The 288,358-nt window shown below is 36.6% G+C and overlaps 3 protein-coding genes across 7 annotated transcripts; 1 reads left to right on the forward strand and 2 right to left on the reverse strand.

The window, feature by feature from the left end:
* Positions 1-7,945: 7,945 nt before the first annotated feature.
* LOC149847039 (Amidase family protein) lies at positions 7,946-50,727 on the forward strand. 3 transcript variants are annotated; one of them, XM_089996760.1, is made up of 11 exons: positions 7,946-8,599; positions 19,169-19,480; positions 44,230-44,409; positions 44,549-44,643; positions 44,824-44,899; positions 45,049-45,126; positions 45,247-45,340; positions 45,423-45,472; positions 49,032-49,145; positions 50,131-50,297; positions 50,376-50,727. In XM_089996760.1, the coding sequence occupies exons 1-10, from the start codon at positions 7,988-7,990 to the stop codon at positions 50,221-50,223; spliced, it is 1,704 nt and encodes a 567-aa protein (XP_089852886.1). In that variant the 5' UTR covers positions 7,946-7,987; the 3' UTR covers positions 50,224-50,297; positions 50,376-50,727. The 3 variants fall into 3 exon arrangements, with proteins under 3 accessions (XP_089852886.1, XP_089852887.1, XP_089852888.1); XM_089996761.1 differs by lacking the exons at positions 45,423-45,472; positions 49,032-49,145; positions 50,131-50,297; positions 50,376-50,727 and having other exon boundaries at positions 7,958-8,599; positions 45,049-45,161; XM_089996762.1 differs by lacking the exons at positions 45,423-45,472; positions 49,032-49,145; positions 50,131-50,297; positions 50,376-50,727 and having other exon boundaries at positions 7,958-8,599; positions 45,049-45,161; positions 45,239-45,269.
* A 24,685-nt stretch (positions 50,728-75,412) lies between these two features.
* On the reverse strand, positions 75,413-215,072 carry LOC149847040 (ARM repeat superfamily protein). Of its 3 annotated transcripts, XM_089998270.1 has the most exons (9): positions 214,908-215,072; positions 196,034-196,156; positions 193,844-194,041; positions 189,450-189,528; positions 180,138-180,283; positions 163,463-163,576; positions 123,595-123,726; positions 90,301-90,414; positions 75,413-75,915 (listed from the first exon to the last, which is right to left on the reverse strand). In XM_089998270.1, the coding sequence occupies exons 1-9, from the start codon at positions 214,959-214,961 to the stop codon at positions 75,832-75,834; spliced, it is 1,044 nt and encodes a 347-aa protein (XP_089854396.1). In that variant the 5' UTR covers positions 214,962-215,072; the 3' UTR covers positions 75,413-75,831. The 3 variants fall into 3 exon arrangements, with proteins under 3 accessions (XP_089854396.1, XP_089854398.1, XP_089854397.1); XM_089998272.1 differs by lacking the exon at positions 193,844-194,041 and having other exon boundaries at positions 214,908-215,045; XM_089998271.1 differs by lacking the exon at positions 123,595-123,726 and having other exon boundaries at positions 214,908-215,045.
* A 56,184-nt stretch (positions 215,073-271,256) lies between these two features.
* On the reverse strand, positions 271,257-272,390 carry LOC149847041 (transcription factor TCP8-like). The gene has a single exon (XM_089993075.1). The coding sequence runs from the start codon at positions 272,388-272,390 to the stop codon at positions 271,257-271,259; it is 1,134 nt and encodes a 377-aa protein (XP_089849201.1).
* Positions 272,391-288,358: the final 15,968 nt, after the last annotated feature.

Here is a 288,358-nt window from a genome sequence, read left to right on the forward strand (position 1 = left end):
ATCGTCTCCTTCCTCGATATCGATACCCTCTTCACGATAAAGCAGGTTATATGTTTGTTTCACAAACATGTTGTTCTAAAGGAATCGTCAGTTCGTCTGTTCCTTAATCACAAAGTAAAGCGAATTGACACCCTCCTGAACTTGTGCAACGTGTCATTCATATATAAAGGAAACATCATTTCACCTACCACCCATTTTCAAAAACTGTGTGCAAATTAATTGCATTGCATATTAATTAAATAAAAAAATATCATTTCAGCTGCCTTTTACAAAACTAGTCAATGTGATATGACGTATCAGTCTAAACATCGTGTTGATATATTTATTATTTTATTTTCCACCATTTATGAATCAGTCATTGTGTAAATCGCGATAGGATATATCATTCACATTGACAAAGCTCGTAACAGCAAATCGTGATAGGGCAAATATTGTTAAATTATGAAACTTAAAGTATTGTGGTTGTAAGTCAATTTGTATTTATTAAGTTACATATATTTGTATTTATTAGGTTACCTAGATTTGCAGTCTGAACAACATCTTGATTTGTGTGATGAGTTTAGGTGGGGGAATGACCCGACCTGACCCGTTGTCCAAGTCTAAAACCCTTATCTATTTAACCTCTCTTCCTCTTTCTTTTCTGCGGCAGAGCAACTTCTTCTTCTTTCTCTTATGACTTCGTCTTCTTCTTTTTCTTTTCCTTCTTCTTCTTCCTTGTATTTTTTCTTTCTTCTTTGTTCTTCTGTGCTCCTTCTACCTTTGCTTGATGGATGATGTTTGATGTTGATAACCTAGGTGTTTCACGCCATAAAAAAAAGATCAGTATAATCTTTGATGATGATTATAGCGGTTATCTTTTGTGGATACATTGATATATTCATAACACATACGACTGTGTCATATTTGTTGTGAAGTATATCGAAGCCTACGCAATATATAATGACCATAATTATCCTTAATCTTTGTTGTCATACCGAAGCAAGGATAGATATTCTGTATGATTGACAGGTGGGTGTTGATGACCATCTATTTGATCTATTCCTATTGTCGGACTCTCAATCGTTCGCAAACCATACTTTTTAGTTGGAAAAATATTTGCTTAATCTTTGATATACTTCATGACAAATATGCTAGTCGTGCGGGCTGCATCTTCTCTGCCTGTTGGGATCCATACCTTTATCTGTTTCCAATATACATCATGAAAAAAAACTTGCAAACATATAAGGACCTCCATTGGTAGATAGATTTGCTTTTATTCGTTCCCAGTGACTAGCGAAAGCCACTGAGTAAACTAAAAGTATTGATGCTGATAATGATGTTGATGATGTCTGTTTCGAAGCACATCACTATTTGAACATGGGTTGATGCTGATGATGATGTATGTTTTCTTCGATAATGATAGTCATATATTGTATCTAAGCCAAACCATTGGTCATGATGTATTGTAACTAAATACTCATGTAAATGAATGTGGTTGTAATGTATTGTTCAAATTATTTATAATAACGAGTGCTAAATATCTTACGACTGTTACTAAGAATGCTAACGATTATAACGACTTACACTAATGAAAGTTAAATGCTAAAGCGATAACGATATATACTACGGAATACAAAATTCTGCAACGATCATTACTTATGAATGCAAATGATTATAATGATTTACTGTACTGAAAGTTAAATGCTAAAGGCATAACGATATGTACTAAGGAATATAAAATCCTGCAAAGAACATTACTTAAGAATGCAAACGATTACTACAATTTACAGTACCGAAAGTTAAATGATTAAGTGATAATGATTTGTACTAAGGAATACAAAATTTTACAACAATTATTACTTATGAATGCAAACGATTAAAATGATTTACAATACTGAAAGTTAAATGCTAAAGGCATAACGATATGTACTAAGGAATACAAAATCCTGCAAAGATCATTACTTAAGAATGCAAGCGACTACTACGTTTTACAGTACTGAAAGTTATATGCATAAGCGATAACGATTTGTATTAAGGAATACAAAATCCTGCAACAATCATTACTTAAGAATGAAAATGATTACGATGATTTACAGTATTGAAAGATAAATGCTAAAGCGATAATGATTTGTACGAACGAAGACAAAATCATGCAGTGATGATTACTTAAGAATGCTAGACATTTCAACGATGTATACTATTGTATGATAAATGCTGAAACGATTGTAAATAATTTTAAACCATTTACCTCATTTAATTATAGATCGTCTAAAGTGACCTTAGCATTATCTTGCTTTACATTAATTCTAGACCACCAATCGATTTTTGGAAAACCACAAATCGCAGGGCCACACTTATGCCGCAACGCCACAATATACTCCCATGCCCAGGTCTACAAAATCAATATATTAGTAAGACTATAACCTTCAACATTTTTTTCTTTACTATGCTCCCACGCTCAGAGTGATATACACAATAACGTATGTATCGATCAAGTTAACTTGATTTGTCCTTTACTAAGTCTAAACATCATGTCGATTTGTTTATTTTTTCTTTTCCGTCATTTTTTAATGTCATTGTGTAAATCGCGATGGAAGGTATCTTTCTCTAGGACAAAGCTCGTGAAGGAAAATTGTAATAGGATATTCAAACAGATTTGGCTCGATTATTTAATGGGTTTAGGTGGGATGGCTGTACAGATCGTGATAGAACACCTTCTATAAAAAATAAATTGCGATCTCTTATATACAACTGATTGCAAGCCAATCATGGTCTCTTATAAAAAACAAATGCGATCACTTTTATTTATGAAGGTCGAACATTACAACGATCTGTTCAGTGGCACTTGTGTGTTACAATTATTAAAAAAAGAATTAAATAATTAAAGAATGTTATGTTACAAAAAATAATTATAGAATTACAATAAAGAATTATAGAATTATAACAAAATAATTACCGGGATAAAAAGATTCGCTATTGTTACAAATCGTCTCTTTTTTTTCTTGGTGGACTCTCTATCATTGATGGCCTCTTGGTTCCCTCGATCTTATTATAAACAATGGTCATCGTCTCTACCAGTGACTGCATTTGTCTCTCCAAATTGCTCACCTCCTTTCGTAAGTCCTTATTCTCCCTCTCTAACATCTGGAACCTTGTACTGGAGACTACATTCTCTTTTGTGAGCTTTGTTTGCTTCTCATCATGTATTGTTATTGAGGTAATCATTGTTATAGCCGGAGGGAGACGTTGGACGGGCTTTCTATGCTGGGATGCAACATGATGGGGGACATAAGGGAGGCATGGGTTCCCAATATTCTCAATCTCCAGATTTCGACGCATGGGTTCCCAATATTTTTTAAAATAGTCGGGATCATATTGTCGTTCTTTATAATCATATGCTATGGCACAGACACCTCCTTTGTTTCAGCTATCCAATTATTCCCTCTAGCGTTCATGCCAATTCATGTTCCTGGCCCCACCGCTATCCATCTTTCTTCTCACTTCCACATGCTTTTTTGGGATAGACTGTCCCAAGCCAGATTGTAGGAGAACTCGACTACCATACTGCAACTCGGCTTCATAATTGCTAAACAGCCAAATATCATGGTCAGACAATCTCGCACACTCCTTGTCCTCCTTATCTCTATACGGTTTCCACACAACCTGTATATTGGAGATCATGGTTTAGGTACAGACAATTATTCATGCTAATGAATGCTAAATATTAAAATTATTTATAATAACGAGTGCTAAATATATTACAACGATTATTACTAAGAATGCAAATGATTACTACGATTTACAGTACTAAAAGATAAATGCTAAAGCAATAATGATTTGAAGTAACAAAGACAAAATCCTACAACAATAATTACTTAAGAATGCTAAATATTTCAATGATTTATACTACTGAATGATAAATGATGAACCGATTGTAAATGATTTTAAACCATTTACCTCATTTAGTTGCAGCCCATATAAAATAAACTTAGCATTATCCTCTTTGACATTTAGTCTAGCCCACTAACCGATCTTTGGAAAACCATAAATCGCAGGGTCACACTGAGGACGCAACGCGACAATATGCTCCCACGCCCAGGCCTACAAAAATAATATATTAGTAACACTACAACCTTCAATGAGCTTAGTCTATAAGTACTAAATATATAATAAACAAATACCTGAACAAATGGCCAAAACCCCCTCACGATTTTCGTACCCTTACTCGCACGGTAAAGTTGACTGTACAAACGTGCGAGCATAACAACACCCCATGCATAGTTGTCGACTTCGTCTAAGTCTTTCAGGTACTGCAGTCACAAGTAACTTATTCTCGAACCAAAACAATCGAAAAATAAAGTAAGACCAAAAAAATAAAGAAGGAAGCCGCGCAACTCTTGGTTCAGATGCACATGTATCAGACTGACCTTCCCATTCATTACGAAAAGAATAAACTCTCATCGATGTGGGATTGCTTTCACCAGAAATGCATTAACTCCAGTCGTCCATCGACATTCCTAGAAGGGTCGTGCACTTTTCCCTTGCGTTATAGTTTAAATCCCGTAATAGGACAACACTGTCATGGCACTTAAGGCCGGTAATTCGCGCCACATATTCTAAGTTCATGGTGACCTCAAAAGAATCAAAGTGGAATGTGTTCATGTGATGATTCCACTTATTTACCAGGTGGGTCATGGTGTTCCAGCATATTTCAAAATAATGTTGGTTCAGAAGGCCACCGAAGCACGATAGAACTACAGGCCACTGACATCGCCCTCTAAGCTTTTCACTTGGTGCTTTACTTCTCTTCTGACTTCCCTGTAACACAAAATAGCATATTATTCGTATTAATTATAAATTAGTCTCATTTGTACTTATACACTTAGTTATAGATAGTAATCGCTACAAATAATAATCGTTGCACATGCGCTAACACAGTAATCGCTAACACAGTAATCACTATACACAATAATTTCTATACATAGTAAGTGCTATAACAATAATCGCTATATATAGTAATACCTATCACAGTAATCGCTATACATAAATCGCTATGACAATAATCGCTATACATAGTAATCGTTATCACAGTAATACTTATCACAATAAATCATGACAGACAAGATCGATTTATGTACCTTAGTCACAATTTTCTTCTATTCATCCCCTCCCTCCATCCTCTGTCTTTCTTGTTGCTCCGCCACATCCCACTGCTTTTCTACTTGTCCTCTGCTTTTCAATTTCTTCCTTCCTTTTCCTTTCCTTCTCTTCCTCGTCCTCCTTCTCCTTCTTTACTTTTTCCTTCCTTTTTCTTTCATTCTCTTTCTCTTCCTGCTTTTTCTTTTCCCTTTCCTTCTCTTCCTTCTCCTACTTCTTCATTTTCCTTTCCTTCTCTTCCTCGTCCTCTTTCTCTTTCATTTGCCTTTCATTCTCTTCCTTGTCCTGCTTGTCCTTCCTTTGCCTTTCTTTCTCTTTCTTGTCTTCCTTGTCTTTCATTTGCCTTTCCTTCTCTTCCTTATCCTGATGTTTCTTCTTTTGCCTTTCATCTTCTATCTTTATCATTTGCCTTTCCTTCTCTTCTTCCTCATTCTTCTTCAATTGCCTTTCCCTCAACTCCTCCTCTTCCTCCTCATTCTTTTTTTGCCTTTTCCTCTCCTCCACCTCCTTCTTCATTTGCCTTATCCTCCTTTGCTTTTCAAAATATTTCTGCTTCATCAGTTGCCTTTTCTTCTTTTCCTCCTCTTTCTTTTTCTTCAATTGCCTTTCTCTCTCCTCTTCCTCATTCTTTTTTTGCCTTTCCCTCATCTCCTTATTCTTTTTATGCCTTTCATTCTCCTCCTCCTTCTTCTTTCTTTGCCTTTCCCTCTCCTCTGCCTTCATTCGTTGCCTTTGCTTTCCATTCTCCTCCTCCTTATTCATTTGCTTTTTCTTCTCTTCATCATCCTTCTTCTTCTTCATCTTTAGTTCTTCCTTTAGTCTTCAGTCTTAATATCTAATGGATAATCTTCCGCATAATACAATTCCAACGCTTTCTCTCTGTCTTTATTATTCTCAATCTTTATTATATTTTGACACCTTTCATAACGCTCGTATAGATATATAGGACTGGTGGATAACTTCTCTAATATTCATCTCATAGAACGAAGGGTTATTTCTTGTCTGACGAGTTGTAGACATTGCTAACCTGCACAACACATAAATTTAACCGCATCATTATACGTTACAACCGCCTTCCCAAGTTTATAATAATACAAATTATCCCATTTGTTAAACAATTACCAACATTATAAATCGTCGCAGTATTTGCCTTTACAAGTAAACATCGTTGTAAGATTTAACAAACTTAAGTACAAAACAAGGTAACTTCATAAATACACATAGCCAATGCTTTAAATGTATAAATAGTTGTTGCTTCAAACTTACAAATCGTTATATAAATTGCAACCTTCGTACATATCGTTGTAACGTTTGGATTCATACATATACATTGTTGTACGATTTATCAAAATTAAGTATAAATCATGGTAGTTTCATTAAATTGTTACTATTTCAAACGTATAAATCGTTCATACTTCAAACGTACAAATCGTTGTAGAAAATTAACCTTCATAAGTACACATCGTTGAAATGTTTGGCCTTCATAAGAATAAATCATGCTAACTGTTTTTCGTTGCCCAAAAGGTAGATAAGTACAAATTGATTTATTTTAGTATGAAAATACGTGTTATTTAGCATGAAGACAGCCACCCAGTTGTAAGATTTAACATTCAGATTTACAAATCGATTTGTTTGCATAACGAAACCTTACACGAAACTCACCGAAATGATAGGAGTTTTGGTAATCCGACAGTGGAGGAGAAACACCCATAAGGGAGATGCAACCGATGGTGACAACGATGTTGCCACTACGCAAATGACGACAAAGGATGCTTCGGCGGCAACAGACGATGTCAAAGGGTGCTCCGACGACAACAAACGAAGGCAAATGTTGCTCCGACGATAGCAGACGACGACAAAGGGTGCTCTGGTGGAAGCAGACGACAGTAAAGGAGGGTCTGATGGCAACAGACGACGACAAATGTGGGTCCGATGACAACAAATGACAACAAATGGTGCATCGTCAAAGGGAGCTCCTGCTATTGCAGAAGTTGCAAAAGTTTACTGTTTTGGGGGAAAACGAAATGTTTGGACTATTGTAAGAGTTAAGATCATCCTCTCTTTTCTGGATCAAGGACAATTTGGTCATTTTTTCAAACCGACGTTTCACTTTTCTAGATGGAGGGCATTTTTATCTTTTTCTCAAATCGATGCTTAACTTTTCTAGATGGAGGGCATTTTTATCCTTTTCTCGAACCGTCATTTCATAGCGAGCATAGCAGGAAAGGGTACTTAAGTCTTTGCAATTGCACCGGATTTTGATGCTAAGTGATGCCGATACACACGGGGATACGAGCCCCACGTGCTTATATACGTGATGTTCATTCGGACCCCCAAACACGAGATGTAGCTAACAATCGTCTTCGGGGGAACATATAACCTGCTTCGAGTTTGGCGAGCCAATCACAAGCTGACTTGTTTTTTTTAAAAAGATATTTTAAGCTTGATATAATAAGGCGTATCATCTGACCCTCTCTTCGTCCAATAGTTGTCAGCCGTGCACGTCCTTTTTTTGCTTTTAGCGACCAGGGCACTCTAAAAGTGTTAAAACGCAAAAAAATAAGGTTGCCGATGATCAACAACGGCGTTTTGTCAGAAAATCATCAAACAGTTTGTCACGAGCCGAGCTTGTCATGTTAGTACTCGGCTCGTTTACCTAAATGAGCTGGCTCGTAGCTCGGCTCGACGAACTCAATTTCTGAGCGGAACCATGTTCCTCGTGAGGCGAGCCAAACACCGAGCTGCTCGTCTAGTTTCCAGCCCTACCTGTCATGGCGCCATCTGATCATTTTCGTATATAACAAATCTGTGGCGGTCTCTCTCTCTCCAGAGGGTCTGAGGGGAATTCGGAATGCCTCCTTCCGTTATCCAAACGCCCCGAGTCTTCCTCCTCCACCACCAACGGCGCTTCCCGCTCCCCTCCCCTGCCGACGCCCTCCATCCCTACCGTCTCCCTAGAAGGGCTTCCTCCTCCATCTCTAGGGTTAGGGCATCTCACTCCCTTCCCGAAACCCCAACTCTGGCCTCTCCCTCCACGCGAAATCCTGCCCTCCCTCCCTCCTCCGAGATCCTTCGAATCAGAGAAGCCCTGCTCTCCCGCGAGAAGACGGCCGTCGAGATTGCGGAGGAGTACCTGGAGCGGCTGCGGAGGACGGAGCCCCAGCTCCGGTGCTTCCTCCATGTCGCCTCGGACGACGCCCTTCGGAAGGCGGAGGAGCTGGACCGGAGGATTGCGAGGGGCGAGGAGGTCGGCGAGCTGGCGGGCGTCCTCGTCGCAGTGAAGGACAACCTCTGCACTGCCGACATGCGGTCCACGGCTGGATCGAGGATCCTCGAGGGGTACCGACCTCCATTCGATGCTTCCGCTGTGCAGAGGCTGCGAGAGCGTGGGGCGATCCTGGTCGGGAAGACTAACATGGACGAGTTCGGGATGGGAAGCAGCACCGAGGCCTCCGCTTTCCAGGTTTTCTTTTCCCTCTTTCTCTTTTGATTTGATTTTGTTTTCCATTCTACTCTGCAAACTGGTTGAGAATTAAGCGAGTCGCATGCGAATTTGGGGATTTAATGCAAATTTGATGAAACCAACATTTGCTTGAGAATTAACAAACTTGACCGTGTATTTTAGCAGAACACGGAGCTTTTAAACTAATGAGAAAAATATGCATTTTGAGAATGCGATTTCGTTTAGGAAATGGTGATTTGAGTGAAATTTCTGAGACCATTGTAACTTTTATATTAACCAACTTCATCTCTAACTTTAAATCAAATATGGCACTCAACTAGTGAAACATGAAACTGATTGGGCATTTCATGATTTGTCTATTATTTGGGTCGAACATGGGTGCCAAGTTAATGAATAGGAAGGAGGGAGTCAGATTGAAGAGAATTGTTGTTCTTGATTGAACTTGAATGGTGTTATTCGTGGTGTATGACTTATATAGTACATGACATGATGATCTATTTTGCATATATTCTACTATTCTGCGTAGATAATCCACCATTGATGGTCTCTGAAAAACATAAATGGTCACTACTTGATAAGGATTCTCGTTTATAAGTTGCTTGGCGATTTTGATGGTTGCCTAAGAAGTTTGTTAAATTGGGGGAGTGGTTGTTCTTAAGGATCCCTTTGAACGCACCTCTCTATCCAATGCAATACCCTAATTTGTGTCATTTGTTGGTTTAATTAGGTGCACCAAGTTCGATATACATAAATTTTTAACCTTAAAACCATTGCTTTGGTATGTTATTTTTGCGTGAATGAACTCTTTATAATTCATAGAGTCCAAAACCAAAGTTGCCAGTCAAGGAAGCGGGAGCGAGAAGCGATATGGGAAGCAGGAGCAGGAAGCGAGGCACTTCTAAAATTTTATGAAGCCGGAAACGTGGGACGACTTAGGAGCGAACCAGGAAGTGTCTCGAAAGCGACCTAGTAAGTCTCTCGGAAGCGACCTAGGAAGCAAAGAAGGAGACGACCTAGGATTCGAGTGGGAAGCGGAAGAGATGTGAATAAGAATCGAAAGGGAAGCGAAAGAGATGTGAATAAGAATCGAAAGGGAAGCGAAAATATAATTATATATTTTTATTTTATCAAAAAAATAATATTGATGTCATCATTGACAAAATAAAACATGTATTTAAGACAATAAATAATATAAGTTGCAATTATCTAACAAATGCATCATATTGTAACTTTCAAGCATTTAAAAAATAATACATTAAAAAAATATCATAATTCACATTCATGTTGCAACCATTTAACAAATGCATGCAAGCACTAAATAATATATTAAGAAAACTAATAAATTTGATTAAAAAACATACATTTTTACACGAAAGAATCAAATGACTTTTTATTTGATGTGATTGTTGTAAATCTTGTGATTCTGCAACATAGAAAATGAGAAATTAATAAACTCAAAGATTACATAAAGACTCTAAAGTGTAAACTTAAAATTAGCATAATCCATTACTTCACTTTATCAAGCAAGCTTCAAAATAAAAGTATATATCAAACCAATAAAATATTACAAGACTATGACACAAAAAGTAACATAAAAGTTTCTAAGTTGGACTACTCCAACTACATCATCAAAAAAATAATTAAGAATTCAAGAGTTCATTTTATTGTCAACAATCAATAATCTGTCATCTTTCTCTTTCTCTTCAGTTCAGCAATAGATCGAGAACTTTCTGCTTCATCAAGTCGTCCTTGTCCTCCACGACCATGCCTTCTGCTCCTTCTTTCATTTCTTATAATAAATATGTTAAAAATTAAAATATTCAAAAACCTTAATTTAAAATATAAAAAATACATATATAGAAGAAAGTAAAAATAAAAAACACAAGATCGACATACCTTGCCTAGGTCTCCTGCTAAAGAAACAATCAATCCGGCCTTGAGGAATTGATGTTCGCTCTTGTATATCTGCACTAGTTCTGCTAGCTCTGTTGGATTGATTTGTATCCTCTTCAACCTCATTTGTACGTATGATTATTAGAGGCAATGAAGCTCTTGGTTGTGCATCTTTATGTTTGGATTTGGAAATAGTGCTTGATTGTTGTGCACTATCATCCAAATCTCTCTAACGCATGTCCTCTAATCTCAACGTATTTTCTTTTACAATAGAAAGTTCTGGATTGATATCCCATTTTTGACTAGGTCCTTTATAGCGATTGTTGCACCTTTTTATAACAAGAATATAAAATATGAATGCTAATAAATAATCAATGATAAAAAAAGAGAAAAAAAATACCAAAACCAAAGTACAACACTTTAATTATACCTGTCAATCAATCGAAGATTGAAATGAATATACACCAAGGTATCAACATGATCTTCATTGAGCCTATTTCTTTTAACATTGTGAATATAACTATAGGTGCTCCACACTCTTTCTGCAAAAGATTTGCTAATAGGTTGAGATAAAACCTTAATGGCTAATGCTCTCAACTCAGGTGTATCACCACCATAAAAACGCCACCAATTAAGCACCAACATTGTAGGATTTAATGCATCTATTCTTGCTTCATTTCGGCTAAATCTTCCATTTCTTGATGCAAAAGCTAAAGTTGTGACCTATAAAGTATAGAGAGCTCTTCATTTCCAGTAGATATGACTTCAAGCGCGAGCATTGCACCATCTAAAATATCATTATCCTTTTCTGCAAAAAAAATGTTTAACAACTATAACAAGAAAATGCAAATGAAATAATAAAATAATTAAACTTTAAACTTTATTAAATAGATAGAATAAAATTTTTACCAGGAGAAACTCGTTTGACCCCTCCTGTTGCTGGGATTTTGAGATACTCTGACTCGTAATATTTTGGAGTAAGCATGTGGGCTAGATTATGGAGAGGCACATTCATTCTGTCCCATCTATTTGAGACAATCTTATGAATCTTTTCATACAAATCTGGTTGTCCTTTTAGATTGTCTTTGATTTCCCCCAATATGTTGTCCATGCCTTCTTACACTTCACCAATTATAGGGCCTTCCTGATCACAAAATTTAATCATCTTATGTATGAGTTTTGTAATCAATAATGCTAAACGAACAGAATCCCAATATTCTTCGTCAAGAACAGTTGTTTTTGTTGTAATAACTCTTTTTTTATAGTTTCATCCGTGCATGATTGCTTTCACTCGCTCCATCTATCTGAAATTGCTATGAGCCTCAAGCTCTCCCTCACATCAAGCAAGCGCTTCAAAGTAGTATAATGTGTAGCAAACCTTGTTTTTGCAATATTTATTAGCTCTAATTTTTCATTGTTTCTAAAGATTGCTAGTCCTTTTGAATGATTTGTGATATACTTAACAATTTCTTTACTTTGCAAATATGTTTCTCTCAACCAATGAAACTCATGTGCCAAATCCTTGAAGATCAAATTAAGTGTGTGAACAACACTAGGTTACCAAAAAATATACTTATACATTTGTTTTAATTCTTCACCTGCTAACTTGCAATTTGCTGCATTGTCTGTAATACTTGCACTACATTAAAAAGGCCCCACAAGTTTAAATCCCATCTTTAAAAACTCAACAATGTTTGCAACTGACTGTTGCACATTAGAAAAATGGCTTGCATATAAGAACATCGAGCCAAAACAGTTTGAAACAAGTATATTTATCAAGTGTTTGTTTTTGATATTTGTCCAACCGTCTGAGACAATGAAAACTCCCAACTCCTCAAACTTTTCTCAAAATTCATTTAACTCCCTGTAAACACACTCTTTCTCACTGTTAAACAACTTTGTTCGCGCTTTTTCATATAATGGGGGTTTATATTAAGGCACTTTACCAACTGCAGATATCATCTCTTCTCAATACGGTGATCGAAGCACATTGAAAGGTATGCCATTTGCACACAAAAATCTGATAATTTTATGATCTACATCATCTCTTTCTACCTTTTTAAAGGTATCACGAATATCAATTGTGCTTCGACTTCCACTAAATGATGTAGTCATACTAATAAGCATCTTTGGTTTATCAATTTTTGATCTCCTCAACTCAAATGCACTTGATGAAACCTCTACTCGTCGAACTTGTCTCTTAATTTTTTTTGCCAATTCTGCATTTTTTGCAACTACAGGACAAAAGGCAATCCCAACACTTTGTCCCTTTGGAGCTCCTATGAGATGGATAAATATTTTTGCAGTGCCTGCACGTAAAAACCTGGGTTCCACCTTGCTTTTCTTACCCACTATTCTTTTGTTTCAATAAATAACGTTATAGCACAGTTGTTTTATGCATGCTAGGTGGTTCATTATCTTGGTCATCTTCAGAATAGTAGTCATCCAAGTCATATTCTTCTTCATCTTCCTCATCAAAACAATTTTTTTTTTGTCCTTAAACTGATATAGACAATCAGAAGACCCCTTGCCTTTTCTTGCATTGTCATTTCGAACACCATTAGATGATTCATGCTCCAAATTGTACAAAGAATCATCATCGTCATCATAATTGTCGTGATCATAACTTGTGATGATCATTAATGAGGCAAAGAATATGCAAATATACCTGCATCATAAAAGTATAAAAATCAGTCTAAAAAAAAACTATTATTAAAAGCAAAGGATGGAGAGTGAAGAACACAAATCATTACTCTCATAATTTACCAATTACTAAAACAAAAAAATAAACATCATTTAAGGAGGTGAAACTGTGAAATATCTATGATTCTATGTCTGTGTCGTCAGGCAGGTGAGCAATATAGAGCCTAAAGCAATCATGCATCATGTTTGGTCGTAGGATTGCAGATTGTTTTATTGTTTTTTGATAATAACTTAATTTTTAATGAAATAACTTATTTTGTTTTTTGGCCATCCTTAATGGTTCTTAGATCTTCCCTTGTTTTATTTGTCTTTCTTAATAGAAAACATGTATTAGATTAGGTTTTCCATTAACACCAAGATAGAAGTTTATATTGAAGGTCCCAATCATAGTCACATGAACATCACCAACGGAAGTGGCAAGGCATCTATCAGAAATTTTGGATGTCCCATAGATTTAAAAAACACAATAGAACCATACAAAGCACTGTGAAATACACAAATAACATACAAATCATAACATAATAGAACAAAAAACATAAAACACAGAACATAATAATCAAATCTACCAAAACTAATCAAATCTACTAATCCAAAAAAAGAAAACTAATCAGATCTCACAGCTAGAGAACATAAACTCCTACCCAAATTAATCAAATCTCAAGTTAGAGCTTTGTTTAATCACTTTTCAACAAAAAATCTTCACACCAAAAATGAACAACTTATCACACATATTTGAGCATATGACTAAACCATTAAACAAAAGAGAGAATGTGATGTATGATTGCTACCTTGTAAAAAAAATTTACCACAGAAACAAAATAAATCATATGACCAACCACTAGTTTTTTAACATTTTCTTGAATGTTTAATGGATAAAGTCCTATAAATATGTTTTACAAGGTTTATTTAGTGAAAAATAAAAAAATATGTTTCAGATTGTCCGATTATGCTGTGTAAGCAGGTTTCTTAAGAGCATAAAACATCAATGGTCCACAATGCACCAAACTTTCACGATTGAAAAAAAAGAATCATGTTTTTACGTTGAAACAACGTGATCCAAGGTGTGGTTCTTAATAAAAGAAGCAATGTTCATATCTATGATTTTCTACATCAAGAGTAGCCAACATTTTCCAAAATAAAAATTATAGCAATACATTGCAAGATGGATACGCAAGAACTAAGCAACAAAACCCACCCCACCATCTATGTCGTCAGCAAGGGGGGCTCCCTGTCGACGGTCGGTCCACGACTCGGACGTTAGTGGATGAGAGAAGAGAGAATCGAAATAGAGAGAGAAGAGAGCGTACCTGAACAGAGACATCGTCAGACGTCGGTGGAGGAGGCCGTCAGACGTCAATGGAGGAGGAGGTCGCCGGTGGCCGAAAACGAGAGAGAGAGAGAGAGGAGAGAGAGAGAGAGAGGAGTCTGGTGAAAAAAAAAACAAAAACCCTAAGTTTCGTTTTTTGTATTTTCACGATTTTTTAAAAATGTCCATTTTGCCCTTATTCAAAAAATATTTTCTTTAAATTTTTTGTTTTTCACGTGTTAAAATTCTTTTTTAAAAAGGGCAAACTGGACATTTTAAAAAATGCATCCCCCTTTAAAGGGAAGCGCGTCCCCATTTAAAGGGGGACACACTTCCCTTTAAAGGGGGATGCACTTCCTACATTTTGCATGCGCTTCCCCATGCATTTCGGAAGCACCACGTTTCATGCTTTTGAAGCGCGTCTCGGGAAAGCGCACTTCCCCTAGTCCATGCGCATTTCCGATAACTCTGTCCAAAACTCCAAATCAAGAGAACTCCTAGTGAGAAACCATTATATGTTTTAATTTTATGTAGAATTGAGACTTATACAAAAGACTTAGCTTTGATAGGGCAAGGGTAGTGATTTTTCTTTTTAAGTTCCAGCCTAAGTCACACGGACTCGACTAAAAGGTTGACGCACTCTTGTCGCCCGTACCCGACACGGGTGCGGCTACAGACACGAGGCAAACACGGTCAACCCAAGGTTTTAAAACCCGTGACTCGGAACTCGACTCGTTCTTTATTGACTCGTGACTCGGCGGGTCAACTCGGTGACTCAGACCGGGTTTTGTTAACTTTTGATTTTAAAAGAAAAACAATATATAATTTGTCTGAAACCATGTTTTTGAGTAAACATAGTCTCCAAATGTCTGTAAGAATATAAAAACAACTGCAAAGAGCTATAGAGGTTTGCTTGAATAATTGAATTTGATATCTATACAAACACTTTGACTAATTCATGACTTGAATTAGAGGATTTGGTCACCATGAGTTCAGTCTGCTACTACCTAAGGTTCCTAAAATGACGAATCATATATGCTAGCTTGTTTTAAAAGTTTTAATTCTCTCTCTAACAAATCCATAAATGTAAAACAGGGATATATGTGCATATTGAAAGTTTACAGAATGCCCAATATCAACATAAATAAGCAATTTTCTCATGTATAAAACTATGCAGGAAATATATTAATGGCACAACTATAAAAAGACTACTAATATTTGAATATGTACAATGCTTGTTCACATAACAAATGGACGATGAAACCTAAATGTGACTTCCCATAGGCACAGTTGACCCGCCATATATAGTGAGAATCATTTCTTTAAAATATTTTGCTAGAATAAGTTGATAACACAGGGTGAACAGTAGTTCAAACAACATGGCGATTTTATTCTATGGATTTAAATGCTTTTTTATCTTTAAATGATTTTTATTTTATTTTTTATACAAAATCTGGGGGTAACCCTTGTTAAAATATATGTACTTATATATTTCGAATCTGTAATTTGAAACTCAAAAAACAAATTTCAAACATCCCAAAACTCGCCCGAGTCAGGCCGAGTCAAGCCGAGTCAGGCCGAGTCAAGCCCGAGTTTGCCTTGTTGGGTTGACTCGCTGGAGGGGCGAGCCGAGTCAGCCGAGTCAACGAGTTGACTCAGCGGGTTTTAAAACACTGGGTCAACCAAGTGTCGAACTTGGTCAACGCACTGGGGTCGAGTCTGTCCACATTTTGACTCGGTCAACTTTGATCTAGTATATTTTTGTCTATTTTTAGGGCAAAAGACATAAAAACATCATTATATATATAAAGGTTCACATCTGATAATCGATAACAAAACCAATGGGGGCTCCGCTTGTCTGGTAGGGGTCGCTAGCCCTAGCATGCCTAAAACTCTGAGCTAAAGAATTTCACATCCCTGTGTTCAGCAGACACCCCGACGACCCCCGCTTGAGTCGTTCTTCGCAATCGGCATCCTTGAGCTTTTTCCTTCAAGTGTTGATTCTGAGGTACAGGTTCTTTCTTTTGAATCATGTGAGAAATCGAATACCGATTCGATTTTCATGCAATATTTAGTGCAAATTCATGGTTAAAGAGTGATTCTATGTGTTCACTCTAGATTACATGGATGTGGATCCATAGATCCTCTTTTATATGGGTGTTTTCGGTTCTTTACACAAAAAAAATTCTGTGTATAAGGTTTTTATACAAAAATAGACTCATATTGGGTTATGATCGAGATTTATATCTGTTTGTTATGATCAAGATTTATGCTTGTATATATATATATATATATACCTTAATCTGCGTTTTTTGTTCTTGAATTGGGTTCATGCTGGATATAGTTTGAATGGCTTGATCGATGCTTATAAAACTGATTTTGTTTAGGCATAGTTAAGATCAATGCGTAGGTGGTGATTAGATTTGCAAATTTTTTTTCAAGTTCATTGCTTCAACAAATTGCATATGGCTATATACAGATTCTCATATGAAAAGTGTTCATGTTATTCCCTGGTTTACATGTGTTAAAGATTTAGTTTTTCTTTCTACAATGTGAATGTATGGACATGTGTATGTATTTTGGTTCTCGAGACATGTCAATATTTGAAATTATTTATATGCTTTGACTTGATGTGACATGCTTAAGCATCATACTATATGAAGTTTGTTTCAAATGCATGTGCATACATGCATTGATGTGTGTTTCGTATGTACATAAATGCATGAGTTGTTCACATTGCAAGTTATGGTTTTTGCGTATGATGCATCAATAGTTTAAATGAATCATCACTGTCCTAAAGAGCCTTGAGCTTTGGTTTCTCTTTCTTTAATTGTTTAAATGTATCGCAAAAATCACAGTTATATTATGATTTTAATTGCGTTGTTCTATTGTTACCATGTGTGGTAGACCGTGAAGAGCTGCACATGCTGATTTGCGAACTTATGGTTTCATGTTGATTTGCAAGCTTATGTTATTAATTCTGCATGTTTATTGTAAATGTAAAAGAGATGAATTAATAACAGGATAAAAGAAAGTAAAGAAGAGTGTAATTTATGTTTCCTTGATGTCTCTTCTTTAGTGTGAGAATCTTTGATATTGCGGTTTGGGGAAATCGTGAGGATACAAAAACTCTCTGTGTGTTGTTGTTGCCTCTGACCCGATATTGAGGTTCTTTCTCCTGACCACGATTTTAGGGAGACTCCATCACTTTGCCTGAGGGTGGTGTGTTTGACACTGTTGTTGTTGTTTTGGTATACCAAGAAAGTGGCCCCAATGGATGCTGTTTTCCATGGTGTTCCCGACATTGAATGTTGTTTTTCAATGTTTCGATGAATTGTGCTGTTTCTTGATATCGGTCGAGAGCTAAGTTGGAAACCCAGTAATAAAATACAAATTGTGTGATAAGCTACATTGAGAATCTAAATTGACTTCGGGAATTTTACCCGTTTGGTGTATCCGCGGGCAACGGTAATTAAAAAGAGGAACTTAAATTGTATGCATTTAATAGGGCATGCATATGGAAAAAGAAAACTTTAATGAAAGATGATAAAATGTTCACGCATTGCACATAAATCATGTATATTTCTGCTATGCATTAGAACATGCATATGTTATCTGTTCTCTTAATTGTTATATGTTGGTCGATGCATGATGTTTAATCTCTAATGTTTCGCTTACTTAAATTGTGATTTCTGTTATTGCTTAAATGATTCTTCATGCTTAGAAATTGTTCCCTTTTGCATGAATGATTAAATTGAATTATGTAATTGTCATCATTGCATTCCTTTAAATTATTGTATGAGATCTTATCTGTATTCTTTAGCTCACTTGTTTCATTAGAAGTATCTCTGCTCAGGATTTCGGTTTTAACACCTTACTTCTATGGTTTTTCGCAGCCACAGATGATCAGTGAATCAACTGGTTTCTGAGAGAGTTACGAGTGTCATATTCTTGTTGAACGGTTCACAGAGGGACAATGTGATTCAGTTTTTCGTTATTTACTTTTATGTCATTTAAATAACTCTGATATGTCTCTTGCAAATATTGCTTAAATATTTTTTCTTTCAAATAAATGAATAATGGTTTGGTTTGGTATGGATGATAAGTCTAAGCTCTATTGTGGTGTATTTGATTATCCAATTGGGAGTGAAACTGTAAAGGCCCCGGATCTCTGGTAATATTTTCGCAATGATTTTTAAAAAAAAGAAATCAGCATTTTCAAGGGGTATGAGTTGGGTCGTTTAGCAATATAGTGAAATTTTGCATACAACTTCGTGCTTGGCAGGATATGAGATACACATAAAAGCTTGCCTTTTCAATTTGAAAGTCAAAATGCAACATAATTTAGAGTGCTTGTTCCAGTCTGTTGGTTATGATATCCAGATTTTGCAAATAATATGCTCTGCTATGCATAAATTAATATCCTTTTTCAGCACTATGATTTCACTTGTGTGTGGTAGACTTCTTTGTTCTCACCTCTTTGTATTCTTTTAATGCCAGCTTCTATTGACTGCTACTGTTTCTTTCATAGCAATTGAAATTCATCTGCTATGCATACTAAAAATCAGCTCTTACTACTGATAGCAAGCTATTTGGTTGTGTGGTCTATTCATGATCCTGATTTAATTCCTTATTTTTTCTGTATGATTCTGTTTTTTCCTCAATAGGAAACTCTGAACCCTTGGGACACATCTCGAGTTCCTGGAGGATCGTCTGGTGGGTCTGCTGCTTCTGTTGCTGCAAGGCATTGTGTTGCTTCTTTGGGAAGTGACACTGGTGGCAGTGTCAGACAGCCTGCATCCTTCTGTGGTGTTGTAGGGATAAAACCATCATATGGGCGTGTTTCTCGCTTTGGGCTTATGGCATATGCCTCATCACTGGATGTTGTTGGATGCTTTGGTTCGTCAGTTGTTGACACTGCAATCCTTCTCCAGATGATATCTGGTCATGACAAGATGGACGCAACAAGCAGCAAGCGTGTATGTAATCTTGTCTGTGATATCTTTATTTTCTTTTCTCCCTTTTGGGTTCATCCACAATTTGAGGGCATACATGCTTTCCTGTCATGCACTGTTGTTGTCTGAAGTCCGAGTGGTACAGTCAAGCATGTTCTTGCGTAATTCCAGCTTATGTGCTGACAATCTTGTGTTATTTAAACATGAACCAATGAGCCATCACTGCTGGCATTTTGCGTCTGTGTTTTACTTTTGAAAACACTATGCCATGAATGGGTGAGGATTATTATGGGTTTTTTAAGCAGAAATGTGCACAGGAGGAGTTGAATGGACCACATGGAAAATCTGAGGTCATAAGTAACCTGAATGAGCGAGAAAGCAAAAGTAGCCTGATTAGCTTTTTAAAGCAATCAAAATGACTTGGTTAGATATTTGAAGTTGGTGCCATTCTTGCATAGTTTAGCAAGCCTGTGTCAAGAAATGGTGCGAAACCCAAGACATTCCAAATCGTAATCCAAATACCAAATCGAAATACATTTGAATACTAATAAGATACAAACTAATACAAGTTTTATGAATAAATGATTTCATTCATAATGAACAATAAAATACATAACAAAAATAAATACATAAAGACCCCACTACTAAATGCATTCAAGAACACTAAAAAATATTTAGAACTACTCATCACTCTCTCACCTTACAAAACTTCCACCCATGTTTATAGAGAAAAGTAGAGTAGAGAAGAATAGAACTGAAATGGAGGGGGAAAGTCCTCTCTCATTAAAGAATGACAGAGAGCTCGCAACCACTAGAGTTCTAGCCATTGGGAGCAAGTCAAACTAGCTTTGACTTGACTCCCATATATATTATATATATTTATAATATATATTATTATATTATATATGTATATTAAACAATATATATATACTTATATTACATTAATCTTAACACCCCCTCAAACTTACATCGTCTCACTGTAGGTTTGAAATTACAAAAGAAGAAACCCATTACACAAAATGTCTTCATAGACTTCATCAAATTTTATTTGGTGCCTCTTCAAGGGGTGCTCAATCATATTTTTCATTACATAATGGATCTTCAATATCATCAATTCTTGATATTCTTGAAATGTCTTTGGAATCATTCATATTGTCAATATTTAGAAAACTTGTAAAGAGAACAAAACAAGAGCAATCTAACAAAAAATAACTATATATATATATATTATAGAGAGTGGATGGCCAAGCATACAAACATGAGATACATACAAAATATTTAATAAGTCAATTTAACATTTTTCAAAATCATTTAAAGAATTAATTTTGAATCGTCGTTAACTACAAACATGATAGTTATTGATAAACTCGACTATAATAGAATAATATTAAGAGGGATACAAACAATGATAAAGTTATTTTATGAAAATATTGCACATATATATCTATCATAAAGACATATTAATGTATAACAATCATAGATTTTCATCATTATTAATACTATGAAGAAATAACTCAATAACAAATTATCTTTATATGGTGGAAGATATAAATAAGTATGGATCAATTAAAAACAATATTTAAACCAACAACTAATGCATATATGAATAAACCATGTAATAATTTAGAACCAATGAAGAAGTCACATATGGATCAATAACAAGAAACAATCTTTCAAGAACACATGCTTAAAAAAACATAGCCTGCAAATTATGCAAAACAATTAATCATGAAATAACTCATGCAACTAAAACATATATACTGCAAAATACATGAAAATATTTCAACAATCATTTCTCATAAAAGAGCAAATGAGTTTAAAAAAAATTACGAAGAGATTTTAAAAATCTTATATCATAATGAATGAATTTCGCAAATTAAAACATTAGTTTGACCACCACAAACAATCACCTCATAGGCCTCCAAACCTCAAACATCAAGTGTATCAGCGACTAGAACAAGAGCATAATCATCATGCCATTAAAGGGTCAAAGACATACATGAAGGTGTGTACCATGGTTGCCAGTCGAGGAAGCGGGAGCAGGAAGCGATATGGGAAGCGTGGGACGACTTAGGAGTGAATAAGGAAGCGTCTCAGAAGCGACAAAAGAGAAAAAAAAATACAAAAAAATGAAAAAATGAGGGAAGCGAGGGGGGAAGCGCACTTCCCATAAAAGGGAAACACGCTTCTCAGCGCGTTTCGGAAGCACAACGTTTTGTGCTTCCGAAACACGCTTCGGGGAAGCGTGCTTCCCCAGTTACCTAGGCGTTTCCGGTAACTCTGGTATAAACATCTCTTGTCTACATATAATGACACTTAAAAACAAGTGTATCAACGAATAAAACAAGAGCATAATGGCAACGATGGGCTAAAATCACATACGAAGGTGTAAACAAACATCTCTTGTCTACACATAATGACACTAAAAAATCAAGTGTATCAACGACTAGATCAAGAGTATAATGCCAACAATGGGGTAAAATCACACATGAAGGTGTGAATAAACATCTCTTGTCTACATATACTCACACTTAAACAAGAGGCATAAAAAGGAGAAGACACTCGAGGTAAGAAAGCTTGTAATGAAAAACAAACTAATGTTATTAATAAAAATAAAGATTTTAACAATCTTTCGAAACTCCATGGTTTCATAACTGCCATCACAAGATATCAAACATCAAATGGCCATATAAGCAAAGAATGTTAAAATACATTCATAGAAACCGAGGTCAATCACTTGCTAGTTAGACACATACCTATACTGACAAGATGACATGAGGTGCACACACAACTCACCCCAGCGACTAACTCGAATTTTCAATAACAATGAGTTCAGAGGCTAATCATCTATCATCAAGACCTAAGGCAAATGACAACACGTCACTCATAAACTTGATCATCTAGATTGATAGGATGATATGAGGTGCACACGTAACTCACCTCAACGGCTAACCCTGACTGAATAACAAGGCCAAAAACGAATGATGCATTATATAAAATTCAGTGATGGACAATCCAAATGTCATAAAAAGGCAATACATATGAAAATCAATTTCCAAATAGGTGAGTTCATAAAAGTAACCGATTTGAAAAGACAAGGTTTCAAATTTAAAAATCCAATAAAAAAAATGAAATCTTAGAATGAATGCAGTGCAATCATATGCCCAACAATATGACAATTTTTATAATCTTTAATAAGCAAACAAGAATCATGCTTAATATAAGCCATTGTTCAAAAATGAATTTATAAATCCACCAATCAAGGAGTAAGTGCACTAAGGCACATCCAAAGGATCTAATAACTCTCAAAGAGAAAACAAGAACAATATATATGATCTAAAAAAAGCCTTTTATATTTAAATCATAAGTCTATGAGACAAAAATGACATGTAACATTAAGAAAATAACACATATAAAGATTCTCGAGGAACTATTTATAAACCCCAAACCCTACATAATTATCACTAATCATGAATACTCAAAGCAATAAGATAATCACATAAGCTATACAAAAGCTATGAATTTTAATACTACATACTAAATATCACTCCATCAAATATAAACTTTCTAAGGGGCACAAACACAAGAACCTACTAGGAGGCAAAATACAATCCATAAGGAGAAAATAAGTTAATATTATGACATACAAAATGCATTCAAGACTTATATGTGAACAAAGCATCCAATGCAAGAGTCATTTGTAATACGAATGACAAAGAGAAATGAACACAAGTCGTATATAAAAATATCCAAGATCATTCTCAAGCATAATCAATCGAGAATGTTTTTCAAAGAATTAATTTAGCACAATAAGAGCAATATCTTAAAGTTAATCATTGAAGCCACATAAAAATATGGGACATGAGCATGTTGATATGAGAGCATACAAATATTCATGGTATTACCAAAGAATTAAAATTATGATGACTCAAGATATACATTATACATGAATCTAAATTTCTTAAAGAACACATTTTTAACATAAAATTTACATAATATACCTAATAATCATGCTTTGACACATGCTTAAGGACACCAATGATCATTACGATAAACAAAATACATACAACAAACAATTAGTATTTTGCAAACAACATGAAACACATATAAGTATAGTGTTTGAGATTTTAAAGAATATCACATACTCTTATCAAATAGAATTTTCATGATGACATTTTTGAAAAAATATACATATTCATAATCAAAACATATATTTCATGTAAACATGCTTGCACATAAACACATATCAAAATTCAATAATTTTTTACAAGTTTTAATTTTAATTAACTTGAAAATATATTATTTTTAACATATTAATAAATATCTACTATATTTCAAATACAATTTTTTAATATATATCATAAATATTTAAAGTAGAGAATCCAAAGAAAATACATACCGAAATACGAGTCTAGAGTTCAAGCTGTTAATCAATTCAAATCTTTCTTTCGAAGCACAAACATGAACAAGATACCAAGACCAAGATACTTTGCTCCAATACTATTTCATGAAATGGTGTGGAACCCAAAACATTCCAAATCGTAATCCAGATACCAAATCGAGATACATTTGAATACTAACAAGATACAAACTAATATAAGTTTTATGAATAAATGATTTCATTCATAATGAATAATAAAATACATAAAAACCTCACTACAAAATGCACTCAAGAACACTCAAAAATATCTAGAACTACCTATCACTCTCTCACCTTAGAAAGGCACACTCCCACCCATATTTATAGAGAAAAATAGAGGAGAGAAGAAGAGAAGTGGAATGGAGAGGGGAAATCCTCTCTCGTTAAAGAATGAGAGAGAGCTCCCAACGACTAGAGTTCTAAGTCACAGGGACTCGGCAAAACAGGTGCTGCATCCGCGTCGACGCGATGCGGGTGCGGAACTGGGTGCGGTCAACACGACCCTGGGTGCGGTCAACGCACCCAGGGTCATTTTTGTCCACTTTTTGGTGTTAAAAAAAAATCCCCGACGAAAAGGAGGATTAGGGCAATTTTTTTTTTGCCCCTAATCTCTCCTCTCCTCTCCCCCTGAGCTCGAGCTCTCTCCTACCGACGCCCCAGCTCCACCTCCCAGACTCCTTCTCTCCTTTTGCAGTTACGTACCCTCTCTCGCTCTCTTCTTGTGTCGACAGGGGAGGGGCCGAGCCCCCCCTGCACCCTCTCGCTCTCTTGTTGGGTTAGCAGGGGAGGGGCCGAGCCCCCCCTCTCGCTCCCTCTGTTTTCAACAGGTGAGGGGCCGAGCCCCCCCCCCCCCCCCCCCCCTCTCACTCTCTTGTTGGGTCGGCAGGGGAGGGGCTGAGCACCCCCTTCCCTTCTCGCTCTCTTGTTGGGTCGACAGGGAAGGGGGCCAAGCCCCCCCTCTCTCGCTCTCTTGTTGGGTTGGCAGGGGAGGGGCTGAGCCCCCCCTGCTCTCTCTGTTTTCGGCACGGAGGGGTCGACACCCCCCCTCTCTCGCTCTCTTTTTTGGGTCGACAGGGGAGGGGTCGAGCCTCTCCCCCCTCTCACTCTCTTGTTGGGTCGACAGGGGACGGTCTCAACCCTTCCCTGCTCTCTCTGTTTTCGGCATGGGAGGGGCCTAGCCCCCCCTCTCTCTCTCTTGTTGGGTCGACAGGGGAGGGGCTGAGCACCCCCTGCTCCCTCTGTTTTCGGTAGGGAAGGGGTTGAGCCCCTCCCTGTTTTTGGTAGGGGAGGGGCCGAGCCCCCCACCCTACTTCCTTTGATTTCAGGGGAGGGGCCGATCCCCCCCTCTCGCTCTCTTGTTGGGTTGGCAGGGGAGGGGCTGAGCCCCCCCTGCTCCCTCTGTTTTTGGCAAGGGAGGGGCCGAGCCCCCCTCGCTCTCGCTCTCTTGTTGGGTCGGCAGGGGAGGGGCCGAGCCCTCCATCCTACTCCCTTTGATTTCAGGGGAGGGGTCGAGCCCCCCCTCTCGCTCTCTTGTTGGGAGGGGTTGAGCCCCCCCTGCTCCCTCTGTTTTTGGCAGGGGAGGGGCCGATCCCCCCTTGCTCTCGCTCTCTTGTTGGGTCGGTAGGGGAGGGGCTGAGCCCCCCCTTCTCCCTGTGTTTTTGATAGGGGGAGGGGGTCGAGTATCATTGATTTGAAAATTTGAATGTATTTTTTTTTGTTTTCAGGATAAAAATGACGGATAAAGGGAAAGGACTTGCGTCATCCTCATTTCAACATGTGAGTTCTGCTGCTAGTTTTGCTGATAGTTGCAGTGAAATTGACGATGTGGGGCCACTATGGGTACATGTAGATAAACTTGCAAAAACTGGAGAAGGAGGTGGTGGAAACAAGAGATTTCGATGCAAGTTCTGCGAAAGAGATTTTGTTGGGTCTTACACAAGAGTGAAGGCTCATTTGTTGAAGATACCAGGACATGACTTTTCAGCTTGCAGAAAAGTTGTTGAGGCAATGCGAAGACAATACAAGAAAATACAAGAAGAATATGAGAAGAGAAAGGCAATGACCGATTCTTCTGCAGTTAGTGTGCCATTTACAAGCCACCAAAAAGATGCTGAAAAAAAAAGAAAAGTCAATGAAGGAGGTAGAGGAACGATACAAGCAACATTCAATACATATGGAAGAGAAGAATTGGATAGAAAAGTTGGGAGGTATTTTTATTTTGGTTCACTCCTATTTAATACGGCTAGAAATTCTTATTGGAAGGATTTAGTAACATCCTTGGCAAATTGTAATTTGAGTGGTTATGTGCCTCTAAGTTCAGAAAAAATACGAACCACACTTCTTGCAGAAGAGAGGGCAAATGTGGAGAGGTTGCTGGAGATTAAAAAATATTCATGGGAGCAAAATGAAGTTTCTATTGTGTCTGATGGATGGGCAGATATTCAAAGGCGTCCATTAATCAATTTCATTGCTTGTTCGCTTAGTTGCTCAATATTCTTGAAAGCAGTTGATGCATCTGGGGAATATAAAAATGCAGAGTATTTGAAGGGATTGTTTATAGAAGTGATAAAAGAAGTGGGTTATCAGAAAGTGGTACAAATCATTACAGACAATGCTCCAGTTTGTAAAAATGCAGCGTTGAGTTTTGAGATTGAGTACCCTCATATTTTTTGGACTCTTTTTGTAGCACACAACTTAAATCTAGCCCTAAAGAGCATCTGCAACCCCAAAGAAGAAGAAAATTAACAAGCATATGCTTTATGTTCATGGATTCAAGATTTAGAAAGAAATGTCAAAAGCATTAGGAATTTTGTTGTTAACCACCATCGTGCTAATGCTATATTTAATAGACATTCTGATTTGAAATTGTTGAAGGTCGTTGAAACACGTTTTGCGTCCATCATTGTGATGATGAATAGAATTAAAAGAGTGACAAATGCTTTGATTAACATGGTGACTGATGAAAATTGGACATTCTATCGTGCTGATGATGATATCAAGGCTCAAGAGATTAAAAAGTTCATTCTTGATGATGAGTTTTGGGACAGAGTGATATACTTCCTTCAATTTACGCAACCTATTTGGGAAATGTTAAGAGAAGTTGATAAGGATGAACCCATGCTTCACAGAGTTTATGAAATGTGGGATAATATGATTGAAAAAATACAAGCTATAGTTTTCAAGCATGAAAAAAAAATCCTACATTGGATGATTCAAATTTTTTTAATCATATTCATTCAATTTTAGTCAGAAGATGGGATAAGAGCAACACTCCTTTGCATTGCATGACACATTCTCTTAATCCAAAATATTATACAAATAAATGACGAGCTGGTGGTATTGGTCGTGTCCATCCAAATTTAGACCCAGAGCTATCAAGACATAGAAATATGTGTATGACAAGACTTTTTCCAGAAGCATATCTTCTACATCAAGTCACACAAGAGTTTGGAAAATTTTCATCTTCGAGATTATATGGACCAGCATTATTCGCGAGAGAAGAAGATAATATAGATCCTATCACATGGTGGTCAACATTTGGATCAGAAACACCTCTTCTCCAATGTCTTGCATTAAGATTGCTATCGCAGCCTGCTAGTTCATCTTGTTGTGAAAAAAATTGGAGCACATATTTTTAAATCCATAATATGAAGAGAAACAAACTCACCAACAAGCATGCAGGAGATTTAGTATATGTTCATTCAAATCTTCGATTACTTTCGCGAAGCAATGATGAATACAGGTAATAATTTGCTCTCTTAGTTATTTGATTATTTCTTAGTTTTCATTTAAATATACTTGTATTGTATTTAACATTTTCAAATTGGGTTTGTAACGCAAACAAGGAACATCCAAAATTTGAGATGTAAACCCAAAAGAGTGTGACTTCGAGGGAGAACATGATTTCAACATAACAAACATGGATTTAGCTAAGCCCAGCATTCCTTCTAATGATGCATTTGATGATAAAGAAGAAAACTATTATTGGTATGTAATTTAGTTCTTTTATGTTTTACTTATTTGATTGATATTTAGGTCGATTTATGTAATTGTTTTACTTATTTGATTGATAATTTGATATTTAGGTTGATATACTGCATGCATGATGAATGATATTATGACAATGTTAAATGTTAAACGGTTAAAACTTCAAAATTATATATATATATATATATATATATATATATATATATATATATATATTTACATTTTTGCCCCTGCCACACCCCCGCACCCAGGTTTTTTGGAAGTGCCGCATCCCCGCACCCGCACCCATGTGACATAGCTAGAGTTCTAGCCATTGGGAGTAAGTCAAACTAGCTTTGACTTGACTGCCATATATATTATATATATTTACAATATATATATATAATATTATTATATATTATTATAATATATACATAATATATATGTTAAATAATATACATATACATATATAATATATATATATATATACTTATATTACATTAATCTTAACAGCCTGGTCATCAATGGGATCAAGTTTGTAGTTCATCTCAGCCTCTGCCTTCTTCAAGTGTCAAGTGAGGTGATGGTTTTAAATTTTGATTCTACCATCTGATAGTGAAATTGTTGGCTGAAGCTTGTAATGTATGGAATTTGGTAGCAAGATTTCTACTAGGATTTCAAATTTCAAATCACAATGGAGGCACTAAACTTAGGCTCTATTTGGAAACCAAAGTTAGAGTTGGAGTCTGGGAGAGGTGATGGGTGTGGAGAAGGGAATGGGTGATGAGGCTGAAGTTATCAACTACATCCTTGTTAGGATATAATTATAAAAACAACCTTCTCCACTGTCATCTTCACTCTCATCACCACTCCCATCTCCCAAATCCAGAATTCCAAGCACCTGAAGTGGGAGGTAGGGTTGGTAGCATTTATTAAGTCCCCATATGTAATATCATGTATTTTTCTACCATGTTAAATTTTGAGATTTCAGAAAATGTGACTAAGTGTTTTTGGTAAAGTGGATAAGATCCTCGATTTCAGGTGGCGTTAGCTGAGTCTGGGCATGGCCTAGGTCCCATTAAAAAGACCTAAGTGAGCCAATTAAGATTTGGTAAATTTTTTTATTTTTGACCTTTAAAATCAAGCGAAATTTGAGTTAAATTCAAGCAAAAATGGGAGGATAAATTCAGGTAATATATCATTAGATGCATCTCGAAATTCTAAAAACATTGATATTTTGTTTTTCTGAATTCGGGCTACGGTTAGCCCGAAAATCACATTTTTCAAAAATGACTCGCCTCGATGTGACCAGTTTTGGATTGGATTGGATCCATTTGATCAAAGTTGATATGGATCTGAACCTAGTCCAAGACCCATATTAATTAGGTTTTGGTCCAGGCTAAGATCTATATGGATATTGGATATTAGATCTGGATTCAGATCCGAAATTCAAGTCTAACCAAATAAAAAAATTTAAATTCAATTAAAAAGTTAAATTGAGTGAAATTTCATGTTAAGAAGACTCTCAGAGGGGGAGATATTCTCTGGAACATTCTGAAAATTTATTATTTAATAACTTAATAATTAATAAAATATTAATAATTAATAAAATATTAATAATTAATAAAATACAAATTTTATTATCTAGATAAGGGGGAAATTTCACATTTGGGAGTTTTAGATAGATCCCAAATTAGTTAAAAAAAAGAAATAAAATAAAATAAGAGAATAAATAGTAGTTTGAGCGACACATAGTTCTACATTTTATAGAACTCTATCCTCTATAGAAGGACTCCAGAAGGGATGTCACCTTCTCTCTAGAAGACTAAAAAAAATTTTATGAAAGGGTCTAACTTGCCCCTCTCTCTAGATTTTGTTTTCTAGAGAGAGAAGGAACAAGGGAAAAGAAAGAAAAGAAAGAGAAGAAAAAAAAAATAGAGGAAAATGAAAGGAAAGAAGAAGAAGGAAAGGAGGATCATTTTCGATCGCCTGATGAAGCTTTTTTGATCTTTTTCCATCTCTGATCAAAGGTACGAGTTCCTCTCTTGTTTTGAACGGGAAAAGATAGTCTAAATCCAGTTTATGTGAAATTTTAGTGGAAAAAGGGAAAAATTTGAGCTGGAATAATATATATATATATATATATATATACGCGTTGTTATATCAGCCATCGATTTCTTTTGGCATGAACACGATTTTTTGATTTGTGTGATTATAGTTTTCGTGTTTTAAAACTGAAAATCTGACCTGCGTGTTATTGTCGGTATATTTCTCAGTTGTAAATATGTTTTGCATATTTTAAAGACTATAAAATCTGATCTGCGTGGCATGTGAGCAAATCTGATTAGATCTGCCACTGCTTTAGTGCGCAAATCTGATCAGATCTGACCACTGCTTTCGCATGCAAATCTGATCAGATCTGCCACTGTTTTAGCGTGCAAATCTGATCAGATCTGCCCACTATTTTCGCAAGCAAATCTGATCTGATCTGCCCACTATTTTAGCGTGCAAATCTGATCAGATCTGCCCACTGTTTCAATGTGCAAATATGATCAGATCTATGCTGTGAAAATTTTATGGCCATAATAGTATTTGTGTAGTTGATTTTATCTTTGATAGCTTTTGTTTTACATGTTCAAGTCAATAACAGTATGAGATTAGACAGCAAGTAATGTGACATTATGTCTCTGATCAATTTTAAATAATCCTGTTTATATTGATTTTAGATGTTTGATCTTGAATATGATAGGGGTATGCACAGAATTGGTTTAAGTTCGTGAAATGATTGTTTTACTTATTTGAATCTAGGATCTGTCCAAACTCAGATGTACGATGGGCGTGCATGGATCAATCACAGAAAATCGGGTGTGCCCGGTTTTCCCGTGACGGGTTTGGATTAACCCCGAAAGTTTTTCCAAACCCAATTTTTTCATTGGGCTTGGACTGATCAGAATCAGTGGATTCAGTTGACAGGTTCTCTATGCTTTTTTCTTTTTGAACCAGGGTTGATTTGGGAATGGAACGCAGTGGTTCTTGACTGAACCAAGAACCAACTGATTGTAGTGCTTCACGTTGGAGCATTGGACTGATCCGAAACGAAAATCGAGTTTTGGATTGATTTTCTGACGAGTTTTGGAGTGAGTCTTGGATCTATCCCAAACCCTATCCATGTTGGGTTTGGACTGAATATATATATATATATATATATACACAACAACAACAACTACGCCTTCATCCCAAAACAATTGGGGTCGGTGATATGAACCAACAAAGAAAATCATTATGTGTCTTTCACATGAATCCTTCTCCTCCAATCATTTCTATCCAATGCCATGTCCTCGGTGAGGTTCAAAGCTTTCATATCCTTTCCTATCATCTCCATCCAAGTCTTCCTAGGCCTACCCCGACCTCTTTTAACTAATATATTTTCCCATTTCTCCATCCTTCTAACTGGAGCATCATTAGGCCTTCGCCGAATATGTCCAAACCACCGTAAACGATTTTCTCTCATCTTATTTTCAATGGGTGCAACGCCTACCTTCTTACATATCTCCTCGTTTCGAATCTTATCTTTTATTGTATTTCCACACATCCATCTAAGCATACGCATCTCAGCTACACTCATTTTTTGAATATGATGTCTCTTGGCAGCCCAACATTCCGTACCATATAGTAAAGCGGGCCTAATAGTCGTCCTATAAAACTTTCTCTTCAACCGCAATGGCATTCTACGATCGCACAACACTCTAGTTGCACTTTTCCATTTCATCCACCCAACCTTTATCCTATAATTTACATCTCCATCAATTTCTCCTTACTTTTGAATGATAAATCCCAAATATTTGAAACAGTCATCCACCGATATTTCTTGCTCACCAAGTTTCACTACACTCCCATTACTACTTCGTTGCTTACTAAACCGACATTCCATATATTGTGTCTTACTCTTACTCAACTTAAAACCTCTTGCTTCCAATGTCTGTCTCCACAATTCTTACTTAGCATTAACCCCAACTCTAGACTCATCAATCAAAACAATATCATCAGCAAACAACATACACCACGACACATTTTCTTGAATTGATCTCATAAGCTCATCCATCACTATAGCAAATAGAAAAGGGCTTAAGGGAGATCCTTGATGTAACCCAACCGTTATAGGAAAATTGGTTGTCACCCCTCCACAGGTGCGGACATTGGTTACTACTCCTTCATACATATTCTTAATTATACTAATGTACTTGAGAGAAACACCTTTCTTCATCATTGTCCACCAGAGAACGTCCCTAGGTACTCTATCGTATGCCTTCTCCAAATCAATAAAAACCATATGCAAATCTTTGTTCCTCTATCTATTTCTCTCAATAAGTTGTCTAAGAAGATGTATAGCTTCTATAGTTGATCTTCCAGGCATAAAACCAAATTGATTCTCCGATATCATAACAACCTTCCTCAACCTAGACTCAATCACCCTCTCCCAAAGTTTCATAGTATGACTCATGAGTTTTATACCACGATAGTTTGTGCAATCTTGTATATCACACTTATTCTTATATAGAGGCACCAAAGTACTCTTCCTCCACTCATTAGGCATCTTATTTGTCCGCCAAATCTTGTTAAAAAGATTTGTCAACCATTCTAAGCCTTTCTCTCCCAAGCATTTCCAAGCCTCGATAGGTATACCATCTGGGACAACTGCCCTTCTTGATTTCATTTTCTTCAAAGCCTCTGCAATTTCTTTCTTTTGAATCTTGCGCACGAAGTCACGATTCATCTCATGAAAAGGAATGGACAAGTCTCCAAGATCCTGAGCATGACTTCCATTAAATAGCTTATTAAAATAATCTTTCCATCTCTCCTTAATCTCATCTTTGATTAAAACCCTTTGTTTTTCATCTTTGATACATCTAATCATACACAGACTCCTCGATTTCCTATCTTTCATCTTTGCAAGCCTATAAATATCCTTCTCGCCCTCTTTGGTATCCAAATTGTCATAAACCTCCTTATATACCTTATCCCTCGCGTTTCGAACTACTTTTTTAGCTTCCTTCTTTGCTATCATATACTTCTCCAAATTCTCATTATCACGACTCTTACTTAGATTTTTATAACACTCTTTTTTAACCTTAATAGCTAATTTGACATCCTCGTTCCACCATGATGTATCCTTACCTAGCGGTGCACCGCCTTTAGACTGACCCAATACCTCCTTAGCCACCTTTCTCATGTCACCCGCTATCTTATTCCACATTGATTCTGAATCCTCCTCGAGACACCAATCAACTTCCTTAACTACCTACTCTACAAACATTCCTTGTTTAGCTCCTTTCAGTGCCCACCACTTAATTCTAGGATCTATTCTATGTCTATCCCCTTTGCGGCATTGTCTAATTCTAAGATCTAAAATTAAGACTCTATGTTGTGTAACTACACTTTCTCCCTGTATAACCTTACAATCGATGCAACAACCCCTATCTCTCTTTCTAAGTAGGAAAAAATTTATCTGACTCGTATTAACCCCACTTTTAAATGTTACTAGGTGAGACTCCCTCTTCCTAAACCAAGTGTTTGCTAAGATCATATCATATGACAAACCAAAATCTAAAATCCTTTCTCCACTATCGTTTCTTTCTCCTATACCATAGCCTCCATGGATACTCTTAAATCCATCCCTACTAATGCCTACATGCCCATTAAGGTCACCGCCGATGAGAAGCCTTTCTCCATAAGATATCCCTTGTACTACTCCATCTAAATCTTCCCAAAATTGACGCTTAGTGGAGTCATCTAAACCTACTTGAGGTGCATAAACACTAATAATATTAATAATATCCGTACCTAATACTAATTTAATAAGTAAAATCCTATCACCCTTCCTACGGACCTCAACTACATTATCTATAAACTCACGACTCATAACAATCCCTACTCCATTCCTATTTCTATTTATATGCTAAGTCACACGGACTCGGCTAGGGAGGCACGCCGCACCCGAGTCGACACGTCCCGACACGGTATGATCATTGCAAAATTTTTCCTCTTGTTTCCCTCTTTTCCCTTCTCTTTCCCTTTCTAGCCTCTATTCCCTTTTTAAAGGGGAATAAGAGGTAGAAAAGAAGAAAGAAAATAAAAGAAAGAAGAGAGAGGAACTCTTTTGCAAAGGTCTCACTTGACCTAAATTTTGAAAATATTTTGAAATTACTCGCCTCTGTTTTTGAAAATTTGCGAGAAAATGAAGAGACGGGATTCGCTCGTTGGTACGAGGTTCGACTGTTCTTGATGCTTTTACCAGGGGTAATCGAACCAAGGATCGAACTTATGCCTTTTGCTTTGACTAAATATTGTCTAAGAATTTATTCTAAGCCTAAAATACACAAAGAATCATGCTTGTGCAATGCAAATGCGAAGATATATCTTTTGAGAAGAATAATTTAGAAATTTTTGGAGATTTTTCAAGTGATTTTGAAAGTTAAAGATTGACTTGGAAAAGTTAGATTTTGAATCTAACTTAAAACTTGAAGTAGACCTGAAAGATTTGAAATTCTAAGTCTTGGAATAGTCAAAGATTTGAAAATAACTCTTGGATTTGAAGAAATGAAGAGAAAAAGAGGATTTTGGAACTTGAGATAAAATTTTTGAAGAAATTGAAGTCTCAAAGTTAAAATTGACTTTGAATTTGAATGGATGGATTCTGAAAAAGGAATTCTTAATTTCAGAACCTGAAACAGGAATTGAATTTAATTTCAGGCTCAGAAAATAGATTTAAAAAAATGGTTTTGAAAATAGGAATTGAAATTGAAATCTTGAAATCCAAATGAGATTTGAAAAATGGAATTTGAATTTGGAATTGAAAATCGAATTGGAAAATGGAACTGATTTGAAAATCTGAATCCAGGATGGAATTGGATTCGAAATCTGGAATTCAAGCTGGAATTAGATTGAAAATCTGGAATTCAAGATGGAATTTGTATTTGAAATCTGGAATCCAAGATGTAATTGGATTTAAAATCTGGAATTCAAGATGGAGTTGGATTTTGGAGTTGGATGTGAGAAATCTAAATGAAAATTAAAAAAATGGAATTGGATTTGAGGAATCCAGATGGGATTTGGAAATAGAATTGGATTTAAAATCTGGAATTCAAGATGGGATTGAAAGATGGATCTGGATTCTGGGAACCCAGATAGAATTTGGATTTTGTTTCAAGAAATCCAGATAGAACTAGAAGATGGATTTAGATTTGAGAAATCCTAATTGAATTTGAAAGTGGACTTGAATTTAGGGAAAAACAAATTTTGAGATTCAAAATCGATCTCAAAACCTTGATTTTGGATAAATGAATTAAATTGAGAATAAAGACAAAATCTTTAGATAGAACTTTGGAGATTTTGACAAATAAAGAATAAACTTGATATTAAACTTGAATTTTGAAATCAGGAGATGAATCTGGAAATTCCAAAGTTTAAATTGAACTTTGAAATACGATTTGGGATATTGAATTGAATTTAAATTCGAAGCCTGAAAATGAAATTTTGGAATTTGAATTTTCAAAGTTGAATTGAACTTTGAAATTTGATTTGAATTGGAAATTGAATTTTGAATTTTGAATATAGAAGTGAATTTGAAATTTCAAAGTCAATTTGGACTTTGAAATTTTGAAGTTTTAAATTTTGAAATGAGATAGAATAGAAAGATGAATTTGAATAGGAATTGAAGATTGATTTGAGAAATGAAGAAGATATTTGGAAAATTATCTCAAAATCACTTGGATTTTGAAGATAAACTTGAAATACTTTGAAAAAAATGATGTAATTTTATCCTAAATGATGAATGAATTAAAGAATTTTGAAAATTGGATATTTAAAAAGCATATTTCATTTTTTAAATGAATTAAAATAAGATTGAAAATATAATACATCTCTGACTATAGTCATAACATGTATTATAAGGCAATTTATATTTAAATTCAATTGAAGAATAAAACACATTTTTGTGCCTTTATAGAGTTTGAAATGAAATTAACTCTCCATATATCCTGACTATAGCCATTGATATATGTTTTAAGTTAATTTCAAGTTAAACTCTAATAAAGGAGGAAAAAATAAGAAAATATGATGATTTTTTAAAGAAATCCAGTGTGGATCCAATGTTATTCCATAAAAGATGAAAACCCTAAGTCTTGTTCACATTTTGACTATGGCCATAAATGCAAATCGTCGACTTAGGATTTAATCACCTTTTATTAGAATGGTGCACGTGCCATTCGTGTTCCCATTCATGAATTTTTTAAAGAAAAGAGCAAAATGATATGAAACACATAAAAAAATGTATGCTCATACATTCTACTCTAATACAGGAAATGTAAAGTTCTCATTATAATCTAGCTATTACAATTCTGAGATTGAAATTTACAATTTCTAAACTAAGAAAAGAAATTAAGTTTTCTATACATTTCCTGCAAAACAGGGTTAGCATAAAAGCATGGAAGGCATTACCTCAAAAGCCTATATGCATATATACAAATGGGATGCCTATATGAATGGAGTGCATACGTACACATGCTCACACTTCAAATAAATAAAAATAATGATGCTCATGATGATGCCCATATGATATCTTATGCTTATGTGAGAATGAGATGGGATATCATCGTACATATGACCCAATCCACTATGAAATTCAGAAAGGAGTGCTCAATTACATTGCAACCTAAGATTCAACATATGTAATTGTGATTTAGATGTGATGCACATGAATGTATTATACCATGACTTGTTAAGCTAAAAGAAAATGAGGCAACAGGAAATGAATTATTGCAAAAATGATGGATTTATATAGCAACATAACGATAGTAAAGATGATTGGCAGGTAGGATGCATGTAGGATATATAGGGAAACAGCTGATGATGGATGTGTATTAAAGGTGCTGATGAAGCAGAACTATGCGACTTTTTGTTGTTTGGAATCCTTTAGCATTGTTATAGGCACAGATTTTCATTTTCTGATATACACTTTAAGTATGCAAACTTGCAGATCCTGTATTTGGAATGTCACTATCATACCCAAGATGGCCAATTTCCACTTTTTGTTGCTTCTGGATGCAACCTAACAGAATTAGCTTTCAATGGATGATAACCAAATTCATTTGGAAATCAGAATTACCCTTACCCTGTTGCTTGTGTTTGTGGTGGGGGTGGGGGGGGGGGGGGGTGGGGGGCTGGCCAGTATGAAGTTGGGTTGTAATGATACATTCTGCTGTAGATGCAGAATGGGTAGTAGGTGTTGGAGGATGATAACAGGTAGGTGACTGAATGGGTGTATAAGTGCAGTGAGACTGGAGGGTACAGGGGAAGTGCTGTGTAACGAATGTAAGTGAAATGTTGCTGTGAATGCTGCTAGTGAGGTGTGAAAAGAGGCAGCAGTGGTATGAAGGTTATACTACGTGTGATACGAAGGAGGAGATGCATGCCAGTGGTGATGCGGCTAGAAATGATAAGGCATACAGGTGGCAGGGGATATGTGCATAGCATTGGTGATGAATAGTACGATTTGCAAGAAGTGGTATATTGTGAAGATGTGAGGAGGGATGTGCAGGAGAGGATACAGCAAAAGGACAAGTGAAGTAAGATGAATATAATGATAAAATGCAAAACAGGAGATCATGTTACCAAACTAAATCACAGGAAATGCGAAAATACAGCAAGAAATCACAGGAATTTGTGCGAGTGCAATAAGTATGGGTTTGTGAAAAGTGGGTGTGGTGCTGAAGTGTAGGGAAGCTCTCTTGCACAATTCAACTGGTCATCTGTAAGCACTGACCTGTCAAGCCTGATTTTGAAACCCATTTCTTGAAAATTCTCAACATCCATGATCTCCCTTTTACTGAATGCAATTATGCCAGATGTGACAAATTCAGTTTTAACCATTCCCTTTGCACAGGAGCAAAAATGTTAATAGGAAGATGAAAATTGAGATGAGAAGCCATCTCATCTAAGGTACTCAAAGTGCACCAGGTGCCACAATAGTTTGAGCTTCAAGAAATTAGAGGAATTTTCCCCTGCTCGGTTTTGAAATATCACGGTGGTTTTGCAGCTTTATGGCAATTGGTTGCCACCATATGAAGACCTGTGCAAGGTTGATCCTCAAGAATATCATAGGTTAGCTTCTAAAATAAAATGCACTTTAGAAGGAACCCTTGCTGGCGGAAACCAACCCTTGTAGTTGCCGAGCATCACAGGTGGGAAGTATGCTGAAGATTCCACCATAACGACACTTACAACCATTGATCTTAATATCAATAATAATGACTATCACTTTGTCTCAATCTTAAAAAGGAGGAAGTACCGAAATCCCTTGATTCAGTATGATTTGTTTGCCACTTACCATAGATAATCTGCCAAAGACTTGATGGCAATGTCGACAAGAAGGACCATAAATCCCATCTGTCCGTGAAGCAATTTTGGTTGCCCTTGCCTGAATGGACAGTGCATAACAGCACACCATCGTGTATGTGCACGTCTGAGCAACAACACACCGATCCCAGTATCTGACTCTCGTGTGGGTGTTCACGTTGGGGACCGATGCTTGCTGGAATGGTAGTAAATGAACAAATGCACGCACACAGTGAATGAAAACGAGTATGTTAAAAAAAGCATAAACAGGAAGGAACAAAACATAACAGAGGAAAGATATTGAAGAACAAGTGATCGATGTTTGTAAACCAAACTATTGTGCAAATGTGAATAGGAAAAATAACATCAATGCCAGTGCTTCCAAAAACATGAAATGCAGGGATAGATTTTGATGTTTAAATCGATTGATGCATAAACACTACCTTGGAAATTTTAACATTGATGGATCTCAACCATAATTCTATTAGCTAAGGACATGAGAAAGCAAAATTAGAAGGTGCTACGGGATAAAACAGGATCTAAACCGAAGATGCAGGCATGGGTATGATACAGGAATCATGTTGTTCCATGGAGTACAGGGATAACGATGAATCAGATGCAAGAGGATGACACACAGATGCTATATGTGATGCCACAAATTATCAAAATTAAAAGGAAATTCAGATTAGCGGACGATCAAAACAAAACAGGAATTCGGAAATCAATAGGGGATCAACACAAACCGATTATTGAGGGGAAACTGAAAATCAAATGTGCAAGAGAAATAGAGATACAAAGGGGGATATTAACTAATCGTATATTCAAAAAAAAAAGAAAAAGAAAAAGAAAAAGAAAAAGAAAAACAAAAAAGAGATGTTGGAATGATACCATTCCCTTAATATCGCACATTTGTAAACCAATTTTGCTACGAGCAAATCGATGTTACAGGGGTGCTTTAATGAAAATAACTAAAAAGGAAGAAAGAAAAGAAAAACCAGAGGAAATGAAACAAAGGGGAAGAAGATCATGAAGGATAAAAAAAATGCAATACGAAAGCGTAAAAAGTATACAGAAGAGAAAGGGAAGGGACGACTACTTACCTTCGACTGTTGTGACTGAGATCAAACTTCGATCGATGAGAAGACCCAAGAGGGGAAATGAGAAGCGATGGAAGAAGAAGAAAGGTGAAGGGGGTTCTGAGAGAGAGGCAAAGGGTGAAGAAGAGTTCAGAAGGAAATGCGATGGTGAAAACGGATGGATTGCAATGCTAATGGATGCCGGACCCTCCTCCCTACAGCCTCTTTTTATAGCGAGAGACCGTTAGGATTTTTACGAGTTGAGTAAAAAAAATTTGAATATTTTAAAAAAAGCGGCTCCTTTCCAAGGGTTTTCTCAAAAGTGGTTTTTACTAAAAGCAATTTTTCAAAAGGAGCTTCTAAAACCATTTTATTTTTGTATTTTCCTTTTCCATTTTTATTTTTTTGGTTATTTTCTTCGTATTTTCTACTTTTTTATGTTTTTGAAAAAAAACTCTAAAACTATGGGAAAATAGGGGATTTTAACTATTTTTATAAAAATTTAAAAATATTTACGAAAGAGGGGTTTTCTAAGAATTGAGGGTTAATCTTTTGAAAATTTTCTTCAGAAAATGGGTTTGAATCCAAAGTTTTAAGGAAATATTTGAGTTTTGAACCTCAAATCGAGAAATATAAAACGGTGGATCCAAATGGATACCGGATGAACTGTCTGAGCCATTCAGAAAATATTTTTGGATTTTTTATGAATTCGATTTAAAAATTGGATTAACAGGGCTCAGAATTGGATTCTAATACTGGATCCAGATCCGAAATTGAATGATATAGAAAATGGATTTGATTCCAGTAAAACCTGAGAAATAAACTGAAATTTAGATTGAAACTGATTCAATTATTCAGAAAATGGGGGTCAGGGGCAAAAAGGAAATTTTTACAAAATTTTAAAAAATTTGCAGTGTTCACAGATGCCCCTCTTTGCTACTAAGCTGGTTGAAAGTCGGGCTTAGTGGCAAAGAAAACACTCAAATTTTAAAAAATACCCCAATCTGAAGATCTGAACTGGTGTGCAAGAATTTATTTTGAAATCATTACTCTCAGGCTTAAAACTTTATCTTGAATGGCTTTGGGGAGACAAAATCCTCAAAAATGATATGACTGGATATTAGAATGGTGCATGTGCCATTCATGTTCCCATTCATAAATTTTTTAAAGAAAAGAGCAAAATGATATGGAACACATAAAAAAATGTATGCTCATACATTCTACTCTAATACAGGAAATGTAAAGTTCTCATTATAATCTAGCTATTACAATTCTTTGATTGAAATTTACAATTTCTAAGCTAAGAAAAGAAATTATGTTTTCTATACATTTCCTGCAAAACAGGGTTAGCATAAAAGCATGGAAGGCATTACCTCAAAAGCCTATATGCATATATACAAATGGGATGCCTATATGAATGGAGTGCATACGTACATATGCTCACACTTCAAATAAATAAAAATAATGATGCTCATGATGATGCCCATATGATATCTTATGCTTATGTGAGAATGAGATGGGATATCATCATACATATGACCCAATCCACTATGAAATTCAGAAAGGAGTGCTCTGAGAAGACCCAGGGAGGGGAAATAAGAAGCGGTGGAAGAAGAAGAAAGGTGAAGGGGCGATCTGAGAGAGGCAGAGGATGAAGAAGAGATCGGAAGGAAATGCGATGGTGAAAACGGATGGAATGCAATGCCAATGGATGTCGGACCCTCCTCCCTGCGGTATCTCTTTATAGCGAGAGACCGTTAGGATTTTTACGAGTTGAGTAAAAAAAATGTGAATATTTTCAAAAAAGTGTCTCGGTCAACGAATCGAGGCCGAGTCCGTCCTCGTTTTGGACTCAGTCAATGTTGACCGAGTCCAAAAATATCCATTTTTAGGGCAAAAAACAAAAAAAAAGATCTTTATATATATATATATATATGTATAGCATGAGTCTCAAACATAAGCCCCAGAAAAAAAAATTCGGGGGGTGCTGCCCCCCTACGGCCCCCCCTGGACCCTCTCCGGGGCGACCCCCCTTTCTGCAAGGGCAAAAGTACAATTTGCAAAGTTTGTAAAAACACTCATGCTGGTGCCAAACTTAAGAGGACAATGTCTACATATATGCACACACTGGATATATATTATTATAGATATATATATTTTTAAATATATATATTTTTAAATATATATATATATATATATATATATATATATATATATATATATATATATATATATATATATATATATATATATATATATATATATATATATATAGCCGTGTCCCCGTGTCCAAAATTTTTGAAATTGTGCCGCACCCGCACCCATGTGACAATATATATGGGGCATTTTCAGTCACGTGTTGGATTCTTTTAGTGTCATTAACTCATTAAATCTGAGTTTGATTAAGTGAATTTAAGCTTAATTTGAAAGTAGGTTTAAATTTAGACTAAATTAATTAAATCTGAGTTTGATTAAGTGAGTTTAAGCTTAATTTGAAAGCAGGTTTAAATTTGGACCAAATTAATTAAATCTGAGTTTGATTAAGTGAGTTTAAGCTTAATTTGAAGGTAGGCTTAAATCTGGACCGAATTAATTAAATCAGAGTTTGATTAGGTGAGTTTAAGCTTAATTTGAAAGAAGGTTTAAATCTGGACCGAATTAATTAAATCTGAGTTTGATCAAGTGAGTTAATCTTAGTTTAAACATGTGTCTAAAACTAGAATTTATTTCTTAGTTCTGGATTTTTGTTAAATGATTTTTAAGCCGGGATGTTAAAGCTAGATTTTTGTTTAATTAACTAAATTTGGGACCTTGTTCGATTTTAGTGAATTTTTAAATCTGACTTCTTTTACTATGTTAAGGATAGGATTCTTTTGGTTATGATATGAACCTGGGTTTAGCCAGAGAGATAACTTTGTGATTTATCTTGTGAGGTCTGATGCGAATATATATATATATATATATATATATATATATATATATATTGTTCATGTCAATGGCAAAAGTGTTTATTGGTTATTTTGCTCATGCATATGAATATTATGTTGGCATAGATGTGCATATCATGAACACAAAATTTTTGAAGTTATTTTGATGTTGCACTAAAATGATCATGAACATGTTGGGATGTTATGCACACAATGAATCATGAAATAATGCATGTTGTAAGCATTTGTTAGTATGCATATGCAATTTGTGTTGTATGTACATTCTTGTTGTATATGAATGAATGTGCACTGTGGACATGTTTCAATAGTTGTATGTGTGCATGTTCACTGAGGATTTTGCATAAGATGCATCGGTAGTCAGATGTGAACCACTGTAGGCCATGTGGGCTAGGAGCATGTGTTTCCCTAAGATTAGTGTTTATGCATTGCAAAAGTTCACTCTTGAAACTATTGGCTTTCTAGCGGGTCAGGTTTCGTGTTGTGTTTTGCATGTTGATTTGCAAAACTATTCTTTTGGTAAAGAATTTTGACTTTTGCTAAAAAGATAAAAGAGACAAACAATGTAATTAATATTTTTCTTCCTGGATGTCCCTTTCACAATATGAGAATCCTAAATAACGGTTTTAGGGAAACCGTGAGGATACTAAAAATCTGTGTGTGTTTGTGCCCCTGAACCTGATATGGGGGTTTGTCTTTCGGCTATGGTTTTAAGGAGTTTTCAGCAACTTTGCCTGGGGTTCGTGTTGTGATACAATTGTTGTTATTGGTATACTAAGAAAGTGATATTAATGGATATTGATTTTTCTGGTGTCCCGACATTAGATGTTGATGTCTAATATTCTGATGGATGGTGTTGTTTCCTGATATCACTCGAGGAACAAGTGTAAAACCCAGTAATAAAATCAAAATTGTGTATTAAGCTACAACTGAGAACCTAACTGAGACTTCGAGAATTGTTGTGCCCGTTTTGAGTATCTGCGGGTTTAATTAAAAAAAAATTGTATGCATTTAATAAGAACATACATGCAAAAGAAAACTCTGATAATAATTTAATAAATTATTCATGCATGTGCATTGAAATCATGCATATTTACTTTTCTGCGTTAGTTCATACATTCTTGTTCTGTTTAATGTGAGAAATTGATATTGCGTTATAACTGTTTTTAAATGCTTGAATAGTAAATGGTTTATGAGACTGTTGTTTTATTTTCTCTCAGTCCTTGCATGGATTCAATTTATGTTTTTTCTTCTCTGTTTGGATTTTTAGAGGAAAAAATCGTACAAAAAATCTTTAATTCTTATCCAGTATTTCTAATGTTTTTCTTAGGACCTGGAGTTCAGTGGCGGGGATGACTGACATAGGGAGCCTGCGAGATCGCGTGACTTGTTTATGTTTTCTTGGACAATTTGGCTTTGGGATTTTATATTTTAATTTAATTTTGTTCTTAGACTTTGATTATTGATTAATAAAGTTAGCTATTTGATTGGTTGGTTCAATGTAAAGATCATTTGTGGTTTGAAATTTGTTAAGTCTATGAGGCCTCGAATTCTCGGGTTTAGGCTTCTGCAATTATTAAAAAAAAATCCACTTTTCACGAGAGTGAATTGGGGTCGTTACACCATCTCCAGCTCCCAAACAGAGCCCTTGGTGAAATTGCCTATAAATTCCCTTTGTGTCATAACCTTTTATGTTGTCTTAGTTGTTTATAATTAATATCATAGCAATGGTCGTCGCAAGGCCTACATTTTCTCCTGTTAGTTCTATAATCCTTTCTGCAGAACCAACTGTTCAAACTTCCGATAGAGGATTGTTTGATTTCAATCATGCCTGATTGGGTGTCACATATATTTTCCTTCTGAACAATCAGTTTTTTTTAGGTTATGCTTGCCATTGTCGGTCTTATTATCTGGTCAAATGTAACTGATTATGCATCAATAGCAACATTTTTTTTAATATATTGTCTATTCCAGGATGTCCCCCATTATGTATCTGAGCTTCCTTCTACAGAATACATGGAATCTAAACCATTGAAGGGATTAAGAGTTGGTGTGATTCGTGAGACATTAGGAGAGGGTGTGGATTTAGATGTTGTATCCTCAGTTCAATGTGCTGCTTCTCACTTGGAAGAGCTTGGAGCTGCAGTAACTGAGGTTTGCTTCTTCCTAATGTCATTGTTGCATCGACTTGTGAAAAATATCCTTCTAAATATTAGATAAGGTTTCTTCAATGATCTTCTAAGTTTTAGAAATTCAAGTATTGTAATTTATAACATGTTTGAACAAGTTTCAGGTATCTATGCCTTCATTTGATCTTGGATTACCAGCCTATTATATACTGGCATCATCTGAAGCATCTTCTAATTTGTCACGTTATGATGGTGTAAGGTGCTTGCCACAATACTTAAGATATGCCTATTCCTACGCTATTGATTTGTTTGTTTTAATGATTGCAGCTACTTCTATCTGCTATAGAATTCAGTTTATCAGCTATACTAATCTGACAGTTAACACGGTTTACATTTTCAAATTTGTATTTCTGAAATTTCTGGAGTTTCATTACAACAGATACGGAAATCAGATTTCAACTGATGAGCTTATTTCTTTCTATGGAAGTTCACGGGCCAATGGATTCGGGTCTGAGGTGTGATTTTTTATTTGTAGTTTCTCAAAAAGTGAAGTTTGATGATCAGTTGCAGTCCCTGTTGGTGGTTATCTATTTGACATTATCACATATTATTTTTTTGTTTTTTTGCCACTAACTTCCAAAATAAGTTTGTTATGTTTCTTCAGGTCAAAAGGCGAATTTTGATGGGGACATATGCTCTTTCTGCTGGATATTTTGATGCATATTATAAGCGCGCAGAGAAGGTATCAATATAATATCTCTGTGGTATGGTGAAATGGTTGGTATTAATATTCAACTTTGGAATTAGTTATCTTCCCTTCTTAATATGTTGAGAAGAATTCATGAATTCAGTAGTGTTTTAGGTGAGGACTCTGGTTCAGAAAAGCTTTAAAGCAGCATTGGATGAGAATGATGTACTCATTTCACCTGCCGCTCCGACTGTTGCCTATAAGATAGGTAGGTGGACTATTTTTATATTAGCGGTGAGAAATCTGTTATTATATGTCAAACTGGAATTCATATGTTAACTTTCTTATAGGTGAAAAAGCAAATGACCCTTTGGCAATGTATGCTGGTGATATCATGACTGTAAGTTGATCTAGACACTCTGGATCCTATTATAGAACCAGTTATTTTGTTAGGTTTTCTTATTTTCCTGATATATGTTATTAATTATGATAAGACATCATCTTTCAGTGTTTTGCCCTTTTCTTTTTGGATCATTTTGTGATGGTTCAGGTCTCTGTCGCCTGATATGTACACTGATATATTGTATGGGATGGGTATAGTTGGTATGACATGGGTTTTTTTTCCAAAAAGAGCATTTGAGAGGGCATCTAGTTTTCTCTCTCTCTCTCTCTATATATATATATATATGGGTTAAATCTAACATTAAACTAGTTGTGTTTAACATTAGAGGGATTCAACCTTATGAAAATGACTAAAACACCATTAAAATAATGGCATTTTGAAAATGCAAGGTTACTTTTTGAGGTAAAAAAGGTAACTTTGATAGCTTCATAAAGTTACTTTTCTGGAAAAGGTTTTTAACTTTTCAATTCTCTTACAGTTTAAAAGACCTATAATGCCCAAAAAAGTAATCATGCATTTTAAAAAATATCATTTTAAGCATATTTTAGTCATTTTTAGTAAAGTTGAATCCATCTAATGTTAATCACAACCAGTGTTGTGAAAAGCGTTGAGGCGTAGCGAGGCGTTCCACCAAAATTTGAGGCGAGGCGTAAGCCTCAAATTTTTTTTAAAACTTTAAAAAACTATGAGATTAACATGTAAAAGTAACATTAATGCAACAACTTGATCTATGTAAGTATCTAAGAAATAAAATATGAGCATTCATTCAATAAAAAACTAACATTAACAACAAAATGCATATTAGCACTAACAACATCACGTCATAATTAAAAAATGCATGTTAACAAATTTGACATCACGACAGGGAGGGGCGGAGCCCCCCCTGCCGGCAAAACAAGAGGGACAGGGAGAGCGGAGCCCCGTGTCAACAGAGCAAAAAGGACAGGGGGAGCAGAGCCCTCCTGTCGACAAGGCAAATGGCAGGGAGGGTGGAGCCCCCTGCCGGCAAAGCAAGGAGGACAGGGGGGAACATAGCCCCTCTGTCGACAAGGCAAATGGCAGGGGGGTGGAGCCCCCTGCTCGCAAAGCAAGAAAGTCAGGGGGTGCAGAGCCCCTTGCATGACGACATGGTGAGCGACAGGAGGCAGAGCCCCCTACCGAAAAAGAAAGCGACAGGGGGGCGAAGCCCCCTGCCGAGAAAGAAGGCGACGAGGGGGGAGCCACCTTCCCTCCCGAAAAAGAAAGCGACAGAGGGCTCCGCCCCCTGCCGACGAGAGGCGACGACAGGGGGCTCCGCCTCTCTGCCGATCGACCCAAAGAAAGAGGCAAAGTGGGGGGGGGGGACCCCTGCTGACGAGAGGCGACGACAGGGGACTCTGCCCCCTGTCGGTCGACCCCTCACGGAGAAGAAGTAAAGAAGAGGGGTTTACCTGCCGACGGCGACTCCGACGTCATCGGAAAACGCAAAGGAAAGGCCGCATCAGGGATGTCGGCCGAGGTCGCCGGAACGGACGGCGGTGAGTCGTTGGCGGCCTCGCAACAGAGAAAAGAAGATGGTGGTGGCCGGCGGGTCGCCGGTGCCTTCTCAGCAAAGGAAAGAAGAAGGTGGAAGAGGCGATGACCGGCGGCGGGTGGTCGCCGATGACAGCAGTCGCGGGGGACGAGAGGGGACGGAGTGGAGAGAGAAGCGGTGAGGGATTTTGCCCCTCGTCCGAGGAGCTTGTGTCTTTTTTAAAGACACAGGTTCTTCGAACCTTCGAGAATACGGGTTCGGGTCGGACTCGGGTCCGGGTTAATGTTGGTCAAATGAGGGCTTTGACCCTCATTTGATCAACAAAATAAAGCGTGCGCGCCTCGCCTCAAGGGGTACGCCTCAAGGCGCATGAGGCGTACGCCTTTATGCTTTTACGCTTTATAATTGTGCCTCAAGGCACAAACGCCCTTGCCTCGAGGCGAGGCACGTTTTTTGCACCTTGAGGCGTGTTTTTAACAACACTGATCACAACTAATTTAATGTTAGATTAACCCTATATATAAAGATAGGTAGAGAGAGTAACATGTATCATCAAACACATAAATCGTCCAACATAATTGAACGCTTTTTTGTTTGTGCTGAAAAGAGTTTTTAGCAGTGGTCTTGACCACCGCTAAAAAGCTGGGCAGAAAAAAGGTTTTTAGCGGCTGTCACGACCACCGCTAAGAATGTTTTTTTTATGTGCAGCTGCACGTCCGAGCTTTGTTAGACGCTTATCCCGTCTACCGTTATGGGATATATATATATATATATATATATATATATATATATATATATATATATATATATATAGTGGATCTAACCGCACATGTTTAACATGATTTATTTGCTATGTTAGTAAGTTTTAGCATGTCTACATTTTTGAGATGGTAAAAATTCAATAGTCACAATTTATGAAGATATGGTGGTTTAAAAATGACATAAAACATCATGTTGGAGTAGGACATGCTAAACATGTTCCAAAGGTGTATAAATATATATATATATATAGAGAGAGAGAGATCTTGATTAAAAAGTTCTAAATGAAAAAATAGAAACTATAGAATACACAACTGTATGTAGTATGTCTACATGGCAGCACCCAGAAGTACCAGGTTAACAAGGATATGCTATGCATTTTGAAGCAACCATATTGCATGCGTTCCATCAGGTTTATCTGATTCTCTGAATTGGTTGAATAAAAAGCTACCCTGAACTTAATTCTTTTATGCTCATGGTTAGTTGTCATCATCACATATTCCTGTCACTTGGGTGTTAAAGGTCCCAAGTGTAACTTCACTAATAAGTGATAATCACCCTTACTCTTTTTCTCTTAAAAAACAGCCAGCTGTGAAAATCATTTTCAGTAAACTGTCCCTTTACCATGAATTTAGGCAGATTCCTTTTGTGTTGCCTGAGTTTGGAGTTTTTTCTACCATTGATGTTAAATAATCTCCCTTGAAATTGTGTTTTGCTTCTAATCATTTATGTAGTTTCTGACCACTTAATGACTGCATCCAGTGAAACCAAATGCGTACACATTAAATGTTCCCATGTCGTGGGGAAGGAATTTACATTCCAATGGTGTAACAAATGATGTACATAGTTTGATAGAGATACCCGTGAAGAATCAATTACTGTAGGTTACGAAAGTGGCTGGCGAATGCCAACTTACCTAGGAAGAGAGGTGGATAGGAGAATGAATATATGTGCAGTAGCAGAAAGCTTTATACTGTACTTTTTCATACCTTCACTAGACTGTTTTCTGGTCATACAATAATTCTAATTGGATTTCATTTTGATATCTTCATGCTAAACACAGACAGGATTCCAGTATCTTCAAAATGCTGAACATGTAATAGGGAGGGAAACATTTTTTTCATTTTGAATGTTTTTGCTTCTGCAGTGCTGGTTTTAGGTTTAGGGTGCAGGATGTGGCTTCTGTTTTCCTTTGCACGTGTGTTTGCATATATGTATTTCTAAATAGTTCTCATTATATTCTTGTATATCGTATGGTCTTCTCAGTTGGCTCTCTTCAATCAGGTAAATGTGAATTTGGCTGGATTGCCAGCTTTGGTTCTGCCATGTGGGCTTGTTGAAGTTGATCATAAAAGTCTTCCTGTTGGCCTTCAAATGATTGGTGCAGGATTTGATGAGGTAAGTTCTCTGAGGTTAAAGAAACCCTTTACTGTAGGCTGAAGATGACTTTTTTTGGTGGTGGTGTTTAATATTGTCATTAGCCATATTTTTAGTGTATCAATGCTAGTTTAACCAGCAGAGTGTTCACTAGAAAAATTTTACTGTGAACAATGCTTTCACGTTAGCAAGTTGGTGTTATATGGAGTTTGGAGTCTGGACCAGCTGAAATGACCCGTGCTTCTTAGTGAATCGTGCAACTCCTTGGTTCTGGTGAACCTTTGCCTTGGTTGGTTATTACAAAGTTATAAACCACCTGTGGCACGCAATCTACAATTTCAAACCATAGAAATGCAGCTTACATATAGAGGTAATTTTGCCTGTCCTGTAAAGAGAGTGCTTGAATCTGTCCACTGTTCCTTCCTTTGGAGCCTTTGCAAGCTAGCATGGTCTGGAGATAAGCATACTGTAAATCCAAAGAGAAAAAGGTTTGTTATTTGATATTGGTGGCTTTAAACCTCATGATAACCATTTGGAAGGAAAACTAATACATATTCAAAGATGAGAAACATCCTGTCATCTGGGTACGGGTACAGGTATAAGTACAGAGGGTACACACGGCAATTTCAAAAAATGTAGGTATGGGGCACTGCTATATATATATACTGAAAATATAATTATAGATTATAAATTGAATACAAACTTGTATGTACATAGGGTAAAATGGCGTGTCTGGGTGTCGACACAGGTACAGAGGTCCAAATGGAGTGTCCGGTTACCATAGGAAAGATCATGATCTCTCCATTCAATGCACGTATAAAAAGCTAACAGTATTGGTTAAATGACTTGTGGCTCCCTGTCTTGTTCTGAATAAAAGTTTTCTTTTATGACCATTCAGTAAAAACCAAAGATTGCGTATTTCCTTCTTTGATAAGCCGTGCCCCAACCAATACCTGCAATCATTTCTTCACTTGCAAATGCCTAATTCAACATCTTGTTGTTCCAGGGCAAACTGTTGAGAGTTGGACACATATTTGAGCAGACACATCGGAGCCCGCAATTTATTCCACCCTTGTTGGCAGATGATTTTGTATGCTAATACATGCTAGTACCAAAGCAAAGATGTGAAACGAGGTGCACGAACCTCAAAGGCATTGAAATAATTCTATGAAGGTGAATTTCTCCATATAGAATCCTCGAAGGTGTGTGCCCTTTTGACTCTAAACAATAGTGATTCATTGGTTCTCTCAGGTGTTTCATCTGCTCTGGCATCTTGTGATCCGAAGAAAGGAAGTGTTAGTGATAAAATTTTCGCTGCATCACCGGTCTTTACTATTTCTACTGCTGGAAGCTTCTGGAATTTGAGATTTTTTTGGCATATTGATTAAGATGATGCAAGTCTGGACGAGTAAGTCTGGTGTTTGAACTGCTTATTTGGTTTCACCTTCACTTCTGCATTTGGTCGTCTATTGCTCTACGATGCTTTGAGAAGATTGTTTTGTAGCAAGCTAGCAATGTAACTCTATGTTTTCTTTCGGGAAAATGGTAGCTTTAATGCTGTATAAGGCCATTGATATGTGATTTCAATTTGGAGTTTCAACAGAAGAGGCAAGCTTTGGCATTTCCTGGAGGTCGAATATGGATGACTGTTTGGCATTTGTGCTACCGGCCCTGCCCGTCTGCAGGACACTCAGTACGTGCACCACATGCACATCTGTTTGCCCATGTAAACGTGGCGTTTCCAGCAAATCCTGACCCTCTGCTCCCACACACACACACAAGGACAGGACAGCATGGGATGCACACAAAAATAAATTGACGGTGCATGGAGAGGGCAGGACAGTGTGTCCTATTCTGTCCGCAGACAGTACAGGATAGGATGCACTATCCTGTCTCCTGTCTATGAATCAAACGGGCCTGTAAGGTTTAGTTCCGTAACCCATCCAGGCAATTTAGGTATTTGAAAGTTATCTTTTATATCACCAAAAAGCAAAAGTTGAACTCCAGGGTTATGTGTACGCATATCGGCGGGGGGGGGGGGGGGGGGGGGGGGCGGGGATGTAAAGATTCTGTATGAAATGGGAAAATTTGAATCTTCACATGCACTTCAAAATGCGAGGAAATTTTTCTTGTGAAAAATTTGTTTTTGTTCACGGTTTTACCTGCTGAACGTATGAAAAAAAATCTCCATCTAAGGTGGATAAATAATGGCGATGTCATATATTACTGCTTTTCATATGATATGAATATTCAATTTTGGTGAAAATTTTGCATCCAATGTGGCTTTGGTGACATTTTGGGTGAAGGTTCCTTGGGGCGAGTTTGAACCGTGGACAGTGCATCCTGTCCTGTCCTTTGACTTTCCAGGATGCACTGTACTGCCGTGCCCATTCACTCATTTTTTAAAATTTTCTATTTCCATTCCTTTCTGTCTGCCACTGTTCTATTGGGGGGGGGGGGGGGGGGCACGGAACAGAGAGGCGGATGCTGTATCTGCGCCCATGGGATGCACCAAATCAGCGCGCATCCTGCATTTGAATGGGTGCACGCGTGGGGCCCACAAACACACTCTGAAACGTTCAATGCTCAAGTGCAATGAAGATATGTACAAATTAAGACATTTAAAGAAAAAACTAAGACGCTGGTGATTTAAGGAAAATTTATATTTACAATAAAAATAGCCCAAGCGAGAAGCAATCATCATATGCTTATAGGACTGCATCATTTGTATCTAAATGCAAATTTTTAGAAGCCCTACAACCCCAAAGCCCTAGAATCATTTTTTTCCTCAGTTATTCTTTGTAACATCAAAGATAGCATTTCATTTGGAAATTTTGGAAGATGACACATTCAAAATGAAAGATTTGTGTGTAACTGGTTCTCCAATAAAAAAGAAAGAAAATAGAACCCAAAAAAAAGGTGTTAAAAGCACCGAAAATCTTCTAGCTTTCAACGACGAATGGTTCTGGTTGTTATTTTCGTCAAATAGGAACATAATAACCAAATTATGTTCTTCAGTCGAAAAGGGAAAAAAATCATTAAAAATAACCTGGCCATTTTCCAGCCAGGGATGATCTTCTAATTGCGTTTTCTTTTTTATTTTTTTTGGACAAAAATAATGTTGCCATTGAGTTTTATTATAAATATCATTTCTGGCGGCAAACTTAAAAAAAAATAACAAACATGGCTAATTTACTGTTTACTTGACACTTTTACCCTTTTTCCGCTTGAAAATTCAAGTCTTTGTTAAAATTCAATCACTATATGTTGTTCTAAACCCCATTCATCTTTTTGCCTTCCGAACTAAAGAACCCAAATGTCCGGCACCGGCGGTAACATCACTGACTACCTCGACCAACAGTAGTATTCAGCCCATGTCCCTCATTATCCACATGATGTCGATTGGGCTCCCTAGCCATGGCACCGCTGCACGCACCATCCCACTGGCAGGTACCATCAACCACGTGGGCAATGAAGTTGAACTTCGCCTACCCATTCTATGTCGATATTTTATAGGACTGCATTGGGGATTCTTTGCCTCTCTATTCTGACACCTCTTGTTTATCTCGAAAAAAATAACCGTATTATACAATAAATATGATGTGTTTCTCGAAATGCCTCAAAATTTTTGCTATTCTCTTTATGTACAAAATCGTAAATGCCTAACTTTGTTATGACCTTTTAATCCTCACATGTACTGAACTGCCAAAGTTCGTGCGATATATCATTCCGCTCTTCAGATAACGCAAACTCACACTTAAAATGAGTTCCGCACATTTTTTTTGCAGACATCACGAAGGTCGCATAAATTTATGTGTGAACTTCGTGTTGATCTCGAACTTCAGAATATCACACATACTTGACAAAGTTCATATATATGTCATGAAGTTTGCATAAAATTGTGGAAACCTCGTGTTACTCTCAAACTTTGGAACATCGCACGTACCTGACGAAGTTAGCATAAAATTATGTGTGAAACAATTTAGTATAAAAATCGAAACACTGCAACCTAGGGCTCTTTTCACATAAATTTTTAGGGTTCTTTGTGGTCCCCAACCTGCTTCCCGACGGCAAATTTTTTGGCAATACTTTTGCCAATTATTTTGGCAAGACTTTATCATCGAGTATTTCGGAATCATCAACGGTGATTTTTTTCGATGAGCACATATTTAACGGTTGAACTATTTATTTATTTTAAACGCAAATTTTTCATTTATTTTGATGATTCGTATGTTTCTATTTTATCCTTCAATTTTGTTGTTTATATGTTACAAATCTTGTATAATAAACATGGTATATTGGGCACAATGTTTGATTTTTTTTATTGTTTTCTTAACGATTTGATGCTTTTTTTTTAGATATGATCATATAAACAACCCCATGTTGATATATATATGGTTGTTGTTGTAGATTTTTTCTTGTGTTTCTATAACGACCCGATAGATTTCAACCCAAAAATATCAATTTTTTTTGTTAACATCTTACTATTTTTTTATTTTTCAAAATGTAATAATGCAACTGTAACAACCCCAACTCATACCCTTGAAAATGCAAAAAAAAAAAATTAAAACATTGCAGAAATATTCTCAGAGACCTAGGCTCTTTACAGCTTCACTCTTCATTGGATAACCAACCAACCACAAGGGATCTTACATTTATCATCCACACCATAGCAAACCAAAATTTTATTAATTAAGTAAGAAATAGTAGTCTCGAGACAATTGGATAAAAAAAATGAGAGTTCAATAACAAGTAAATGTAAAGGAAACGAAAGAAAAGTAGAGTCACGTTGTCCATCTGTGAAGCTGTCTAGCAACCATATAGCACTCGTAGCTCTCCCAGAAGTGAGCCACTTCACTGATCCTCTGTGGCTGCAAAAAACCACAGAAGTAAGGATGTCAGAACCGAAATATTGAGTACAAGTACTCGTGCAACGAAAGTCAGAGCTTCCAATATCTGCAACAGAATTGTCATCACAAATTTAGGATGCAACGGAAGCCAGTTTTACCGGCAAGGGCTTTACTCATGCTTTTTTTATTCCAATGCACACCAGTAAAGGCTTTTTCTGGCACAAAAGTTGCACCAGTAAAGCCCTGTTTTTTTGTAGTGACGGTGGAGAGAAACTAGGGAGATCGGCTATAGAGAAGTGGGCTTGGGTAGGAAGTTGGATTGGTTTTGGAGGTAGCTACGGAGGTTTTCGGTTGTTGGGCTATGGTTGGGGTTTGCTAAAAGAACCTCTAGAAGTTTGGAGGGTAAGCCTAACTAGTTAGAGCATATCTCATTTAGAAGAAGGGAGCCTCCAAGGAGAGAATTGAGTAGAGGAATCACTCTCAATTTGCAATAAGCAAATGGAAAACCAAGCACAGAATTGACACTACACTTGGGTTAGCCTTTTTTATAGCTTAAGGCTTACCCAACTACCTCTGAAAGTCTCCATATTACATTCATGCCACCGACCCAAGCTAAATATACAAAATTACAACAATGTCCAAGTCGACCCAAGTAGGCGACTTCCTAAGATAGTCGGCCAAAGTAAAAGGGAATACCTTTTTAAAAATTGCCCTGTCCTCAAAGGCAAGTGCAGAAACAGCCAAGGTTCATGCCAAGATGGATTTAGTAATGGTGCTGGCAGTCATTTGGCCCTACCGGGTCTCAAACCTTTTTTTATCTTCCAAGGGTGCAGTCCACTACTTTGTATGCTTCTTTGGCCTCAAGGTGATGGTTGTAAGCTCGCAAGGACTCCTTTTAAAATAACCAAGGAGGTTTCCATATATTCCATTCGTTGTCTGCCTCTTGCCGACACTCACACCATGTTAAATACCTCCAATTGATGTGCATCATGCATCTTTATCCATGTAGTAGCTCCAGCATAGGTCCCACATTCCACTGTTGTAGTTGTCTTGAGCATTGTTAAAATACTTTCTAATAGTCTTTGAACAACAAGGCATGCCTCTCTGCAACACAATGACCTACACTCACTACTGGCGCACTTCCAGAGATGCGCCAGTACAACTCTTTTTTTACTGGCACAAAATATTTTACTATCATTTCACTGGCACACCTGCGACAGTGAAAATATCTTTTCTAGCGCAGCTCATAGTTGATCCAGTGAAATGTAAATTTTTATGGGCGTAGCATACACTTGCGCCATTGAAAATATATTTTCTAGCGCAGCTCATAGTTGCGCCAGTGAAATATATTTTTTCAAGTAAAGATCTTTTCTTAATATCGTGGTAACTCCCTCTTTCTCCCTCTTAGGGTTTGCTAAATCACCAAAGACTTGGGCGGTGTTCGAAATGACTGCAGGGGAGAGACCGGCGTCAGCTTATTGTTCGCCTTGTGCAGAGCATAGAAATCAAGAACGGAGTGCATCAACTTGTTGTCGACCAGCTAGATCATTGGACCGCCGCTGTCATGGCCGGAATTGAAATTGAATGAGACCTTCTTAACCGTAATATATGATTCAATATGCATGCAAAGTTACTCAAGTTCGCATGTCAAACATTTGTGCAGATAACCACATATTTGTGAATCTTCTTGTTACTGATAGGAGGTTCACAAGGTATCCTGCTAATTTTGTATCATATATGCAACTGTAGTCCAGTATTTGCAAAGTTACGCAAATATTTTTATGCAAATTTCGTGAGGCATATGCAGATTAAGATATTTGTGAGGTTATGAGGTCTAATTTAACATGAGGTTAGCAAATTTTTATGTGAATTTTGTATTATATATACGAACTTAGTCAAGTATTTGCAAAGTTTTGAGGTTTAGGTCTATCACAATGTTCGCAAATATAATTATGTAAACTTCATGATGTCCAACAAAAAAAAAGTGTAGACTTCCTTTTAAATGGGAATTTAATATACCCGATAAGCAGAGCTATATATTGTGCAAACTTTGTGAGTTTAGACATGGAGCCAATGTCAAAAATTATGAAGCATTTCAGAAAACTTGTCATTTTTCCTTACAACGCTGTCATCTGTCATTTTCTGTTTCTCCTGTTCGGCTGGGTGAAAATAGATGATTTTGATTTTTCAATCTTTTCTTCTTCTTTTTGGTTCTTTGCATCGGGAAAGCAGCTGGCGATCAAGCATCTGATTCAAATTAAAACCCGTGTGTTTGAATTGGATCGACTAGCATGATTGAACTCTTTCCAGATGTTTTGGATTTAGGTTTGAGCCACTATATTTGTCAAATCCGTATTAGATTGAGACTACTGGATCCAGTACTACCATCAGAGCCAGATACAACTTTACAACAATAATTTTTATCAGACATGACAGCTACATACATGGAGGGGGGGGGGGGGGATCGGGAACAGCCAAAAATTTCTCAACCTTTATGCTGGATCTGTGACCCATTTGTATCCCTAATCGGTCTGGATCCAAATTAAATTTGCAGAGCTGAATCTGGAGCTGCACTCTATCTAGTAATCCAAATCTAAATACAACCCGTTTGAACCCGTAAGACTGATATGTTATCAAAATCAATCTGAATCGGACTGAATCAGCCTATTCAAGCCAAACCAGCTTCTCAGTGAATCAAAACTTGGCCATTCAGTAAATTTTTGGCCAAATCAGCAGAACCCACCCAAATCGTGCCGATTGTACCCTGAATATATCTCGATTGTCCGTAACAGTGGACGGCCAATCATCGAACAACGCTCTTTCATTGATTGTGTGCAAAAGAAAAGAGAATTAGCTGCAGTCCTTGACAACCATTAATTCACTTGCAGAAAAAAACAGGCTTTAGTGGTGGTCAATGACCGCCGCTAAAGTCTGCTTTATGCATTAACGTGCCCCCGCCTGACCCAACAGTGGACGATTTGTCTGTCCACTGTTAGGGGCTACTCATATATATATATATATATATATATATATATAATTCTTTGAAATAGCCCGATTAAGAAATGATCCGATACAAACCAATCTTATCGTTTTCGTGAAAAAGCAATTCAATTAGAGAACTGCTTTAATAATAATGATCCAGAAAATTTTTTATATGGCGAAAGAAAACAGTCACCAAGAACCGGGTCACATAAGCGGCCCACCTTGCTGCGAGGTAAAACTCTGGATTGAAGACATGACCACCCAGCCACACGTGTCCCAAAAGTGATAAAGCAACGGAAGCCCTATGCTCCAACAGGATTCAATCCTGGGCTTTCAGCTTGACACAGGACCCCGCTAACCACACGGGTAACCACCACGGTGGTGATCCAGACTCCGACTTGAACCTGTTGCTTCAGATTTAAATTCAGGTTCGGATTATGGGGAACAGATGCTCCTGAACCCATACTCACCAGCCCACTTGCAACTCAAACAAATTAAGAGGCTTGCAAACCTGAGTAGCTCATTAACGGAGATAATGGCACCCTATATTATACTACGGCATGAAGATAGGCATAATTAGTGCAATCGGGAAACAACTAGGACTAAAGGGGTTTTCGGGTGCGCCTACTTATCCAGAAAAAATTTGTTAGGCAGCAACACTATCATGTTGCGCTTGCCAAAGATATCACAACTCACGGCACTTATCTGGATAAACTGATGCACTCAAACACACCATTAAGGTGATCTTAGGCACTAGAAGACCAAGCTCATGAACTGAACTTTTCTGCAAGCAGGAATCAGATAGAGCTCACAAGAATGTGATTTGAAGAGTAAGGCTCTGTTTGGGAGCGGATATGGGGGATTCACGGAATCCCCATCGTCTCCCTTTGTCGGAATGGTGGTTCTGTGAGATGAGACAGAAATTGGGGTGGTATTGGGAGGGGTGACTCTTATAAAATGGACAGATTTCAACGTTCTCATGAGATGTGAAATATGTGATTTCATGTCCCTCGTCATCACCCTTATAATACTCGCAAAAATTTTCATAATTTTTAAATAAATAAAAATAAAAAATCACGGCTTAAATATTGTGGCAATTAATGTTGTTTAATGAGCATCTAATTGGTTATTACATTAATTGACATTTATTTTTGTAAGACCCGTAATTTTTCAATAAAAATTCTAAATAAAAATAAAAAGTATTTTATGTAAATTTATCGTATTAACCCGAAATGCAAAACAAAAAAAATTCGCAAAGCCAATTGTACTTAGGATGTATGTATCCTTAGAGATATATGCTCAAATAGTCAGAGAACCATATCTCAATCCCCGAAGAAAATTAGAGAATTTAGCAAATTCAATTTGTTTCGTCTCGTCGAGACAAAGAGAATGGTATACTCATATTTTTTCACAAAAAATATCGACGAAACCTCGAAAATATGAGGGCCCTACAAAAATATTTAGTGGGCCACACATAAATATCTCATAAAAATATCAAGTGGGCCCCACAAGGATATGGATGTCACTATATTACTTTGGTCTTAAGTGGATCAGACAGACTTAATAGATTCGACCCAGTCCGCACACAGATCCAAGATTCATTTATTTTTATATAAATGAGAGGAGACCCCCTTGAGAAAATCATCTCCCCTCTTTCTCTCTACTTTCTCTCTCTAGCCCCTCTCTTGGTTCTAGCCTAGACCAAGCCCACTTGAAGTGAGATTGGACCTACCTAAACTAGCCTAAGCCCACTTGAGTCAAGTCAACTTGACCTACCAAGTTAGCCTTTCTCTCTCTTTCTTTGTTTTTTGTCTTAGCCTAGGTTAAGCCCACTTAACGTAGACTGAGCCTACTTAAGGTGAGCTTGGACCCACCTAATCTAGACTGAACCCAGTTGGGTCAAGACCCCTTAGCATTGACAGCTTGACCTCCTCTACCTTTTTCTTGACTAGGTCTAACCCATCTGACCTAGCCTAACCCACTTGAGGTAGGTTCGAACCGAGTTGGACCTAAACTAAGTCCAATACATTTTTGACCTATACCTCATCGTTTCGTCGCACCAACAAGTTCTATATGAGACGTTCTTGGTTGTGACATAAGGACGTGCTGACCACGACCTAAGAACGCCTCAAACGCTACGTTGAGCCACTACTGCCAGATTTTGGTAGGTTTGCACATCATTCTCTCTCTTTCATGTTATTTAGTAAATTAATTGTTGTGTACGATGATTTTTTTCTTACCGTACATCTTTCTAAAATAATATATGGTCTTAGTGATTGGTTCATGCCTTCTAGGGCACCACAAGCTTCTTCAGTGTTCAAGTGCATACCCTTACGACTATCATTTGATATTTACGGTAAACTAAATGTTATAGGGTTCTTAGTTTACGCTCTATAAGGCACCACAAGCTTGCTTCAGTGTCCACGTGTGTATCCTTGCGAACACTTCTTTATTTACCATATATATAATATACATATACTTTGCTTTATACAATTTACTTAGCCTGATGCATGATTTCATTCACTCGGTTTTACTTTATACACTTTACTTTATCATCGCGTTGTTATGTATACAAACTCCTACTTTATGCAATTTACTTAACTCGATGTGTGATTTTATTCATCGAGCCTTGCTTACGTACTTTACTTAGCCCAATGTGTGGTTTCATTCATCGAGCCTTGCTTTATTTACTTTACTTTATCGCGTTGTTATGTGCATAAGCTTCTGCTTTTACTAAATATAACTTGGTTATTGATCCCTATCACCAAAGCAATTCCAAATGCCTTGTCTCATTCAAAATATTGTTTGGCGAAGAAATCTGTATTGGAAAGGTTTTGGATTTGTGCAAAACCGCATTTACGTAAACATCTAAGTCATCCTCGTATGACCCAACTAAGGCCTAGGTTTCCAATAAACCATGGAAGATGCAAAGTACACAAAATTGTATGCATCTATAAAAAAATGAACGTAATGATTTTTCTATTAAACAAGAAGCTACCAATTTTTTTTATAAGATACTCTCCGAGCTAAAAGAAATGTTACGTTTTCTCTATTAAACATGGGAGATACTACCAAAATTTCTAACAAGATGCTCTTTGAGCTAGAAGGAATGTTGTGTTTTTCCCGTTAAATAGGAGACATGCTACTAAAAATTTTGGCCAAATACCTACTTAAGCCAGTATGAATGGCATGATGATGCCCCCGTTGTTGGAACCCTGTCAGGAAGACTTGTTATATTTCCACCTTCAAGGGCACCATACTCGTAAGGGTCGATGCACCTTGTTAAGTCAATGCTCAATGCAGCTAAATAGCATGAGCAGTCGATCCAAAGTGATCATTGTCAATGCATGCATCTGTGAGACACTGTATAACAATAACACTCGTAAGCACTGTTGTGCAGGAGTTGGTTGTCCACCCGCAAGAGGTGAAGCGCTCGTGAAGGTTGTAAATGTCAAGAGCGATGTTTACATGCGAATAAACAAAACATAAAGGTAGTCACGGGGACCAGCCCGTGTTTTAAAAAACTGATTGGAGTTGGGTTCATATTCCATTCATGCATAATGCACTGTATTGCCTATGCGGCACTCAACGTCCTAATAAGAAAGATTTTGCGCTCATCGAGACAGACAATAATGGTACCACCTCGAGTGACATACATTATATTAAAAACCAAAGAGTTCAAGTGGTCTCCTAGTCACTGGAAAGTTAGGAGGTTGAGTTATCCTTAGGATCTAGGGATTGAACCTCACTACTGCAGTAGAATGATGCATCTGAAATGGCCTAGTGAGGTTTATCCTAACATGAAAATTGTCGCCCCACTATGGATAGGGTTGACCATGCATATATTTTACATTTTATTCATCTTATTTTATGCATGATTCATAGAAAAATCACATTAAAAACCTATTTTTATCGTTAGTTTCGAGAAACCGCAATGAAATAAAAATTATCAGAAAATCACCAATTTCAAAGCTTGCCCTGTATTTTTCAGTGTTTTATTTAATTTAAGAATTTTAATTTGTAGTTTAATTAGATTAGGAGAGTAGTTACTAATTTTAATTAGTTTAGAAAAAACCTCTTTTGAAAAAACATATTTTTAAGGAAGACTTGTTTTAGAATTTTTGAAATTTTTTTGGACTTCCATAGAAAATCATGTTTTGACCTAATTTTTATTATAAATATAATGTTTCCAGCACACCACCATGTTTTCCCCTCTTGAGATCTGCGCCCCCTCTCTCTCTCCTCTCTATCTCTTCTTCTTCCTCTTTCTCCCTTTTCTCTTCTCAAGTTGGTTCTCTTCCCCGCTCTTCTTTCTTCTTTTTCTTTCTCATTCTTTCTTCTAAACCCCGTCATTGTCGGTGTTTCTTGCCCTCATCGTCGGAGAGAAATTAGAACTGCATATGATCACAACGGAGAAGTCATCTTCTTCTTAACTCATCCATCGAAAGTGGATCATACGGTTTGCTTCTTCTCCCTCGTTTCACTGTAGTTTTAACTTTTACGTATCATAAAGCATAGCATTGCATGTAGTTTTATTTGATCCTTTCATATTCTGCATATTTAGATTAGATTGGTTTAGATTCAGCATCTGAATATATATATATATATATATATATATATATAGCTTAATCTAGTTTAGACATTTTTCTTGATTTACGTGTAGGATAATAATATTTTATTCCAATCGATATTTCTAACATAGAAGTTTCTGATTTTCTTGAATTTTACTTCAGTTTAGGTTCAGATCTAGATTAGATTTAGTTTAGATTAAGTTTTTGATATTTGGTAATTAATTAGATTAATTAATTTAGGTTTTTTTAATTAGCCAATTTAGGTTTTCATAATATTTTTTTATTCTTTTCATTTTCGGTAATAGTTTCACGTATTTCTTGTTAATAGATTAGTTCTTACTTGGTTGAAGCATGTTTTTGTAATTTTTCAGCATGTTAGAATAGTTTTAATCAATTTTAAGTGTCGATAACATTTAATTTTAATAGAATAAGTAAATTGATAGGTAGATTAATTGATTATTTTAATTCTTTTTATTTCTACAGTTTAGAATAAGCTAATTTCTTGATTTTAATTAGTTAAATCCCTGTCTTTTCGTTCTAGAACTTTGATTTCATTATTTAGATTAGAAATTAAATAGTTTAAATTCTCAATCATCATTTTTAATTTAATAGAATAATCTAGCCAATTTAAATAGTTTTAATTATTCTTTTAATCTATCATTTTGATTCACATTTTATTTCTGTTTTACAATAATTAGATCAGCAACTAGTTCAATTTCATTAGAATAACTTAGATTAGTTTGTTAAAGAATTAATTTAGAATTAATTATTTAGTCGATCCTTGTTTTCTTCTTTTAATTCAGTGTTGATTAGAGTAGATAGCATTTAGTTATTTCAGCTTGTTATTAGTTAGATTGAATTCAGTCCAGCACATTTAGTTAGTTACCAATCCAATTAAGTAGTTGGTTAGACGTTTCTTGATTCTTGGAGTTAGGTTAACATACATTAGCCGATTCTTGTGTTATTTCTTTTAATTCTTTATTAACTAGTTATTAGTAGATGGCATAAGTTAACTTTCATTGTTATTAGTTTATTGGTTACTTACGTACAAGTGTTAATTAGTTAGATTATTAATTGAATAGTTAGATCTTTTATTAGTTAGATTCTTGTCGTATGGTTAGCGCCTTTTCTTGATTGATAGTTAGTTAGTTTTGCTATTTCATCTTTTAGTAATTTAGTTTGTTATTAGTTAGATCATAGTTGTTTCATGTAAGTTTATTTCATGTTAGTTAATTTATGTTTTTGTGATTTTTAGCTGAAACTAACATTGAATTTTTGCAAGTTTTTGTGTTTTGTTTTGTGTTTCGTCTGAAAGCGTTTAGACGTGTGGTGAGCCCTCAAAGAACCCTTTGAGGTCCCTAAAAAGGCCCATCAAAAAGCCCATCAAAAAGCCATTCAAGTCCCTCATAGCCCCTCAGGGAGCCCTCAAGAAATAAGAAAACCAAAAGTTCAAGAAAGGGACTAAAAGCTCAGAGTACTGAAGACCTTTTCTTTTCTTTTTAGCTTAGGCTTTTATTTTATTTCAATTCAATTCAATTTGGGTTTGTAATAAGGCACTTTATTTTTATTTGTTTAAGCCCTCTGCAGGGGCAACACTCTCATTTAGTTAATTATTTTTTATTTTTCAAGACAATAAAGAATAGCCTAGTTATTTGTGGAATACAAAGTATTTTTCCCGTTCCCTAAGTTCGACCCAGACTTCACAATTAGTGTGAACCGGTTTTTATTATTTGATGTACGATTTGCACAAACATTTTTATTGAAAATATATTTTTAAAATGCTTTATTGAAAAAGTTACATCAAGGGTCATTCAGGCTTTTAAGAATACAAAAAATGCACTTTGTTGATGCCGAAGTCAAGCTTTTCCCGCGTACCAGGGGGTGAATAGTTAATATTGAAACAATACATTATCTATGGGTACAACGATGAATGAATGAATAAATGTGCATTAATGTTACTCATGCACCAACTTATGTAAGGTATTGATCTCAATACACTATTGGATCAATCAGGCAAATGACCCAAATTGTATCTACATGGTTAAGCTAAGCTCGTGGAGCTATTGCTTTGATTCATGGATACCGACATACTAAGTCGTGGAGACTTGAGCTACGATGTTTTCAACTGCAACCTTGAAGTGACTTATCATGTCTTCAAAATATCATATTTGTTAGAATTGAAATATTTTTTTACCAGACCAAGAATAATTCTGACCCCATTTTATGGAAGATACAAGTACTGAACCTGCAGTGTGATATGCAGAGCAGGAGGCATCAAGATCCAGGGTTTTGTCAAACTGTGTTGAACATTTTGTTTATAAACTCGATTTTATTTAGCACTGCATGAGTACTATTTATAATAAATAACTCATTTTGGTTTGCTTAAATGAAATATTTGGTGGACAATGTGTGCATGGTCACATATCTGTGACTTGCCAGACATTTCCTAAAATCGACGACTAACTATCGTTTATTTTTGTTGCTAAAACCTTTTCTAAATTTCGCTAAAAAGAAAGAAAATCCATAAAATTTGAACAAAGTTTTGTTTTAAAAATCTGGGGTGTTACAATTTGCTAATTATATTTAATTGATAATTAATTAACATTATTTTTTAATTATGTTTAATTGACATTTAATTGTAAATTATACTAATTGGTAATTAATTAGCATTAAAAAATTATGCATTTTATTTAACTAGTAATTAAATAAAAAATAGATTTAATATGGCATTTTTAAATACATTTTTATGAGTTCTTTTATGCCATTTGGAGTTTTAGACCCATTTGGACTTGGACCCAATGGGGGATCCAAGTAGGGGTCAACCTTGAGGGAGAACCCTCTAGAGGGTTCTAGAAGGAAATGGAATCAAATGAAAGTGGGGGACATCTAGTGGTGCAAGTGGGTGGGAAAAGTCAAAGGACCACCCACTTGGCCCACTTGTGAGAGTAGTGGGATGGTAGAGGGAAGGAAGCTTCCCTCCCCCTAGTTGACCTCCCCTATCCACCCAATTTGAAAGAGATGAAACCTTAAACCCTTCGCTATATCTAGCCCTTCATCCTCAACTCATCTCTCACTTCTCATCTCACTACCACTACCACTGCCCTACACCTCTCTCATTGCTCTCTCCACCATACAAATTCGGTGGCTTTGCTCTCTCACTCACCTTGGAGAAGACATAGCCTAAAACCCCTATTCGGTTTTGAAGAAAAAATTACTATCTATCTATCACTCTTTTTTACTCTCAATCTCTCTTCCTCTCTCCCACGGTTTCGAAGAGGCATTGGAGGAGACCCACTCTTGATTTTGGAGCTTGCATCAATCCTTGGAGCTCACGGTTTGGGGGGAGGGGGATTTCTCATTTCTTATTGAATTTTTTATTCTACATTGTGAAGGTAGGGGACACTATAACCCTAAATTGTTGTAGAGACCAAAATATGCATGATAGATAGATTTGGATTTTCTTAATGCATGTTAGATGTAGTCTTATTCAAATTAGAATCCCTATATGTATTTAAATTGGGGGTTTTCCGTAAATTAAATTGTATATGCATGTTACGATATTGTTCTAGTCAAATTGAGGATCTCTACATGTATTTAGGGTTTTCCCTAAATTGAATTGTATATGCATATAGGATGTGATTCTATTCAAATTGAAATCTCTACAAGCATTACATATTGGGGATTTGCCCTAAATTGATCCATATATGCATGGTAGATGTGATTCTATTCAAATTGAAATCTCTACATGCATTAGAAATTTGAGATTTATCTTAAGTTGATTCATATATGTTAGATACTATTATATTCAAATTGATATTTTTATGTATTTAAAAATCTTGACATGTATATACATGTGATTATTTTTAGAAATTTGGATATGTATATGTATGCATGCTTACTTTTAGAAATCTGAGCATGTATATGCATGTATGAGCAATTTTAGAAATCTGAACATGTATATTCATATGTGATTATTTTTAAAAATCTGGACATGTATATGTATGCATGCTTACTTTTAGAAATATGAACATGTGTACGCATATATGAGTAATTTTAAAAATCTTTGAGTAATTTTAGAAATGTATATACATATGCGATTATCTTTAGAAATTTGGATATGCATATGTATGCATGCCTACTTTTGAAAATCTGAACGTGTATATATATGCATGCTTACTTTTAGAAATTTGAAGATGTATATGTATGCATACTTTTAAAAATCTGAGAATGCTTACTTTTAAAAATCTAGACATGTATATATATATATATATATATATATATATATATATATATATATATATATATATGCACTTACTTTTAAAAATCTGAACATGTACATGCAGGAATGACTGATTTTAGAAATCTGAAATCAGTTGTAAACCTGATTTCCTATTTTGATTATAAATTAAATTTCTAGAATTAACTATAAATCTGATTTCTGAAACCAATTATAAATTTGATTTCTAGAATCAGTTGCAAACCTTATTTTCTATTTGGATTAATAAATCTGATTTCTAAAATTAGTTGCAACAACAACTACGCCTTCATCCCAAAACAATTGGGGTCGGCGATATGAACCAACAAAGAAAATCATTCTGGGTCTTCCACATGAATCCTTCTCCTCCATTCATTTCTATCCAATGCCATGTCCTCGGTGAGGTTCAAAGCATTCATATCCTTTCCTATCACCTCCATCCATGTCTTCCTAGGCCTACCCCGACCTCTTTTAACTAATATATTTTCCCATTTCTCCATCCTTCTAACTGGAGCATCATTAGGCCTTCGTCGAATATGTCCAAACCACCGTAAACGATTCTCTCTCATCTTATTTTCAATGGGTGCAACGCCTACCTTCTTACGTATCTCCTTGTTCTGAATCTTATCTTTTATTGTATTTCCACACATCCATCTCAGCATACGCATCTCAGCTACACTCATTTTTTGAATATGATGTCTATTGGCAGCCCAACATTCCGTACCATACAGTAAAGCGGGCCTAATAGTCGTCCTATAAAACTTTCCCTTCAACCGCAATGACATTCTACGATCGCACAACACTCCAGTTGCACTCTTCCATTTCATCCACCCAACCTTTATCCTATGATTTACATCTCCATCAATTTCTCCATACTTTTGAATGATAGATCTCAAATATTTGAAAGAATCATCCACCGGTATTTCTTGCTCACCAAGCTTCACTATACTCTCATCTCTATTTCGTTGCTTACTAAATCGACATTCCATGTATTCTGTCTTACTCTTACTCAACTTAAAACCTCTTGCTTCCAATGTCTGTCTCCATAATTCTAACTTAGCATTAATCTCAGCTCTAGACTCATCAATCAAAACAATATCATCAACAAACAACATACACCATGACACATTTTCTTGAATTGATCTCGTAAGCTCATCCATCACTATAGCAAATAGGAAAGGGCTTAAAGCAGATGTAACCCAACCGTTATAGGAAAATTGGTTGTCACCCCTCCACAAGTGCGGACATTGGTTACTACTCCTTCATACATATCTTTAATTATACTAATGTACTTGAGAGAAACACCTTTCTTCATCATTGTCCACCAGAGAACGTCCCTAGGTACTCTATCGTAAGCCTTCTCCAAATCAATAAAAACCATATGCAAATCTTTGTTCCTCTCTCTATTTCTCTCAATAAGTTGTCTACGAAAATGTATAGCTTCCATAGTAGATCTTCCAGGCATAAAACCAAATTGATTCTCCGATATCATGACAACCTTCCTCAACCTAGACTCAATCACCTTCTCCCAAAGTTTCATAGTATGACTCATGAGTTTTATACCACGATAGTTTGTGTAATCTTATATATCACCCTTATTCTTATATAGATGCACCAAAGTACTCTTCCTCCACTCATTAGGCATCTTATTTGTCCGCCAAATCTTGTTAAAAAGATTTGTCAACCATTCTAAACCTTTCTCTCCCAAGCATTTCCAAGCCTCGATAGGTATACCATCTGGGCCAACTGCCATTCTTGATTTCATTTTCTTCAAAGTCTCTGCAATTTCTTTCTTTTGAATCTTGCGCATGAAGTCATGATTCATCTCATGAAAAGGAAAGAAAAAGTCTCCAAGATCCTGAGCATGACTTTCATTAAATAGCTTATCAAAATAATCTTTCCATCTCTCCTTAATCTCCTCATCTTTGACTAAAACCCTTTGCGTTTCATCTTTGATACATCTAACCATACCCAGATCCCTCGATTTCCTATCTCTCATTTTTGCAATCCTATAAATATCCTTCTCACCCTCTTTGGTATCAAACTTGTCATAAACCTCCTTATATACCTTATCCCTCGCGTTCCGAACTACTTTTTTAGCTTCCTTCTTTGCTATCATATACTTCTCCAAATTCTCATTATCACGACTTTTACTTAGATTTTTATAACACTCTTTTAACCTTAATAGCTAATTTGACATCCTCGTTCCACCACGATGTATCCTTACCTAGCGGTGCACCGCCTTTAGACTCACCCAATACCTCCTTAGCCACCTTTCTCATGTCACCCACTATCTTATTCCACATAGATTTTGAATCCTCCTCGAGACACCAATCAACTTCCTTAACTACCCGCTCTACAAACATTCCTTGTTTAGCTCCTTTCAATGCCCACCACTTAATTCTAGGATCTATCATATGTCTATCCCTTTTGCGGCATTGTCTAATTCTAAGATCTAAAATTAAGACTCTATATTGTGTAGCTACACTTTCTCCCGGTATAACCTTACAATCGATGCAACAACCCCTATCTCTCTTTCTAAGTAGGAAAAAATTTATCTGACTCGTATTAACCCCACTTTTAAATGTTACTAGGTGAGACTCCCTCTTCCTAAACCAAGTGTTTGCTAAGATCATATCATATGACAAACCAAAATCTAAAATCCTTTCTCCACTATCGTTTCTTTCTCCTATACCATAGCCTCCATGGATACTCTTAAATCCATCCCTACTAATGCCTACATGCCCATTAAGGTCACCGCCGATGAGAAGCCTTTCTCCATAAGATATCCCTTGTACTACTCCATCTAAATCCTCCCAAAATTAACGCTTAGTGGAGTCATCTAAACCTACTTGAGGTGCATAAACACTAATAATATTAATAATATCCGTACCTAATACTAATTTAATAAGTAAAATCCTATCACCCTTCCTACGGACCTCAACTACATTATCTATAAACTCACGACTCATAACAATCCCTACTCCATTCATATTCCTATTTATTCCTGTATACCAAATGTTATATCCCCAAGGTTCTATCACTTTTGCTTTCTCACCTACCCATTTGGTCTCTTGTAGACATAAAATATCAATCTTTCTCCTACACATAACATCTACTAACTCTACCAACTTACCAATTAAAGACCCTATGTTCCAAGTGGCTAACCTAATTTTTTGGTTTTGGACTAACTTCTTTACCCCCACCCGTCCAACAAAATTGAATTTCTAAAATTAGTTGCAAACCTGATTTTTTGTTTTGATTATAAACCAATTTTGAAACTGGTTGTAAATCTGATTTCTATATTAGTTATGAACCGGATTATGTCTATGAGTTTAATTATGTGTATGAACTCTTTAAATTAGATTGGTGACAAAGGATTAGTGTTATGTGTTTGAGCACTAAAATTCTTATGTATGAGCACTTAAAAATCATGTTTGATGAATGATGTTGTACCATGTTCATGTGCATTGAGATCAACATGTGAATGTATTGTTATGTTATGTGTATATTGGGAAATCTGAATTTTAGTATCATGCTTGGAATGAATGTATATTGAACATGATGGTTATATAAGGTTATGATATTGAATCATGTCTATGATATTATTCATGATATTAAAATATTGCATGATGTTGATTTATAGTGTGATAAGGTATGAAATGTATGCATGCATTATTTGATGCTCATATTAAAGCTTGTGGGATGCCTTAATGTGTATGTGCATGTGTGATATGTGATTTAAGTTGTACTGTAAGACATGTGAAGCATGCATGTAAATATTTGTTCTTGAATGAGCTAAGGTTGATGAGAACCCAAGAAGTGTGAAGAATACACTATATTATGAATGATGCATGTACACATAAAATTATTTGATTGTGAGATGTCAAATTGGTTAAAGGCACTAAAGCATATTGAATGAGTTATGAACATATCGAAATAATGAATCATGTATATACCTGAAATGGGTAGTGTCACACTGGTTAGAATATAAGCCCTGTAATAAAAAAAGACCTAATAACCCATTCAAAACATGTTTTACCTTGAAAAAGGTAGGTAGTACAATCCTTGAGTGACCATGATATATACAATTTTGACCTATGTATGATTTTAACTTAGTGAGTGAAATTATCTCACTTGGCTTTCAATCCTCAAGTTGTAGGAAGTATGAATCGATTGAATTTTTTGTCCTAGGATGGTATATCTCACGACTACCGTAGTAATAGAGAATGCATTCCTATGTGAGGAGTCTCCCCGATCGTTGACTACCCACATTTTTGGTCTTTAGAATCAGTTAGGCCCTCGAAGAAAAATAAAATACATGGCATAATAAACTCTCAAGGTATCATTTTTTGTCTCAAAGTTGTTCCACGATGGTACCCAATGAAATGAGTAATAAAGAGAAACAAAGACCTTATACATTGATCAAATTTTTTTCTGTTAAACTGAAAACATACCCTAAAGTGTAAAAGATATGAGCTGCCTAAACATGTCAGGGCACTGTTATAAGACTAAACGATATGATCTGCCTTAGAGGCACCATGAAACTTCAAGACTCGAGTTGAATCAAGGCACTGATCTTGTTCATTGTCATTGTAGTTAAGAAATCTAGAGTTCAAAGATTCAAACTTAAGCCAAATTGTCACCAACAAAGGAAAAACCACCAGGTTGTGGTAAAGTTGAACATACAACATCTTTCTAGAGAACGACAAAAACAAACACAACCCGAAACTTTCAGATTGTACCCACAGTTTCTTCTTTGTAGATGGTCCAAATGTAACGCCTTGAAATTTTAACCCAAATTTTGAGAAATTTTTTTTTTGGGTTTTTTTTTTCATAACAACAAAAACAATCATTTCATTGGGTTAAGCATTCAGGCACATTACATGAGTGATCGAGCAACAACATCCATTCTATTCAAAAACCAAATAAATAATGACATCAGAGTTTCGAATAACATGAATAACAATAATTAGAAAATTATTATTTATCATCCCGGAAACACAATAAATCAATATCTTGATCAAAGCCTCATCCCGCAGTCGCTCATAAACTCTATTCTTCACCTGAAAATGATAAATTTATAGGAATTAGACTACAACTGTCTAAGTAGGCAATACTCTAATTTTTCTTGCAGTAATATCATGTGTCAAGTATGTGATGTGGGTGTTACGTGTGATTTTCAGCATATACAAGAACAAATAAAGAATCTACACTATGACAACAATGGTTTATGAAAACTAACAGGTAACAACATTAACATAATTTAAACATCTCATAACCACATATTCCATTGAACACTAAAAGTAAATGACCACATTTCAAAAGTAACTGTTTATGTGTACAATTGTAAATCTGTCACTACCTAATCAGATGTGATACCTAAGATGATCTAATTTAAATATTTATCTTTAATTATCTCGCGGATACATGCGGTTCAAGCCAACCATTTCAGAAGAGAACATTCGAAGGTTTATTATTTATTGATGTTTTATTAACCCGAATATTCTTACTGAAACTGTAAATCCTAACAGAGCGATCAGTGACCGAGAGAACCTCCCAAAGGCCCAAAACTAAAACAGGATGCATCCCTAACTTCTGCAGAAGAACACAAAGCTACCACCTAAGACACATTGGTAGTCCGGGTCCTCCCCCCCACCCCCAACTCTGAGGACTGGGAACCAACGAGTCATTGTCACTCGAAATAAGAAACACATGTCCCCGGAGTTTCGTACCACCTACCCTCTCCAAGGTAAGCTCGAATCTGAGTAGGTTGATCTTTTATTTATTTATTTTTTCGAAAATTCTGGGGTGTTCTCCCAAAATTAATTTACTACTACTTTAGTAGTAGATCCCCAACCTTCATTATCTTACAAAGGTATACAATCCAAATTTTTCTCTGTTTGATTGTACGGACCCACTCAGAGTGCTCTGGTACATTTAAACCAATCAAGTACGGAAGCCCCGGTAACTTTAAACCAGTCAGGCTCACAAAATTTAAATTTAAGTTTTTCACCAGTATTATTGACATTGAGTGCAAGCTCATTAACCCAAGTACCCGCATCAGGTACTCAACCCATATTGCCCAATTAGGCAATATTTCCCAAACACCCACTCAGAGTGCTCCGGTGCCTTTACCAGTCAAGCACACAAGCCCCGGTACCTTTAAACCAGTCGGGCAACAGAATTATATTCTCATTTTCAAGTGAATTCAAATTATAATTTTCGATGGTCCATGTATGACCCTTAACACACTGGCTTGACACTCATATGTCCACAACAAGCCGACCCATAGTTTCGGTTACCCGATCATCATTCTTCATCATTATATATATATTAATAACAAATTGCCACAACCTACCATTAGGTTTTAGATGATATACAACTTAATAAGCATTGAGCATCAAATCATCTGCTGCTTAACAGGTAAGAACATCGCAGACATGATCATTATTTCTGAACCAATTGCATATCGAATTTATGTAGAAAAATGTAGATCATGGAAGCATACTAACATGTGCCATTCAATATTCAAAACTCAGCTTTATGCATATAATAACAGATAGAGTTATCAACTTAAAATTTGTTAACATTGAATTAACTTATGTATGTCCCATACATGCTTGGACATTGACCTATGCCAAAACCCAAAGTTCCTCAACATATACTGTGATATGAGTATTAACCTGTCTGAAGCGGTGGTAGTGTGACCACGGAACCATACTCCAATCATGGCATATCTTAGCATTCATATATCAAGATTCACAACATTTTAACAAACTGTACTTAAGTTGTACTTGAGCTGCAATAGAAATAATGCTACTCATCTCTATGCATAATAGACCCATACTGTTGGCATTCACATGCGGACAGATCCAATGCCTATCAAATCTGTAGAGTACGACTATGTTGTTGGCATTCACAAGTGTAAAAAAAAACTGCATAACAAAACAGCAGGATACATGTATGATGTGGGTGTTCCTGGGTGACCTACCAATACACACCTATGTCTATAGACAGTAAACCCATCAGAATTCTACCCACCAATTCCACCTTACTTCCTAAACAACTTTCAAGGACACTGCTATATCCAGATTTCATTACTGGGATACCCTATCCATGAATAAATAAAAATTTCAAGCATACTGGTATATGCAGACCCATTACTGAATAAGTAACTATTGTTAAATTAAATTGCAAGTATACTACTGAACAGGCTTTATGGCTAAAATGCATATCTATGAGTAACCACTATTTCCATTTTAGAACTTACCGCAATAGAGACCAATTTGAACATGTATAGCCTGAGTAATTCAATTTAACAACTACTTAAGGCATGGTATAGTCTGAGTATTTCAATTTCAGAATTTGAGATAACTTAAACATGGAACAAAGTTTAACATATGAGTATTAACAAGTACAACTGGAGAATCAACTTTCTGCGATTCTTTAACAAGCACAAAGTTTATCGAACCCTGTACCACACTTTACCTTCAGCCGACATGAGAAATAAATTTGGAACTAATAGTACTTTATGCAGGGAAAAATAATTAGATTAAGCCATAGTCTGTGAAAGAAGAATTCTCAGTACTGGCAGTTTATTTTCAGTAACAGGAGTTTAGCATACACTTTACAAATTGTATAGGCAAGAACGTAATATGCATAACTCTATTAGAATTTCAATAAGATTACAAAACCATGTTTTTTTTCATGGCAGTCGAAACCCGAAATCCCCTGTAATCCGAAATCAAAACCCCTATGAATTTTTTTTTGACAGTCGGAATCCCCAAATCGATCGATTTGGGGTTTCCTACAACCCTTATGACCCCTCAATTAAAAAACCTGAAACCTCACTGTCGGAAAAACTGAAATCCCCAAATCAGAGATTTGGGATTTCCGACACCTTAACCCCACACCCACCCCTTTCTTAATCAGAAATCTGAGACTCATAAATTGTAAACTCCCTTTATTATAAACCGGAAACCTCTTGTTACTATTCGAGAATCCCTATATCATTTGGATTTTTTGAAGCAGCCAAAATCCCCAAATCTCCCGATTTGGGGTTCCCGGCAGCCATCAAACTCCACCCGGTAACATGAATCTGAAACCCCCCAAATCTGTGATTTGGGGTTTTCAGAAGCAACATCCCAAAAAGGGATCATAGAAACGAAACTTGATTTTTGAGGGGTTTTCGGCAATCCACACATGTGTCGCTCGACACATGAGAACCCTAAAGAACAAAAACAGGAAATCCTGCACCTCATGCTCAACCCACAACAACTCACATAGAGAAAAATGACATAAACCCTACCTTTTTCTGGAGATGCTACCACGAGGGGAAGTTGGTCGGCCTTGATTGCTTCGCCGCCGCGAAATCGTTCGAGAGGGAGGGCGAGAAGGCGAGAGATAGAGAGACAACGAGAGTGGGAGGAAGAGAGGAGACGAAGGGTGTAGAGGGAAGGGAATAACGAGTGTGAGAGAGAGATCGGTTAAATAGAGAGGATGTGGAGACGGTTACAACACCGTGAGAAAAGGGGGTCGTGGTCGACGGTTGCATACGCAGCCATCTCCCCCCCTTCGCCCCAGCTTGTTTTAAAAGAAATCGCAAACCCCCTCTTAGGGTTTGCGGTTTCTTTGATATATAAAATTTTCTTTTTAATGCACGGCATTTATATATATATATATATATATATATATATATATATATATATATATATATATATATATATATATATATATATATATATATACGGATTTGGGTCTTTCACCCTATGACCCGTGACCCATCATGGTTTGGGTCCAACCCTAAGCTGTCTGGATCAAAGAATCCGAATCTTTTTAATTTGGACCATACCCTAATGATTTCTATTGTGATATGGATCCACGATCCACCATGTTCATAGATTCATGTTAGAAATTTGATTCCGCCATGGATCAAAAAATTTATCATCCCATTACAAAGATTTAAAATCTCTGGTTTGGATTCAAAGAATTACCATAGATCCAAAAAAAAAGTTTTTAATTGGACCCTCGCCACGTTTAAATCTCTGATGTCCAGGATCCAAACTTCATATAAGCTATACCAGTCCCACTAAAGAGTTGTAGAACCAATATAGAGATTTTCTCATTAATAAATCGATCTAAACCTCGTGGATCCATTCAATTTGTCCCAGATCCAATATCACACTTGATCATGATAGTGAGGATCCAATAACAGAGATCTGATCCATTTAACCGAAATCTTTTACCAAATATCCAATTAAAATGTTCGTAATCCGTTAGCTAAGATTCGAATGGAATATTGAAGGTCCAATTAGGATATCCGAGATCCAAGTACGAATAAACAATTAAAACAATAAAATATCCTTGTATCAGCTTAATGACTTAGATTTTAAGTTTATTTATCTCGTAAAATTCATGGGTATTACACCAAAAATTCAGGCAAATCTTACAAATACATATAATCAAATTTTTTGAGGATTCACGCTGGTCATGACAATCAGCCATGAGCCCAGTACCTTAATAACCATGATAACTTTGCAATCCTCTTCAAAAAACTAAGGGAGTCTTAGAGAAAATTCTTACCACAAACTAAATGTGGTTAGACAAGCTTAGATCAAGCCAGGGGTTGCCTCAAGTGGATCTTGGACTCAAGATTCCTCCCTTATCCAGCTCTCTTTTCTGACCCCAGAAATAAGATTTTGTCTAATAAAAATTGCTTAAAGCATGAACCAGCCGCCACAAACACAATGATATCGCATGCAAGCAGAATTTGCAGTTCTATCTCTTCCTTCAAGACAACTTGTATATGCAACTCTTAGTGATTATAATAGCCACTAAAACAAGCCAGCTGATATACTGGTGATGATAAATAAAATCTCTCTACGAGATGCCAAACTGGAAAAAACCCACTATGCAAAGGGGTCACTAGAAAAACACAAAGAGGATGAGAAAATCATGGCCAACTTTACCTGGCCGAGAGGCCAGACAGCCAGTGCCTGTGTACTTCGATGTAATTTCTTCAATTGACTGCCAAGGCAAATGAGCCACTACATGCACCTTGGTGTCTTCAGGTATCCAGGCTCACTGCACGCATGAGTACTAGACTCGGTATTTCGGCTCTCGTGAACAAGCTGTTAAAGAGTTACAACAAAAAACAAAACATGTGAGACCATTTTTTTGGGAAACTGTGGCACTGAGCCCCTTTTTCTTCCTTGAAATAAAGATGGAGAACAGTGACCTTGATTTTTTGGGGAATACTGCACGCAAATCACACATTTTAATAATGAAAACTCTCTCTCTACACACAGCAAATATTTGCTACCAAACAGTATGCACAATATAGTAAAAAAATCATGGTTTTCACATTTTTTTGACTTTTGTTTTGTGAAACTAACCTTGCAGATTGATCAACGAGGTTTGTTTAGTGAAAAACATGCTTTTGGTGGTTTTCACTAAAAGTTCACAACTCAGAAAAAACATGCTTTTAGTAGAATTGATGCAATCCAAGATACAATTCCTAACAAGAAACCATGTTGAATGCATCTCCAAGGTAATTGACTAGACAAAGAAATGCTCTCTCTCTCTCTCTCTCTCTCTCTCTCTCTCTCTCTCTCTATATATATATATATATATATATATATATATATATATATATATGATAATATTGGCTACCCTCGATCAAGTATTGTATCATCCGATCACATTACCTAAGTAGATCTTTTAAGCACTTCAAAATTCAATAGCCCACAATGTGTCAAATTTCATGATAGAAAAAATCATGTTTTTATGTTGAATCCGCTCGATCGAAAGTGCATTTCCCAGTAAATGGACCATGTTGAACACATGCGGGGTCAAGCTGATCAAATAAAACTTGCATCTATGAGTTCCAACTAGAGGTTACAATATTATAAAGTGTAGCTAATATTTTCCATATATATATACATATATATACTTTTATGGGACAATATTGGCTATCCATGAGTGTACCATATCCTCTAGTAGAAACCACCCGTTCCTTCACATTTTCTTGGTTTTTTTGTGAATCAAGCTTTATGGATAGGATCTATATGGTTTGCTTAGACAAAAACATGTTTAAGATATTCAATCATGTTGTATAGGCAGATTTTCTAAGAGATACAAAATTCAACCGTTTACAATGCCTTAAAATATCAATATGAAGAAAATCATATTTGTATGCTAAAACCACCCAATCCAAAGTGCATTTCCTAGTTAATGGATCATGCCGAATGCATTCATGGGTCAAATTGGCCAAATGAAGCTGACGCATATGAGATTCAGCTAAGAGAGTACATACTCTAGTTTAGCTAATATATATATATATATATATATATATATATATATATATATATATATATATATATATATGTATATATATATATATAGTCACTAGAATATGAGAACTAATGTGTGAACCGTGATTTTCATGGACTTTTTTGTTCTTTTCTCTTGAATCTAACCATACGGATGTGAGCTACATGCTAGGTTTTATAAGAACCCGCTCTTGAATCATCCAATTTTATGCATAAACGAGATTTTTTTAAAGCTTTAAAATCAATGGTTCATAATCATCATAAATATTCAAGCATTCAAAAATCACATTTTTCATAAAAAATACACGATCAAACAGTTGATTCCTAGTAAATTCACCATGCCAAGCACATCCACATAGTTGGATTTACAAAAAACATGTTGGAAATGCCCATATTTCTAGTTCTCATATTTCAGTTCTCTCATATATATATATATATAGGAAAAGTGATAGCTGTCTGTCACTTTTCTAGCCTACCATGAGCTCATGGGTGGTTTTAGGTTGTTTTTTGCAAATCTGACCTTGGGGGAGGTGTTAGACATTGTTCATTTCTTAGGAAATGCCACTTGAATTATTTTTTTTATCAAAAAATTATTTTTTAAGCCTTGAATATTTATGAAAATCTTAGACTGCCGATCTTTAAACCTTGTAAAAACCTAACAGCTTGTTGGAATCGGACGATCCAAGAGTCGATTTCTATAAAATGAATTATGTAGAACCTATGTCACATAGGTGCGGGTACGGGTGCGGCGATGCGGCACTCTAAAAAAGCTTGGGTGCGGGGGTGCGGGAGTGTGTATATATATATATATATATATAAAATTTTTAACAGTTAACAGTAACACTAATGAAACAAAAAACAATTATCATAATATCATCAAAACCAATTTTCATTTTTTTATAAAAATGACAATGATAGATATTTCAAGATTTAAATGTTGAATCATAGCATGATTGAAAGGAAAACATAAATGCAGTTGTATGTAATTTGCAAAATATCACACTATCCCAGTTACCATTTTCAGTTAATGCATGCAGCACTATCTAATCACAGTTTCTAGTCTCACTATATTGCCTGAAATATCACCGTGTCATGCACTATATTGTGCCAACTGCAGGTAGAACTTCAGTTAACTCACTACAGTCATGGAATTTTATCTGTACCCAAATAACAAACATGGATTAGTTAGTGATGCTTTTCCAAGGAAGCAACTGAAAGCTGCAACAGAAAGTATTTGATCTTTTCTTTTTCATTCTTTTATATTCTTTTACCAGTAAGGGATGCTAAACCCCACTAACTGTTGTTAAGATTAGTCGTCTGAAGTCCTTTTTATTCTTAAGTAGTGTTTTGGTATTTTATATATAATGAGGGACCCATGTGTAATTTTATTCTTAGACTAATCTCCTCTATTTAAACTAGAGAAGATTAGCTCTAAAAGGGATTATCGACTCTCTCTCTCTCTCTCTCTCTCTCTCTCTCTCTCTCTCTCTCTCTCTTCCTGTGTGCTCCATTCAGATTTGCACATGGTATCAGAGCAATAGGTTCTGGGGAGCATGAGCACTTCTTCGGTCTGCACAAAAGCTTGAGTGAAAAAGAAAAAAAAAGGTGTGCGTGAATATTTTTTTTTACGAGTGTGCAGATCTGATGTCTGACATTTGTCATGACACAGATCTGTAATCAGATCTAAAGGCATCACTTTTTTTTCTCATCTGGATCAAATAGCGGCATATATGGGTGACGTGAAAAGGCCGTGATTTCTTTCTCATCGAATCTGAGTGGGTTGAATAAAATTTATTTTGTTCATTTGTAGATCTGGATTTTCACGATTCTGGATGTCAGAAGTAGTTTGTTTCTAATGATTTGGTGCTCCCGTGAAACCTGTATCATGAGGAGTATGTTGTCTGAGATATGCTCAGAACAAGATCATCGATTAAAAGTTTTTTTTGTGACATAGGTGTCGTGGAGAATTAATTTTCTTTAAGTTCCTTTTGGATTTATAAAGGGTCGTTCAGATCTGATTTCAGATCAGGTGTCGTGGTTCATCACCGTCTCTGGTGTTGTTTCTGGTGGTGTCGTAGTTTCTGCAGTGTGTTTGAGCAGATTTTGTGGTCGTGTAGTATCCAGATTTGGACTCTAAATAGGTTGGAGAGGAAATCTGATCGATTAATTTTTTCTGTGAACCTGTGATAAATTTTTTTTGGTCGTGTATTGCAGTAGAGTAATCAGCAATATCTCCTAAGTTAGCAATTCTTTTATTAGGGGTGAAACTCAGAAATTCGATTCTAAGAATGAGGCTATTGGAGAATATAAAGCATTTGCAAATCCCTTCTCTTACGGCTCTTCCGTGAAATTAAATGAAGTAAATTATGCCAGGTGGTCAAGAACATTTATGATGTCGGTTTCTGGACATCGTAGAAAACATATTCTGTTGGAAACTGAACCGAATGATAAAGTGAAAAAATATATTACTTGGGATGAAGATAATGACATAGTTATGTCATGGATCATGAATAGTGTTGAACCTCACATTGCAGATGGTCTAATTTATTATAATACAGCTAAACAGATGTGGGACAACCTTCGAGATACGTATTCTCAAGAGACTAATGTAAGCCATATCTTACAAGTCGAACAAGAGATATATAATTTGCAACAGGGAGATCAGACCTTGGCCCAGTACTATGCATCAGTCAGCTTTTGAAAGACTTAATGCTCATAGACCTCTTTGTTGTTCAAAGCAAAAGGATCATCAAGAACAAACTATGGTTGCTCGGTTCCTCACAGGCTTATCTTCAGAATTCTCTGTTGCTAAAGTCCAAATGTTGACTGGATCTGATGTGCCTACTCTTGCTGATGCATACAATCGCTTGAGTAGACTAGTCATTTATCTTCCACAATCTCATCCTATATCCCAGACATTTGCTCTAGTTGTTCCATCTGGTTATGGATGTGAAAATACTCTGAATATTAGAGGACGAGGTCGTGAAAGAGGCATGGGAGGTAAACTTCAATGTACTTTTTGCAGAAAATTCGAACATTTAGAAGATCGTTGCTGGGATAAGCATGGACGGCCTGCTCTTCCGGCATCGAAGCCCAATGTTCCAAAAGCTAATGTCATAGAATTAGAAGCAACAAATGCAAATGAGACTTCTTCTAGTGATTGTATTACCCTGAGTCGTGCAGAATATGATGAACTGATAGCTCATTGCCCTTCAAGTTCCTCTTCTCCTGTAGCTGGTGTGGCCTACTCAACAGGGGATCATCTTCATCTCAATGATAGTAAGTGGATTATTGATTCTGGTGCATCCAGACAGCTATGTGGCATCTCTTATTTTTTTTCAGATCTAAAGGATACTACTGCACATCGAGGAGTCTCATTAGCAAATGGGAGTTCCTCTTCGGTTGTTGGTCAGGGGAATGTTTTTATATCTTCTTCCTTGCAATTGAAAAATGTCCTTCATGCTCTTTTATGCTCTTTCATTTCCTCAAAGTTTACTCTCCGTGAGTTGTCTTATAAAAGAGTTAAATTGTAGAGTGATATTTAATCCTGTGGGTTGTCATTTTCAGGATTTGCTGACGGGGAAGAAGATTGGTGGAGGCTACGAAGAAAATGAAGTCTACTACCTACATCATCCAGTGGGAAACATTCATGCTGCAGTTGATTGTTCCTCGAGTCCTGTTCAGTGGCATCGTCGTCTTGGTCATCCTTCATTGTCAAAGCTCCGTCGTGTCATTCCTCAAATTATGTCTACTACATCATTTCAATGTAAAGCATGTCAGTTGGGAAAGCATCATCGGAGTTCGTTTCCTTCTAGTCAGAGTCAGTCCAGTCATAAGGTCTTTGAACTTCTTCATGCTGATGTATGGGGTCCTAGTAAAATTCCTACCAGGACTCAATGTCGATATTATCTTGTTATTGTTGATGATTTTTCTAAGTTGTCTTGGGTATTCTTAATAAAAGAAAGGTCTGAAGTTCCTAGTATTATCAAATCTCTAGTTATTGAAATAAAAACTCAGTTTGAATCTGTTGTCAAGATTATTTGCACTGATAATGCTCTTGAGTTTAAAACCAAAGCCTTGGTGCAATTTTATCAAGACCATGACATTCAACCTCAAACCTCTTGTGCCTATACTTCTCAGCAAAATGGGGTAGCTGAACGAAAACACAGGCACCTCCTTGATGTTGCTCGTACCCTTATAATTCAATCCAATGTCCCTGCGTCATATTGGGGTGATGCAGTTATCACTGCCTGTTATCTGATCAATCGCATGCCATCATCATCCGTAGAAGATAAAATTCCTTTGCACATCTTGTATCCTAATGCTCCGCTTTTTTCTCTCTCACCCAAGGTTTTTGGATGTGTTTGCTTTGTGCATAGACTTGGTCCTGACCGTGATAAATTAGCAGCTCAAGCAACTAAATGTATGTTTATCAGGTATTCCAAAAATCAAAAGGGGTATCGATGTTATGAACCGAATTCCCATCGGGAGTATGTCAGTGCAGATGTATCTTTCTTGGAGTCCATTCCATATTATTCTAGTACTGGTGCTCAGATGCAAGTGGATCAAGATGACTCTTTTCCTCTTCATGTCCCTCCTTTTCCTTTGGAATTTGTACCACAATTACCGAACACAACTCCACTTTCCTCACAGTTTTATAATCCTCCATTAGTTTATGTGCGTAGAGCTCCACCTCCTCCCGTGCCTTCACCTTCTTTTTCTCCTGAGGTAAGTACTCCTGATAACTGTGACCTTCATGTTGATGATAACAGGCCAATCGCCTTACGGAAAAGGACACGACAATGTACCTTATATCCTATGTCTCAATTTGTGTCTGATGTCAGAATTGGAAACCAGATGAAAGCTTTTATTTCAGCCTTATCTGCTGAAACTATTCCTCTAAGCTATCAACAGGCAGTGCTCAATAGCAGGTGGAAGCAGGCAATGCAAGATGAAATGGATGCCCTATTGTCTCAAGAGACATGGGACCTGGTCGATCCTCCATTGGATGCAGACATTATTGGATGTAAATGGGTATATACCATCAAGTACAACTCAAATGGTTCGATTGAGAGATACAAGGCTAGATTAGTAGCAAAAGGTTATACTCAGACATATAGTGTTGATTTCTTTGAAACATTTTCTCCCGTTGCAAGGATGGGTACCATCCGTCTTGTTCTCTCCGTCGTTGTTCACCATGGATGGAGCATGTGTCAATTAGAAGTGAAAAATGTTTTCCTATATGGGGATTTGTCTGAGATAGTTTACATGCAACAACCTCCTGGGTTCGAGGTTGAGGGGGAGTGTCAAAAGGTGTGCAGATTAAGAAAAGTGATATATGGTCTTAAGCAAAGTCATCGTGCATGGTTTCAAAAGTTGTTTGAAGTAATGTCAAAATTTGGTTTTAACAGGTCAGCATCGGACCACACATTATTTATTAAGAAAACTAGCTCAGGTCTAGTTGTTATGGTGGTATATGTGAATGACATCATTTTTACAGGAGATGATATGAAAGATATTACAGCTACAAAGGCTCATTTTCAAAAACATTTTGTTACAAAAGATCTTGGTCCACTTAGATACTTTCTGGGCATAGAAGTTTCTAGGAACAGTGAAGGTATGGTTTTGTCTCAACAGAAGTACGTTCTTGATTTATTAAAAGAGACATGAATGTTGGGAGCTAAACCAGCAAATATTCCCATGGATCACAAAGTTCAGTTATCGAAAGAGGGGTCAAAACCTGTTGATAGCAGAAGCTATCGCTCACTGGTAGAAAAACTACTATATGTGACAGTGACTAGACCTGATATTGCTTTAGCAGTAAGGTTAGCCAATTCATGGACAAACCGACTGAGGTACACTGGAATGCTGCAATAATGATACTCAGGTATTTAAAATCCTCTTCTAGAAAAGGACTATTTTTTAAGAAAGGTGGGACCCTGGAGATAGTTGCTTACTCTGATGCTGATTATGCTGGATCTATAGAGGATAGAAAATCTACCACAGGATTCTGTGTGTTTGTGGGAGGTAACTTAATTTCATGGAGAAGTAAGAAGCAAACAGTGGTTGCTAGGTCAAGTGACGAATCAGAATATAGGGCTATGGCCCAAACAACAGCTGAATTAATGTGAGTTCGAACTGTACTAAATGATCTTCAAGTGAAGGTTTCATCGCCTATGGTAATGATGTGTGACAACAAGGCGGCTACATATATAGCGAATAATCCTGTATTTCATGAGAGAACAAAACGCATTCAAGTTGATTGTTATTACATAAGAGATATGGTTCAAGCTGGTCATATCTCTACCAAGCATCTAAACTCGGAGGACCAAGTTGCATATATCTTTACAAAGCCTCTGGCTAGGCCGAGTTTCTCAAAATGTTGCAGCAGGCTGAGCATGATTGATATCTATGCTCCAGCTTAAGGGGGAGTGTTAAAATTAGTAGTCTGAAGTCATTTTTATTCTTAAGTAGTGTTTTGGTATTTTATATATAATGAGGGACCCATGTGTAATTTTATTCTTAGACTAATCTCCTCTATTTAAACTAGAGGAGATTAGCCCTAAAAGGGATTATCGACTCTCTCTCTCTCTCTCTCTGCCTCGGTTCCTGTGTGCTCCATTCAGATTTGCACAACTGTCAAAGATACAAATTTCTCACCTTTTCTTTCTTTTCTCTTCCTAGCCTCTTTCCATCCTTCCTTTTCTATTTTATACTTCTTCAATGGTGCACAGAGGAGAAAGAAATATGCATAGGGGAGGGAGAGAGAGAGGCGGGGCGGGGGTTTAGCCGAAAAGAGCGAGAGAGACGTGGGGAGAGAGAGAGATTGAAGGAGACATACCGGTAGTCGCCGCGCCCGAGTCATCACGTCGGCGATGGCTTAAAGGAGAAGAGGAGGCATCGAGGTCGGGAGAGGAGCGGGGGGGGGGGATTTTTTTGCCCTAATCCCCCTCCCAGCCCCATTTCATTGGGCTTTTTTTTTAAGTCCATAATTGGACTATTAAGACCCCGGGTGCGTTGACCGCACCCAAGGTCGATTTGACTACATCGGGTGCCGCACCCGAGTCGCATCATGTCGAGGAGGGTGAGGCACCCTTCTTGCCGAATCCCTGTGACTTAGCGTAGAACACATTTGTATGGTCAGATTTAAGGAAAACATGGAAAAAAACCCCGTAGGCTGACAGTAGGCAAGAAAAGTATATATATATATATATTGTAAAATTGTCTATGAAAAGACAATACGCATACGAGCACAAATAAAATAGAAAAGATGTGCACGAAGGCACTCTCACAACACTTGAACAAAGTACGCAAAAGCGTAAAAATAATAAACATGCACAATGGCATGTATTTCATAGAAAGAACCGAATGCTTGAGACTCTCAAGCTTAGGAAAAACAAGGGGGGAACACCCCTATTTATACAAGAAAGAGGAGGTGCAAGGGGGCTCCCAAAGAAGTCGTTGGGGAGCCCCCAACGGTCACATTTGTGACCGTTGGGGGTCCCCAACGACTCTATTGGGGGACCCCCCAATGCACCTTTTATGAAAAGTGAAAAATAAAAAATAAAAAGAATAAAGAAAATACAAAAATAAAAAGAAAGAAAAGTACAACATATTCCAAATGGAATTTGCGCAAGAGGGGAAATTACAATTATACCCTTATCGGGTAAACATAAAATAAAAAGAGAAATATATATAAATATATATATATTTATATATAGAGATACATATACATATATGAATTATATGTAAATGTATCTCTATTTATATAAGTATATATATTTATATTTACATCAACGATTTTGGGAGATACATTTTAACACCCCCCCTCAAACTTACGGTGTGATAACCGCAAGTTTGCCAAGGAGGAAATGAAATCTGGGCGAACATAGAGCTTTGGTGAAGAAGTCAGCAAGCTGATACTCAGACGTTACATATGGTAGATCAATGACCTTCTTCAAGTATTCTTCTCTGACATAATAGCAGTCCATCTCTATATGCTTTGTTCGCTCGTGAAAGGTGTGATTCTTGGCAATATAAATTGCACTTTTATTGTCACAGCACAACTTTGTTAGTTATCTGATAAACACTCCCATATCTTCCAAAAGACTTCGAATCCATACAATTTCCATGGTGGTAGATGCCATGGCTCTATATTCGGCTTCAGTGGATGACAGGGAGACCTTCTGTTGCTTTTTACATCGCCATGAGATCAAGGACTCTCCTAAGAAAACACAGAAACCAGTGGTGGAGTGACGGTTACTAGGGTCACCTCCCCAATCTGAGTCAGTATAAGCAAGCAATTTCAATTCAGAGGAAGAGGATAGGAATACTCCCTTATTTACCGTTCCCTTCAAATATCTGATGATGCGAAGCACAACACTCATATGAACGGTTGTAGGAGCATGCTGAAACTGACTGACGATGTGTATAGCATGTGACAAATCGGGTTGAGTAATGCTAAGATACATTAGAGAACCTACCAACTGCCTGTAAGGAGTAGGATCGGTTAGAGGAACACCGTCGTCAATCTTCATTTTTGCTCCCACAACTTCAGGAGTTTCGCATATTTTGTCATCAGAAATACCTGACCTGTCAATAATCTCGCAGGCAAGTTTAGATTGAGATAGAAAATAACCACGTTGCAAATATGCAACCTCAATTCCAAGAAAATATGTCAGAAAACCTAAGTCTGACATCTCAAATTTTGAAGTCAAGACGGACTTAATACCCTTGACTCCTTGAACATCATCACCTGTAATCAACATGTCATCAACATAGAGTAACAAAATTACAATCCCTGCATTAGTTTTTCTAGTAAACAAAGCAGTGTCAATATAACATGAGGAAAAACCATTTTCTAACATTACACTGGTAAATCTATCATACCAGGCTTTGGGAGCCTGCTTTAAACCATATAGAGCCTTACGAAGACGAAGAACTTTATCTTTAGGAATTATCATGCCTGGTGGGGCATCCATATATACTTCTTCGTTAAGATCACCATTTAAGAAGGCATTTTTAACATCCATTTGAAAAATGTTCCAATTTTTAATAGATGCAATAGTAATAAGACACCTAACGGTAACCATTCGAGCCACAGAGGCAAAGGTTTCTTCGTAATCAATTCCATACTCTTGCCCATACCCTTTTGCAACTAAGTGAGCTTTATACCTTTCTAGAGAGCCATCGCTCTTAGTTTTAACTTTAAAAACCCACCGACAGCCTATAGTTTTCTTTCCTGTAGGTAGAGTTTGGAAATCCCAAGTTTCTGCCCTTTTAAGAGCATTAAGTTCACTTTGCATGGCTTCTTTCCATTCAATGCATTTTTTAGCTTCTTCAAAATTTCTTGGTTCAAAATAAGAGTGAATGGCACTAAGACAAGCCCTATATCGAGGTGAAAAAGAGTCAAAAGATACAAAACGAGTTGAAGGTCTTCTATTCCTTTCAGATCTTCTATGGTCAAGAATAGGAGAAAGCTCACTATATTGATCAATAGCACTTCTAAAGGTGTCTTGGTTTCTACGAGAGTAGGTTATAGGCTCACTTGGAACTCTACTTTCTTGTTCATTGAGTGAGTTATGTTCACCAATATCTGCATCATTTTCCTCATCATGGTTTAATGATACCTCATCATCACTAGATATATCATCATTACTAGATAATAAGTCAAATAAGGAGTAATCAAAATTTTCTTGTTGAGAAACATTTTTTTCAAAACCACTCTCATTTTCTAAAAAAGTTACATTTCTAGAGACATATAGCTTATCATCTCTAAGGTCATAACAACGAAAACCTTTTTGAGTTTCGGAATAACCAAGAAAGGCACAAGGAATAGCCTTGGGAGAAAGCTTGTCATTCTTATCTGTAAGTATAAAACACTTACATCCAAAGACTCTTAACCTATTATAATCAGGTTCAAGCTTATGTAATACCTCAAAGGGAGATATTTTCCCTAATATCCTAGATGGTAAGCGATTTATCAAATAAACAGAAGCAAGAGCTGCTTCAGCCCAAAAGTTTTTAGGAATATTTTGAGATATAAGAAGGGTCCTAGTGGTCTCAATAATGTGCCTATGTTTTTTTTCAGCCAACCCATTCTGTTGAGGTGTTTTAGGACAAGACCTTTGGTGAATAATTCCGTGATCCTCAAGATATACCTTAAATTGATTGGAGAGATATTCTCCTCCAGAGTCACTTCTAAATATCTTTATGTTGCTGTTGAATTAATTCTTAATCATTGAATGAAATTTTTTAAAACATGAAAACACTTCATGTTTAAACTTAAGAAAATATATCCACGAATATCTGGAAAAATCATCCACAAATATTACGTAATAAGAAAATCCTCCTTTTGAAACAACAGGTGCAGGTCCCCAAACATCCGAATGAACAATTTCGAAAGTTTTAGAAGAGAACATAGTTCTTTGCTCAAAAGGTAAGCTTCACATTTTTCCGAGAATGCAGTCATTACAAGAAAAAGAGCTTTTACATAGGTCTTTTGCAAAATGTAAATATGATAACTTGGTGATATTAGGATGACCAAGTCTTTTGTGCCACACATTTATATCTTTATGTCGGGCAACATTACACAAAACTTTTGGAACTTGAAGAGATTCCATATAGTATAAATCTCCTCTTCTAAAGCCTTCCCCAATCAATTTCCCGGACTGGCGATCCTGTATTAAGCATTTATCACAAGAGAATTTAATATCACAGCCATGGTCCGTGAGTTGAGACACAGAGAGGAGATTCAAGTTAAGTTTAGGTATAAATCTGATTTTTGGAATAGAAAATTCTTGAGTTTCAAAATTACCTATTCCTTTAATTTCAAGAGAGGTTCCATCTGCAGTGGAGACATAAGATGGAGAACCATTTTTCGAATAATCGGAAAGTGAAAAAATGTTTGGGGACATATGAAAGGATGCACCGGAGTCCAAAAGCCAAGAGATTTTACCTGGAGAGGAAGAAGTGGATACGGCCGCACCGGAAGTAGATCCCTTGAGGAGAGGTTGAAGAGCTTCCACTATTTGATTTATAGAAAGGGTCCCACTCGAAGATGCCTCATCCTTCTGCGGTACACCAGTGGTAGCCATGGCAAGAAGTTTCTTCCATTTGGAACATACGGGCTTGATATGCCCCGGTTCTTTACAAAAATGACAAATAGTTTTGCTATAGTCCCTTCTTCCTCTTTGACCACCATTTTCACCTTGATTTTGAAATTTAAAATGAGGGGGACGATAGGTTCTTACATTGTTTCCGGGTCGGGATACGGCATTGACCTCACTATTTTCTTCAATATTACAAGGAACCGCAAGAACATTTGGTCCTTGTTTACATAAATTCATACGAGTCTCTTCACCACTTAATTTGGTGAGAACATCTTCAAGAGAAGGAGGAGAAAAAGAGGAGAGAAGAGATGACCTTATTTGCTCAAATTTGGGCCTTAGCCCATTCAAAAAATTGAAGAACCGATCTTCTTCAAGTTGCTTGTGACGGAGCTCAATTGCCTCTCCACTCCATTTTGGTTCAAGCATTGCAAGCTCATCCCAAATAGAGGAAAGATCGGCAAAGTATTCCCTAATCGTCATTTCACCTTGAGTAAGGGAGATAGCCTTCTTTTGAAAGTAATACTTATGAGAGAGATCCCTTGAAGTGTACATTTTTTCAAGATAATGCCAAGCTTCCGATGCCTTTTTGAATTTAATAATGTTGGCATTAATCTTGGTTTCCACGGATGAAAAAACCATGAAAGAATCTTGAAATTCTTCATTTCCCATTCATCGTGTTTCTTGAAATATTCTTCAAGGGCTTTGGTTCTTTCTTCTCCCTCAAGAATCTTGATTTCGCCTCCATTTACTATGGTAATCTTGGGTTCCGGTTTCGGAATTGTGCCAAGTACATATCCCCATAGGCCTTTTCCTTTTATATGAGCCTCCATATTTCCGGCCCAAACATGATAGTTGGACCCATTTAATTTGAAACCAAGAGCAAAATGGGACTCTTTTTCGCCCATTAGAGAGTAAAGAGGTAGAGAAAAAAGCGTACCAACACAATCTTTCCAACACCAACTTTGCACAAGATTCTTCTAAAATATTTGAGAAGGATCCACCACTTCAAACTTCAAAGATCGGAAGACACGTTTTTCGAGGCACTCGAAAATAGAGAATCCCACGATCTTCAATGATCAACCTTGCTTTGATACCATGTAAAATTGTCTATGAAAAGACAATACGCATACGAGCACAAATAAAATAGAAACGATGTGCACGAAGGCACTCTCACAACACTTGAACAAAGTACGCAAAAGCGTAAAAATAATAAACATGCACAATGGCATGTATTTCATAGAAAGAACCGAATGCTTGAGACTCTCAAGCTTAGGAAAAACAAGGGGGGAACACCCCTATTTATACAAGAAAGAGGAGGTGCAAGGGGGCTCCCAAAGGAGTCGTTGGGGAGCCCCCAACGGTCACATTTGTGACCGTTGGGGGTCCCCAACGACTCTATTGGGGGACCCCCCAATGCACCTTTTATGAAAAGTGAAAAATAAAAAATAAAAAGAATAAAGAAAATATAAAAATAAAAAGAAAGAAAAGTACAACATATTCCAAATGGAATATGCGCAAGAGGGAAAATTACAATTATACCCTTATCGGGTAAACATAAAATAAAAAGAGAAATATATATAAATATATATATATTTATATATAGAGAGATACATATACATATATGAATTATATGTAAATGTATCTCTATTTATATAAGTATATATATTTATATTTACATCAACGATTTTGGGAGATACATTTTAACAATATATATATATATATATATATATATATATCCCAAGGAGTAAACATCAAAGGAAGGTGATATGGTTTTCTAAAACGTAGCCGAAGATAAAACTTTTGTCATGGCACATTTTGCTAAATCAAACTTATATATGTTTCTTATTTATTTCATAAAATAAATTTGAATTTGTAGTAAAAAATAGAAACAAAGACATAAGTGAAAATGAATGATTTCATTCCTAAAAGCACCTAAATAGCCCTAACTGCCCATGCCAATGCCACACCATGCACCCCCTCTAGAGTTGCTTAAACTACCAACAATTAAACTTTAAAATAGAGTTTATGACAAGTAATAGCAACTAAGAAAATGGAAAATAAGAGCAGTATGTACCAGAGAACCTATCCGTTCATATGCTTCCATAACATTCGGATCTTCTTCATCTTCATACCCTACTTGTAGTATGCGTGGACCATTGACAGACCAAAGGGCTCTTTGCCCAGCTTCCTGTAAGGAGCGCTTTGCAAGTTAAACATACACTTGAATCATACAGGGCACTTCATATATGTTTACAGGCAGAATGGAATAAATATAAAAACCCAAATGATCTAGCAGGTAAATGTGTTTGCAACAAAAACATTATTATAAATTTGTCAATGATAGATGTGCAATAGTCTTGTATTATATTTGCATCGGCCCATTTGTATTTTGTTTTCTTTATTAAAGTGTTCTATGAATTGGTGTTATGGATGTTCAATTAGAATTAGTTGTGATATGGAAACCATTTTGCAATAGCATATGGATGAACTATAACAAGCACAGAGTGTATCTTTGCATAAACACACTTCACAAAACATAAGCTAATCATATTTGAGGTGGAAAGTCTACTTTTTTTTATTTGTATATGCTGTGCTTTAGCATACTGTTGGCATTAGTTCAGTTTACTTTTTCACATAGGATTCCTCTATGTATGGGTTGTTGACCTCAGCTGTAGATGCATCAATAGAAGAAGCAAAAGAAGCAGCACCAGATTATATGAGGTTTATGTCACATGGGTGTGGGTGTGGGTGCGAGGGTGCGGCACTTTCAAAAAACCTGGGTGCGGGGGTGCAGCATATATATATATATATATATAAAGTCCAAAAGTTGGACATAAATGACCATGGGTGCGTTGACTGCACCCAAGGTCAGGTTAACCGCATCGGGTGCGGGTGCGACACGGGTGCGGCACCTAGTTGGAGAATCCCTGTGACATATAGGGCAAAAAAAAATTTCTTGGCATTTTTTTTTAAGTCCGAAAATTGGACCAAAATGATCCTGGGTGCGTTGACCGCACCCAGGGTCGGGTTGACCGCACCCGGTGCCACACCCGCACCCGTGTCACATCGTGTCGCGTCGGCGCGAGTGCGGTACCCTGCTAGCCGAATCCCTGTGACATAGTATGAGGTGCTAAAATGCAACAGCCAATATCTAATATAAACTCTATACAACATCCAGAAAAGTTTCATGACGATGAGAACCATGGCCTATAAGTTCCTTTTTCAGTTTTATTTCTTCAGCTACATTTAAAGACTAATGAACTTTGAACGATAATTTTTTAAGGCTGACTATGTTGAGGAATATAATATTATGTATCATTAGTGTGGGTAATGCTCATTTATGTATTAATATTCATGTGTAAGGGTTGTCTTGTATTTTAGCATTAAAGATTTAGTAATCAAAGTTAGAGAATGATTTTGGTCCAGACTTGTCTTAGTGGAATAATCCTCCTGCTAATCCGTAGGCCGTGAATATGCATTCCCCATCTTCATTAGGAATACATCCCAAGTCAAGACACTATCTGACTACTTCGTCTCAAGATTGGTTCATGGATTCGGGGGCAGCACATCATGTTACATGAGACTCAGGTAAACTTTCTCATGTTGAACCTTATCGTGATAATATAAGTGTAATTACACGAGACGAGAAACACTACCATATTACTCATGTAGGCACGACAATGGTTTCAACTAGTAAAGGTCGCCTTTCCTTATCTAATGCCTTTTTTGTTCCTAATATTCAGGAAAATCTCATCTTTGTTTTCCAACTTTGTCATGATAATAATTCTTGTGTCTACTTTTCTCTGTCTTCTATTTCTGTCAAATAAATTCACACGAATCAGACGCTCGCTGAGGGAAAAAGATACATAATATATATTTTGAATGAAGCTCCAAAATTTCCTTCGCCACTCGTGTGTCATTTATTGTTTACGTAATCCAGTCAACAAGCTCATAAAGGAGTTGATGTTTGGCATTGTAGAATAGGTCACTGCAATTCTAGTTTCCTTAATGTTCTATATAATAAAGGATTTATTGATGTTAAAAGTAGAAATTCTTCTTCCTCTTGTGTTAGTTGCCGCGTTTGTAGTAGTCATGAACTCTCATTTTCTATGTTTAATAAAGGAGCTTCATTTCCCTTTGAACTTGTTCACTCTGATGTTTGGGGTCCTTCCTTAGTTATGTCTTTGTCCAAATCCAAATATTATGTGATTTTTGTGCATGATTTCACTTGTTTTACTTGGATATATTTCTTAAAGTCTAAGGACCAAGTTTTTCCTGCTTTTCATAAATTGAAATCTTATGTCTAAACTCAATTTTCTCAAAAAAAAAAATAGCCTTAGAGAGTGATGGTGGTGGTGAATATATATCAAATCAATTCACACAATTTTTATACGGTAATGAAATTCAATGTAAGTTGAGTTGTCCTAGGACTTCTCAACAAAATGGAGTATATGAATGTATATCACATCATGGAGACAACCCGGACAATGATGTATGATGCAAATCTTAAGGTTGGATTGTGGTCAGAGGTGTTTCATACAATAGTTTACTTAACAAACAAGATGACTCTGTCCAATCTTGGAGGAGACTCTTCCTATTTTTTATTGTATGGGATGCACCCTAATTATTCCCTGCTACGGGCCTATGGATGCCGATGTTTTATTCATATTGACAGTATGTTGAGAGATAAATTATCTCCCAAGGCTACCATGTGTCAATTCATTGGATATGATGATGAATACATGGGATACAGACGTTATGATCATGATGCCAACAAAATAATCATTTCAAGTTGTGATTTTTCATGAAGATGTATGCAGGAATCTGTTATCGTCTCCAATAATAATTTATTTTCATCTTTTTGGCCATCAACACAAGAGGCATAACATTCTGAAAATAACATTGTTGAATCAGGATTACAAGGACCAGCGAGTACACCATTGACTGGTTACATTCAGCCAAATGTGCAGCCACCTTTCTAGTTCTTTAAGCAAGTGTCCAGCAGAAGACAAGGATTGAACAATGCAATATGTAAGGAGACTGCTGTCATACATAATGAATTGATTCTTCAAAAAACAGAATTTCTTGCAGATCAGCAAGCATGTGACTCCAGCAGTGCTGCAGATCGGCTTACTGAGGACTCCAGTGTTGGAACCTGATAATTCTGGATCAGATCTAGTGTAATAACAGTGAACTTTATCAGATAAGTAAACTTGAATTTCATATTTAGAAGCTGCTACGAGGATACTTTCATTGTTTTATTTTATACCTAATTGGATCTTGGATGTCCTGTTCGGATCTTTGATGTCGGATCCTTAAAATACTATTTGGATCTTCGATCCAGATAAATACCTAATAGTAGATTTTAATTTTTTGTTCGGATCCTTGATATTGGATCCTCGATATCATGGTTAGATTTGATATTGGATCCAAAACTTATTATGTGGATCTACGAATTTATAATCGGATCTTAAAAGGGAAAACTTTATATAGGATCCAAAGTAGTTTATTGTGGATCCATAACAATCTACCGAAGGTTTGGATCACAAAATGTATGACCAAAAGGTCTGGATTCAAATTACTTTATTTGGATATTGGCCATCGGAATTTCAATATGAAGGAGATTTGTGCATCAGGAGCGTAAGGTGCAAGGTAAATTTTATTGGAACCATTATAAATTACTTGGAATCCAAGTGAATATATTTGGACCCATAGTGATTTAGCTGGGTCCAAATAAAAAATTTTAATACTAGTAAGTTAAGAGGAAAAGAAAATTCGGACCCATGGATGGATCCGACCTTCGGATCCACTCTGCAACACTGTCGTGAATCCAGACCGAGTCTGGTTCCCGTGCCTTAGTTTCGGGTTCGGACCCGGACCGCGCCCCGCATATACACGGTAAGTGAATTTTCTTTTTAGTGGGCATTGTGCAGGACGATAACCAAGGAGGGGTCTATTAGGGTTCTGAAGGAACCCTAACGAAAACCCAAAGCGTTGGGAGGGGGCGGTGCGCAGCCGCTGGAGTGGAAGAGGGGATACCCATCTCCTCCTTCCTTTTCGGGGGCCACCCTCCCTATATTACTCCCCTCTCCTCACCCTCTTCCTCCCGAGCTCTCTCTTTCCCCCTCTGTCTTCTCTATATGTTTCCCTCGCCTTCTCGTTCTCCCTCTCGATCCGTGCTCAGCAGCAGAGCCTTCGACGCCGGCGGAAGCTCCTGATCGCGGCAGCTTTCTCCCCCTCGTCGGAACAGGTAGGATGTTGTGACTTTTTTTTGGGTTATTGAATGTGCTCGGGTGTGTGCGTGGGCAACCAAAAGGAAAATCCCCAAATTGGGGGTTTCTGTCAACCCTAAACCGAAAACCCCAAATCTACAATTTGGTGGTTTCGGATTGTTATTGTAAAGGGGGTTATGGGTTTCGCATTTCTGTAAAAAGGGGAGAGGTTTTTTATTCCTGCTATAGGGTTTTGTTTCGGTTAAAAAAAAAAAGAACCATATACGATTATCCATTGTCCCAATTTATCTTTGTACACTCGTACACGTTCGTTGCATAAGATCGTGTTACCTATCACCTAATTTGAATGCTTCTTAAATTGTTTGAGTAACTAGAAAAAAAAATTATGGGCTCTTTGGTTTGCTAAATGTAGATTCAGGCCCCCTTTTTGTTTACTCAACTATATCATCTTTCTAAAATGTTGTGTAATCCATAGGTAGTGATTATCACATGCTTGATTTGTTCATGAGAATCGAAAGTATTGCTCTTTAGTTTTCTCGTGAACATCTGTATTTGAATCATCCGTATTTGTTTTCTCTAAGTGACTGAATATTGGAATCATCTGTATTTGTTTTCTCTAAGTGACTGAATTTGAATCACAATATATAAATAATTTGTAATTGTTTTCTCTTTAGTTTTTTTTTTCATGAACATCGGTATTTGAATCATCTGTATTTGTTTTCTCTAAGTGACTGAATATCGGAATCATCTGTATTTGTTTTCTCTAAGTAACTGAATTTGATTCACAGTATATAAATAAGTTTAGATTATCGATCAATGGAAAATCTATTTGGCAATCAAATGTTATCAGTGTTTCCTCTGATGCGACTGAACAAAAAATTTGTTTTGTTTATTGCCATCAATGTTGCAAATTAGTCATTGGTTATATATCTTGAATGAATGTTATGTATGCGCTATTCAAAAGCACTATTCAGTAAATAACATTGAATTCTTTAAAACTATTATCAACCTCCTGCGTTAATGTTCTAATTGTTAATTTATCATTGAACCCTATCTAATGGCTGGTTATGTTTGATATCCCGCTAAGCAATGACACTCGTGGGTCTGCTGACCACTATTTCAATCTTGCGAAATCCCAGGGGATTCATCTGTATTGCATTGAACATGATGTGTTAAACTTATTGAATTTAAAGCTTAACTATCACATGCTTGATTTGTTCATGAGAATCGAAAATATTGCTCTTTAGGATCAAGAATAACAAGGTAAACAAAAGTTGGTTCGTAGCGGAGCCTGCAATTCAGATGAACCATAGTGGTGCAATATTTCTAATTAAATGTCATGATAGATCAGAATTTTGTTGACTTTTATGTGTAATTAAGCAACAATAAGTTCTTTGATATATGCATGCTAAGTGTGGCTCTGAAAATGTTGACTTCTCTTAATTGTTGATTCATGTAAAATGTCCATACTTTGAGGATCAATGTTAATCTATTTTGTTGTTTCATCATAGGATTCTGGAAATTTAGTTTGATTAGCCCTGTATGTGATATCAGTGATCTCTGTTAAATGAAATCTATAGGTTCATAACAACATGTGTTAGGATTAGAAATCACCATGCTTATTTTGTGGGATCGTTAAAATTATTTGAAAATGGATTGAAACATTTGCTATTTCTGAATATACGTACCTGGTTGAGACTTTCTGACATGTGTGCGTGCGTAGGAAATATTCTCAGGTATTTGAAATTTTTGTTATGCGTAATCTGTTGTGGGAAGAATCTTGGAAGCATGTATAAATGAGAATCTAGTTGGATTCATATTAAGTTGAAATTCAAGTTAACATTTACCTGCATATTCAGTTGATATGCAAATTCCTATTTAGATGCCTATAGGTTGATGTTCAGTTCCATATGAAGCTGCATATTAGTTAGATGCTCAATGCCTATGTAACTGCATAGTAAGTGTATGTTCAACCTCGTACAAAGCTGCATATCAAGCTGATATTCAATGCAAATTTAACTGCATATTCGGTTGTTGTTCACTGTTACATGAAGTTGTATATTAAACTAATGCTCAAATGCATATTTAGCTGCATAGTAAAATGATATTCAATTTTATATACTAAGCTCCATAATTTAGTATGTTCAAATGCATATTTCTTAAAATGTTCAAAATGCACATTAAGTGTATATCTTTTAGAATGTTCAAATGCGAATGTGTATTACCAAATCTCTAAGATTACACTGCATGCTCAATAAAGGGCACCAACAGTGTCTTTGCTTGTTTGGCAGAGCTTTTAGTGCATGCCACCATGTGTTGGGATGTCACAAGTCAAAACCTAATGGTAGGTTGTGGCAATTTGCTATTGAAGAATAAATAAATAATAATAATGATGATAAATGATGATATGGTAACCGAACCTATGGATCGGTTTGTTGTGGACATATGAGTGTCAAGCCAGTGTGTTGAGGGTCATGCATAGACCATCGAAGTTATGATGTAAATTCATATGAAAATGAGAATATAATATTGTTGCCCGACTGATTTAAAGGCACCGGAGCATTCGTGCTTGACTGGTTTAAATGCATAGGAGCACTCTGAGTGAGATTGTGCAATCAATATGGAAAAAAATTGGGATCTGTATGCCTTGGTAAAATGTCTAAGGTTGGGGACCTACTACTATGATAGTAGGAGGTAGTTTGGGCAAATGCCCCTGTACTTTGGCTAATTTAAATAAATGAGAAGATCAACTCACTCAGATTCGGGCTTACCTTGAAGAGGGTAGGTGGTACAAAACTCCGGGGATATGTGTTCTGTATTTCGAGCAAAAAATAGCTCGTTGGTCCCCAGTCCTCGGAGTTGGGAGACCCAGACTACCAAATGTGTCCTAGGTGGTAGCTCCATGTTCTTCTGCAGAAGTTAGGGATGCATCCTGTTTTGGTTTGACCCTTGAGAGGTTCTCTCGGTCACTGGCCGCTCCCTTGGGATTTCAGTTTTAGTTAGAATGTTCGGGTTAATAAAATACCTTTGAATAATATACCCCCGAATGTTCTCTTCTGTTACGGTTGCCTTGGCCCGTATGTACCCACGGGATAAAAAAAGATAAACACTAATTAAAACAATTTAGGTATGACATTGAAACCCAAGTAATGAAAAAGAGATTCAACGTGGGAAAGTTATAGCCCTAACTTTTCTTCTCAACTCTTCTTTTCTTGGTTAACGTGTTTGAGGCTCTGCCAAGATCTAATTTCTATTATAGTATCAGAGCGTTCTTGATTGGGATCGGTATTGCTTCGTCAAAGGTGACTAAATCAATCACTCTTAGATCTGATTTCTTTCTCTCTTATTCTTTTATTTCTTCCTGTTGATTTCTCTTTCTTCTTATTCCTTCTCAAATCTTATCTCTTCCTCTCTTCCTTTCTTGGTTTCTTCTTCCTCTTTCTTCAAAGATCGACATTTGTTGTTGATCAGATCTTACAACGATCAGATCTGAACCAAGATTCAAGATCGGTATTCGTTGATCATATCTGTAACGCCCCAAATTTTCAAACTTTCGAACCTTTCAGAAAACAGGCAAAAGACTAGAAAAAACCTTTTTTCTTCAGAGTTCGTTTATGAAATCAGCGACAGTCTATTCTTTTGTAAAATTCAGAAAGGTAAGCTGACAACTTTGGGCAAGTTAGCTAAAAGAACCAAAACGCACAAACCATGCTACTTACAAGACACTTGGAAAAGCCACTTTCATTAAAAGAAGTTTCCAAATAGTACAAAATTCGAATATCCCAAGGAAAATCCGTTACAAAACCCAAAACGTCCAGGATGCGAGCTAAGAGCAGGAAGAAGAAAGTCTTGAAGTCATCTTTCCATCGCGCCATCGCCCGCTGTGTACCTAATCATCACATGTACCCATAGAATGAGTTAGTTTCGCGAAAAACTAGTAGGTGCACAAGAAAGAATACAGGAAACTGAATTAAGTACATTTAATTCAGCAGGTTATGCAGTTTAAAGTAGAAATGCAATTAAACAGGTAAGCAGTTCAAACAGGTAAGCAGTGCAACTGTCAAACACAGCATGATGATTCATTTGATCGTAAGCTGTGAACTACTACGCAATAAGCAAGTAAGCAAGTCTCATGACCCATCGACCAGTGTGAACAGACTTTATGTTTCGATATTACTGCTCTGCAGGTACGCGCAGGCAAAACATAGAAACAACTGAGACTAGTTTGGGCGTCTGTTATTCTATGTATTTTCAATAACCCGAATAGATAGCTGAGTCCGCTCCTAAAGGGACGGCTTTGGCCGAGAGAGGATTCCTCAAAGACAGGTAAGTGGCAACGGATGCATCGAACTTCTGCAAAAGTCCATGGGATCTACCACCTAGGATAATGTCTGGTAGTCCCTTCCTCTAACTCCAATGACTAGGGAGGCCAGATCTTTGCCCGTGGGGTGGTTGTTAACAACCTGTCCATTGGAGTTTTGTACCGCTCTGTCCTCTCCCTTGACAGACAACAAGAAGCAAATGGGTGCGTTAGGGGTTGCTTAACTAACGACCCATCCTATGTTATTCATAGGCAAAGGGTTTATGACATATTCGTTGTGTGGAAAGCTTTTGTCCATAAACTCAAGGGAACACAAGAGTCGTGGAGCATACTTAAGGCACTTTCCACGATGTGCTTGTGTTTTCTTTCAGCAACACCATTTTGTTGTGGTGTACGTGGGCAAGATATACGACGATTGATATCATTCTTCTAGAGAAATTCAGTAAATTCATGTGATAAATACTCTCCTCCATCACATTGGAGATGTTGGATTTTAGATGACAATTGATTATAAACAAGGGCATGGAACGAACAAAAGATTTTGAATACTTCATATTTATGTTTCATAAAATATATCCAGATGAATCTAGAATAACTATCAATGAAAATGACATAATAGCGGTTGCCAGATAAGGAGGTCTAGGGAGCAGGGCCCCAAACATCAGAATATATGATTTCAAAAGGAATTGAAGCTCTTTAATTTATTGAATGAAAGGGGAGTAAATGACTCTTACATAAATGACAACCGGAACAAAGAGATTCTTCTGATCTTTTATTCAAACTAGACTCTGGAACAAGCCCTTCTGACACAAGCTTTTCAATAAACGAATGACCACAATAACCCAATCGACGATGCCAAACTTCTGACTTATTACACTTAGACAAACTAAGACAATCTTGAGACAATTTTGACTGAATAATTGATGAAATTGGTTAAGCAATACGAACTGAAGATGGAGACTCCTTGAGGACATACATATTCCCTTGTCGCTCCCCTTCAACGAGCGTCTTCTTCGTAAGAAGATCCTTAACACATACAGAAGGAGTAAATTCAACAGAAGAGTTAGTATCGTCAACAAGTTTAGACACATAAACAATATTTTTAACTATGTCCGGGGAATGGTAAACATTAGACAAAGTTAGGGAAGAATTAGAAAGAGGAAGGTCAACGGTTCCAACATATGATATAAGGTGAAGAGTATCATCATCAGTCTTAATGCTGAATTTTCCAAAATAAGAAATCGGTTTTGAGATCTTACCAACATCACCTGTAACATGTGTTGCCGCCCCAGAGTCAATATACCATGTTCCTTGTTCATTTTGTTTGAAACTCAGCCCTGAAAGTGCAGAAATCAAGAGGTTCTTCACATTATCCTTATCCTTCGGTCTCCCTATTTCTTTTCCTTTGCTGGGAAGTGTTGGCCCATTCATCTTTCCTTTGTTTTGAGGGTTATGCCAGCAGTTTGCCTTAATATGTCCTTTCTTATTACATAAATAGCATGTTGGTATAATTCTGGAGTTTTGATTGTTGGAAAATGAGCTGAATTGATTATTTGGAGTAGGCAATAATCCACGTCCTCCAAAATTAGCTCTTCCTTGTCCACGTCCTCCACGGAAGGAGTTGCGTGTAATGAAGTGCCAAATGAGTGAAGCGATATCTCCAAGAGCAAAACACGCACATACCCAAGTAGCCACTAATGGGCAAAAATACAACAAACCACAAAAGTGGTAAAAACACACAAAATAAAGTGAAAAATATATTTCACTCAAGAGGGCTTCAAAGAAGCATACATACAATGGGGGAGAACCCCTTTATTTATAGGCACAAGAAGAGAACCCTTGGAAGAGCTCCTAAGGGACGTTGGAGCCCTTCCAACGGTTACAAATGTGATCCTTTTCTCTTTTCTTTTTCTTTTTCCTTTTACCTTGGAAATGCCCCCTTGAGGGACGTTGGAGGTAAAATGACTATTTTACCCCTAGTGGGTATTACAAAGGAGTTATATAAATATATATATTTATACATGTAGATAGACACATAGACATATATATATATGTGTGTGTGTATGTGTCGTAATCTATATATATAAATATATATATATATATACAATCATATTTTAACACCCCCCCTCAAACACACGGGGAGATCACCAAGAGTTTGCTGAGAAGAAAGTAAAAGTGAGGTGATGGCGAAGCTTTGGTGAAGAAGTCCGCCAACTGGTATTCGGTAGGAACATATGGCAAGTGAATAGTGCCTCGGAGGAACTCATCACGAACATAATGGCAGTCTATCTCAATGTGCTTGGTTCGTTCATAAAAGGTGTGATTACAGACAATGTAGATAGAACTCTTGTTATCGCAACACAGCTTCGAAGGAGTTGAGAATGAAACGCCCATATCTTTAAGCAGACTTTTTAACCATACTATCTCAGTGGTGGTAGTGGCTATCGCACGATATTCTGCCTCTGTAGAAGAGAGGGATACTTTTTGTTGCTTCTTACACCTCCATGAAATAAGTGACTCTCCAAGAAACACACAATAACCTGTGGTGGAAATACGATTATCGGGGTTACCACCCCAATCAGAGTCAAGTAAATTGAGAGGTGAAGAAGAGGGTAAGAATAATCCTTTAGTTATGGTGTTCTTCAAATATATGATTATTCTCATGACTGCAGCCATGTGAATGGTAGAAGGAGCAGTCTGAAATTGGCTTGCACTATGAACTGCATGAGAAATATCTGGCCTGGTGATAGATAAATATGTTAGTGACCCAATCAACTGACGATAAGGTGTGGGATCTTCTAAAGGAGTGCCATCACTGGCTCTCATCTTGGCGTTGATCATTTTTTGAGTCTTCACTTTTTTGTCATCCGTGAGCCTAGACCGGGCAATGATATCGGAGGCAAGCTTCATTTAGGAGAGGACATACCCTTTAGAGGAATATGTAACTTCAATACCTAAAAAATACCTTAGAAAATCAAGGTCAGACATATCAAAATTTTCTTTCAAAATATTCTTAATAAGATCAATACATTTTTTGTCATTACCTGTGATAATCATGTCATCAACATAAAGCAACAAAATTGTTATCTTTTCATTAGAAGTTTTAACAAACAAAGCAGTATCGGTATAACAAGAAGAAAAACCATTATCAAGAACTACTTTGTTAAACAGATCATACCAAGCTTTTGGTGCTTGTTTGAGACTACAGAGAGCTTTGTTTAACTTTAGAATATTTCCTTTACCAATTTCAAGACCTGGCGGAGGATCCATAAGGACTTCTTCACATAAAGTTCCATTTAAAAAGTATTTTTAACATCTAGTTGATAAATCGACCATTTTTAATAGAGGCTAAGGCAATTAACGTTTGTACACTAGTCATTCTAGCAACTAGAGCAAATGTCTCTTCATAATCTATCCCATATTCTTGGGCGTAACCTTTTGCAACCAAACGAGCTTTGGATCTTTCAAGGGTTTCATCGCATTTGGTTTTGACTTTATATACCCATCTACACCCAATAGCCTTTTTTCCTAATGATTGACGAATAATGCTCCAAGTTTGGGCTTTGTTAAGAGCCTCTAATTCAATTCTCATTGCTTCAATCTAATGAGGATGATCCTTAGCTTCTTTATAAGAGGTAGGCTCATGACACAAATGTATCATGTAAAACCCAAAATTTTTATTATAAAATAATTCAAATTGGGCCTAGATTCATATTTCAGATCTAGGACCCATAAAAGGGGTAATTAGGATTAATTAATTTAAATCCCGATTTAATAATAATAATAACAATAAGTAAATAGAATTTTAAGTTTTTAAAATTAATCCGAGGATCCACAGTTGGATCCAACTTGTGGATCCATATCGATCGGGGCCGGGTTACGGGTTACGGGTCTCGGGTCCGGACCCGAGCCGCGCCCTGTAGTAGCCCTTTTAAAAGAAAAGGGCAACCCGATAAGGGTTGCCCGATAAAGCTGGAGCCGGAAAAAGAAAGGGGGGCAGGAGGGGGTTACGCAAGGCGTAACCAACCCCCCCCCCCCCCATCTCGGCGTGGAGGGGGCTGATAAAAGGAGTGGAGAAGAGGGGTTTCCCCTCTTCACTCGTCTCTCTCTTCCCCCATCTCTCTCTCTCTCTGTGTGTGTGTGTGTGTGTGTGCGCGTCGAAGGAAAAGAGGTCGCCGGCGAGCTGCGGCAACTAGCAGCCATCATCGACTGCAGCGAGTCCACCTGCCACGGTTGCAATGAGGAGCAACACCAGCAACTTTGCCTTCGCGTCTCCAGCCTTCGATCATCGGAAATAAGGTACGGTGCTCCTTGGAATCGAGGTGAGGAATCGAACATGGGTTCGATTCCATGAGGGGATTAAGGGGAGGATTTGGGGATTTGGCTGTTTACCCCATTTCGAAAGCCCAAATCGATTTGGGGATTTCCCTGCCTAACCCTACTTTGCAAAATCCCTAGCCCAAACGATTTGGGGTTCGACTGTGGTATCGGATTAGCCCTAGTCGTGGGGTTTCCGATTTCTTGAATAGATAACTCCAAGTTTGGGGGATTTCTATTGTGGAAACGATAACTCGAATCTAGGTTGTTTTTGAATTCTGTTTAGGTATACAACTTAGGGCATGAGGTTTCTTTATCATGATTATGCATTGTTCGATTATGGCATGGGGTTTCTTTTTCAATTCGTATGAGGAGTATTATGGATAAACTAATTTAAGCATGAATATAGGTGGGAAGAAATAGAAATCTGAGTTCAAAAGCTATATATATACCTACACTTATTATTCATGAGTATTAATTTCCCTATCCTGGTAAATCTGAATAGATACTTAGATACATGCCAGGGTTGTCAGTTTACATAAAACCTGATTTTTCTGCATGTTACATTTATGTGCATTGCACAATATAAATTGTTAGGAGGATTACAGATAGATTCTGATTTTGTGGGATTATAGATGGCATATGTTTTCCTTAGTGTAAAAGTTGGTTGTGTGATTATTGTTTGATAGTTATTTTGTGGATTATCATCCAATCCGATTACCTAATACTTTGTTCTTTGAACTGTAAACAAATTTGATTTCTATGAGATGTGTTCTGTCATCAAACCAGGGCTTTTATTATTATAATGACTATATGTCTATGTGCTGACTATATCAAATATGTTCCTATGCTGGTTTATTAAATGACATCAAGTCTGATTTCGTGTGATCATGTATTGTCCTATGTCACACGGACTCGGCTAGGGAGGTGCCGCACCCGAGTCGACACGCCCCGACACGGGTGCGGACACGGGTGCGGCCTCAGACACGGCCTGGACTCGGTCAACGCCGAGTCGGACTCGGTCAACGAGTCCAGGCCGAGTCCGTCTTAATTTTGGACTCGGTCAATGTTGACCGAGTCCAAAAATGTCCATTTTTAGTACAAAAAATAAAAAAAAAAGATCTTTTTATATATTTTTTAAAAATATATATATATAGCATGAGTCTTAAACATTAGGCCCAGAAAAAAAAATTATTCTTAAATATTATCATTTAATTCTCTCTCTCAATCTTAAAAGCTAATAAATTCTCATCCACGAGTACCAACACTTTTCATCCACCAAGTTCTCTCTCTTATAAAAGCTAATAAATTCTCATCCACGAGTAGCAACACTTTCTCATCCACCGAGATCTCTCTCTCTCTCTCTCTTTTTCAAATCTAGCTTTGAAAAATTAAAAGCTTTTAATGCTTTTAATTAATGTTATGAATTTTAGCAAAAGATATTTAATGCATTTACCAGAACATGCTTTTAGTTAATGCTTTTAATTAATACCTTGATGATGTTTTATTCCCATGGTAGCTAAGACTCGGCTGAGTCAATGATAAACTCAGCCTAGTTTGGTTCTAACCCAGTTATACTACTATTTTAACTCAGTTAGTTGAGGATCTGAGACAACTTGGAAGAGTCACGAGCCGAGTCCAAAATTTATATAGACATATGCACACACTGGATATATATATATATATATTTTTTAAATATATATATATATATATTTTTTAAATATATATATATATATAGCCGAGTCCCCGTGTCCAAAATTTTTAAAATTGCGCCGCACCCGTGTCGCACCCGCACCCGCACCCGCACCCATGTGACATAGGTATTGTCTTACACAGTTGTATATCATTAAAGCATGAATACTTTAAGAATAAATTCTTGGTAATCACATGAATGATCAAGGTCTAAAACTTTAGGGTGTTTAGTAGACTCTTGATTTGGGTATTTCCTGAATAGTTTGGTTTGGAGGAATCTGTATAGTGGTTAGTCTATTGCTGACTGAAAGAAAACAAATACTTGTTAGGTACCCACCTTCTGTGGGCTATTCCAGTGCTAACCAGAAAATAAAACTCTTGTGTATGTGGGCTATTTGGACGTGGAATATGTGAAGGTAAACAACTTGAATGCGTGCTGCGCATTAAGCTAAATATGGTGGTCATGACACTAAATCTATTCATGGGTAATAGCTGGAATTATTGCTTATGCTGGAGATTTCCTCTTTGTTCTGTTCTTGCAGCACATGAATATAGCTGGTTTGGTTAAACATATTATTATTTGAATCGCGAAATTTGCTTTAAAGTATCTCATGCTGGTTCGTGAGTGGGGCTTAAGCACCTATTTGTAAGATGCAGCGTGGAATCATTGAAACATAACCTGAAAATTTTTAGTTGTGTATAATAGTGCTCATGTTACACTGTTTAGGGAGGATGGACACATAAAACTGAAATTTTATATGTAATGTATCTTGCTTGGATGTCTCTAGCTGAACGTTATACTTTTGTCTAAAGTCCATGTGTTATTTAAAAGCTTGTGTATTGGATTGTATGGAAACACTTGCCGTGGAGGTTTATGCTTTCACTTGACTGTTATGATTATGGTACGCATGAGTGTGAGCATGATTCAATCATTAATAATTCTTCTTGAACATGTACGCTTGATTATTATGTGAAATGGTACATGTACACTCATACACTTAAGGAAACCATGGATTTGGTTAATGCCCATATGTGATGTAGGTAACACAGACATATTGAAAATGCATATGAATGAATTATGACATGCATATGTTTGGGTTTATATTTGCATGAATATATATGTTTTTTGACATTCTGGCTTAGTGTTATAAATGAAACACTATTTTGGGTTTTGTTAGGTGATGCACCGATAGCCTAACTGGACCATTATCGGCCCGGAGAGCCGTGGGTGTGGTTTGCTTTCACATATGTTTTAAATACATCACTTGAACCACATAAGATGGTTTGGCACATTAATACACTGTTCTAGTGGTTTATACGGGTTGGAGTCCCAAATGGGTCCCGAGGGGAGGATGCGGGTTTTTCACTTTACTTTTGCATATGGTGTTGCAAACTTAAAGAATCAACTTTAATAAAGATATAATAAGAACAGTGTAATATACATTCTGGGATATCTCATCTGGAGTATGAGAATCTTAGATATCCGGTCTTGGAGAGACTGTGAGGATACAAAAACTCCGTGTGCTGTAAGTTTGGTCCCCTGAACCCGATATTGAGGTTCTTTCTTCTGGCCACGGTTTTAGGGAGAGTCCGCCACTTTACCCGGAAGTGGTGTGTTTTGACACAGCTGTTGTTATGGTACCAAGGAAGTGACACTTGTGGGCGTGGGGCGTCCCTTGTGTCCCCGACATTAGATGTGGAGGTCTAATGTTCTGATGGATGGTGCTGTTTTCTGATATCGGTCGAGGGCTAAGTTGGAACCCAGTAATAAAATACAAATTGTGTGTTAAGCTATCCTGGGAACCTACTTGACCTCGGGGATTGTACCCGTTTGGTGTATCCGCGGGCCACGGTAATTAAAAAGAGGAACTTAAAGATGTGTGCATTTAATAGGGCATGCATATGGAAAGATGGAACTTAAATGAAAGATAACAAAAAGGGAATCATGCATTGCACATAATCATGCATTTTTCTGTTATGCATTAGATCATGCATGTTTGAATCATTCTTGATATCATGACATGATTTGGTATTAGCATACGATTTACTTTTTGAAATCATGCTGCAAGGTTTGGCTATTTAGTTTCTGCTATATGGTACTGTTTTACTATTCTTGACTGGTGAGCATATGCAATTATTGGTAGTTATGGATATTTGAATGTTGCAAATTATATTTGCACTCACTCAAATCACTGCATGAAATCTTATCCATGTTCTTTCTCTCACCTGGTTTCTTTAGAAGTAGCTGTGCTCAGAATTTCGGTTCTGACACCCTACTTTGTTGGTTTTTCACAGGACATGGTGAACAGTGAGGCTGGACTGACTACTGGGGATGGATGAGAGTCATACTTGGGCTTGTCAGCTTCAGCAGAGGACATAGTGGCTCTTTCTTTTGTCTTAGTTCTTCTCGCGTCTTTTCAGTTGTCGCTTTATTTTCAGTTGAATAAAACTGTCTTTGAAATTTTCTTACTCATTAATAAAAGAATTTTAGATGGTTGATATGGATGATGATTGCAACTTCGTTTGTGGTAGTTGGGCTATCCAATGGAAAGTGGAACTGTGAGGACCCACTCTTAAAAAAAATATATATATTCTGCATTTTTAAAGGGTATGGATTGGGGTCGTTACATATCATCATGAGGCAAGTTCTATAATTGGGTGAAAAAGATTCATAAGACACAAATTTTTGTGGTGGCCTACTATTACGAGAAGACCTTCTAGGTTGGTTGTCATCAATAGGTTCTTCTAAGTTTTGAGAATATCTTTCAAGGGTCGGTTGATGTTCATTTTTTAACCGGCGGGTATATACATTTAAATCATTAGGGTTTTCATCATGTTGAGGTATGTTATTATGATGTGAAGTCCCATCACAAGTATTATCACAAATAGTTATATCTAAGGACTCAATTTTAGGAGCTAAATCAAATAGGAATGAATAATTAATGTCTTCTTTAGATGTGTGAATGTCAAAACCATTTTGATCTTCAATAAAGTTTACATTTCTTGACACATAGAGTTTATTGTTTTGAGGATCATAGCATCTATAACCTTTTTTATTTTCACCGTAGACAATAAATACATATTCAAGGGCCTTTGGTGATAATTTGTCTTGTCCTTGAACAAGCACAAAACATTTATATCCAAAGAATCTTAGTCTATTAAAATCGGGAGTAATTTTGAACAATTTTTCAAAAGGTGATATATTCTTTAATGAAGAAGAGGGCATACGATTGATAAGATATGTTACGGTAAGAAGAACTTCGACCCAAAAAAAATTAGGAACATTTTTAGATACAAGAAGTGTTCTTGTGGTTTCAATTAAGTGTCTATGTTTCCTTTCTGCAAGACCATTTTGTTATGGAGTTTTACGACAAGAACGTTAATGTAAAATTCCATTTGATTTAAAGTAATTTTGAAAATCCCTAAACATGTATTCCCCTCCATTATCGGATCTAAATATAGCTATATTGTGTTGAAATTGATTTTGAATAAGAACATGAAACTCTTTAAAAATATTGAAGACATCGGATTTGCTTTTAATAATGTATACCCATGTATATCTAGAAAAATCATCAATAAAGGTAACATAGTAAGAATATCCTCCTTTGGACATGACGGGTGTCGGCCCCCATACATCGGAATGCAAAAGTTCAAAAGATCTTTTTGACACAAAATTACTATGTGAATACGAAAGCGAATGAATCTTTCCAAGAATACAATCATTGCATGTAAATATGTTTGTATTACAAAAATTTTCTAAAAAAGGAAAGAGATACAACTTGAAAATACTAGGATGTCCAAGCCTCTTATGCCAAGTCTTAATATATTTAGATTGAACATGATTACAAAATGATTTAGATGGCAAAGACAAAAAATCCATATAGTAAAGATCCCCTCTTCTATGGCCTTGCCCAATCCGCTTCCCGGACCGGAGATCCTGTAGATAGCAATGGGTTGGTGAAAAGAGACATTACATTCAAAATCGGTAATTTGAGAAACGGAAAAAAGATTTAAATTAAGTTTTGGAATAATTCGGATTTTGGGAACAACAAATTCTTTGTTTTGGCCATAAGTTTTCTCAAGATTCTCAATGCCTTCAACATCCAAGGATGTTCCATCGGGGGTTGAAACATATGATTTAAATTTGTTTAGACTTGGTTTTGATAAAAGCGATGCATTTGGGGTCATATGAAAGGAGGCACCCGAGTCAAGGATCCAAGAAGACATACCCGGAAAAGAGGAAATGGCGGCACCAAAAGTGGAAGGCAAAGAAGATGATGTAGAGGAGTTCATCTTTATGAATTGTTGAAGAGTTTCCGTAAGATGCGCAATGGACTCCTTTATGTCTTCATCCTTCTTTGATTCTTCATTTGTATTTGGAGGAATTTCACCAACGGAAGCAACCTTCCTTTTGAATTTAGGGCAATCCGGGCGAATATGACCTGGTTCATTACAATTATGATAAATAATCTTTCTTCCTCCACCACCATTATTCTTCCAAAAATGAGGTGGTTTATACGATCTAACATTATTGTTGAAATGAAATGGGGATCTTCGAAACACGAGCTTAGATTAACAAGAGCAAGTGTCAAGAATGACACTAAAGCATAACCCTTAAAAAGGGTATAACTGGAAACAAAATAAAAATAAAAATGTATTCTTTATTGATATGAAAAACCAATTGCTTAAGAAGCATTGGAGTAAAATACAAGAGGGGCTGCACCCCTTTATATACACAGCTGAAAGAGGACTCAATAGAGTTGTTGGGCACAGTCCAACAGCTCTATTTAGAGTTGTTGGAATGTGTCAGTCCAACAACTCTATTAAGAGTTGTTGGACAATGTCAGTCCAACAGCTCTATTGCTAATCAAGTCTGGACAGGACTTGACTAGCAACCGTCATTCTAGTTCAAACTGAACTAGATGACATAAAGACAAAAAATAAAAATAAAGGAAAAAAAATTACAGAAAAGAAAGAAATGAAAAATGTATTTATATATATATATAATAATATAATATTATTATATATACATATATGTACAGTTTTACATTTTAACACTCCCCCTCAAACGTACGGTACAATGAGCGAAAGTTTGTCTAAGAGAAAGTGAAATCGGGGAGCAGCGAGAGGCTTTGTAAAGAAGTCTGCTAACTAATATTCTGAAGTGACATATGGCAGATCAATTATCCCGTGTAGATATTCCTCTCTGACGTAGTGACAATCCATTTCGATGTGTTTGGTGCGTTCGTGGAATGTTCTGTTACTGGCAATGTAGATCGCACTTTTGTTGTCACAACACATTTGTGAAGCCTTTGTTGCTTCAACTCCAATGTCAGCAAGCAGTCGTCGGAGCCAAACTACTTCCATGGTCGTGGTTGCCATGGCTCTGTATTCAGCTTCGGTGGATGACAGAGATACCTTCTGCTGCTTTTTACACCTCCACGAGATTAATGATTCCCCTAAAAAGATACAAAAGCCAGTGGTTGAGTGTCTGTTATTGGGATCACCTCCCCAATCAGCATCAGTATATGCAATTAAATCAAGAGAAGAGGAGGAAGATAAGAAAAGTCCTCGTGAAAGAGAGGACTTGATGTATCTGATAATACGCATGACTGCTCCCATATGAACATAAGTAGGAGCATGTTGAAATTGACTTGCTGTATGAACAGCATGTGCTATATCTGGTCTAGTAATGGATAGATAGGAAAGTGCCCCGACAAGCTGTCTGTAAGGAGTAGGGTCTGCAAGAAGTTCTCCATCATCAATCTTCATTTTAACATTAACAACTTCTGGAGTGTCGACTTTCTTATCATCAGTAATACCAGACCTGAAAACAATATCAAAAGCAAATTTAGTCTGAGATAATAAATATCCTCTAGGAGAATAAGCAACTTCAATGCCTAAAAAATATCTCAACAAGCCCAAATCAGTCATTTCAAAATGAGATTTAAGAAGTGTTTTGATTGTTTCAACTCCCTGTTTATCGCTTCCGGTGATGATCATACAATCCACATAGAGAAAAAGCACAATGATCCCTGCATCAGAATTCTTAATAAACAAAGCAGTGTCAGTTAAACAGAATTGAAAACCAATATCAATCATAACACGACTAAACCTATCATACCAAGCTTTTGGTGCTTGTTTAAGTCCATAAAGAGCTTTTTCTAAGCGAAGGACTTTACCCTTAGGAATACTTAGACCAGGAGGGGGTTCCATATATACTTCTTCAACTAGCTTTCCATTTAAAAAAGCATTTTTGACATCCATTTGAAAAATAGACCATTTTTTGATAGAAGCTAAGGCAATTAAGGTTCGGACAGTAGTCATACGAGCCACCGGAGCAAAGGTTTCTTCATAATCAATCCCATATTCTTGGGCATAACCTTTGGCTACTAAACGGGCTTTATATCTTTCAAGAGTACCATCACTCTTGGTTTTAATTTTATAAACCCATCGACATCCTATAGTTTTCTTTCCTGGAGGAAGATCTTGAATATTCCACGTAGAAGCCTTTTCAAGTGCATCTAATTCAGCTTTCATGGCTTCTATCCATTTGATATCATTTTTTGCTTGAAAATATGTGGATGGTTCTTCATATGAGTGAATTAATGCAATAACTGCCCTATATGTGGGTGAGAAAGACTCGTATGATACAAACTTTCCTGGAGGCCTCGAGATTCGGGTTGATTGTCTAGTTGGAATGTTAGAATATTTCTCAAGTGCACATGGAGGATTAGACTCTTGTCGCCTGGAATATTGAATACTAGTATCTCTATGAACTTCTTCATTTTCAACATTAAGATCAATAATTCTTTGATCATCATCAAAGTTACAGTCAAGGTCATATTCATCAGATGTTGACGTTAGATCTAGCAAAAAGGAGTACTCAGTGACGTCTTTTAATTTTCTAAAATCAAAGAAGCTCTCCTTTTCAAGAAAGAAAACATTTCTAGACACATATAGTTTATTATTTTTGAAGTCAAAACATCTATAACCTTTCTGGTTTTCAGCATATCCTAAAAAGGCATAGGGAATCGCACGAGGGGAAAGTTTATCATTTTTGTCAGTAAATATGAAACATTTGCACCCAAATATTCTTAGTCTAGAGTAGTCTGGAGAAATATTCATAAGTTTTTCAATGGGAGTGATATTTTGTAACGAAGAAGATGGCATCCTATTAATGAGATAGGTGGCAGTTAAGGCAGCTTCTGCCCAAAAGTCTTTCGGGACTTGATTTGCTATTAATAAAGTCCTAGTGGTTTCTATAATATGGTGATGTTTTCGTTCTGCCAGTCCATTTTGTTGAGGTGTATAAGGACAAGATCTTTGATGTGTGATGCCATGCAATTTAAGATAATTTTGAAAATTTGTGGATAAAAACTCTCCCCCTGAATCTGTGCGAAAAATAGTAATATCATTTTGAAACTTGTTTTTAACCATATTATGAAAAGTTTGAAAGTATGAAAATACTTCAGACTTATGTTTGAGAAAGTACATCCACGTATGTCGGGAGAAATCATCGACAAAAATAACATAGTAAACAAATCCTCCTTTAGAAATTACTGGTGCAGGACCCCAAACATCCGAGTGTATTAATTCAAGTGGTCTTGAAGAGAAAAAGGTTCTGTTCTGAAATGGTAATCTTTTCATTTTGCCGAGAATACAATCTTTACAATCAAATGATTCAGAGTTACAAAATTTCCCTAGATTTGGAAAATGTTGGATTTTGGATATATGTGGGTGACCAAGTCTCTTATGCCACATTTCCAACTCTATTTTTTGAATATTATAACAAAAAGCTTTCTTCGGCATTTCCAAAAAATCCATGTAATAGAGTCCTCCTTCTCTATGGGCTTCCCCAATCAGCTTGCCTGAGTGGCGATCATGTACCCAACAACCATGAGAAGAAAAAGAAATATTACACCCATAATCAGAAATTTGAGATACAGATAAAAGATTTAAATTTAATTTGGGAACATGTCTAATTTCTGGAATAATTTTTTTTTTGTTTTATAAATTTTTTCAAAATTTCCTATTCCTTCTATTTCAAGAGAAGTCCCATCAGCAGTAAAGACCTTTGACACACTTGTTTTATTTTTAACACATTTGGATAGACTTTGATTATTTGGGGTCATATGAAAAGATGCACCAGAGTAAAGAAGCCAAGAAATTTTACCTAGATCAGAAAAAGATGAGGCTGCTGCGCCGGTTGAAGCTTCAGATGAGGAAGAGGCACCTTTGATGAGAGGTTGAAGAATCTCCATTAGTTGGGCCAGGGAAACTGGTGCATCCTGATCTTTAGGCTCCGATCCAGCAATTGCAGCTTTTTTTTCTCTCAGCTCCTTAAGTTTGGAACATTATGGCCTGTAGTGTCCCAGTTCATGACAGTGATGACAAATAACTTTCTTCTTATCATAGTCACCATTTTTGTCGGTTAAAGTGAGGAGGCCTATATGATCGAACATGATTCCCTGGTCTAGACACGGCTAAAACGGAATCATCTTCAATTTTTAAAGAACCTTTCCGGAGACGATTTTCTTCCATTGTTAACTCTTCAATAGTTTCAACAATAGAAGGAATTTTCCCCCGATGAAGTAGGGCCGATTTAGTGGTTTCAAATTCCGGCCTTAATCCAGTGATAAACTGGTAAAAATGTTCAGCATCGAGTTGTTTCTGACGAAGCTCGATGTCTTCGGCACAATGCCACTTTGGTTCTAAAAGGGAAAGTTCTTCCCAAAGTTCGGACAACCCATTGTAATATTCACGAATAGTTTTGTCTCCTTGTGTCATCATTCGAACTTTTTCTTGGAGGTTGCACACGTGTGCAATATCTTTAAGGGAATACATATTCTTAAGGTATTCCCATGCCTTATCGGCATGATCAAATTTGGCAAGACTTGAGCATTTTTTAATGTTCTATTGATAAGCCATGACATTATCTTCGCATGAGATATTCTCCATTCTTTCCATTTCTTCTCGTATGAGGCAATAGCCTTGATTTTCTCTTCTTCCGATAGAGGGACCTCTTTATCTCCCTCCTTTTTAGTAAAAGATAGCTTAGGTTCCGAATCGGAACCATCCACAATCCCCCATAAGCCTTTTCCCCATATATGGTGCTTCATGATTGAAGCCCATGTTACATAGTTTGTATCGCTTAGTTTCATAGGCATGATGGTGACTTTATCATTGTCATCCATCGATTACAAGGAGAGAAAGAATAGGGATAGAAGAGAAACAAGAAGGAAAATGAAAAAGAAAGAAAAAAAAAACAATACAACAAGATGTGAAATCTTCTCCGATGAAGTGATAAAACACTTCTCTTCAAGTGGCGAACACTTTTGCAAATGGGCACGGAAACCGAGGCAGCTTTTCCTCAAGATTTAGTACTTCCGCGGCTCTGATACTATGAAATGAAATGGGGATCTTCGAAACACGAGCTTAGATTAACAAGAGCAAGTGTCAAGAATGACACTAAAGCATAACCCTTAAAAAGGGTATAACTGGAAACAAAATAAAAATAAAAATGTATTCTTTATTGATATGAAAAACCAATTGCTTAAGAAGCATTGGAGTAAAATACAAGAGGGGCTGCACCCCTTTATATACACAGCTGAAAGAGGACTCAATAGAGCTGTTGGGCACAGTCCAACAGCTCTATTTAGAGCTGTTGGAATGTGTCAGTCCAACAGCTCTATTGCTAGTCAAGTCTGGACAGGACTTGACTAGCAACAGTCATTCTAGTTCAAACTGAACTAGATGACATAAAGACAAAAAATAAAAATAAAGGAAAAAAATTACAGAAAAGAAAGAAATGAAAAATGTATTTATATATATATAATAATATAATATTATTATATATACATATATGTACAGTTTTACATTTTAACAATTGTCGGGTCTTGATACGGCATGAACTTCATCAACATCTCTTTTTAAGGCAAAACGAGTTTCTTCTTAACATAAGTCGGCCAAAATATCACTTAGAGTAGAAGCCCTATGAAGTAGAGATCCTCTAAGTTGCCCAAATTTGGGACGAAGCCCATGAATAAATTGAAAAAATCTTTCTTTCTGTAAGATCTCGTGTTTTCAGATCTTAGTCGCTTCATGAAAACTTAGAAATTTGGCTAAGTCTGGCAGGAAAATCGTTTGAGGCTCGAGTTTTAGACCAAGGTCTTAGAGTTTGGGTTTAACCCAAGTCTTAGCATCAGGGTCTAGGCAAGCCAATCGAAGTGTGGCAAAGACTTTTAATTTCAACCTTTAAATTCAAGCGAAATTCAAGCGACATTCGGGTTATTTTCGGGCGAAATTCGGAATTTGATATTCATGTAATATATCATTGGATGCGTCTCGAAATTCTGAGTGCAATGGTATTTTACTTTTTCAAATCCGAGTTCCGGTTGGCCCAGAAATCACGTTTTTCTAAAATTTTAGCAGTTTGTTGCAACGGATCTGAAATTGGATCGGATTGAATCCAAGGTATAGGATCCAAATTTTTATGGATTTGGGTCCTAGTTAGGTCCTACAAAAATCTGGAATGGATATAAGTCTTAATCCAAATCTTGTATGAGTATGGGTTTGGATCTTGGATCTTGGATCCGGATCCGATCCAAAATCCAAGCTTGTCATTTTTATGACTTTAAATTCAGCTGGGAGCTTTAAATTGGGGTTATTATTATATAAAAAGTCTCCAGGGTCAACATGACCAATTTTGGGAACTTTTGAATACCTATTAATAAGTAAATTCAAAAAAATATATTTATTAAATTAATGATTTTTATTAATTTCGAGAATAGAGTTAAGAGGGTTTAGGGTTAGCCCTCTTCCCTAATTAAAAAGGGTATAGAGGATTCCATACCTTTTAGGATTAGGAGGTCAAATAGTCAACCAAATGTTAATTAGTGAAGGAGTCTAAGAAGTTTGGAAACTCCCTAATGTGGGAGACCCAAATCTGGAAACTCACTAAAGAGTTTCCAGCTTTAAATAGGAGAAGGAAGGGGGGGGGCAGCCCTTTCTCTTTCTTTTGGCTGGAGAAAAAAAAAAACAGGAAAAAGAAGAAGAAGAAGAAGAAGAGAGAGAGAGAGAGAGAGAGGAGAAAGCAAGGAAGAGTGAAGGAGGAAGAAGAGGAGGTTGGAAACATCGGAGCTCAGCCACACGCCCTCCATAGCCTTTATTCTTTTCTTTTTCCAAAAAGGTACGGGTACTTCTTCTTGAAACGAATGAGAAATAGGGTAAAGATTGGATTTTCCATGCTTCTTTTGATGGAAATCCATAGAGGAACAGTGGACCCTCGATTTCCACCGTTATTCTTTTTCGCATATGCTGTATTTTTGTTGTTTCAGAAAAAGAATATATAGGTATATATATATGATATTACCAGTGGTCAGTTTTGCAAAATAGGTGGTGTGCTGTTGTTTTTGACAACATACACAGGTCCAAACTGGACCTGTGTACATGCTTTTGGACCCAGCCGACAGGGTCGGCTGGGCTGGGTATTCCTCTTGTATAAAAAAAAAAAAAAAAAAAATATATATATATATATATATATATATATATATATATGCATTAAATAAAAAGACCAGTTTTGCAAAATCCGTGTACGCTGTTGTTTTTGACAGCATACACAGGTCCAAAATGGACCTGTGTACTGCTGTTTTGACCCAGCCGACAGGGTCGGCTGGGCTGGGAATCTTCTTTTAAAAAAAAATATATATCAGTTTCTGTGTGCCCTGTCTTACTGTCGTTTTGACAGCCTACACAGGTCCATACTGGACCTGTGTGCGTGCTTTTGGACCCAGCCGACAGGGTCGGCTGGGCTGGGCTGGGCTGGGTGTTCTTCCCCTTTTCAAAAAAAAAAAACACATGATATTTTTAGCAGGCAGTTTTGCGTAAATAAAATTTTTATGCTGTTGTTGTTGACAGCATACACAGGCCCACACTGGGCCTGTGTATATGCTGTTAAGCCCAGCCAACAAGGTCGGCTGGGCTGGAAAGGGTTGTAACAAAAACATTTATAAAAAAAAAAAAATCAGTTTTCTTGTAACAGGTATGCTGTTGTTCTTTTTGACAGCATACACAGGCCCAAACTGGGCCTGTGTACATGCTGGTGGACCCAGCCGACAAGGTCGGCTGGGCTGCGCATTGTCCTTTCAAAAAAAATAAATATAATAAATAAATAAAACAACTAAAGCTTTGAAATCTGTTTTGTTTGAAGTATCGGCTGTTGGATTGGCTGACTGGCAACCAGCCGAGTGGCTCTCAGCTGACTGTCAGCTGCTGGCCGAGCCGACAGGCCCAGCCAAGTGATTGGCTGGGTGCAGTACTAATTTTGGCAGGACCGGGGCAGGCCCAGTCGACCCAGTCGATTGGGGGCTGACTTGGAGCCTTGGGCATTGAGAATAAATTTTTATATATGTATTTTTCTGCATAGTTGGGGGTTCTTGACAGCTTACACAGGCCCAACTGGGCCTGTGAAGGTGTTGTCAGGCCCAGCCGACAGGGTCGGCTGGGCTGGGCTGTGAAATACATAAATTTTTCTTTTCTCATATGGATATTGTAGCATGCTGGCTTATGAAAATAGGGCCTGTTTGTGTGATTAGTAGAGTTCAGAATTGTTAATCTTTTGATGCATAATAAATCTTGAGCATGAATTATGTATCTACAGTTTTATTTCTCTTTATGTTAGAAGTTGAGGTGGTTTACATGACAGTTGAAACATGCTTACACATTGATGAACATGACGTGTGTTGTTACATATACATAAATACATGAATGTTTCTTTGCCCATCCCAACACAAATCATGGTTAAAGGTATATGTAGTAATGATTGCACAAAGATGCTTGCATACCATGCATATGCACGGGAAAAAGGGGTATAACATGGGCAGTTTAAATTTGCATATGGGAATGTCATATTTCATGTTCATTATCAATGGATTAATTTGGTACATATATGACTATACCTTGCAGGCATGTTAATACCACTGCATACATTACATATGATTGTGATTCTTGCATTAGTGCTCCGGTGATCAACATGAATCATCGAGGGTTTGGTAAACCCGAGCTGTGGAGATGTTTCCTCTACTCATTTCAATGCATTGCAAAGATCATGCCTTATTAATATCTCAGCTTTATTGCACTGTTCTATATGTTTCTACAGGCCGGAGCCCTGTGATGGCTCTCGCGAGGTAGATGCGAGCTTTTATCTTTCTTTTTTTGCATATGAGGTTGCAAGACTTAAGAAAATTAAATTTTAATAAAAAGTAATAATAACGCACAGTGTAATACACCTTCTAGGATCACCCATCTGGAGAATGGGGATCTTAGAAGTCCGGTCTTGGGGAGACTGTGAGGATACAAAACTCCGTGTGCTTATTTTGGTCCCCTGAACCCGATATTGAGGTTCCTTCTCCTGGCCACGGTTTTAGGGAAAGTCCGCCACTTTACCCGGGAGTGCTGTGTTTGACACAACTGTTGTTTTTGTTACCAAGGAAGTGACACTTGTGGGCGTGGGGTGTCCCTTGTGTCCCCGACATTAGATGTGGAGGTCTAATGTTCTGAAGGTGATTCGGTCGAGGGCTAAGTTGGAACCCAATAATAAAATATAAATGGTGTGCTAAGCTACCCTGGGAACCTAACTTAACCTCGGGGTTTGTACCCGTTTGGTGTATCCGCGGGCAACGGTAATTAAAAAGAGAAACTTAAAGTTGTATGCATTTAATAGGGCATGCATAAGGAAACAAAAAACTTAATGGAAGATAATAAAATGATTCATGCATTGCACAAAAGACATGCATTTTTTCCTGTTATGCATTAGATCATGCATACTTTAATGGTTTCCTTACTCAATACATGAGGGTAAGTGTTGAATATTTAATTCTTGTTGCATGCTGAAATTTTAGTAGATGCTACTGCTTTACTGTCTTTGCATGCTTAGCCTTTATGATTGTTGCATGAATAAATTCTCAAATGCTATAAACTGTCTTGTATGTATTTCCCTTAATTGTTGCATGATATCTCATCTTGACTCTTTATCTCACTTGTTTCATTAAGAAGTAGTTGTGCTCAGGATTTCGATTCTGACACCCTACTTCATTGGTTTTTCGCAGGAACAGGTGATCAGTGAAGTCGACAGCTACTGCGAGGGCGCGAGAGTCACAACGAGTTTTGACAGCCTTCTTTGTGGACAGAGTGGCTCTTTATTTTGGTTTTTCAGTCTAGTGTTCTTGTTATTTGCTTATTGTCATCAGTGGTTACTTGAGTCAAACACTTTATTTTTGAGATTAGTTTTTAATTCATGAATAAAAGTAATGGTTAGTTTATGGATGTTAATTGCAAGTTTTTTTGTGGTTTATGGCTATCCAGTTGGAATTGGAACTGTGAGGACCCCGGGTCTCTGGGAAGTTTTCCGCACTGTTTTAGAAAAAAAAAAATTCCGCATTTTCTAAGGGGATGAGTTGGGGTCGTTACACTTTCTCTATTTGCTCTTGCCTCATGGCAATAGCACTACCTTCATATTGATGTTCAAGGAGAACAAGTTCATCCCACAAAGAAGATAGGACACTATAATAGTCCCTAATACTCATGTCACCTTGCTTGGTGTCTCTAACCTTTTCTTGTAAAAAGAAATGCCTAGCAAGATCTCTTTGCGTGTACATTCCTTTCATAAAGAACCAAGCTTCATTGGTCTTCTTAAACTTTGCAAGATTCGCGCAAATCTTTAAATCCACATTATTCATGAACCATGCTAGAATTTTAGCATGTTCACTTTCCCAATCCTCCATTTTTGAAGAGAAGTCAAGAATAGCCTTCTCTTTTTCTTCTTCATTCAAAGCTTTTTCCTCATTGCCTTCAGACTTAGTTAATTTCAATTGAGGTTCCGAAATGGTCACACACACATACCCCCAAAGTTTTTTACCTTTGAGGTTATTCTCCATAGCGGCCGCCCACATACGGTAATTGGTCTCATTCAATTTGAATGAGAGATCGATTTTTGCATCCTTGTCGGCCATTTTTAAAAAAAGTTTAAAGGCAAGAGAGAGAATAGATATTACTTGTCAAATGAGATTCTGATGAAGTTTTCTCAACCTTGCTCTGATACCATGTAATGAAGTGCCAAATGAGTGAAGCGATATCTCCAAGAGAAAAACACGCACATACCCAAGTAGCCACTAATGGGCCAAAATACAACAAACCACAAAAGTGGTAAAAACACACAAAATAAAGTGAACAAATATATTTCACTCAAGAGGGCTTCAAAGAAGCATACATACAATGAAAGAGAACCCCTTTATTTATAGGCACAAGAAGAGGACCCTTGGAAGGGCTCCTAAGGGATGTTGGAGCCCTTCCAACGGTCACAAATGTGACCATTGGAGGCTCCAACGTCCCTCAAGGGGGACATTTCCAAGGTAAAAGGAAAAAGGAAAAAGGAAAAAGAAAAAGGAAACAGGAAAAAGAAAAGAGAAAAGGAAAAAAGAAAGAGAAAAAATGTACATGGCGTGAAGTGGGTAAAATGACTATTTTACCCCTAGTGGGTATTACAAAGGAGATATATAAATATATATATATATATATATATATATATATATTTATACATGTAGATAGACACATAGACACACATATATATATATATATGTAATATATATATATATATATATGTACAATCATATTTTAACATTGCGCCCCTTTTCTAATCCCACCCCTATGATCATTACATCGTGACTGCTGTGATTTGAAAAGGTCTCCCCTTTAATGGTGACTTCATACTGTAGCAGCTTTGCACAGAGATCTTCAAGGTTTGGTAGTGATGGCAGACATAGCAATGATGTAACCAACATGTGATAATCAGGCCCAAGACCATTCAGCGCTTGTTGCACCTTTTCTCTGTCAGGGATCTCACAGCCCACCATAGCTAACTGGTCTGTGATAGTCGTGACTCGATTCATGTACTCTGTCACAGTAAGGCTTTCCTTCTTTAACAGTTAGAACTCTCTTTTCAAATGAAGAATCCTGGCCTTCAAAATCTGTGAATATGTCTTAGCTAACTTCTGCCACAACTCCAAAGTAGAGCAGTCATCTGGAATACTCAACAATACCTCTTGAGAGAGAGTGGAGGTAATGTATGCTACGACTGCTTGGTCTCTCTTCCTATATGATGTGAAATCTGGATTGCGAATTACTGTGCTGGAGGCATCTCCTTTGTCACCCTATTGTTCCTGCGTGACGAACTCTAGTGGTGTGCGGACTGTCCCATCAAGGTGCCCAGAGAGATCCAGACTCCTGATAAATGGCAAAATCTGTCTTTTCCAGGTCAAGTAATTTGAATTGTTGAGCCTTTCAGAAATGAGTTGTCTGATAAAACTAGACGGCAAAGAAGAAGAATCCATAATGATAAAAGAAGGAAGGACAATGGGTGAAGATAAGACTGAAAATTTGTGAATAGATGTGCGAAATCTGTCCAAAATTGCAGTAAGTGTGCTTGGTGTTCCTCTTTTTTTTTTTTTGAATAATCAAACCTTTTTCAGATAACGACAAGCACCGTAATCAGTCTGATATGAAAGTAGATTTGTTATAATCTGATATGACAATTCAATAAATTCAAAACAATTCAGATCTGGCACAAGATTCAAATCTGACGCAAATTCCAGATCTGACGCAGTTTGGGGTGAATCTGAAATAGTTCAGATCTGCTGCAGTTTAGGGTATGTATTGAAACTCGACAGACTTATCGAGATAGGATTCCTTTAAAGGATTGAGAAACAGAAACAAAGGAGAAAAGAGATAGCAAATCTGACGGCAACCAAATCTGGGTTTGTCGATCAGACCTAGGGTTGAAGAACTCGATACTAGGTCTGACGATGACCAGGTCTGATGACGCAAATGACAAATAAGAAGAGATAAAATGGAAGAGAAGAAGGATGAAGGCTAAGGATAGCAGTTTAGGGTTGGATGAAGGCTATCAGAAGAAGAGATGAATCACCCAACCTGTTTATGACAGAAGATCTGAATCTCGCAGGGCACTCTCGCTGGAATTCGTCTAGCACACTTTGTATGGAAGTCACAGGCGAACCTGCTCTGATACCATGTTAGGTTTTATCACCAACGTTGCATTCACGCAATAGCACCAGAGAGAAAGAGGTTGGAGATGTCTGCAACAAAGATCGGCTCACTACGTTCCCATCGTGAGAACGTACCCTAATTCATCTTTATATTACTATCGGGTCTAAAGTAACAATAGATATCGGGTCTGCTCCAGACCCAAACTCCCGACCCAATAACATAATAAGGAGATACAAGCATAATACAGAGATACAACAGTGAAGTGACATAAATACCCCTGGACGACTACCATCCTTAATATTTTCCTCATCCCCTCTTGAACTAGTTGCATATCCTGACTCTGATTGGGGAGGAGATCCCAATGATAGACGCTCAACCATTAGCTTTTGTGTTTTTGTAGGAGACTCACCGGTGTCTTAGAAGTGCAAAAAAAAACAAACACTTTCTTTGTCATCCACATAAGCCGAGTATTGAGCTATGACCATCACAACATCAGAAATTTTTTAGTTGAGAAGATTGTTGGCAGACATGGGATTACCATCAACCACACCATCCAGGTTATGTTGTGACAACAAAAGTGCCATATATGTAGCTGAAAATCATACCTTTCATGAATGCACTAAGCACATCGAGATGGACTGCCATTATGTTAGAAAAGAATTTTTGAAGACAATTTTGCTGCCGCATGTCATGTCTGAATATCAGCTTGCAAACTTCTTCACTAAAGTCCTTCCTTCGCCTAGATTTCATTTCTTGTTAAGAAAACTTTCGGTGTTCACACCATAAGTTTGAGGGGGAGTGTTAATGTATATAGTGGTATTTTAGTCATTTGTAAATATAAGGGTATTGTGGTCATTGTACATTTTTCTTATTTTTATTTTTTCTTTTATTTGTATTTTTGTAAATCCTAATTTAGGATTGTGCTTAATGGTCTCTTGACCATAGAGCTGTTGGGATCTCCCCAACAGCTACATTTTTTAATGTTGGGGAGACCTCAACAACTCCCTCTTCATTCCCTTGTGTATATAAAGGGGTTCAAACCCCATATGATGTAAGGCTTTTAGCTAAAAGCTTTTGGTAAATACAAATCATATTTTTATGTTTGTTGTATGCCCTTAAGTGGGTGATTTGTGTGGATTTGTGATTGTGTAATTGACCCATTAGTGGTCATTGTGATTGTGTATGTCCATAAGAGACACCTTTGTATTTCACTACGATAAATTCATGTTTTTCATCAAAAAAACACGATTCAAAAGCTGATCCCCACTATTTTGGACATGTTGAATCCATCTATGAGGGTTGATTGGATAAAAACGTGTGCCAACAATTTTTTTTCCCATATATAAGTTTGTGTGTGCATGTGTGCATATATTCAATCTTTTACAGAGTTCAATGACTAGTTTTAGCTTTTCAAACATTTTCAAGGCCAACAATTAAGTGTTGCAAAAAAATGACTAAACGGACTCCCTCTGCCTCATGCATTTTTAAACCTTGCTTCTGATAAACCTTCCAATGAACAGCTTATCTGAAAAATCTGACCCATTCCAAGTAAATATTGTGATGCCACATCTACAATACAATGGTGGTAATGGTGAAGTACCGGCACTGATATGGTGAGCAGAAAGGAGTTAAGGAGTTACTGACATTTGTAGGTAGCACATTCAAAACTTTTGCAGGACAGAATTTTATTCACAATTGACATTTGCAACCAGCAGTTAAATGGATCAAGACTACTTTGTCTAACCTGCATCGCTATCATGTAAATGGCTTCTGCAGCCTGTAAACGAATATCTGGATCATTAACTGGTTCGCGTTCATGTGACAGTGCATTTGCAAGCTCAAGTGGCATTTTTGAGGTGTCGGCTTCACTATAAACCTGTCTCATCTCAACCAAAATACAGGAAGTTAGGATAGCAAATGTTTATGTGATTACACCAATCAAAATGCAAAAACATATCATGGATAAATATCAATTTCCAATAAAATTAAAGCCTGAAAAGGGCATAGATTCAATCTCGAATATAAAATAAATCTTACTACCAAAACTGTTGCAACCATCACACTCCCATGCAAACCTTACCATTCATACAGAAAATCCAATCAAAGCAGATGGACAAGTTGATGTCAGGTAATGAAATCACAAGAGATGGAACATAATCACAAGGTCACCAATGGGCTAAAACACAAGAGCCACTATGGGCAAATACAAGAGCACAAAAGTGTACACAAGCCACTAAGGGTAAGAGCACAAAATATAAAAAGATTATTTTTACAAAATTATATAAAATTAAAAAATAATAAAAAGAAGAAAAAATACAAGTGAAGACCTAAGATACAAACTATATAAAATAAAAAACATATATATGTATACTATATATATACAATGTATATACATATTAATATAAATATATATACAAGAAAGACAAATACATTTAACACCCCCCCCCCTTAAACTGACGGGAAATGACCGACAGTCTATGTCACATGGGTGTGGGTGCGGGTGTGGGAGTGCGTCACTTTCAAAAACCTAGGGTGCGGGGGTGCGGCAGGGGCAAATATATATATATATATATATATATATATATATATATATATATATATATATATATATATATATATATATATATATATATATATATATATATATATATATAATTTTGAAGTTTTAACAGTTAACATTATCATAATATCATTCATCAATCATCATTCATGTAATATATCAACCTAAATATCAATCAAATAAGTAAAGCAATTACATAAATCAACCTAAATATCAATCAAATAAGTAAAGCAGAAAAGAACTAAATTGCATACCAAAGTATATCCTGATGAAGTATAAAATCAGGAGCAAGGAGGGGGGATCTGCCCCTCCCCTGCCAAAAACAGGGAGGGACTCAGCCCCTCCCTTGAAATAAGAGGGAGCAGGGATGACGGCTTGACCCCCTCCCCTGCCGAAAACAGAGGGAGCAAGGGGGGCTCACCCCTCCCCTGCCGACCCAACAAGAGAGCGAGAGGGGGGAGGGGCTCCCCTGCTGACCCAACAAGACAGCGAGAGGGGGGTCTCGGCCCTTCCCCTGCCAAAAACAGGGAGGAGCTCAGCCCCTCCTCTGCCGACCCAATAAGAGAGCGAGAGGGGGGAGGGGCTCGGCCCCTCCCCTGCCAACCCAACAAGAGAGCGAGGGGGGGCTCGGCCCCTCCCCTACCGAAAACAGAGGGAGCTCAATCCCTCCCCTGTCGACCCAACAAAAGAGCGAGAGGGGGGGGGGGGGGGGGGCTCGGCCCCTTCCCTGCCGACCCAACAAGAGAGCGAGAAGGGAAGGGGGGGCTCAGCCCCTCCCCTGCCGAAATCAGAGGGAGCAGGGGGGGGGGCTTGGCCCCTCCCCTGCCGACCCAACAAGAGAGCGAGAGGGTGCAGGGGGACTCGGCCCCTCCCCTGCCGACACAAGAAGAGAGCGAGAGAGGGTATGTACCTACGAAAGGAGAGGAGGAGCCTGAGAGGTGGTGTCGAGGCGTCAGTAGGAGAGAGCTCGAGCTGAGCGGGAGAGGAGAGGAGAGATTAGGGCAAAAAAAATTTTTGCCCTAATCTTCCTTTTCATCGTGGAAAAAAAATTAACACCAAAAAGTGGACGAAAATGACCCTAGGTGCATTGACCGCACCCAGGGTTGTGTTGACCGCACCCGTGTCGCGTCGCGTCGACGCGGGTGCAGCACCTGTTTTGCCGAGTCCCTATGACTTAGCCGACAGTTTGTCAAAAAGAAGAGAAGTGAGATTTAGTGAAGAAAGTGGCGATTTGATATTATGATGTTACATAAGGTAGCTTAATCAATGTTGTAAGTATCGTATGATATGTATCGTTACTATGGGCAAAAGCGATATGATACACACTTGTATCGTGATATGAGTGTGTATCGTATCCGTATTGTGGGTATCGTACGATACAACCCTATATCGTGTGTATCATACGATACACCTTCGATGCACTTTAAAATGGGTCGAAACTTGTTTTTTATTTTTTGGCCTTTAAAGACCTCTGGAGGGCCGACTTCCTCATTTGTGTAGAGACCATTAGAGAGGTATCCACACACCCTAAGAGTCGTGAGAGCGATTTGGGGGTTGATCCATGCGCAAAGGAGAGGGCTTTTGCGGCTTGCTCAATAGTGCATTTCCACTTTTTTCACTCAAGAAAGAGGGTTAAGGTAGAAAATCTCTATTATTTGCTTTTTATTGAGTTTTTTTAGGGAAGATGGCATGAGATGATCTAGCATGACAATAGGGCACTCAAGTAATGAGTGAAAACTGATTGAAAATTTTGTGCAACTATTGCCATAATATTTTTTCGGGTGGCTCTTGGTTGAAGCATCATTTAGCCGGAACACATCTCAATGTTGTGGCATGTGATACGGATCGGGCAGAACTGAATCCAGGATCCTATGAGCTAGAGCAGTTGTGCTTAGTGGGGCCCACATATGGGGACCACCCAGGGGGTGTCCCCATATTTTTAGCCAGGCTAGAGGGGCGTGAAACACTCTTGAAGGTGGGTGCTAAGAATAGGCAAGAGGAGATAAGAAGCTTGGCTATTTCTGGAATCCTGACCTCTAGAAATAGCTTAGTAAACTTGGAGTCCAAGAAGGCTTAACCAAAATTAGGAGCATTTTAATATTTTATGAAATTTGTGTAAATAACTTATGAAGGCCTCATATACCTATATAAGGCCTTGTATTTTCCCTTGTTCAGCATGAACAAAAAAATTGGAACTCTCTCTCTCTCGCCCTTCTATCCATTCTCTCTAGTTGCCTAACCTTCTGTAGGTTGTTGGAAGTTTTGCTTGGGTCTTTAGAAGCTGCCCAAGTTCCATCTCAGTCTTCGCACCACCAAACTTTTAGTGTCGGTGTGATCCAGCTGTCCTAAGCCTTCTCTGGAGTATTTAGACCTTATCTAGTGAATTCAATCTTGTTGGGAGACCTTCACGTGGTCCCTGAGGTCTGTGTAGGTCTGAGTCCCCTTTCCAATAAGTCCTCAAGGAAGACATTCGGAAACTCACGAATCACGTCCAATTGCTCCAAAGGTGTCGCATGACTCTCCGTAGCGGACACACTGGCCAAGAATACCATACACCCCTGCTTGTGGTACTTGGCGATTTTCATAGCCGAGACGATCTTTACTTCACTCATAAGCCTAGTCGCCCGAAACACCAGCGCAGACAAGTCAGAGAGCTCCAACAAAATCTTCTTTCTCTGACACTGAAGAGTAGCATTGTGCCAGGACAACCAGTCCATACTCAGAATGATGTCCTAGAATGTCATGTCTAGTATGACTAGGTCAGCAAACAACTCATGCCCCTCAATGACCACTCAAACTGCAGGAAGGTACTTCCCACAACGAGTAGACACACCCATAGAAGACATAACGTTGAGAGTCATCTCTAGGCTAGACGGAACGAGGTCAAGAAAACCTGCAAAAGATGACGAAATAAACGAATGGGTAGCACCTGAATCGAATATAACACGAGCAAGATGGTTAGCGACTATGAATATACCTTCAATCAGGTCGGCCTGATCGCCCTACTCAGTAGTTGTAGCAGCGTACACTCTCCTATTCGTCCTTTGTTGCGCCTGCTAAGGTCTCTGTTGTTGCTGTTGTGGCTATTGCTATGGTCTGCCCTGATCGGTCCATCGGACAATACTGCGCCACGCGTCCTGGCTACTGGCACTTATAATACACCCCCTTGAAGAGAGGACAAAGGCCGATGGGATGGCTCTTGTTGCAGCGCCTGCAAACAAACTGAGCCTTCTCCTGCTGCTGCCTATGATGAGGTCGACCCTGCTGGGTCCTCTACCTCTTCGCCTTACCCCCGTGCGCCTTGTCGCCCGCAGGTGGGTTCTTCCTCGCACCGCCGTCGTTGCCGCTCTTGTTTCCTCCCTTCTTCTGTGATCTACTCTTGAACTACTCTCATTCTGTAATATCGTGTATTTTTATACTTAGTCAAATTAGAGATTTCTGAAAATTTGACTGTGTTGAAGAAAAATCGATAAATGCTCAATATTAACAATATGATATTTGAGTCTAGGCCTCGCTCAAGTCTCATTAATAGGACCTAAACAAGCAAACTAAAATGTGATAAAAATTTTTATTTTTTACTTTTAAATTCAAGGGAAATTCAGGCAAATTTCAGAGGCGAAATTCAAATTTGATATTGTTAGATGCGCCTCAAAATTCTGAGTTCAACGATATTTTAATTTTCTGAATTCGGGTTACAGTTGGCCAAAAAATCATAATTTTTCACAAAAGGCCTGCCTCGATGGGGCCAGGTGTGGATTTGGATTGAACTAGATCAAATCCATATGATCCAAATTAATATGGATTTGGACTCAGCCCAAGACCCATATTAATTGGGGTCTAAGCTAGCTTAGGATCCAAATGGGCTTTGGATATGGATATAGATTTGGATCTTGAATCTAGATCCAAATCCAAAATCTGGATCGAATGAAAATAAAGGTTTAAATTAATTAAATAAAAGGTTTAAAAGACTCCCAGAGGGATAAGGTATCCAATAGAATTTTTTGAGAATTTAATAAATAATAAATAATTATTAATTATTTATTTTATTATTAAAATAAGTAATTTCCGAAATTTATTGGAGAGGGTAGTTAGCTTATTAGGGTTTCTAGAAGAATCCCTTGTTACTATGAGATAAAAAAAATAAAAAAAGTAAGTATTATGGAAAAAGGAAAGTGGTTTGAAAAGTCAACTACAAATTTTAAGAAATAAGGAAAGTGTGTTGGAGATGGACTCCCACATGGGAAGTTCAATCTCCAGCTCTCACTAGAAGGCCCTAGAAGGGGAGGGCGTCACCCTCTAGGGCATTCAATATAAAGACTCAAAAAAAAGGGAAGGAAGAAAGAAAGAAAAGAGAGAGAGAGGAAGGAGAAGAAAGAAAATAAAAGAAAAGGAGGAGTTTCTTCTTCTCCAGTCGTCTGAAGGTTTTCCGGCTTCTTTTTCGAACTTAAAAAAAATAAGGTATGGATTTTCTCTCTTGATTAGAATAAGAGAAAAGAGCATAGGATGGATTTGTGTAGGGTTTTTATTGGGAAAAAAAATTTGGATTTGGACTGGCTACTTGATTTTCTATGCACCTAGTGGAATCGGTCCCACTCTGCAAAGGGACTGATCTGGACATATCTGTCCAACTGTGCGTGTGGACAGATCTAGCCAGATCTGCCGTGTTTCATAGGGTGCACAGATCTGCTGGTTAAATTTACCGTATGGCTATGCTCAAAACTGTCCTCAAAAGTCATTTTCCCATACACTGCTGAACTTTTTTTTATGTTTTAGATGGTCTGCTGAATATACATATACATATGTACGTGAATACATACATACGCATATGTATATAAGGGTTGGTCCCCTAGATTGCAGCCTCTGGTTGGGGTCAGATTTGACCCAAACCAAGGCTGCAGCAGGGTCTACTATATATATATATATATATATATATATATATATATATATATATATATATATATATATATATATATATATATATATATATATATATATATATATATAGAGAGAGAGAGAGAGAGAGAGAGAGAGAGAGAGAGAGTGTGGGCAATTCGGCCAGGGTTATACTTAACCCACCATGGCCTGGTTTGGGATCAAGTTTGATCAAAATCAGACCGGTCTCACGTCCAGCAGGAACCCGACCCTTATATGTTTTGGTTTTTTTTTAGACTATCAATAAGAATATACATTGATCTACCTGAAAACCATTGACTGTGTGATGAAGCTTTACATCTGCGTTTTCTTTTTTTATAAGTTGTAGTGCTGTAGTGTTACCTGACAAAAAAAAATATATGACAGGCCCAGCAGATCCACAGTCGGCTGGGCAGTCTAGTATTTTTTGGGCCCCAGCCGACTGGGTCGGCTCGGCAGAATTAAGACCCACAGTCAGCTGGGCAGTGTTGAGAAGGGCAGAGCCCCAGCCGACTGCTTGAGGATTTTAGGAAACAAAAAAGAGAGAGATGTTTTTATGTCTGATTTTTTTTTTATTGAGACAGAACTGGGGACTGTTCAGCCCCAGCCGAACCAGTCGACTGGTTTGGCTGGGGCTGAAGCTCGGTAAAAGAAAAAATATATATATATGGGCAATGATGTTTGGGCAGAACTGAAACAGAAAAAAAATTTATAATACATAACAAATATGTCATGTATATTCAGGTTTGCATGCAATACACAGCAAGATGTATATGTAATGAATGTTCAGAATTTCGTGAATGTATGTTTAGATTCATATGCAATGAATGTGCAAACTTTACCTGTCACATTGCCAATTCTTACATACTTTTGTATAGGACCAGAATTGTATATATATTCAGGTCTGCACATTATGTATGTTCTGGCTTACATATGCGCCAGGACTTATATGTATGATTAGCATCAAGTGTTCATATGCATGTTCCAAATTTGCATGTTTATATGTATAGATTCAATGTTCATGTTTAGACATGTTGTGTCCAGATTCGTACATGTTAAATGCCCCACAGTTGTGTCTAGATTAGTATATGTAAAATGTCCATGTTATTCCAGATTTACATCTATTAAAAATTTGGCTTTTATGCATGTGTTATAGGCCCTCGTGCTTGTTTGTAGTTGTTCAGCTTTTGCATGAAAATAAATGAACTCTTATGCACGTTTGCATATAAGCAATTGACTATTATTATGAGACTACCAACGCTGTCCCGTGTGCAGGCAGCAATAGGTTGGACTCGGTGGGTAAGTGTTGTACCCCGAGCTTGCCAAAATGGCAAAAGAGTTGTCGGTTATGCATGTTTATGATTTTTAATATAATGCTTACATACATATGCATTAAATGAAAACGTGAATCCTGAAATGTGTGTGTTGTTGCACTTGCATGATCACATGGATGTTTGCGTATTGAGCATGAGATGAATCATGAAAAGAAAGATGTATTTTTTTTAAATCATGAGATTATATGCATGAGAAATTTGTTATTCTTGTAAATTCTTAATTGATGTATATGAATGTGCATTTGAGAGAATGTTGAATGATTGCATAAGTGGCAAGCTCATTGAGGTTTCTGCGTAAAATTCATCGGTGGTCTAATGTGAACCATTGTAGGCCATGTGGGACACGAGCAGGTGTTGTTCTGAGCTTTTATTGAATGCATTGCAAATTTTATAAAGATTTACTGGTTTCTAAACAAATTACACTTACATGTTGTAATGGGCTGAGGTCCCGTGTTGTGTTTTGCATGTTGATTTGCAAAATAAATATTGTATAAAGAATTAGTCTTTTGATAAAAAGATAAAATAAAGAAAATAATGTAATTAATGTTTTCCTTGATGTCTTTTCCACGGTGTAAGAATTCTAGACTTCGGTGTTGGAGAACCGTGAGGATACTAAAACTCTGTGTGCAATTGTGCTCGTTAACCCAACTAGCTGGTTCACCTCCCGGCTACGGTTTTAGTGAGTTTTCGCCACTTTGTCGGGGGTGGTGGTGTGTAGACACAAATGTTATTGGTATACCAAGAAAGTGGCATCAATGGATATTGATTTTCTTAGTGTCCCGACATTAGATGTTGATTTCTAATGTTTCGATGAATGGTGTTGATTCTTGATATCGGTTGAGGGCCAAATGTGGAACTCAGTAATAAAACACAAATTGTATATTAAGCTACAACGGAGAGCCTAACTTGAACTCGGGAATATGTTGTGCCCATTTTTTATTATACGCGGGTTTTAATGAAAGTGAAACTAAAATTGTGTGTATTTAATAGGGACATGCATACAAATGAAAACTCTGATAATAACTTAATAAATTATTCATGCATGTGCATTGATTTCATGCATATTTACTGTTTTGCATTAGATCATGCATCTTTACTGCTTTACTACTTGTGATGTATACTGTTGCGTGATTCTTGTTCTTAAAATGCATGAATGGTTATTTGAAGCATGAGATAGTTGTTACATTTTCTCTAAAAATGTTGCATGAAGTTGATTTATGTTCATCTTTCTTGTTTGTTTCATTAGAGAGATTCGTACACAGAATTTGTGATTCTAACACTGTATTTCTTATGTTTTTCACAGCCTCTGATGCCCAGTGATGAGACGATCTGCTACTGCGAGCTACGAGAACCACAAGACTACTTGGCATTCTACTTTGAGATAGAGTGGCTCTGCATTTTGTCTTATTTGACTTTCTTATACTTATTGTTCTTAAACTCTATTGATTAATGAATGTAGAAGAAGATGGGATGTACAGCCACCTGTGTGTAGAGAGAGAGAGAGAGAAATAGAGAGAGAGAGAGAGAGAGACGGTTGCACAATAGAAAACACGTTAACTTAATTGATTAGGGCTTCTCTCTATATTAAATAGAGAGAGGCAAAAAGAGAAATTACATCTAAGTCCTTATTAGGACAAAATTTCAAAAGACCTCTAATATAAAAGAACTTAAACAAAGAACCACCTATTCTCAACAATGAATAAAGTCATTTTGGTTTAGAAAATTCTGGTGTAAGCTCCCTTGTAGTTGTGGATGTCTTATGATTGTAAGACTCCAAGATCTCTGGGATTGCTTTCGTAATTGTTTAAAAAAAAATCACTTTTTAACGGGGATGAGTTGAAGTCATTATACATTCCTCGTTCAGGATGGATGTAGACTCTATCGTATCAATGAATGTTGTAGAACAGCTCGTAATCACACGAACCTAGAGACCATCCATCAATCCGCGTACGTACTTTGTTGCCCTCGCCTTATCATCAGCGAACAGGTTCGAGCCTATGTCATAGAGACTCGACAAACCGGGTGTCGCACCCACGTCGACGCGACGCAGGTGCGCGTGCGGGTGTGGCACCTGGTGCGGTCAACCTGACCCTGGGTGCCTTGACCGCACCCGGGGTCATTTATGTCTAATTTTTTTATTAAAAAAAAAATCTTCTGGGGGGCAGCGCCCGTACGCCCCAGAGACCCCCCGCCAAGGGCGGCCCCCTAGACCCCCACCCGCTGACCGCGCAGTGGGACCTGCGCCAGGGGGGAACCCCCGGACCCCCTTTTCTGCAAGGGCAAAAACTCTGAATTAGGCTCCATAACTCATCAACTCGACCCCTCCCCTGCACAAATTACAGATATATATATATATATATATATTTATAATTTTTTGCAGAACCCCCGCACCCAAGTTTTTTTAAAGTGTCGGACCCCTGCACCCGCACCCGCACCCATGTGACATAGGTTCGAGCAGTAGCACTCCAAACTCCAGAATTTGTTGGTGCAGTACACCAAACTCATGGTCTCCTAAGCCAACTCGAGGAACTGTTGTTGCATATGCTCTTTGGCATAAACAGAGAAATATACATACAGAAACTCCTCCCTTAATATCTCTCTGAGGATGTTGTAAACACCCCAAATTTTCACTCACCTTCTTGACATTTTCACCAATCATTACATTCTGGTTCTCCAAAATCAATGAAGGGCAAAATGGTCATTTTTTGAGATTGAACCTGGTAGAAAGTCCAAAATTTTATTCCTAAGTCTCAAAATTTCTCCATTTGGACTCAGAAATAGCTTCAAACTGCAAAATTTCAAAATCTTATTCTCAACAAGAAGCTAGAATTCCAATTTTGAATTCAGAGTGGCATTTCAGGAAACATGTCTTTGCATAACATCGCATGAGCATTTCATATCATTTCACTGCACAGCATGTCATTTTGAGATCCAGAACTCCTGATTTTCAAAAATGTCAATCCAGATTCGAGTTTTAAATATTTCAAAATTGATTTCAAACTCCTGGGTTTTTTAAATTGCCAAATTCTTCCCATTTTACCCCCAGGGCTCCGAATTACAAAAGTTTTCTCAAGAAAACGATCTTGATAGTTTTGGACATTGATTTTCAAGATTTCGTCAGTTGAAAAGAGGGGGACACAATTTCAAATTCATAAGACATTATTTCAAACTTTTACAAAAGGGCTCTGAATTTCTCTACACCTTTCAAAATTTTGCCTTGAAGGACCAGTTTCTTCTAAGTTTTGAAATCAAGCCAAATTTTGCTTCGTGTTTTCCAAAGCTAGCCTACTATTATGAGAATTCCAAAAATCTCACTTGGCTTTTATTTCAAATAAGTGACGTGGGACCCACCCTGAGGTGGTGTCACACTCAAATTCTCAAAATTTTCTCTTATTTTCAAAACAGTGCCCATCCGGAAGTGGCACCGATTTATAAAACTTTTTCATTTAACTTAAATTTTAAACAAAATAATTAGTGGGCCCACGCATAGGTGGTGCCTCACTAAAGATTTTATTCTCAAAAGAGTTTCAGATCAGGATGAGGTGGCATCACCCTGAAATACCCATTTTTTTATCATTTTTTATTTATTTTCCTTCACTCGTTTTCTTAAACAACCATAAAAGGTGCCACAGCCGAATCTTCCTAAAAAGATTGTTTACTTTACCTAAACATTAGGTAAAATAAACCAAAAGAAATTTTCAAAGGCTAAGAGTCATCCCCCTCCCAAATGGCGACATTTTCAAAAAATTTCAAAAGTTAGTTTTTTAAGATTATCAAAGCCTTTCAAAATTGAAATTCGAAAGGTTCCGATCTTTTTGGCTGAAAGGATGAATATTTTAAAAAGGGGGCTTTGGCCACCCGAGAGGGGGGACTTTTTCTTTTCAACTTTCTTTTTTTCCTCTGGCTCTTTCCCCCTTTTTCACGAACCCCTCTGTTTCCACTCCTTGTCCGGCCTCATCAGAACCTGCGACTTCCCCTTTTCCCCTCACAGCTGTCGCCCCTTTAACTGAATGACCCAGGAGGGTCTAATGAATTAGAAACCCTCGCTGGAGGTTGCTGGCTTTCCTGCAATCTATCGAGCTTGTTCATCATCAAGCAAGACATCATCAGGGACCCGCAGTCAGAGAATGTTCGGTCTGGGTGAATAGGGAATGAGACTTTAAATGACGTTACCCTCTGGTTTTCATTGCTTTTAGAAAGGCAAGTCCCCAACGGCTGGCATTCAGAAGCTCTAACCCACAAAATCGATCTTCTGCTGAATCTTCAAAAGGAAGAGATTTCGTCGGTTCTGCTGGACCAAGGTACAAATTCTTTTACACCTTTAAATAAAATGTGCATCACATTCATGCCATACATAGTGTCGATCCATCACATTTAATGGTGTGATCGGCATTTCTGTCTATTTTCACATATTAGGAATCGATTACACCTCGCAATGGTGTTATCGATTCCCATGAATCACCCTGTTTATGATTAAATGACTGTTTCCCCTAGAGATTTCATAAAATCCATTGCATCACCATAACCTGGAGGGGTAAGGGTCCATGTGCAAGTCCTCGGTTTTAGTTTTAGTTTCAGGTTGTGTCATATCTGGTATCGGTGGTTACATTCCTGTGTTGCTAATGTTATCTTATTTCAATGTTCCCATCTTCTGCAAAAGGAGATTAAATCAGATTTCCTGTGTCATTGTTGGTAATCCCTCCATTCTTTTGTGAGTGACGGTTTCCATTTTGAGTGTTATGCATAACAGTCATTCCAAAAAAAAAAATTCCTGCATGTTAGGGGTCTCCATAGATTCATATATATCTGGCCATCACAGCTGCATATCTCGAGTAAAACGATAGTCCAGTGAGACTATTCGTACAGTAAAAGAGTGTCATCGCCAATGACACCACTTTAGTTTCGTTGCCCATTTCCATTCTCTCTCACACTGCACCGTTTTCTTTTTATGATCTTATATGGCTTCTGTGCTTCTAAATCATATGCTCAGGTGCTTAGGCTGCGTACTTCATATGTAGCCAAGAGTAAAATTTATTCATGACCTGTTTTAAGGTTTAGTAATCACTTTGAAGTGTTAACATCCTGCTATTCCTGCTACTGTGGTTCTGTAGCTACTATTTTATATATTTTACTTTATATTCCTGCATCGTTCCTATGTTAAATGTCCTGTAGCATGTGTTATATCTCTCTGCATATATATGGGGTACCTTGTTTTAGTTGTTTATCTTAGGTACAGTTTGTAAACTTTTTAGCAGTTTATATTAGCTGCATTTTGCTTTAGTTGTTTGTCTTAGACACAGTTTGTATTTTTTTTTAGTCGTTTATATTAGCTGCAGTCTGCTTGCTTTGGCTGTTTGTCTTAGACACAGTTTGTATTTTTTTTAGCCGTTTATATTAGCTGCAGTCTGCTTGTTTTGGCTGTTTGTCTTAGACACAGTTTGTACTTTTTTTTAGCCGTTTATATTAGCTGTAGTTTGCTTGTTTTAGCTATTTGTCTTAGACCCAGTTTGTAATTTTTTTTTAGCAGTTCATATTAGCTGCAGTTTGCATGTTATAGCAGCTTATATTAGATGCAGCTTATATCTTTTTAGCAGTTTATATTAGGTGCAACCCATTTCTTATTATCCATGTTTTTTTTTTGTATTAGCCCCTTATGCTTTGCCATTGCCCGTATTCACTATCGTTATGCAGGTCGTTTTCTGTATCTACTGTATTATTGAGGACACCTAGATATGATACATGTTACTATAACATTTCCTGCACATTTCCCTCCATTATGCTTTCACAATATCCTTGAAACAGCCCATGGTGCTTCCACAGTGCATTTCCTGCACATTATGTATGTTATGTATGTACCATCTTTTCTGTTGCAGGAAACCAGTCTTATAATCGCTATATTCATGAACGGATATCTCCATATCCGTTCATGATCTCTAGATCATCTTTGGCATGCTTTGTTATTGATATATAGGGAAACTCCATACCCAATTTTACTGAGGAATATGTTATAATTTGGGAATTACGGCTTTGTGAAATCACCTACAGAAACTGTATATATCCTGTATTTTCTGATATATATATTTACCCATTATATATGGAATTTCAATTATTATATATGTTTTCTCATTATAGGTACATATACCTATGTATATATATACATATATATAGGTGTAAATAATGTAGATATATCTATATCTATATATATATACTTATATATACATATGGATATCTATATCTATATATATATACTAATTTTCATTTTGCAGGAAAATCTGGAGGATGCTGATTCTTTTACACTATGTACTTTTTTTTATTTACTTTGATTTATGTCAGAGATGTAATAATCAAATTTGGAATAATATTTACTTTTACTGCTTAGATTAGGATGCATATCATGTAGTTTGATTCCTGCAATATCCTGATTCTATGATTCATATATCTCATTTTGCAAAATCTAGAGTCCATATTTACGGCCCTAGTCGGAACATGGACGAGACCCAGATCCATCATCTTTCTACTAGTCACACTGAGCCTACACTCTTAGGCTATCTTAAAAATGCACATCATATTTCCAATTTTGAAAAACATTGTGAATTAACTCAAATAAACTCTGAACATATTCATGGCCACAGTCAGAATATGTGAAGGATTTATTTTGACTTAATACACATTTTTCCAACAAAATCTCTCAGAAAATCTTTTCAAAGTGCATTCATACATCCAATTCATCTGCATCATGGCATCATCTGCTTTTCTCAAGATTTTCACGAGAAAACTTCATTCCATGGAAATCAGTTTCTCAAGAAACTTCTAAAAATTTTCAAAGTCGGATTTTCCAAGTCAAGTTTTCCCGTGATTTTCCCTGGAAAATGTTATTTTCTTAAGATTCTTTTCAAAGGGAATTTCTCATCTTTCTCAAAAAAAAAATCAAAATCGATTTCCAAGTATTTCAAGGCTAAGATTCCCAGGATTTCAATTTCCCAAGTTTCAATTTTCCTTCTCCACAGGGGTTTTCCAATGAATTTCAATCATTTTTCAAAGAAAATTTTCAAAAGTTGGGATTTTCCCTGACAAGCATTTCCCTTCAAATGTTCATCCTTTTCCTAAGAATTACTTCCATTTTCTCAGGATTTTCATCTATTCATGATTTTCCCAAAACTTCATAAATTTTCTCGAGATTTCAAACCCTTTTCATCTGAGTTTCCTGAGAAATTGACTTTCCACCTTTTTCCTGAGAAATGTTTTTCAACTCCAAATGTGTTTTAAGCATACATCATCTTTTTCCAAATTGCATTTTTACAAAATCTCATAGCACATGCCTGAATTCTCTGTGCATTTAGGATAGAACACAATTTCGATGATTTAACTAAGTCAAGCACATTTTTGGTCCTTGGTTCGATTACCCCTATTAAAGGCGGCATGAACGGTCGAACCTCGTACCGACAGGTCGAGCCTCATCCCATGGATTTTCCTGCTATTTTCAAAACGAAGGTGAGTATTTCAAAACAATTTCCAAAATCCGGTCAAGTTTGAATCGCGAAAGCATTTTCCTCTCTCTTCCGCAAGGAAGGGGAGACGGGAAAAATTTTGCGACGACAACAGATGTCCTCCACACCTGCGTACCCAAACCATCGCAGGGTGTCCTACCACTTCTTGGCATCGCCCTTCAGTCAGTACGTGCCAAAATCAATCTGTCTCATACTCAAGCACAGGCAGGACGTGGAAAGCTCTCTCTATCTCCTCGACCCAGCTCTCAGCAGGTTCTGGGGCAGCCTTCCCTGAGAAGGTTGGCAGATCCAACTTTAAGAACTTCTCGAACGTCACTGCGTCGGGGTTCAAAGTAACCTAGGCAGGATGGACACACCTCGTCTATTGTGTCGCCTGTGCCTGGACATGCGTAGTCACCGTCGCTGCTAGAGTGTCGAGAGAATTCGTGAGGAAGTCCCTCTGCTCCTGCCAGTCAGCTGGAGTGCCAGAAGATGAAGCTTGGGCACGGGTATACATCTAGCACATAAAAATTTATTAGAAATGTGTACCCTGATCAAACCTACCCCCTTAAGATTAATTCACACAAAACTCATAATCATACAAACACAATTGCAAAATAGTGAAAATTTATCAAAGTTCTGAAACGGACCCAACTTATCCTCGCAAAAATAGTGAATTTTTTTTAAACAATTGTAGAAACAAACCCAAGGATCCAGGGTCTCACAGATTTAATATATACCAAATTACAACATATAGTAGATTGAATTAATGAAGAATAATCACTTTATTAATCAATTGAATAAATATCATATAAGTTGAAATAATAAAATCGTCTAAGTCAATAAGCCACTCTGTCAAGAACCCAAAACATGTCACGCAAAGCTCGCAGTCTCCAACTAGAAAAGTCAACCCATCATTGTGTTAGAAAGTGACTTGAAATACATTGGGTTCAATAATGAACCCATATCTATGCACGTGAAGTGCAAATATACCCATAAAAGGGAAACAACATAAGCACATAATGTGCTAACACATAAAACCCATAAAAAGGGGAAAATATGACATAAAGTCATAAGTTGCATATTAATGAAGAATAATGGAGAAGGGGTAAAAACCCCATTACAATGGAGCATAAGCTCCCTCAAGAAGTGAGAAATACAAAGGGGAGAGCCCCTATTTATAACGACAAAAAGGAGCCTTGGAGGGGCTCTACTCATAGACGTTGGAGCCCCTCCAACGGTCACAAATGTGACCGTTGGAAGGGGCCCAACGTCTATTTGAGTGGTCCTCCCAAGGTACCTTTTGGTACTTGAGAAAAAAGAAATAAAAAATAAAAGAAAAAGAAAAATAAAATAAATTACAATCACATTCATAAAGTGAATGTGCGTAAAACAGAGGAAAAGACTAAAATACCCCTACAGCTAAACAAAAGGAAAATATATATTTTATATATATAAATAGGAGGATACATATACATATATACCATATATGTATATGTATCATCTTTTATATATATAAAATATGTCTAATTACAACAATTGATGGGTACATTTTAACATCCCCCCTCAAGCTTTGTAGGGAAACGAAAAGATTGAAAAAAGGGCAAAACTCCACGAGGCTTCGGCGACTCCAAGAGGCTTCGGCAAGGATGCAATGAAACTTGAAATAGCCTTCCTCCAATTGTCTTCAAATGATGAACTCATTTCCCGAACCATCCAGGGTACTTCCCTTTGTCCTATCTCCAAGATCCTGAGAAAAGAAGACAACAAAGAACAAGTAAACAATATCTTTGCACTTTACTAAAAAAGAAACATTCCTAACAAGGTGCAAAATTTATGCATAATATGATAGTTACTTTAGTATGAAACGAAAAATTTAGAAAACCAAAGTTTCTAAATCATACATTATGTTAAAACAAAATGAGCGGAAGCAAATTATGCAAAAATTGCAAGAATGCATAATGCATTCATAAGGTCCACCATTGGACAAATATAACCCCATAATGGGGAATAACAAAATGATCCACTAAGGGATACCACAAGAAGCCTACGAAGAGGCATAACATACATATGCTTTATTGAATGAGAGCCCAAAAAAGGCCATAAAGAGCATATGCATATACGAATCATAATATGAATTGATACTCAAAGAACTAAAACATGCTTCAAACATGTAGTGAAGTTCCAAAAAAGAGAAACGAAGTCTCCAAGCATACTTTAGGCAAAATAAACCCAAGAGTTCACAAGGTTTTTTTAAAAACATTTATGAAAGTCACTTAATAAAAAAAAAACATTTTACATATAAGGGTGGCAAAAACCATAAGCACTTAATATATAGATTAAATGCTAAGAAATCAACTTGATATGCATATCAAAAAGATGATTTACTTGAAAAACACAAGTCATGAATGGAATTTTGCAAATTTCAATAATAGTTTATTCATTACAAACAACTTCCTCATTAGTCCTCCAAAACCCATAAATCAAGTGTATAAGCTACTAGATCAAGAATATAAAACCATTAAAGGCAAAAGACACACACAAAGGTGTGTAAACGAACCTCTTGTCTACATATAATAATACTTGAAATAAGTGCATCTACGACAAGAGCAAGAGAATACATGCCAACATGGACTAAAAAGTATCTCTTGTCTACGTAAAAATACACTTAAAACCAAGTATGTTCAGCTACTAGAACAAGAGTAATAAGCCAACCATGGGCTAAAACATAATACATCTCTTGTCTACATAAGATGGCACTTGAAATGAGTGAAATAAGCCAACCATGGGCATACATCTAAGCGACTAGAACAAGAACACAAACGCCAACATGGACTAAGATCACACACGATGGTGTGAATCAACGTGTTTTGTCTACATATAAGATCACTCAAGACAAGTGTGTTCAGCTACTAGACCAAGAGAGCAAAAGCCAACAAAGGGCTAAAAACACACGAAGGTGTAATAAAATTCTTGTCTACATATGATGACACTTAGATAATGGGCATAAAAGGAAAGGACTTTTGAGGCAATAAAGCTTGTAATGACAACATATAAATAAAACCTCGAATGAAACAATATTCCTTTTAAAAAAGAATACTCATAACAATAACATTTTGGAATAAATGCATGTAAAAAGTATCTTCAACAAGATACTACAATTGATAAAATAATATTCTTGAGAACAAATGTGTGAACATACACACACCAAGAACACTTGTGAAAAAACACAAGAACACATGTGCACAACAAGCACAACATACGGAATCACAAATGTGCAAGTGCACTCATAAGATTCTTAAACAAATAAAAGGTTGGGCTATAATCCCAAAACACCTTGATTTTAAATATACCTTAAAACATTTAAGGTTTCAAACACCATATGTCCATCACATTTACATAGAGGCATCCATAATATCAATGGCCACAAGAGAAAAAATGAGTGACACACTCATAATTAGAGATCAAATAACAAATCATTTTAGAGTCCCAAGGTGCCCATAACTCACCTCAACAACCATCTATAATATGGAAGGTGGACAATCTAAAATGATACAACACGAGGTGCCCATAACTCACCTCGACAAACATCTCTAATATAACAAAAATAAGGCCAAATAAATGATGCATTAAATAACATGTGATGGACAAATATAAGTGCCACAAAAGGGCAGTAACCACATAAGGAATCATTTTCCAGATAAAAGTTTTTACCAAGAGGACTGATTAACAAATTGAATCAAAGGTCCAATATAATCCATCAAAACAATTTTGCATAAACACGAATTATGCTTAATCTTCAAAAGAAGTCTTGTACCAAAAAAGACTTATTAAGCAACAAACACAACAACATAAAGAATTCATCAAGACAATCAAGCTTTTAATCAAAGAAATCATAAGAACCGTAATGGTTCACAAAGAAGGCTTTAACACAATACTCAAGAAAAGAATATTCAAAAAACACTTGAAAATTTATAGATTTGGAATTAAATCCCATACAACAATTTTAAAATATTCTTTGATTGTGATGAGATATGCGGACACATACAAAGTGCTATAAGCACTTACAATGATTTAACAAGAACTCAATATCTAAATTCATTATATTTTTCACAAAAGAAATGTGCATAAAGGCTCCATAATGCAAAAAATGTCTACGAAGAGACAATACACATGTAAGCACACAAGGCTTTATAAAAGATGTGCACGAAGGCACTCATACAATACTTGAACAAATACACACCAAGGTGTAAACAAACATGCACTAAGGCATGTATATCATAAAAAAAGAGGGAATGCATACAAGCGCAAAATATTTGAGAAGCAAATGTGCACAAAATACAAAAATACACAAAAGTGAGCAAGTATGCACTTTATAAAAAGAGCAATGCTTGAAATTCTCAAATTTTAATTATGTAATTACATGCTTGATAAGTGCAATTGAGGACAAAGAAAACCATATTATGGCCAATGTAGGCATCTTTAAAGATATTATTAAGAGGTTTCGAAACCTTATGAAAAATACAAACCAACAAGTTTATAAGGATGAAAAATGAAATCATTTATACCAAAAAGGATGTAATAGATGAACTATGCACTCTATGTGGGAAATTCCTTTTAAAACAATCTTTCCTAATGGTTTATCATAGATAATTTTTCAAAAAAGAAACATTGAAAAACTTTTTAGGAGTTCTTATAAATCATCATTAACAAGAACTACTTTAGGATTCAACAAAGATTTGAGATGTGAGAGATTCTCATATAATGATTATATCAAATTTTTCAAAAATGCACTAAAATCCATAATCAAGAGGGGAACTCGAATCAAATTCGGGTTCATATGAAAGTTAAAAAATTTTAAGCAAAGATTATTATTTTAGCAAGAAATCATATATATAATTTTTAAAAGTTAACTTATAGGTCAATCATGAAATATTTATATAAGAACTATAAATCTCACATAATTGAAGGTAATTTTTAAAAACATAAATTACTATTATATGCGATGAGTAGTTCGAAAAACACGAATTTTATATTTGGACAACAAACGATTTCACCAAATTTGAAAGGAGATATTTTCAAAATATATGAGCACACGAAATGTGAAAAGAAATAATTCAACTATCATGGCCATTAAATGAACAAACTATATGCAAGAAACATATTTTCAAATGCATAATACTTTTAAGAAAAGGGATACATACCGAATAACTTCAAAAGCATAATACTTTAGAAAGAGCAATGAATACTTCACCATTTCTTGAGCGACACGCTTTCCGTTGCACCAAAGGACAACTCCATCGTGACCTCGCTCTGATACCATGTTAGAAAGTGACTTGAAATACATTGGGTTCAATAATGAACCCATATCTATGCACGTGAAGTGCAAATATACCCATAAAAGGGAAACAACATAAGCACATAATGTGCTAACACATAAAACCCATAAAAAGGGAAAAATATGACATAAAGTCATAAGTTGCATATCATTGAAGAATAATGGAGAAGGGGTAAAAACCCCATTACAATGGAGCATAAGCTCCCTCAAGAAGTGAGAAATACAAAGGGGAGAGCCCCTATTTATAACAACAAAAAGGAGCCTTGGAGGGGCTCCACTCATAGACGTTGGAGCCCCTCCAACGGTCACAAATGTGACCGTTGAAAGGGGCCCAACGTCTATTTGAGTGGGCCCCCCAAGGTACCTTTTGGTACTTGAGAAAAAAGAAATAAAAAATAAAAATAAAATAAAAATAAAATAAATTACAATCACATTCATAAAGTGAATGTGCGTAAAACAGAGGAAAAGACTAAAATACCCCTACAGCTAAACAAAAGGAAAATATATATTTTATATATATAAATAGGAGGATACATATACATATATACCATATATGTATATGTATCATCTTTTATATATATAAAATATGTCTAATTACAACAATTGATGCTTACATTTTAACACATTGAGCACTTGGTCCTGTAAAATAGTTCTTTTTTTAAAAACGGGTAAGAATTAAGTCCTTTATACGAATTCCTCTAAAAATCCAAAGAGTAAAGAAATAGCATAAACCAAATTTATGCATAATTTCATAGGAATATTACAATAACAATTTTCATAATTAACTTACCATTCAAGCACTTAAACAAATATCATGCAATGACAATTATTATGCGAAACAGAATAAGCATGAATGCATGAACTAATGCAGAACAGTAAAGATGCATGATTCAATGCACATACATGAATAACTTATTAAGTTATTTATCAGAGTTCTTTTGTATGCACATCCCTATTAAATACACACAAATTTAGTTTTAACTTTTTCTTAAACCCAAGGATACTCAAAACGTACACAACATTCTCGAAGTCCAAGTTAGGCTTCTCGTTGTAGCTTAACACACATTTTGTATTTTATTACTCGGTGATCATACATAGATACATGTATTTTTATACAATATATGCATGAATTTTATTGGTTTTAATGTTAAAATACCCATGGTTAAGAAATTTTGATGCTTTTGTGTGCAAGGAGTTTTTGGTGCGAATTTCATATAAATCAAGTGCAATTCGGGCATTCTAGAGTTATTTCAAAGGAGTTGGAGCGAAGATCCGGAGTCAAGATCCAAATCTTACATGCGCCAATCTCAAATCCTGCTTAGCAAAAGTTAAAAAGTCCAAAATAGCCCTCCATAGGAGGCACCATCTTGGAATTGTTATGAAATAATGGTATTTGTAGTTAGTTTTAGAAATAAGTATTACTTTTGAGCATTTTTGAAAATAGGAATGTTAGAGGTGTTTTTAGAAATTTAAAAATTAATTTTTTAGGTTATCATTATAAATAGGTTAGGAAACATAAGAATAGGCGTTATTCTCCTTAGGAGTTCCCCCCCCCCCCCTCTTTCCTCATCTTTTTTCTCAACGTGCGAAAAACTTTCTTCTTTCTTCTTTCTTCTTTCTTCTTTCTTCTTTCTTCTTTCTTCTTTCTTCTTCACATGAGTTTCATGTACACCAGCCATCTGGCATCACCCCTCACATTGTGGGCAACCTCTAGGACGCAACACCATCATAGGGGAGATCCGCTCTTTTTTCAACTCAATCCAAAATCGAAAACTGCAGCCAATAAGTTTCTTGTACCTCTTCTTTAGATTTTTAGGGTGTCTTGCATGTCAAATTTCGTTTTTATTTTTCTTGCATATTTAGACCTATTATCTCGAATTTCTGTGTATTATGATTGTTTAGGATCGTTTAGAATCATTGTTTTATGTTTTAGAATTGTTATTTTTGCCAAAAAAACTCTTTTATTCACCGGCCGAATTTTCTGTGTCAAGCCTTAATTTTTCAGTCTGATAAACAGACTGTTCTGGCCTCCTGAAAAAGTTTAAGGCTGAAATTTTAGTATGTATTAGTTGTACGTGTCTAAAGTATTCCCTCCAAATTTCAACTCAATCCGACCAGGGGTTAGGATTTTACGGTCATTATACTGAAGTTGGTTTTTTGGCCCTAAAGAAATTCGACTTCCGGTTTTATTTGCAGCGATTTTTGGAAATTAATTTTATTTTTATTTTTTTAATTAAGTATCTTGGAGTGTATTTGGTGAGTTTTTGGTGTCTTAATTGAGTTGCTTTGTATGTGTCAGGTACTGGTTTTCGTCATAACATAGAGTTAAGTTTTGAGTGCTTAAGTTAAGTCTAGTGGATTCTTTGTCGGGTCACTAACATAGTATAGAAACAGTTTTGTCTTTTGGGTTTCCGTTTTGTGTGATTGCATGCAGTGGCCTCGATGAGCACCAAGGTGAACAAGGTGATAAAAGTAGACACACTAAAGTTCCTTGCGCACAGGTTAAAGGAAGTTAGCTCGCGGTTATATTTGAAGTTTTTATAGTTAGGGCATTAGGCCATTTCTATCATTTTCGGGTTGTAATCTATTTAAATTTTATTTTCGCTCATGCTTTTGTAACAGGCTTTGTAAGTGTTTGCTTTCGTATTCTTTATTTATTTTTGAGGCAATAAATAGTGTGATTTGTTTTGAATACTTGTTCTTATCCTATGTCACATGGGTGCGGGTGCGGGCGCGGGTGCGGGGATTCGGCACTTCCAAAAAACCCGGGTGCGGGGGTGCGGCAGGGGCAAAAATGTAATATATATATATATATATATATATATATATATATATATATATATATATATAAAAGGGGGTCGGGAGGATAGGCGGTTTTTTTTTTCAAATTTTGCAGCTGTCAGCAGCTGACAGAACAGCTGCTGCAGCTGACAGACTGTCAGCATAAATTTTTTTAAAAAAAATTTCGAAGCCCATTTGGGCAAATTTTTTTTTTAAAAAAAAATGGACCTTAATGATCCTGGGTGCGGTCAACGCACCCAGGATCGGGTTGACCGCACCCGCGTCGAGTCGCGTCGACGCGGGTGCGGCACCCTCCTAGCCGAATTCCTGTGACATAGTTCTTATCCCATTCCCTGCGGTTCGACCCGAACTTCAACACTTTTGTGTGAACCGGTTATTTAGATTTGGTGTGCGGTTTATACTTGATTTTTATTAAAAATATCTTTTAAAATATTTTGAAAAAAAATGTAGACACCAGTAGGTTCCACACTTTTTCCTCAACCGATCTCAGGAATCCTCACCTTCCATCGAAACATTAAGAATCCTTACCTAATGTCGGGACATCAATAGAAATCCTCAACCATTGACGTCACTTTCTTGGTACATCAAAATTACAACTTAGTCAACAACAACACCCCAAGGCAAAGACGTTGAAATCTCCTTAAAATCGTAGTCGGGAGGTGAACCACCACATCGGGTTCAGGGGCGCAATCAGACACGAAGTTTTAGTATCCTCATGGATTCCAATGACCGCTATCCAAGATTCTCACACTGTGAAAGGGACATCAAGGAAGAAATTAATTACACTGTTTTGTCTCTTTTACCTTTTTAAATAATTTCAAGTTCTTTACACAAGAACCGTTTTGCAAATCCTCATGCAAAACCAACTTTGGGCCCTAGCCCACCACAATTTAGCAGTGCAATTAATTTGGAAAACCATTAACTTTTCCAGAAATAAATTTTGCAATGTATAAATAAAATCAACATAAGTAGAGCAGCATGTGCTCCTGGCTTATACGGCCTGCAATGGTTCACATATAACCATAAACCATTTCAAAAGTAATTTATGCATCTTTTGCAAAATTTGAGTGAACATGCAACACTCACTATTTCATAACATGTTTACAATGTACATTCAAACACACAACATGAATGTACATAAAACCAATTAGATACGCATGCGAACAGATGCTTGCAAATCAATTCCATGCATAAACACCCAAACATGCACACGATCATATTTATGCGAACATCGAAACAAACTTCATATTCATGCATATGATATACACATTTGCAACATGGTATTCGAATGCATAAGCATTAATAACCAATGCAAATATATAATCGGATACATAATCCTGCAGTTAACATGAATACGAGTCTGAACATAGCAAAATTGTTCAGATTTAACACCCAACGCACTGTCAATCTGATTAGATTGCAAACATCCAACATAATCGGCAATCTGATAAGATTGTCCATGCTAAACCTATCGGCAGTCTGATCAGATTGCTCATCCTCAAACCGGGGCCAAACTGATCAGATTTTACATGCAAAAACAGTGACAAACCTTATGAGATTACACGAGCAAAATAGTAGCAAATCAGATCAAATTGCACCTGCACAAACCGTGGCAAATCTGATCCAGATTACACATGCGCAAAAAGTGCTAAATCTGATCAGATTGCACATGCACAAACAGTGGCAAATCTAATCAGATTGCCCACACTCAACCTGGTGACAAATCTGATCTGATTGCACAAATGCAACGTGGTGCAGATCTGATCTGATTACACTTGCACACACACAGTGCAGATCTGATCAGATCGCACACATGCAACATGGTGCAGATCTGATCGGATTGCACCTGCACACATATAGGGGCAGATCTGATCACGGCACCGAAACTAACATGCAGGTAAATCCGATAACAGTCTACAGCAAAAAGTAACATATAGTCGAGTTTGGTAACAGTGAACAAAATAACATGTAGTTAAATATAACATGTAGTTAAATCTAATAACATTCATCAAAATAAAATGTAATTAGATTTGATAACAATCATAAAAAATAACACAATCAAATATGATGACAGTCATCAAAACAACATATAATCAAATTTAATAACAGTCATAAAAAATAACACAGTAAAATATGATGAAAGTCATCAAAACAACATATAATCAGATTTGATAGCAGTCATAAAAAACAACACATAGTCAAATCTGATGACAGACATCAAAATAACATATAATTATATTTAATAACAGTCATAAAAAATAATACAGTCAAATCTGATGACAGTCATTAAAACAACATATAGTTAAATCGGCAGGTCTGGTCAGACTACCCATACACGACATGTAGGACAGTCTGATCAAACTGCACCACATACCTATTGTCAATCTGATCAGATTGCACATAATCATACGCATCGGCAATCTGATCAGATTGCACAGCATACGCACATCAGCAGTCTGATCAGATTGCCCACATCGCAGTCTGATCAAACCACATCGACAGTCTGATCAAACTGCTCTCAAGAGCATATCGGCAGGTCTAGATAAATTTTAAATTAAGTTTTAAGTTTTAAATTGGTTATATATAGATTTCAGATCGAGATCCAGATTCAAGATCCAAATCCATATCCAAAATCCATATGAAGCCTACCTGAACCATATCATAGTTAATATGGGTCCTGAACTAGGTCTAGATCTATATCAACTTGGATCAAACGAAGCGAATTCAATCCAGAAAAAAGGCAAATATAGTTGCAGGTCATTTTTGAAAAATGTGATTTTTGGGTCAACCATAACTTGATTTGAGAAAAACAGGGCACCAACGTGCCCAGAATTATGAGACACATCTAACAGTATACATACCTGATTTTCGTCTCTAAATTTTGCCTGAATTTCATTCGATTTTTGCTTGAATTGAAAGGTTAAAAACAAAAATTTTCTCAAACTTTAATTGGCTCATCTTGGTCTTGTCAGTGGGCTCTCAGCCATGCCCAGACCCAGCTAACGTCACCTATTTTTAAATATATTTTCCATAATTTTTATTAATTAATTAAATATTAAATTAAAAATTCATACAACAACAACAACAACTACGCCTTCATCCCAAAACAATTGGGGTCAGCGATATGAACCAAAAAAGAAATTCATTTTGGGTCTTCCACATGAATCCTTTTCCTCCAATCATTTCTATCCAACGCCATGTCCTCGGTGAGGTTCAAAGCATTCATATCCTTTCCTATCATCTCCATCCAAGTCTTCCTAGGCCTACCCCGACCTCTTTTAACTAATATATTTTCCCATTTCTCCAACCTTCTAACTGGAGCATCATTAGGCCTTCGCCGAATATGTCCAAACCACCGTAAACGATTCTCTCGCATCTTATTTTCAATGGGTGCAACACCTACCTTCTTACGTATCTCTTCGTTCCGAATCTTATCTTTTATTGTATTTCCACACATTAAAAATTCATATTTTTCAAAATTAAAAATCATGGAAAAACAAGCGATATTACAATACAAGCCAAAAACACAAAGACTCAAAGATAGTTCAAATTAACCTAATTTACACCAAAATATCAATTGAGTCCTAGTGTACTGTCGCATTCGTCTGTTTGTAAAAAATCACAAAAAATATTATACCTCTCATATATAACATAAAATATAAAACACATGTATTCTTTCACAATAAATACATATTATTATTTCATTTGACAAGGCAATCTTTTAACTGAACTGAATCTAAATGCTTGCAATAAATTAAATGATCATAAGGAATTGCCTGCATCTCACAATCCCTTACGAGTTATGTACATAACCAAATTAATTTAATCTAAATAAACGTAAAGAATTGTTTACATCTTACATTTCTTTATGAAAACAGTAATCAAATTAAACAATTAATAAACTGGGGTTAATGCTAAGTTAGAATTATGGAGACAGACATTGGAAGCAAGAACTTTTAAGTTGAGTAAGAGTAAGACAGAATATATGGAATGTCGGTTTAGTAAGCAACGAAGTAGTGATGGGAGTGTAGTGAAACTTGGTGAGCAAGAAATACCGGTGGATGATTGTTTCAAATATTTGGGATCTATCATTCAAAAGTATGGAGAAATTGATGGAGATGTAAATCATAGGATAAAGGTTGGGTGGATGAAATGGAAAAGTGCAACTGGAGTGTTGTGCGATCGTAGAATGCCATTGCGGTAGAAGGGAAAGTTTTATAGGATAACTATTAGGCCCGCTTTACTATATGGTACGGAATGTTGGGCTGCCAAGAGACATCATATTCAAAAAATGAGTGTAGCTGAGATGCGTATGCTTAGATGGATGTGTGGAAATACAATAAAAGATAAGATTCAGAACGAGGAGATACGTAAGAAGGTAGGTGTTGCACCCATTGAAAATAAGATGAGAGAGAATCGTTTACGGTGGTTTGGACATATTCGGCGAAGGCCTAATGATGCTCCAATTAGAAGGATGGAGAAATGGGAAAATATATTAGTTAAAAGAGGTCGGGGTAGACCTAGGAAGACTTGGATGGAGATGATAGGAAAGGATATGAATGCTTTGAACCTCACCGAGGACATGGCATTGGATAGAAATGATTGGAGGAGAAGGATTCATGTGGAAGACCCAGAATGATTTTCTTTTTTGGTTCATATCGCCGACCCCAATTGTTTTGGGATGAAGGCGTAGTTGTTGTTGTTGTTGTTTTGTTGTTGTAATAAACAGATAATTATGTATCTACATGTTTATTCTATATACATGAACCATATTAATATCTTTAAAATTAAATTGCTTTTGAATTAAATGTCAGGATAGCAAACATTTCACAGAATTAAGTGATCACCCCGATTCAAAACCTGAGCCACCACTATCTCGGACCACTGTGAGCATTCATACATCTTAGGGGTGTTATTCACACATTTTACCCATAGCTAGTAGAGTCCCTAACACCAAAGCTAAGTAACCTTAATCAAGGATTCCTGCGACTCGCTATGGTCGCAGTCAACTGCTAAACACATGTACGTGGTTGGACTACCTGTAACGCCCCAAAATTTCAAACTTGCGAACCTTTCAGAAAACAGGCAAGAAACTAGAAGAAAATCTTTCCTTTCAGAATTTGTTTATGTAATCAGCGGAAAATAATTCTTTTGTTAAATTTAGAAAGGCAAGCTAATAACTTTGGGCACGTTAACTAAAAGAACCAAAAGTCACTACACATGATACTTGGAAAAGCCACTTTCATTTAAAAAAGTTCTTAAATAGTACAAAATTCGGATATCCAAAGAAAAATCTGTGACAAAACCCAAAAACGTCTAGGACGCGAGCTAAGAGCAGAAAAAGGAAATCTTGAAGTCATCTTGCCATCGCGTTATCGCCCGTGGTGTACCTAATCATCATTTGTATCCATAGAATGGGTTAGTTTTGCGAAAAACTAGTAGGTGCACAAGGGAGACTACAGAAAACTGAATTAAGAGCATTTAATTCAGCATGCTAAGTAGTTTAAAACAGATCAACAGTAAACAGGTAAGCAATTCAAAGCAAGTAAGCAGTGCAACTGTCAAACGCAACATGACGATTCATTTGATTGTAAGTTGCGAACTACCACGGAACTAGCAAGTCTTATGACCTATCAACCAGTGTGAACAGACTTATGTTTCGATATTACTGGCATGCGGGTACGCGCAGACAAATCGTAGAAACAACTAAGACTAGTTCGAGCATCTGTTATTCTATGTATTTTCAATAACCCGAATAGCTAGTTGAGTCCGCTCCTAAGGGGACGGCTTTCAGCCGAGAGAGGATTCTCCAAAGGCAGGTACTTGGCAACGGATACATCCAGCTTCTGTAAAAGTCCATGGGATCTACCACCTAGGATAATGTCTGGTAGTCCCTTCCCCTAACTCCAATGACTTGGGAGGTCGGATCTTTGCCCGTGGGGTGGTTGTTAACAACCTATCCATTGGAGTTTTGTACCGCTCTGTCCTCTCCCTTGACAGACAACAAGAAGCGAATAGGTGTGTTAGGTGTTGCTTAACTAACGACCCATTCTATGTTATGGTTTTTTAATCACTCGACCATCTAGCCTGTGAAGGCGATCAGTCACCATTTTATGTGATTACAGTAATGTGCATTTAGCACTATTCGAGGTCGCACGACCGTCTCATCCGATCATCGCAGTACTAGCATGTAGTGCACAACTACAAGTACTGTAAGATGAAAGGGGTGTAGTTCCTCAATAGGAGCCTCAACAAAAGTGATTCAGAAAGATATAATGTTTCTCAAACTTTACTTTTGACATTATTTATCTTTTGAAACAACCAACAACTTGTGCCAACATTTGGCATGCGATTTTCTAGAATCTCATCCGCTATCGTGGTATCTACATGACTCGATACCGGCCTCGATAAACGGGATACGGGTTTCTCAACAGAACCCTCGCTAAGAAGTTCGCACAAGCCCCAATTCGGGGTTACCCGAGATATGTCGGATAGACGAACAGAACCAGTCAATCGCATCCTTCCAAATACTTTGATTTGGGCAGTCTTTGATGCTTTTGCGCAGCTCCCTAAATTCTCAAGTCTACTTTGCAGAACTGCTCACTCGAAAAGCCAAGATCCCTGCTAGGGATCCCTCTTCTTAGACAAGAATGTATCGTTAAGCTCCCGACTCAACTCTTGTCGCAAGAGGGAGAGTGGTATCCTCCACGAGAATGCCTTTATAGCACATGCAATGAGCAAAAACCTGAGCGTCATCTGCATGGCAAGGCAGTAACAAAACATTTGCAAAAGCAAGAGCCTGGGCGCAAAGCGCGACGGCAAAGAAAAGACTGTAAGAAAGAGTGCAAACACAAAGCCTAGGCGCAAAGCGCGACGGCAAAGGAAAGACATGACAGAAAGTAAAGGACAAGGATCGCGAAACTGCGTCCTTGAGTTAAATGTGTACTCGTATAAATATATATATGCATATATATTTATTTAATTGTCCTTTTTTAGTTAATTAAACTCAATTCAATTGTCCAAGTCCTCTGTGCAATCTTCCCCTACCTCGGAGAGTTGTGAGCTTGCTGGAGTCTGCAGGTGTAAGCGATTGATGACTCGGGATGCGGGGCGCGAGCGGGATCCATCGTACGAGCTGCAAAAGCGAGACATGAACATGTTATCTCAATCGCAAAGGTAAAGAGGACAGAGCCATTGTCGTTGTCCTGACGTGAAAGAAGCAGAGGCATCGTGCCCCTGCGAACCTGCTGAACACGAAAAACGGGGAGGCACGGGGGATGCACCCCTGCCTAATCAAGGCAACGAAGGAGGCAGGGGCTTCTCCCTGCCTGCCGAACTTAGTAGAGGCAGGGGTATTGCCCCTGCCTACTAGAAGGAGAAGAAGGCACAATGAGGGGGCTTGGCCCCTCCCTCGCTTAAAAGGAGTCGCAGGGAGGGGGGCTCTGCCCCTCCCCTGCGATTTAGGGCAGCAGGGAAGCAGCTTAGCCCCCTCCCTGCGCAACAGAGAGGTGAGAGAGGCAGAGGCTGGAAACCCCTGCCGACCGATCAAAAACAGGCGGTTGGGTGTTGCCCCCTGTCGGCTCTCTGAAAGGCGAGAGGCAGAGGCAAAAGCCCCTGCCAACCAGTCGGACACAGGCGGCAGGGAGCGTCGCCCCTATCGACCTGTCGACTGAAAAGGAGAAGCAGAAAGAAGACATAAGAGAAGAAAAAGAGGCAGCGCGTACCTGGAGGGGGGGTGGCCTACGCCGATTCCGTCAACAGGAGAAGACGACAGAGGTGAGCGGTGGTGACCTGAGGGCTGCCGGACGGGAGGTCGCCGGTGGCAGTGGGTTATCAGGGGGTCTCCGGCGAGCAGAAACGAGAGAGACAGAATCAGGGACGAGAGGGTGAGAGAGCGAGAGGGGGTCGAGGGGAGAGAGAGAACGGGAGAGTAGAGGGGAAGGAGGTTTCGAGAAACCTCCCCCCTTTGCCTCACTGCCTTTAATAGGCAGAGAGCGGCGGTGGCCTCGGGTCGGTCTGGGTCGAGTCCGGATCCGACCCGATTCATTTTTTTTTCTTGAGGGTTTTTCACTACCAGCCATTCCAGTCGAGCACAAAAATCCCCCTAATCTACCATGGTTGAGGGATAGGTCTTTTCAACCGACCAGACTACCTAGAGTTGGGAATTATCCCTCACAGAGACTATTGCCAAAGTCCAGATTACCTGGTGTTGGGTATTACCCCTCACAAAGACTACTAGAAATTCCATGGGATTTGTGCTAACGGCGGTTCACATTTGATCGACTCACTCCTTAATTGACAAACTCGAAATTATTAGTGCAACCTTTCTTATCATTTATAAGGACATTTTTTGAATGCATGTCATTTCCATAATAAATAGAGCATGCTCAAATTTTACAATAAGTTGCACTTTTGAGTCAATACCCATAACATTATTCATGCATCAATATACATTTTCAAAATCAATATGATTATAATTTAAAACACCATGGATTCACATTTAAAGCATAGTTTCGCTTTGTCAAACATTTATGCATCGCAACATGCATTTCAAATCATTTAAACATAAATGATTATCAAGAATATACAACATTTACATCAGCACAATTCAATGCATCATAACATACTTTTTCAATAATTCAACTACAAATAGATCTTTGGATAATCCCAGAGTCCTAGGTTAGCACTCATAGCTCAACCTAGATCGTATACACGTATGTTGATCTTAGTATATATACTACATACAAGTCTCATAAAATTATTTAATTGAATTAGAGCTCTAAACCTATAATCCCTGAAAATAAAAATGTCAAACCTCAGGGCCTACTCATTTATTTCACATCCCACACAACATATCAAATTAAATTAAAATAATTCAAATAATTTCATAAAAATCATTATGGGGTTTCTTTGCCTCGTTTTGAGATTTTCTGAAATATCAAACACCTACCCTATTTTAGAAGGCCATAACAACGAGGTATTTGGGTATTTCTTACCCTATTTCAGACCGTAGTATCCAAAAATTATTCTAAAATTTTAGACTGCACCTGCTCTGAGCAACAATGCATTTAAATTTACTGAAATTTAGGCAATACATGCCCTATATTAGTTCAAAAAATCTAAATATTATTCTAAAAATTTTGACAGAACCTCCCTTATGCAGGAGCGTAAATGAACTAAAATTTTGGCATAATCACCGCATTTTAGTTTGTAAAAAAAATCCTAAGGGTTTAGGAGAGAGCTAGGAGGTCCTATAAATCCATACAAGGGCCCACATGAGTTCTACGGGTACATACCTTATTTATTTGTTGTAAAATTTGAGCAGTGCTTCCATAATGCATTCTCAAAACCTCCGATGGTGAGCAGAGATTTTGGCAACGCTTCCGATGTGCTATCTCAAAATTGTCACCAAATTGGGCAGAACTTTTGCTAACCGAGCTCCAAAAGCTGATTCTGGACTGCCAACACTCCTCCAAGAAATCGAAGACCGTAGATAGATAGTGGTCGAGGTTAGAAAGGTTTCTAATGGATTAAATCAAAAAAATAACATAGCCTAAATCAAAATCTAGAGAGGGTCTAGAAAAGAGAGAGAAGAGAGAGAGAGAGAGAGAGAAGAAAAATGGGTTAGAGAAAGAAGGGGGGAATGGGTATTTCTAGGATTTTTTTAAAAGATGGTTTTTGGAAAAACCATTGACTCCCACCTTTTTCTCAAAAATGGTTTTGGATAAACTATTGCCTCTCACCTTTTTCTAGGAAATTGTTTTGGAAAAACTATTACCTCCCATATTTTTTGAGATATGGTTTTGGAAAAACCATTGTCTGGTTTTCTGAAAAAACCTTGAACTTTTTAAAATTCAAAAGACCCTTTTAAAAATGTACCAAAATGCCCTTGATCTAATTCCAATTAACCAAGTTGTCACTTGAGTATAAAATTACCTTTTTACCCTTAAACATTTAAACTATTTACCAAATTATACCCTTGGGTTATGAAATTACAATTTTGCCCCTAGACAATTTAAATATTTATAGGTATATCCCTAAAATATGGACCCGAATAAATATCCAGATCTGCTAAAAATATCTATTTGGATAATATCTAGATCTATTAAAAGATCGAATATAGGTTCAGATTAGTATTCAAATCAAGCAAAGGATCCAGATCTGAATATCATTTAGATCAAGCTTCCAGACTTCGAATCATGTTCAGATTTGATTCAAGATCCATAAGGTTTATCCATTTGGATAATATTCAGATCTATTAAAAGATCGAATATGGGTTCAGATTAGTATTCAGATCTGGTAAAGGATCCAAATTTGAATATCATTTGGATCAAGCTTCCAGACTTCGAATCATGTTCAGATTTGATTCAAGATACATAAGGTTTAATGAATTTTTTTAACATTTAAAAATTATAGTAATTATATTCCTACCCTCTAAAAAAAATCTTCCTCGAAATTAACTATGCACTTAATCGAATAGATGGGGTAATTTTTTTCGCATCTCTGTTTCTGGCTTCTAGGTATTATCTTTGATGTTATGGTGCTGCCATTGGACCTTCACTAGCAAGACTGTCTTGTTTCTCAGTATTTTTTTGTTGTGATATATTTGCACCAGTTGCTCTTCCATTGTCAAGTCCTCGTGTACCTCTAAGTCCTCAGGTTGGATGACATGAGAGGGGTCTCTGATATACTTTCTGAACATCGATATATGAAATACATTATATACTTATGCATACTGTGGTCTGGGATGCATGATTCAGAAATATGAAAGCCATCACATACACAATCATGGTGCCATAACACAGTACCGCCTCTCAAGTACATTGGGTCAATATCCAACCACAAATGGGTCAGTGCCCGTAAATCACTCATGGCCCAATGCCCGAAGATGTGGTATTTCATCCATGGATCATGCATCACAACCCATTACCGTACTTGTCAGGGTTGCATCTATTGCACTCTATTAGTTCCTTGAACCATTTGAGCCTCTTGCAAATAAAGGCAGATCAAGCATTAGGTGTGCTTGTTTATCATATAACTGTAAGTTTTCCTTCTTGCTCCTGTATTGAGAAAGAGAAGAGAGAGAGGGAGAGATCGATTGCGGCTATCACGATTTCTGTAAAAGAAATCGTGACCTAAAAGTGTATTTAAGTTTACATTACACTATGGGTTCGGGTCTGGTATATCCAGACCCGATAACAAAATACATTATATTTACATGGACGATGACATGGATCGGGTCGGATCCTGCACCTTTTTCACCCCCCCTCAAGTTGATCATGGTTTTGGACCATGAACAACTTGCTTTTAAGCATCCAAAAGCGATCCTTGGTTAACCCTTTGGTAAATATGTCTGCAACCTGTCTTTCAGTAGTGACAAACTCAGGCTCAATCTCTTTTTCTTCAACCTTCTGTCTCACAAAGTGTTGGTCGATCTCAATGTGCTTGGCACGACTGTGATGTACTGGATTGAATGACATATTGATAGCACTTTGATTGTCACAGAGCAAGGTAGTGTGGGAGATCTTTTCTCCTACTTCAGTTAGAAGATGTATGATCCATGTGACTTCGGCAGTGGCAGCAGCCATGGATCTATATTCAGCCTCAGTGCTTGATCTAGCGATAGCTTTTTGTTTTCTACTGCTCAAAGAGACTAAATTTATTCCAATGAAGGCACAATATCCTGATGTAGATCTTCTTTCGTCGGGATCTCCTGCCCAGTCTGCATCACAATATACAGTAATTTCGTGCTCGTTTTGGCCATAGAACTGTGGTAAATATATCAATCCATCCCCAATAGTCCCTTTCAGATATCTAAGGATCCTCTTGACCGCTTCCATATGTCCAGTGTGTGGCGCATGCATAAATTGAGACACTTGATTAACTGAATAAACAATATCAGGTCTAGTGAATGTGAGGTATTGTAACATTCCTATTATGCTGCGATACCTGGTGGGGTCATCACACAGATCTCCATCATGAGCGTTAAGTTTTTGATGAAGTACACTTGGAGTTCCTAGAGGTTTGCAGTCTTTCATGCTTGCCTTGCTGAGAACATCTACGGTGTACTTGTGTTGAGTGAGTGTCAATCCATGAGCCTGGTTACCAACTTCTACACCTAGAAAATAGCGTAGAACTCCAAGGTCTTTCATTTTGAACCTTTGACCTAATAAGTCTTTTATTTCTTGGATGTGGTCCGCAGAGTTTCCTGTGATGATAATATCATCGACATAAATTAATAATAGAGTGGTCATAGACTGGCTTTTAAAGATAAATAATGAGTGGTCCAGCATGGAACGTGAAAATCCATGTTTCTGAGTCTCTGATGAGAAGCTATCAAACCAAGAGTGAGATGCTTGCTTTAGGCCGTAGATGGCTCTTTTTAGCCTGCTTACATGGGTTTTACAATTTTGTTCTTGATATCTAGGGGGCTGTTCCATGTATACCACCTCCTTCAAATCCCCATGTAAGAATGCATTTTTTACATCAAGCTGACTCAACTTCCATCCATGTTCAACAGCCAGGGAAATGATAATTCGAATCGTTCTCATTCTTACAACCGGACTAAAAGTCTCATCATAGTCTTGCCCTGCTTCTTGAGTGAATCCTTTTGCTACAAGCCTTGTTTTATATCGTTCAATGGTTCCATCTGTCTTGTACTTGATTTTGTAGACCCATTTGCATCCGACAACATTTTTGTCAAGTGGTCTGGGAACAACTTCCCATGTTCCACATTCATGCAAGGCTTGCATTTCATCATTCATGGCTTCTACCCATTTCATAGAAGTTGTTGCCTGATAATACATGATGGGTTCTTCGTCCTTATTGATGGCAGTTAAAAACAGTTGAAAATCCAAGGATAAGTTGTTATAACTAACCCACCTGTCAATAGGATGTCGTATGCGGTTTGATTTTCTGACTGCAAGGGTATGAGAGGAGTAGGATTAGCGACTGAGACATGATCTGAATGGCTTGATGTTGTCGGTCTCTGTCTGGAATAGACAATGCCTTTGTATCTGCCCGGTACTTCCTCTGCATTCTGTGACCCCGACGTCCCAGTGTTCTCAAATACCTTTTCTTCTTGTTGCACGCAATCTGAGGAACATGTTTCATTGGAGCCAGCAAAAAGTTCTGAGCTTAGCCAAGGATAGTAAATTTCAATTGCATATTCGTTGTGTCAGCTCCGTGATCAAAATTTTGTTCATCAAAGGCAACATTTCTTGAGGTTCTGATACGTTTGTTGGTGGGATCATAACACCTATATCCTTTGTAGTCATCTGCATATCCCACAAATCTGCACTTTTGGGCATTGTCTTGAAACTAGTTTCTCAGGGACTGATCAATATGCACATAGCAAACACATCCAAAAACATGCAGATCATAATCACTAGGATAAGTTCCAAAAAGACAGTGATAAGGAGACTTATTTTCCAGAATAACCATAGGCAGTCTATTTATCACATGCACGACAGAATGGAAAGCTTCTGTCCATAGGTTGATGGGAAGATTGTTGTCATGAAGCATACTTATGGCACTTTCAACGATATCCCTGTGTTTTCGTTCAGCAATTCCATTTTGTTGAGGGGTATGAGGACAAGACACCCTTCCTATTCCGTTATTTTGAAGAAAAGAGATAAAATCACGGGATGAGAATTCCCCACCTCCATCACATTGGAAAAATTGAATGGACTCAGAAATTTGATTTTTGACAAGGGAAAGAAAATTTTGAAACAAAGAGAAGACTTTTGACTTATTTTTTATGAAATATATCCAAGTGTATCGAGTATATCTATCAACAAAGATTAGATAGTATTTGCTCCCAGATCCAGAGGCAACTGGGGCGGGTCCCCATACATCAGAACATATTATCTCAAAAGGTTTTGAAGCTCTCTTATTAATGGAATGAAAAGGCAATACATGACTCTTGTAGGAAAGACAACTGGAACATTTGTGACTGTTCTCATCCCTATTTAGACTTTCTTTTGGAATGAGATTATTAGATACAAGTTTCTCAATGAAATGACCCCCACAATGTCCTAATCGACTATGCCATAAGAATGGCTTATTACATTCAGAAATACTAAAAACATTAGCAGAAGAGGATGAACACGACTTTAATGAAGGCTTTGAATTCAGGTGGACAGGACGAACAGCATGACAAGGAGCTTCTTCAAAGACATACATATTGCATCGTCTCTTTCCTTCAGCGAATGTTTCCCTCGTGCGTAGGTCCTTGACTTGCACAGAGAAGGGAGTGAATTCAACTGAAGCATTATTATCATCAATAAGTTTGGAAACAGAGACAATATTTTTCTTAATGTCAGGAGCATGAAGAACGTCAGAAAGAGTAAGAGTGAAATGTGACATGGGAATGACAGTTTTTCCAACATGAGAAACAGGATGGTGGGATCCATCTCCAGTGACAATCTTACTTTTTCCAAAATAAGGAATGGGATTAAAAATCTTACCTGCATCACCTGTTACATGAGTCGCTGCCCCTGAGTCGACAAACCAGGTGCCTTCATCACTCTGCTTCAATTTCAACTCTAACAAGGCAGATATCAGCAAATCTTTAATCTCTCCACTACTTGAGAACTTCTTTTTGTTTTCTGTTTGTGGACCCTTTTCTTTATTCTCTGGATTATGCCAACAATTCGCCTTGATATGCCCCTTTTTTGTTACAAAGGAAGCAGGTAGGAATGGATCTTGACCTCTGTGCATGAGCTAACATATTTGGAGTGGGAAGCAGACCACGCCCTCCGTGTCCACTTCGCCCTTGTCCTCCTCGTCCTCGTCCTCTACCATAAGACACCCCTGTGGCAAAAACTTCCTGAGAATTTGTGTGAACGTGAGATTCTTCAGAGAACCCTTTCAGAGTCATCTCATACTGAATTAATTTTGCTCGCAACTCATCAAAGGTAGGAAGGGCAGGGAGACACAATAGGGAAGTGACGATCATGTTGTAGTCGGATCCCAATTCACTCAGAGTCTGTTGTACCATATCGCTATCACTCACCGCGCATCCTATAACTGCAAGTTGGTCTGTGATAGTCTTCATCTTGTTCAGATATTCCATGATGGTCATGGAATCTTTTCTCAACATCTGAAATTCCCTCTTAAGAAAAACCATTCTCGCCTGCGAAACTTGTGAATATGTTTGAACCAATTTTTCCCAAAGTTGCAGAGCAGTACAGTTGTCGGGAATTGCAACAAGGACCTCTTGGGACAAGGTGGAAGTGATGTATGCAACCACTGACTGATCTTTCCTTTCCCAGTTGAGGTACTCAACATTCTTGACATACACAATTGAACTTACTCCTTTGTCGTCTTTTTCTTCTCTCATAACAAATTCGAGTGGGGCGGGAGTGGTTCCATCAAGGTGACCTAAGAGACCTTAACTCCTTATAAAAGGAATGATTTGTCTCTTCCAAATCAAGAAGTTTGAGGTAGTTAACTTTTCAGAAACGAGTTGAATAAGAAAACTTGAAGAAAGATTGGATGAAGAGGAATGAAGATCCATGAAAAAGAAGTTTTAACAAGAAGAGGAACCCCTTTTGTTTGTTTTTTTTGAAGTATTCACAAAGTACTCAATCTGCAGTCAGAGAGGTTTTCTGATCGTCTTCCTTTTCTTTTTTTTGCACTGAGTAACTCAAAGATTGACGACCAGAAGTTGTCAGAGGAAGAACTGAGTTTTCAATGTGAATCCCACTCGTAACAGTCAGAACAAATATGATACGAGAAAAGACAGATGAGAACAAAGAAATGAACAGATTTTCTATCGGACAGCAGGCTGGACAGCAAAAAAATTTTTTTTATGTCAAATTTTAGAATCCTAGATTATATGTCGCACGTCTGCCCAAAATGAAGAAGGGATACGCAGGAAAAGAGATTTGAATAAAGAAAGAAGATTCATGTGAAGAAGATTCACGTGAAACAGAAACAAAAACAGGAGATTCAAAAAAAAAGATTTGAATAAAAAAGGAGATTCACGTGTCCCAGATTATATGTCGCACGTCTGCCCAAAATAAAGAAGGGATACGCAAGAAGGGAGATTTGAATAAAGAAAGAAGATTCTCGTGAAGAAGATTCACGTGAAATTCATGACCTTTTTGATGTACAGTGTTCACGTGAACCAAGATTCACGTGAATCCTGCGTGAACAGTTTAGGGATTCACGTGAGACGTGAATCCACTAAAGGAAGAAAAGAAAAGGCTGGGAAAACAGAAAGGGGAAAACGAGAGGGGGAGATTGGGAATGGAGGTAGAAAAAAAATCTGAAGGAAAGAAAGAAAGAATGGACGAAACCTCAAACCTTGATTTGCCGCACCTTCGAAATCCTCTTCAACCCTTAGCTGGATCTATGCTCTGATACCATGTAAGTTTTCCTTCTTGCTCTTGTATTGAGAAAGAGAAGAGAGAGAGAGAGGGAGAGATCGATTGTGGCTGTCACGATTTCTGTAAAAGAAATCGTGACCTAAAAGTGTATTTAAGTTTACATTACACTATGGGTCCGGGTTTGGTATATCCAGACCCGATAACAAAATACATGATCTTTACATGGACGGTGACATGGATCGGGTCGGATCCTGCACCTTTTTCAATAACCTGGTACATTATTTACACCTACATGGGTTATGAATGACCCAAGCTCATTCTAGAGCTATAACAAGTACCACACCTCATAAATATTAAGATGGCAGTCTGGTTCCTTGAACCACGGCTCCAACTTGAGCCAAAAACACCTGGTGCATTATTTGCACCCACATGGGTTTTGAATGACCCAAGCTCATTCTAGAGCTATAACAAGTACTTGCATGCTTTTCAGAATCAACAAGATCCACATGCCACACCTCATAAATATTAAGACGTCAGTCTGGTTCCTTGAACCACGTCTCCAACCTGAGCCAAAAACATATCATAGCCACATGTAACATCCATTCAGTGTTCCCTAGTTTCACAGGAGGAAAACAAAAGTAAATCTTTAGATTCCAGTGATACTGTTTGTTTTTGTTGCTTCTGTTCATAATAAATAATTCTCAAGGTACTATTCCGTACTATTACCTGTTCTCTGATACCATTATAGACAACTGACATTCATACCAAATAACCTTAGCAGAGTTCACGATTTATAACTTCAGGAAGGTATTCAATGAAATCTCATTTCGACATAGTGAATAGCACCTTCTTTCCAGCAACAGGCAGAAGAAGAGCTGGCCAAAGAAATTCAGATATCAAAAGCAAATTTTGCAGCTGATTGTCGGCATCGAAACAGCAATTGTGAATCGTTCCCAAAACCTGTCAACAAAGAGTTACTGCATTAACTAAAACTCACTATGAACAAAAAGTGTCAAAATCCAAAAACAGAAAGATTATAATCTAAAATGTTTCTAATATAAGCTCGACAGTCTTCTAATAAATGCAAAACCAACAATAGCAGCTACTATTTTTTCATAGCTGGTCTTGGGATGCCCACACCTGTTACTCTAAATGCATTTCTCATAAAAATCCCCTCATCCCATATCTTCATCAGCATGAGCAGCCATGCATAAACATAACTCATTTGACATCTCAGACTCAGAGGGTGAAATCAGCATTTACTAAAAAAATCACAAACAAATTGAGTAGCACAAGTCATATTAGTTATAAGGGTCATCTGCAACTAAGCTAGGCACTTGAACATCATCCTTCAAAGATACATATTAAATTGACAAATGGAAAGAAATACAATTTCTGATGCTTGCAGATTTACAGGGGTCAAAATAGTACTTTGGCTAAAAAAAGTCCACGCTATCATTTTGAAATTAAATGATGATTTTGTGTAATACTGTTTCTCAATTTCATGCAGACAACTGAAAGCAAACACCTAAACCAACAAAAAAAACTGTCTGGCCCGGCAGCCAGACCGAGCCCAGCCCAGACCATGGTCTCAAGGGAACCGAACCCAAGATTGGCCCCGTCACAGAGCCCACCCCCCTTCCCTGTTTATTTTGTTTGATTATCGGAATCGAGCCCGGCTCGGTTGGGGCCTAACCAGCTCGCTCAACCGAGTAAGCTCGGTCCTCGCCAAGCCCAGATCGGCCCCTCCCCACTCACGGCTAGTCGGGCTTAGCCAAGCCCGGGTCCCAGTTCAGCTCACCCTGATTTGGGACCCGGCTCAGCCAGGTGGCCCGAACCAGGGTCAGGTTCGGCCCCTTGCGACCAAAACGCAACACCAACGCGTGATTTTAAAAGAGGAATTCCCTTGTGCTATTTCCGCAGTACGACGAATCATTTAGTGCACCCCATCGGTGCAACAGACTCTATGCACACATCGAGGCACGTGCCACTTATCACGTATACCCAGAATCATCAACAAAGTCGACATTCTCCAAGGTAGGGAAAAGTTGCACACAAGACAATGGAAGGATAATCCTGGAACATGTGTATATATATATATATAGATACACACTTTGAACTCAAAGATGCAGTTTTGCAATCCTTGTCCTTTTCCCTAATGTCATTTACTTTGTTGTCGCGCTATCATGTGCACAGGCTACTGCTTATGCATTTATTTAGCTGAGGTATGGTTTCGTACCTCGTGCACAGATTACGTAATTTATTTAACTCGATGTGTGGTTTCGCACATCGAGTCTTGCTTTATGTCGTTTATTTTACCGTTGCACTATCACGTGCACAGGCTACTGCTTACGTATTTATTTAGCCGAAGTACGGTTTCGTACCTCGTGCACAGCTTATGCATTTATTTAGTCGAGGTACGGTTTCGTACCTCATGCACTGCTTATGCATTTATTTAGCCGACGTACGGTTTCGTACCTCATGCACTACTTACGCATTTATTTAGCTCAATGTGCGATTTCGCATATCGAGTCTTGCTTTATACATTGTTGTCGCGTTGTAACGTGCGCAGTCCTGCGTTATGTAATATATGTATTATACGTATATATATATACAACCTCGTAAGGTACGTAGTTTGTGTACTCTTCTATACATGTACTCTTCCATACCCTGTATCATGCATGCTCTTTTTAAAAGACGCGGATTCGCGCATGTCTGCCAAAACTTTAAAGAAAAAGGGATTTCTTGCGGGAATTGAGTATTCAAATATGTGTGGTTTTGAAAAGCAAATCCAAACACTTGAAGGTTGCCTAAATTGCAACTAAGTTTTTCTCAAACCGGCGCAATAGGAAGAAGTGTTTACAAACTTTTGTATGATATTCGTTATGACCCGGATATCCCCGGTGGGAGCATGGGATGGTGAAAATTGCTAAGGTCAAGGTTTCTTCTGAGAAACTCATACCCCTTTTATCGTAAGGGGTATCACGAGACATGTGCGGCATGTTGATACTATAATAATTGGATCAAAGATTTATGGTAATATCGTAACGTGCAAATTGCACAATGATATAAAAGTGGTAATCACATAAATGGTAATAATCGCCTTCACGGGCAAGATGCTCGAATTGGTTCAACGAAGCAGAGTATGTAGAATGGGTCGGCAGTTAAAATAGAACATAATGCACTCATTCGCTTTCTAGGTTCTGTCAAGGGAGAGGATGGGATGGTACGAAAACTTTGATGGACAGATTGTTAACAACTACGCTCCTCGAGTAGCAATTGACTCGGTGTCCCCAGTCATCAAAGTTAGGGGACGGGATGTTAAATTATGTATATATATATACTTATATATATATATATATATGTATATATATACAGTTTTTCTTTTTGTTCTCAAAATACCCGATAAGGGTATTTTGGTAAACCCCCATGTAAACCCTTTTTCCTTTTTTATTTTTATTTTCTTCTCTTTTTCTTTTTTCCTTTTCTTTTTTTTTCTTTTTTCTTTTTACCTTTTTGTAAGACCACAAGGGCCCCACTCATGTAGTCGTTGGGGCCCCAACGGTCATATTTATGACCGTTGGGGCTCCCAACGACTACATGGAAGCCCCTTGTGGTCCCTTCTTCTTTGCTTCCTCCTCTATAAATAGAGGAGGTTTCGTCTTGTATTGCAAGGGTTGTTCACCCTCTTCTTTCTTTCTTCAATAATATCCAACTTATGACTTTTGGTCATTTTTCCCTTTAGTGGGTTTTTGTATACACTTTTAGTGTTTGTGTTCTTGGCTCTTGGAATCACTCTTTAAGAGTGATTTGCTTTATTGGTGCTTCCGCAGCCCCCCTTTTCATTACAACGGGACTATCAAATATTATCCTAGGTGATAGACCCTATGGACTTCTGCAGAAGTTTGGTATATCCTTTGCCACGAATGTCTTTAGGAAATCCTCTCTCATTCACTGACCGTTCCCTTAAGAGTGCACTCAACTAGTTACCCGGGGCATCAAAATACAAAGAATAATAAACCCCCAGGCAAATCTCACTTGTTTTTATGTTTCTCCTGTGCGTACCCTGAGGATAGTTAATATCGAAACAAAGTTATCTTGTTTCCTTTACTTATGTTAAATTGCATATCATGTATAAAATAAAGCATGTGTTAGTTTTGTTCTAAATTGTTATAATTGTGCACCCACCAGTTTCTTGTGAAAATGACCCGTCTTATGGGTCAGGTGATGATTAGGTCCGAGGGACAAGTGATGGCGTGATTGCAATATAGCATTAAAATCCCACTGTTTCTTCTGGCATTCTGCATCCTGGATACATCCCCTTGGTTTAAATTTTGTATAAGGGTTTCCTCATAAAATTCTATTTTTGTATAAACTTAAAATTATCCTTTAATGTATATAGTTTCAAATGTTGTTACGAGGATGCAAATCCATTGTGAAACGGAAGGTTCGCAGTAATGCACCCAAGGTTTGCCGACTTGTTATTTCAAAAAAATCAGTTTTCATTGATCCGCTAAATCAAAAACTCTGAAAAATAAGGATTTTCAGTCTCTTTCAAGTTCTTCTAAAACTTTACAAGTTTGAAATTTTGGGGCGTTACATGGCGTCTCCTCTAAAGTCCTCCCATATAGGTAGAGTTCTACCATATGTAGAACTCTACTTCTACCTTTCTTATCCATCTAGATTTTACCTCTTTTATTTTATTTAAATTAATATTCTCAAGAAATATTTCAAGGAGGTTCTGGAAGCCCATATGGGGTAGAGTTTTACCACAAGTAGAATACCTCATATGTATCCCATTTTAAAGTCATTTTTAAACTTTAAATTCAAAGTAGTTTTAAAATTGCCATAGATGGATTTCGAATCCAGATTTGGATCCAAGTTCATATGGATCCCATCTGGATCAGATCCTAGTCAATATGGATCCTGAATTGGGTCCAGGTCCATATCAACTTGGATCAAACGGATTGGATACAGTCCGATCCAATCCAAAAAAAAGGTAAAAAGAGACGCAGATCATTTTTGAAAAGCGCAATTTTTAGGCCAACCGTAACCTAATTTCAAGAAAACAAAGCACCAACGTTCTCAAAATTACGAGACGCATCTAACGGTATACTTACCTGATTTTTGCCTCCAAATTTCGCCTAAATTTAACCTTAATTTCGCTTGATTTTTGCTTGAACTTAAAGGTTAAAACGAAAAAAATTCAAATAATAATTGGCTAAACTAGGTCTTGTAAGTGGGCTCTAAACCACGCCCAGACCCAACTGACGTCACCAATTTTTAATAATATTTTTCATGATTTTTATCATATTCATTAAAATACTTAGTCAAAATTTTATAATTGTCTTTCTGTCTCAGCCAGACAGATCACGCTGTCTCAGCCAGACAGATTCACGCTGACACACAGTTCTGATTAGGTGCATGTGTTGTTGTTCATATATCAATTGACAATTTCACAAGGTCTTTTTATTTCCAAACCAAAACACATTCTCAAAAACCTAAGAATCATGATTTTCAGTAGGGAATAAACAATGACAGTTTAATGATTGAGTAAAGCAAGATTTTCATAACCTAAAAGAAAGAATTGAAAATCATCTAGCACTATCCACCTAATGATGTAGCCAAACTAACATTTTCAACCACACACACACATATGTATATATATATATATATATTAAAGAATGATACATAATTGGCCATATGTCCTGATAAAACCGAACCATCATCTTTCTGCTATTTACAATACAATAGCTATTAAAAGAAAAATAGAAGACACTCACTAGCATACAAGTAATTATTGAGTTACGTAAACAATCATAGCTCAATCACAGAATGAGTTCGGTCCTGGACTCAACCGGAAGAAACTCTTGTATTCTTGAGTACTCAAAAGAAATTGAATACATTCAATGTTTTTAACACCAAAAATTCCCAGTTTATAATTGAGCTTAATCCATATTCACTTCTACCAATAACTATACTGTAGCACCGTAGATTTTAACATATACGCAAAATACCAAAACAAGTCTCAAGTATATTTATATTGATATCCGCCAGCTTATCTAGGCATATCAGAAGTGATTATACGACACAACTCCGGATTGTGTCCAAGGACTAATGCATTCAGCCAGATTGTAACTTGATAATATATAATTGACGGCTATGTTCTGGATCTAGACATATACCACCAATTTGTCTTTATCGCACCAACAAAAACATTTCATAAAGAAATTCAAAACAAGCATGTCAGTTCCATTTATGCCATATTAGTCTCTGGATTGGACTCTAAACCATAAATTTGCAGTTCATCATATACCATCACGACGGTTAACATGATTCTAAAACAGACAGATATGCTCACACAGATTTTACTCGATAAAGGATATATAATAACAAAAGAATCCATTATGCTAAACTGCAAAACCTTAGAGTTACGCAGGCCAGAGAGTTCTCACATGAAAACACGCTTAGCAAACAACCTGTATACTGTAATACACACTGACAGGGTTTTTTTTTTTTTTGTTTACACTATTTTCTTCTCTTATTACCTACAGAGATTAAACGCAGTGAAATCTGAACTGAGCGAGGGCTTAGCAGGGGTATTGGTATTACCCAAACCCCCTTTACAATAACAATCTGAAACCCCCAAATTGTAGATTTGGGGTTTTCGGGTTAGGGTTGACGGAAACCCCCAATTTGGGGATTTTCCTTTTGGTTGCCCACGCACACAACCGCGCACATTCAATAACCCAAAAAAAAAAAACACAGCATCCTACCTGTTCCGGCGAAGAGGAGGTGGTTGTCGCGGTCGGGAAGATAGTTGGCGTCGGTTGCTCCTGATGGCGCGTGCAAAAACGAGAGGGAGATGAGAGTAGAGGTGGGATTTGTAGGTGGGTGGCCCCCCGAAAAGGAAGGAGGAGGTGGTTATCCCCTCCTTCAACTCCGGCGGTTGCGCACCCAACCCCCCATCGTTGTTACCTGCATTAGGGTTCTGAGAGAACCCTAACGCTCTTTCTCATCCGACAGCCCTGTAGCACCCTTATATATGTTTTCTTTTTTTTTTTCTTTTTCACTTTACAGGGTGCGGGTCGAGGCCGATTCCGAGATCGGGATCCGGACGCGGTTTAGATTTCGGATCCGCAATGTTCTTGTGAAATGGATCCGTTGGTCTTCGCAAGGTGGATCAGCAGGTCGGATCCAACTTACGGATCTCGCATAGTTTACTTTAAATTTATTTGTTTTTTACTTCATGTGAGCAAATCTGGATCCAATGATCTGAAAATTTTTCTCATTATTACATGATTGAAACCATGGATCCAAATAAATCATTACGGATCCAATATCAATTCTAACCCGGATATTGAGGATCCAATATCAGAGATTTGATCCATTAGACCGAAATCTTTTACCAATTATCCAATTTAATGTGTGTGATCCAATATCCAAGATCCGGATGAAAATATCGAGGTTCTGAAATAAGATATTAGGGACCCATCATTGAAGACCCAAATAGGATTTCTGAGATCCACCTACGGATAACAATTATAAAAATAGCTTTGAGTTTATTTACCTGCTAGAATTCACGGGTATTACAATTATCAACACAATGCTGCATGCCGAAAACTGGAATAAGTTAATTGAACCCATGACCTTTGTTGCTGAGTCTACACACTTCTCTAATCCTGAAAATATTCTAGCTCATTCTCATCTGAGGTAAGGCACAATTATCTTGTTGTCGTTGTGATACCTTAAAAAGAGATTCATATAAAGGGGATGTTGTTTTTTATTTATCTATTGGTTGAGCATATATAATAAATTGGTTGCTTTGGATTTTATTTTGGAAACTTGAGCCTGGATCTGAATTTTCTGTTAACTTGAACATGGATCTGATTTTTTTTTGTTAAATTAACCATGTTGAATCAGATTTTATAAATCACATGTATATATGTTGAGTCAGGTTTTTGTAGAAGGAAGCAGCCACCTGTGTAGAGAGAGAGAGAGAGAGAGTCGGCTGCACAAAAACTAATTTCGTTACATTTTGGAGTAGGGCTTCTCTCTATATTAAATAGAGAGAGGCTAAAAGGAAAAATTACAACTAAGTCCTTATGAAAAAAAAATTCAAAACACCTCTAATATAAAAGAACTTTAGCCTAAAAACCACCTATTCTCAACACTCCCCTTCAAGCTGGAGCATAGATATCAATCATGCTCAGCTTGTCACAACATTTTGAGAAATTTGGCATAGCAAGAGGCTTTGTAAACATATCTGCAACTTGGTCTTCCGACTTTAGGCATTTGGTAGTGATATGACCAGCTTGAATCATATCTCTTACATAGTGGCAATCAACCTCAATGTGCTTTGTTCTCTCATGAAATACAGGATTGTTTGCTATATATGTCGCCGCTTTGTTATTGAACATCATGGACATTGGAGAGGAAAACTTCACCTAGAGATCATGAAGAACAGTGCGAACCCACATCAATTCAGCAGTTGTTTGGGCCATAGCCCGATATTCTGATTCTGCACTCGACCTAGAAACCACATTTTGTTTCTTACTTCTCCACGAAATCAAGTTGTCTCCCAAAAATACACAGAATCCTGTGGTAGATTTTTTATCTACTACAAATCCAGCATAGTCAGCATCAGAATATGCTACTATCTCCAGAGTTCCGCCTTTCCTGAACAATAACCCCTTTCCAGGAGAGGATTTTAGATATCTAAGAATCATTATGGCTGCATTCCAGTGTACCTGAGTTGGTATGTCCAAAAACTGGCTAACTTTGCTTACTGCTAAAGCAATATCTGGCCTGGTCACAGTGACATATAATAGCTTCCCTACTAGGGAGCGATAGCTTTTGCTATCAACTGGTTTTGACCCTTCTTCAAACAACTCAACTTTATGGTCCATGGGAATATTTGCTGGTTTAGCTCCCAACATGCATGTTTCCTTTAATAAGTCAAGAACATACTTCCGTTGAGACAAAACCATCACTTCACAGCTCCTAGCAACTTCTATATCCAGAAAATACCTGAGTGAACCAAGGTCTTTTATAACAAAGTGTTTTTGAAGATGAGCCTTTGTGGCTTCAATAGCTTTCACATCATCTCCTATAAGAATGATGTCATCCACATATACCACCATAACAACTATGCCAGAGTTAGTTTTATTTATAAATAATGTATGATCTGCTGCTGAAATATTAAAGCCAAAGCTTGACATCACTTCAAACAACTTTTGAAACCATGCACGAGGACTTTGTTTCAAGCCATAAATCGCCTTTTTCAATCTACACACTTTCTGACACTCCTCCTCAACCTCGAATCCTGGAGGTTGTTGCATGTAAACGGTCTCAGATAGATCACCATATAGAAATGCATTTTTCACATCTAATTGGCACAGGCTCCAACCATGCTGAACAGCAACTGAGAGAACAAGACGGATGGTACCCATCCGTGCAACCGGAGAAAAAGTTTCAAAGAAGTCAATACCATATGTCTGAGTATATCCTTTCGCTACTAATCTGGCCTTGTACCTTTCAATAGAACCATCAGATTTGTACTTTATTGTATACACCCATTTACATCCAACAATGTCAACATCTGCTAGGGAATCAACTAGATCCCATGTATGCTGAGATACTAAAGCATTCATTTCTTCTTGCATAGTCAGCTTCCAACGATTATCAAGTTCTGCCTGTTGATAGTTTAGAGGAATGGTTTCAGCAGATAAGGCTGAAATAAAAGACTTCATCTGATTTCCAATTCTGGCATCGGAGACAAAATGAGATATGGGATATACGGTACATTGTCGTGTCCCCTTTCGTAGAGCAATAGGCCTGTTATCATCATCCTGAAGATCACTATTGTCAGTAGAACTTACCTCAGGAGAAGAAGAAGATGAAGGCTCTTGCGGAAGTGGAGTTCTACGCACATATACCAATGGAGGATTATTAAATCTGGAAGAGGATGAAGTTTGGTTCGGTAATGAGGGCACAGATTCCAAAGGAAAAGGAGGTATAGGTAATGGAAAAGACTCAGCTGGATCAACCTGCAGCGGGGAATCGGAAATAGAGTAATATGGAGAGGATTCCAAGAAAGATACATCCGCACTGACATACTCTCGGCGAGAAATAGGATCATAACATCGATAGCCCTTTTGATTTTTTGGATAACCTATAAATATGCATTTTGTAGCTTGAGCGGCTAATTTATCACGGTCAGGGCCAAGTTTGTGTACAAAACAAACACATCCAAATATTTTTGCTGAGAAAGAAAAAAGTGGGGCATTAGGTTTTAGGATATGTAATGGAATTTGATCACCCAAAGAAGACGAAGGCATGCGGTTGATCAGATAGCAAGCAGTGGTAATCGCATCACCCCAGTATAACGCAGGAACATTGGATTGAATCATAATGGTCCTGGCAACATCAAGCAGGTGCCGATGTTTTCGCTCAGCCACCCCATTTTGTTGAGATGAATAGGCACAGGAAGTTTGGGGTTGGATGCCATGATCTTGGTAAAATTGTAACAGACCTTTTGATTTAAACTCGAGGGCATTATCAGTGAGAACAATCTTGACAATAGATTCAAACTGAGTTTTTATTTCAAGAATTAGGGATTTGATAATACTTGGAACTTTAGACCGTTCCTTTATTAAAAATACCCATGACAACTTAGAGAAATCATCAACAATAACAAGATAATAACAACACTGAGTCCTAGTAGGAATCTTACTAGGACCCCATACATCTGCATGAAGAAGTTCAAAAACTTTATTACTAGACTGACTCTGACTCGAAGGGAACGAACTTCGATGATACTTGCCCAACTGACATGCTTCACACTGAAATGATGTGGTGGAAGGAATCTGAGGAAAGACCGACCGAAGCTTTGACAATGAAGGATGACCAAGACGACGATGCCACTGAACAGGACTGAATGAATGTTCCACTGCAGCATGAACAGTACCCATTGGATGATGTAGGTAGTAAATTTCATTTTCTTCATAGCCTCCAACAATCTTCTTCCCCGTCAGCAAATCCTGAAAATGACAACCCATTGGATCAAATATTACTCTACAGTTTTGTTCTTTTATAAGGCAACTAACAGAGAGTAAACTTTGAGGAAAGTTTGGAGCATGAAAAGCATTTTTCAACTATAATGAGGAGGATATAGAAATATTTCCCTAACCAACAACCGGGGCGGAACTCCCATCGACTAATGAGACTCCAAGCTGAGCCTTAATATCCTTTAGATCTGAAAAAACACGTGAATTTCCACACAAATGTCTGGATGCACCAGAGTCAATAACCCACTTACTATCAGTCAGATGAAGATGATTTCCGGTTGAATAGGCAACACCAGCTACAGGAGGGGTGGACCTCAAAGGTCGAAGAGCTATCAGCTCATCATATTCCGCACGACTAAGGGTGATACTACTTTCATTTGCAGAGATATTCTCTTGTACATTTGTTGCCTCGATAGTAGTAACATTTGCTTTAAAAGTATATGACTTTGATGAAGAAGAGGTTGGTTGACCATGCTTATCCCAGCAATGATCTTCTAAATGTCCAGATTTTCCACAGAATGTACATTAAAGCTTTCCTCTGCCTCCCATACCACGTCCACGTCCTCGTCCTCTGATATTCTGAATATTTTCACGCCCATAACCAGATGAGACAACAAGAGCAGATGACTGAGTCACAGGCTGAGATTGTGGCAGAGAGATCGCAAGTCTACTCAGACGATTGTAAGCATCAGCAAGAGTGGGAACATCTGATCCAGTCAACATTTGAACTTTTGCAACAGAAAAATCTGAAGAAAGACCTGTAAGAAAACGAGCAATCATGGTTTGTTCTTGATGATCCTTTTGCTTCGAGCAACAAAGAGGCCTATGAGCATTAAGTCTTTCAAACGCAGCTTTGACAGAGGCATAGTACTGGGCCAAGGTCTGATCTCCCTGTTGCAAATTATATATTTCCTGTTCGACTTGCAGGATACGACTCACATTCGTTTCTTGTGAGTATGTATCACGAAGATTGTCCCACATCAGTTTGGCAGTATTATAGTAGATCAATCCATCTGCAATATGGGGTTCGACACTATTCATGATCCATGACATAACTATGTCATTATCTTCATCCCAAGTAATATATTTTCCCAATTTCTCAGTGGGTTCGCCTTCCAACAGAATATGTTTTCGACGATGTCGAGATACCGACATCATAAAAGTTCTGGACCATCTGGCATAGTTGGTTTCATTCAACCTTACGGAAGAGCCATACGAGAATGGGTTGGCAAAAGCCTTATACTCCCCAATATGTTCCATTTTAGAATCACATTTCGAATTTTCAGCCATACTGCTCATTTGAACAACAAGTATTCAAGTGAAATTTTCCAACACTGTAAGAAATCAGTCCTGCTGTTAAAAAAACAACCCCCAACCAGCAGGGAATCACTCCAGCTGCTTTCACGACAGAGGGATAGCTTGAACTAGCACAGCACGAAACAAAACTCGACACAGCAGGGAATCACGACCAGTGTTGTACCCAAACACACCACGATAATATTCAGTTGCAACACAGATGATCACGCCAACTGCTGTTCCCAAACCATATAAGGCATAACAGCCAATAAGACTTCAGAGGACAATTAAAGAGATCAAACATATCTCGATCACACGCAACACGTATAGGAAATAAATTTCAGAATCACGGCAGGCACTCAATCAGCACAGAAAAACATGAAAATCAAGGCTGGCACGCAGCAGCACATAGACTTGTTGCGTGACCCAAACAGCCAACAGCACAAACAGCACAGCAAGAACAACCAACAGCATAAACAGCACAGCAGTCACGGCAGGCACGCAACAGCAGGAACGCAACTCGACAATGTCCAGGAAATCACGACAGGAGATCACGAAGAAAAAAAACTCCAGATTCCAAAATAAAAAAGAGGTTACGGCTCCAGGAAATCCTCGTTGGGAGCTCCATCCTTAGATCTGACGACAGATCTGGGTAACATCCCAGATCTGTTATCAGATCTTCCACAATCGCTGAACAGCAAACCTGATTTCACGCAGTCGGGGTTTTTCTTTCTTCATTGGTGATGATGAGCCTCTCGTGGGTGATGATGAGCCTCTCGTGATCACGCTCCCGAGATCGAGGGCTCTGATACCATGTAGAAGGAAGCAACCACCTGTGTAGAGAGAGAGAGAGAGAAAGAAAGAGAGTCGGTTGCACAGAAACTAATTTCGTTACATTTTGGAGTAGGGCTTCTCTCTATATTAAATAGAGAGAGGCTAAAAGGAAAAATTACAACTAAGTCCTTATGAAAGCAAAAATTCAAAACACCTCTAATATAAAAGAACTTTAACCTAAAAACCACCTATTCTCAACAATTTTTATAACTCATATGTATGTGTTTTGATTTAAAAATCTCTATTTTTGTATGTACGTGTTGATTCAAAAATCTATACTTTAGGTTTATGTTTGAACCGATAATTTGGTTTTGGTTAAATTGGTAGTTTTGGTTCATGATTAAATTTGGATTTTTGCTATTATGATTAATCTGAATTGTGTTACAATAAGCAATGGTTCATGTGCTATGAATATGCATTGATGTGGTACCGTAAACACAAATTTGAATATCTATGTGTGATTGTTATTCACTGAAATTTGCAATGTCATTTAAAATTCATTAAATTGTATAGTGGTTATGTGTGAACCACTGATGGGCCTTTTGAGGCCAAGAACATGTGTTTCATGAAATAGTAAATTATAAATGATTTGCAAAACGATTTCGGTATTGTTTTTTAATGAATTACATTGTTGAATTGAAAGGGCAAGGGCCTGAATATGTTAGTGCATGATGATTTACATAATTATAAATTAATTAAAACTGATAAAAGGGACCAAACTGTGTAATAACTTTTCTTCCTTTGTGTCCCTCTGAAAGGTTGGAAACCTTTAATGGCGGTCATGGGAGACCGTGAGGATACTAAACACCGTATGCATTTGTTGTCCCAAAAAATCCGATGTGTGGTTCGTGTTCCCGGTCACGATTGTAGGGAACTTCTGCCAGTTTGCCTAGAGGTAGTGTTGTTAACTCAGCTGTAGTTATTGGTATACCAAAAAAGTGGCGTCAATGGATGTTGATTTCCTTGTCGTCCCGGCATTAGGTGATGATTCATAATGTCTTGATTAATGCTGATGATTCCTGATATTGGTTGAGGAACAAGTATAGAACTCGGTAATTAAAATATAAATTGTGTTAAACTACCACTGGAAACTGCCTTGAACCTCAGGAAATTTGCTCATTTTTTAATATTTGTAGGTTTTAAGAAAGTGAAAATTAAATGGTGTGCATTAAATAGGAACATGCATGCAAAAAAAATACTGATAAATGAACTTAAAAAGCTATTTGTGCATGTTGCATTAATTCATGCATCTTTAAATATTTAATTTAGCATAAAAATTATTGGTTGGTTGTTTAAACTGCTTAAATTGTAAGTTCTGAATGTGTTGTTTGTAAAACCTTCTTAAACTTATGTTTGATTTAATCTATGTTAATTTTTCTTATTATTGGACTTCGAGAGGGTAACGTACAAGAACTTTGGTTCTTACCTTATTTTTAAAAATCTTTTTCAAGTACTGAGGCACTGTGATGGAGAGACTAGCTGGCTGGAGAGTGCGAGGATTATGATCTAGTGGCCAGAGTTCTGACGTATTCGCGAGTCTTTGTTTTTTGGAAACTTTGTGAACCCTCAATGAGAACTATTTGATTTAAATAAATTCAATTTCAGTGCATGGCTTGATTTTATTCTATGTCTGAAATCATTATAGGATGGTGTACATTAAATTTGTAATGTGCCCCGGGTCCCTGGGATATTTTTCGCAATGCTTAAAAAAATATGCATTTCTCGAGGGTCATTTCGGGGTCATTGCAACCTGAGAAAACGAATACCGATTGGCGGCCCAACTCCTAGAGTTATTGCCTTGAGGACAAGGTGTGTTTGAGAGGGGTGGATTGTTACAGACCTTTTCCTACTCCAAGACCGACCCAGAGGATCCGCCCCAATCAGGATCAGATCTGGAGGAGCCGCCCAGCCCCATGATCCAATCTAGGCAAACCTACCCACCTTGGAATCCTACCCAAGCTGGGACTATGGTGGGACGCCGCCCAAGAAACACATCTAGGGTGGGATTGTGCTTGTATTTTTACCTTTTTTTCATCATAAATTTTATAAATATGTGTCCCATGTTCAGTTCATTTTCAATGAAGTTTATTGAGTTCTCCTCTACTCTTCATTCTAGTTCCTCAGTTAGTTTGCTTACCTGAGGAAAAGATTCTTCTCCCTCACCCGTCCATCCCTATTTATCGTTGGCCAGTCAAAAATGCCTTTCTCCCTTTTGGCTGCCACCTTCGCCACCTGCCTCGCATCCTATGCCAACTAGGAGAGACGTTACTCTCTCTCCCTATCGGTTTTCCTCCCTGAGCATGATCATGCCCTATGACACACCCCGCCATGACGGCCCTAACTGTGTCCCTGCCCCATGACACGCCCCCCATCTCTCCTTCCGCCAACAGCGCCCTGACCGTGTCCTCCTCCCTGAGACACGGTCCCTTCTCCCGTATTGCATGCTTGCAGCGTGTCAGTCTACCTTGACGGACACGACCCGGTCCGTATTGTGGTCTGACTTCCCCCCGTGCACGCCTCCTTTCCGAGTCGTGCCCTGTGCTTAGCGAGCCAAGCCTGCAAGACCAACTGCTCTAGGAATCTGGTCCTGACAAACTCAATCAGGTTTTGTGAGGTCCCAAGTCATTCACTGGGTAAACCCAGTAACAACAAGTCGGGCCAAGTCAACCGAGTCATTGGGTTGACTAGGCAAGTTTTCAAACACAGGATGAATCTTAAACACCAAACAAGTGTAAAACGCTAAGCTCTATATCCTCTCTTGTCAATATGTCATATCAAGATGCCAGCACAAATAAAAAATGATAGTGTAACATTGTGTAGACATCTTTGCGATAATAAAATGCAGTAATCATCCATGAACAATTTCAGTTAAATCATGTATTTCCAGCAAAAGAAAGGAATCAACTCTCGCCAAACCAAATAATAGTAAAAATAGAGGTAAGTACAATGTTTACCACGTGAAGATACATGGGAGTTACAACATGCTCTAATATGTCAGTCATATTACTTAGAATCGTGAGAAATCAGCTTTATACTGGCCTACATATAATGATTGTTATGCTCAACTATCAGCATATTGGATTGATCAAGTTTCTCCAAAGTTCCTTTAAAAGAAGGAAAGTTCTGTAAAGATGTTCACGAAGAGACAATCCACATCCAAGCACTAATACTTTATAAAAGATGTGCTCAAATGCACTCAAACAACACTTGAACAAATACGCATACAAGCGTAAAATAATCAAACATGCACAAAGGCATGCGATGAATGCATTAACCAAAAAGGAAATGCTTGATACTCTAAAGCTAGTTTTTACAAAGGGGGAGCACTGTTAAAATGATGTAATATATATATATATATATATATATATATATATATATATATATATATATATATATATATATATATATATATATATATATATATATATATACCCGATAGGGGTATTTTTGTAATTTCACATCGTTGTTTTAGAAAACAACTATTTTTATTTTTTGTTAAAATGTAATTTCTTTTTTTATTTTTTGTTTTCTTTTTTTTTGTATTTTTTAGAAACCAAAAGGGGCTCCAACCATAGAGTCATTGGAGCCCCCAACGGTCACAAATGTGACCGTTGGGGGCTCCCAACGACTCCATGGGAGCCCCCTTTTGGGCTCTTCTTTTGAGGCCCTTGGCTTTCCTTTTCCTTCCACTCCCTCTTGTATAAATAGGGGTGAACCCCTTGTATGTATGCATTCTTGAGAGCTCTCTCTCTTTTCAATAAGAGGCTTTTTATATTGTTGTCTTCTTGAAGGCTTGTGTTTGTATTGTCCCTTAGTGGACTTGTGATATTGTCTCTTTTATTCATTGTTGTAAGTGCTTATAAGCACTTTTTATATTTCCACAATATCTCATTACAAGCACCTCTATATATACACATCCACACAAGAAGAGCCAACATGGGGGCTCCCAAAGGAGTCGTTGGGAGCCCCCGATGTGGTTCAAAAAGTAAAAGATAAAAAATAATAAAAGAAAATGAAAAAAGTTAAGAAAATAATTACAAGCATAATTCCAAAGGGAATATGTTTAAAAGGGAAAATTACAGAAATACCCTTTTGGGTATTATAATAAAAAAGATATATATATATATATATATATTTATATATACATAGACATAGGTATACATACATACATGGTATATATGGATATGTATCTCTATATATATATAAATAAATATATATATATATGTACATGTAATGAAATTTGGAGTTACATTTTAACAAGTTCCTCTTGTATTATGCTATAATCTTCAGAAATATTGCACAGAAAAATCTCTTAATCTTACCCTCTTCTTACGCAACAAACTTGTCGAATCAAACTGTGGAATGATTTTCTTCAGGAGGCTTCTCTTGGGATCCAATAACAGATTTCTTCCAGTTTCAGTCCTTGAAATATTAACTAGAATGGAACCCACATGTTCAAAAGGATCCTCTGTCATCAAGCAAAATACATTAGAACTTGTGATAGACATTATAGAAAATAACAATTTGTTATTGTTGATGATGTTATCACTAATATTACCATGAACTCAGTTATAATCATCATCATCAATATCTAAAAGAACAAAATAAAAGGACTAATTATTGAAGTTAAACGGGCATATACCAAAGAAGTTTGCACAAAATATTACATTCTGATATCAAATTAGTGAAAGTAATGGGATAGTCATGATTAAGCTCTTCTGCAAAAATCTAATATACATACATCTACAGGTTCAAAGTGAAGAAACAACAATTTGGGGATGTACCTTGGCAGGCCTGGTCAGGCGCAGCCGAGCTGAGCCCAGCTAGCACCCTCGGTTCACCCTTGGCATGAGCCCGGCTCAGTCAAGAGGAAATATTGAGCTGCCTCTTACTTGGCTCAGCCAAGCTCAGCTTGAGCCATTTTTGTGTTACCGAGCCCAGCTCGGTCAAGCCTAATCAACTCGGTTCCTTACCGAACCAAACTAACTCCCTTTATTCCCGATGGTCAAGCTCAACCACTTGTACGGAACTTGGCTCGGTTCGGTCAGCTCGAACTGGGTTCGGGTTTGACCGTTGCAACGCAATCATCATCATGATAAGGTTTTAATACCATCCTTTATGCAGCGCAACGTAATCCTTTTAGTGCTCCACAACAACACAACGGATGCGACACACTAACCAAGACACGAGCCCTTAAAAACCTATGCTTGGAATCGTCACTGAGTCCGACCATCTCCGAGGTAGGGAAAAGTTGCATATGAAGACAAATGACAGAATACTTCTAATGTAATATCACATGTTTTTATACTTAGTTAAATTTAGAGACTTCAGGGATTTGGTTGTATTGTAGAAATATAGAAAGAACCCTCAATGTTAGGAGGTGATATTTGAGTCTGGGCTTGGCCCAGGTCTTATCGACAAGGTCTAAATGAGCCAATCGAAAGGTGATAAAAAGTTTTATTTTCAACCTTTAAATTCAAGTGAAATTCGAGTGAAATTCGGGTTAAATTCAGGCAAATTTTATAAGCGAAATTTGAAGTATATATCATTGGATGCGTCTCAAAATTCTGAGTCCAACAGTATTTTACTTTTCTAAATTCAGGTTACGGTTGGCCCGAAAATCGCAATTTTATAGAAAAGGCCTGCCTCGACGGAATAGGTTCGGATTTAGATCGAATTGAATCAAATCCATATGATCAAAATTAATATGGATCTGAACTCAGTCCAAGATCCATATTAATAAGGAATTGGTTCAGCTTAGGATCCAAATGAATTTTGAATATGGATCTCAGATCCAAATCCAATTAAAATATAGTTTTAAATTCAATAAATAGGTCTGAATTGAAGATATTTAAAGTTAAAATGACTCTAAGAAGGATAAGGTATCCTTTGAAACTTTTTGGGTATTTAATTAATGATAAATAATTAATAATTAATTAATTATTAAAATATAATTAATTCCGAATTTTAGAATTTGCCAACTAATTAGGACACCTTAGAAGAGTCCTTACCAGTTTGAGAAATCTAGAAAAAAAAAAAGAAGGATTACATGAATTAGGAAAGAGAGTGGAAAAGTCAACAAATATAGAATTTGAAAAAAATTGGAAAGAGGGTAGAGAAGGACTCCCAAATGGAAAGTCCACTTTCCAGCCCACATTAGAAGGGGCTGGAAGGATAAGGGGGGTGTCACCCTTTATTTTTCTATATAAGCTCACAAGAAAAAGAGAAAAAGAGAGGAAAGATAGAAAAGAGAGAGAGAGAGAGAAAGGAAGAAGGAAGAGAAGGAGAAGAAGGAAGAAGAGGAGATCCTCTTCCTATACAATCATCCGTCGATTCTTCCGGTCATTTTTCAAACTCCAAACAAGGTACGGGTTCTTTCTTTTGATTCAAATAGGGAAAAAGAACCTAAATCAGATTTAAGTGATGTTTCTAAGGAATCCCAAAAATCTAATTTGGTTCTCCTAAGTTTGTGTTGTGAACAAATCAATGGATTCATGGCTATGTATACGTATTTTAGTTTTGAATGCTTTGTCATACCAAACAGCATGTTTTGATTGTGATTTAAGCACATATGTGTGCATATATATATGAAGCTGTTCACGAGAATCGCAGCCGCAGTTTGGGTCAGATTCGACCCAAACCGGGCCTGTTGTAGCATATATATATATATATATAGAGAGAGAGAGAGAGAGAGATGTGGCGCTTAATGAGCCCAGCCGATCTGTAAATCGGTTGGGCAGATTTAAGATTTTTCTTAGCCCAGTCGACACAGAATCGTGTTCAGTTAAAAACCCAGCCGACTGTGTCGGCTGGGCAGACTAATAATAGGCTGGGCAGAGTTACTGATCAGACCGAGCCAACATGTGGTTTGGCTGGGCAGAAATTAAATCTGTTAAGCCCAGCCGACTTAGGTCGACTGGGCAGATTTCAAACCGAACAGAAATTTGGGCAGACTTGTGCCCTGTTAAAGCCCCAGCCAACCTGTGTCAGCTGGGCAGATTAGACACAGTTAAGCCCCAGCCGACTACAGGTATACTGGGGTGTGTAAAAAAAATAAAAATTTGGGCAGACTATCAGCTGTTTAGGCCCAGCTGATCCGTGTTCGGCTGGGCAAGGATGCAGCCTGTCAAGCCCAGCTAAACTCGGTTCGGCTGGGCAGATTATATATATATATATATATATATAATTGTTATATCATAAAAATAAAAATGGTCAGAACTACACTGAAAAAAAATGTATTATAGGTAGCCTTATTTGTTGTTTAGGCCCGGCCGACCTGTGTTCGGCTGGGCAGATGTAAAGATTGTCAAGCCAGCTGAACTCAGTTTCAGCTGAGCAGTTTCTAGAAAAAAAGGGGGGGTTTCAACAGATTCAGAAGATTTTCTGGAGAGAAAATTTCTGATTTAATCCCAGCTTACTGCAGGTCAGCTGGGCATTGTTGTAAGCTGTTAAGGCCCAGCCGATTGTCGGCTGGGCAGTTTCAAAATTTCTGGGCACTATCAATTGATGATACACCCCTAGCCAAACTGCAGTTGGGCTGGGCAATAATTTTTTGGGCTGGTTCACAATTAAACAAAAGAGGCAGTGGGCCCAGCCGACTGTCGGCTGGGAAGCCAATTGACTGGCAAAGCCCATCCAATAGTCGGCTGGGCAGAATCATCAAAATATATATATATATATATATATATAAGAAACGGTTTCAAATGAAAGCGAATCTGAGCAGATTTAAACACAGGAAAAGAAATTTCTGGGCAGGTTCAAGAATCACACAGAAACAGAAACAGATTCAGAAAAATAAAGAATGAAACTGGGCAGAATTAAAAGACTAAACTGGGCAGATTCTTAACAGACTCAAAAATGAAAAAAATCTGGGCAGTCTTTATGCCCTGCTGAACCCAGCCAACCTGCGGTTCGGCTGGGCAGATTCAGGTTTCAAAGAGAAAAATAATAAATATGCATACGTATGCCCAGAATTTACCTATGCTCTGTTCATGATCATGGCCAGATTGACAGGGTTACGTATGCCCAGATCCCAGATTGACAGGTTCATATATATCCAGATTTGCATATATGACCAGATTCATATGTATGTGCAGGTTTATACATAGATGCAGAATTACAAATATGATCTAACTTAGATGAATGTTCAAAAACTCATGTTTACATGAATGTCAGATTTTGTGCTTATGAATATGCATGCAAGATGTCCAGAATTACATACGTAAATGCTCACAGTTATGTCCAGATTCATATATGTGAAATATTCATGTTTAATTCCAGATTTACATATGTAAAGTTTAGACTTTACACATATTGAAGGTATAGACTTATGCGTGTAATATGCAGATTTTTATGTCTGTCCATGTTCTGATTTTTGTATATTGATAATGGACTGGTATGCATGTTTGCATATGAGTATTGGAATGTACTCGTGTGTTTACCAATTTTGTCTAGTGTGCGGGTAGCATAGTTTGGACTCGGTGGGTATGTGTATTGTACCCCGAGTTTACCTGAAATGGCTAAAAGAATTGTTGGTGATGCATGAATAAGACATTTAAAGTGTGCTACTTACATATGCATGTAGTGGACATGTATAGTTCTAAAATTTATATTGTTGTTTCACTCACATAATCACATGCATGTTTGCATATTGGGCCTAAGATAAACCACAAAAAGAAAAATATATTATTGTATATTCATGTGATCATATGCATGTAGAATTTGTTATTCATATAAATTCTTGTTTAGTATGTATGAATGTGCATTTGAAAGCATGTTAAATTAATGCATAAGTGTCATGCTCGTTATGGTTTTTGCATTAGATGCATCGGTGGTCAAAAGTAGATCACTATAGGCCGTATGGGCCTTGAACAACTCCATGTTTAGTTTTTCTTATGCATCACAAAATATCAACTTAATGTCTATTGAATTAATTGCACTATTTCATGTTATCACGGGTTGTGGTCCCGTGATGAGTTTCGCATGTTGATTTGCGAAACATATGTTGTTATGTTTGGTATGTTGATTTGCAAAATAAATAATTAAAATAAATCATTCTTTTAATAAAAAGATAAAAAGAAAAGAACAATGTAATTCACATCTTTCCTAGATGTCCCTTCTTTAGTGTGAGAATCCTGAACTTCGGTTTTGGAAAACCGTGATGATACTAAAACTTTGTGTGCAATTACGCTCATGAACTCAACTAAGTGGTTCACCTCCTGGCCACGGTTTTAAGGAGCTTTCGTCACTTTGTCTGGGGTAGTGTTTAGACACAGCTATTATTATTGGTATACCAAGAAAGTGCATTAGTGGATATTGATTTTCCTAATATCCCGGCATTAGATGTTGATTTTTTATGTTCCGATTGATGGTATTGATTCCTCATATCGGTCAAGGACTAAATGTGGAACCCAGTAATAAAATACAATTGTGTATTAAACTACAACTAGGAACCTAACTTGATATCGGGAATTGTTATACCCGTTTTAAGTATCCGCGGGTTATGACAATAAAAAGAGGAACAAAATTTGTGTGCATTTAATAGGGACATACATATAAAAGAAAACTCTGCTAAAAGATAATAAATTGTGCATGTGCATTGATATCATGCATTTTTCTGTTATGCATTAGAACATGCATATTTATTTGTTCCCTTGTGTTATATCAATGGTTGCATAATAATAATTCTCTAATGTATGATAAATGTTTTCTATTACATAATAGTTGTTCCCCATCGTTTCATAGCAGGATCTATGATTCTGACACCCTTATTTTTATGTTTTTCATAGGCTCTGAGACCTAGTGAGAGGACATGCTACTACGAGGAGCTACGAGAGCTATGCGACTGCTTGACAATTTTACTTAATGAGAGAGAGGCTCCACTTTTTGGTTTATTTACATTCATTTATATATTATTCTCAGGATCTATGATTTAATTAATAAAGTTGGTTTGTTTTCGTTGATGGTAATGTAAAATCCCTTCTATATAAGCTTTTAACTCAGGACGCAGTTTTGCATATTCTTGTTCATTTAAAATTATGTCATTTACTTTGTGTGCGTTGTAATGTGCACCGGCTCCTGCTTACGCAATTTATTTAGCCAATGTATGATTTCATACATCGTGCGTTGCTTACGCAATTTATTTAGCTCAGTGTGTGGTTATACACATCGGGCCTTGCTTTATGTCATTTACTTTGTCGCAGCGCTATAATGTGCACAAACTTATGCTTTACTATATATGTATACTATATACATATATATACTAGAGTCACCTGAAATGCCTAAGTGGGAAAGCGTGCTTCCCCAAAGCGCGCTTCGGAAGCGCGAAATGTCGCACTTCCAAAACACGTGGGAAGTGCCATTTTTTTTGGAAGCGTGCTTTCCTTTTATGGGTCCCTCGCTTCCTCTGCACTCCGCCCTCGCTTCCCCTATTTTTTTCAATTTTTTCAATTTTTTGTATTTTTTTATTTTATTTTTTTATCTTTTTTCGCATCCCCCTTGCTTCCTAGGACGCTTCCAGTTCGCTTCTGAGACGATTCTTGATTCGCTCCTAAGTCGTCCCATGCTTCCCGCTTCTTAAAATTTAGAAACTGCCTCGCTTCCCGCTTCCCGCTTCCCGCTTCCCGCTTTCGCTTCCTGTATCGCTTCCCACTCTCGCTTCCTCAACTGGCAACCATGATATATACAACCTTATAAGGTACGCGTACTCCTACCTACTTCAAATTATGCGTGCATTTAAAGACGCAGATTTGCGCATCCTCACCAAGTCTCAATTTTTAAAAGGATTTCACATACGAGATTTCAAGCTCGTATTATTCATTGTCTCAAAAAACAAAACAAGCATTTGGTGTCTGCATTTTCACAACTGAGTTTTTCCCTCAAACCTGCGTAACAGAAAGGTATCAACTACGTAGCCCTAGGTGGTACGTACATCTGGTCCTTCTTTTTGGTATCTGAAATGACATGGCAGTCTAAAGCACAAAACTTTGCAATTTTTAAATAAATATTAGATATTTTTTTTAGAAACTGATATCCCTTTCATCGTAATGGTAATATCAGACATGCACAGCATGTTAGTACTACGATGATTGGTTAGTACTACGATAATTGGATGAAAGGTTTATGGTAACCTCGTAGTATAAAATTGCACAATGATTAAAAGAAAATCACATAAATAGTGATGATTCGCCTTCACAGGCAAGATGCTCGATTTGGTTTGAAAGACCAGATCGTGTAGAATGGGTCCTCAGCTAAAAATAGAACATGACAAACTCATTCGTCTCTTTGGTTCCGTCAAGTAAGAGGATGTGATGGTACAAAAACTTTGTTGGACAGGTTGTTAACAACTACGCTCCTCGAGTAGCAATTGACTCGGTGTCCCTGATCATCGAAGTTAAGAGACGGGACTACCAAAAATTATCTTAAGTGGTAGATCCTATGGACTTCTGCAGAAGTTTGGATGCATCCCTTGTCATATATGCCTTTGGAGAATTCTCTCTCGGTCATTGGCCGTACCCTTAGGAGCAGACTCAGCTAGTTGTCCGAGGTGTCAAAATACATAGAATAACAAACCCTTGGACAATCTCAGTTGTTTCTACATTTTTCCTGTGCGTACTCCCAAGACAGTTAATATCGAAACAAGATTATCATGCTTATTTTACTTATTCTGAACTGCATATCACGAAAGAAACAACGCATACGTTAGTCTTTTTCTGAATTTTGATATTTATACACCTACCAGATTTTTATAAATCTGACCCGTTTTATGGAGTACAGGTGATGATTAGGTTGGTACGAGAGGCGATGGTGCGATGACGTGATGATATCAAGATCCCACTTTTTCTCTGATGTTTCGCTCCTAAGGCCATTTTGTAATTTGGTATAAGGGTTTCTTTGAAATTTCACTTTTTGTTTAAACTTTAATTATTAAAAACCTCATTTTGAATCTATATGGTTTCAATGATTGTATGAAGATACAAATCTCTTGTGTAAAGGAAAACTCATTTGTAATGCGCCCAAGATTGACTTGTTATTTCAAACACCATTTTTCGTTGAACTGTTATTTTAAACTCTGAAAAAGAATTGATTACGAAGCTTTCAAATTTTTCCGAAAAAGTTACAAGTTCGGGATATTGGGACGTTACACTACCAGGGTCAACACAACCCACAAACTTGTACAAGTATGAGTACTCTACCTAGATGTTTTGGTTTAGGTCAGGTTGATCTTGAAATGAACCAACACACAAACCTTTTCTTTTTAAGTTTGATTGTGGTCAATGAGCAAGGCCATTTTAGACCCACCTGTTGATCCCATTTTATGAGAAAACCCCCCACCTTCCCAATGCTAGACCCCCTCTGACTATTCACCCTTCACTCTCGGACATTCATATGGTGCATCCCAACCATTTTTCTATCAACTTTGGCAACAAGCGAGAAATCCTCCAGCAACCTTGGTAACTTTTTCAGCCAACCTTTCTATTTTTCTAGCAGGCTAGGGTTTTCTGATAATAGGTGAAAACCTTTTGTTTTAGTAAAAATATTTAGCTTTCTTGTGATTTTGTAGGGTTTTGATTAGGGCTAGTATTTTTTCTGTGTTATATGTTTTTATTTGATTAGATTGCATTCCTAATATTGTGGTTTGTGTTTTAGAGTTTGCATATTATTTGATTTATTTTATTTTTTATGTTTTTTGTACATTTGATTTATTTTATATTTTTTTCCTAGAGTTTGTGTTAATTGATTGCTTGTGTTTTAGTTACCCCCAAACTATCGGTTTGCACTCATTTTCATGACTTTTTTAAGAAAATAAATATGCAGCTTATTTTAAGGACTAATTAGTATCGATTTTATAAGCTACATTTTGATTTTATATATTTTGATTGACCAATATTTATTTGTAAAATAAGTATGCAGTTTATTGAATGTTAGCTGATATTTATTTGTATCAGTCCTTATTTTTATATATTTTGAGTATCGACTGATATGTATATCAGCCTTTATATTTATAAATTTTGACTTTCTAAAAATAGATTTTAATTTTGTAAAATGCATTTTGATTTTAATGAGTACGCTGTAGAATTTTCATTCCTCTTTTGCTATGTGTAAAATGAATTTTATTGTGATGTGGTCCTTTTCTTCATAACTTTGGTTAACTATATTAAGGTTCTGGTTGAATTTTTTAACATTATCAAATTGTCAAAATTTTATAACTTTGTTCAGTTTTGAACATTTTATCACTTGTGTGCATGTGTGATTAATTGATTACTTAGTTTTCTTATTTGGTTTTTTTTTTCTTGAATTATTTAGCTTTCTTAGTTGGTCTTTTTTGTTTGAATTGTTTGATTATATGGTAGTGTGGCTGATAGAGGTAAGGGAGTTGCAATTCCAATGTGACGTCAAGCTCAAGTTGTACTTCCAATGTGGCATCTGATGATCAGCCACTATAGGCCAGACTGCCCAAAAAAATGAAAACGAAAAAGTTTAAATGAAAGATGTTTCAGGGAGGTCTCATAATTTGAGATCAACAAAATTTTGATTCTGATCAATAATGCAAACAATTTATAAGAGTATGCATCATGTGTTTGACTTCTCATGAAGCAGTCATCATATAAAAGACAGGACGGCATTCCAAATACCTTTCATGTCATTATGTGATTGACAGAATAATCTAACAAGCTTCAAAAGATGAAGGCCTTCAAGTTTTACATCCCCAGTCTGCAAAAATTATAAGTCATAAAATTATATGCAGAGCCTCTATCCTATTATTATGAATTAAAAAGAGGAAACACAAGTGCATTAAAGGCACCAGTGCAAATTTCAAAAAGCAAGTCTAAATCAAGGCCAAGGCAAATAACTGCAGAACCAACAACTTCAAGGTTGAAGATAGATCCAATAAACTTCATGTCTTGTGCATGTAAATCATATACCTAAATCACTTTATATATATATATATATATATGTGTGTGTGTGTGTGTGTGTGTCCAGCCTACCGAGCACTCGTTTTTTGTTTGGGGTAAATCTAACCCTACAGATATGATCTACACGGTCCATTTAGTGGGCATTCGCTTTTGACTGACGTGTGCATCCGCGATTCAAAAATCAACTGCTGTCAGTGCATCAAAATTTCATGACTTATATATATTGTTTTATCAAACAAGGGTCAACCTCTAAGAAATCAGCCTTTCTGAACACATCTACAGTGTCGGATTGGATCAAAACAACTTGCAAACCTTAGATCAATTGCAGATGCAGCTGACTCTAGCATATATATGTATAGGGTAAAGGTGGACAATGAGCGGGACAGCTTGATCACCGGCTTGGCCCAGCCTTCCATGGGCCAGGTTTGGGCTATAAATAGACCCTAATTGCAACACAGATTATTAACAGCTTGAAGGCTGATCATCTAATTTGAAATCCATGTTTAACGTCCTTGGGAATATTGCAAGTGGACATACCAGCTGTAGTGTCTATAAGCGAAGAGCAAAATGAGAGAGTGAAAATCGCAGTATATAACTCCGCCTGTGTAGTTATACACTGCCGGTCCCAAGCCCGGATAAAGGAGGAGGGTTGCGGTAGGCCTGTGACAGCCAGCATAAAAACTTTGTCATATCCTATGAAAATGAACCAATATGAGAATTTCGTTGGGGCGTTCCCTACTGAGCAACGCGCTGTACTCTCTAGGCCCGGAGGCAGTGATAAATGTGCAAGGGTTGCTAGGTCGTCGCCCAGAAGCGACGCGTCACACCGGCGCCGGGGTGTGGTGTCAAATAGGCAAGGGTTCCCTCACTTTGTTGGACGGGTGGGGGTAAAGAAGTTAGTCCAAGACCATAAAATTAGGTTAGCCACTTGGAACATAGGGTCTTTAACTGGTAAGTTGGTAGAGTTAGTAGATGTTATGTGTAGGAGAAAGATTGATATTTTATGTCTTCAAGAGACCAAATGGGTAGGTGAGAAAGCTAAAGTGATAGAACCTTGGGGATATAAGATTTGGTATACAGGAATAAATAGGAATAGGAATGGAGTAGGGATTGTTATGAGTCGTCAGTTTATAGATAATGTAGTTGAGGTCCGTAGGAAGGGTGATAGAATTTTACTTATTAAATTAGTATTAGGTACGGATATTATTAATATTATTAGTGTTTATGCACCTCAAATAGGTTTAGATGATTCCATTAAGCATCAATTTTGGGAAGATTTAGATGGAGTAGTACAAGAGACATCTTATGGAGAAAAGCTTTTCATCGGCGGTGACCTTAATGGACATGTAGGCATTAGTAGGGATGGATTTGAGAATATCCATGGAGGCTATGGTATAGGAGAAAGAAATGAAAGTGGAGAAAGGATTTTAGATTTTTGTTTGTCCTATGATATGATCTTAGCAAACACTTGGTTTAGGAAGAGGGAGTCTCACCTAGTAACATTTAAAAGTGGGGTTAATACGAGTCAGATAGATTTTTTCCTACTTAGAAAGAGAGATAGGGGTTGTTGCATCGATTGTAAGGTTATACCGGGAGAAAGTGTAGCTACACAACATAGAGTCTTAATTTTAGATCTTAGAATTAGACAATGCCGCAAAAGGGATAGACATAGGATAGATCCTAGAATTAAGTGGTGGGCACTGAAAGGAGCTAAACAAGGAATGTTTGTAGAGCAGGTAGTTAAGGAAGTTGATTGGTGTCTCGAGGAGGATTCAGAATCAATGTGGAATAAGATAGCGGGTGGTATGAGAAAAGTAGCTAAGGAGGTATTGGGTGAGTCTAAAGGCGGTGCACCACTAGGTAAGGATACATCATGGTGGAACGAGGATGTCAAATTAGCTATTAAGGTTAAAAGAGAGTGTTATAGAAATCTAAGTAAGAGTCGTGATAATGAGAATTTGGAGAAGTATATGATAGCAAAGAAGGAAGCTAAAAAAGTTGTTCGAAACGCGAGGGCTAAGGTATATAAGGAGGTTTATGACAAGTTGGATACCAAAGAAGGCGAGAAGGATATTTATAGGCTTGCAAAGATGAGAGATAGGAAATCGAAGGATTTGGGTATGGTTAGATGTATCAAAGATGAAACGCAAAGGGTTTTAGTCAAAGATGAGGAGATTAAGGAGAGATGGAAAGATTATTTTGATAAGCTATTTAATGATAGTCATGCTCAAGATCTTGGAGACTTCTCCATTCCTTTTCATGAGATAAATCGTGACTTCATGCGCAAGATTCAAAAGAAAGAAATTGCAGAGGCTTTGAAGAAAATGAAATCAAGAAGGGCAGTTGGCTCAGATGGTATACCTATCGAGGCTTGGAAATGCTTGGGAGAGAAAGGTTTAGAATGGTTGACAAATCTTTTTAACTTGATTTGGCGAACAAATAAGATGCCTAATGAGTGGAGGAAGAGTACTTTGGTGCCTTTATATAAGAATAAGGGTGATATACAAGATTGCACAAACTATCGTGGTATAAAACTCATGAGTCATACTATGAAACTTTGGGAGAGGGTGATTGAGTCTAGGTTGAGGAAGGTTGTCATGATATCGGAGAATCAATTTGGTTTTATGCCTGGAAGATCAACTATGGAAGCTATACATCTTCTTAGACAACTTATTGAAAGATATAGAGAAAGGAACAAAGATTTGCATATGGTTTTATTGATTTAGAGAAGGCATACGATAGAGTACCTAGGGACGTTCTCTGGTGGACAATGATGAAGAAAGGTGTTTCTCTCAAGTACATTAGTATAATTAAAGATATGTATGAAGGAGTAGTAACCAATGTCCGCACTTGTGGAGGGGTGACAACCAATTTTCCGATAACGGTTGGGTTACATCAAGGATCTGCTTTAAGCCCTTTCCTATTTGCGATAGTGATGGATGAGCTTACGAGATCAATTCAAGATAATGTACCGTGGTGTATGTTGTTTGCTGATGATATTGTTTTGATTGATGAGTCTAGAGCTGGGGTTAATGCTAAGTTAGAATTATGGAGACAGACATTGGAAGCTAGAGGTTTTAAGTTGAGTAAGAGTAAGACTGAATATATGGAATGTCGGTTTAGTAAGCAACGAAGTAGTGACGGGAGTGTAGTGAAGCTTGGTGAGCAAGATATACCGGTGAATGATTATTTCAAATATTTGGGATCCATCATTCAAAAGTATGGAGAAATTGATGGAGATGTAAATCATAGGATAAAGGTTGGGTGGATGAAATGGAAAAGTGCTACTGGAGTGCTGTGCGATCGTAGAATGCCATTGCGGTTGAAGGGAAAGTTTTATAGGACGACTATTAGACCCGCTTTACTATATGGTACGGAATGTTGGGCTGCCAAGAGACATCATATTCAAAAAATGAGTGTAGCTGAGATGCGGATGCTTAGATGGATGTGTGGAAATACAATAAAAGATAAGATTCGGAACGAAGAGATACGTAAGAAGGTAGGTGTTGCGCCCATTGAAAATAAGATGCGAGAGAATCGTTTACGGTGGTTTGGACATATTCGGCGAAGGCCTAATGATGCTCCAGTTAGAAGGTTGGAGAAATGGGAAAATATATTAGTTAAAAGAGGTCGGGGTAGGCCTAGGAAGACTTGGATGGAGATGATAGGAAAGGATATGAATGCTTTGAACCTCACCGAGGACATGGCGTTGGATAGAAATGATTGGAGGAAAAGGATTCATGTGGAAGACCCAAAATGAATTTCTTTTTTGGTTCATATCGCTGACCCCAATTGTTTTGGGATGAAGGCGTAGTTGTTGTTGTATAAATGTATTGCTTATAGACAAGGCCATAAATAAGGTCATACCACTCTCACTTAGAGCATATGTATCGCAAAATACAGAACCAGAAATCTTAATTGAATGTAATCCACAAAATAGAAATTTTTTCACCTTTTTATATAAACCAGAAGCCCATACATGTAAAATATTTAAGGTGGCATCTCAAATATTTGGATTAAAATTTTCCTAATCGAGTACTTCAGTTTAAAAAGAAAACAAGGAAAAGAAAGGTAAAAAGGCCATTAGATATAAATGCCAATATCAAGAGCACCTGAAGCAATGATGAGATACCAGCATCCAACTGTGTAAGGTTAACAAGTAGCATAACTGACAACCGTGAGATGGCAGAATCTTTCTTAGAGAGCATCTCCATAGCTTTTCCAACCATCCCTGCTGTGACCATCTTTTCTGACAGTATTGAATTTTGCGACATATTTACAAGAGCTTCAGCAGCAGGCACTGCAATCTCCTGTAACAAAATGTTACAGCTGGACCTTGTGAAAACGGTTCATCCATACAGTGACAACAGCAAAAATATGGAAGGATTTGAAGCAAAACTTCATTAATCTCTAACATTTATGTATGTGACAAGAACTAAAAAAATCTTCCAGTGATTTTTCTTTTTTTTTAGAACAGCACAATTAGTAAAAAAGAGATTGTTGAAACCCAGCATAACAAAGAGCTGACATGCACAAATACGTGAACTGTTCTTGTTACATTATCATCAAGTTTGTCTTGACAGTGGCTTCCTCAAATTCGGCAACAACAGCATGGCTTTGCACGGCAAGGAAGAGCTAAATGCTAAAAGGTAGACTAGACAAAAGTGTTCCTTTCATAGATTCCATATCAGATCAACTGCCATTGAAACTGTTTCATGTTTCTTTTTCAATCCAAATAAAATTGAAATGAAGGTTCCTTTTCCATTTTGATATGCTTGTTGGGACTGGGGCAACGACATAAATTATATGAAAGAAATGTACAAAAGAAGATAGCAACCTAACTATGAAGAAAACAACAAATTGATGTTTTACAAGCTAGAGGATATCATTTTCGTGCAGCTTCCACTGTTTATGAAGAGTATTGAAAGGGTAATGCACTTTGTCAATATTCCTAGATAATAAGGTGGAAAGATACGATCCATCGAGGACCCCTGGTTCTACATCTGAAGTGCTCATCCAAGGAGGAAGCCCATCTCACCAACTTGAATCACCCTTGTCCTGGTACTCTTTTCCGTATGGCTTGGGAAGGGCATAGTCAAGAGTGAGAACTGGTAGTGAGTTCATAGTGAAGAGACAGATGAATAGTAGGCAAGAGATGTAGCATTTGGCAATGATGGGGTAGTTTGGGGGACATGGATGGAGAGAAATAGCCAGGTTTTAATAGGAAAATTCTGTTATTAATTGTCCATAGGTTGGCTCATACAAATGAAACTTGGATCTTGGGCCAGAACTAACAGCCCAGTTTGACACCTCATAGATCAGCTCTTGCCATGTGTGAATGAGGTTTATAACCAGTGACCACACAGCTAGGTTCTTCTTTCATTGTTTCTTGTTCTATTTTGTGTCTTACACCCCTTGTGTTCTTCGGTGCACAATGCACCTCAGTGTTAGTACTGTAAAATTGCTTGTTGATGTTTCAAAAGAATTAAGAAAAAGGAGAAAAAAGAAGAAAGTAGCACACATATGAGAAATTGAAAAGGCCCAAGCTAGACATGCTCATTTTCAACTAATATCAGCATCGAAGGCTAAGAGAGTATACACAGCTGCACATACCTTCAGCATTGACGACTCTTCATAGCATTCTTATCCATGTTATCCTATTTGTAAGTGCACTAGGGTACTTTGACCGCCATTCTTGCATTGATAGGGTTAAAATCCACATTTCAGCTAATTACATCCATTCTCTACTCAGGAACATAGTTTTCCAGACATGGCATAAAAGCCAAAGTCCTTCATAAAGAATCTAATTCCATTATCGTACATTTATAGCCATGAACCAAAACATTCAGCCAATACTAATACAAAGTTGTTTGGACTCCTAGAAGTTTTCAACTACACAATTCAGTGATTTGTCAACGGGGTAGAGTTGTCTACACAGTGTTCCATAACAAGCTCAGATAGAAAGGTCTGTGCTGCAGTTATACCAGAGAAAGTTTCTGAAAGGAGAAGTGCTTTGACTATCAGAATCTTTAGCACTTGCAGTATAAAATAGGAGAAAGCAAACCATGTCCACCAATGCTTGTCAATTATTTAAGTGGGAGATCATGGGAGTTAATGCAAGAGAAAAATAGGTGACGGAGATGCCAAGCATTCACATCAAAATGAGTAATTAATTAAATTTCCATCATAAAACCATTAACTTCTCCTGCAGCATATAAAATAGCATTAACAGAAGAGACCAAGGAACCATCCTAGTTTGCACAGAAAAAAAAGCAAAGGCTTATTAATCTAATGATTAAAACCTTATTTTCAACTAAAAGTTGGGAAAGAGAAGCCACAGCTTTATCAGAATTTTGAGCAAGAGTTTGCAATCCATCATCAGAACCAGTAAGGCCTCGAACAATATCAACAGCTGCTCTCTTTAACTGAATTTGCAAAAGAACAACATGAAATAACATTAGCCTGTTACTGTATCTCAATGAATGGAAAAAGTTTAAAAAAAAAAAAGATTAATAAACTTATAAATGCAATAGATGGATTTCATGTTCTCGGTTTGCACCATACATCAATGGTATTTATACACAGAGGTATTGTCACAAACTGAAATGTATGCTTTGGTGTACCAATTATGGGCAAGAGAATACTTGGGAATATGACCTCTTATGGGTCAACAAATGAAAACACAAAAATAATAAGCAACTTATTGGCCGATAACACACATAAAAAATATCAATGTTATTGGGGAATAATCCCATGAAGAAGTGATTACAATGGATGGGGGCTAACCCCATATTTATACACAAAGAAGAGGCTCAAAGGAGCCGTTGGGGTATTCCCAAAAAGCCCTTGAGGTTGGAAATAATTACAATAATAAACAAATGAAAAGAAAAAAAGAAAAAAATACATACAGATTTTTGTACATGTGAAAAGACTAAAATGCCCCTAGGGTACTTATCTACAAAAATATATATATAAGAAATCAGCATCATCTATCGGAACTGTAGAAGATGAACCGAGCCCGAGATAGAGAGAGAAGAGAGAGAGAGAGACGGCTGCACAAGAAACACAGAACTCATTATGTGATTAGGGCCTCTCTCTATGTTAAATAGAGAGAGGCTTAAAAGCATAATTACAATAAAGCCCCATTATAAAAGCAAAATTACAAATAGAAACTTTACTTAAAACCGCCTATTTTCAACACTCCCCCTCAAGCTGGAGCATAGATATCAATCATGCTCAGCTTGTCACAACATTTTGAGAAATTTGGTCTAACGAGAGGTTTTGTAAACATATTTGCAACTTGGTCTTCCGACTTTAGATATTTTGTAGTGATATGACCAGCTTGAACCATATCCCTTACATAGTGGCAATCAACCTCAATGTGCTTTGTTCTCTCATGAAATACAGGATTGTTCGCTATATATGTTGCAGCTTTGTTATCGCACATCATGGTCACGGGAGAGGACACCTTCACCTGAAGATCAAGAAGAACAGTACGAACCCACATCAATTCAGCAGTTGTTTGGGCCATAGCCCGATATTCTGATTCTGCACTCGACCTAGAAACCACATTTTGTTTCTTACTTCTCCAAGAGATCAAGTTGTCTCCAAGGACAACACAGAATCCTGTGGTAGATTTTTCATCCACTACAGATCCTGCATAGTCAGCATCAGAATAGGCCACTATCTCCAGAGTTCCACCTTTCCTGAACAATAACCCCTTTCCAGGAGAGGATTTTAGATATCTGAGAATCATAATAGCTGCATTCCAGTGTACCTCAGTTGGTTTGTCCATAAACTGACTAACTTTACTTACTGCTAAAGCAATATCCGGCCTGGTCACAGTTACATACAGTAGTTTCCCTACTAGAGAGCGATAGCTTTTGCTATCAACTAGTTTTGACCCTTCTTCAAACAACTGAACTTTATGGTCCATGGGAATATTTGCTGGTTTAGCTCCCAACATTCTTGTTTCCTTTAATAAGTCAAGAACATACTTCCGTTGAGACAAAACCATCCCTTCACGGCTCCTGGCAACTTCTATACCCAGAAAATACCTCAGTGGACCAAGGTCTTTTGTAACAAAGTTTTTTGAAGATGAGCCTTTGTGGCATCAATAGCTTTCACATCATCTCCTGTAAGAATGATGTCATCCACATATACCACCATAACAACTATGCCAGAGCTAGTTTTCTTTATAAATAGTGTATGATCTGCTGCTGACCTATTAAAGCCAAAACGTGACATCACTTCAAACAACTTTTGAAACCATGCACGAGGACTTTGTTTCAAGCCATAAATCGCCTTTTTCAGTCTACACACCTTCTGACACTCCCCCTCAACCTCGAATCCTGGAGGTTGTTGCATGTAAACGGTCTCAGATAAGTCCCTATATATAAATGCATTTTTCACATCTAATTGGTACAAGCTCCAACCATGCTGAACAGCTACTGAGAGAACAAGACGAATGGTACCCATCCGTGCAACAGGAGAAGAAGTTTCAAAGAAATCAATACCATATGTCTGAGTATACCCTTTGGCTACTAATCGGGCCTTGTACCTTTCAATTGATCCATCAGATTTGTACTTTATAGTATATACCCATTTACATCCAACAATGTCAGCATCTGCTGGGGAATCAACTAGATCCCATGTATGCTGAGATATTAAAGCATCCATTTCTTCTTGCATAGCCAGCTTCCAGCGAGTATCAAGCTCTGCCTACTGATAGTTCAGAGGAATAGTTTCAGCAGATAAAGCTGAAATAAAAGATTTCATCTGATTTCCAATTCTGGCATCGGAGACAAAATGAGATATGGGATATAAGGTACATTGTTGTGTCCCCTTGCGTAGAGCAATCGGCCTGTTATCACCATCATGAAGATCACTATTGTCAGTAGAACTTACCTCAGGGGAAGAAGAAGATGAAGGCACTTGCGGAGGTGGATCTCTACGCACATATACCAATGGAGGATTATGAAATCTGGAAGAGGATGAAGTTTGGTTCGGGAATGAGGGCACAGATTCCAAAGGAAAAGGAGGTATAGGTAATGGACAAGACTCAGCTGGATCAACTTACAGCGGGGAACCGGTACTAGAGTAATAGGGAGTGGATTCCAAGAAAGAGACATCCGCACTGACATACTCTCGGCGAGAAGTAGGATCATAACATCGATATCCCTTTTGATTTTTGGGATAACCGATAAATATGCATTTTGTAGCTTGAGCAGCTAATTTATCACGGTCAGGGCCAAGTTTGTGTACAAAGCAAACACATCCAAATACTTTGGGCGAGAGGGAGAAGAGGGAGGTATTGGGTTTTAGGATATGAATTGGAATTTGATCACCCACAGAAGAGGAAGGCATGCGGTTGATCAGATAGCAAGCAGTTGTAATTGCATCTCCTCAGTATAACGCAGGAACATTAGATTGAATCATAATGGTCCTGGCAACATCAAGTAGGTGACGATGTTTTCGCTCAGCCACCCCATTTTATTGAGATGAATAGGCACAAGAAGTTTGGGGTTGGATGCCATTATCTTGGTAAAACTGTAACAGACTTTTTGATTTAAACTCGAGAGCATTATCAGTGCGAACAATCTTGACACTAGATTCAAACCAAGTTTTTATTTCAATACTTGGAACGTCAGATCGTTCCTTTATTAAAAACACCCATGACAACTTAGAGAAATCATCAACAATAACTAAATAGTATCGACACTGAGTCCTAGTAGGAATCTTACTAGGACCCCATACATCTGCATGAAGAAGTTCAAAGACTTTATTACTAGACTGACTCTGACTCGAAGGAAACGAACTTCGATGATGCTTGGCCAGCTGACATGCTTCACACTGAAATGATGTGGTGGAAGGAATCTAAGGAAAGATTGAACGGAGCTTTGACAATGAAGGATGACCAAGACGACGATGCCACTGAACAGGACTGAATGAATGTTCCACTGCAGCATGAACGGTACCCATTGGATGATGTAGGTAGTAAATTTCATTTTCTTCATAGCCTCCACCAATCTTCTTCCCCGTCAGCAAATCCTGAAAATGACAACCCATTGGATCAAATATTACTCTACAGTTTTGTTCTTTTATAAGGCAACTAACAGAGAGTAAACTTTGAGGAAATTTTGGAGCATGAAGAGCATTTTTCAACTGTAATGAGGAGGATATAGAAATATTTCCCTGACCAACAACCGGGGAGGTGCTCACATCGGCTAATGAGACTCCAAGCTGAGCCTTAATATCCTTTAGATCTGAAAAAACAAGTGAATTTCCACACAAATGTCTGGATGCACCAGAATCAATAATCCACTTACTGTGAGTCGGATGAAGAGGATTTCCAGTTGAATAGGCAACCCCAGCTACAGGAGAGGTGGAACTCAAAGGACGAAGAGCTATCAGCTCATCATATTCAGCACGACTGAGGGTGATACTACTGTCACTTGCAGAGATATTTTCCTGTGCCTTTGTTGCCTCGAGAGTAGTAACATTTGCTTTAGGAGCATATGACTTTGATGAAGAGGAGGTTGGACGGTCATGCTTATCCCAGCAACGATCTTCTAAATGTCCAGATTTTCCACAGAATGTACATTGAAGCTTTCCTCTGCCTCCCACACCTCGTCTGCGACCGCGTCCTCTGATATTCTGAAGATTTCCACGCCCATAACCAGATAAGACAACTAAGGCAGATGACTGAGTCACAGGCTGAGACTGTGGAAGTGAGATCGCAAGTCTGCTCAGACGATTATATGCCTCAGCAAGAGTAGGTACATCCGACCCAGTCAACATTTGGACTTTTGCAACAGAGAATTCTGAAGATAAACCAGTAAGAAACCGAGCAACCATAGTTTGTTCTTGATGATCCTTTTGTTTCGAACAACAGAGGGGTCTGTGAGCATTAAGTCTTTCAAACGCAGCTTTTACGGAGGCATAGTACTGGGCCAAGGTTTGATCTCCCTGCTGTAAATTATATATTTCATGTTCAACTTGTAGGATACGACTCACATTCGTCTCTTGTGAGTATGTATCTCGAAGATTGTCCCACATCTGTTTGGCCGTATTATAGTAAATTAAACCATATGCAATATGGGGTTCGACACTATTCATAATCCATGACATAACTATGTCATTATCTTCATCCCAGGTAACATATTTTCCCACCTTTTCAGTGGGTTCGTCTTCCAACAAGATATGTTTTCTACGATGTCCAGATACCGACATCATAAATGTTCTGGACCACCTGGCATAGTTAGTGTCATTCAACCTTACAGACGAGCCGTACGAAAATGGATTGGCAAATGCCTTATATTCTCTAATATTTTCAAATTTTGAATCACATTTCGAAGTTTCAGCCATACTTCTGGTTCCAAAAAAAACTGAACAGACTCCAATCAAAACAAAAAAAACCGTGTTACACTCACACACCAACTGATATTCCAAACAGCAGTTGTTCACACACGAACCCAAAAAAAACCCACGACAGTAGTGAGTAGCAGCCCACAAACAGAAAAAATCAGCACGTCAGTGAATCACGACCACATATCTTCTGCATATGCAGAACCTGTTTCATAACAAGGGCAGCTCCCCAGACATGTACAGCTCGACAATCAGTCATTTGTCAATCACGAGCAACACCACTACGAGTTGGATTGTTGTTTCTTAAAAAAAACAGGAAGTCACGACATGAAAGCACGATAAAACCAACGCAGGGCCCAAAAATCAGGGTATCACGGCTGAAATAGAATCACTGATCTCTTTCAAACATTCACTGCAGATTAGAAAGCAAAGATAGTAACCCACAGAAACTAACGTGCTTCAGTGCAGACTGTACCCATTTCCACGATATCAGGATCTCACAAAAAAAAAACCAACAGCAATCAAAAGACTGTACCCATTTCCACGATATCAAGATCTCACGCAAACAAAACACCAACAGCAATCAAACAGGGCCCCAAACAGGTGCAGAATCACCAACAGCAATCAAACTTTTGCAGAATCACGGCAGGAGCTACCAACTCGGCAGTAGGTAGTCACGAGAATAACAAAAAACCAAGGAGTTACGAAACCCACAGCAAGCATCCACGACCAGCAGCATGCCCAGATCTGTCATCAGATCTAAAAAAAATATTTAATCGCTGACCTGATTGGAGGAAAAAAAATTCATTGGGTCGAAGTTTGATCACGATCAAGAAAACCTCCACGATCGACTGTGCTTTTAATCACACTCGATCACGCTCCCACGATCGGCTATTCTCTGATACCATGTAGAAGATGAATTGAGCCCTAGATAGAGAGAGAAGAGAGAGAGAGAGAGACGGTTGCACAAGAAACACAGAACTCGTTATGTGATTAGGGCCTCTCTCTATGTTAAATAGAGAGAGGCTTAAAAGCATAATTATAATAAATCCCCATTATAAAAGCAAAATTACAAATAGCATATTAATATAAAAGAACTTTACTTAAAACCACCTATTTTCAACAGGAACATTAGAAATCAGCATCATCCATGGGAACATTAGAAATCAGCATCAAATGCTGAAACATTAGGGAAATCAGTATCCACTGACGCCACTTTCTTGGTATACCAATAGCAATAGTTGTGTCAACAACAATACCCCTAGGCAAAGTAGCTGAAATCTCCCTAAAATCGTAGCAGGGAGGTAGACCACCACATCGGGTTTAGGGGTACAATCGCACACAGAGTTTTAGTATCCTCACGGTTTTCCCAAAACCGTCATCCAGGATTACCACACTGTGGAAGGGACACAGGAAAAAAATTAATTTCAGTGTTTGTCTCTTTTAACTTTTTAACAAATTCAAGTTCTTTATACAAGAACCATTTTGCAAATCAACATGCAAAACCCAACTCGAGACCTAGCCCGCTACCATTTTTAATGGTGCAATTAAATTAGAAAGTCAATAATTCCATAACAAATTTTGCAATGCATAAAAACAAATTTTTGGAGCAACACATGCTCCAAGCCCACATGGCCTGTAGTGGTTCACAACTGACCACAGAAGCATTTCAAGAGATACATGCATCTCATGCAAAATTCTTAGTGAACATGCACACCTTTTTCCAACACATGTCCACAATACACGTGATTGTCAATTTGCATACGCAAGCGAACAGATGCTTGCAACATACATTATCATGATTCATTTCATGCATAAACATCCAAATATGCACATGATCATAGTTATGCAAATATCAAAATAACTTTCATAATTTTCATGCGTATGATATGCACATTTATGCAAACATGATCAAATCATAATCACTTTTATGTATCACCTCAAATGGATACGTACATGACTAAACTAATGCACTTAAACAACCATGCAGAAAATAATTTTTTTTTACAAGTGTAACCATTGAGGTTTTGACCCATATACGCAACTACATTTATGTACATGGATCGGCCATTGCGGAAAAATCTGCATTTCCAACATGTTGGCTGATCCATAAACATAATCATGTACATGGGTCAGCCAGACCCCCATAATACATGCGTGTATCCTAAACAATAAGCTGGCTGCATAACCTATTAAGCCAAAATATGAAAATATTAATTGCATGGACATGTAGTTCGATTAGCACATAGCAAAACATAATGCATTCAGATCCATGAGCATAAGCATTCAAGCCTGAATCAATGCCAAACAAAATCGGTTGTAAAGGCACGTAACAAGACAGGTTTTAAATCATAATAGAAAGAACATGTACTTCGGCAAAATCAAACCAGATTTGTGACCTTATGCACACGGCAAATCTGATCCAGTTTGCATACATATATAATCAGTAGATATGGATCAGATCTGCGTACAAACGAGACACGACAGATCTGTCCAGACTGCATACACCTATATTGCAACAGATCTGGTCTAAATCTACCCAGACATATTACAACAGGTCTCGATCAGATCTGCACACAAATGAGACACGGCAGATCTGTCCAGACTGCATACATATATGTTGCAGCAGATCTGGTCCAGATCTGCCCACACATTTTACAACATAATATCAATTTTAAAATGGTGTTGTGAGCAGGTCTGACTTTTGCTGCATCTCAAGTACAACAGCATGTTATTGTTGGGCGGTAATATGTTGTTGGCAGCATGTTGTTGTTGCAAAAACACACAGCAACATGCCATGGACAGCGGGTCAGTGTTGCACAAAAATATGCAGCACTATGCTACCCAAAAACAGTTCACATTATAACATATGTACATCATAAATTTTCAGCTTTTATTACATTCATTACACTAATAATCTAATAACTAAAACGCATGTTTCATCACAGTCAACAAGATCAGACCATAAACAGGTTGATATCTTCTTAAAAAAACAGATTTACAGCAGGCCTAATCGGCCTGCACTAACAATGCATGTGGGCCCGTCTAATCAGCCTGCACCCCGTATTACAACAGATCTGGATCAGATCTACACGTTATTAAGACTAGGCAGATCTGTCCAGATCTGTATGCCGACACACATGAATCGGTGACCTGGCTTGCATCAAATCTGATCCCAACCCAGAAACTATATATATATATATATATATATATATATATATATATATATATATATATATATATATATATATATATATATATATATATATATATATATGATGTTTAGAGCATGAACGATAAAAGAACCAGCCCATGCCAAAATCAGCAGGGCAAAACATTATATATCTATATATATATATATATATATATATATATATATATATATATAAAGCATAAACAAAAGATTTGATGCAAAAATCGACAACATGTACGTAAATTCAAGAAACACTTGATGTTGAACACATGTTTAAACATGAGAATCATTGGCACGGTCACTGGTGTACACTTTAGCAATGTATTTTTAAAAAGATATTTTATTTAAAGTATTTATGAAAGTTAGTCACCAAACTTTAAAAATCCAACTCTCACAAGTAGTGAGTACCCGCTTCCATGGGACCAGAATGCATCTTTTCATGTAAGTTGTTCACAAACATGTACATGGGTCGGCTAGACTTGTGTGCACTTATGCACAGCATGCTGGCTGATCGTTGTACATAATCATAATTAAGTACATGGATCGGCCAGACCTGTGTACATGACTATACATGTTAGTCTGTATAAATACATGAGTATAAATTTTATAAATCTGAAACATGTAATTATATGCAGATGCATGAGCATGAAACACAACCAAACTGAATCAAGGCAAAAATACTCATATACATAAACATGCAACATCACGAGATCTGAACCAAAATCAAATAAACATGTACTCGGTAGATCTGAACCAGATCTTCGTGAATATATGCTTGGTAGATCTGAACCAGATCTGCGTGAGCTTATGCCCGGTAGATCTGAACCAGATTTTTTTTAGCCAATACTCGGTAGATCTGAACCAGATCTGTGTGAATATAGGCTCAACAGATCTGAACCAGATTGAAGTGAGCAAATACTCGACAGATCTGAACCAGATCTGTGTGAGCAAATACTTAGCAGATGTGATCCAAATCTGCATGAGTATATATACTCAGCGGATCTGAATATATATATATATATATATATATATATATATATATATATTCAGTTGCAAGCATACAAAACTCGACAGATCTGAGTCAAGATTATATTTCTCAGATGCATATTTTCAGGTGCATGTGTATGCACACGTTAGGTTTGAAACAGAAAAATATATTCAGTTGTATGCATGTCTAAAAAAATTTATTAGATCGGAACATATGTATATATATACAGTTATGAGCAAAAAAGGATTCAACAAATTTGATCCATAATATATTCTCAGAGACAAGCTAAAAGAGAAAATTGTTACCCATAGACCAAATGCATATAATCAGATGCATGATTAAGAGGATCGATGATCTAATTTACATGTATATAAGCATGAAAAAAAAATGATAATCTATCTACATGCATCTTCTCATGTGTCAAATCATTAAATTGACAAATCTAGAATATATTTACATATATATTTCAGATTTGTATCTATAAGGAAAATCAACAAACACAAAGAAGTAAACGTATATATACATATATAGAACATCGTCATTATATATATATATATATATCAAATTTCTCTTTTCCCTTTAACACATATACATAAATCGATTTATATGTATTCCTGTCTCGTAAGGATTTAGAGAGAAACCCATGTTAAATTATGTACATAATCATATAATGTAATATATATATTATATATATATGGTAATACATATACATATATTAATATATATGTATATGTATCTACTTATTATATATATAAAATATATATTTTTATTTGTTTAGCCATAGGGGTAGTTTAGTCTTTTCCTCTGTTTTACGCACATTCACTTTATGGATGTGATTGTAAATTTATTTTTATTTTCTTTCTTTTTGTTTTTTTATTTCTTTTATGTAAAGTACCAAAAGGTACCTTGGGGGGCCCACTAACATAGACGTTGGGCCCTCTCCAACGGTCACATTTGTGACCGTTGGAGGGGCTCCAACGTCTATGAGTGGAGCCCCTCCAAGGACCCTCTTGTGTTGTTATAAATAGGGGTTCTCCCCTTTGTATTTCTTCATGGCTTTGAGTCAAAGCCCAAGTGCTCAATAAATTGATTCCATTATTTTTATGCCTTTGCGCATTTGTGAGTTATTTGTGAGTTGTGCTTTTGTGCACAAGTGTTCTAAAGTGTTCTTATTGTGCATTTGTGCCGGGTTTATTATCAAGAATATTAAGGTCTTAATCTTAGTATCTTATCGGAGATACTTTTACATGGTATCAGAGCCTCGTTGAAGGAGGAAGATCGTGCATATCGCCACTTGTGGAGTACCTCGAAAATCGTGCCCTCAAGTTAGTGAAGTTTTGGAGTAAATCATCTACTTCAGGCAATATTTTAGAAGCAACTTTTGTCAAGAAAAGTTTGAAAAACTTTTAAGGTACGCATTATTTTCTATCGTCTTTCCTCTCTAATGGGTGAAAAAGACTCCCAGCTCTCCCTTGAGTTTAAACTTAGTGGTTCGAACTACCATGTTTGGGCCGGCAATATGGAAGCCCATATCAAAGGGAAAGGCCTTTGGGGATACGTTCAAGGTTCCATATCGAAACCCGAACCCAAACTTTCTATAATAGAGAAAGGGGATATTAAGATCCTTGAAGGTGAAGATAGACAAAAGGCCCTAGAAGAATATTCAAAAAAGCATGATGAGTGGGAAATGAAGAACTTCAAAATATTATCTTGGATTTTTTCATCCGTTGAAACCAAGATCAATGCCAACATCATTAAGTTTAAAAGGGCCTCCGAAGCTTGGTTGTACCTTGAAAAAATGTATACTTCAAGGGACTTATCTCACAAATATTATCTCCAAAAGAAAGCTTTGACTCTTCAACAAAACGATTTGTCCATTCGGGAATATTTTGCCGAACTATCCTCTATTTGGAACGAGCTTGCTATGCTCGAACCAAAATGGAGCGGAGGAGCTATTGAATTAAGACACAAGCAACTGGAGGAAGATCGATTCTTCAACTTTTTAAATGGTCTTAGACCCGAATTTGAGCAAATTCGGTCCTCTCTCCTATCCGCTTTCACATCTCCCTCTATTGAAGATGTCATCACCAAGCTAAGTGGTGAGGAAACACGTATGGGGATTAGTAAAAATAACCCGAGTATTCTTGCTACACCTTCTCAAAGTGATTATGAAGTGGTTAATGTCGTGTCAAGACCCAGAAATAATTTGAAAACCTACAAACCACCTCATTTCAAAAATCAAGGTCAAGGAGGAAATGATCGATATGGCAAAAGAGACTATAGCAAATTAACTTGCCATTTTTGTAAAGAACCGGGGCATATCAAGCCCATTTGTCCCAAATGGAAGAAATTTCTTGTCGCGGCTTTAGCATCCCAATCAGAGGAACGACCTTCTTCATCAAATGAGTCTCTTTCGCTTCAACAAATTATGGATGCTCTTCAACCTATTCTCAAAGGAGGCATTTCTGGAGCCGCTATGTCATCCGCATCCTCTCTCGGTAAGACATCTTGGCTCCTTGATTCCGGTGCTTCATTTCATATGACTCCAAGTCCTTGTTTTCTTTCTGATTATTCTAAAAAATTTCTTCCATCTTTTGTCTCAACGGCGGATGGAACACCTCTTGAAATTAAAGGAATGGGTAATTTTGAAAAACAAGACTTCTTTATCCCAAAAATTCATCTTATACCAAAACTAAACTTAAACTTACTTTCCGTTTCTCAACTCTCGGACTATGGTTGCGATATAAAGTTTTCTTCTGATAAATGTTGGATACAGGATCGCCAGTCCGGGAAGTTGATTAGGGAAGGCTCTAGGAGAGGAGACCTCTACTATGTTGATTTTCTTAAAATTCCCAAGAATCAATTTTGTAATGTTGCTCAAAACAAAGATATTCATGTATGGCATAAGAGATTGGGTCATCCCAACATTGTTAAAATCTCTTATTTGCCTTTTATTAAGCATCTTTGTAATGAAAATTTTGTTTGTAATGAATGTATTTTTGGAAAAATGAGAAGTCTTCATTTTCCTCAAAGATCCATGTTTACAACAAAACCTTTTGAAATTGTTCACTCCGATGTATGGGGTCCGGCTCCGGTGATATCTAAGGGAGGTTTCTCATACTATGTTATCTTTGTGGACGATTTCACTAGGTTTAGTTGGATATATTTTCTTAAACATAAACATGAAGTTTTCTCAACTTTTAAAACATTTCATATGATGGTTTTAAATCAATTCAATGGAAATTTAAAAATTCTTAGAACCGATTCGGGTGGCGAATATCTTTCCAATGAATTCAAAAGTTATCTTGAAAATTATGGAATTCTCCATCAAAAGTCTTGTCCTAAAACCCCCCAACAAAATGGGTTGGCGGAACGAAAACATAGGCACATTATTGAAACAACACGAACTTTGCTCATTTCACAAAATATTCCGAAAAAACTTTGGGCTGAGGCAGCCCTTATATCTGTCTATCTCATAAATAGACTTCCATCTAAAAACTTGAACAAGATTTCCCCATTTGAAAAATTATACGAAAAAGAACCTGATTACAGCAGGTTAAGGGTTTTTTTATGCAAATGTTTTGTCCTTACTGATAAAAATGACAAACTCTCTCCTAAGGTCATTCCTTGTGCCTTTCTTGGTTATTCTGAAACCCAAAAAGGCTTTCGCTGTTATGATATTAAAAGTGATAAACTATATGTTTCCAGAAATGTAAGCTTCTTGGAAAATATTAGTGGTTTCGAAAAACTTGAAACTAATGGCGAGAATATTGACTATTCATTTTTGTTTGATTTATTGACTGATGATGATGATACTAGTGATGATGAATCAAATCAAAATGACTTAAGTAATAATGAAACCCATTCTGAGTCCTCAACACTTCATCAACATATCAGTGAAGAACCACATAGAGATCCCATAACCTACTCTCATAGAGATAGGAATACTTTCAGAAGTGCCCTCGAAAGATATGATAATGAATCTACTCCTTCGAGTGAAGAAAACCTTCGTAGGACCGAAAGACTAAGAAGACCCCTTTCTAGGTTCCTCTCATATGAGTCCTTTTCGCCTAAATATAGAGCCTGTCTAAGCGCCATTCACTCTTACATAGAACCTAGGAACTTCGAGGAAGCACGAAAATGTCCGGAATGGATAGTCGCTATGAATAATGAACTTGAAGCTCTAAAGAAAGCAAAAACATGGGAGTTTCAAGACCTCCCTAAAGACAAGAAAGCAATAGGGTGTAGATGGGTGTTTAAGGTCAAGACTAAGAGTGATGGGTCCCTTGAGAGATATAAGGCCCGCTTAGTTGCAAAAGGATATGGTCAAAAATATGGGATTGATTATGAGGAGACCTTTGCCCCGGTAGCTCGGATGGTCATCGTCCGATGTCTTATAAATGTTGCCTCAATCAATAAATGAAACATCTATCAGATGGATGTTAAAAATGTTTTTTTAAACGGAAATCTAAACGAAAAAGTATATATGGATGCTCCTCCTGGAATGGAGTCTCCTAAAGGCAAAGTGTTTCGCCTTCGGAAAGCACTTTATGGTTTAAAACAAGCTCCCAAGGCTTGGTATGATAGGTTTAACTCTGTAATGTTAGATAATGGTTTTTCATCCTGCTTTACTGATACTGCTTTGTTTGTTAGAAAATTTAATGCAGGGATTGTTATTCTGCTACTATATGTGGATGATATGCTTATAACTGGGAGCGATTCTAAAGGGATTAAAAGCATAAAATCTATTTTAAAGGATAAGTTTGAAATGTCTGACTTGGGTTTCTTAACTTATTTTTTGGGTATTGAGGTAGCATACTCTCATAGAGGATATTTTTTGTCTCAAACTAAGCTGGCATCTGAGATTATTGACAGGTCAGGTATTACGGACGATAAAATTTGTTAAACTCCTGCTATAGTAGGAGCTAAAATGAAGATTGATGATGGTGTTCCTCTCTCCGATCCTACTCCCTACAGGCAACTAGTAGGATCGTTGATATACCTAAGTATCACCAGACCAGATATCTCACATGCGGTGCATACGGCAAGTCAGTTTCAGCATGCACCAACTTCTGTTCACATGGGTGCTATCTTACGTGTCGTGAGATACCTAAAGCACACTATTAATAAGGGAGTTTTTCTGTCTTCCTCTTCTGAGTTAAAATTAATTGCTTATACTGACTCTGATTGGGGAGGTGACCCAAATAACCGTCACTCCACCACTGGTTTTTGTGTTTTCTTAGGAGACTCATTGATCTCATGGAGATGCAAGAAGCAGCAAAAGGTGTCTCTATCATCAACTGAAGCTGAATATCGTGCCATGGCGACTACTACCATGAAAATTGTTTGGATTCATCAGTTGTTGGAAGACATGGGAATCACAATTGAAGGGCCTACCAAGCTATGCTGTGACAACAAAAGTGCGATTTATATTGCTAAAAATCACACTTTTTCATGAGCGGACCAAACATATAGAGATGGATTGTCACTATGTTCGGGAGGCGTACCTCCAAGGAATCATTGACCTTCCATATGTCACGTCCGAGTATCAGTTGGCGGATTTCTTCACTAAAGCCTTGTGTGCTCCGCGTTTCAACTTCCTTCTTAGCAAACTCTCGGTCATCCTGCCCTAAGTTTGAGGGGGGGTGTTAAATTATGTACATAATCATATAATGTAATATATATATATATATATATTTTATATATATATATGGTAATACATATACATATATTAATATATATGTATATGTATCTACTTATTATATATATAAAATATATATTTCTATTTGTTTAGCCGTAGGGGTAGTTTAGTCTTTTCCTCTGTTTTACGCACATTCACTTTATGGATGTGATTGTAAATTTATTTTTATTTTCTTTCTTTTTGTTTTTTTATTTCTTTTATGTAAAGTACCAAAAGGTACCTTGGGGGGGGCACTAACATAGACGTTGGGCCCTCTCCAACGGTCACATTTGTGACCGTTGGAGGGGCTCCAACGTCTATGAGTGGAGCCCCTCCAAGGACCCTCTTGTGTTGTTATAAATAGGGGTTCTCCCCTTTGTATTTCTTCATGGCTTTGAGTCAAAGCCCAAGTGCTCAATAAATTGATTCCATTATTTTTATGCCTTTGCGCATTTGTGAGTTATTTGTGAGTTGTGCTTTTGTGCACAAGTGTTCTAAAGTGTTCTTATTGTGCATTCGTGCCGGGTTTATTATCAAGAATATTAAGGTCTTGATCTTAGTATCTTATCGGAGATACTTTTACAACCCATACCTTGATTCGTAGCGTGGAAAAACTCAAAAAAATCGATGGATGCCTTGGTAAAAAAAATTCTTCTTTTTCTTCTTTTTTTATTTTCTTTTCCCTTTCTTTCTTTCTTTTCTCTCTTCCCTTTTATTTTCTCTTACACCACACGATTTTTGCTTCTCACCTCTCTCTCTCTCTCTATGTCACTCTCTCTCTCTACCTCTCTCTCTCTCTCTAGAACACGAGTTCTAGAGAGAGGGAGATACTACCCTTTTTATATATTTTATTATTATATTTTTTTTAATTGTTTCTAGATAGGGGTGGCATCCCCTCTAGAGCTCTCTTTTAGAGAGTAGAGTTCTACCAAAGGTAGAACTCTACCTCTTTTAGATATTTTATTTTTTTATTAATATTTTATTTAATTATTTTATTATTTAATTAATATCCTAAATAATATTCCAAAGGGTGTCGCCTCCCTCTGAAAAGCCCTATGGGGTAGGTAGAACTTTACCTCATCTTATTTTAATTGATTTTAAAGTTTTAAAATGGCCATGGATGGATTTTGGATCCAGATCTTAATCCAAATCTACATATATATAACCTGGACTAGATCCTAGTCAACATAGATCCTGGACTGGGTCCAGATCCATATTAACTTGGATTAAATGGAGTGGATCGAGTCCGATCCAATCCAGAAAAAGTCAAAAATAGAGGTTGGTCATTTTTGAAAAATGCATTTTTCAAGCCAACCATAATCTGATTTCAGAAAAACAGATCACCAACGCGGTCAGTATTTCGAGGCGGATCTAACGGTGTTCATACCTGAATTTTGCTTGAATTTAAAGGTTAAAAACCAAAAATTTCTCAAATTATAATTAACTCAAATAGCTTATGACAGAGGGGTATGGGCCATGCTCAGACCCTACTGATGTCACCCATATTTTAATATATTTTCCATGATTTTATCAATTTTAAATAAATATATTATTAAAAAATTATATTTTTTCGATTTTAAAAATCATGAAAAAGTACACAATATTACAGTCAGGGCAGGAAAGATCCAGTTTTTGTTTTCTATTTAACTGGTTCCATTGCAGATCCGACTGAACCCAACAATTTTGTTCTGAATTCGATATGATATGATATTGATAACACTGGTATCCTTAGCAAGATAATGGGATAGTTAGGCAAGCCACATGAGGCCCCTCTCAGTTCATCATCTCTAATATACGTCACAGATTTAGGAGAAAACTCAAGCATGAAGGGCCCATAAAAAACATGCCATCAGTTCTATATGCTCAATGCTCAACTTTATAACCAAACAATTTGTCAACAAGGGAAGAAAATATGATGTATAGAGCTTCATCAATGAAGTAACAAGGTGTTGCAGGATGTAACACAAAACTAAGACATCAAATAATGGTTACGAGATTCATCTGATATATATATATATAGTGACCCCTCATAAACCATTCTTATAAATTAATAAAATTTTATGTTCCTTAAAAAAAAGATAATGTTTATGGACTGTACAATATGTCATGACCTGTGACCCCACGATAGTGCACTATGTCATCTCTCTCTAGCACAATAAACCTTTGTGGTAACAAACAACACAACCATGAATTAGACACCCAAGCATAGTTTACATGCATATGCACATAATTGTCATCAAGTTTCAATGAAATAACAGTATACAAGTGTACATAGAAAAGCCTTTAATATACAACAAATAGCAAAAAAGCCTAATATCAACGCATGTGTGCAAGCATGTGTGTGTCATTAGCAACCACAACCAACAATACTAGCAACCATAATATGAGTTGTAGGGTGGTAAGAGGGACTACATATTATAGTGATCACGCTTTGAGAATAAGTGAAAGGAGTGGAATGAAGTCGCATTTTAGGAAACATGGGTATGAATTGTCAAAAATCATGCTCAATTACCAACATCTACCTATTATTGTAGTACTAGAATCTTACAATTCTTATAGATAGTAGAATCATCCAATCTGCAGAAATACTATGTTTGGATTCCACAAGGAACCCATGGCATTGAATATGCCACATTCTAAGCTTCATAAGGGTAGCCCCCCCCCAATCCTGCTCACACACTCCTCTAGTCTTAGGATTCCTCTAACCTGCTTATCCAAGCCAAGACCATTTCTCAATATTCCTTACTAAAGCACAACTTACTTTTTCTTCCCCTAGAGATCCTGTGCATTCTTGTTGCCAATAACAAGCTACACCATCTCCCATTAATATGAAGAGTTTAAACCACCATTCCCCCAAAAGAGTTGGTTGCCCGTCCAACACGGCCGTTTGTTCACTTTCTATCAGACTGAAGTAATTGTACTAATTTGGTGATGCCCCAGCTCATTGTTGTCACTCCTCAACGTACACAACCCCATCACAAAGATCCTTAATCATATGGAATGGCTCAACTTCAGAGTCCCACTTGCCCTCTCTCACTTTCTTAGTTGAAACAACCAAAACATATAAACACCAACTCTAAATTATAAAAGAAGACACCCTTTCTCTCAAGTTGCGACTGAAAACTTGAAAGAATCTACTCAACACCACGTCCTCGGATAAGGACAAGACAATTCACACACTTAAATACCTTGCATGTAATTACAAGGTGTTCGCACTTATGCCAATCTTCAGCACTCTCAATCAACCAAGTGACGAACATAAAAAACGATGGTTGTGGACCCTTCTCTCTGGCCTGTTTCGTGCAAGACAACTACGGATGCAACGAAGATTGCAATTTCAAAGAGTTCACTGAGTTCAAACCTATGTAATGGAAAATGTTCCTAGGCGACCTATGCACTGCCCGAATGCCTCGCCAAATACCACACCAACCATTAGCACAACTTAGGTGTTCCTTACTCCAACTGCAATAACACCTGCTATAGACCTCCTTTATTGAGCTCATCTTCACATCCCGATCAAAGGGATGCAACTTCAACATCCTTGCTCCGAATTTCGGCACCTTCGGGGCAAAATTCTGCAACAAATTCCTACTATCGACGCCAAGATAACATGGCCATGCTATCCAGCGCGACCTCTGATCCTGTGACTGCAACTGAAACTAACCAAACAGGAACTACAGTGATCAGGAGGACGCACAGAAAGGAGTATAGTTTTCCCTTGAGAAATCCCTGGCTTTTAGCAAGTGGGGTGTCAATATTCCGTTTCCCATCAATTTATAGTGGCTCAAACTCAATATTCAACATCAATAACGGTAACCACGAAAGGGTTTAGGCATTCTACCTTAACTTTTCCATGTATGCACACAATTCTTCCTTTTTTTTCTTGTTCTACAGATTGTGACACAATGAGATGATGGAGAACGCACTGGATCAAGTTTGGGAGCTTACTTGGGGCGATGGGGATGATAAGAACCCTAAGAGTTCTTCGAGTTCGATCGCCATCGATCTAATCTTGTAGAAGGATCACCAACGTCTATCGAAGCGGCGGGAGTGGCACAGCCGGGGAATGAGGGAATAAAAAAGGCGGAAGAGGGAAACCTGTGGACTAAATGTAAAAATCTTTAGGGTCGCCACTCCTTTCAGCAATCCATTGTCGTCTAGTCCGGTCAGGATACCCGTCTTTCACCCAGGCAAACCGGGTTAAAATCCCGGCAATGAAAAAAAAAATTTGCTCGTTTCTTTTTCGTAAGACAAACTTTCCTGAAAAATATGCTCACAAAAAAATCAATTCTACGACAATTTTTTTGCTGCCAATAGGACTAGGAAATTGTGTCTGTGTCGCATAAATGGATGTTATGAGCATGTGCATCATGCAATGTGTGAATGTAAGTATATAGCATGTTGGATGTGTGTGAGGGTCACGAGTGACCCTATCTGCACGTAGCTGGTGAGCGATCCTGGGTTGTTTGTGTGCACCATATCATGTATGGTTGTTGTTAATATTAACACACATTTAAACTTTAAGAGAAGAATTATTCAAGGGTATGCAAGTCAGGGCTCAAGAGTATTCCGGAGCGAGAATAAGTTTTTGAGAGTACGGGGTTAATTGATGAGTCAAATTAAGCAACATTGAGTAACATATTCAAACCATTTTCTACTTTGGATTGGGTAGGCAGTACACACGATCAAGGAAAAATGATAATTTTGGACAGCGAGGTGTCTCTTAGATTCTCCATCTTCGACATAGGGAACGAGGACTACTTGATGAGGCTTAGGTAGGTAGCTCAACAACTTTGCACAGTAGGAATCGATTCTCAAGACCACTGAAATGTCTCTCAGTTTAGACTGATTCAATGTGTGTTTAGCGCTTCTTCTAAATCCTTGAGGTTAATAAAATACATGGTGATAATGCATAAAATGCATATCATAAAATCATGCAATTATATGAACTTTTATAGCTTAAACACCATTTTTTATGTTGTTTTAGGTATGAAGGAGCTACGGTTTGAATTTCATTAAAATTGGAGTTAAAACGAGAAAATTAAAGCATTTTAAAAAAAATCAGATCTGTACCGATGCGAACTGGATCTAGATCTGGTTTAAATCATACCAAATGGATATCAAATCTGGTCCACATGTCCTCTAGACCAAAAGTCTATGATCTACATCAGAAAAAATCCAAAAAGTCCCTTTAGAATTGGCGTAGGTGTTTTTTGGCAATTCTAAATAGTTTTAGGTACTATTTTATAAATAGTTAAAATAGAAACTTATTCTGTAATTTTTATAAAATACAACTATTTAAAGGAGACATCCAACCATTGTTCAGTATCTTCCCCTAGGGTTTCATGCCACCCTATCCCCAAATCCTTTATTTCCTTTTGATTTCTGATTTCTTCTTCTTCCTCGCTTTTTCTCACCTGTGATTTTCGATCTTCTTTCCCTTCATTATTTTGTATATTTTTTTTCTTATATGATTTTGTTTTTATTGCAGGTATACATGGCTGAAAGCTTCAACTCGGATTTGGTGTGAACCACCATCTACCTTCATGATCGGTCAGCCGAGAACCATCTTCCTTTGCAACCAATCGATCTCTTTTCTCTCATCGTCGATCTCCCTCTCCGCCAATTCAGTCTCCAACGAGTTACAACAAAAAATTAATTCTAGCAACAAAAATGGTGTTTATGTCATGAAAACCAAGGTCTAGGTCTGCACTTTTCTACCCCCACACTCGTCGGCCAGCCCTTGAGGTGCATCTTCTTCCCTGTCTCTGCTTTTTAGTTTTTAAACCCTTATTTTTTCAAAGAACCTGAGTCTTGGCCCATTTTCCTTTTCATTTTATTTTGGGTTTTTGATATTTAGTATTATTTGTTGTTTAGAATCAGTTTATGAGGTATGAGCATTTTTTTAGTAGTGTTTTGTTCGATTCTTGAATCGTTCGAGTCAAAGAACCTAACCGAAAAGGTCAGTCGGGTAAATCGTGATCTGTAAAAATTGTATGTATTAATTTGTATTGTAGTTTATTTTTGTTTTTATTTTTATTTTTACTTTGATTAGATTAGATTAATTTTAGAGTAGATCTGATTTTCTTTTGTTTTAGATTTGGCATTTTCATAAAAATAAATTAGGCAAAATTAGGGTTTCTCGATTTTTAGTATTTTTCTGCATATTTTTTAGTTTTTCTTCAGATCGTTAGGTATAGTTTAGTTATTTTTCAGTATTTTTATGATTTTAAGTTAGTTTAGGTTCAGATTTAGTGTAGATTCAGTTTAGATTTAAGTTCTTAATATTCGGTAGTTATAGATTTATTTTTTTTAGAAAAATAAATTAGCTGATTTAGGGTTTTTGCAATCTTTTTTATTCTTTTTAATTTTTCTTAATTAGATTTGATTCTTTTTTGTTTATTTGCAGTATTAGATTAATTTATTCAATGTTTAATTCATGTTCTTGCTTTTTGTTAATTGTTTAAAATAGTTTTATTCTATTATTAGATTAAATTAGGAAAATTGATAGAAAATAGACTGGTTATTTTAATTCTTTTTATTTCAACTTAATAGATTAGGTTTAATTTTTTTATTTATCAGTAGTTGATGTTAGTTTTTGTAACGACCCTAACTCATACCCAAGAAAAAGTGTAGATTTTTTTTTTAACTTTTGCAAAAATCTTCTGAGAGACCCGGGGCCTTTACAATTCCAACACAGTTAGAAAACTGGACACACCATAAGGGATCTTACACTCATCATCCAAACCATAGCAAACCAATATTTATTAATTCGGAAATAATAGAGTCAATGAGACAAATGCAGAGTTATCAGAGTGCATAATAATTAAATGAAAAGAAATGAGTCACGCTGTCTATAAAATCTGTCAACCAACCATATTGTCCCCTCATAACTCTTTTTATGAGCAAGTCACCTCACTGGGTATCTGAGGTTGCGAAAAACACCAAAAGTAGGGTATAAGAATCCAAGAAATTTTGTGTACGAATCTTTTTAATAAAACAAATAAGCATAAAGAATACAGATAATATTCATGCAATAATTAAGAAGGATGCTATTAGAATGATTGCATAATACTAAGTAAGCAGTAAGAATATTCATCATGCAACAAGATGCAATATTATGTAATTAATCTTACAGGACAAGTAAAGAAGCAAATAAATATGCATGATCTAATGCATAATCTCAGTGCACATACATGAATAACTTATTATCTTTAATCAAAGTTTTCTTTCACATGCATGTCCCTATTAGGATGTATACACACATTTAAGTTTTACTTATTATTATCATTGTCTGTGAATACTCAAAACGGGTAAGAATTTTTGAGGTCAAGTAGGGTTCCTAGGGTAATTTAGCACACACGTAATATTTTATTACTGGGTTCCAAACTTAGTCCTCGACCAAAATAGCCTTCAGAACATTAGACAACCCATCTAATGTCGGGACACCAAGGACCACCCATCCACAAGTGTCATTTTTCTTAGTATACAAAAATAACAACTTTGTCTACACACCACCTCCAGGCAAAGTGACAGAAACTCCCTAAAACCGTGGCCAGAAGAAGAACCTCAATATCGGGTTTAGGGGCACAACAACACACATAGAGTTTTTGTATCCTCACGGTCCCCAAACCGATAAACCCAAGATTACTTTTTCACAAAAGAAACATTAAGGGAACACAAATTACAATGTTCTCTTTATTTATCTTGTTATTAATATCAATTTTCATTATTTGCAATTTACTATGTAAAATTAATAACATAAGTTCGCATATTCACATGCGAAGCTCTTCACAGTCCACCCATGGCATCAATAGTACTGTGCAATTAGAATTACAATATCAAATGAGATTTTTGTAATGCATAAACAAGTAAAGTAAGGATTACACCGGCTCAAGGCATTCCACTGCCCTTGATGATCCACTTTGATCATCCATGCATTCATATGAAAAATCATGAGGAATATGCCAATGCATTTATTACATGTCACATGCTTTCCAATGCACAACCATGCATGCCAATGACTATATTCTTAAAGCATGTATTCATATCCAGATGTATGCATTTACATAACCATACCCAAAGATACTTTCCATTCTTGAACCAATTCAAGTAAACATGTGAACCAATGCATACTCTTATCTATTCAACTAAACATGTGAACATTCATGTCAACCTATATATGTTAAACATGTCCATTTCATGTATGCACATGCATAAGAAACAACTATGCATTAAATACCATGACCATGCATGATATAACAAGTCTAAGCCGGTGTACAATATCATTCTTTTACATGCATGAAGCCACTGGTAACACTTAGGCCATATACAAAAGCATATTGATTTTGTGTGTGCATATAGCAACAACTATGCTTTAATACAACAAATATATATAACATAATATAAACTCAAATTTGGATATTTAAACAGGGATAGTGTGCATAGCAAAAATCACTTTATTTTATTTTTATAAAATAATCCAGCACCCAGTGGGCTGGGCCTGGTAGCCTCTGCACAGGTCCAGACCAGACCTATTGTATTCTGCCAGGGCCTAGCAGCCAGCCGAGCCCCACTCGACTAGGTTGCCAGTCAACCCAACAACTAAACTAAAGGTTTAGTTGAGATTTTTTTTTTTCAAAACATCTATACCCTCTCTCTTTTTTCTCTTAAAATTTACCCAACCGAGATCACTCGGCTGGGGCTCGACAGGCTTGGCTAACCAGGCCTGTCGGTTGCTGCCAAGTTTAGTCAGCCGACCAAACCAGCTCCCCCTCAAAAACTCCATTATATATATATATATATATATATATATATATATATATATATATATAGATTTTTAAGAGAAAGGAACCAAGACAGAATATGTACTTAACATGCAAAGACACATATCCAGGTTCAGTGATGCCTGCATATGGATATTCAAGTTTAGGCTGTAGGCATGAGAAATGGCATTGTTCCAAATATGCATACAGATTCACAGTCCAAGTATGCAACACTTATGCATGTGCCATACAACAATGCTTGCATATATAAATTTATACACAAGTAAGCATGCATATGCATTTTTAATATCATGTATGCAGGTGTGAGAAATGCTTCATTCGTATATGCACAATATGCAACCACAACCACGTCCAAGATCAAGTAAAAATCTGAATATTCCTCAAACAAAAATTTGGACATGTAATAACATCCAAGGTGTGATTATCATACCAAAAATCTAGGCAATTTGATAGGTAAAAACAACTTGAATAAGAATATATATATATATATATATATATATATATATATATATATATATATTTGAAAGAAAATAACAGCTCCCAGCTGACCCAGTCGGTTGGGGCTCGGCTCCAACCCAGTTGAACTCAGTCGGTTGGTCTGGCAGCCCCTACACAAGCCCACTTCGGGCCTATGTACCAGCCACCAGGGCCTGGCAGGCCGGCCGAACCTAGTTCGGTTGGGCTACCAGTCAGCCCAACATAATTTATAATAAAAATTATATTTTGTTTTAAATATTTTTTTTTCAGAACTTTATAAGTTGGGCCTAGCCTAGAGTTGTCAGGCATGCACCAGGTCAACCAAAAGACTGGCCTGGCAGGGCCAAGGCCTGCCCAGTCGAGCCTAGCTCAGTTGGGTTGCCAGGCACCCAGTTGCAACCAGGCTATTATACTTTTCTTTTTTTACAAATCTGCCTAGCCACATGGCTGGGCCCAACATGGTCTGTCAACACATACCATGTGCTGCCAGATCTGCCCCTTGCCAAAGAACAACTCATATGTAACATCAAATAGGCACAATTATATCATTTTAATAAACAACTTAAATACAACCCCAAGTTAGGCTGAAATTCATCATGCTAATGTGAACAGTTCATACAACAAGCATAGTTAACCCCCCATTAAGCCCATCACATATAGCTATTAAAGCAAGCATTGACAACAATCCCTTATCGACAATAATTTATGCTAAACCTGGTAGTTGTAAAGCTTAAAAGCACAAATGAAATACCTATATATAAGTCTTATTGCATCTCAGAGTCCATAACATGGACCATCCATGGAAAAACAAAAATGTCATAATGCCATCGCATAACAAACTATTTTTATCATGAATTAACTTTGGTTTTAGCATAACAAAAAGCATACACAGAAATTTAGTTTTGAAATTGTGAATAAAATAAAAAATGAATCCATGGAAATCAATATCTATTAAAAGAAACCTTCAAATACCCACTTTTACCACCAATAGAATTTTTGTTTTAACATGTACAAAATTTTATTTCATTTAACAAATGAAAAGAATCAAGAATACAACCATGGAGGAAGATCCATGGATCATCCTCCATGTATTTTAGAGAAACAACCATATAAACACTTTTTCCATGAATTTTCATCAAAATATTGCATGAAAATCCAATCTATAATCAATTTCTCATTTGATTCAAGAGAGGAGACCCGTACCTTTGATGTAGATCACCCAAAAGTAGTGGTAAAAGATCAAAAACGTGGATGGATGGAGAAAAATAGCTCTTCTCTTCCTCTTCTTCCTCCCATTATTTCCTCTCTATTTTCTCTTTCTTTCTTTCTTTTCTTTTTGATGTTTAAATAGGCCAAGAGGGGGTGATGCCCTCCCCTTTCTTCAACCCTCTCTAGATGAGCTGGAGATGGGGAGTTTCCTCATTTGAGGATTCTCACTTTCCCTTTCCAAAAAAATTTCAACTCTCTTATGTTTGACTTTTCAAAGTTTTTAACTAAAAAAAAAAAACCTTTCTAAAACCTATTTTAGCCTTCTTAGGCTTGCACAAGGACTCTTTTAAGAAGCCCTAATCAACCCTAAAATAAAAAAATTATAAATAACTAAAAATAATTAATTATTTAGTATTAAATAATTAATAATTATTTAAAAGTTTCCAAAAATAACCAAATTAACTAAAAAGCTTTTTAACCTTAATTAACTCAAATTTAAAGCTCCTAAATGAATTTAAAGCTATAAAATTGTTGTGCATGGGTTTGGATCTAGATCCGAATCCATGATCCAAATCTATTTTCAAAAATCCAAATAAATTTTGGAATGGACCAAATCTAGATTAATATGGGCCTTGGATAGAGTCCAGATCCATATTAATTTAGATCAAAAGCATTGGATCTAGTACGATCCAAATTCGGATCCAAACTGACAAACTACTCCTTTTTTTCAAAAAATACAATTTCTTGGCCAACCAAAACTCAAATTCTAAAAAGTAATATATTATTGCGATCGGTATTTTGAGACGCATCCAATGGTATATTACATGAATATAAATTCTGAATTTTGCCCAAAAATGACCTGAATTTCACTCGGATTTAAAGGTTGAAAATAAAACTCATTCTCATGTTTTGATTGGCTCGTCTTGACCTAGCTGATGAGACCTAGGCCAAGCTCAGACTCAAAAGCATCGATTAAAAATCAAGGTTTAAATGATTTTTCTCCGAGACTTAGTCAAATTTTTGAAAATAAAAATAAAAATGACTAAGTATGAAAATATGTGACATTACAATTTTAATCCCAGAATTAAATTTCCAACACTAGAATACAAAATAGTTGTTTTAGTTTAATTTTCATTTATTAATTAGAATTTAATTTTTAGCTGATTTAGATAAAGAATACTTTTTTTATTAGCATTTTTTTCTTAATTCACATTAACTTAGAATTGTTTTAGATTAGTTAGCTTAATATTAATTTAGTTTTACGTAATTAGATTATTTAGGTTAGTTAGTTTAGATTAAAAATAATTAGCCAAATTTTCTTTTTCTTATTAAATTATCGGTTTAGCATAATTAATATTGTATTTCATTAAATCATATTTCTTAAGTTAATTCCAGATTGAATTAGTTAATTAGGTAGTCCAGATTAAGTTAATTCGCGTTAATCTAGACTTAGGTTTAATTGTTAGTTCAGATTTTGACTTTTGCCTTGAATAGTTTGTAGATTTATAAATAGTTGATTCCTTTTCTTTATTCCATTATCGTTTTAAACATTGTTATATTATTTCCATTAAATCATATTAGATGTTGTTTAATATCAGTTTTAATTAACTACTTAGTTTTAAGTTAATTCATATTAGTAATTGTTAGTTTAGTTTTCATTTAATCTTGTATAGTTTAGCTCAAATTAGCATAGCTGATTTTTGTGTCTTGTTTTAACTCATAGTTAATTAAATAGGATGGATTAGTATAGTTATTATTTTTAGATATTATCATTAGTTAGAGTGAATCCGTATAGCATACTAGTTATTTATTAGTTGTTAGCTTAGTTAGTTAGTTTGTTATTTTTTTGTCATTTAGTGAGTTAGTTTTAATTAGTTTGAAATCTTGTTATAGGGTTAGCATACATGTTCTTGTTGTTAGTTAGTTAATAAAGTAGTTCCTATTTCTTGTTAGTCAGGTTAGTTAATTAGTTTAATTCTTGATTGTTTAGTTAATTAAATTCTTGATTAGCATATTAGTCAGTTAGTTGCTTTCTTGTTTTTTGCAATTAATCATTTCTTGATTCTTGTAAGTCATTAGATTACTAATTAGTTTAATATAAATTGTTGATTACATTAGTTCCTTATTGGTTCTTTTTAAATTTAATTTCCTTTTATATTTGATCATGCATATATTTTGCATTTTATACATACATTTTTATGCATGATCCATCAAAAAATTGCATTAAAAACTCATTCTTATTAGTATTTTTGAGAAACTGCTTTGAAATTGAAAATATAGGAATATCACATATTTCAAACTCTTCCCTGCATTTTTCAGTGTTTTGTTTAGTTTAAATTTTTTGGAGAACTTCTTGAAGATCCTATTCCATTCAAATAGCTTATTGGAGTACTCTCTTATCTTTCAATTGCTAGATCTGATATAACACACTCTGTACACACAGTCAGTCAATTTCAGCATGCTCCCACTTTTGTTCATATATGAGCAATTTTGCGTATTATTAGATATATTAAAACCCGTCTTTCTCAAGGCTTTTTTTTATCTACTTCATTTTTTTAGATTTAATTGCTTACACTGATGCTGATTGGGAAGGGAATCCCAATAATAAGCACTCAACCACTGGTTTTTGTATTTTTTTAAGGTGAATCTTTGATTTCGTGGCGATGCAAAAAGCAGTAAAAGGTATTGATTTCATCAACTGAGGCTGAATATTGAGCCATGGAAACCACAACGATAGAGGTAGTCGGGCTCAAGATGTTGTCTGATATGGGAGTTCTGGAAGGAGAATTCAATCAAAGTAGAGGTGGCTTTCATTTCCGATCAGTTGATGACTATCATGGTGGACCTTAGGAGACATCATCATGGTCACAGAGGCCTACGGTCTCAACAAAGCTTCGAAGCTCAAGGAATTATAGAGCCAATTGAAGAAGCATCCCAAGGACAACCCCTGGATTATATTAGGAAATTGGAACACAACTCGATGGGCGTCCAAACGTGTAGGATCCTGGCTAGGGCATGTGGAGAATGAAAATTTCAACATGATAGCCAATTGCGGGCTTATCGAGATCCACTCTTAAAATGCAACCATGACATGGCATAATCAATAGACAGACCTCAGATTCCGAGCAAAGCACCTAGACCGATGTCTCACCAATGATCCATGGATTCAATGATTCCCAAACACTGAGAGCAGTCTCATCCCTAAGACAATCTCGGATCACAATGAGATACTTATCAAAGCTACGAATCATTTTCGGTTGGACCCTCCCTTCAAATTGTTTACTTCTAGTCCAGCATGGAAGAATGCAAACTTATCATTCGATCAAGCTAGAACATGAAAGTCTGAGAGTGAACGATGTATATCCTCATGGACCGGTTGGAGTCCACCAAAATGAATCTGATAAAACGGGCGAAAATGAAGGTGGGATCCATTCCAGAAAAGATCAAAGGCATCCAAGCAACATGAGAGGAATGCCAATAACATCAGGAAGCAGGAGGCTTGGAAGAGATAACCAGGGAGATACAACTCAAAGATGAGCTTCAAAGATTACTCGAGATGAAAGAATCCATGTGGAAGCAAAAAGCTCGATGTAAATGGCTTGATGAAGGAGATAGAAATACATCTTTTTTTCCATTTATGTACAACTGGAACATCAAGAAAAACATCACATCTCTGATCAGCGATAATGAAACAGTTATCCAAAGACAGGAGGATATCAAGGGGGAAGCAATAAACTATTTTAGTAACTTGTTCCATAAATCGACATCCAATTCCAGCATCCTTACAGGGAAAGAATAGCCGAAAGTCCATGCATAAAAGTACGATCAACTAGTGACAAAAGTTGCAGCCTAAGAGATAAAACAAGCAATGTTTTAGCTCGACCCCAGTAGAGCCCCAGGTCCAGATGGTTTCTCGAGACTCTTCTTTCAAAAATATTAGCACATAGTAGGCCAAGATGTCATAAAGGCTATCAGAACCTTCTTCAATACTGGAAAGGTCTTGAAACACATCGGCTGCACATTTATGGTGCTAATCCCAAAAGCGGAAGGAGCCAACCGCTCGAACCAATTTTGACCTATAGAATTATGCAACTTTGTCTATAAGATATTTACAAAGATAATGGGGAATATGCTGAAGGAAATTTTAGATAGGATTATTAGTCTGAATCAACAGGCCTTCCTAAAAGACAGAAGTATCCAAGAAAACATCCTTATGGCCTATGAGATGGTGGATACAATGTTCACCAGCAAGAAAAAGGGTGTGATCTTTAAGACTGATATGGTTATGGCTTGTGATAAGTTGATTGAGATTTTTTTTTGAGTAAACCCAACAGTACTTTGGGTTTGCTGAGAAATGGATTGAGAAGATCATGATGTGTAAAAACTCTATCTTTTGCAGTGACAAGTAAATGTTCTTGGGTAGAACACTCTGAATTTTCTACTTGTAATTCTTCTTGAAAAACCTTAATTGAGTGACTTACGTTATACCTACTGCATCAGGGCTCTAAAGGCAGCGTTGAAATTTTTATTTCTTCCAAAGCGAGAGCAGACTTGTTTGGGAGTTCAAGGGCTACTCTCTTGCCCTTATCCATTTTCACATATTGAACTTTGTCATCTTCTTCTTCTTGATCTACTTCCTCAAGATCTATTTCTTTAGGATCCGTTTATCTTCCTTCCAATTGATCCAATTTCGCATTTGTGAGATGATCAGAGGATTTGGGTAGAAAGGTCTCCCCCAGTCCTTGGAACTAACCTCTTCTCAACTAGGATCTCAATTCCCAAGTGACTATGGGCTGTTTCTGGGTGTTCTTAGGTAGAATTATGGTCGTAGACTCAAGTCAAATTTGTAGAATCCTTTTGCAAAACCTCGGCTTTGGATTTACAAACAAACAAGAGTTCAAATCAATTAAGCAACACACAAATCAAGATTTTGAAAAAAGGAACAAGTTTTTTGGATCTTCTCAAAAGCTCCATGAATATGCAAGGTCGCTTCAATTGGAATCTAATATGATAGGCTTTCTTTGTATTAGACCTTTCACGATATACCTGAACTAAGGTTTTTGGTAGTGCGAGCGGGTTCACAATCTCCTTGATCTATAACTGATATACTCAAGTTGATATGTTTTGGTACTAGTGGCCATATATCCATAAATTCAGGATGATAGGACAAATTGGAGGGTTTTGAAAATCCAAACAGTAAGGGATCTCCCCTATACCAGAGGTTAATTGACTCTTTTGCACACCTGGTTTTATGAGACATCAAAGCTACAAATTTCTTATAGCTACTATTTTTTTAGACCAATATAGATTCCAAGCAGGGTGATCAATGCTACAATAATATATTTTTACCCTTTCAGAAACCATCGTTAAGTGCCTATACCAACCACACAATATATATCATTTATCTTGAGAAACAAGCATGTGAGAAAAGGACACACACACACACACACACACACAAACATATATATATATATATATATATGAAAAAAACCATAAACATAATAAACCCTAATGATAAATCCAATGATAATTATTAAATAAAACATAAGAAAACTGTAAAACCCAAGATTTTTTGGATGATTAAAATGAATAAATGATGGATTATTGATGCAATTATGGCTATAATTGTGAATTCTTGATTTTTTGAATTTTGATTAATTATGAACCTTTGTCTTAAGTTATGAATAATATTTCAAGAATAATTAAAAATGATAAATTATAGAGATTATATGAGTTTGGATCTTGAACTTCGGTTATGGATACAAAATTGCCATTTGGATCCAAGATGGATCTAGGGTACAGTTTGGTTTGGATAAAATCTAAATATTAATTGGATTCAATGGTTATGGATTGGACCTTCATAGGGGACGTCCTATGTGAACCCCCATTTGGATCCAGAAGTCTATATGAATTAGAATATCTTCTAATTTTAAATTCTTACCAATAAATCAAATAAAAATAAAAAAAGATGATAATTGATATTTTTTATTTTAAACACATTTTTAAAATAATAATTAAAGAAATTAAGAGAGTGGGACATTCCACACTTCTAGAAGAGTCTACATAAGTTTGAACATGCTAGAGTTGGTTGTTGAATAGTCAAACCTAATTATTTTATTTAAATAAAATTAGAAAAAAATCAAATAAGTAGAAAATTGGAGTCTAGAAGTATTAGGGTTGTGGAGAGGGCGAGTCCTTTCTCATAGAGTTAGGAATATGGAGAAGGGATATAAATACTCCCTCTCACACGTCCCTCTCACTTTCTCAGAAATCTCTCTCTCTTTCTCTTTCTCTTTCTCTCTTCTTTTTTCTTTTTTACTTGTTGCTTTTTCTCTTCTCCTAAAATGTCTAGGAGGTGTGGAGTAAGGTTGTGCAACCATTAAACCTACACATACTTTGATGATTATGGTGATAAAAGATATAAACACCCAAGAAAAAATGACTAAATATTTTATAAATATTTTGGGTGAATAGTAACACATAATAACAGACCATGTAAAAAGGATTTGATAAAAAACATTTTATATAAATTTCAAAAAATACATTAATCCGATAAAAATCTTATAGTTTACAGATTCTAGATTGAAACTCTATCAGAACAGAGTTCTATAAAAGTTTTTTAATTATTTCTGTATTTATTATTCTTGAGATCGGTTTGTTGGATTGTATTATGGACATGTACAAGCAACCATGGTAAAAATATCATAATTTTATATGTGTTATGTTATTCTTGACAGTTTTTATAAAAATGAGTCATCAGGGATCCAAATTTTCCTTGACGACTTATGCTTATAATCAAGTAGTAACATGTTTGAATCTTATGGTTTTAATGTATTTCTGACATATACTGTATATTATTAGTGTTTATAAACCTTATTGAATAATAAATAAATAACTAAACATCTAGAAATGATCTAAATAGTAATCTATGCTGGTTGAAATTGATAGAGATGACAAAATCTTGGTTATCTTGTTAATCGAATGTTTTATTTGTTTCAAACAAAGAGTACCTTTGTTTATATGATCATGTTTAGAATGTTTAGCTTGTTTAATATTTGAATTTATGATTGACTTAATGAAGATTTAATGAGTTATGGTTGAGGTAATCAAAACCCTGATTTCTTAGAAATCGATTTAGGGTTTTCAGTGCTTTCTTAGATTTTGATTCTTTCAAAAGCTTATGTTGTTGAGATGTGATGTTTTCAAGTTTTATTCAACATAAACTGAATTAAGTTATGTGTATTCATCTTGTTAAGCATGATTACAACTCTACATAATAAAAAATATTAAGTCTTTTCGGTTTGAGCTTATGGACACCTAGATCGGGGGAAATGACTTATGTGTTTTGGTTATGAGCTAGTTGTAGTGATTTTTTTAAATTTGTATATTATAATGAATATTCTATTTAGATCTGATATGATTTGAGAACTAAAAAGTCAAGATATAAATTGGGGTCAGGTCAAGTTTCTCAGTGAAGGTTTATGGGAGCTCTTATCGAGAAAGTCAGGTTTATGGCTTTTATAAATTCAAATTTGAATCATATTAGATCTTATATAAATATTTATGATAGAGATAAATATGAGTTTGATTGCTTTGATTATGGTGTAGGAAAGCCTCATTTCTAAGAAAAATGCTCCTATATGTATTATAATTAAAATTTGTGAATCTATTCAATTATGATAGTTTAATTATGTCATTTTATGATAAACTGATTATGAGTATGTTTGTAAGTGCAAAGCATGTGAAAGATAAATATGAACATGTTGATTTTATTGCATATTGGTCATATGTGTGGATTTAGAATGATATATATTTGTGATATTATTGCATGCTTATTCTTGAATATTGGAAATATTGTGATATTGCATGAATAAATTGCTAAATAACATGTTGACATGATTCCTAGTTATGCAAATGCATGTTATGCTTTAAGATACAATATTTGTTAAATGCATGCATGATTGATAGAAATCCCACAGGGTTGCATGAGTACTTAATGTGCTTGATAAATTAAGAATTTATGGTTCCAAAAGACAGAATAATGAGATGGCAATACACTAGCTTAAATGGTAGATGCATTTTCCTATAACCTAATTAATAAAATAACCCTGAGCAGGATTTCGGGTATGCCTTACTGAGGTATGCTGAACCAAAATGGTCTTTGGTCTATCTTAGAGAGGGTAGACGGTATGAAACTCTCTGGGCCTTTCTTTCTTATTATGTTGTGAGGGACAATGCCTCGATGGTCCCCTAGCCTAGAGAATTTAGATAGACCAGAACTGTTTCTTATATCCTAGGCGGGCATGTCCCTAATACTTCTACAGAAGTGAGTGATCATGATCATCATTGTGGTATGAAGCCACACTCCTAGGTAGATTTCTCTCAAAGCACGTCGTTACCTCTCACGGTCTGACTCCGTTCTTGAGGGATACGACTCAACAACTACTCAGGAAAACTAAAATACATAGCAAAATAAACACCTGGGTAGTCTAGGTCATTTCGTGTTGGTCCTACGCATACACGATAGGCATTTGATAATCAAGTGAAACATAAAATACTGGTTCACTTTACTTTACTATACTTTTATTTATGTTAATGTGATTATGAGAATTCATGTGTATTAATAGATGTCTCGATTTTATTTGGAATAACGTTATAGATGTTTGAAATTGTTATATCACATTTGTGCATGTTTTTCTTTCTTGAATCTTGAATGCGTGAATATCTTGTGAAATTGTTTACTCTATCTATTAGATATTTAATGCAGTTCTTTAGTTATTAATGCATATTATGTAAGCTTTATGTATCGTATCTTGCATTAGCTGTGTGAATTTTACTGAGACTTTTTAAAGTCTCATGCTTTCAAAATAAAATATTTTCAAGTAATATATGATCTGTGGAGCGAGTGCAGGATGCTGGAGCGGGTTGTGAGGACTGATGATTTCGATGGTTTGAAGGGATACTTGTCACGTTTCAATTTCAATAATTATTGATTATTTAATTGACTATTTATTTAAACAATTGCCTTAATGGTTCAATACTTAAATGTGACTATTTCATGTTCAATTGCTTTCTCTTATTGGTATGAATGGATAATGTTTTAAAATGTAATGTGTCTGGGAGATTTAACCAAAAATCTAGTTTAATAAATTGATTTCCAAAATCAATATTTTCCGTTGTATTTGCTCACACCAGTAATAACTTAAGGATTTTGTCATTTAGATGCTTTATTCTCAAACTTTGTTTTAAATAGCTATTAAATGATGATGCATGCATAAGTTGACTTCTTAGAGCTTATTACAGTTAAAGCAATGTTAATAATGAAAGACTTAGATTAATAATTTCTTTCATATAATGGTTCAATCAGATTTTGTTGACGGTGATTTCGTACTTGATCTGGTATTAGGAGGCTAAGACATGCTCGCGCTTGTGTTCAGGCAGACTGTTTAGTACTTGGTACGGTTGGAACGAGTTCGTTGATGAGACTGTTGTTGTAATATCACATATCTTTGTACTTAGTCATTTTCTGATATGGCCAAAAAAAATTCTAAGTCTGAGAGAAAAATCAATTGGACCCCGTTATTTAGACCGATGTTTTTGAGTCTGAGCCTGGCTCAGGTCTCATTTATAAGGTTGAGTCAAGCCAATTGAAGTGTAAGAAAGAGTTTTGAATTCGACAATTAAATTCAAGCAAAATTCAGGTGAAATTCAGGTTATTTCTAGGTAAAGTTCAGAATTTGATATTAATATAATATGTCGTTGGATGCGTCTCAGAATTCTGAGCACAACGATATTTTATTTTCCTCGATTCGAGCTACAGTTGGTTCGAAAATTGCATTTTTCTAAAAATTAAGCAGTTTGTCGAAACAGATCCAGAGTTGAATCAGGTTGGATCCAATGCATATGATACAAATTATTATAGATTTGGATCTTATTTAAGACCTACTTAAATCTGGATTTAATTCAGATCTTAATCCATTTTCATTTTGGGTATGAGTTTGGATTTTGAATCCGGATCCAAATCCAAGCCCAACAGTTTTCTAGCTTTAAATTCAATAAAAGGCTTTAATTTGGAGTTTATCAAGGTTGGGGAGCCTTTTGGGTTAATTTGGCTATTTTTAGAAGATTTTAGATAATTTTATTTAATTAATATTTAATAATTAATTATATTATATTATATTAATTCTGAAAATTCAATTTAGGGTTGAGTAAGACTTCTTAAAAGAGTATTCCTACTTACCTAAGAAGGTTTAAGAAGATTTGGGAGAGTTTTAAAAGAATTGGGAAGTTTTAGAAAAAGGTCAACAAGGATTTTTTTTTAAACAAGTTTGGCAACTTGGGAGAGTTCTCATATTGGGAACTCTCCAGCCCTTTTAGAAAGGGCTAGAGAAGAGGAGAATGTCACCCCCTCTCACTCTCTTTATATAAAAAAAAGGGGAAAGAAAAAGGTGAAAGTGCACTAGGATCGAGGCAACGAGCACTAGAGGGGGGGGGTGAATAGTCTTTTAAAAATTTCTGCAGAATATTGAATGATTTTGCAAATCTCAAAGCAAACACACAAAGAACACAAGATTTTATTCTGGTTCGGTCTATCCCGACCTACATCCAGTCCCCAAGCAAAACCCGCTTGAGATTATCCACTATCAACCTTGTAAACTACAAGATCACACAGACCATAACCGGTCCCACTTTCAGTAACAATTCTACTGAAAGCAAACAACTCCTTTACACCAAGGAGTCCTTTTTACAGAAAAGAAATAACAACTTACAATACAACCTATGAGCCTTCCTTTTGAATGCAAATGAGATGCAATTGGCTTTTGAGGTTGTTGAAACACTCTACTCACGAATTCACTATCTCTCAAAGTGATTTGAGTGAAAAACTGAAGTGAAAATATCACGTGAGTGAGAAAACAAATACTTGAATGAATAGGAGTGAAAAGCAATAAGTAAATGATTCAAATCGATTGAATTCTTGTTGTTTCTCTGTGTTTTTTAGTGTAAAATGCACTCATATTTATAGTTAAAAGATTTCATACGTTGAGAGTATGAAAGGGTGTCAAAATAGTCCATTTCGAACGATCAAAACGTTTGAAAAATGAAAAGACACGCCTTTTTGAAGTTTCAGGAAAATGACAAAATTAGTCGACTGAAACATCAGTTAGTCGACTAATAGTTAGTTATTAGTAGACTGACAGTTATCGTTGGCCGATTGATCTGTTAATCGAGCCGTTTGAAAATCTGAACTTTTGAAACTTAGTCGACTTGAGAAAAGTTAGTCGACTGATAATATTATCAGTAGACTGAAAAACCTTTTAGTCGACTGCTGCTAAAAACTTCTGAAAAACAAACATTCTGTTTGGTCGACTGATATAAAGCATTAGTCGACTGCTGCTAAATTTTCAGAAAACACATGTTTTGTTCAGTCGACTGATAAAACCATTAGTCGACTGCTGCTAATTTTCCAAAAAACAGACATTCTGTCCAGTCGACTGATAAAACCTTCGGTCGACTAATTTGACAAGAATGACTTTTTAGAAAATATGGCGCGAAAGGATTAGTCGACTGATAAGTCTATTGGTCGACTAATAAACATGAAAATTTAAGAAGAGAGTTTTCTAAAAAGATTTTCAAAAGTGTTTCTTTTAGAAAAGTTTTTCTAAAGACTTTTAAGGTGAAATGCAACCTACATATGCACTCTAAGTAAGGCTCTTACAAGAATCTAAGACTTTTAATGAATTAAACATTTGCATACTACTCTTCAAAGATTCTTCATCGAATTCTTCAATTTCTTCATAGCCTTAGCTGAAATGCAGTTGATTCCACTTGCTCATCATCAAAACCTTGTACTTGAAGTATCATGTATGGCTTCATTGTCGTAACAATCTCCCCCTTTTTGATGATGACAAACTTAATCAAAGATGAAGCATTTAGATGCATAGATGGAGATTTTACTCCCCCTATCAATATGCTGCAAAACATTAAAAGTTAGCACATTTAAAGCACATATATCACATATTGATTGGTTTGCATTTCCATTCATCATTTCTTCATGCATTTAGAAATACATTCATTCAAAGCTTTCTTTTTCTCTTAATTTTGCATTTCTCATGCAAGATCTCCCGCAATGTAATTGCTATCATCTTTTTCTCAAGATCTCCTGAAAGTTCAATGTAATGCTATCTTTATCTTTTTCTCCCCCTTTGTCAGAATAAAAAAGAGTAAGGGCAAAAATAGCATAAGCAAAATAGAGATACAAGTTTAAAAATATTACAACCCATAAAGTATGTATTTCAAAGATCAAAGATCAGAAAAGAGAGTTTAGCAAATCCTTAATGGCAGTTACATCCTTCTGAATTGAAGCAAGTTGTTGAGTCACATCTTCACGAAAAGTGTATTGATGCAGCTCCAAAGCTTCCAGTCTCTGCATAACTTCATCATGGTCTTGACTTGTCAAAAATTTCTTTCTTTTTGCATGAGATGAAGGTGTCGCAGAAGGTGAAGGTTCAGAAATAGATGGTTCATTAGGATCAGATGGTTCAGTTTGATCAACATTTAAAGGAGGCAGATATTTAATTTTCATTCTTTTAAAAATTGTTTGATCAAAGAATTCTTTTTGCTCAATGTATTTTTCATTTGTTAAAGGAACTTTGAAATGTCTAAAAATACGGGTTAAAAGACAACCATAAGGAAGAAATGGTTTTTGTTTCTACAAGTTTGTAAAATACACATTGGCCCAGTTGACAAAAATATTTCCAAATAAAACATAAAGAGCCGTAGATAGATCTGTGGAATAATAATCAAAAGAACCAGTTTTGGGTAGAACATTGTGGGCAAGGATTCGTCCAGCAATGCGTGCATGAGTTTGAAGATTAGTATTTTTGAAAGGAGGGCAGTGAGGTGCTTCTGGAAGAAGAATTTGTTCAAAAACTTTTTCATCATTCAATTCAATAGTGTTGAAAAGAGTGTCTGAAGGTGGAATTTCAAGAATTTCTCCAAGTAATTTCGAATCAAACTCGATTTCAACATCACGAACCAGAGAGGACAAAACTCCAGTTTCATGATTCATTTGTAAATTCGTGTAAAACAAGTGAATAAGAAACGGATAATGAAGGGTATCTGCACAAGCATAAAAAAGATGTGAAATACCAGGAAATAATCCTCTTATTTTGTAACGAGAAAACAAGTGAAATAGAACATTTCGGCCTGGTAAAATAGGTAGTGCAGAAATTGATCCAAAATTATCATAGAGAAGAGGATTGCGAAGTAATCTTAGTGAAAAGCCATGTCTTGAAGAAGGTGTAGGAGGAGGAGAACCTAAACCTTTTACAGATGCAGACTTCGTACGAGGCATGGTTAAAAAAATAGAGTTACCAAAAACAATGACGACTTCCAAATGATTTCCGGCAGAAGTAGAACGCTGTCCGGCGATGTGAAACAGAACCAGAGGAGGATACAATGGCTGACGGTGAGTGAGAAGTCGACCACAAGGGGATTTCGGCAATGCACTGTCACACAAGAGAGTTCCAGCGTGTTTTGAAGATGCGTCAGTCACTGCAAGAGGATTCCGGCGTTTCAAGATCACGGCCAGAAGATTCCGGCGTCTCCCTGTTACGGTAAGAAAATCCCGACGAAGATGGAGTCGAACGACACTCCGAGGGTTTTTCGGAAGAGAGAGAGGCAAGAGAGAAAGAGGGGTTTTCATTTTTTAAGGGTTTCGTTTTTAAGAAAAACGAAAAGGTACGAAGTGAAACGATGCCTCTTTTAAAAAAAAATGGGTTTTAAAACAAATCCAAGGGGTGTCGGGTCCCTTCATTTAAATTTTTTTTTAAAAAATTTAGTCGACTAAAACTTTATCGGTCGACTAAAAAGTGCGACTTATTCTAAAAATATCATCAGTCGACTAGAAATATATCGGTCGACTAATATGATGCGATACATTCCAAAAAATAAAACACCAGTCGACTATAATTTTATCGGTCGACTAATATAGTGCGATTTTGAGATTTTGTTCAAAAATCAACATTTTTATAAATCCAAAAACAAGCAAATACCTAGTTCTCTCCTAATTCTCATAAAATCTTCATTTTTAAGAGGTTTAGTGAAGATATCGGCATGTTGTTCTTTAGTGGAAATAAAATTTAACGAAATATCTCCTTTTAACACATGATCTCTTAAAAAATGATTTCTAACTTCAATATGCTTAGTTTTTGAGTGCTGAATTGGATTTTTCGAAAGATTTATAGCACTAGTGTTATCACAATAAATAGTTGTTGTGAAGTAATTCAAACCAAAATCTTTTAAGGTTTGTTTCATCCATAGAACTTGTGAACATGCTAAACTAGCCGCTATATATTCTGCTTCAGTTGTTGAGAGTGATACTGAATTTTGCTTTTTGCTAAACCAAGAGACTAAGGAATTTCCTAAGAAATGACAAGTTCCACTAGTACTCTTGCGATCAGATTTACTTCCTGCAAAATCTGCATCACTATATGAAACTAAATCAAAGGAAGATGATTTTGAGTAAAACAAACCGAAATCTGAAGTATCTTTCAAATAACGAAGAATTTGTTTTACTGCAGTTAAATGAGATTCCTTTGGATTAGCTTGAAATCTTGCACACATACAAACACTAAACATAATATCAGGTCGACTAGCAGTTAAGTATAATAGAGATCCGATCATACCTCTGTAGAGCTTAGTATCTACACTTTTACCATTTTCATCTTTATCAAGAGAAGTAGTTGTACTCATAGGATTCCTTCTTGATTTAGATTAGTCCATCCCAAATCTCTTGAGAATTTCTTTTGTATACTTAGCCTGATTGATGAAGATTCCTTCTTCAGTTTGCTTTATTTGAAGTCCAAGGAAGTAGTTTAATTCGCCCATCAAGCTCATTTCAAACTCTTTCTGCATAGCTTTAACAAATTCTTTACAAAGAGAATCATTAGTAGAACCAAATATTATGTCATCAACATAAATTTGCACAATAAGAATATCTGAATTAAGATTTTTAATAAATAAAGTGGAGTCTACCCGACCAATGGAAAAACCAGATTGTTCTAGAAAATTTCGTAGTCTTTCATACCACGCTCTTGGTGCTTGTTTGAGTCCATACAAAGCTCTTTTCAATTTGTAGACTTTTTCTGGATATTTCTCATTTTCAAAGCCTGGAGGTTGCTCTACATAAATTTCTTCATTGATGTATCCATTTAAGAATGCACTCTTAACATCAATTTGATATAACTTGAAGTTCATGTAACTAGCAAAAGCAAGCATCATTAGAATTGACTCTAATCGAGTCACTGGTGCATAGGTTTCATCAAAATTTATGCCTTCTTCTTGATTATAACCTTGTGCCACTAGCCTTGCTTTGTTATGAATGACTTCACCATTTTCATCCAGCTTATTTCGGAAGACCCATCTTGTTTTAATTACCGGATGATCCTTTGGTCTATCAACTAGATCCCAAACATCATTCCTAGTAAATTGGTTAAGTTCTTCAGACATGACCAAAAGCCAAAATTCATCAACACAAGCCTTATTGATATTCTTTGGTTCTAATTTAGATATGAAAGCAACATTTGCAATATATTTTTCTAACTGCCTTCTAGTTTGGACACCACTCTTTATTTCACCAATAACTTGTTCATGTGGATGATTAGGAACTTCTTTCCAAACCGGTTGAAGAGGAATATTTTCTTGAGAAGTACTCTCTATCAAGGGTTCTTCTTGAAGTATTACTTCTTTTCCTTCGCTTAGAGGTATAACCTGCTCACAATTCTCATCAAATGCAACATGTAAAGATTCTTCAATACAAGATGTTCTTTTATTGAAAATACGATATGCTTTACTTCTAGAGGAATATCCAAGAAATATTGAGTCATCTGATTTTGAATCAAACTTATCAAGATTATCTTTGGTATTTAACAAGAAACATTTACTACCAAAATTTTTGAAATATGAGATCTTTGGTATACGATCATAATACAATTCAAAACATGTTTTATGTAAAATTGGTCGAATAAGAACACAATCTAAGACATAACATGCTGTATTAATTGCTTCAGCCCAAAAGTATTTTGGTAAATTTTTATCTTGAAGCATGGTTCTAGCACATTCTTGCAAAGTTCTATTATTTCTTTCAACAACTCCATTTTGTGGAGCCGCTCTAGGAAAAGCCAAGTTGTGAGATATACCATGTAAATCACAAAACTTTAGAAAAGATTCATTTTCAAATTCACCACCATGATCACTACGAATTTTAATAATAGATGTAGATTTTTCATTTGTAATTCTTCTACAAAGTTTAGAAAATTCTGAAAAAGCATCATTTTTGCTTTTTAGAAAAATCACCCATGTAAACCGAGAATAGTCATCTACTATAACAAAAGCATACTTGCTACCATTCAAACTTTGAATTCTAGATGGTCCAAATAGATCTAAATATAAAAGTTCAAGAGGACGTTTTGTTGAAACTATATCTTTTGCTTTAAAAGAACTCTTGATTTGTTTACCCCTTTGACAAGCATCACATAAGTGATCATTTTTATATGGTATTCTAGGTAGGCCTCTTACAAGATCATTCTTGGATAATTTTGAAATAATTTTAAAGTTAACATGTCCAAGTCTCTTGTGTCATAACCATTGAATTTCATTTGAAACAATAAGACATTTTTTATTAAAAGAGGGTAATTCATCTAGATATAGTTCATACACATTGTTTCTTCTTTTACCTTTAAAAATGATCTTTTTAGATTGAAAATCAGAAATTAAGCATAAATCATTTTCAAAAGAGACATGAAAACCTTTATCACATAATTGACTGATAGATATTAAATTATGCATTAAACCATCTACTAAAAGAACATTTTCTATCAAGGGAAATTTTGGATTACCAATATTACCAATACCTATCACTTTTCCCTTGTTATTGTCACCAAAGGTGACGGTTCCTCCATCCTTATTTTGGAGGGTGGAAAATAACTTCGGCCTTCCAGTCATATGTTTGGAACAACCGCTGTCCAATATCCATTTGCTCCTTATGTTGTGTACCTACAACAAAATCAGAAAACAGAGCATTTGACCCCTTTCTATTTTCGGGTCTATGAGAGTTAGTCTTAGGAACCCATATCCATTTGGATTTTGGTTTCCTTTGATAATAAATATTCTCTCTATAAAAGGATTTAGAATAAACATGTCTAGAATAATCATATCTAAATGCATTTCTATTAGAACTAGAAAGTTTAGTTCTATGAACAAAAGGTTGAGAATAATGTCTTTGATTTTTCACCACATAGTTTGGTCTATTTTGAGTATCAAAGAAGCTATATCCTAATCCGGTTTTATTAACCGAGCATCTTTGAGAACCAAGAAGTTTTTCTAGATTCTCTTGACCATTTGTGAATTTGGTCACTATAGAAAGAAGATCATTTGACTTTTCTTTAAGACTAGATATTTCTTTTTGTAAGAGATTGGTTCTAACTCCAATTTCTTTTATCTCAAGTGCTTGGCAAGAATTTTCCTTCTTGAGATCTTCTATTTCTTAAAGTAACACTTTATTTTGAGAGTCAAGAGTTAAATTTTCAGTTTTTAACTCTTTATTTTTAGAACTAAGACTCTTAAATTTAGCATATAAATCATTAAATGCTTCAAATAACTCATCATAGTCAAATTGACTTACCGAATCTTCTTGTGCTACAAAACACATGTTGGCGACTTCTTCATTTGATTCTTCATCGGAAGAGGAGTCACTATCATCCCAACATGCTTGAAATGCCTTTTTCTTCTTGAATTGGTCCTTGGGCTTGATTTTGAGAAAAGGACAATCTTTCTTGATATGTCCTGCCTTTTTGCAGTTAAAGCACTTTACTTCATTGGGAATGGAAGAATCTGCTTTCTTTGCCTTTCTTTGAAATCTTCCCTTTTTGATGAATCTTCTGAATTGCCTTGTGATGAGGGCAATATCTTCATCTTCATCTTCTTCTGAATTTTTTGAGTCAGAAGTAGCCTTAAAAGCAAGAGATTTCTTCTTAGGCTCTTCTTCTTGTCTGTCTTGAAGTTGGACCTCATATGCCATTAGGTTACCAACTAAGTCTTCAAGAGTGAGAGTATTGAGATAATTTGCTTCTTCAATAGCAGTGGTTTTTCTCTCCCATTCAAGAGTTAAACACCTTAGAATCTTTCTCACTAAATCCACTTGTGAATATTCTTTTCCAAAGGATTTCAAAGTGTTAGTTATATCGGTCATTCTAGTTACCATGTCCGATATAGATTCATTTTGCTTCATTTTTAACAATTCAAATTTATGAACTAAAAAAGCAATTTTAGATTCCTTTACCTTTGACGTACCTTCGTGAGTTACTAGAAGAGTATGCCAAATTTCATTTGCTGTAGAGCATTGAGAGATGCGTTTGAATTCTACCTTGTCAACGCCACAATATAATGCATTCATGGCTTTGGCATTCAGTGAAGCAGTCTTCTTTTCATCATTGGTCCATCGGCTGAAATCAGTTGATGGAGTTTGGTACTTTTCTGAAACAACTCTTCAGATATCGAGATCCATGGATTACAAGAATATTGTCATTCTTACTTTCCAGTATCCATAGTTTGTTCCCTCGAAGAGAGGAGGACGAACAGAGGAGCATCATTCTTTGTGCTGAGATGTTGTAGTTGCCATGCTAGATGATGGTCAAATCAAAGTAATAGCAAACCTGTGCTCTGATACCAAATGAAAGTGCACTAGGATCGATGCAACGAGCACTAGAGGGGGGGGGGGGGGGGGTGAATAGTGCTTTTAAAAATTTCTGCGGAATATTGAATGATTTTGCAAATCTCAAAGCAAACACACAAAGAACACAAGATTTTATCCTGGTTCGGTCTATCCCGACCTACATCCAATCCCCAAGCAAAACCCGCTTGAGATTATCCACTATCAACCTTGTAAACTACAAGATCACACAGACCATAACCGGTCCCACTTTCAGTAACAATCCTACTGAAAGCAAACAACTCCTTTACACCAAAGAGTCCTTTTTAAAGAAAAGAAATAACAACTTACAATACAATCTATGAGCCTTCCTTTTGAATGCAAATGAGATATAATTGGCTTTTGAGGTTGTTGAAACACTCTACTCACGAATTCACTATCTCTCAAAGTGATTTGAGTGAAAAACTGAAGTGAAAATATCACGTGAGTGAGAAAACAAATACTTGAATGAATAGGAGTGAAAAGCAATAAGTAAATGATTCAAATCGATTGAATTCTTGTTGTTTCTCTGTGTTTTTGAGTGTAAAATGCACTCATATTTATAGTTAAAAGATTTCATACGTTGAGAGTATGAAAGGGTGTCAAAACAGTCCATTTCGAATGATCAAAACGTTTGAAAAATGAAAAGACATGCCTTTTTGAAGTTTCAGGAAAATGGCAAAATTAGTCGACTGAAACATCAGTTAGTCGACTAATAGTTAGTTATTAGTAAACTGACAGTTATCGTTGGTCGACTGATCTGTTAATCGAGCCATTTGAAAATCTGAACTTTTGAAACTTAGTCGACTTGAGAAAAATTAGTCGACTGATAATATCATCAGTAGACTGAAAAACCTTTTAGTCGATTGCTGCTTCTGAAAAACAAACATTCTGTTCGGTCGACTGATAAAAAACATTAGTCGAATGCTGCTAAATTTTCAGAAAACACATGTTCTGTTCAGTCGACTGATAAAACCATTAGTCGACTGCTGCTAATTTTCCAGAAAATAGACATTCTGTCCAGTCGACTGATAAAACCTTCGGTCGACTAATTTGACAAGAATGACTTTTTAGAAAATATTGCGCGAAAGGATTAGTCGACTGGTAAGTCTATTGGTCGACTAATAAACATGAAAATTTAAGAAGAGAGTTTTCTAAAAAGATTTTCAAAAGTGTTTCTTTTAGAAAAGTTTTTCTAAAGACTTTTAAGGTGAAATGCAACCTAAATATGCACTCTAAGTAAGGCTCTTACAAGAATCTAAGACTTTTAATGAATTAAACATTTGCACACTAGTCTTCAAAGATTCTTCATCGAATTCTTCAATTTCTTCATAGCCTTAGCTGAAATGCAGTTGATTCCACTTGCTCATCATCAAAACCTTGTACTTGAAGTATCATGTATGGCTTCATTGTCGTAACAAAAGGAAAGAAAGAAAGAGGGAAAGATGATATAGAGAAGGAGAGGAAGAGTAAGAAGAGGAAGAAGAATCTTCTTCTCCAGTCATCCAACCTCTATTTTTCTTGTCTCTTCCAATTTTCAATAAGGTACGGATTCCTCTTTTGATTTTGAATGAGAAAAAGAGTACAAATTCGTTTTCATTCAATAGTTTAGTGAATCCAATGAGAAAAGTGTAAATATTAATATTCACCCTAAGATCCAAAGTGAAGCTAACCTTTTTCCCTTTTTTCAAAATCTATTTCAATATATATATACATAACAACATATGTGTGTGTTCTTATATGCGTTTTTACATATATGTATAAATATACATATCTAAATATTTTAATGTGCTATTGATCCATGGAGCTGGACCGATCTGTCCTGTGTTTAACGTGGGCAGATGTGGTCCAGATCTTGGGTTTGCAGTTCTAAAAAGAAATAGGGTTCAACGCAAATCTGATTCATTAGAAAAAAATTCTGGTTACGCTTATGGACATGTAAAACAAAGAGATCTGTTTTGATTATGGTTCTCTAAGTGAATAGCATGCATTGAGGCATGCACATGGTGGTTTATTTTCTGTGTTGACTTATATGAAATCATAAACCAACATATGATTGACGTTTGGAAAAGGAAAAAAAATTGCCTAATGCATGCAGACTTGTTTGTGTACTCGTGAATGCCTAATTGGAAATCTGTATGTATAAGAGTACATGATTTTAAAAAAAAATTAATTATGTATATACAACAATATGTTGTTTTGCTTTAGGTGTCATAGTCTGACCGACAGAAGAGTCAAGCTATGCTCGACTGGCTAGACCTGGGCCATTAAAGTGCAGCCTCGTCAGGCCTGACTTGGTTTTTGCAGGACCCAGCCGAGTGGGGTCAGCTGGGGAAACTTCTGTAATCTTCTAAAGAAAAAAAAGTTTTCTTTTAAACCCCCAGCCAACTCACAATTGGCTGGGTGCAGGCCAAGTTTTAGGCCCAGCCAACTGTTAGTCTATTGGGCATGATTCAGAGTGTTTAATGGATTTGTATATGATGATTTGTTTAGCAGAATACTTGGTGAATGTTTATGAACCCTGTCATGCCTGGTTGCAATGAAAACAAGATACCCATGTTATGAAAATTGGTTAGGCATGCATCTATGTTAGCAATATGACAGAAACGGATTATGGGTGCTACCATGATCTAGTTAAACATGTATACAATTTTTCTGTGTTTCTTAACCGTGTTTCAAAAGAATATATTTTGAATGTAATTCACATGATGAGCTTAATGGTGCAAGTGACTTGGTGTAATGTTGCGTGCCTAGGCATTATGTTAAGTGCAAAGTGTGTGCATAATGCATAAGTATATATATATATATATATATATATATATATATATATATATATATATATATATATATATATATATATATATATATATATATATACACACACACACACACACACACAACTGATTGAGCCAATGACTCCGACCGAGTGGGGCTCGGCTGGGGCTGCACACAATCATATGAAAAGAAAAGAAAAGGGGGAGAGCTTGTGTAGCAGGATGTGTGTTCTGCTACAAGCAGCTGAGTGGGTTCAGCTAGGTGGGGTTTGAACCCCAGCCGACGGGGTCGGCTTGTCCTGAAAGGCCTGCATCAAGAACAAGCACTTTTAGCACTTGGCTTGTAAAATTTGGAATTTTAATCTCTCTATCCATGTTAAATTTCAAGAATTGTTTATATGTTTGATGTGACATGCTTAAGCATCATACTATGATAAAGTTTGCTTCAATGGCACGGGCATAAATAAGATTTATGTGTGTTTTGTATGTACATACATGCACAAATGCTCACTTGTCCAACTTAAGATGATTCATAAATGAAAGAATGTTTGTGAAATGGTCATATAAAGGTACATGCACATGAATATCGAGCACATGCACATGAAGGTGATATATCATGCACACGTTAAATTTGCATATATGAATGTGCATTTAGAAAGCATGCAGTTTATTTCCTATATGGCATGTTATGATTTTTGCATATGGTGCATCAATGATCAAAATGAATCATCATGAGGTGGGTGAGCTTCAAGTTGTGGTTTGCTCATTTATTTATTTTAATTGCATCACAAAAATCACATTAATATTTTGCACTGTATTGCATTGTTCTATGTGTTTCTATGGGCAGGAGTCTCGTGATGGCTCTCGCAGGGGTAGATGTGAGTTGTTGCCTTTGTTTGCATGCTGAATTGCAAATTAAAGAAATGAGATAATAATAATCTAATAAAAATAAAAGAACTGTGTAATATACTTTCTAAGATGTCTCGTCAAGAGTACGAGACTCTTGGAGTTTCGGTTTTGGGGGACCACAATGATACAAAAACTCTGTGTGTATTATTTGATTTACCCTGAACCCGATATTGAGGTTCTTTCTCCTAGCCACGATTTTAGGGATAGTCTGCCACTTTGTCTGGGGGTGGTGTGTAGACGCAACTGTTGTTTTGGTATACAAAAAAAAAGTGACACTTGTGAATGGGTGATCCCTGGTGTGCCCGACATTATATGAGTGGTCTAATGTTTCGAAGGTTATTTCGATCGAGGGATAAGTTTGGAATACAGTAATAAAATACAAATTGTGTGCTAAGCAACCATAAGAACCTAACTTGACCTCGAAGATTTTATCCGTTTGGTATATTCACGGGCAATAGTAATTAAAAAGGAAAACTTAAATTATGTGCATTTAATAGAGACATGCATATGAAAAGAACATTCTCATAAGATGTGATAATTTACTCATGCATTGCACTGAAGCCATGCATATTTCTGCTATGAGCTAGACCATGCATGTTTACATGTTCTCTTAAGTGTTAAATGTTGGTGTATGCATAATGTTGTTCCCCAATGCATGCTAAATGATTGTATTGCTTGTTGTACTTTTTTCCTTTCTTCACATGGTGTTTTCCACGTTATATTTCTTATACTGAAAGCAAAGTGATACTGGATGCTCTCTGCTGCATCTTTTTCTTTTTTTTTCATCTAACGGTTTACATGGTCTCGTTTTGGAACGAGGGAGATCAATCCAATAATTTCAAAGTGTAGGGACGGGAGTTACTCTTTTAAAAGTGTGCAATGACATTGCACTTGATCCTCCCTCCTTTCTTTGTTTTTTGGCTTATGAGATCCAGGATTCACTTCTCTCTCTCTCTCTTTCCACATGATGCACTGAACCAACATTTTCCTTCTCTAATCTTATGCATGATATATGCATCATCTCTCCACCATTGTGGAAGAGACAGTGAGAACCCCAAATTGCCTGTGCATGTTGAGGTCACTCAGGGTGTGTTGACTAGGCAGTCCAACACACCCCTGAATATGCTGAACATACACCATAGGTAAAACACAAATATTTTGAACTTAGCTGGAATCAAATTCAATATGGTCGCTGCCAATTCAATCTCGGACTTGGATAGTGCAATGCTTTACTGGATCCAAATTCAATTAGCTCCTCAACGTAATATTATCTAGTGATGAACATAACGTAGATGATGAAGAGCCCTAATACATTGGAGATGATATAAATGTTGAAGGAGGAGAAGAAGAAGATAATGCTGATGATTGATGGTATATTTTCAAAAAGCTTGGTTATTGTTTCATTTGTTATTTTTAAGAAACTTGGTTATATATCACATGCAACTCATAGATAAATAAATGCTTCATATGTTATTTTATGGTTGTATTTTGTGAAATTCATCATTGTTTCATGCATTATGATTTTTTTTAAATTTTTGCTAATTTTTTATGTTTTTTGAAATTTCTATTAAAAATTTATGATATGTATCTTATTTTAGACCAGACCGATATGGGTAGCGATACGATACTTACAACCTTGGGTAGAATTGCCATTTTTGGATCAGGTTACAGTAGAGGAAGTAGGAGATGTAGAAGCCAATTCTAATCCCCTCTAGTTTATTCAGAGCACATAAGTTTGGAGTCTTCTTTCACATTTTCCTCTCCCCCCTTAGGTACATCCTAGTATGTGAGTCTTTGTTCCTCTAGCTTAATTTGTTTTCTATGAGTCTTTTTACTCCTCTTCATCCTGCCTTTGTTCCTCTAACTTGATTTATTTTCTACAAGTATTTTAATCCTCAAGATCATGCCTTTTTAGCTCTAATATAATCCTATGTCAAGCTTAGTTCTTATGCAAAAGCAACTTCTAAAGAGGAGTGGTAGTGAGTAGTGGCGTAGCTAGGATTCATGTGAGGGGGGGGGGGGGCAAACAGGGGTGTAGCAAAAAAAAAATTGTGTGATAGTCGGGGGTTTGGGGGCAGCGCCCCAAAATTTTTTTTTTGAGATAAAATAAAAAATGGCTATAATTATTAATAAAAATCTATTTCATATGAACGAATCAAACTATTTGCTGCAGTCAGGGCTGGGCTAGGACTGGGCTACAAAAATGGATAAAAATCTATTTCATATGGAATCAGGGTTGGGCTAGGATTGGTGTTTAAAAAAAAAATTTAACTGTTTCGCGAGGCAGGACTGGGCTACAACCCAGTCCTGCCCCCCCCCTAGCTACGCCTTTGGTAGTGAGCAATGGCTAAAGAATTGGAGGCTCTGGAAAGAATGCGTGCTTGGAAACTTGTTCATTTTCTACTAGAAAAGAATGTGGTTGGTGCAAGTGGGTGTTCAAGATAAAGACTAAAGCATATGGGTCAATTGAAATGCATAAGGCCAAATTAGTTGCAAATGGACATAGCAAGTAATTTGGAATTGACTTTGCTGAAACATTTGCCCCAATTGCTCACATGACTACCATATGGACATTGTTAGCCATCATTGCAATAAGACAACAATAAGGCAATGGAGTCTTTGGCAATTGGATGTGAAGAATGCATTTTTGAATGAAGATTTGGATGAAGAGGTATATGTGGAACTTCCATCTGGTTATTCTGACTCTCATGGAAGAGTGTGTCGATTAAAACGAGCTCTGTATGGGCTTAAGTAAGCACCCTGTGCTTGGTTTGAGAAGTTCAGTACAACTGTAATTTCACTTGAGTTTGAGTAGAGTCATCAAGATCCTGCTTTGTTTGTGGCTTCTTCTTCTCAAGGAAGTTGTATGTTACTCTTATATGTGGATGACATGATTATTACAGGAGATGATGTAGAGAAAATAATTGATACCTAGAGCAGGTTAGTTGGTATCTTAAGTATGCAACATATCTTGTAAGTATGACAAGACTGACAAATGATTTAAAAAGGGTGACTACACTTATGAAAACAAATATCAAGTTGCGAAGTTCCGATAGAGACAATCTTGAAGATCCTATGGTATACAAGCAATTGATGTGCAACTTGATATGCTTAACTATCACTCGCACAGTGCATATTGTTAGTCAGTTCATGAGTTCGCCTATGTCAGTGCATTTTATAGTTGTGCTTAGGATTATTCGATATGTGAGAAACACTATGCACTTCGGGAGGTTTTTCTCTTCCTCGTCCTCCATAGATGTTAGAGTTTTTTGTGATTCAGACTTCGGAGGATCAAGCAAGGTTTGTCTCACTACTATTGGTTTTTGCATGTTTATTGAGAGCTCCTTGATTTTTTGGAAGAGTAAGAAGCAACATCTAGTTGCTCTGTCTACTATAAAGGCATAATATAAGATGGATATGACTAGTTGCTATGACTTAAGCTACCACTGAAGCATTACACATAAGATGGATGTTAAAAAAGCTTGGAGTGAAAGTTTTCGAGAGAACACCTTTATATTATGACAATATGAGTATCATTCACATTGCTAAGAATTATGAGTTCCATGAAAGAACAAGACATATTGAGATTGATTGTCATTTTTACCATAAGAGCCTATGAGGATGGTCTCATAGCTTTAGAGCATGTTGGTACAAATGAACAAATAGCAGATCTTTCCACTAAGAGTTTGGCCCCATTATACTTTCAGTTGTACCTTTCTAAACTTGGGATGATCCTTTTGCATCATCTTAAGTTTGAGGGAGAGTGTTGAAGAAAATAATACTCGATTGTATCATATGTATTACTTCTCAATTGTACTACCCCTGTAACGTCTCATATTTTCAAAACAATACTTGGTCAAAAAATACCCAAAATTTAGAAAAAGTTTTTAGCAGCAGAAATAGACGATAATGAGTCATCAGTTTTAGAAAACACCGAGCAAGTCACATGTATATGGCCAAACACTCATTGACCACCAAAGTATTTCATTTATCAAAACAAGTTATTTATTACCAGCATCATTGCTTAGAAAGTAGTATTCTAAAAAAAATGGTTTTATAAATGAAATGTTCAATACAATCTAGATAAACAAGACTATATTTTTCCAAAATTCAAATACAAACTTATATTTTTCCAAAATTCAAATATAAGGCTATATTTTTCCAAAATTCATATACAAAGTTATATTTTTCCAAAATTTAAATACAAGGCTATATTTTTTTAAAATTTACATTGAAGGTTATATTTTTTCAAAATTCACATTTAAGGTTATGTTTTTTAAAAATTCATATACAAGGTTATATTTTTCCAAAATTCAAATATAAGGCTATATTTTTTCCAAAATTCACATACAAGGTTATATTTTTCCAAAATTCAAATACATGGTTATAATTTTCCAAAATTTATTTCTAACTAATTATTCTAGGTTTAATTAGTCTTATCAATTTCTTATTCTAGATCTTAGAAACATGAATTATAAATAAGAAAAATACCTAAAATTGTGTGAGTCTTACAAGAGCTTTTTGAGCTTAGCTTAGTTGTGCAGATACAACACGGGTCTTTGCCCTATCAACCCAATAGTATATCGATCTCAACACCTTTCACAAGGTTATGCATGAATCATCAGAACAACGCACATTCGTTCATTCATTCAATCATCGTTGAACCTAGAACTAATGCATTATTTTGATATTAACTCGTTCACCTCTTGGTACACATGAGAACTTATTTTTGGCATCAAATGAAGCTATATGAGGATTAATTATGCTCCTCAAATGCTCAAGTGACCCTATCCGTAATGGGACAAAAGTTAAAGCTTATGCTAGGATAACCCCACAAGGTCGTTTCAGATACATCCTCTACTGCAGTAGTGGGGTTCAATCCTTAAATCTTAAGGATAACCCGACCTTTAACCTCCTCAGTGATGAGGAGGTTCCTTGAACTCTTTAGTTTATAATAAATTTGTGTCACTCGCAGCTGTACCATTATCGTTTGCCACAATTAGCGTAAGTCCTGAAGGAGTTCAGTGGCATAACCGTTCTTATAGGACATTTGAATGCCACTTGGGCAAACTCGTGCATTCTGCACTAAGAAAAATATATACCCCAACCCCATTCATTATTTTAAACCATGGACTACCATGTGATTTAGGGACTACCATTAAGTTTTATTCATATGCATGCAAGACCCCACTCTCAGCATCTACAACCTTCACGAGCATTTTACCACTTTCAGGTATACAACCAACTCTGACACGCCGGTCCTTATGAGTCTTGTTGTATAACAATGTTTCATATGAGCATGTATATATAACGGTCACCTTGGATCGACTGCTCGGTGTATATAGCCGCAACGAGCATTGACCTAGTAAAAACACAACAACTACTCTGGTGCACCGACTCTTACAAGTATGGTGCCCTTACAAGTGGAGGTGGAATGAGCCATTCTAGCAGGGTTTTGATAATAAGGGCATCACTGTGCCAATCAAACTAGCTTAGACAAGTATTTTGCAAAACATTTCGCTAGCACTTCCTCTGCTTGGCTGAGAAAGCGTGATGATCCTTTCTATTTATAGAAAGTACCTTGTCAGAATTTTGGTAGCACTTTCTTTGTTTGACGGAGGACGTGCGATGCTCTTTTTAAAGTCAGTGAGATTATTTTAGAAAATTTGGCAGCACTTCCTCGATTTGATGAAGAAAGTGTTGTGTTCTTTTAAGCTGAAGCCTGTGCATGATATATCATGACGACATAAGTGAAAGTATATTTAATGTTCAACGGAAGAAACCAGACTAAATAACTTACAAAAAAGTAGGAGCCTTGAAATCGTTCGACGTGATGACAATCTTAAAAATATAAGCAAATATATATATATATATATATATATATATATATATATATATATATATATATATATATATATATATATATATATATATTATGGAAAACAGGAGTCTTAACATCGTTCAACGTGACAATAATCTTAAATGCATAAGCAAATATATATATATTACGAAAAGCTGGAGCCTTGGCATTGTTCGACACAACGACAATCTTAAAACCATAAGCAAATACATATATATTGTGGAAAGCTGGAGCCTTAGTATCATTTGATATGATGACAATCTTAAAACCATAAGCAAATACATATATATTGCGGAAAGCAGGAGCCTTGGCATCGTTCAATGTGATGACAATCTTAAAAGTATAAGCAAATACATATATATTGTTGAAAGCATGAGCCTTGACATTATTCGACGCGACGACAATCTCAAAAGCATAAGCAAATATATATATATATATATATATATATATATATATATATATATATATATATATATATATATATATATATATATATATATAAGAGTAGAACTTTGGCATTATTTGGTGCACAAACCTACCCAAGCTATACGGCGGTGCTTCAACAAGGTAGTTGAGACACTCTTAGGTTGTGGCCAGCACGTCCTTTACGTTCGGTAGGTCATAACCAAGAGTGTCTCTTGCGGCTTTCGACAAAACAACGATATGACGAAGTCTAGATCAAAAACTAATTTGGACCTAGCTTAGGTCTAACTAGGTTCAAACCTACCTCAATTGGGCTAGTCTAGATTGGATGGGTTGGACCTAGTCAATTGAATGATAGAGGAGGTCAAGCCATCAGGGCTAAGGGTTTTGTCCCAACTGGGTTCGATCTAGGTTAAGTGGGTCTAGGCTTACTTCAAGTAGGCTAAGTCTAGGTCAAGTAGGTTTGACCTAGGCTAAGACCAAGACAAGAGATGAAAGAGAAAAGCTAACCTGGTAGGTCAAGTAGATCTTGACCAACTAGGCTCTACCTAGGCTAGGCAGGTCCAGGCTCACTGCAAGTAGGCTTGGTCTAGGCTAGAACCAAGAGAGAAAAGAGAGAAACAGGAGAGAGAGAGAGGGCTGAATTTTTTTCTAAAAGGAGGGGGTCTCCTCTTATTTATAAGCAAAAATATGGATCTTGGATCCACATGGGGTCTAGGTCTGATCCAAATGGCCCGCTGATCCAAGATCCAAACCTTATCGTGAAGTAATAAAAAAACCTTTTTGTCCCTATGTGGCCCACCTCATGATTTCATAAGATATTTATGTGGTGCCTACAAAATATTTTTGGTGAGAAATTTTTGTGGGGCCCACCAGATATTTTTGTGCGGCTCATATATTTTCAAGATTTTGCTAATATTTGTCACAAAGCAATGAGTACACCATTGTTTTCGTATCGACGAAACTAAGCGAGTTGGCTCATTAAAATCTCCTAATTTTGTTCAAAGAGAGAGTTATAGATTCCTGACTATTTGAGCATATATCTGCGAGGATATGTACGTTATAAATATAATTGGTTTATTGAAATCTATTCATTTTGCATTTTGGGTTCATATGACATTTTTACATAAAATACCTCTTAGATTTATTCAAAATTTTTACTAAAAAATTGTGGGTCTTACTACTCAACTTTATGTGTATATATTGTTATTTATTAGGAGGTTAGAGGTCAACAATGTTTGTCTCATAGTGCAAGAAGGGGGGTTCAACCCTTATTTTTTGTTGTATGCCTTTCATTTTTCTTAATGTAGTTTTCTTCTATCACCTCTCTTTGTGCTCCTTTTGAGCTTTATCGATGGATGGTAATGCTCGAACAATCATGACACTTATATACCTTTCGACCATAGGAATAGCTCAAGAAGCAACATTTTATTGTGCAAGGAGAAAATTTATCTTTGTATCTATTAGACAACAATAAAAAGCAAGTGCACACAAACACTTTCTTCATGCTATAATTAACAACTACACCATATTACTTTTGAAATAAGGATATACTTTTACGAGTTGCTGATGTCATACAATTTATTTGATAAATTTCCATAAAATTGTATCAAGTATTCTCTAGGTACACTTTCACCAAAAAACCCAAGTAGTTTCCAAGATGTGCATGTTCTTTCCCTTAGCCACACTATTCTACTTAGGAATGTAGGGACATGTCTTTGAATGCTCAACTTTCTTATCCTGCAAAAGACTTAAATATTTCACTAATATATTCTCCCCCAGAGTCAGTACGACAAACTGTGATTTTAGCATAAAACTAATTTTCAACCATTGCATAGGATTTCTTGGCTATCTCACAAAGTTCACTTTTATTTCTTATAAAATAAATTCATGTAACTTCTCTCAGGTCTCTAGTGTGTATGGAATTATGTATACAAAAATATATCACAACTCTCATATGTGATATTTCAAAATACATTTATAAGATAAATATGTTTCAAGCATTTTCCACAATCACAATCTAACAATACATATTAACATGGCAATATCTTTAACTGAATTGAATCAAACTATTTGTAATTAATTAAACAATCATAAGAAATTGCTTGCATCTCATAATCTCTTATGAGTTACAGATATAGTCAAAATAATTTAATTTAAATAATCATCAAGAATTGCTTACATCTCATATTTCTTTTATGAATATAAAAAAAAATTTATGCAATTAATAAAATATATAATTATGTATTTACATGCCTATTCTATATGCATGAATCATATTATTATCTTTCAAATTAGATTGCTTTTGTATTAAATGTTATCCTATCAAACATTTTACAAAATTAAGTGACTATTTTGATTTAACATCCCGAGACACCACTAGCTTGGTCCACTGTGAGCATTCATGCTTCCAGGGGGATATTCATTCACAATTTTATTTCATGTTTTACCTTTGACAGTAGAAAGGCCGACATTAGAGTAAAGGAACCTTCATCAAGCTTCCTGCAAATGGCTATGATTGCACTCAATTGCTAAGCACATGTACTTGGTTAGACTGCCAACTTTGTCAGTTGAGTTTGTCCCTCTTTACATCAGTCGGAGATCAGAGACCAGATCAATTGTCCTTTGGATTTCTTGATCTTAGATTTTCACCTTCACAACCCTTCATAGGGATAGATTTTTTGCTCTTGGATTTTCTCCCTCACAGCGCTTCACTAAGATTCCTCGGGGATGGGTGCAAAGTGTCGATACTACTTCACTGAGTCACTGGTCGACAAGTTCTCACTGTCAACTATATTCAAAAATATTAGTGCAACTTTTCTTATCTTTTTGAGATTATATTTTCAATGTTTTTTATTAAAAATAAATCAGCATGCTCAAAATTTATAATAGTTGTACTTTTGGATCAATAACCATAAATTATTTCATGTAATCAAAATGCATCAACGTGCAGTTACAAAATTTACCACAATTGCAATTAAACATCGATAATAGAAATCATTAACAAAAAGCATGTATTTAATATAAATGGATCTTTGAACAATTCTAGAATCCTTGGTTAGCACTCATAGCTCAACCACAATCTTCTATGCAATTCTTAGCATACATATCTCATACAAGTCTCATAAAATAATTTAATCCTTGCAAATAAAAATAAAAATATCAGATATTGTTGATTAATTTAGGAAAATAGTGCCACCTCAGGACCTATGATTTAATTTGACATCCTGCATAGTATATCAAATTGAATGCTAAAATTAAATCCTTAACATATAATATATGATTTAAATTTCTTAAAACTAATAGTAATTCTCTTTTAATTAAATTAAGTATTTCAAATTCAAATCAGATAGAATTGCTTATTCAGTAATATAATTTTGGCATTATTTACTCTATCATAGATCATGATATTTGAAATATTTATAAAGATTTGGACAGTATCTGCCTTATTTTAGTATGAAAAGCCCAAAAATTATTTTAAAAATCTAAGCAGAACCTAAGATATTTTAGTATGAAAAAATTTAAAATTTATTTAAAATTTTTGACAAAACTTCTCCTATATAGAGGTATAAATGGACTAAAATTTTGACATAATGACTGCATTTTAATTCAAAAAAGAAATCCTAAGGGTTCAAGAGAGAGTTTAGAAAGTCTTATAGATTCATACAAGGGACCAGATGAGTCCTACGGGTACATACCTTGTTTATTTGGTAGTTAAAAAAATCAATCAGAACTTTTTCAATGCTATCAAAAAATCTCTGACAGTAAGCAAAGATTTCAGTAGCGCTCCCGCGACAAGATCTCAAGACCGCCTCTAAATTGGGTAGAATCTTTGTTGGCCAAGTTCCAAAAGCCAATTCTAAACTGTCAGCACTCCTTTAGGGAAATCAAAGACCGTTGATAGGTAGTGGCAAGGGGCACATGATTTTCTTACAAAACAAATCTAGAAAGATTTGGCATATGGGATCCAAAAACTAGAGAGGGAGATAGGTTTAGAGAGAGAAAGAGGAAAGAGGAAAGAGGAGAGAGAGGGTATTTATAGATAAAGGGGTGGGTCGACCCCTTGGGTGTCCTTCAACTGGAAGGGGGAGAGGTTGACTCACCCTCTCCCTGCTAGGTGTTAACACAAGGGGGAAATTGCCCCCGTTCATTTCTATGTGTCAACACCAAAGAGAAAGAGAAAGACATGGTTTTTCAAAAACCATGTCTCCTACAGTTTCTAGGAAATGGTTTTTTAAAAAACCATGGTCTAGATTATCAAAAAACCCCTAAACTTTCAAAAATTCAAAAAACATGTAAAATATACCAAAATGCTCTTGATCTAATTCCAAGTAACCTGGTTGCCACTTGGATATGAAATTTACTTTTTTGTTCTTTAATATTTTATATTTTATTGAATATACCCCTAGGTGGTAAATTTCCATTTTTTCTTTGGATAATTTAACTATTTTCTAGAAAATACCCTTGAATTATAAAATCACCATTTTACCCTTCAATAATTTAATTATTTCCTAGAATATACCTTTAAGTTATGAAATTATTATTTTGTCCCTATATAATTTAAATATTTTTTAACATATATCCCAGAAATATGGATTCAAATTAATATCTGAATCTGTTAAAAATATCCATTTTCTTAATATGTAGATCCATTTAAAAGATTCATTTTATTTTTGGATATGGGTCTGGATTAATATCCAAATCTGGTAAGAGATCCAGATTTAAAAGTTATTTAGATTGAGCTTATGGACTATAGATCATGTCCATATTCAGTTCAAGATCTATAAATAATGAATTTATTTAACAATTAAAAAATTACAATTATTATAGGAAATACTTCTTGTAGTGTATTTAGTTAATTTAACATTAAAATCAAATGGAGTGTCAACAATTTTGCAATCAAAACAGTTACATTTTTGTATCACTTTTTCAATATATCATGATTGAGTCAGACAATATCCATACTCATGTCTCACAAGTTTGATTCCAAGAATCACATCAGCAAGCCCCATGTCTTTCATGTCAAAATTAAGTGATAGAAAATGCTTAGTATCATTTATGCATTCTATATTGTCGCCAAGTATTAACATGTCATCTACATATAAGCAAATTATGATAATGTTTTCATAATCAACCTTAGTATAAATACATTTTTCAGATTTGAGTGTGTTAAACCCATAACTAAAAATTACTTGGTCAAATTTTTCATGCCATAGTTTTGGAACTTGTTTCAATCCATATAAGCACTTAAGTAATTTGCAAACTTTATTTTCTTGACCAGGAAATATAAAACTCTCAGGTTTATCCATGTAGATCTCTTCTTCTAAATTGTCATTTAGAAAAATAGTTTTAACATCTATTTCATGAATTTCGAGCTTGAAAATAGAGGCTAATGCTATAAGTATTCTAATTGAAGTTATCTTAGATACTGGAGCATACATATCAAAATAATCAATCTCAAATTTTTGTTTAAAACCTTTTGCTACTTCTTGTTTTAAATTTGTCAATTGATCCATTTGATCTAAATTTTCTTTTGAAAATCCATTTGCAGCCAAGGGGTTTAAATCTTGGTAGTAAATATGCTAAAACCCAGGTTTTGTTTTCAAGAATGAAATCAATTTAACTTTAAACCACTTCTTTCCAAGATGCAACATCAGCATATGACATAGTTTCAAAAAAGCTTAAAGGATCTCTATCAATCATATAGAGATAAAAGTCTTTCCCAAAATCTTTTGGTTTCCTAATCCTCTTACCTCTGCTAATTTCTGTATTTTCATGTTCCAAAGTAGGTTTTTTGGATACATGTTCATGAAAACCAATGGGACAAGAAAGATTTTGCAAGTATTTGAAAAATGGATCTTCGTTAAACTTGGCTTGTACATATTTAAAAATTGCTTTAGTTTCTAAATTCAAAAATTTGTATGCCTTGTTATTTTGAAAATAGCAAATAAAAACATGTGTTGGTCTTAGGTCCTAATTTAGTTTGCTTATGTTCATTCAATCTAACATAAGCAATGCAACCCCAAACTTTAAGATAACATAAAATTGGTTTTCTATTTTTCCATAGTTCATAAGGAGTAACTTTTAATTTCGAGTAAGGTACACGATTCAATATATAACATGCACTAAGCAGAGCTTCTCCCCACAAATTAAAATTAAGATTAGAACTGATAAGCATTACATTCACCATATCAATTAAGGTTTTATTTTTTTGTTCTGCAACACCATTGTGCTCGGGAGTGTAAGGTGTAATGTTCTGTTTATGTATGCCATGTTCTTCACAAAATTAGGTGAAGTCATAAGATAAATATTCTCTACCTCTGTTTGATCTAAATAAAACAATTTTTCAGTTATAAAAATTCTCAACTTTAGCCTTAAAAATCTTAATTTTTTTGAATGACTCATCTTTACTTTTTATAAGATAAACATAAGCAAATGTAGAGAAATCATCTATAAAGGTTATGAAATATATATTACCCCCACAAATTGGAGTGTTTGTGAAACAAATATAGCCTTTGAAGCTTGGCTAGCAGAGGTTTTGTCCAATTCAGCGACAGTTTTGAGATCTTGCAGTGGAAGCATTGCCAAAATCATCATATCTAAAGGCAAACTTGAGAACACACTACAGAAGTGCTGCCCAATTTTTATTCAAAAATAAATAAATTATATACTCGTAGAACTCATCTGGGCCCTTGTATGAACTTATAGGACCTCCTAGCTTCCTTCTGAACCTTTAAGATTTCTTTTATGGACTAAAATGCAGTGATTATGCCAAAATTTTAGTCAATTTATGCTCCCGCATAAAGAGGTTCTGTTAAATTTTTTAGAATAATTTATGGATTTTTTAAACTAAAATAGGGCAGGTACTGCCCAAATTTCAGTAAGTTTAGAGGCATTAATGCTCTAAAATAGAGTAGGTACTGTTAAAAAGAATTAAATAATTTTTGGATACTATGATCTTAAATAGAGTAAGAAATGCCCAATTTTTCAGATACCTCATTATTATGGCCTTCTGAAATAGGGCAGGTGTTGTCTGATATTTGAGAAAATATCAAAATATGGAAAAGAAACCCCAAAATGATTTTTGTAAAATTATTTAAATTATTTAATTTAATTTGATATGTTGTGGGGGATGTGAAACAAATGAGTAGGCCCTGAGGTTTGACATTTTTATTTACAAGGATTACGGGTTAGGAGCCCTAATTTAATTAGTATGTAAGCTAAGATTATTATACATATATAAAATCAAAGTTGAGCCATGAGTGTTAACCTAGGATTCAGGGATTATCTAGAGATCCATTTATGGTTGAATGATTGAAAACACACAAATGATGTGTTAAATTATGTTGATGTAAATATTGCATCTTTTGTGATAATCATTTTTGTTTAAATGATTTAAAATACATAATGCGATGTATAAATGTTTGAGGAGGTGAAATTATGCTTCAAATGTGAATCCATGTTATCTTAAAATTATAAGCATGTTGATTTTGGAAATGCATATTGATGCATGAAAAATGTTATGGGTATTGACTCAAAAGTATAACTTATTATGAAATTTGAATATGCTGCATTTATTATAAAAATGGCATGCATTAAGAATATGATCTCAAAAAGATAAGGAAAGGTACACTACTGATTTGGAGCTTGTGACAAAAATATAAAATGGTTGACGAGAGACTCGGCCAAATGTGAACCAGCATCATGCACCAATCTTGTGGAATTTTCAGTAATCTCTTTGAGGGGATAAAATCACAATACTAACTAGTTTGGATCCCTGTGAAGGTGAAAACACAAGATTAGGATTCTTGTGAGGGTGAAAACCCAAGATCAGGAAATTTGAGGGTGAAAAAGACTTGTCCCTCACCCACAACTGATTAGGGGGATAAACATGACTAAAATGGCTGGTGGTGCAACCATGTATATGTGTTTAGCAGTTAACTGTGATCATAGCTAGTCGCGGGAAGCATCGACAAAGGTTCCTTAACTCTGGTGTCTACATATCTACTAGTTAGGGGTAAAAATATAAAATAAAATGTGTGAATGAGCACCCCCTGAAAGTATGAGCACTCACAGTTGTAAACACCCCAAATTTGTCAAAATTCTAAAAATTTCCCTTTTTGCCCCTAGCACCCACCTTCTGAGTAATTGGGTCAACTTCTGATCAACTCCTGATTATTTCTCGGATTCACTTGTTGCAGATCCGAAATCCAATTTCATTTTCTATATTTGACCTAATCTCGGATCCAGATCAAATATCCAATTCTAAGTCTGGATCTCCTATTTACAATTCAAAATCTAAAAAGTCCAAAATTATTTTTTTTTGTGGCTTAGATATTTTATCTAGATCCAATCTCCATTTGGATCCATCCCTCTCATGTTTCCTCAATTCAAGATCCAAACTCGATATTTGCTCAAAACTTCAGATCCAGATCCATTTTAAAACTCAATTTTTAAAATTTAACCCTGCTATTTCAAAACCCCTATTTTTTTTGTAAAATCCTCAAAATTTCAAATTCAATACTTTCGTAAACTTTTTAAAAATCTCATATGGACCCCATCTCTTAAATCCTTCGTATTTCCCTCGTGTTTTTAGTTTTTTCTTTAAAAAACATTAAAGAAAAATTTCAAAAAATAGGTTTACCCTCTTTCTGAAAAATCTTTGTAAATGAAGCCCTCTTTTTGAAAATTTTATGAAACTATGAGGGGCCCTTTTTGAAATTTTTGTAACGGTCTCCTCTATTATAAAGCAACACAAGGGAGACCATCTCGCATCTCCCATCCATCGAGCCTCACAACAAGCTCTCCTCCCTTCTCCTCTTCTCCCTCTTTCTTTCTTCTTCCCTTTCCCCCTCTCTTTCTCCCTTTCCCTATTTTTTCTTAGTGGGTGAAAAAGCTCGATCGAGCCTACAGTAGCACATAGAGGAAGATCTCTTTCTTCTCAATTCAAACCAACCCAATGTAAGAATTATCCCCTCTCCATTATTTTTCTACGAATTTGCCCATGTTCTTCTTCTTTCTCTTTGATTTTATTTATATAATGTCAGCTTTCTATCTCTGCTCCATTGAAGCATAATATGTAGTATCGATCTGCATATAGCAACATCAATCTGCATGCTTGCAACATCATATTACTTTTGTTATCTTTATTTTGTATATTTTACATTCTGGCATATCATTCTCTGTTCCCCTTCATCTATAAATTTTGTTTCCTGTTTAATTCAACCTCATTGTGTTCATCTCCTCTACATCGTAGACCTATCTGCATTTAGTTGTAACTCATTTCCAGCATTTGAAGCATCTTTCAGTCATTCGGCATTCATGGTATTGTTCCTTGTTTATTTTATTCCATTGTTTTGAGCCGATTCAGCATTGCGCCTATCAGGTTCACTCGGCATCTGATTAGACGCTGGTTCTTCACTCTGCATCATAGATCCATGCATTCATCTTCATCTCATTTCATAATTTCATATATATCTGTGTTTTCAAAATTCTGTATCACCTAAGTATTTTTTTATTCATCTGTTCATTTACCGTATGTTGATTTCTCTTCTGCATCTAGTGCATATTAGCATCCTCTGTTCTTCTTTACATCATTTGCATTCCTATCATCATCACTACATCACATTTTCCTTTTCTTAGTTCTGAATCGCATTATCTTATCTGCATTTTGCATCTTCAGTAATATCCTGCATCTACATTCCAACTGGTGGCACGCTCTGTAATACTCTGCATCTGTAATATCCTGTTCATTTTAAACTTTTTGATTTCAGCCATCTGTGTCTTCTGTATTTCCTGTATTAAGCTCATTTAGTTTTTCCTATGATTTCAACAATTTGTATTTTGTATATTAGGTTCGTTTTGCATTTACTGTTGCAATCTACATTTTTTGCATTTCTGAGTGACATTCTCTTTATTTCATTTCTAACATTTTGCTGGTTTCATTAGTAATATTCTTCTGTTTCTGAAATTTTGTTTTCATTATTGTGATTCATCTGCATCATCACAATTTTATGTACATCATTCATTCATTTGATCATCTCTGTTTGACATTCATCAGATTGTATATCATATGTTTGATTTCATCATTCACATTCCATCTTTTGATTCATCATCTTTCCTGCTTTCTGATTCTTGTGTCATTCATTTAACATCATATTCATCGGATCTACCAGTCTTAATCCTAGTTCATCTCTTCATCTCATCAGCTTTCCAGCATCTTTATCTCAACTATATCAATTTCTGTTTCAGCATAGCAATGGTATTAATGTTCTGTAATTTGTTTTGATGCATCAAACTTAATCCAGCTATCGATTGCATTAAACTTAGTAAAGTGATCTCAATTGCATCAAACTTGATTTTTGTATTGAATTGGATTCAATCCAGAAACTGCTGAGCATTAGCCTTTCACAGATTTTTGCATTTGATGGGTAATATTCATCTGCTATACGGTGAAACACATTACTCTGCTGATTTAAAACCAGATTCCTCATCTGTTTCTCTTTTTCAGCATTGTGCTTTTATCAGCACTTCATTGCTCACAGCACCTCATTTCACATTATTTCACTTCTCCACCTTACAACAAAAGAATCAGATTTCATATAATGTGTATGGTCCCTTGAATACCATCAATTGATAATCATTTGATCACTAGAAAACCCAACTCAAAAACAAGAAATTCAGATCATTACATCATGGGACTGGACTTGACAAGCTGCAACTGACTCGTCCTTTGCAAAACTCAATAATTTCATTCATATTCATGAGGAAATTCCCAAGGAGAATCACTAGTCAGACTCCCATAAGCATACCAACATATCACATGCCATGCTCAGTTGTTCACAACGGAAAGAGTTGGACATAGACTTCTGCAACAAATTTTCAGATGCTAGGAAAATCGATCGACAAATCAATTTGCAGTGTTGTTCTACTGATTTACTGTTATGTTGATCTACTGTTGCTGAAATCGATGTGCTGGCTGAAGTCAATTTGCTGCTGAACTTAATTTGCAAAAATTGATTTACTGTGTGCACCCAACTCACTGTAAACCAATTTGTTGCTAAGCGGTCCATCATTTTGCTGTTGCTAAAAAGGGAATCCACTGATTTGCTGTTGTAAAATATTCTTGACTTGTTGTAAAGGCGCCTTGATGTGCTAGGTGAAATCACCCTGATTTCCTGCATACTGAATCCTGAAGATGTTGTGTACTGTTAAAGCCAATTTGTTGTGCTATGTACTATCAACTTGAGCAGTCATTTTGCAGAAACCGATTTGTTAATCGAATTGTTGTGATTGTGTGCAACTTTCATGTTTGTTTCATTTGTTGTTTAAGGCTTACATGTTGTATAGTATTTTTTTTAATACCTGCATATTAGCTAATGATTAGCATGCAAATCATTGCATTGACATACTAATCTATATACAAATGCAAGCACTAATTACATCACAACATCACTTGCTATCTTCACAGCACATCACTCGGTATTTTCACAGCACATCATTTGTGTCTTTACAGTACTTCATTTCACAGCATCTTCGCATCTGCATATTATTCATGGCATTCTCTTTCTTATGATTATATTACACTATATATCAGTAATTCATCCCATCCCTAGCATATTAGTGTTCTCCCTGCATTTTCAAAGCAAAAACCTCTTTCACATTTGATGTATATCATCAATCGCAGCAAGAACTCATTTCCCATTTTACAAATATATGCTATTCGACCTGTTTTATTCAGGGACATCCAAGCATCAGAGTCTAATCCATTGTACTTCCCCTTTGCATATACATATGCATACCTATTGTACATATACATATGCAATCCCAATTCAACACGCCATGTGCATTTCCCATTTTGCATATAAGTATGCATTTCTTCATAAGCATTGCATATGCATTCTCATATGCATTTTCCCATTAAGCCTATGCATTGCCCTTAGGCAAATGTATATACACTTTTCTATTAGTCTAAGCATTGCATATGCATTTTCTCATTAAATATATGCATTGCCCTTAGGCAAATGCATATGCATTTCTCCATTAGCATCAGCATTGCACTTAGGCAAATGCATGTGCATTCCTTCATTAGCATAAACATTGCACTTAGGTAGATGCATATGCATTTCTTCATTAGCATAAGTATCATACTTAGGTAGATGCATATACATTTCTTCAATAGCATAAGCATTATACTTAGGTAGATGCATATGCATTTCTCTATTAGCATAAGCATCATACTCAGGTGGATGCACATGCATTTCTTTATAAGCATAAGCATTGCACTTAGGCAAATGCATGTGCATTTCTTCATTTAGCGTAGGCATTGCACCTTCACATATGTATATGCATTTTCATCAAAGCATAGGCATGACCATATGTATGTTAGCTTTAACATAGCATTTTCAATTTCTTTCTATATTTTGCATTTCTGCTACCTTGCGATATCTTGTGTTTGCAGGGAAGTCAGAAAAACTCTCATTTCTTTTCCTAGATTAGGAAATTTTAATATTCACTTTCAAATTCAAGATTGTAATAATTTCATATTAATGAGAATTTCTACTTTTTTTTGTTTAGATTAGAATGTATGAGCAAATAGCTGCATTTTAAATTCTCGTAATTGCTTGGAGCATTTCATTTTACTTTATTTTTGAAAAAGCACTATGGGATGACACGAATGACACGTGCACCATTCTAATAAGAGGTAATTAACCCTAAGTAAATAATTCACATTTATGACCATAATCAAAATGTGAACAATACTTAGAATTTTTATCTTTTATGAAATAAAATTTGACCTACACTTGAGCTCCTTTCTGAAAATCATCATATTTTCAAAAATACCTTTTCTTCTTTTACCAGAATTTAAAGCAAAGATTAAATCAAGATATATTTGTGGTCATAGTCATGAATATATAGAAATTTAATCTTGCTTTAATTCTATAAAAGCACAAAAATTTATTTTATTCTTTCTTGAAATTTAAATAAAGATTAAATTAAAATATATTTGTGACTGTAGTCATGAATGTATTAAAATTTAATCGTATTTTAATTCTATTAAAGAATAAAATTTGCTTTTAAAAATTCTAATTTTAAACAAATTTTTTCAATGCATTCATCATTTTGCATCATTATTTACCATCTTTGTAAGTTATTTCAAGACATTTTTCAAAATTCTAAGTGATTTTGAAATGAATTTTCAAAAATACAGTTTTCATTTCTAAAATTCAAAATCAATTCTCAACTTCCATTTACAAATGTAGATTTATCTTTTATTTTTCAATTCCATTCAATTTTGAATCTTACTTTAAATTCTAATTTTCAATTCTTATTTCTGAAACTTTCCCTTTTTTTTAAGTTCTTACTTTTAACTTAGAATTCTATTTCAAATTCAAATGTTAAAATCTTTACTTCTCTTCAAAATTCTAAAATTTTGAATTCTTTTTTTTATTTTCAAATTCAATTCTGAAGTTTATTTCAATTCTCAATTCAATTCTAAATCAAAATATTTGAAATTCATTTCAAAATCCCATATTAAATTCCAAAAATCGATTTCCAATTTCAATTCAATTTCAATCTCAAAATTCCGAGTTCCAAATTCAAAATCCAACTTCAAAGTTTATTTTTACATTCTGAATTTTTCAACTCCTAAATTCATTTTTCAATTCCCATTTTAATTTCAAATTCAAATTCTTATTTCATCTAAGTTACATTCTGGTACTTGAATATGTTTTATTATGCTGAATTACCTGGAATTGGTATAGACTGACCAGATTGTTAGAAGTTTGACCCTTTAGTGGGGTTTTATTCAGGTTCACGATAGTGAATGCAGTGGGGCAGGAGCGGTGTCGAGGACTAGCACTCTCTAGAGGATCCAGGGCCCAACTTGAGATTTTGTTCATAATATTTTGTTTTCCAAAGATTTATATTTTGAACATTACATTTTTTACAATGACTATGTAAATAATATTTTGGTTTTACTCTGATATGCTTGATGTTGATGCACCCTTGTTACTTGCCCAAAATTATGAAACTCAGTAGCAATAACGAAAACATCATTTTTTGTTGTCTCTATTCAACAAGATTTTTTTTTGAAATTTTTGGTAACATTTTAGGTTTTAAATTTTAGAGCATGACAGAGTTGGTATTAAAGCCCTGGTCCAAAAAGTCTATTTCAAGATCTGTCTTGCTACCGGCATTACACTGTAAGTTTTGCTTAAATTTTGTATATATAAAATACTAGTAGGTTGTGTACTACTAAAAATACTTGTTTTGAATAAATGTCTTACAATGACCTGATTGAAACTATCAACGCCTTTACTGAGGCAATCAAGTAACAACAGATGGCTATGCACCACATTGGACAAAAAGTTTAGACGTTGGTCCACATGAACACCAACCTCTGGTTGGGCGAATGTCATAGGTGCCACCAGGTGCACATAGCACAACTTTGTTCTTTGGACTTTAAAGATTATAAATTTTGTGAGGAATTGGGACATACTATCGAAGAATATCAAATCAAGCATTGTCAAGACAAAAGACAATAAGTGGGTCATGACCTTGCTGATAAGGCCTCTTTCATCCAGAGTTCCTACCCTGCAAATCAAGACCTCTCTAATGAGGCATCATACGACAATGGTCCCCACTACCCACCTAAGCCGATATAAATTTCTTTGAACTCAGTAGAATCCATAGATATTCTTGCACCCCCATCATCGTTCTACAATCCAAATTTGCCTAATCCACTTGCATGCCCTATTTATTTATCGATTTGCACACTGACATCCCATGTTTACAGTCTGTCTTCCTTTGACTCTCCTCCGTATTCACCAAAATATATATCAGCAATACCTAGATACCCTTCTTCTCTCATCCCAAGGTGCATGGAAAATAGGAGAAAATATATGAGACAGTTCTTTGTACATAAGAAGAAAAATAGGAATGGTTATTTTGGAGTTGTTGAACTCCAAATAGATATCTAGCCTTTTTTTATTACTAACTAGCCCTGCTGGTATTTTTGTATTTATTTTGGATATTATAAATACTATTTTATATTGTTTTGCGCATATTTGTTACATATTGTGATCGATTCATTCTAGTGTGAAAAGGATGACTCACCACATAAGATGGAATCCACATCTACTGACAAGTGGACTGAATAGAGAGGGTTTATCATGGAGACCCTCAATCAACTGTAGTTCTTTCTTGTTACAAAAGTGTTTAAAAATCTAAGTTTTGTACATGTTAAAAGAACTGAAATTTCTGTAGTTCTTTCTTATTACAAGTGTTTAAATTTTGATTTTTGTATACATTAGATGAACTAAAATTCTGTAGTTTTTTCCTGTTGCAAAGAATGTTTAAAATTCAAATTTTTGTACATGTTACATGAACTAAAATTTTGTTTTAGCATGTTGGGTATTTCTGAGTATGTTTTTTTTAAATCAAGATTATTAATTTTGGGGGAAAGTCATGTTTAAAAGTTTATATTTTTAGAAATTGTATATACAACAAATTCTATGTGAATGAAGTATGTTTTAAAATGTTTTCTTAAATTTACATGCTTTAAATTATGTTGATTTTTGGCTCTTTTTGGTAAAAGTTATGCTAGAATTGTTAAGTAGAGTTTTAAGAATGAAATCAATGGTTTGATAGTTTGAAAAGGTGAATCTTGGATTACAAAAATATACATGTTCCTAGTTTGTGTAGCCCAAGCTCGTATTCATGACTATGGTTGCTTAAAATTATTTTATGCTTGAGATTTTTACGGATCATGTTTGTTGGGTGCGTTCTTTCCTACCGTAGAAGGTTGGGTTGGAGTTTAATTGAGTAGAACCATTGTTGGGTGGAGTTTCATAGCCTGAAATAGTGTTTTGGTGTAGCTATCCGCGTCTGCAAAGCATAGGAGTCACCCCCTGCTACTTTACAGAGGTTTGGACATACCCGAGGGTCGACCTTTGCTTCCTGGGGGTCGACTCTTGTTGTAATTGGGTTGACCCTGTTCTGTCATGGTTGACTCTTTCTTTCTGATAGTCGACTCCTATTTCCTAGGAGTTGGACTCTTATTTAGAAGAGTCAACCCTTGTTTCAGAAGTGCATACTCTTTTTAAAAGAGTGCACCCTTGTTCCTTGCAAAGTTGACTCCTATAGACTAAAAGTCGACCCCTGCAGTGAAAAAGTCGACTTCTGTATTTTAGATTGTGATGTTTTGATGTTTTGATGTTTAGATCTCGAGTGAAGGGCTATTAAGCCTGGGATTCAAGTGAATCACCCTGGGAACAGGCTGGGAGACCTGAGTGTTATGTATTTTCTGATTTGATGCATGAGTATGTGTTTGGTGGTTCAAGGGAGGACCCAGTTTGTGTTGAGATGATTGAATATGCAAGTATGCATGCATTGGGTGATGCATATGAATGTGTCTATGCTCTTTCTTTTCAGCATTATTGATGATAGGTTGTTGTTATATGAGTAATGCAAATGTGGCATTATGTGGTTCGTATTTACAAGTATGGCAATATGAAATTGTGGTGTTGATATGGGCAAAGAATTTTGGTTTTGTATTGCATGGATGGGCATACGTAGATGAATGCATGACATGATGCAGTTTGGGGTACATGAGTGAACTCTTGTGTGCAATAAGGATTTTTTGCACAAATAGAACATATCATTTGATTAAGTTCATGGTGTAGCTTGTTGGCAAAGGACTCAGAGTACTAGTGTGGGTACCTAGATACTTTTGCATTGATGCATATAAACTAAAGATAAATTGAAATAAGTTTAACAAAGTTATGTAGTTATGCCCTGAAAGATGGGGTGACCTATCACCTTGAGTGACTTTGTACTCATCTTATGAGCAAGTTTACACCAATTCTGTGGACTTAATGGTTGACATATTGTGGGTGAGGTCCCGTCTTTTGGTCACTAATGTAGTCCAGTCCTTGACTACGGTGGCTTAGAAGACAAGGACTATGGAGAGCTAGAGGTCTTGCTACGTATGCTAGCAGTAGTATACTAGGACTTTTTCGAGTAAAGAAATGCATTGACGAATGATTTTAGACCTTGGTGCTGGTGTAACCGAGTGCTCATGAGGTTATTCAATAAAGTGTTACCTGTTATATATAGAATTCAGTTTTTATTTCAAATTCACTGGCACTTATAACTCAAACTAGTTAAATTGTTAAACAACAATTCAATTATAACTTCATTTATAATAATATACATAACAAAGTTTAATGTTGTTTATATTGTACAAAATAGTAAAAAAATATGCAATCACTACTCATATTACTTAAGACGCGATTGAATCTCGCATTGCTTAAAGTCGATAGCATGCGAAAGTCCATGAATTCAACAAACTTCTCATGAATTGTGCACTCTCTTGATGAAATTTGCAATCTAATCGCCTATATACATGTAAATTCGCATGCTAAAATGGAACTTCACATGTAAAAGTCCTTGAATTTCAAAAAAGATGAATTCCACATTAATAGGTAGACTTTCGCAACCACCAACGTTAAACTCTTGACAAAATTTGCAAGAGATTTTTGCAAGAAGTCTCGCGATTTTCATACTATTTATGTAAAATATGTGATTTCTGCAAAAATATTATAAGAACTTTATTTTATTGAAATTTAGCAAGATAAAGAGAGCATTGCGATATAACAGGCGAAAATCAGGGAGTTTCGCGAGTGCAAAGGGTAAAAATGTCCTAAAAAGTTGAGAACTTGTGAAATTAATTATCACGCAGATTTTGACAAATTGTGGGGTTTTTTGAGAAACACGTCAAATTTGTTGTACAGTATGATCATTTTCTATATAGAATGAGCATGACCGTCCATCACAGGGCCCAAAAAAATGCAAAAATATTGTTTTTGTTAGTTTTAAAAGCGCCGCTAAAGATCTCAGTTTCGATGGGACCTTTAGTGATGCTTTAAAGCATCACTATTCGGGCCTAGGGACATACACATTTTTGTAAAAAGATATTTAGCGACGCTTTCGAGCACCGCTGAAGGTCCCAATGAAACCGAGATAGTGGTCGTCCATCACGCCCCATGATGGATGGCCACGATCATTCCATTGGTAGCTGTGCACCTAAGGGTTGCACAACTACCAATCTCTCTCTCTCTCTCTCTCTCTCTCTCTATATATATATATATATATATATATATATATATATATATGGGTGTAACAGTGGACACAAAAAGTGTCCACTGTTAGTGGACCCTTTTCTGCCACTGAACCCGCACAAATCAGCCACTATTTTTTTTTCATCAATGACAAACTAAATCGTTATTTTTTGCCTAGATCTTTAGCAGCTGTCAAGATCGATGTTAAAGGTCAGCAAAACACAAAAAACAAACAAAAAGCAATTGGACACATTGTGCATGTCCGATGATTGGTGTCCATCAATACGCCCAATCCTGTGTGTGTATATATATATATATATATATATATATATATATATATATATATATATATATATATATATATATATATACACACACACATAGAGAGAGAGAGAGAGAGAGAGAGAGAGAGAGAGAGAGAGAGAGAGAGAGAGCTGCACAACCCTTAGGTGCACAGCTACATTGGAACGCCATGGATGGCCATCCCTAAAAAAATGCAAAATACAAATTTGAATGTTTTGTGCCCTTTAGCAGAGGTTTTTGGCCAAATGCCCAAGATGCGGGCATCATGCTACAATTGTACTTAGGTCGAAAACTGCCGCTAAGGGAGAAAAATGTACAAATTTGCGTTTTTGTCTCTTTTTCGTGTTTTTTCGACTGTGGCAGCCCATCACTCCCTGTGATGGACGGCCACACACATCTGGTTGGTACCTGCACACCTAGGGATTGGGCAGCTACCACTCTATATATATACACACACTCTTACTGTAACCAAACTAAGTGAGATACTCATATTGGATTTTTTTTAACACTGAAATTAAATTGGCTTCTACTATAGACTATAGACTATAGACTATAGACTATAGACTCATGAAATAATTAAAAGAAACAAATAATTTGGAGCCCAAGTCACTTCATAGACAAAAACTGAAACTTGCTAAAAATCTGAAAAGTGTTTTCACAAATGGAAACACCAAGATTAGTAATTAAATGATGCGGTTGTTGGAAAGGTGGAGAAGTGAAGATCAGCCATAATCAAAACTTTTCTATTTCTTGATATTGAGTGCTGGTGGTGGGCCATACTCTGTCTGGGAATCATGGAATTAAGCCAAAGATCTCCTAGTTGGTATGTGCCTCCACACAGTGCTTCATATAATAGCTATTCCAATTTTTTTTAGAAATTGCTGATAGTATAATAAAGATGGATTCATTTTATAATTGGTACTGAATGATTTTCTGATAACGTCGTATGCAACGGGCAAATCATCGACCGACGAGTATAATTTGTAGAAAAAAATAGAATCTTAAAGTGAAGAAAGCTATTTTTAAAAGTTAACTTAAGGATACATCAACCACATAAATTACATAATAATTTCCAAGTAAAAATTCATGAGATGAAGCAAAGGTTTCCTATTATAAATAATGAAATTCAGCTTTTCAATAAAGCGTTCAAAAAGTTGTTGGTGAAACAATAGTGCATATGACGATTTTGTTCCAAGTTATGTTGTTACTTGCCTCCGTCTCTCCAATCTTGATGCTGAACAGTGATTTTTTTTTTAACGCGCGGTGAAATAACGGCAGTGAAAATCTCATATAAATTTGATTTTTTTTATTTTCTCGAGTTTTATTGGCAAAATATTGGTAAAAGTATGTAAACTAAGAGATTAGAAACAAAAGTATGCAAAAAAAAAAGGAAAACACATAAAAGCAACCTGTTTTCTCCCACATAAATATTCATTTATATTTTTATTAAAACGATATTATCCTGATATTTTGAAAATTATCAGAATAGTTTGACAGTTTCAGATGCTGACCAAATTATCGTGTTTTTTCATGATATTTTTAACAGATTATCTATTATACGCCATATAATTCTGAATACTCTAGAGACTATTAAATTGCTGCAGCAATTTGTATATATATATATATATATATATATATATATATATATATATATATATATATATATATATATATATATATATATATCGAATTTAAACTCAATTTGTACGGCTGACCTAGCCCCTAAGTTCGTTTCTAACACTGAAAGCAGAGTTAGAGATAGTGGGAGGTTGAATTTTATTGAGTTAGTCAAATCAATTCATTCATAGGATGTTTCCCTTTAATTGGTAGAGTGACTGTGATGAGATCAGCTAAGATTAATTTACTCATAAAATATCTGATTCAAAGTTGCCCATATTGAACATTAAAATACTGCAAGTTGGAGAATCCAACAAGGATTAAGATGAAGCTCTTCCAAAAGTTTACATCAACCAAAAAGGAAATGACATAATAAGCTGAAGTTGATGGATTTGTAATTGAGCGCACCAAGTAATGAACCAAATTTAATAAAGAGCAAATAAATTTGGTTTCAATCAACAAACTCGAGTCAACTGCATTGCTTTGCCCATCCATTTTTTCTTAGGTTCATCAATGAAGTCATACAAATCCAAGGCAGATAATATTGATTATAACCATGAGCCTGTTTGTCTCAAACAACTTGAAAAAAAAAAGAGGTTCCAAGCAGAGCAAATGTTGAGCCTTCAACATGTGTCTAGAGAATACAAAATCACTGAGCATTTAATTTTTAACAAACACAAAACCAAACTCGGTCTTGTGCAAAAAAAGAAAGTGTCTTCCCTTCTTTCCACAAAATAAATTAGACAAGCTTTACTTCTTTAATCATCAATGAATTCCATATAAAACCCCTGTAAAAACCAACTAAACTCACATTGATCATCAAACCTAAAGACTAAACCCTTTAATCACTGGTATTGGTATTCAAACCAGAAATCCCAAGCCAATATGCAGTTGCAGATAAGAACCGGCCAACTATTCCATCTTGCACATATATATCATGAGAAGAACCAAGTGCTTTGCATGCTCGTCTAGAGCTAGACCAAAGCGCATGCAACATATGTTAGCTATAATGACGTGCTGATGCCAATGTCAGGCCCCCTTCCTCTCCCAACCGGCCACATTCCACCAACTACTGGTCATGGCCCTCATCCTGGCCATGTTGGTCCCTTCTGGCCGGCATCGACTCTGACGACGGCAACGCGTCGTTGGTGCCCGCCATTAAAGCTCTGCTGGCTTGCATGTTAAGTGCAGAGATCATGTCCAAGTGACCTTCACCCATGCCATACATGCTTCGCACGTTTGGGGATATTGCAGCGCCGCACGTGCCAAGGGGGAAGTTCATGAAATGAAGCCCACTGGGCACACTAGTGGTCCACATGGACTCAGCTTGAGCTTGGCCTAGGGCCCCTTGATTGTTTGAATTCGCAACCATCCAGAAGTTTCCAGCTGCCGCTGCTGATGCCGGAATTTGAAACTCCAACGGACCCGGACGCTGCTTCTTTGATCGATCTCCTGCACCTGACTCAGGGTCAGCCGCATCCATCCAAGGCTGGAGGTGCAATTCCGGCTTGGATATCAAAGCTTGGTGATGGTGGTTCGTCCTAAAACCGATGAGGTAAGGATTCTCCGGTGGGATTCCGGCACCGGGGATGAGAATTCTGCGTTGCACATCATCCCAGTGGTGGGTGGCTGCGGCAACAGTGGCCACGGAGGCCGCCGCCTTGAGCGGCGCTGCCAAACTGGCGGCGAATGAGCTGCGGAGGGAGGCACTGAGCGAAGCGAAGTTCGCTGGAATGGTGCCAGAACCAGTGGCGGCGATGACCGCCGGCTCAGCTTGCCGGAGCAGCCACTCGATCGTCTCGCCATCAGATTTATGGCCTAATTCCCGTGTCAGCTGGAAGACTCTAGCCGCACACAATGCGGGCATACGGATCCGGCGGCCGCGGCCGTCGACCTTCGTGTGCCGGTCCTTCGTTGACAGCCGCTTAGGTGACGGCTTCTTTGACTCCTGCCAACTTCCGGCCGAGTTGGTGGCGATGGTGGTGGTGGCAGTGATACTGGCGTCAGTAGCAGTAGCAGTAGCAGTGTGAGAGGTGGTGGAGGAAGACAAGGCCAGAGAAGCATCCATGCTTCTTGCAAGATAACAGCGGTTCGATGTTGAGCACGTGTCCTCCTCCTTCTCCAGAAGCAGTTGCAGAGGGAGATTTGGTCGCCTGCTTCTTTCATTTCCGGGAGTCGGAAAGTCAGAGAATTCCGGCCTCATCTTCTTTTTAGAGCGTGGGGGGAGGACGTGAGTTTGATGGGTGTAGAAAAGGATAAGGGAGGAGGAGGCAAAGTCTTAAGCAAAGAGAAAAATGATGGTGAGGAAACTATAAAAAAAAAAAAAAAAAACTTTTTTTATTTTTATTTTAAAAAATAGTTTAATTTTTCAAATGAAGAGTTACCAAATTGACCCTTAGTGGTTTTTCAGATCAATGATTTCATGAAGCGTAAAACTCACCGAGGGCTTACCCCTCGACCCCAGGGAGTTGCCAAGCTTCAGCTTGCGCAGCAGAGGGTGAAAGAAACAATTACAGAGCACCCGCTAAAGCACTTAGCTGATCATTTGATCGTGTTTCGTTGACCTATCCGATCCACCATGTCCCGGGGTACATTCTACGATGGGGCTTCAACTCCATGGACTTGGCCTCATGTTTGACCTCTTGTGATCAAGTCCCATTGAGATAGCCGGAGGGCTCCTTCAAGCCTGACCCGAGGTGAACCAACTTGACCAAGCCAACCTGAGTTGAAGTGAACCAACTTAACCAAGTCTTGCACGGATCAAACTAGGGACTTGTATCACATTGGATTTGCCTATCAAACTCAATGTGACGGAAAGCAAGCCCCCAGATTGACACTAAAGACAACCCCCCTTCCCCACCCACCCCCCCAAAAAAAAATAGTCAAATCTTTTAATTTTTTACATGTTAATAATGGTAGATATTGTTTATAATGGGAGGGTGGTGTGTGTTCTCTCAGAAACACAAATTTGTGTGTTCCAGTGTGTGCAGAGAAATATCTTAGGACCCACGATAATTCCAATGTTGCCCACGATGACTTTATAATAAAATAACATATAAAAAAAGTAGATATGCTTTTGACAAAAATGTCCTCTCGTAAGATAGATATGTGTTGGATGAAAATATCCTCCCACTCCACGTAAATAGATTTGCACGTTTTGCCTTTGTTTTTAGCTTGTGTTACAACACATGGCCGCATTCTCATTCCTGCTTGATGAGTTGTGGAGCCTCATTCATAGTGTTTTTGCCCTTGCAGGAAGGGGGGTCTGGGGGCTTCCCTCGACGCAGGTTCTGGGGGGCAGCACCCCTCGAAAGAATTTTTTTTTGGGCTTATGTTTGAGACTCGGTTTTTTATGGATCAAATCCAACTTGTTTAAGTTTAGGGTTGTCGCCCTTGCCTTGCATAAATTCATTTTTTTTTCTCTCTTGTAACTGTTGAAAAGAACAATAAGATTTCTCTCTAAACGGCCGTGGGTTTTTTTATTTTCTCTCTGTTGAAAAGAGTAATTTATAGTAGAAATCAGATAAGAGAGTGACGATTTACAGTAAAAATCAAATATGAGAGTAGCGATTTATAGTAGAAATCAAATTAGAGAATAGCAAATTACAGTATAAATCAAATTAGAGAATAGCGATTTACAGTACAAATCAGATTCTATTGTAAATCATTACTCTCTGATTTGATTTCTACTGGAAATCGCTACTCTCTTATCTGATTTGTACTGTAAATCGCTACTCTCTGATTTGATTTCTACTGTAAATCGCTACTCTCTTATTTGATTTCTACTATAAATCGCTACTCTCTGATTTGATTTCTACTGTAAATCACTACTCTCTTATCTGATTTCTACTATAAATCGCTAATCTCTTATCTGATTTGTACTGCAAATCGTTATTCTCTGATTTGATTTCTACTGTAAATCGTTACTCTCTAATATGATTTCTACTGTAAATCGTTACTCTCTTATCTTATTTCTACTATGAATCGTTATTCTCTGATTTGATTTTTACTGTAAATCGTTACTCTCTGATTTGATTTACACTGTAAATCGCTACTCTTTGATCTGATTTTTACTGTAAATTGTTACTCTCTGATTTGATTTCTATTATAAATCGTTACTTTCTGATTTGATTTATACTGTAAATCGATACTCTCTTATCTGATTTCTATTATAAATCACTACTTTCTGATTTGATTTCTACTGTAAATTGCTAATTTCTTATTTAATTTCTATTATAAATCGTCACTCTACTCAGTTTGACATTGTCATCATTATCTCTGTTGTAAATTGTTATTCTCTATCTACTCAGTTCGACATTTTCACCCTCGTATCATGATGAATAATAGACAAAATACTGATTTTCTGGTAGTTCAACTATTTCTCACGAATAGACGACGACAAAGGGTGCTTCGACGATAATAGACGACGACAAAGGGTTCTCTGGTGACAGCAAACAACAGCAAATGGTGCTCCGACGACAGCAGACTGCAACAAAGGATGTTCCGGTGGCAGCAGACGATGGCAAATGGTGCGTCATCAATCAGAGCTCTTGTTACAGCAGATGGTGCATCACCAAAGGGTGATCTAGAACGTTTAGAGTGACATATTGCGAGGAGCTCTTATTAAAGAAGAGAAGTTTACTCCTTAGGGTGAAAACGATGATGATTTCAACCCTTTCTGGTGAAAGGACATTTTTATTCTTTACTCAAAACGTCATTTGCGTATGCTGAGATGGATGTGTGGAAATACAATAAAAGATAAGATTCGGAACGATGAGATACGTAAGAAGGTAGGCGTTGCACCCATTGAAAATAAGATGAGAGAGAATTGTTTAAGGTGGTTTGGACATATTCGGCGTAGGCCTAATGATGCTCCAGTTAGAAGGATGGAGAAATGGAAAAATATATTAGTTAAAAGAGGTCGGGGTAGGCCCAGGAAGACATGGATGGAGGTGATAGGAAAGGATATGAATGCTTTGAACCTCACCGAGGACATGGCATTGGATAAAAATGATTGGAGGAGAAGGATTCATGTGGAAGACCCAGAATGATTTTCTTTTTTGGTTCATATTACCGACTCCAATTGTTTTGGGATGAAGGCGTAGTAGTTGTTGTTGTACTCAAAATGTCATTTTAGAGTGCTAATGGCGGAAATGGGTACTTAAGTCTTTGCAAATGCACCAGACTCTGATGCTAAGTGATGCTGACACACACGAGGAAATGAGTCTCACATGCTTCTTACATACGTGGCGCTCATTCAGACCTGAGAACACACACCTACGTGTTCGGGGGTGGGGAACATGTAACCTGCTTCGGTTTATAATACTACACTATTAAAATCTTATAAAATTTCTTTTATCAAGTTATAACAAACCTTGTTTCTTGCCATACCAAGAAAAAGGATAAAAAGAATAATATCTTGGTTATTGGAAGAACTGAAAAGGCCATATATGTCCACGACCAAAGAAAATATGCCGTCTAACTCTTTCCGAATCGTTCATTCCAAAGAAAAAGAAGAAAAAGGGGTTACAAATAATGGTTGAATTAAATCAAGAAAGAAAATGGTATTGATTTTTGTGGTTAATAGGCCTATTAAATGGGGCACTTGGCACAGACTCCACGTGCGATGGTCTTTTTATCATACAATTCATAAAGACAGTGGTGGCCAGGGAGACCCATCTTTTCTGGGTCAAAAAATGAGTGACCTCAATGAGGTGGGACCCAACCCCAACTATATATAATCATTTCATGTCCTTTTACCCTTTGTTTCCCTTTTCCTTATTCCTCCTTTTTCTACTTAACCATGATTACTTGGTCTGGTCAAGCGCATAGCCCTTGCAAACGGGTTGGATTCATGTGAGTTCCGGGTCCATACTTGAATGATATTCACCTTCGGGAGGTCATACCAGGAAATCATGAATTTGTCAGGTTTCTGGGGATCTCAGATCCTCAGATTTGAGGTCCCTAGTTTGCATGAAAGTTGGATTTAGTATTGGTCCCACTCCAAATCCAACTTCAAGCCACGAGATCCAGGGCAATCCAAACACATCCTAAATGGTTCTTGTTCAAGATCTGACTTTAGCAAAATTTTACAAGATCCAGGTCCATACTTCAACTCGCCTGTGTAACTGTGGGCATGGATCCAAACATGACTCTGTGCATCACCACCGCAGTGGTTACGCATGTGGCCAGCAGGGTCCTTAATTTGTCAAGCTAGCTGAAGACCCAGGATCGAAACAAACTGCCACATGGGGGGGTGCCGTTGCTTTAACATGGTTGGGGCATGTAAGGCTGGGTGGTCGTGTCCTCAACCCGGAGTTTTACCTCGCAGGGAGGCGAGCCCATTAAGTGACCCGGTTCTTGGTGAAGGTCCCTTTGTCGTAAAAAAAAAAAAAAACTCTGTGCATCATCCAGGATGGCATGAGGTCCATTTTTTCCTTGAATTATATACAAGAAATGGATCAGGCCTGGGTTTGGATCTCAAGTGAGATTTGACTGGCAGTTGGATCAGATGCTTCTAAACCTACCCAAGCATATCATATCGAGAAGTGAGACTTCTCCATGTAGGGTAGGAGTACATAGGTTAAAAACCCCACAGATTCAGGGACCATGGCCTGGCATTCCACCAAATTCAGGTAAAATGCTTTAGTTTTTTAATAAGAATTTATTCACAAATAATTTGCTTGGTCAGGGTTCGACGTGAGTGTGAGTCGGGTATATATGTTATTTGAAGCTGGGCCTGGTCCAGATCCAGATCCAGATCCAGTTGGGTACAACTGTGATCAACCAAATCCAAGTCCTTATCTAAATGATGTAAGAACATGAACAAGTCATATTCAGTACTGTGCCAGGCACAACCAACTCTCGCCTAATATGATACAGCCCAACTGGACCCAGTCCCAGAATTGGACCTCACCTCTGGGGGGTCCAAGCTGACCTCGACCTGTTCTCTTTCCTTCCCTTTTTTGAATTTGACTTTTACATGTAAAAAAGAAGGCCTTGTTGAACTTTGGATCTTTGCCAGGATCAGATTTTCAAATTTTGCTTGGCTGATCTAACGTGTAGTCTATAGGGTTATGGATCTGCCAAACCTGAACAAACAGATCTGGAAATTAAGCTTCAGACTTGCCTTCTGATGTCCTCTCTACACCTTCAATGATCCGCCCAGAGACAAGCAAAACCTAGCCAAGTCCATAACGAAGCTTGAGGACTCAACAAGACCCGATCCAATTCCTATGGCTTGATTTTGCCATGCAACTCTTGGTAGAAATCCTTAAAGAAAAGAGTCAAAAGACTTAGCCAAGTCAAGTGAGGCACAGAATGAGCCTTAATTAGTTGGTCTTGACTAGGTAAGAGTCATGGCCTTTTTCATGAATCATTCCCGGACCAATAAAGTCATCGCCCACATACGCACACATGGGAGGCCCTTTTAACCAACTACTGAGCCATGGTGCAGTCACATGTAGATCGTGAGCTCAAAATGAACCTAGTCAGTCTGAGTCAAACCATTTCAGACTGAGTTGGTCTTACCTGCATGTACCTTGCCTCTACCAACGCAAACTTAAGCCCAGCCTATCCAGTAAACAAGTTTGAGAGCTCAGCCATGAGTAGGCTCTTTGTGGCTAGGCTTTTTGAATTTTAAACCTGTAACCTGGTCAGAGCCAGGCTTGGTTGGTCTGGCACAACCCGTGTCCATCTCTCCCACCGTTTATAAGGCTATTTAGGTCCTTTCCATTTGAGAAAGTTGACAACAGTCATTTTTTTCTCCTTTTATTTGCCCTTAACATCTTATTTGTTTACGCATTTATTACTTGTTTTGGCTTTCAACATCAAATGTCTACATCATGTTCATCAATGAGTGTTTCTGGCTGGAACTAAGAGGAAAAGAACAGCCCAACTGTTTCACAAAGGACACGCCAATATGTTTGGATTGGTGGAATTGGGCCACCATTTCAATTCCAATCTTTGGATGGGGTTTGAAATGTCCAAGCTGGTAGCAATTTAGTCGGTGCTTCAATTTCATATTCCATAATTGTGGATTTCTCTATGGAAGGGTTTCATATTCCATAATATTCATCATATAATCTCTCTCTCTCTCTCTCAAGAATGTCCAAACCAAACTCCAAACTAGAATCAGAAACTACATGGTTTGATATGTACATTAGATATGGGGAAACACAGAAAGGACATGCCATTTTAAGAAATGCTAGGGATGTAAATGTTTCGGATCCAGGTCAGATATCCAACCAAATTAATCCGAATCCAATTAGTCAAATTCAGTATAAGTTGTAAAGCAATTAAAATTAAATTTAGATTCGATAGGTAGTTTTGCATCTGAATCCATTGGATAATACAACTCGATTACATGTAAAATACATCATTTGACTAAAGGGATTGTCTTTCTCTTTTTCCATCTGGGTCCGATCTGAATACGGATAGGCTAGATCCGATTAAGTAGTGCTGCTGCTAATGCATAAATATGAACCTGAGTCCAAGCCATTTATGAAATACAAAAGAAATGGAATACCATTTTCATAGATCAGCTATTGATTGTTGTTATCCAAACACAAAATAAGGGGTCTGAATACAATCTCATCTAATACAGAGATGACCCGGTCCAAAATGGGTTGAATTGGATCAGACTGGGTCGCCTGAACCTATGAGGCCCAAACAAAAACTGGGCCACATGCATTACTAATAATGGGGCTCACATGAAAACTGTCTCATGCCTATCAATCAGCCAATGTATTAGGCAACCTTTCTTAGTCACTATGGATGTCGACCCAAGTGAAACTATCACATCACGGACCCAATGTGGGTCCATCTGCAGTGAGACTGTCATCAGGCAACCTTGGAGAGTTCGGTCTACCTACAAAAATTAATACTTGGGTTGCCGAATTTCAATGCTCTGACTGAACCAATGTCTTCCCAAGACCCCTTACATTAATGGACCCATACTTTTTCCAGTTCCAGTTCCAGTTCCAAATACAATAGGCCATGGATAATCAGAATCATGCAAGGCTATCTGTTAACTTCAATAGCTCAAACTGCCCCTTTTCTCCCAACTTTACAAATAATAAGTTAATTTTCATCCAAACTCAGGTTAGCTTCAAGACGATTAAGCATATGTCTAGTTACCTGACCCGATGAATCTATTGGATCCATTTGGTGTGTCCACTTGGGGTGTAGAAGGACCCGTAAAAAACGCGATCTAATTGGGTTTTGAATCTGAGTTGGATATCTTTGTGAAAAGGCTTCTACTAGTTCCAGATCCGAACAGCCATTTTGCCCTTATAGGATGAAGTTTAGATGGTTGGATGGAATTCAAAATTTCCGCTGGATTCAGTAGTGAAAAGCTGAAACCAGGGCCAACCCGTTTAGCCAATCTACTGTGGATGAGCTTGCCAAATCTCTGCAACATCATTTATGGACGTCTCTAGGTTTGGACTTGGACCTGACCCAATATTAATTCAAATGGATCCGATGCAGGCTGGATCATTCATGACACAACTACGAATCCAAATTTTATGCAATGCTCCAAATGCAGATCTGGATCTATTTCAGATCCAGTGAACTCGTAATGTGGCAATTACTAGATCCGATGAAAGAAAACATGAAACAAACTTTTTTTCATGTAAAATAATGACACAAATGGATTGGACTTAATCCGAATGCAAACACAGAGTTGGTTTTCAGTATCTGAATATAGCCCGATTATGCAAATCCAAATCCAAATGGAATTTACATTGTGGATGCATATCTGAAAATAAGGTGTCGCAGATTTTTACTGTCCAACCAGACCTGATCCGTTTTCACTCTGTAACCCATTGGCATCACTAACAACCCTCGTTCCGATTAACTAAGCAGGTCAGACTCAGTTTTAGAGTTACATCCAAATCCGAGTAGAAACACGTGTAAAAGTAAAAGTGTCTGTTTTGCTTAAATAACTAAATCAGACCCAAGACCCAAGACCCAAGACCCAAGAGTCTGGCACAGTGCTTTGGGGAAGCAGATCAGGTCATGCTGAACATGAGCGTTTTTGCTCATGCTGACATCCTGGCCATCCGATTCGCATTTTAAAAAGCTCAAAAGTCAAATAAATCCACGTGGCATTCATCCAAAATGCAAACAGACGGCCACGATGTCGGCATGAGCAAAAACGCTCATGTTCAGCATGACCAGATCTGCTTCCACATCCGAACAGGATCTGACCCTTTCACATGCCATGCCAAGATCCATGATACGACAGTGAGACCTATTTTCGTCCTTGACTCTGTACTGGAGCAAACGAAGTAATTCTGCCTCCCACACGGGTCCCACAACACTTACTAGTGGGCCCCACGTCAGCACGGAATTCTAGGGGAATGTTCAAACTCGTTTCCTTCCAACCGGGCCTGTCCTGTCACGTGAAAAGATCAGGTGCAATATGATTGTACAAATACTTGTGCATTAAGCACCTGATTGCCCTCCATCAGGCTTGGCCCTATCCCCAAGATTGAGGGTGATCAAGTGCATGCACAAATATTTGTACAATCATATTGCACCCGATCCAGACTCTCCTGTCACCCACCACGGTCCAGCTGACATGCCACATCATCATCCCAGTGAGATACTCTGGAGACCACCACCTAGATTAGGGCTGACATCATTACCCTATCTCTAGTCTTGACTAAAAAAGTATTTTAGGGCTGACGTGATCATTTTAACGTTTGCTTTGTGCATGGACCCACTGGGTCCACACTGACGTCGATGTCCAGACCCGGATCTGGTCAAGTTCGTTGTTGGGGCTCTTTCGTTGAGCCTAACGGGCATGATCCATATACGAGCATATCGACCTGGTGCCGGCCCACGAGGTAATAGTAGGTAGGATCTCTGGTCCGGGTCCAAACTGCAAGCCATGTTATTGGATATGGACAGGCCATATGCCAATTCAGGTCGGATCTGTAACATGGATCTGTAAGATATGCAGTTGGTACAGGGTTTGGAACCGGACAGGCGCACAACATCAGATGCATCAGTGTCAGTTTTGAACCGATGCATTTTATTCTTTAACCCATTTCACCGAATCTAGTATCGTAGAGATTGAGATTGGATTTGGATCCATGTTCTATTGTGAGACTGGGTTGGATCCGGATTTAAGTGCTGAGCTGATTTCAAATAGAAAATGGATGATCGGGTCAAACATGATCCAACCCATATTGGACACCTTGCAACTATACAGACTCTTCACAAGTTTCAAGGTCTTCAGCTTGGACCCGGTAAGGTGCTTAGCTCATCAGGGCAGCACCGATCCATATATTCCTCATAGGATCTTTCTCCAGAAAGAGATCCGGAAAAGGTTCCACGGAAAAATAACCAAAGAAATTATTGTGTCCTGAGTAAAGCATGACCTTGTCCAAATTCAACCTGGAGTTGGAGAGTAAGGATCCATGGGATGGATCTAGATCAACTCCTTTTTTTTACACCTTTTTTTCTATCACTTCCAAGTTGAAATTCAATCACTTCCAGCTTGAAGGTCATCAACATGAGAACGTTTTGCATCATGTTGTGGAAGCTATATTTTTATATGTTGTCCAAACCAAACATGAACGTTTGCCTTTCTTTAAAATAGAATGATGATGAACTTCAAGCTGCAAGTGATTGAATTTCAAACTTTAAACTCATTGCTTTCAAGACAAACACTTTGATTATTTATTTTACACTATATGATGTGATAGAAAATATATCTAAAAGATACTTTTTATAACTTATACTATGAGCTGAATACCTATTGTTCATGTTTGGTTTGCCAAGCCTATTTTGAGAATTCAAACAAGCTCTTTACAAGCCAAACTGGGCATGAACAGCTCGTCTTGTTTTACAGCCATAGTTACAAGAGAGAGATATCTGTATCCAGATCCATATTTGCAATGCTGGTTCCAAGCTCCAGTAGGACCGGATCATATTGCAAAAACCAAACCTGGTGAAACATGCTTTTGAATCTTTTATGTGAAAACTTTCTAGATCTTAATCAGATCTCGTCATACTTGGATTTAGTTTATAATTATTCAAACCAGACCCAAGTCCATATGCCATTCAGATCTTATGGGTCCAACCTGATTAGCTCACCTCGTTTAGGAATGTCATTGGATAGGATATATCTGATATTTGACCTGATTCTGGATTCGATTAGTCAGATTCAGTTAAGCAGTACAATTGTTACAGACAGAACATATGTACAGTTATTACAGAATAGGAAAAACATACGTCCAAATTTGAATGCGCCATCAATCACTCCCTTAGAAAATACTAAAAAAATGGCCCATCCTAATAGACAGGTTACAGATTTCGAATATAAATTTTTGCATTAAGAAAACAATCTGATTACTGTAACCACCCAAATCGAGAACTCTTGAACCCGAGTTTGTGGAATTTAGTTCCAAGAAAAAAATTACCTAATTAACCTAAAAAATCATAGCAAAAAATTTTAAATTTTTTTTATAATGATAATAAGGTCCGTAAGGATGATGACAATTCTAATTAAAAGTAATCAATTTACATAATCCAAATAAAAGAAAAATAGTGATGAAATAAAATACTTCAAGTACTTTGATGTCTGATACTAAGGTCAAGTCTTTCGATCATCAACAATCCTTAAACCTACAGTTTTAACTAAACAGGGTGAGTCTATAACTCAACAAGTTCATATTTACAAATAAGACATGACCATTACAACTGTAGTGAGCTTTAATCTCTTAATCTTAGTTTAGTTTGCTAACTAAGCATATATATTATTTATTAATTTTATTCTCCTTTACTGTTTCTCTATCGTCATTCTCAAACCAACACTCACATTCTACTCTAATCGGTTGTTCCGAAAATAACCTTTTTGAGCATAGCAAGTCATGGAGACAACTCAGATTCTACGATATTGGTCAAATACATGAACCACTCACAACAACATAGTCCAAACCGGCCTAGACTATGAACTCATAATCATTGCATTTTGCTCGTCAATTACAATCGGAGAGCATTAAAATACTTATCGATAGTTAGCCGAAGAGTCTGAGAGGCTATACCTTCATTCAAGATGTCTAATGAGCTATACCTGCCTCCAAGGTTTGTAGTTTATACTACATCCTACATGTGTCTATTGGGCAATATTTTTAACCCTTAAGGGTTATCTAAAAATTCATGAGCACATTTCAAGGTACAAACGAGGTATATATAGCCCAAACAATGCCCTAGACCATGTTTATCCTAGTAGAATTCTTTATCATGCACTGTATTGTTATCCTATGCACATTATTCTTTCAACTTTCAATTTTTGGTATTAGTGAATTATACAATAACTAATGTATGTTCACTAACTACTTTTAACATGTATCAACCAACACATGTCATATTTCTAAGGATAACAACCTACCATAGAATCAACTCATTACGTCACGATACTTACAATGCCTCTCCTCAGACATACGCGTGACATTCTCGGGATAAATCCTATCCTGAAAACTCAGAAACTCTACTCTCACTTCTCAAAGCTAAATATTCATATTTTATAATATTTTACATGCATTAATGTCATGATTATCTCCACCAATAGTACATTTATAACGTAAATCATGTCATAAGTCAAAAAACATGTAGTATGTATGAACATTTTTAAGCATAATACTGAACATCAAAATTATAGATTTCTAAGCTTGCTACTCAGTTATTTTGTTCAAAACATAATAATATTATCATATTTATAATACATAGAATCACATTTCAAGTTTCCTAACTACCAACATGTATTTTATTTAACTAAGAAAGAATTTGCAAATGTTCACTTACCTAAAATGTTTAAATTCTAAATCTAAGAAATAACTTTAGTCTTCTCGCAAATTTTGATCTGAAATATATAAAAAATCTCATATCATCATTTAGAGTCTTGTCTTGTAAAAATTTGCCAAACTCTGACTCTGTTTTTTCTGAGTTTGTCATCATATTCCCTGCTAATAGATCTTACTTGAAAAGAAAAATCCAAGGATCCAAAAATCACTTGAATCCGATATTGGTGTGAAAAGTTTTGCATAATCTACTAATTGGGCATAGCGAGGGGAAAATGGTCTTTTTACTATTTAACCATCCCTAGACTCAATGATCATAACCCAGACTCATTCTGGGTTGAGTCTAGTTTTGCCTTTCCACCAAACCTATTTCACACACTTCTTGGTACAAGTTTAGTTTGATTAGATTTTTTTATTGAGTTTTCGATCCAAATCCAATCTTATTATGATGTGGAACTTTTAAATTTTCAAACATAGATTCGACTGGATCTTGGATCCAGTACAATCGATCCAAACATTGTTCATATTGAGTTTGGTATAAATGTGGTGTCAATGATAAAAAGAGTTTGGGTTTGAACTGAACCCAACTAGATCCAATTTGTTTTGGATCCATATTACGTAGACAAGATTTGATGTGAGTTTGAATCCAAACCCAAATCTAACTCGTATTGGAAAACTGAGACATTCATAGTCTCGTGTTTCACTTTGCTCAATATATATATATATATATATATATATATATATATATATATATATATATATATATATATATATCCGCGTACACACCCATATATATAATTTTATTTATTTAAGATTTTTTTCCAACTTAACTAACTCGTTCTATTAACAGTAGACCTGACTTGGTCTAAACTGAGTAGGTCTATCAAGAGTAGGCCCGACTAGGTCTGGAATACATCCAGATTAAGTCAGTCTGGTATATATATTCTACCCGACTCAGTCTGGGTTAACACTGACCTGACTCGATCTGGGTCGCACCCAGACTGAGTGATCTGGCCGACTCGGTCTGACATGCATCGCAAACCAAATCGATTTGTCCTTTATGAACCCAAGACCTATGTGGTCTTTTTTTTTTCCAGACCCAATTCAGTTTGGTTACTCAAACCGGGTTGGTATGCAATAGGACAAAGAGTTTCACTCTCTGGCATGCGTCCCTTTCGACCCGACTTTGTTTGGCGCATTCGAACCGAGACTATCTGATATTTTGGGGTTGAGATAGAGAGTAAAAACTCTTTGTCTCCTCTCTCTCTGATATTGTAGCCTTCGACAACCGTATGGTTGCCAATAGTTGAGGGAGGGCAACCCCTTGCCTCCCATCGTTATTCCGGTGGCACAGCTGGCAATAACAGTTATCGATGGCAGTCTGCCCCCTCCTTATCTTCAATTATATTTTCTTTATTATATAATGCATTATATGGCTATTTAATGCACATACATTTAGATTTTACTTTTTAGCCCTAGGGGTACAAACACAGGCAGATACTTGGATCAAGGCCATAGCACAACCAGTGTTTTCACAGTGGCTTTGGCCTGACTGAGCACCTTTCACCAATTTAGGGTGAGGGACAACTAGAGCAAGAAAATCTCTCAACACTACCATCCCAATGCATCAGACTTTCACTCATGAGTTTCTTCCTCCTATGATGCAGTCTATTGCAAAGGGTTTCTTCTACCTTCATGAGTGGGGAGAAGCAACCTTCGGTACTCAAAATATATTTTCATAAAGCCAGATGTACCACTTGCCATCTCTCTGCAAGCCCTTCGCTTTAGTGTCGCATGTTTCACTTATTTAAATTAAATGTCTTACATGCAATACCATGATTGAATCCCTCAAAATGGATTTTGCCACTTTGACTATAGATGCGTATATTAGAGGTTTGCATTCTATATCATGTTTATATTTCATGCTTTACAAACATGTGTGCATATACATAATAATGCGATAAACTTTTATAACTTGCATGCATCCATACATTGACATCGTCATCATCATCATCATCATCATCACAATAATGAGGGTAAACATATAACAGGAATAGCATTAAAACATTTGTCAATAAGTTTGCAAGTCGGACCTTTCTGTTGCCGCAGAAAAGAGAAAGATAGGTTAAATAGATTAGGGTTTTAGACTTGGACAACGGGTTAGGTCGGGTTGGTTTGGGTAGGGTTTTGCATAGAATAGGGTTTTACACAGATCTATATTAGACTAGATAAAGTAAAAATCAAGGTAACTCTATAAATACAAATTGATTTAAAACTTGATACTGATTTAAGTAAGAGTTGCAAATCGATTTCACTGTAACGATTTATCCCATCGCGATTTGCGTTAATGAGCTTTTTCTATGTTAATGATTTGGTTGTGATGCGATTACACAATGACTGCTAAAAGACAAAAAAGAGAAAGAAAAAATAAATCAACACGATGTTTATTGGTAAACTACAAATCTAGTTAACTTGATAAATACAAATTGAATTATAACCAAAAGAATTTAAGTTTCATAATATAACAATATTTGTCCTATCGTGATTGCATAACCATATAGGCAAACACATTAATTAATTAAGCATTCAATTATACCCCAATGTTGGGTATATCATTCCCTGCAGAAAATCAAGCTTTTTTAGTAAATATACAGTCTAGAAACTATTCGTAATGGCACACATATAAATGGATAATTTATGCGAGTATTCGAGGGTCGGTTCTTAAATTGGTTTCAAACTTTTAAAAGGTTTAACTCTGTCTGACTGTTACAAAGGTTATAGAAAATTTTTCATTCAATGGTTAGAGCTGAAGTTATCATAGTTTATAGGAAATTTTGGCAGCTTTTAATTAAATGCTGCAAACCATTCATAAAAATTCATCTGCATGAGGGAGTTACAAATATTTTTGTGCAGGCCTATACTTTTCTAGTTTGACTATCACCGAACAGTTCTCAGTTCATTTACAATAGATGTAAAATTTTGTTAGTTTTCCAACGCAATAAATTGCTCATCAAAACTCCTCCAGACGAGGGAGATACGAGCGATTTACCGGTCGGATGTTAGGCTGGAAATACATAATATCTAATATATGCATTCGGGTGGGGCCAAAATGGGTCACCTGAATCCATATTTCTGAATCTTTTTGCATGAATTAAATTAAAAAATTATAAGATTTAAACTACACTAAACTAAGATAATCTAAAATGGAAAAATCCTATTTTTACCATCGTTTAGCCAAAAAACAGAATCGTCTCTCATCGGGCTTATTTTCTCAGAAGTAATTTCGGTAAATTTCATAATAAAATAAGTAAATCATGCAATTTTCCTACGAATAAAAATCAGGACATCATGCAATAATTCCAGATCATCAACATGCATATACACTATAATTTATAATTAAATTTTGCATGAAACTAATTAGACATATCATGATTTTTACTAAAATTACTGCTTTTTTTTCTAAGAAACCCTATAACACCAAATATGTAATTTCTAAAAAATTCGATCATGGAAATCATTAAAATTTTTATAGAGCATCTATATTAATATGATCTACTAATACAAATCAAAATTTATAAAAAAATAATTAGATAACCCATGTATTTTAAAATTTTACAGTTTTATTTGTTGAGAAATCAATTTTTAGGAAAACATAATTTTTAGAGGGATTTTCTTTCGAAAACCCATTATATTTTCATACTTTGATAGCCCTAAGCAAAACCCATGTGTGAGAGGCATAGTTTATGGTCTATACATATAAAAAATTGATGAAATTCATACTCAAATATTTTTTTTTACAAGTAGAGCATAGAACCCCCTACCTCTTTGGCAAAATTTGATCCTATGAGCGTAGATTGCTCTTCTCGCATGAATCGGCTATTTCACATAAACAACCAAGGTTGTTAAATGCGATGAGGCGAAGCGAGGCGTTGAGCCTGCGCTTCGCCTCTGAGGCGTACGCCTCTCACAACTGGTATGGAAGTGAAGCGGTGGGAGGGGAGGCAGTAAGAGAAGGACCATGCGCCCAGCTGGTACGGAAGCGAGGGATATGCCGGTCGTCCGGTGGTCGGAGAAGACTGAGCAGAAGCTGCAACACAGCAACTCTGGTGGTCGGTGGTCACAACTGGTCGGAGGTTGATGAGGGGCACATCACAGCAACGCCTCAGTACTTTGAGCGTGCGCCTCGCCTCTGAGGCGTACGGTTCAGGTACTGAGGCGTACGCTTCTCACAACACTGTAAACAACAATCTCACCCACGTCCACTTTATGTTTTCTTCATTCTTATAGAAGCCTCTCTTGCTGAGCCAAGGGTGAAAACACCAAGAGTTTGGTGTAGAGGAAAAGAAGAAAGAAGAGG

The sequence above is a fragment of the Nuphar pumila genome, chromosome 2 (assembly GCF_984573655.1).
Source record: "Nuphar pumila chromosome 2, dmNupPumi1.hap1.1, whole genome shotgun sequence".
NCBI lineage: Eukaryota > Viridiplantae > Streptophyta > Magnoliopsida > Nymphaeales > Nymphaeaceae > Nuphar > Nuphar pumila.

Bases quoted from the DNA above. Each gene is read 5' to 3' on its own strand.
- LOC149847039 (XM_089996760.1), top strand. From the start codon at position 7,988: ATGCCTCCTTCCGTTATCCAAACGCCCCGAGTCTTCCTCCTCCACCAC. The intron at 44,410-44,548 runs GTTTGCTTCTTC...AACAAGTTTCAG, and splicing joins TTGGAGCTGCAGTAACTGAG to GTATCTATGCCTTCATTTGA. The intron at 44,644-44,823 runs GTGCTTGCCACA...TCATTACAACAG, and splicing joins TCACGTTATGATGGTGTAAG to ATACGGAAATCAGATTTCAA.
- LOC149847041 (XM_089993075.1), bottom strand. From the start codon at position 272,390: ATGAGGCCGGAATTCTCTGACTTTCCGACTCCCGGAAATGAAAGAAGC.
- LOC149847040 (XM_089998270.1), bottom strand. From the start codon at position 214,961: ATGGCGATCGAACTCGAAGAACTCTTAGGGTTCTTATCATCCCCATCG. The intron at 189,529-193,843 runs GTGCTCTTGATA...TAATTTTTGCAG, and splicing joins GTATCTCATCATTGCTTCAG to ACTGGGGATGTAAAACTTGA. The intron at 163,577-180,137 runs GTAAGATTAAGA...CTTTGTTGACAG, and splicing joins GTTTGTTGCGTAAGAAGAGG to GTTTTGGGAACGATTCACAA.